The 271426-nt window shown below is 41.9% G+C and overlaps 5 protein-coding genes and 4 long non-coding RNA genes across 14 annotated transcripts; 5 read left to right on the top strand and 4 right to left on the bottom strand.

Annotated features, from left to right (window-relative positions):
- Nucleotides 1-42280: 42280 nt before the first annotated feature.
- Nucleotides 42281-53347, bottom strand: LOC132360768 (uncharacterized). 2 transcript variants are annotated; one of them, XR_009501177.1, is made up of 3 exons: nt 53177-53347; nt 42840-43084; nt 42281-42644 (listed from the first exon to the last, which is right to left on the bottom strand). It is a non-coding gene; the product is annotated as an uncharacterized LOC132360768 (long non-coding RNA). The 2 variants fall into 2 exon arrangements; XR_009501175.1 differs by having other exon boundaries at nt 42840-43039.
- A 17258-nt stretch (nt 53348-70605) lies between these two features.
- Nucleotides 70606-78731, bottom strand: LOC132360778 (uncharacterized). Its single transcript, XR_009501178.1, has 3 exons — nt 78563-78731; nt 78366-78437; nt 70606-70777 (listed from the first exon to the last, which is right to left on the bottom strand). It is a non-coding gene; the product is annotated as an uncharacterized LOC132360778 (long non-coding RNA).
- Nucleotides 78732-78981: 250 nt separating this feature from the next.
- On the top strand, nt 78982-91156 carry LOC132360742 (uncharacterized). Of its 2 annotated transcripts, XR_009501171.1 has the most exons (4): nt 78982-79112; nt 82799-82895; nt 88434-89665; nt 90046-91156. It is a non-coding gene; the product is annotated as an uncharacterized LOC132360742 (long non-coding RNA). The 2 variants fall into 2 exon arrangements; XR_009501170.1 differs by lacking the exon at nt 90046-91156 and having other exon boundaries at nt 88434-90039.
- A 3772-nt stretch (nt 91157-94928) lies between these two features.
- Nucleotides 94929-98507, top strand: HTR1D (5-hydroxytryptamine receptor 1D). Its single transcript, XM_059915820.1, is given in 3 exon segments — nt 94929-95051; nt 95127-97055; nt 97057-98507. Coding segments are annotated over 2 exon segments (1212 nt in total). The 5' UTR covers nt 94929-95051; nt 95127-96453; the 3' UTR covers nt 97667-98507.
- Nucleotides 98508-113456: 14949 nt separating this feature from the next.
- Nucleotides 113457-118176, top strand: LOC132360728 (uncharacterized). The gene is made up of 3 exons (XR_009501167.1): nt 113457-113679; nt 116986-117033; nt 117434-118176. It is a non-coding gene; the product is annotated as an uncharacterized LOC132360728 (long non-coding RNA).
- A 1652-nt stretch (nt 118177-119828) lies between these two features.
- On the top strand, nt 119829-199406 carry LUZP1 (leucine zipper protein 1). 3 transcript variants are annotated; one of them, XM_059915792.1, is made up of 5 exons: nt 119829-119912; nt 172260-172365; nt 175559-175732; nt 190293-193471; nt 195410-199406. In XM_059915792.1, the coding sequence occupies exons 4-5, from the start codon at nt 190412-190414 to the stop codon at nt 195563-195565; spliced, it is 3216 nt and encodes a 1071-aa protein (XP_059771775.1). In that variant the 5' UTR covers nt 119829-119912; nt 172260-172365; nt 175559-175732; nt 190293-190411; the 3' UTR covers nt 195566-199406. The 3 variants fall into 3 exon arrangements, with proteins under 3 accessions (XP_059771775.1, XP_059771766.1, XP_059771760.1); XM_059915783.1 differs by lacking the exon at nt 175559-175732 and adding an exon at nt 171343-171407; XM_059915777.1 differs by lacking the exon at nt 175559-175732.
- Nucleotides 169681-169986, bottom strand: LOC132359596 (large ribosomal subunit protein eL43-like). Its single transcript, XM_059914327.1, has one exon. The coding sequence runs from the start codon at nt 169984-169986 to the stop codon at nt 169681-169683; it is 306 nt and encodes a 101-aa protein (XP_059770310.1).
- A 1519-nt stretch (nt 199407-200925) lies between the features above and the next one.
- Nucleotides 200926-263632, bottom strand: KDM1A (lysine demethylase 1A). 2 transcript variants are annotated; one of them, XM_059915799.1, is made up of 20 exons: nt 263137-263632; nt 255230-255395; nt 241831-241890; nt 230365-230498; nt 227681-227759; nt 226973-227065; nt 225970-226076; nt 224303-224384; nt 223158-223252; nt 214268-214410; nt 213800-213890; nt 212460-212594; nt 211609-211682; nt 210704-210815; nt 207251-207383; nt 205497-205684; nt 204965-205079; nt 203128-203255; nt 202292-202438; nt 200926-201430 (listed from the first exon to the last, which is right to left on the bottom strand). In XM_059915799.1, the coding sequence occupies exons 1-20, from the start codon at nt 263488-263490 to the stop codon at nt 201245-201247; spliced, it is 2622 nt and encodes an 873-aa protein (XP_059771782.1). In that variant the 5' UTR covers nt 263491-263632; the 3' UTR covers nt 200926-201244. The 2 variants fall into 2 exon arrangements, with proteins under 2 accessions (XP_059771782.1, XP_059771790.1); XM_059915807.1 differs by lacking the exon at nt 241831-241890.
- A 4306-nt stretch (nt 263633-267938) lies between these two features.
- TEX46 (testis expressed 46) lies at nt 267939-269814 on the top strand. The gene is made up of 2 exons (XM_059912984.1): nt 267939-268130; nt 269617-269814. Exons 1-2 carry the CDS (start codon nt 267939-267941, stop codon nt 269812-269814), a joined length of 390 nt encoding a protein of 129 aa, XP_059768967.1.
- Nucleotides 269815-271426: the final 1612 nt, after the last annotated feature.

Genomic DNA, 271426 nt, shown 5'->3' with positions numbered 1-271426 from the left:
TTGTGTTGGTGATTTTGGGTGGGGTGTGATGGGTTCAATTGTGCAAAAAAGATTCAATAATACTATAATTGAGACTTTTGTAGTCAAATGGAGTTCTTTTCCTCAAATTTAGTACTAGATATTGGGCACCTGTTCAAGTGAAGGTAGTGAAGGAGTGGGATAGTAAAAATAAAAGTACCGAATGAACTCTAGTGGGTTTATTAGAGTATCAAGAAGTAGCTTTACTGGGGTTAGAACTGGGTCTACAGGTGTCAGATGGGATTGTTGTCTTTGGCATAATAGGCTACTTATAAAGCTTCTCTGATGAAATTGTGGCATATCCACATTGGAGATGATCCTAGAAAACATAGAGTTGGGCAAAGGGAAACACTTGTACAGTGCTTTCAGTAGGCATTTTATTCTCCCAGTGTCCTTGACCCCTTGACATGACATTTCAGCAAGTGAAGGAGAAGTGAGGGAATATTTGAGAAAGGCTATGTTGGAGGATTTAGGTGCCTCACTGGGAAATATCTCCAGTGTGTAAGAAATACCATATAGAGGGCTCTCTGTTTCATACTGATCCCATTGTCTGAAAGATAGCCCTAATCTAGTAGTATTTCTTGTGACTTCTTTTCCTTGAAGGTGTACTTAGTTCCTTACCAGTCAAAAAGGTAGAAGCTCTGCAACTCAGAATGGAAATTTACTGGAAGTAATGTGCTCATTCCTCTGAATACTGTACCATTAATAACAATAAGGATTTAGGAGGAAAGTGACCTAATGATTTGTAAATAAATCGAGTAAGAAGCCATTCAGAAGGAGTAGTAATACATTCTGCCTTGTCTCTTTTAAATGAAGACTGTTAAGTAAATGTGAGCTATGGGGAATAAAAAGTGTACCCTATTGTTTAAGAAAGAGTAGACAAAATTCTTTGGTCAGTATTTTCCAGAAAGTGTTTACTGTTTTTATTTTCCTTTTCCCCCAAATCAAGAGGTCACTCACTGAGACAGTAAGGAATGTTCTGACTGCAAAAATATCTAAACTTGGACACCTTTAGGAGTTGGCAGAGCTGGGGATGGGGGCGGATTGGGGCAGGGGTGGTGCAGCTCACAGGTTTATGGTGTATGTTTTCCAAAAATAAAAGGAGGTTGATTTTTGATGATCATTTTAGGCTTAGGCTCTATTGGTGTCTTTTGGCTCTACCTAAAGCCCTAAATTTATTTATTTTTAGAAATAAGATTTTATTAAGTATTTTCCCTATGGAGTATATTTTATTCACATAGGGGAATATCTTCCTATTGCTGTGAAAGAAATCACATTTCTGTTTATTTAGACTTGAAATCTGTGACTGAAATCACAATCATGTATAGACATTTCCTCAAAAAACTAATAAGCAGGAGTAGTGTTTTATTCACCTATTTACTTAAAATTCCCTAAGGGTGATGTTAGGCCTAGCTGTCCATTTATTAAGAGGACAGGAGGTTAAAGTAGTCATAAAATTGTACAACTTAGTCATGCCTTTTAAAATAATGCGAGGTTTGATCACTTAAAAGTTTTTTCCCACAGGGTTAAAGGTGAGGACCAATATTGTTAAGTATAGTAAGACAGGTGAAAAAGGAGCTCAGCCTCAGTTTTCAAACATGTAAAGGGGAAGATATTTCCTTAAATATGAAAATATTGCATAATTAGAGATCTCGTGTACTATATTGAGCACTTTTTAATAGAATCTGGAGGCGGAGACATCTATACAGGTGGTTCTCGGTTTGTTAATTTCAAGCTTCCGCCAGGAATCCTTTAAATCTGCAAATTTCAGTTGCCTAGGTTTTTAAGTAGATTAAGCAGAGGTTAATATATTCTAAAAGGCCATTACTGTTTATCAGCTAAATCACTATTTTGAAATTTTGTGGGAAAAAAAGTGAAAAATATTATCAAGACAAATCTTGTTTTTATTTGAACCTATTGATTATAATGGTATGTGTTTATATATTTTGTTATGTTCAAGTACCTCAGTTGCTTTGGTCAGAACGACTTGGGCATACTTCTGGCAAGTTAGGTATAACTAAATATTTTGGTTAGATGGTACATGTTTAGCATTGGCTTATCATATTGAAACTTTCTTTCCATGCTTCCTGTTAAGAAGTATATAACCTTATCAGATTAATAATATTTAAGTATCATCTATGTAGAGTTGGTGTGGAAAACAATTTGATCTATTTAAATATAACCAACAATAAATATTGTTATTGAAATGTCTTTTTAAATCCTGAAGAGTAATGTAAGTATGCTTGTTAGTTGTAATGTCGTTTTTATTTGACTTTTCAAAGGTGGGAAAAAGATAAATGAGACCATTTGTTGCATTTATCAAAATAATTTTGCAAGAACTTCTGGTGATTATTTTAACTTTTTAGGTCACAATTCACCATTCAACAGTGTTTCTCAAACTTTAATGTGGATGGGAATCCCTGGGGATTTTTTTAAAATGCAGATTCTGATTCAATAATTTGAGACGGAGCAAAAATCTTCACTTCTAACGTGCTCGTAGGTGATGTCAATGTCCCTAATTACACTTTGAATAAATAACATGGTCATAGATTATATCACATTTGGGGGGTTTTTAGAGAGTAGACCTTAGTAGAAAAGATACCAACAACAGATGTTTACAGTGGTTTGTAGGATGGTTGGTCTAGGGGGATCTAGTTGGAGATTACAAACTTTGGTAATGGCCACCACAAATGTTAATTGTGTTTAGATCCCAAGGAAAGGTTAAGAGCATAATCTGCAAGAAAATGAAATGAGTTTAGAAAATCAGGCATTAATAGTTTTAGGGAACTGATGGAAGATAAGAAGGAAAAAGCAAAAAAGACTAGGTGGCTGAGGAAGTGTCATGGCATGTTTATTTAGGAATTACATCAGAAAACAGATACAAAAAGTCATAGAAGATAAAATAAAAATAACTTCTGACAGCTCAGGAAGGGAAGGCTAATAGGTAACAAAAAATAGCCATGTGGTATTATTTTTCTTGAAATCTCTGACTTTAAAAAAAAAGTTAACATTCATTAATCAGATCAAAGTAAGCCTTTGGTGGTGAAAAGTTAAAGCAGATTAAGGAAGAAAATCATTAAAGATGACTTTAAAAATAATTTATATGGATTAAGGTCAACAGATGGGAAATGTAAAGAATAGAAATGGCAGGTATCCATACCAAAAATGGTATCCATTTTTATATAAAGAGAGACTAGGATGTAGTCCCTGGGAACTGATAAAATATCTTACTTTCAACTCTAAAACTTTATTTTGAAAAATAAAAAAATATTATAGATGAAGTATGGAAAAGAAATATTCTGCTGTTTCCTTATGCCAAGCATTTTTTTTTAATGGTAGGTTAATAATACTAACTACTGTGTGGGTATTGTGTTACCAGGCACTGTGCTGAAGGAATCACTTTATATTTTGTGTATTATGTAATCAACAACCCTTTAAGGTAGGTGGTATTGTCCCTACTTTAAATATGAGGAACTCAGAGATTGAGATTTAAGTAATATTTTTTGCATAGCTAGTGGTTCCAGAAAGTGGCAAAGCCAGGATTCAAACCCTGTTCTGCCTGACTGAGTATACACTCATAACTGCTAGGTTAGGAATAGGCCTAGGAAGTCAGGTTAGACTTAAATGTTTAATTTTATGTTTACTTTAAAGCTCTTTAACTCATGCCTAAAACAAAGTCACACTAATTTGAATTTAGAGTAGCTTTGATCCTTGAACAACACAGGGTTTACAGGGACCAGCCCTCCTTGTAGTGGAAAATTCACATATAACTTACAGTTGGCCCTCCTTATGCACAGTTCCTCTGTGTATGCCATTCCACATTCTCGGATTCAGCCAACCACAGATCATATAGTACTATATAGTATTTACTATTGAAAAAAATTCACATGTAAGTAGACCAATACAGTTCAAACCTGTGTTGTTCAAGGGTCAACTGTAAAGTCCTAGATTAAAAAGGATTGCTAAAAGGAGTGTGTGTGTGTGTGTGTGTGTGTGTGTGTGTGTGTTGTGTGATGTTGATAGTTCAGTTGCCATTTGTTTTGTTTTTCTTCCATTATTCATTTATAAAAGTTTAGGCCAAAATATCATATTGGACTTTGGTCTCCAGAAAAGCCATTTTTAACTAAGCAAACTTACAGTTGATTTGGAAAGGGAATGCCACTTTCCGATTGACTTAAACAAAATTTTTTTTTTACTTAAAATTTTAAAATTTCACTTATTTTATTCACAAAATCCAAATTAATCTTCATCCCTGAGTTTAGTCTATACTAGTGTTTAAAGTATTGGGTTTTTTTAAATTGAATTCTTTTAATTTTTAAAAAATTTTTGGCTGTGTTGGGTCTTTGTTGCTGCGCATATGGGCTTTTTTCCTCTAGTTGCGGCGAGCAGGGGCTACTCTTCGTTGCGGTGCGTGGGCTTCTCATTGTGGTGGCTCTCTTGTTGCAGAGCACGGGCTCTAGGCGCAGGCTTGAGTAGTTGTGGCTCGGGGGCTCAGTAGTTGTGGCTCGCGGGCTCTAGAGCGCAGGCTCAGTAGTTGTGGCACACGGGCATAGTTGTTCCGGCGGCGTGTGGGATCTTCCTGGACCAGGGATCAAACCCGTGTCCCCTGCGTTGGCAGGCGGATTCTTAACCACTGCTCCAGCAGGGAAGTCCTAAGTATTTTTTAAAGTGTTGTTGTATTAAGCCATCCCCATCATCTATCTAACATTTGGTTTCAGTTCTTCTACATTTTTCAAGGACATGGTAGAAAAGTTTGTTAAAGGCCTTCACTTAAACCAAACCTCAGTGAGTGTGTGTGTGCGTGTGTGCGCGCGCGCACACACACACACACACACGCAAGATACAGAATTAGCATATAAAAGGAGCTAGTATATTCAGCCGTAAAATTGGTCATGTAGAGAACCTATTTTCCTTCCCTGATGCAGAAAGAAAGGTGGTCTGTAAAAAAATTTTTTTAAATAAAAAAAATTATGGCTTTAGATTATTCAGGGTTTTCTCTACTGTTCTATTTCATGAAAATCTGAGCTATATAAAAATGGTATATAGGTAAACAGATATCAATATTTTTGTTAAAAGCCTATTAATTCTTAAGGACTGTAATGTCTTGCTTCTAGAATTCTATGTAATTGGGTCCATTGCTTAAAATAATTGGGTATTTCAGAATAGATTCAGGGATTCCCAGTACTCAGCAGTCCTGAATTTAAGTCACCATGATGGTAACGTGATGCTGTAAGGGATTAGCTGAAGACTTTTTATTTATGATACCTAAACTTAAGTCATTTCTTTGAGTTTATAACTGATCAGTTGATCTGGCTCTAAGAAAACCAGCTCTCTCCTTAACGGAATTTTCACATGATTAGTTTTGTTTGGTGTAGACTAAATGTTTCCCAGAAGGAGATGATTAATGATTTGAAATATTACATTAATAAAGGATCTGGCCAATATTTTCTGAAAAGTCACTATCATTGCTGTTTTAAAAATAATATTTTTATATCAGCTTTAGCGTTGCTTTATATTTAAATCTGCAAAGTAGGTCAAAGCAATGATGAGTGCTTCTTAAAATTTACCCAAAGATTCTGTCTGGGGCAGAATATTTAAGTCTATAGATGTATAGTATAGTAGTCTTGAAGAAAGAAGTTTGACTAACTGTATTCCAGCAGCTGAACACTGACATTAATTCTCAGCATATAATTTGTGATCTTGCTTACCAATAAATATTTGGGAAAAATGTTTAAATAGTTCTAATAAATAGCAAAGTCGAATTGAGGCTTCATCATGACGTGTTGTTGAAAATTATTAACTTTACTCTTATTTTTATTAATGTAACATGTTTTTCACCTTAACAAGATTGCACATATACAGTTGCTTTCTCCATAGTGTGGGCTTTCAGTATGACAGTAAGAACTACCAAAAATTCCCCATACTGGATTTTGTCCTTGAGAAGTATTATAACAGTAATTAACTTTTCTTTTTCTTTTCAGAAAGTACAGTAACATCTTGATCAACCTGTTAATGTGTAGGAAGGGATATAATCAAATAGATTCATCTTGTATATTATCAACCAAATCTAGATAATCAACTAAAAGTCAGTTATTTATTGAAAAGGTTAATAAGTCTAGTCTATACCTAACATTGATAATTGATATGTTGTCCTTCATTTTACAACCATTGAGTGTTTTATGTTTCAAGAGTTAGAAATACAAAATAATAAGTCATCATTATCCTCAAAGAATTTAGAAGAGATTCCAGGAGGCAATAATAGATTTATAAATAGTAGGGATCATCAAACCAAATCTTCCAGAAAAAACACCATTGGAAATTTGAAAGGGGTTCTGTGCTCATAATAAAATATTCAGCTTATAATTGGAGTACCTGAATAATGTGTATGATTTGGATTACTCCTAGAGAGAAGAGCTTGTAAAATGTATATATCATGAATTTTTTAAACTAAAATTGTTTAGTATCCACTGGATATGATCAAAGTAACTTGATTTTAGGAATTTTCACTGTACAGTTCAAATTTTAAAATGTAAAGATGGAGTGACCATATGAATTTGAAAGAACAAATGTGAAGGTAGGTTTCCTTATATTTGTATCTATTTTTCCCTTACTGAAAACTGAGCCTTTAAGTGAGAAATCCCTGGTCAGGGTTGAAATAATGGGCAGTTCTTTGAAATATTTCTTACCTCCCTGAAGAGAAACAGACATACAGATGTTGCTTTGTTCAAATGGAGTAGATTCACTAAAAATAATTTTTTTCTCCATTCCCTGTAATTCATAAGGCCCCTCATGAGGTCAAGCTGTTTCAAACTCCATGATGTCTTAACAAAACTGGTTAGTGTCTGATAATACACACTATTATTTCTGTTTTTCACCTATGAACATTTTCTCTTTTAAGAAGTTCTAAGACCTATAATTGTTAGCCAGAACTTTTAGTCAATAAGAGAGAACTGAGGTTAACACGTTGAAGTGGTTATAATTTCAGTCAAAAACAAACTTGGCAGAAGAACTAATACTGAATGCTTCCAATGGGCTGTCATTGTCTTAAATAAGTGTAAATGTGAAAACTGAGACAGAGACATTTTGGTCCAAGGTCCTCCTGACTAGAAGTGGCCAATCCTGAATTGACCCCAGGTTGGTCTGATACCAGAGCTCGCATTTTAACCACCACTCTGTACTGCCTTCTGGGTTTTACTTGCTGTGTGCAGTCTTATCTGGTAAATGTCATTAGGCTTCTTTGAAATATTGAACAACTGGGGTATTACTAACTAGTTGGTTAGACTATTAGTTTCCCCAGCTCAGAACTATAGGTGGGGCCAAAGACTAGTTTCATAGAAATGACAGCGTAAGAATTATTTTGTGTTGTGATGGTAAGACTAATGATAGCCTCTGAATAGCTGAGAAGCTTCCCTTTTGTAAATAAATACTGCTATCAGTGTAGCCTTCATTAATTGAACCTTCTTAAACCTATTTATGGTTAACTACTCTCTTTTTAAACTTTTTTTTGTATTTGTGGCTTTTGTCACAAGTTTACTAATCATCTTGTGATTTTTCTTTTTACCAATTTTAAAACATTTCGTAGTTAGTGTTTCAGGATTTGTTTTAAATTACTTTGAATAAAATGGAGCCAGACTGTGGTATCTTATCTGCAACCACTATGATTTTACATGGAATTCAATTTTACCATCTTAATTTTCTTTCCAGATTGGAGTTCTTACTCTTTGAAGGTAAAAGCTACTTTATTTTTGTAAACACTTCTTAGCTGCCCTGTTTTGTACGTTCCCTGGCTTTCTTTCATGTCTTTGAAGTGGCTGCAGGAAGGTCATGAAGTATGGGTGCATATATAACCCAGCTTTGTGTAGTGTTGATTATCTTTTTTTTTTTTTTTAACATCTTTCTGATTACCTGCAATTGTTATCGTTCTGTTTGTTTGTGTGTGTTTTCGAAGTAGGGCATTATTGTTTAACTCATGGTTTGCCTAGGCTAGGGTCATAGACTAAAGATAGAGCAGAACCAGAACTTATTGCCTTATTGTTTTCCACTCACTTTGATTCCTGGAGAAAGAAGCCTATGTGTAGTATGCATAAGCAAAGTTGAATGGCATCCTGATTGCCTGTGAACTTCGGGAAAATCAGTTCTCAGATAGTAACTGATATGTATATGTATATACGTATATGTATATGTGGCTGGTGAATAAACAGTTTCGCAATATCAGAGTTGGGACTTGTGACCTGGAAGGTATTAATCAAAGTCAGGCTGGCTCTAGTTATACTTAGCACCAAGACCAGGTTCAGAATTCCAAATAGGTATCTGACAAACCAAGGTGCCCTGGGTTGCTTTGAGGTTCCATCCAGCTGTGTCCTGTCTAGGAGATTCATAATTACAGATCATTTTAATTGCTGCTCAGTTAAAGCCAGCATTGCTAATGACAGCAATGATCTTCAGGCCATTTCAATTGCCCTTTTTCCCAGTCATTATCCTTGATCGTCTTGTTATTTTTGACACAATTGAGTAAACCTTCAAAGCTTTTCTGGCTTTGGCTGGCTGTGGTCCACAATATGTGTATTTCCTTGTCCCTTGTAATGCCCTCTTCCTGTGTCTTTTGTCCCTCTGTAGGGATTTCAACCACTATTAAGGCTACTGAATTTTATATCTCTAACCCCACTCTTTCAGTCTCTAATCTCATATGTACCTCCAGATCACCTGAAACCTGATAATGCTGAAAAATAGTTACCAGTCATTTAACAAACGTTTAGTGAGTACATGTGTTCCTGGCACTGGGGATACAAGGAGCAGCATGTGGCAAAGGGAACAAAACCTTACAGACATAGCCATGAAAGAATTACGTGTTTTGGGAGCACATTTTGATCCTGTGGGTTGCAATCTTAATAGTTCTCCTGTTGGATTTTCTGCTAAGTCATACTGATTCTTCCACAACGTCTTTTCCTTACTTTCTCTAGTTAATCTACTATCCTAGGGTGGGAGTTCTTAACCTTGCAGGAAAATGACTTGGAACCAGTGTAGGAAAAAATATCGGACCAACCATAAAAACTGACAGTTGTGGGACTTCCCTGGCTGTCCAGTGGTTAAGACTCTGTGCTTCCAATGCAGGGGGCGCGGGTTGGATCCCTGGTTGGGGAACTAAGATCCCACATGCTGCACTCCACACGATGGCGGCTGAAAAAAGAACTAACAGTTGTACTTCACTACTTCTGTTGATTGGAAATTTTGTATTAAAAGATTCTAGGAATTCAGCAATACTTTTTAAGTGAATTATTTTATTAATTACAGCAACATTTACATTCAGATTTAGACTGTACTTTTAGAGAGCCACCTTTATGCTAAATAATGTACTAGGGTCTGAAAATACACTGTGGGTATAAGGCAGTCTTCTCCCATTATGGAGCTAATACTCTATTAAGGGAGAAAATTCACATTAAGTTGGCTTGATGTACCCCCAAATCTAAGACTTACAAGTTAGGAGGCATTGCTTTGTGTCTTACAAGTCAATTTCTAGATTATTACAACTCTTCTCCTAATTTTCCTACCTGATCTCTCTCACTATTCTATTTGTCCTATACAGTTGCCATAATAATTGTCATACAAATACCAATATTCCCATCACATCATGGTGTCAGATCTGAATTCTTGAAATTTGAGACCTTTTATATACTTCCCAGGCATCTTTCCTTTCCAACCTTTTATTCCTTTCCCATTCTGACATTCTAGTTAAACCTTTACTGTTAACCTTAGGAAAGTTAGACTGCCTTTGTCCACCTTGCTTTAACTCATTACTTCCTAGCAATTACTTTGGAGATTATTCCATTTTTTAAAGACATGGATTGGAATGTGTTATCATTCATGAAATAACAGGAATATATGGTTATACTATGAAAACTGCTATATACAAAATGATTTCTAGACTCCAACCAGTGGCCCACTTCCGGGAGCACTTGGAATCACTTAAGTGGCAATTTGACAACAAAATTGTACTGAAACTTATTATCTAGATGCAGTGGGTAACAAAATCTAAGTAGAAAATGCAGAAGGGTTAGATTTAGTCAATATGGATATGAGAGTTTGCATCAGGTTTTGAGGATGAACCTAGTGACTCACAGGGAACTTAAAATTCTCTTGACAGGTAAAGAGCAATCTTTTGCTTTACAGTTTTCAGAATTCCACTTCTTAAAAGTACACAGACCAAACAGAAAAACAGCCTAGTTGGCCATTCTTGGCCTAAAAATTACATAGGTGGGTACATAGAATTTCACATGCTGTTGTATTTTCTGAAAGCAAAGGTACTGTTATATTATTGCAGTACATGTCCATATTGTGGTAGTCATCCATACTGTGAGTGAGACTGTTTAAATCTGTACTTTAATCATGGTGATAGACTCCCTTAGACAAAGCCTGTTAGACCTGTTTCCTATGTTCCATGCTCTAGCTGTCTCTTCCTGGGGAAATTAAAGTACAAAAAGAAAGACTTCTTGATATTTTTAATTTTTGACTTGATATCCAACCCTTCTCACAGTAGTCAAGCAATAGCTCCCATTCATTGAGTTCCTGCTGTGTGCCAGTCACATGCAGCTAGGCGCTTTATATTATCTTTAATATTCACAATAACTCCCATGTTAGGCACTAGTATCCCTATTTCTAGTGGGAAAACTTAGGCCCAGAGGGACTGAATGACATCGCCAGGGTTGTACAGCTAGTTTGTAATAAGGCAAGTATTCGAGCTAAAAACTTTCACTTTTATCTTTCTCTGGAAATATATTTTGCTTTTTAGAGCTAGAGACAAAGCAGTTTCTTAGGTTAGATTTATTGTGGGGAGTTTTGAATTACAAGCTAAAAACAAGGTTTATTCTAGAATATAAGGTTTAAATTTGTAAAATTTAATTTGCTATTGTGTGCTTCTATTGCCCTGCTCTTAGCCTCATAGAATATTTTCTTTTCTACATTTTGTGATTGATACATGTTTGCTTCTTTATATATATATACACAAAAGCTTTAGTTTTGTAGGGGAAAGGGATACAAGAGGTTAAGTTGGTTTTATACTTGCAAGTAGAGTCTGACCACTTTGATTATCCTCCCAGCAAACTTGAACATTTAGTTCACCACATTTAACATACGTATAACACTATATATATAAGGGCATACTGCCTTCCACCTCCTAATATCAATAATAATAATTGATGCCAGGCAAGAAGAGTGTTACCTCATATTTGGATCAGCTATTTCTACGTAAAGAACGTTTGAAAGAATTTGCCTGAAGCTGTTCTGAAAGTTAAGTATCATTAGATACACTGGCAAGACCTGGACTCAAATTCCAGCCATTAAGGGAGCCCATCGGGGAGATCCCTGCGTTTGCCCTTGGAAAAATAAAAATAATAGTTGATAAGGAAATAAAATTTAGGTGAATCTGTGCTCTGTTTAATGCTGATGGCTAGCATTAGTTAAGTGCTTACTGTGTGTCGGGTACTGTTCAAAGTGCTTTTCAGGTGTTCTCTTCACAGCTTCACTTTTACAGATGAGGACATTGAGAGGCAGGAATGTTTGTAGTAGAGCCATGATTCAAATACTAAATAACTGATCTGTTCAGAGATAGAACCCTGCGTCTCAATAAACTAGAAGAAAAAAAAAAAAAAATAGAGCTCCATCATGTTGTAGAGAAAGGTTTTTATTTTATTTTTAATTTTGGTGTTTTCTCTCTTCCTTTCCTCCCTGCAACTTACCTCTACCCCATGTTCTGTGTAAATTCCCTGCCCCCCCACATTTTTAACTTTTTTTCCCCTCCCTTTTCAAACTATTTCAGCATCATCAGGAGCAGTAAACTGGAAGTTTATTCATAAGTTTAGAAATTTTATAAAAGACTTCAAAATAATTATACTTCATTGACCTATGTCTTGTCTTGAAATTTTTCATTTTGAACTATGTTTTTTAGGGGGAGAGCTATTAAAGTGTTTTCTCTGCATGTTTATGATACATTTTAGATCTCCCACATTTTTTCCCTGGATATTTGTCAGGAGATGGTGTAGAGGTTTGGTAAGTAATACAGTTTGATTTTGTATGTCTCAAGAGTTTCTCATTAAGTCACATAATTGAGTTTTCTTTATTCTGACTTTTTTCTCCTGGTGATTCTGTTTGTAGTATTGACTGAAAATCCTTACACTAATGCTAATTTTGATCTTTTTTTTCACTAGCATGTATTGGAGCCCTCAGACTTGAAGAAGGACATAGGTAAAAAGTATAATATGGAACATTTTCTACATTAGGGTTATGAAGTCATTTTCCTTTAGTTGCATACTTGCTGTGTTCAATCTGAAAAATATTTACGTAACAATTTAAGTGGTATAGGTTTTGCCAAAACGATTATGGATATTTTGATTCTCTTAATTTTATAAACATATATCAGTTCTCAATCCTTCAGGTCAAAAAAGGTGGTCTCATGTTATATTAGGAAGTACTTAGAAATTTATTTCCCCTCTGTGTGAAATTTTATGCGGTACTTGAGCTACTTAATTGTAAAGTGAATAGCAAATACTAATCTAAAACTAACATTTTAGATTTATTGGAATCAGGCCTTACTGCTGTTCTGTCCGAAATGCTTTCTTCCCCAGAAGCCTCAGTGGATATAAACCCCATATCGTATCTCTCACATATCTGAGCCAGGTGTGCCAAAGTGAACCCTGCAAGTTCTTTTCTATGACTAGAAGTTGTGGAAGAGCAAAAAACCTTGGAATTGTCATAGTCATTTATCTGCTCATAAAGTTGTTTTAAAACATCCTTTATTTTAATTTAGAAACAAGGTATGCTACACATTTAAAATTTTTAATTTAGTGACACCAAAAATTTTAACACATTTTTCTGTCAAACAGGTGTTCTTTGAAAACTAAATGTCTGCAATTATTTTTTTACTTGGAGTTACTTGAAGTTTGCTTAAACTCCATTTACTTGAAGTAGAACTTCGCAGTGAATGAAAAGGACTAGGTTCTTCCGCAAAGTCAGTGAGAACATGAGTTTCTACGTATGGATAATACACATTCTCTCTTTTTCTTCTTTGTCTTGATAATCGAATCTCTGAGAACCAGGCTCTGATAGCAGTCTTTTAAAAAGCTATAGAAAAAGAATACTTTCTTTTTTTTTTTTTTTGGCCGTGCGGCTTGAGGGATCTCAGTTCCCTGACCAGAGACTGAACATGGGACACGGCAGTGAGAGCCCAGAATCCTAACCACTGGGCTACCAGGGAACTCCCAATAATACATTTTTTAAAATTCCACATTTTACATCTTATTTATAGTAACCTAATTTAGCAAGATCAAATTGGGAATTTCACCCAAGGTATCGGGTAGAACCATTAGTCTGTTGGAGAATTTACTTGGGAAAAAAAACTAGTGGAGGGAAGGAGAAGGTGCTGGTTGATAGCAATCAGAAATAAATGTTGTAAAGCATCTTTGGAATTAGTTTGTTGTAAGTGGGAAATTTATCTGGTATATAAAAATTTTATGTTTGTTTATTTATTTTTGGCCATGCCACGTGGCGTGTGGGATCCTAGTTTGCCCGACCAGGGATTGAACCCAGGCCCTTGGCAGTGAAAGCGGGGAGTCCTAATCACTGGACCGCCAGGGAATTCCCCAAAATTTTATGTTTATTCATGGGATTTTTTAGAAATTGACCCATTTCATAAAGCAAGGAGAAACTTAATAAAAGTGTGGCTATTGATGCTTAGAAATATTATGTCTGTTTATTTTTAAAAGTGACACTCCAGGTTACATCACAGTCACTGGCAAAGTTCATTCAAATACAGATTTTCTAGTTTTCTTTGCCTTAGCAATTTTTAAAAAGTGACTTGAAAGTTTAATTTAGATAGGAAAATAAGGGCTTGATTAATGGAGTTGTGTATGATGGTATTAGAGTGCCCATGTTAGTATTTTCATGAAAGGGGGAGAGTGTAATAACTGATTGGCCAATGATTAAAAGATAGTGACACATTTAGGATTTCTTATTCTTTGAAGTTTGAGTTAGAAGTGGTTAACTGCCACCTTTTTAATTTGATTCTTGTTAATAATTTACATGAAAAGTAGTATTTACTCTTTACTCTGCCTTTAGTTTTAACACTGATTTTTTTCCTGAAATTTCCAAGAACTTAGGTCAATGTCTTTTTCGAAGAAAGGGGAGTGGGCAAAGCCCACAAATGTTGGGAGAATAGAATTACACGGGGAAAATTTTTTTCTTAAATTAAAAAAAAAAAAAGAAAATAGAGAAGAGGTTGCAGGAAATGGAGTAGTGGGGTCAGCATTAGGAAGGCAGGAGATGACATGAATAACTATTAAGTAATCTGTAGTCTGATTTGCTTCCTATGTGGTTTACTTATAACTAACATGAAATGAGTGTTTCATTCCTTAAGTATGCACTTTGGGAAAAACAGGAAGCCAGGCTGGAGACACAGATCTACAGCAGATGCTCTCTATCCAGGTAGCAGTGGCTCTGATGGCATTCAGTCCAAGACCAACAGCATCTCCAACGGAAAAATCTATAAATATTCACGAATGTGATCACCTTCACCATCATCAGCCAACCGAGAGGATAAGGCTTCTTGAAAGGCACTTTGATGGCTTTTGATTATCAGGAAATTTTATATAGAAAAAAAGTTGAAATTATGCTCAAGACTTCTTTTTTTGGTTTCTTATTCTCTTGATATTTCACATTTCACAACTAAAATAATCGTAACACCTTGTTATCTTTTAAAATGAATTTTCATGAGCTGAGGCTACGGAAATCTCCATTTCGTGGGCATAATTAACACTTGACCCTTTGTTTATAGTTATGTACAGAGCATCCCCAAATTGGGAGAGATTGCCTCTTTAAAGTTGGTGGCCATCTTGGCTCAGTGTTAACAAGGCCTGGTCTACAGGTTCAGTTTTGCTTTTGGCTTTGTCCTTGAGTAGAGAACCAAGTTGAGAGAACCAAGTGGAAGTGTTGGGACCAAGCTAGCTAGCAGCTATACTTAAAATATATATGAATCAACTGTACTGTTTTTGAAAGACCAGTTATTGAGCCCACCTCAGTCAGGGACACTGAATATTGGGTTTAAATAAAACAAGAATATTACTCATTTTATATGTTCGAAATTAGTATTTTAAAGAAGCATGTAAACACTTAAAAGTGTAGTTGCATTTGTTGTAGGCCAAAAAAATATGGCTGTTATCACTAGGGTATGACTCATGTGGTTCTTGATTATTTACACTATTACAGGAGAACACAAATATGCATAGCTCCAGGTAATTTAACTTTGAAGTGAGAGATTATAAGCACCTTTCTGTGTGAGATAGCCAATATCCTTGGTGTTTACTTCAAATGAGTGATGAAAACTTGGTGCTAGGACCTCCACTTTTTCTTAGGTCCAGTGGTCAACTTATTATAAACCAGGCATGAAGAGAAACAAAAAATAATTAGTTCTCCATATCTTGAGCTTTATTCTCTTCAACTGATATAATGGAACAGGTATAATGATTACATTTCTCAGTTTCCCCCCACCCCTCCCCTCTTAAGTCTGTAAGAGCAGTTGTGATGTCAGTGAAGCTGTGGTTAAGTATATTAGATTATATTAGAGGATTTGAAATATAAACAGTAGAAGTGTTTTGTAGTATAGATGTCAGAATAACCAGCTTCAAAATACAAACCCTGAAACTTAAATTGTTGACTGTTAACAAGAACAAAATACTACAAACTAGGATGTCTTTAAGAGCAGAAGTCTGCTGTTGCCAACTCATGGCTCTTAGTTTAACGAATCTAATCCAGGATGCATCTCAACCCTGCAACAAACCGTATTTTATTTTTGCCTTATTTCCAGATACCAGTTTAACGCAAGTGCTCGCCCCATTGCTTCGCTTTGAGCAGTGTCCTACTTTGAAAAGAAACTTATATGTACATTTTGTCTTCCCTTTGAATACTACTTCTTAACTGCAAACTAAGAAGCATTGAGCCTAGCATTCACACAGCTTGTTCTCAAACTCTGTTTTATGAAAATTTCTCAGCTTTTTTCAGATCATTCTAAATGGTCATTTCTTTTTTTTTTTTTAACGTCTTTATTGGAGTATAATTGCTTTACAGTGGTGTGTTAGTTTCTGCTTTATATCAAAGCCTTTTCTTTTTTAAACTGAATTTTGCTTTTTCTTTGTAAAGTTAAGAGTAGGTAACATGAGTCCCTCTTGCCCTTGGCAGTTAGAATCTGGCATCAGAAGCAATTGTTGCTGTGTCTGATTTTCATCCATGAACTTTTCTTTTCTGGGATGGAAGGCATATTGATTCCAATGTTTATTATTTAATTGGGCAGTGTAAATAAATTCACTGGCTCGCCTTCCTGTTTAGCGAACACCTAACCATGATATTTTATATTCCTTGCACTTCTGGAATGCCACTTCAGACATAGAAGTTGTGAGGAGGAAAGAGGGTACTTGGACCATACTTTGAATAAAAGACATTTAGAAATTTTTTTTATTTCTTAAAAACAAAGCCAACTCCTTAGTACCAGATGTGTTCATTATACTTTTTGAGAAATTACTCTGGTCATTATATTTCTCATTCATGAATTAGTATTCTGCCCTAGTCCCTAAAGATAGTTTTATATGCTAACTTTTGTTTTACCTTTCTAGCTGCTAAGATAGATAATGGTTATTACAAACAGCATGTTTTTAAATGGTCTCCAGAGTGGACTGCTCAGCCAGTGATGGAGTGAGTACGTTGAGGAAGAATGTGTCATTTGGAATCCAGAGCCATTCAACAAGGATAACTGCCTGATATATGGTCAGAATGCTCAAACTAATGGCATACCGATGGCTTTCTCCTCCATTCCCCTAAAAAGCAAGTTTGTGAGCCTGAGTTCCCCTAATCTAGCTACTCTCATTTATATTCCTAAAGTAGTGCCCTAATTCTGTCACTTTTGGCTGTCAAAGGGAATTGAGATGTCAGCGTGTGAGTACAGAAAACATATTTAATGATTTATAGGAAGGAAAGAAAAATAGTTTTGTTTGCTAACTACTTGAAGTGTAGAATGTTTTGGTTTTCAGTTTAGATTTTTGCAAAGCATAAAGACATTTCTTGGTTGTTAATTCCACATGAATTATTCAATATTTTTTCTCCTCTCTTACTAAGTTAATTTCAATGCTAATTTCCTACCAAAGCAATTGAATGGAATAAGTCTTAATTTAAAGCTTGTACTAATGAAAATCAGATACGGTTCACTTTTTTTTTTTCTGACTTAAGTGATACATAAGTACAATACTCATTTCAAATTTGACTGGCAAATTAGAAAATCAGAACAGTTTGCCAGTATTTTTCATTCCCTTTCTTAGACATGTTTTTCCTTTACACATTTATAGTGCAAAATAAACCAGTGGTGCAGACTCATACTAAATCAACTTTTGTCTGGTCTTCATGGGAATTACATCTTTTTTCACTCAACATTTATTAAAGGAACAAACAAAATTTTAGGCTGTACCAAACTAATACCTTTAGCTTGACTAAGAGCTGAATTTCATAAAGGAACAGAGTATGTAATTCATTTTCACATACTTTAAGGTATGACTCATCCCTATTAAAGTTGTGAGACTCAAAGCTACGCCCGTATCACTTAATTTTATGTCCTTCCCTGTTTACTGTGTCTAACCTTCAAGATTTCGTGACTGATGCTGAAATGGAAGCCAACCATTGCAGAAATTTGGGGGAAAATGAATCTGAAGAATGCAAGGGGAAGTAGGAATTCATTTCTAGCGTTCCCAAACCTGCTTTGTCACGTCAACTCCACTACAGTCAGAGGAAAAGAACTGAGTTCATGAAAATTACCAACTAAGCCTTACATCTGTCTTTAATGTTTTTAGGAAATATACTGAAAAGGTAAGTGAGATGTCTGTTTTGAAGAAAGACTTTATTAGGTATTTTTAAACCAGTTCTGTATTAGTAAAAATGGACAGCTTCTTTATTCTGGGCTTCGAAAGTCTTGTCCCCATTTGGTATGGTTCTCGGTAATTGTGGAGAAGATGGAGTTGTTTCAACCAACACAAAGCTTTTCCTCTACTTCTCAGCAATTAAGCTGGATCTTGCATTGAAGTGTACAAAGTGCCAGTTTTTGTTGTTTTGTGCTCAAATCCTCTCTTAAAAAATTATTTTTAGTTGAGTTTTAATTTTACCCCTTACTGTTTAGAAAAACTTTTTAAATGCTTCAAAGTTCCCACCAGAACTACATTTGTATTGTATGTAGTCAAATAAGAATAAAATTATGGAGTTTTATAGATCTCTATTAACATCCACCTATATGGGTTTATAGATAATTTTTAAATTACTAGGATTAAATTGTTCCAAATTTATTAAATCCCTATATAATAGGCATTGTGCCAGGCCCTGGAATAAAAAGATGGACTAGCACACAGTTCATGTCCTCAAGAAATTCATTTTTATTGATACAATACAGATAGAATTCTAGTTTAGGGAATCAGAATCAAATAAAATGAGACTAATTCCATTTCCCAGTCAACAATCCACTGTAGCTAGCATGTTAATCTGATATGTGACAAATTGTATTTGAAAGATCCAGCACTGCATGTGTGTGAGAGACATTTACTGAATACTTCCTATGTTCTAGGTACTGTTCTACGCTCTTTATACATACATACATACACACACACACACACATATATATATATATATATATATATATATATATATATATATATATATATATATTTAATGCCTATAACTATCCTATGAGATAGGTGCTATTTTTAAAGCCCATTTTCCAAGTCATTAAGGCAGAAAAGTTAACTTACCCAAGTTTGCACAACTATCATCTAGGACCAGTACTTGAACCCAGGCAAGCTGATTGCAGAGCCTGTACTCTTCAGTTTGGGTGTGATATTTATATGCAGTACCTGGCTAGGAGTACCCACAAGACTTTCCAGATTCTTTTTTTTTTTTTTTTTTCCAGATTCTTAATAAAATTTGCCTAGTTTTAAAAAGGAAAGTTTCAGTAATATAGAACTACTATAGATAATAGTTGTCCAACTTTTTAGAGAACCAGAATTTCCCTTTTTTCAACTCCTGGCTCCAAGACAGTCATTTTGCATGATGATCTCCCCTCCTCCCCCTCCCCTCACTCCCCCCAACAGCGTGCGTGCACACACACAAAATTTAAAGTGCTGGCACAGAGTAGCAGAGCTTATCACCCTTATATTTTCTCTTCACTACCTATTGTCACTTATGTCCACCCCTCTTTCTTTCTGGAATATGGACATTTTCTTAAGCTGCTAAATGATGAGAAAATATGACTGCTGAGACTTTCCCTAGGACTCTTTAAAAATAGATTAGGCTCTGTACAAAATAAAAACTGCTGTGAGAACTCCAGGTAGGTAATTTACTTCCTGTTGTATGTATAGTTTCTGAAGCCTCTGCACCTCTTGCCCCTGTTTTATATTTCTGTAAATCTGATTTGACCTTTAATAAACTGTTTTCTGAAGTGAGTGGTTTTTTGGTCTCATTTCCCATTTGGATGTGTATCTCCTTTGGTCACTTGATATTATTGCCACCCTTTCAAAACCGGTGGTTTACTTAAAAGTAAGAGTACCTACTATATACCTAGTATTGTTGAGGGTTTAAAAAAATATATGCCAAGGCTTTGCTTTTAGCTCAATGCAGGTGCCACCCAGTACTACTAAAACTTTGCAAATTTTTAAAGGAAAAACCTGGTGTTATAAAATCATTGTGAACGGTGGTTGATTGTATGACTCAGGCAATTGTGACAAGAAAAATCTGCCCTAGTGAAATCAAATTAACTGTTCCATAATGGTTAATAATGAAATTAACTGGAGAAGCAGTTTTGACTGTATTTCTTAAACATCAGTGCTTCTCAAACTTGAATACATATGGGAATCACCTGGTGATCTTGTTAAAATGCAGATTTTGATTCAGTAGGTCTGGGGTAAGCCTGAGAATCTGCATTTCTGTTTTAAAAAACATGTTGAAACACAATTCATGTAGAATTCACTGCTTAGAAGTGTACGATTCAATGGGTTTTTCTAGCATGCAGAGTTGTGCACCTGTCACCAGTCTTAATTCCATTCAGGACAGTTTTCATCATGCCAGAAAGAAACCCTATGTCCATTAGCAGTTATCCCCATTCATCACCACCCCAAGTCTCTGGCAACCACGTCTCTACTTTCTGTTGCTATGGATGTACCTATTCTGGACATTTCATATAAATGGATTCATACATTATGTGGATTTCTGTAACTGGCTTCTTTCATTTAGCATGTTTTCAGGGTTCATCCATGTTGTAACATGTACCAGGGACTTCATTTTATGGCCAAATAACATTCCATTGTATGGACATGCCACATTTTGTTTATACTCATCAGTTGATGGACATTTGAGTTGTTTATACCTTTTGGCTATCATGAATAATGCTGCTGTGAACATTTGTGTGATATTTTGTGGTCATGTGTTTTCATTTCTGTTAAGAATGTAACTAGGGGTGGAATTGTTGGGTCATTTGGTAACTTTTTAAAAAATTGTAACAATTAACAATATCTACCCTCTTAAATTTTCAAGTACACAATACAGTACTGTTAACTGTGGGTGCAACATTGTGCAGTAGATCTTAGTCATATGTTAACTTTAACATTTTGAGGAACTGCTAAACTGTTTCTAAAGTGGCTGTACCATTTGAGAGTCTGCATTTCTGATAAGCTCCCAGGTGATAATGAGTAGCAGGCTGTAGATGACGTTTGGGCGCCTACAAAGTAAACAATTAGGAACATGAACTTTCACTTAATTCAACTTGCAGTGTCTGACTAGAAGCAAAGAAGGTGTTTTCCTTTCACAAGGCCTTGGTGCCTCATTTCTTTTAACATTAGTCTTATTGCATGTGGGCTTATTTAGCCTTTAAACTCTTCAAATGTAGATTGATATATCTAAAGGGGAAGAGAATATTCATTTTTAGTTGGAAGAGGCAGCTCTAAGTTGAGAATGCTTATATAATTGGCAGAATATTAATAAAGGTCTTTGGTAGTGTTCTACAAAACTTCTGGGTGGCTCTGTATATGCTGGTGATAATATTTGGGGGAAAATAGATGAATGAATGAACGTCAGAATGAGAGGATGTGTACATTTCCTTCCAGTTGAGTTAAACGTTTTGATCCTTTCTAGATGCCTTCAGGGAATGAAGGGTATAGTGGTGGAAGTATACACATAAACAATTTAATACATTTTGGTGAACATTGGGATAGACCAAAGGTGGGTAGGTTCAAAGAAGACTCCCAGGAGACGGGAACTCCTAAACTCAATTCTTTCATCCATTCAACTAAGATTTGACTTAATTGGAGATTCGGATTCTGGGCTTGGTTCACAGTTTGATGGGGAAGATTATCTGGGCAAAAAGGGAGTTTAATGCCAGAACATGAAAGAAGTATAGCTTAAAGATCTGTGAGGTTTCCAGTGAAACAGCAATTACTTCCATTCCATATGAGGTCGGCTGACAGCTGGGGGTAGGAGGTGGTAAAAATCAGAAAACATTTCTAGGAGATGATACTTGAAGTGAAGCCAGGATTTTAGAAATAGAGGTGTACGAGAAGGGTATATTCTAAAATGATAGAGCAGAAGGCATTAAAATATTGAGATCATAAATGGTAGCATAAATGCCAGCTATCCTTTACTGAACAGCTACCATGTGCGCAAGTGCTGTGCTGTAAGCCTTGGATATGCAAAAAGCAAAACAAGACCTCTGCTTTTATAAATAGCAATCAAATAAGAGATTTTAAGTGCAATACAGTGTGATCTGTGTAAAACGCAGGAGTGTGGTAGAGGTGTAGAAGTAGTTTCAGGAAGGTGTAATTCTCTGGACTGGCCATTAGTTCTGTTCAGCTTGACTTGGTGGTACCTGAAGTGAAAGGAGTAGGAAATGTGAATGTAAAGATAAATTGAGATGTCCTTGTTGGCTGTTGTTTTGACAGAAGTAGTCTAAAAACATGAACACGTGGCTAGTGCTAAGGATAGGGAGACAGCAGGAGTCTGAGTTTTGAGTTCTTTAGTGCTTGTATGACTCTCACGATCATAAATTGATACCTTAAGGGTACTTGGTCTGGTCCTCAGTTTCTAAAAAATGAATTATCTAATATACTCTAGGGCTTAACTTCTACCCCCATAGTTGGGGGTCATCAACTGTCCTACAAAGATTGATTTATGGAGTAATCTTCAAAATAACTTCTTAAGGACAGATATTTTCAGCCTCTTCTTGGCTGTTCACCACCAAGAGTCTTTTGTTTTCCCCATTCCAATAGATAAAATTGCAGGACAAAACTCTTCATGCATTATATTGAACAGATTTTCACATGTCTTGGGAAGTCTGTGTATTATATATTGTGGCATAACAAATTACCTCCAAAACTTAGTAGTGTTTTGTTTTTTTAAGAATATAAGGTTTAATTTAGGGGATAGCATTGATGATGTAGACATCAATGTTTATATGAAACCAAAAAGGCTAAAGAGGCATGAGCTAGTGGCCCAAACTAAGAATGGGATATTGATCAAGGTAATCCCATTCTCATAACATTTATACTTTTTTTCTCAGTATAAATTATTTTGTGGCCACTCAGTGCAGAACTGAGGCTAAGACATCCTCACATTGATTGTATTCCTAGGGTCCCCTCCAGTATGAGTTCTCACATGTCAGTGAAGACAGGAATCACTGAAAAATTTTCCAAAGTTAATACACTTACAGATTTTGCATCGGGGAGGATTTTCATATATTTCCTAATGTAAGAGACATCATTAAAGGCTTTCCCTCATTCTTTATATTCACAAATTTCTTTGAAGTGTGAGTTCTCAAGTTTTCTAAGGCATGTGGGAAAATGGAACACTTTCCAATACTGATAACATTCAATAGGACTTTCTCTCCAGAATGAATTCTCATATCTGTATAAATTGAGAGAACATTCAAAGCTTTCCCATAATCATTATATCCGGAGCATCTCATCATCATTTGGTCAATAATGTGAACGCTTGTGCTGCGGAGCTTTCCACATTTCTTACATGAGTGCCAAAATTTAGCTGTTTAAAACAAACATTATCTTCATACAGTTAAACTGGGTCAAGAATTCAAGAGTGACTTAGTTCAGTGATCTGGCTCAGGTCTCTCAGGAGGTTGTGGTCATCTAGAGGCTTGATTGAGGTTGGAGGATTTGCTTCCGATGTGGCTCACTCATATGCCTGGCAATTAGTACCGGTTGTTGGCAGGAAAAGTCAGTTTCTAGCCAAGTGGACCTCTTCATTGGACTGACTATGTTCTCCTGGCATGCAGCTAGCTAACCCCCTCACCGAGGGAATAATGTAGCAAGCTCCCGTCATTTCCACAATACACCATTGATCACACAGGTCAACCCCATTCAGTGGGAGGAGACTACTACACAAGAACAAGGCTACCAGGAGGTGAGACATTGGGGCCTTCTTGGGGGCTGGCTGCCACAACTTGGGATGAATTTGAGCTATTTGATGTCCCATTAAACCAAGTTTATAAAAGCTGGCCCTTGACATGTGCACTTAGAAATGCCTATTTATGATTCCTGATACATTTTAGTTATCTATAGTGATTGCTTCAAAAGTATTTTGACCTAAATATAAATAAATTGGTAGGTGTTTAGCATTTTCTAAGATTCGTGGGCTACTGAATTTCTACACTGAGGTGGGTTCTAATATGTTTTAAGTGTGTATAAGGTGCTCAACAAATATTTGCTTAACTGACAAGAAGAGTGAGAATTCTCTTCCTTCTCCTTCAAGCTTATTTGATAAGGTAAAGGCAGGAATTAGGGATTGATTTGGAGGCTTGGAGGCCGGAGAAGGGTGAGGTGTGACCACTAGGTTTCTAGTTAGATTATCTGGTAGGTAGTAGCTATTTCCTGAGATAAGGAATGCAGGAGCGGGCCTGGGCTCAAGAGGAGCAACTAAGGATTTGAAGACAATTAGACTGATGTGTCTGGAGAAGCAGAAACTTGAATTTGGAATCTGTCTGCCTGAATGTAGTCTGAAGCTCAAGTGAGAGATCAAGGCTGTAGATAAACCTCCAGGAGAATCTGGGAAACAGGAGCAACACTGAGCCCAAGGGAGAGGAGCTTCAAGGAGGGGAAAGGTCAACAGCACCAAATACAGCAGAGTGAGAAAGGTGACTGAGATGTGTCCACAGAAGTTGGCACTCTGTCGCCAGAGGAACACTGGGGCAGGGGGTGGGGAGGCAAATGGCTAGTGCTTTGAGGAATAAGTGGGAGGTGAGAAAATGGGGTAGTGTAGACTACTCTTAAGCTTGCTGAAAAGGAAAGGGGAAAACACCGATGTTTAGAGGGAATGGAGGAAGGATCCCCCTCTATGCTATATTTTTACAAGTTGGAAAAGCCAACTGAAAGCAGGAATGTTAAAAATATGAGAGGGGTTGATGACTACGAAACCAAGGCCCCAGAAAAGATGGGAGTGACTGGAATGGAAGGCCCTGATGAAGCAGTGGACCTTGGACAAAAAGACAATCTCATCCTCCGAGACTGGAGGGAAGAATATGTAAGTTTGCAAGGTGAGAAGGGGAGGTTTGAGTCTACCTTATTAAAACGTGTTTGCTTTAAATATTGAATTTTTCAGAAATAACAGTCTCACTTTGTCTTAAAAGTCCATGAGAAGAGGAATGCAGTTTTGATTGTTGGTATCTGTGTCAGGAAGCCCTGTTAGAAGTTCAGCAAACTAAAATTAATACCTTCAGCTCTTCAGACTGACTAGATGTGAGGCCCTGGGCATGCCCTTCAACCTCTCTGGACCTCAGAGTTCATCTCTGAAAAGAGTGCACTTTGTGTTACTGTGACTAATCCATCTAAATCACATTTCCCAGTGAATATGCTGCAGGCATTCAGTTTGGCTCACTAATTTAAGTACTGTTAAGTATGTTTCATTGATACCTTTAAATGACTCTGTAGTATCAGTTATGCTTTAATATGCCATCTATGTATTTTGTAGGATATACTAATTTCGATAAACATGAATCTCAGCTCTGCTGTGTGACTAGGCAAATTACTTAACCTCTCTGAGCCTCTGGTGTCTCCTATGTAAAATAAGGTAGGCTAATGCCTGCCTTATTTAATCTTTGCAACAGGTCTATTATATATGTAAGACACCTACTTAACCATCGTGCTAGAAATATTACAAGGATTCAATAAATGGCAGGTCCAGAATCCTGTATTCAACATCTTTGTGGCCAGATGTGTTCAAGAATTCAGAAATTTTCAGATTTTAGGAAGCTATTCTGGGGCATAGGTTCTTGTATGTTATGTTATTTCGCAGCAGGGTCTGGGGCAGCATCCATAGTTAACCATTAATACTTCTGCAGGAAACATATGATAAGTAAAAACTATAATTAGCCTTGTGTCAGTTCAGGTTTTGCCTCCAAATAAATATTGTACCAAACTTAGAAAAATTATTTTGGTTTTCATAACTTTGTGTTTTGGGACTACTGGTAAGGATTATGGACCTGTACTAACCAAGCAGCATGTATTGAGACTTCCCTGGTGGTCCAGTGGGTAAGACTCCATGCTCCCAATGCAGGGAGCCCAGGTTCAATCCCTCATTGGGGAACTAGATCCCACACGCATGCCGCAACTAAGAGTCCACGTGCCGCAACTAAGACCCAGTGCAGCCAAAATAAATAAGTAAATAAATATTTTTTTAAAAGTCAGCATGGGGGCTTCCCTGGTGGCGCAGTGGTTGAGAATCTGCCTGCCAATGCAGGGGACACGGGTTCGAGCCCTGGTCTGGGAAGATCCCACATGCCGCGGAGCAACTGGGCCCGTGAGCCACAACTACTGAGCCTGCGCGTCTGGAGCCTGTGCTCCGCAACAAGAGAGGCCGCGATAGTGAGAGGCCCGCGCACCACGATGAAGAGTGGCCCCCACTTGCCACAACTAGAGAAAGCCCTCGCACAGAAACGAAGACCCAACAGAGCCAAAATAAATAAATAAATAAATAAATAAAGATCTAAGTCAGAACTCTTTAAAAAAAAAAAAAAAAAAAAGTCAGCATGTATTTCTTAAGCCCTACTTTGTGGCCAGCTCTGTGTAGCACTGTGGGTAGTACAAACAAAGAATAAGCCCTAGTGCCTGTCCTCCCTTTGCTCTTTGCTGTTTGGACATATCTAGAATCCCGCATGAGGCATTGAGTAGAAAAAAGAGCATGGGATAACTCAATAGAAAACCAGGCAAGAGACTTGAATCATGAACCAGCACACCTTAAAGAGGATATTCCAGTGATAACATATGAATAAGTGCTCATCCTCATTAATAATCAGGGAAATGGCTGACAAGGGTAAGTGTTAGGACATGGAGCAATGAGAACTCTTAATTCGCTGCTGGTGGCAGAGTAAATTAGAACAACCACTTAATAAACAGTTTGTCTTAGTAAATTTGAAGATAAATACACATATACCCCATGATACAGTATTGCCACTCCTTAAAGTTATACCCTAGAGAAACTCATGTACACATGCACCAGGATACATATACGAGAATGTTGTGGAAGAAAGAAGACTTGTAGAGTTCTATTTCTGCTTTGCATGGTGACTTCATGGGTGTTTGTTTTATAATTACTCATTAAGCTCTATGTTTAATGCACTTGTCTACTGGTGTCATGTTTCACAATCCAAAAAAATTTTTTTTTAATGTATGGGTTTTGGAGCCCAGTCTATATCTAAACTTATTAACTTTGTGATCTTGAGCAAAATAACATCCTTGCAGTATTGTTTCTGCCATAATTCCCTGCTGTTATAGCTGCTGCTATATCCGGAAGGGAGTTGACACAGAGAGTCCTCTGTGCTCCAGGAAGCAGGGAGGAGAGTCAAGCTGGGCCTGGGCTGCTGATCCCAGAGATGGGTGTTACTAGAAGACATAAGGAGATTTAAGATCCAATAACAAATCTACGAAGTAGTGTAGGCAGATGACATCTAAATAAAGCAGACTCAAAGGGAGTTATTTCCCCAAATCACACAATTAGTAAACTGACAGCAGATATCAGAACCCAGGCATTTTCATTTGAGGTGTTACTCTTCCCATGGGCGTTTTTTTTCTTCCTTCCTTCCTCCCTCCCTTCCTTTCTTTCTTTCTTTCAAGAATAGACATTATTTATGTATTTATTTATTTGGCCACACTGAGTGGCTTGTGGGATCTTAGTTCCCCGACCAGGGATTGAACCCTGGACCTTGGCAGTGAGAGCGAGGAGTCCTAACCCCTGGACCGCCAGGGAATTCCCTCGTGGGCATTCTTAATTTAATTAGAAAACTGGAGAATTTTCCACACCCTAAGAAAGGAATTGTTTAAAGGTGAGATTTCCCATGACGTGACCAAGGTGACTACAATCATCTTAAATATATGAAGATGTATATGGAAGGCAGTTTGATCTCTGGGCCTCTTCCCACTCCCACATCCTCTGGCCCCCAGCTTTTTTGAGATATAATTAACACACAAGATTGTGTAAGTTTAAGGTGTACAGTCTTGATTTGATACACTATGTATTGCAAAATGATTACCACCATGGCATTAGCTAACACCTCCATCCCATCCTATAAATGCCATTCTGTGGGCCTTTTGATAATTAATGAGCAAGTCCTTGTGAGAAATTACGTTCAAAACTAATACTGGAAACACAAAGGGTATATAAAGAAGTAGAAATACGGTGACAAGTTATTCTAGCTCCAAGTCCTGTGCTCTTTCTAGTATTCCAGAGATTCCTTATGTATGTTTGTTGAATAATTAAGAACAGTGGAAAAAATAAAGGACTAGTAGACAATCTTCCTCTAAAGGAGAAGAAAATGAGTAGGTAGGCAAGACATTGTTAGACTATTTCCCACTCTGTCCACTAGGTGGTACTATTTTCACATGTAATAGCTCTTACTGGCTTTGTAGACTAGAGCTACGTTCCCATTTACGTACAGTGTGTTTATGAAACTGTCAGTAGCTCACAGACATTTTTCTTTAAATATCAAAGATTTTAGGTTTGGTTTTTACCTTGACACTCACTGTTTTGAACTTTGTGTGTAAAGGAATGAACATCAGCCTTGAAGAAATTTTCCAACTGTGTATTCCACTAGCCCCAGGACTTGAGTGATAAGCCCTAATGTTCAAAAGCTGTCAGCTATAGCTTCTGTTTTTGGGATATTGGACTTCCTGACTAAAAAACACTTGTTTAATTCTACCCCACCCTTTATAGATGCTTATTTTATTTTACATAAACATCTCAGGATAACAATAGCCAATTCAAAACATCAAGAGACATTAGTGATTCGGTGTTTTTCAAAAATTCGTTTGGGTTCCTTTTGACACCGTGATATATTTCAATAATTTCAACCCAATTCAATCAAAATCTGCTTCAATCAGTTCTCAAGGGCAGAGGTAAGAAAGGGAATCAGCTTAGGAAGGACACTGAAGATAATCTCTTCTGTCTCTCTTTTCCCTTTTTATCTCTTTTTCTCCTTTCCCAACTATCTTTTCTCTCACACTTTCATTTTTTCTTCCTGTTCTCATAATGTGATATGCATTTAAGTTTATTCCAACATTTTATTATGAATATTTCAAACTTAGGGAAAAGTTGAAAGAATTCACATTGACTACCCCTATACCAACCACCAGGATTCTACAATTATTTTACTATGCTTGCTTTCGTACATGTCTATCCATCCCTCCATCAATCAATTCGTCTTATTTCTGTGATCCATTTCAAAGTAAGTTGCAGACATCAGTACACAACCTCCCAAATAATTCTGCATGTGATAGGCCTTTCAGTTTATCTGCCAACATGAATCTTTTGGGTTTGCAACATCTTTTCTATGAAAAACACCGTGTACTTTTAATGAAGTTTAGTGGAAGTTTCTTTCACTTGATGGAGCTTAGGTTCTTAATTTCTTGCCTTGGTCCTGCCAAGCATCATAACACATCTTGCAACATGAAGACACTTTCTTGGCAAACATCTCTTCTTGGGCCCCATCGAGAATGGTCAAGGATTGGTTAATCATTCAGTAGTGACCATGTTAGTTCATTGTCTTTGGCTGGACAAAGTCCTTAGTAACCATTCCCCACCCGCCACACTCCATGACATGTCTTCTCCCACCTGCTGTGTTTTCTAGGAGAAGCTCTTGTTCCTTCCCACATGGATTAGGGAACAATGTCAGTTTCCAGAGCAGAGTGTGTTGCTATGGGAACCTAAAGTTATTTGGAGTTGCAAAATGGTAGCAAGTAATCAGTGACACAACCTGAAACACTCCATAATTGTCCCTGGAGAATAATAGGGTAAAATGTTTTATTCTTAGATGAGGGAACTTCTGTGCTTTTGTCCTCTGGGGAGCTTCTGGAACAGTGTTGAGCTGCTGAGTGAGAAAGCAGTGGGCTGGGAGAAGGTGGCTTCAGGTGGCTTGAATAGACTCCTAGTTTTCCCTGGTATGTGTCCCTTAGGTAAGTCGTTTATTCTTTCTTTTTTTTTTTTTTTTAATTTTTTTAATGCTATTCTTGTCTGCTTACATTCTTTTTTTTATTTATGTATGTATGTATGTATGTATGTATGTATGGCTTTGTTGGGTCTTCGTTTCTGTGCGAGGGCTTTCTCTAGTTGTGGCAAGCGGGGGCCACTCTTCATTGCGGTGCGGGGGCCACTCTTCATCGCGGTGCGCGGGCCTCTCACTATCGCGGCCTCTCTTGTTGCTGAGCACAGGCTCCAGACGCGCAGGCTCAGTAGCTGTGGCTCACGGGCCCAGTTGCTCCGCGGCATGCGGGATCTTCCCAGACCAGGGCCCAAACCCGCGTCCCCTGCATTGGCAGGCAGATTCTCAACCACTGCGCCACCAGGGAAGCCCCCGTTTATTCTTTCTTTTTTAAAAAAAAAAATTATTTATTTATTTGGCTGCACTGGACCTCAGTCGCAGCACGCGGGATCTTTACTTGTGGCATGCGGGATCTTTATTTGCAGCATGCGGGATCTAGTTCCCTGACCAGGGATCACACCCAGGCCCCCTGCATTGGGAGTGTGGAATCTTACCCACTGAACCACCAGGGAAGTCCCGTTTATTCTTTCTGAGCTACAATTCTCTCTTCTGGAAAATGGGGTGTCAGTCTAGAGCTAAAAGGGAGCTTGGAGATAATATAAAGTTGTTTGATTCTCTGAAACAGATGATGCCTGCACATTTTAGGAAAAAACCCTCCACCTGTGGAAATCAACAGTGAGCGGGAATGTCTGTACACACAATCCTGGACTTTCCTGTGCCTTTCTTTTATATGACTCACACATTCACACGTTACACTTTGACAGACCTTAATATTTTAACCTACATGCAGTACTCAGGATAGCCTGTGACTAGTGCCATTACAGTGCAGTATAATTATTAACCTACAGTCAAAAAAAACGTGACGCTTGCATTTCAAAAGATAATGATGCGTATTTTAGAAGATAATTTTGTTCTGGTGTAAACAAAAATGTTTATGAACTTAAAGGTAGAGTAGGAGATGAAATCAGAAAGGTGAAAAGGGTGAGGTCTATAGGATCTTAAAGGCTGCTGCAAGGATTTTTGAGAGAAATGGGAAACCAGTGGAGGATTTTGAGCAGAAATATGACTTTCTCACTCAACTGCTGCCACAGGGGTTTCCATTCCTTGAAAATGAGCAGCTTCTGCAAAAAATAAAAAACAACAAAAAAGGGAATTCCCTGGTGGTCCAGTGGCTAGGACTCCTTGCTTTCACTGCTGAGGGCCCGGATTCAATTCCTGGTCGGGAAACTATGATCCCTCAAGCCACTCGGCACAGTCAAAAAAAAAAATCAAAAAGAAAAAAAAGAAAATGAGCAGCTTCTATTTCAGGGCCTTTACACTGGCTGTTCCTCCCTGGATTGCTCTTTCCACAGATACCTGCAAAGCTCATTCTCTCACCTCTTTCAAGCCTGTGCTTCTCCACAATAAGGTTTTTCCTGACTACCCTATTTAAAATGGCAGCCTGGCCGGACTTGCCCTGCCTTTGCACTTCTAATTCCTCCTTACCGTGCTGTACTCTTTCTATAGCACTTATAACCATTTAACCCATAATATATCATTTACTTACTAATTATGAACATTATTTATTGTCTGTCTCCCTCTGCTAGACTGTAAGCTCCATAAAGGCAGGGATCTTGGTCTCTTTAGCCCACCAAACACCTAGAATGTGTCTGGCACATAGAAGGCTCCCACATATTTGCTGAAAGAATGATTTAAAGGAATAAATTTTGATTATATGGAAAATTAATTTTTTTCTCATCAATGATGAGTAAATGGTTATTGAAGATTTAGGATCCTGAAGAACCTCTGAATTATTTCATAGAGGTTCAGTTCTGTTCCTTAGAGGTGTTTACCAAGAAAGTGGACTTAAATTCTAGGAATATTTTTAGCACTGTGCAGTGAAATAAAAGGTTTCTGGTCAACTATTTTTGTTATAATTTATTTTCATATAATTCAAACTTACAGAAGAGTTGCAGGTTAGTACAAGGAACTCTCTATAGCCTCTATCCAGATTCATCAATTGTTTACATTTTGCCTCATTTGCTTTATCTTTCCCTCTCTCTGAATGTATGTTTCTGAAACTTAAGAGTAAATTGAAGACATGATGTCCCTGTAACCATTAATAGTGCATCTTTCAAGAGCATTCATTTTCGGGACTTCCCTGGTGGCGAAGTGGTTAAGAATCCGCTGGCCAGTGCAGGGGACGTGTGTTCGAGGTTCAAGCCCTGGTCTGGGAAGATCCCACATGCCGCGGAGCAATTAAGCCCGTGTACCATAACTACTTAGCCTGTGCTCTAGAGCCTGTGAGCCACAACTACTGAAGCCCTCGTGCCTAGAGCCCATGCTCCGCAACAAGAGAAGCCACCGCAATGAGAAGCTCGCACACTGCAACGAAGGTAGTCCCTGCTCACCATAGCTAGAGAAAGCCCACGTGCAGCAACAGAGACCCAACGCAGCCAAAAATAAGAAAGGAAGAAAGAAAGAAAGAAAGAATCTGAGGAGGAGCAGATAAAGTAAAAAAAAAAAAAAAAAGAGCAGACATTCTCTTGCATAACCACAGCACAACTGTTGAAATCAAGAAGTTGAACATTGATAGAATACTATTATTTAATCCACAGCCCATTTTAAATTTCATCAGTTGTCCCAATAATAATACCCTTTGTAGCTATTTGCTACCAATCTTGGATCCAAGCCAGGGTCACATGTTGCATTTAGTTATTAGTCTCCTTTCATCTGAAATTGTTCTTCAACCTTTCTTTGCGGTGTTTTTGAAGAGTACAAGCCAGTTGTTTTGTAGTTTGTTCCTCAGTTTGAGATGGTCTTAATGTTTCCTTATGATTGGGTTCAGGTCATACGTGCATATTTAGCAGACATACCACAGAAGTGATCTCATGTCCTCAGTGCATCATATCAGAAGGCGTATTTGCTGGTTTGTCCCAATATTGCTGATGTTAGCTTTAATCACTTGCTTAAGACGCTGTCTGCCAGATTTCTCCATTGTAAAGTTACTATTTTTCCCTTTGAAATTAATAAGTTATTTGTGGGGATATTCATTGAGAATATGTTCCTCATCGAACTTTCACCCACTAGTTTTAACATTATTCATTCTATACTTATTAGTTACTAAGGAAGAACTTTTCTTTCTCCCCTATTCATTTATCAGTATGGACTCATGGATTCTTATTTTATTCTATGATTTATAACCCATTACTCTCATGCATTATTTTACCGCTCAAATTGTCTCAGACTTCTGACCAGCTGTTTGCCTTGAAAACAATTTTACATGAACCATATAGTCTCCAAGTAGGATTTTTTTTTAAGAGGAAATGGGTCCTAATTGAAAAGGTAGAATTTAGCTTACTGGAAGGTAGAAATAATTAGGTAAGAAAAATTACTTTGGGCAATTTACAGTGACAAAAACACCCTATAGGGACTTCCCTGGTGGTCCAGTGGTTAGGAATCCACCTTCCAATGCAGGGGAAGCGGGTTCAATCCCTGGCCGGGGAACTAAGATCCCACATGCCGCAAGGCAGCTAAGCCCAAGCACCTCAACTAGAGAGCCTGCGTGCCGCAAACTACAGAGCCCATGTGCTCTGGAGCCTGCATGTCACAACTAGAGAGAAGCCCGTGCACCGCAGCAAAAGATCCCGCCTGCCGCAACTAAGACAGCCAGAAATAAATACTTTTTAAAAAACACCCTATATACTGAAGTGTGTTAAAATAGCAAGAAAAATAGCACAGCCACTCAGCAGTGATCAGAGCAGTTTCAGTCTAGCAGGTGAGGATGGGTGTATCCTTATGCGAAAGAAGAAAGAAAAATGCTGCTTGAGCTACTGAGTTGTTTCTGCCCTACAGCAGCCCATGGAGGTGATGGGAGGAGTGATGGCTGACCATAAAATCAGAATGTCAGTGCTGGAAAGAATCTTAAAGCTATTTGGTTTAGCTATTCTTTTTTTAAATTTATTTTTTATTTATTTGGTTGCACCGGGTCTTAGTTGCAGCAGGCGGGCTCCTTAGTTGTGGCATGCTAACTCTTAGTTGCGGCATGCAAGTGGGATCTTGTTCCCTGACCAGGGGTCAAACCCAAGTCCCCTGCATTGGGAACGTGGAGCACTAACCACTGTGCCACCAGGGAAGTCCCCTAGTTTAGCTGTTCTTAACCTCTTTGAGGACACAGTCGTTTTTGAGGATCTGATGAAAGCTATGAACCCTTTCTCTTCAAAATGCACATACAATATTAGGTACAAATGTGGAGGGTTCAGAAATTTATCCATGGATACTAGGTCTACTCAATTAACTTCATTTTTCCATAAACTTGCAATTTAAAGAAGAGTGTTTAATTTAAAAGAAGATTTTCACACTCTTAGAACAAATAGAAGTATGATGTGTTTCACTATGAGATCGTCTACAGATAGATTTTGTTTTACTCTGATGCTTCTCTGAAGGTTCAACAATCAGCTATCAGCCAAGAGTTTATGTCTTCAACAAAGAAGGACCATCTCAGAATCTCCCTTTCCCTACCCACTGGAAAAGAACTGTGCTAGTTACTTCAAACCGTTAACATGTTAAAGAATAGTTACAGGCTTCTGGTGTCATTGCTTAGACAACTTTCAGACTATAACAGTGGGCCAAGTTAGGATTTCCAGAACTCTTTTTAGACAAGAAGCAGGTGGCTTCATGAAATTGCATCCAAGATCTAGATTACACAGGACTGAATGAATTGATGAGAGATGATTATAGTTTGAAATATTACAGGTGTTTTTTAATGTTTTATTTTCTGTATATAAGGAAGCCTTTTACTTTCTTCATAAGCTATGTGTAACCCATGACAATTTAGTAGACTCTGCTTTTGCAAGCTGAGATGAAACTCCAAAAAAGGATCTTATTCTCATTGGCTCTTCCCTATTCCCCCCTCCCCCAGAAACTCTTACTGAGTCTTTCTGCTTTTCACGGCAGTATAGTTATTTGCATGGGTTTGTTAACAATATATCCTCCTTTTTTTTGGCCGTGCCACATGGCATTCGGGATCTTAGTTCCCCGACCAGAGATCGAACCCGTGCCCCCTGCAGTGGAAGCGAGGAGTCCTAACCACTGGACTGCCAGGGAATTCCCCTATATCCTCCCTTTTGCCATTCTATAATTTGAAAAATTCATTTTGCAGTCAAAGGCTTGCCTTGTCATATTTGAAAGTGATGCTTATTTAATTACCGCTTTTGATATGACTAACACTTTTAAGGAAATAGAAGCCAATGGCTTTCACAGCCCTCCCAGGAAAACTGACCTGGCACACAGTGAACAGTGTTCCCAGCCTCACAGGTGAATAAGGAAGGCCACTGCCTGGCAAGCCCCCAAATCTTAGATATTTGGAGGATTCAAGAGGAGAGGAATTTACCTAAACTTGAAGTCCAATCTGAGATTCCTTATGAAAATTTGCAACAAATTCATAAGGTCTATCTGGAAAGTTAACATTCTCACTGCACCTATGTACATAAGCAGGCCAAACCAAATGAGACCAATCTTATTCTGTGATCAAGAATAATCTTTCTTTGAGATTATTTTTTGGTAAAAGGGGGTATATTAGTTTCCTATTGCTGCTGTAACAAATTATCACAAACTTGGTAGCTTAAAACAATATAAATGTGTTACCCTACAGCTCTGGAGGTCAGAAGTCCAAAATGGGTCTCTCACTAGACTAAAATCAAGTTGTTGATAGAGCTGTGTTTCTTCTGGAAACACTACGGGACAAGCCATTTCCTTGCCTTTTCCAGCTTCTAGAGGCTGCCTGCGTTCCTTGGCTCATGGCCCCCTTCCATCTTCAAAGCCAGCAATGGTTGTCAAGTCTTTCTCATGATGCCAGCTCTCTGTTCTGACTCTTTTGCCTACCTCTTCCCAGGGAACCCTTGGGGGACTTCCCTGGTGGTCCAGTGGGTGAGACTCCACACTCCCAATACAGGGGCCCGGGTCCAATCCCTGGTCGGGGGACTAGATCCCGCATGCATGCCGCAACTAAGAGTTTGCATACCACAACTAAGAGTCTGCATGCCGCAACTAAAAAAAAAAAATCCCACATGCTGCAACTAAGACCCAGCGCAGGCAAAATAAATAAATAGATAGATAGATAGATATTTTTTAAAAAAAACCCTTGGGATTACACTGGGCTCACCCACATAATCCAGGGTAATCTTCCCATCTCAAAATCATCTGATTAGCAACCTTAATTCCCCTCTGCTGTGTTACATAACATATCTATTCACAGGTTCCAGGGATTAGGACATAGACATATATGAGGGGGCATTATTCTGCCTACCAAATTGAGAGACTATAGAGAAAAATTTATGCTTCAGCAGAGAACTGCATTGTTTAGAGCAGGAGTTGGCAAACTACTGTATATGGAGCAAATCCAATAGCCACTTGTTTTTATATCCCTTGAGTGGATTTTACACTTTTAAAGTGTTGAAAAAAATTAAGAATAATATTTTGCGACATGTGAAAATTATATAAAATTCAAATTTTACTGCCTTAAGTAAAGTTGTATTGGAACTCGGCCAGGTGCACTTGTGTATTATCTATGGCTACCTTCATACCTAAGGGACAGAGTTGAATAGTTGAAACAAGACCATATGGCCCACAAAGCCTAAGATATTTACTACCTGGCTCTTAACAGTAAAAGCTGACCCTGGTCTGGCACACACCTTTCCAGGTTATCTGATTCCAGCTTTTCATTGCCTTTGAACTACTTTATAACTCTGTGAATTGTAGAGAACTGATAGCAAAGTAAAATAATTCTCATCTATCCACATGCACATTCTGTCTGGCAGACGTTCCAGGGATTTTACTCCTTCACTGTGGAAGAATCTGGTTTTTCTTCCATTTGGACATTTATGTCAATATTCCTGATCAATAAATGTGTCTGTTCCTTGGATTCTCCTTTGAACTGGTTGTAACATCTTACCAGTTCCTTCACTGACAATGTGTTAAATGAAATCTTTAATATGTGTTCATTTTATACCTGAATGCAAATCATGATTCTACCCTTTTTTGAAAATGGTCCTTTAACATGGGCTATTCAGTGAGAGATGCAAAGATGCATGAGACCCAGCCTCAGCTCCTCCAAATCCAGCCTCTGCCCGGCCCCTGCTTTGGCCCTAAAATTTCCAAAGCTTCCAGAGATACCACAGAAATCATTCTGCTATTGGGCCTATTTAGTGATATAGCCAACACCAGGACTCAAGGGCCTGTACAAGGGAGGCACACAGAGGAACATGGACAGACTAGAACCTGTCCAGAGGTGAATAGCAATAGTCTGGGGATCCAAGTGCACAAAAGATGAGACTAGGGCTTCCCTGGTGGTGCAGTGGTTAAGAATCCACCTGCCAATGCAGGGGACATGGGTTCGAGCCCTGGTCCAGGAAGATCCCACATGCCACGGAGCAACTAAGCCCCTGCGCCACAACTACTGAGCCTGTGCTCTAGAGGCCGCGAGCCACAACTACTGAAGCCTGCACACCTAGAGCCCGTGCTCTGCAACAAGAGAAGCCACCACAATGAGAAGCCCGTGCACCGCCAACGAAGAGTAGCCCCCGCTCGCCGCAACCAGAGAAAGCCTGCGTGCAGCAACAAAGACCCAACGCAGCCAAAAATAAAATAAATAAAATAAACAAATTAAAAAAAAAAAAAAGATGAGACTACAAGGAGGCATTTTGCATGGTAGCAGAACAGATGGCCTTTGGAGTCAGACAGCCTACCTCGTTCCTGTCCTAGTTCTGCCATAATGTGATCTTAGACAAGTGACATGATCTCCTCTGATCCCACTCCTTCTGTATAAAGTGGGCATAATACAGATTACTTACAGAGTTGTTGTGAGAACTATATAAAGAAACTGCACTTGGTCCAAGGCCTCTCACGTGGTAGGCTTCAATAAATACTATCACCAGCAGGGGTAGCAAGTAGCTAACGTTGATGGGCACATGAATGCCATCTTCCAAAGATGGCAATAAACATTGCTACCATTCTCTCGGTCTTTACTATGGGGAAGGTGCTCCTTTAGTTCTCACAGTACCTCAAGGAAGTAGGCACTACTATTATAGAGCATAGTTTATTACTGAAGTACTGCCATGGGGAGAAAGGGAGCTGAATTACTCTGACTGCCCTAAAGTCTGAACTAACCCCAGTTGGTGGAAGTTTCAGACAGACAAGGGTTTGGTTTAGGGAAAGAGTTTTGAATGTCTGAAGCTGTTGCACGATGGAAAGGATTAATGGACTGAGGCAATGAATTCCCTATTACAGTGTTCAAGCAACAAGTTTTGGATAACACTGAAGATGGGATTTATAGGCTATATAGGAGTTTGGACTAGATGACCTCTAGATTTCTTTCCATTCAAATTCTGGATCCCTGTTTCTTCCCGACTTTGTCATTGATCTCCTCAGGCCCTGTACTCTCCCATAATCTGAGTCGTTCTTTGCCTCTCAGAAGCCTTCTAATCCATGTGGTCCCTAAAAAGTGTCCCAGTTTTATGTTCCTGTCTTTGTTCTCTCTTACGGTAGGTACAGATGGGAGGAGGGGCATCCCCATTTCACATGTCCCCTTGCAGCCATGCCTGCAATGTCCCCTTCTTTCCAAAACAGATTTCATTTCACCCCCTCCTCCATCATAAAGGCCAGGCCACTCATCACTGCACCGCTGGCCACAGTGGACCAGTCCAGGTCCATCAGTATTCCTCCCCAGATTTTTTTGAAGCTGAAGCTTGGAAGAGAAGTTTTCTTTCCTCCTGAGTACTAAAGTCAAGGGTAGAGGGAGTTCCCTGGCGGTCCAGTGGTTAGGACTCAGTGCTTTCACTGCCGGGGCCCAGGTTCAATCCCTGGTCGGGGGACTAAGATCCCAAAAGCTGCGTGGTATGGCCAAAAAAAAAAAAAAAAGTAAAGGGTAGAGGTGGAGTTGCTTGTGGCCATATTCCCCAACATGAGGCAGAAATACGAGAGTCCTGCTGGTACCTGAGGTTCAGAGCCAGCCCATCAACCCCTGTCCTTTCCACAGCTGGGCCAAGCAACCCCAACCTTTCTCTTTTTAGCTTAAGTTAATGGGTCACTTGCAACCAAGAGTTCTCTTCCATGGGTTTAACCTTTGGCCCACCAACCAAATGAACAACATGCATTAATATGTCTGAAGTCTAATTTACATAACAATGGTCCTCTCCCAAAGCACCGGGGTCTGCAGTTCCTTCCTCCACATCCTTGCTCTGCCCGCGAGGAGTCACTTTATTTGCTTGACCAGAAAAGTCTAAGAGGAGGAGCAGGGACCTTTCCTGAAGAGGAGGGGTTGGTCCCAAATGCAGTCCTGCCCATGGGTCCTGCCCATACCCATAACACCTGCCCCTGTGCCCTGGAACATTTGAAGGGATGAATGAAGGAACCAAAAATAGGACATTGCAGGTATTCCTCAAAGGCAACCTCTGTAGCAGTCAGGATTCTACAGTCTGATTACTGTGATAGGACCCTAAGTTCTGTTCTAGATTCTGCCACCTCTTCCCTGGGTAGAAGTGGGCAAGTCAGTGCTCCTTCCAGAGTCAGATTCCCACAAAGTTCATGAAGCCTCAACTCCAGGGCCCTCATTTGCACAGGCTGTTCAAGACCTTGTACCAAATTCCGTATTTGTAATTTTTCATCCTTTACTTAAATAGGGCCCTCCAAATTGTATACGCTTCAATACTTATGAATCCCAATCCATCTGGGCCCCTGTTTGGGCCTTGATCTCTAAAGATATAAGAGGAAAGGGTTGTTTTAGATGGTCTTGAAGATTCTTTTGGGCCTCACAGTCTGAGACTCTGCCAAACTGGAGTGCTCCCAGACTATTGGCATTCGGGGGAGAAGTCTTTGGCATGGCACATAGCACTAAAAAACCCATGTCTTGCTTGACACACATCAGTGGTTTCCCATTGCTGCTTAGGTCAAAGGAAAAAATTCTACCTTGATTTATGAAGCCCTGCCTGGCCTGGCTCTTACCTCCCCTTGCTCCACCCCCTTCTTGCTTTCTGAACTCCAGCCCCTCTGGTCTCTCTCAAGCCTGTGCTCCCCCAAACCACAGGGTGTTTGCACATGCTATTCTTTCTGCCTGAAATGCTTTTTCTCACTCCCATTAAAGCCCCCTGGGGGACTTCCCTGGTGGTCCAGGGGTTAAGAATCCGCCTTCCAATGCAAGGGACGGGTGTTCAATCCCTGGCTGGGGAACTGAGATCCCACATTCCTCGGGGCAACTAAGACTATGCACTGCAACTACTGAGCCCGCATGCCACAACTAGAGAGAAGCCCGTGCACCACAGCGAAGATCCCGTTTGCCTCAACTAAGACCAAACACAGCCAAATAAATAACTTTTTTTTTTTAAAGCCCCCTGGTTCTTTACTTTGTTAATTCCTACTTCTCTTTCAGGTCTTAGCTCTTCCCTGACTTCTTGGAGCCTGAGATGACCAATTCCCCTGTGTAACACCAAGTACCTCTCCTATATAGCATTTATCACCCTATAACTTTACATTGATCTCTGTGATTGCTTAATCAATATCCTCTTCCCCAACTAGACTGTAAGCTCCAAGGGGGTTGGGACTGGTTTGATTCTGCTCATCTTCACAGCTTTTTTTTTTTTGGTCTCACCGCACAGCTTTTTGGATCTTAGTTCCCCAACCGACCGGGGATCGAACCCGGGCTCTCAGCAGTGAAAGCACTGAATCCTAACCACTGGACCACCAGGGAATTCCCTCATCTTCACAGCTTTAACGCCCAGCTCAGTGCCTTACAACAGGGGGCCAATTTTGCCCCTAGGGGACATTTGGCAATGTCTGGAAACATTTTTGTTTATCAAGACTGGGGGATTGCTACTAGCGTCTGAGGCCCAGATACTGCTAAACATCCTATGATGCATAGGACAACCTCCTACAACAAAGAATGATTCTGCCCAAACTGTTAATAGTGCACAGGTAGAGAAACCCTGGCCTAGCACAAAACCCAGCCCAAAGGAGGGGCTCCGTGGATGTTTGCTGAGTGAATGAAGGAGAGAAATCCATCCAGCTTTTTGAGTGTGTTCCTTTTGAATGTGCCCCCAAATGATCTCAAAGATATGATTTGAGGCTTGAGTGTTGAAAAGGGGAAAAAACCTGCAGGACTGGAACTAGATTATTGCCTGATATTTCTGGAATGTAAGTAGATGTATTGGGACATCCTGGAGAGGGCCCCCCTATGTGAGGATTCTGGCACATGCACTGGCATGTGAAAACCAGAAAGCCCCTATGCCAGTAACATTAGAAGAGAAATCAATTCTCACTACCAACTGTGACTGTAAAAAGGCCAGAGCCCTGAGGCGGGGTGGGGGGGGGGGCGGTGGAGGCGGGGGAAGGGAAGTCACCAGGGGGAGGTTCAGGGAGAAGGGAGGGGGCTTCCCCTTCCATCCCAGCCACCAGGAAAGCTCAGCCCCCTAAGGCTACCTCACCAAGGGCCCCTCACTTAACACATCTTGAGAGCTATCTTATCTTTACACTCATACCTTCAACATCTAATCTGCCTCCAGCTCAGATCCTTGCTCTGAAAAATCTTAAATTCCATCTGTTCTTCCCACTCTCTTTGTCCCACACATGGTCCTGTCTTTCCTGTGTCACTGCAAAAGGGTGGCGTCACATCTCCTTGCCTCAGGCCATCCTCTCCTCTTAGCAAAGAGTTCCACAGCAGCAAAGCAGACATTGAATTGTACTCAGGATGATCATGATAGCTGCTCACATTTGTACATACGTCCATTTGCAAGTCATGCTCTCATCCGTGACCTCATTTCAATTCTTTGAGCCCATTTAGCAGATAAAGAAACAGATTCAGAGAAGGAGGTCTGTGGGCAGGCCAAGTAAATCATAAGGATAGGACTTCATTCCAAATCGAAATTTTAGAATTAGGATGGTGCCTAGCACATAATGGGTGTGTGAATGGAATAAAATATGAGCCCATGGATGAAGTACCACCACTCACTTTACAAGTGAGGAAATTGAGACCTAGGAAGGTTAAAATTACCTTGATAGCAAAACTAGGACTTGAATTTGAGACTTTTGATTCTTAGCTCAAAGCTAATAAAGCCTACAAGACTTCTGATTCTTAGCTCAAAGCCTAAAAGTCTAGACCTTTCCACTCCATACCCAGCTTCTTCCTCTTTCAGTAGAACTGGGGCCCATGAACTTTTTAAGGAAGATTTCCATCTAAAATGGAAATTGTTTTAAAGAATTTAATAAAGTTACCTTTGTGAAAGCAACCCAAGTGTCCATCGATGGATGAATGGATAAGCAAAATGTAGTGTATACATACAATGGAATATTATGAATCCTTAAAAAGGAAGGAAATTCTGACATATGCTACCACATGGAGGAAACTTAAGGACATTATGCTAAATGAAATAAGCCAGTCACAAAAAGACAAATACTCTATGATTCCACTTATATGAGGTAGAGTCGTCAATATCATAGAGAGAGTAGAATGGTGGTTGCCAGGGACTAGGAGGAGAGAGGGAATGGGGAGTTACATCTTGTTTAATGGGTACAGAGTTTCAGTTTTACAAGATGAAAGAGCTATGGAAATGGATGGTGGTGATGGTTGTACAACATAGTGAATGTATTTAATACCAACATTATGAATGTACACGTAAAAGTGATTAAGATGGTAAATTTTATATGTGTATTTTTAAAATAAATTTATTTATTTTATTTTATTTATTTTTGGCTGCACTGGGTCTTCGTTGCTGCGCACAGGCTTTCTCTAGTTGCGGCGAGCAGGGACTACTCTTCGTTGTGGTGCGCGGGCTTCTCATTGTGGTGGCTTCTCTTGTTGCGGAGCACGGGCTCTAGGCACGCAGGCTTCAGTAGTTGTGGTGCAGGCTCAGTAGTTGTGGCGCACAGGCTTAGTTGCTCCGCAGCATGTGGGATCTTCCGGGACCAGGGCTCGAACCTGTGTCCCCTCCATTGGCAGGCGGATTCTTAACCACTGCACCACCAGGGAAGCCCTGTTATGTGTATTTTACTATAATTTTTCTAACTGGAGAGAAAAAAAAGATTGAGTTATCTGGATAATTCCCCATCTGGGCAACTCTATAAACACACAGATTAAGGAGGTATCACCATTGCCACTTAACTATGTCAAGTACATCATTGCTACTTTGATTGTGGCTTTGGTGGTGGCTTGGGAATTAGGTTAATTTGCACATGTTGGTAGAAGTCTGAGAGGTGTTACCAAATCTTTCACGCGTTCTTCTTCCCTAATTTGTCTGTAAGCTTCACTCAAGGGAGAAATGGGTGTGACTTTCAGTGTTTCTGGCGTTCCTCAGCCACCTCCTGCAGAAGGACATAGGTTGAGGCAGGATCCATCCTCGAAACTGGCCTAGTATAGCTTCTCTCCAGATCGGTCTTTGGGGGCTCCATGCTTCATTCATCCTAAGTGCGGCAAAGACTAAATAAAAGCTCCATCATAGTGTTGTGCTGGGGAGACAAGGTAAGGAATAAGGCAGCCTTAAGGTGAACTGAACCATCTCCCTTTTCCCTCTTTAAGGTGAGGCGGGAAGCTTGGGGCAGGGCTCCATCTGTGTTTCCTAATTCGAGGAAGTTTTGTAATGCAAATCCAGGCAAGGAGGGGGAAAGGCTCCTTTGGCACAAGGAGAGCAAGAATGGAGTTACTGTTTCACAGCAAACAGGATGAAAACAATGGTGATAGGAGAATACCAATTTCTCATTCAGATTAGAAAGGTATGATCTCCAGGGGGAAATCAGTTCTTAGTGGAGGGGTGTTTGCTCTCAGATATTTATCAAACTAGAGATTCAGCCTGGAGTGGAAGCACCCACCGCTCTCTTCCCCATCCGTGGAACAAGGGCTCACCCCTTGCCCTGGACAAGGATGGCCTAAAGAGAACTGAAAATGAGAGAAGAGAGTCTGGGAGCACAGGAGTGTCTGTGCAGGACATCCTCTCTTCACCTCCCAGGTAACATTTGTAATGCTAAAAGCTGAACAATCCATTCCCCCTTTCTACCATCTTCCCAGGGGCAAGAGAGATAACTGATGTGAAAGTCGGGTACAAAATGCTCTTCAGGTGTCATCCATGACCACCCAAGAAGAGTCTGCCAACCTCTTTCTCCAGGTTTCCTCTCTCCAGCACAAGTTTTCTCAGCTGAGGCACTACTGACATTTTGGGCTGCAAAATTCCTTCCTGAAAACCACTGCTCTGGTAGAGGCACAGGTGGATTTATTGGGTTGCTAGTGAAGCTGTGGTCTCAGAGCCCTTCATTTGCACCAGCACCTTCCAAAGTCCTAGGAGAGGCCCTAACAATGAGTTCAGAGAGTAAACATTTTTGCAAAATTTGCAAACACAAGATAGTTTTACTTGCAATGACTTGAGACCACTCACTCCTCCTTTTACTCCGACACTTTCATACCAAAATTTATGCTTCTAAGGTTTTATCCTTTTTTAAAAAATTGAAGTATAGTTGATTTACAATATTATATTAGTTGGAGGTGTACAAAATAGTGATTCAGTATTTTTGCAGATTATACTCCATTATAGGTTATCACAAGAAAATAAGTATAATTCCCTGTGCTATACAGCAGTGGTCCCCAACATTTTTGGCACCAGGGACAGGTTTCATGGAAGACAATTTTTCCACGGATGGGGGCGACAGAGGGGGGGATGGTTCAGGCAGTAATGCGAGCGATGGGGAGCGTCAGATGAAGCTTCACTCGCTCACACCTCCCACCCTGCCCCGCCCCGCCGCTCACCTCCTGCTATGCGGCCTGGCTCCTAACAGGCCACGGACGGGGGTGTTGGGGACCCTTGCTATACGGTATATCCTTGTTGCTTATCTATTTTATATACAGTAGTTTGTATCTGTTAATCCCATACCCTTAATTTGTCTCTCCCTCTTTCCCTCTCCCCTCTGGTAACCACAAGCTTGTTTTCTACACCTGTGAGTCTGTTTCTGTTTGGCATATACATCCATTTGTATTATTTTTTAGATTCTACATATAAGTGATATCTTACAGTACTTTTCTTTCTCTAACTTATTTCACTAAGCATAATATTCTCTAGGTCCATCCATGTTGCAAATGGCAGTATTTCATTCTATTTTATGCCTGAGTAATATTCTATTGTATGTATGTAAATGTACAATACATCTTCTTAATCCAATTGTCTGTTGATGGGCACCTGGGTTGTTTCCATGTCTTGGCTGTTGTAAATATTGCTGCTATGAACATTGGGGTGCATGTATCTTTTCGAATTAGTGTTTTCATTTTTTAAGGATATATACCTAGGAGTGGAATTGCTGGATCATATGGTAGTTCTATTTTTAGTTTTTTAAGGAACCTCCATACTGTTTTCCATAGTGACTGTACCAATTTACATTCCCACCAACAGTGTATGAGGTTCTCCACATCCTCACCAACATTTGTTATCTGTGTTCTTTTTGATGATAGCCATTTTGACAGGTGTGAGGTGATACCTCATTGTGGTTTCGATTTGCATTTCTCTAATAATTAGCAGTGTTGAACATCTTTTCATGTGCCAGTTAGGCATCTGTATGTCTTCTTTTTTTTAAACTTTTGGCTGTGTTGGGTCTTCGTTGCCACGTGTGGTCTTTCTCTAGTTGTAGCAAAAGGGGTTACTCTCTGTTGTGGTGCACGTCCTTCTCATTGCGGTGGCTTCTTTTGTTGCAGAGCACAGGCTGGCTCTAGGCGCACGGGCTTCAGTAGTTGTGGCACGCGGGCTCAGTAGTTGTGGCTCGCGGGCTTAGTTGCTCTGCCGCATGTGGAATCTTCCCAGACCAGGGCTCAAACCTGTGTCCCCTGGATTGGCAGGCGGATTCTTAACCACTGTGGCAGGCGAATTCTTAACCATTGCACCACCAGGGAAGTCCCACCATCTGTATGTCTTCTTTGGGAGAATGTTTATTCAGGTCTTGTGCCCATTTTTTGATTGGGTTCTGTTTTTGATACTGAGTTGTATGGGTTGTTTGTAACATTTTGGATATTAACTGCTTGTCAGTCACATCATTTGCAAATACTTTCTCCCATTCCGTAGGTTGTCTTTTCATTTTGTTGATGGTTTCTTTTGCTATGCAAGAGCTTTTTAAGTTTAATTAGGTCCTGTTTGTTTACATTTGCTTTTATTTCTTTTGCCTTTGGAGACTGATCCAAGATAATATTGCTACAATTTATGTCAAAGAGTGTTCCATCTATATTCTCTTCTAGGAGTTTTAGGGTTTCAGGCCTTACATTTAGGTCTTTAAACCCACTTCGAGGTTTTTTGTATACACTGCAAGGAAATGTTCTCATCTCATTGTTTAACAAGTGGCTGTCCAGTTTTCCCAGCACCACTTGTTGAAGAGACTGTCTTTTCTCCATTGTATATTCTTGCCTCATTTGTCATAGATTAAATGATCATAGGTATGTGGGTTCAATATTTTTATAGATTTATACTCCATTTAGGGGCTTCCCTGGTCAAGAATCTCCTGCCAAACCAGGGGACACAGGTTTGAGTCCTGGTCCGGGAAGATCCCACATGCCACAGAGCAACTAAGCCTGTGCACCACAACTACTGAGCCCACGAGCCACAACTACTGAAGCCCACGCGCCTAGAGCCTGTGCTCCACAACAAGAGAAGCCACCGCAATGAGAAGCCCGCGCACCACAACGAAGAGTAGCCCCCGCTCCCTGTAACTAGAGAAATCCCCTGCGTAGCAATGAAGACCCAAAGCAGCCAAAAGTAAATACATAAAAAGTAAATAAATTTATAAAGTTATTACAGGGAATTCCCTGGCGGTCCAGTGGTTAGGACTCCACACTCTCACTGCCAATGACCAGGGTTCAATCCCTGGTCAGGGAACTAAAATCCCACAATCCACGTGGTGCGGCCATAAATAAATAAATAAGTTATTACAGAATGTGGCTATATTTCCCTGTGCTGTCCCTGTGTTGCTTATTTATTTCATCCTTCTCTTAAAAATGGTCCCCGGATGGGGTTCAGGACACACTACTCCAAAATATGGCACCTTGGCATATTGAGTATTTTAAGCTGAAGGATTTGAGAAAACACAGAATCGGGAAGGTCATTCTGACCTCCTTCCCTTGGCCTTCTTCCCTGAAACATTCTTCCCGCAAAGCCCTCAAGTAAGAGGTGCCCTCTCTGTACCCGGCACTGAGCATCCTTTCCTCGCATCCTTCTTTCCTTATGAAGACTCCCTCATATCACGTAAACTTACATTCAATAAACTCGTATGCTTTTCTTCTGTTAATCTGTCTTTGTCAGCTTAATTTTTAGACCCAGCCAGGGATTCTAAAAGGGTTGAGGAAACATTTTCCCCCTCCACACACTCCCAAAATAGCCTAAGCTTCAGGTCCCATAAAACCCAGATCTATCTGACCCTGGAGTTGGACAACCTTGGGTTCAAATCTTGGCTCTACCCGACCCTAACTTATTCAAGATTTTAAAATCTCTTTGAGTCTCAGTTTCTGCATTAGAAAAATGGGGGTTTATTGATGGTGACTCCTTTTTTTTTGGTCGTGCTGCTTGGCTTGCAGGATCTTAGTTCCCTGACCAGGGATCAAACCTGGGCCCCCAGCAGTGAAAGCGCGGACTCCTAACCACTGGACTGCCAGGGAATTCTCCATGGTGACTCCTCTTAAGATTCCTGTGAAAACTAAGTGAGGGAATTCATGTAAACTGCTTAGCCCCCTGCACAGGACAACCAAGCACTCAAAAAATGGTGACTATTATGAAGGGGGCAGTGATGTTTTCTCTATGGGTGGAAATCAAATGGACCACTTGACTTGGGGGAAGGACCACCAGCTTCCCGAAGGTGGGAGACCAAGATGACACTGAGGGGCTAAAATCTTTGGCTAGAACGTCACCAGGGAAAATGTCTGGTTTTCAAAACAATGATGGGGTATTCAAGCTTATAGTCTGGTCTCCACCACAGAGAATTACAGAGAACAGAGGACCCAGAACTACCTTCGCGGGCATCTTATTAGGAGGAGCTTCTCTTTGGATGGATCCCCTCAGTGTTCTGTGGGCAATTGACTCTCTGCAGACCCCCTGTTTAAATAGATGCAGCAGGGACTTCACTGGTGGCTCAGTGGTTAAGAATCCGCCTGCCAATGCAGGGGACATGGGTTTAAGCCCTGGTCTGGGAAGATCCCACATGCCACAGAGCAACTAAGCCCGTGCGCCACAACTACTGAGCCTGCGCTCTAGAGCCTGCGAGCCACAACTACTGAAGCCGCATGCCTAGAGCCATGGTCTGCAACAAGAGAAGCCACTGCAATGAGAAGCCCCCACTCGCTGCAACTAGAGAAAGCCCGCACGCAGCAACGAAGACCCAACGCAGGGCCTTGATAGGTATTGGTATTAATTCTATTTCTGAAACTGGATGGTGGGTTCAGGGATTTATTATGATTCTTTTTTTTTTTTTTTTCAGGATCCTAGTTCCCCAACCAGGGATTGAACCCAGGGCCACGGCAGTGAAAGCGCGAGTCCTAACCACTGGGCCACCAGGGAATTCCCTGTTATGATTCTTTACACAGTAAGATACATTATATACACTTCTTTTGTTCATATGGTGTGTTTTGCACTTTTATTTAAGCTTGAGAACCAAATATATGCAGCATGGTTCTCCCTTGCCTCTGCCCCTGGTTCACCATAATCTCCTGGGCCTCAGTTTCCACTCATGTAAAATGGGCTCTCTGGACTCCCTTCTGGTTTTAACTGTGTATATAAGTCTATGAAACTCTTTGCCAAATGGAAAAGAACATTAAGAACTTGAGTCTGACAGCCTGTCTGAACACCTCCCCGCTCAGCAGCAAAATGTATTTCTGTCTTGACATCTAAAATGGAAGCTTAATTGCTAATGAATGGCTGACAACGGGTAAATGCGTTTGGGGTGGATTAGGAGAACTCAATCTATAATGGGCATCAGATGCTGCTCTAGAAAGTTGGGCTTTCAGAGAGTGAAGTAGGGGGCCTACGGGCAATGGAGAGAATGTCAGCCTGGCTGGGGAAACTGTGGGCCCTGGGAATGGCAGCCAAGTCCTCCACAGCCTGTCAGCGAGAAGTGACAACAGAGACAACATGTGCCACTTAGAGGACACTTGCTGTGCCCCCTACTGCACCAACTGCCTTTGTGCATTATCTCATGTGCTGCTCCTGACAACCCTATGGTCTAATGACGAATATCATTTATTGAGAATGTAGTTGTGCCAGGCTCCATCCTGAGCATTTGTTGTAAACAATCTATGTCCTCACACCTCTAAGAGGTAGATACTATTATTATCCCCAAATTACAAATGGAGAAACTTAGGCACAGTTGCCCAAGTCAAATGTAAATGGAGCTAGGACCTGAAACGAGTAGTCTGGCTCCGGAATCCATGCTCTTGATCTTAACTTCTATACCTTTAACTTTTTTTGGGGCCACGCTGTGCAGCTTGCAGGATCTCAGTTCCCCGACCAGGGATTCAACCCGGGCCGTGGCAGTGAAAGCCTGGAATCCTAACCACTGGACGGCCAGGGAACTCCCACCACAGACAGTTTTGATGGCAATTATTACAGATTCACTTTATCCTAAAATAACTGATTCTAAAGAGATAGCAAATTCTTACTTCACAAGAGGACACAAACAATGTAATTGTAAAGGTAAAATAATAATGACAGCTAACGTTTTTGAGTGCTTACATGCTACCTACCATTCTAAATAGTTTATGTGCATTATCATGAATCCTTACAATCACACTGTAAGGTAAATGTTATGATTAAACCCGTTTTTCAGCTAAGTTAACTGCTATACCCTTCACTTCTGCACTCTGCTGTCTTTCAGGATTGTTCTGAAGGAGGTGCTATTATTATTTCCATTTTATGGATGATGAAACTGAGGCTCAGAGAGGTCAATTACCTAAGGCTGCATAGCATTTAAGTGACAGAACCAGGATTCAATCCCGGGTTGATGTGTTTTCAAAGCCCACGTTGTTCACCATCACCCCGTATTACCTCTCTAGGTAAGTTACCAAGGGGCCTCTGTGTGCCCAGCTGTGTGCTAGGAGCAGCTGGGGAGACACAAAGTAAGAGAGAGAAGTTGTGGAAGTGCTGTCAGGCGGGACACACCTGTCTTTGCTCTGGAACTGTCACTAATTCACTGTGTGGCCTCAGGCAAGTCAAGGCCCCTCTCTGGGCCCCTGAGTCCCATCTGTAAATGAAAGGTTGCATGTTCTCCCAGTTGTGGCCAGGACATGTCCAGTGATGTGGGAGAAGGATATGAGGGCCTGACAAGGAGCAAAGAAGGAGATGATTCAGTTGCTTCAGACTCCCAAGGAGGACAGAAGACTCCAGGGTGGAGATGCCCCACGGCTTAAGTCAGAGAAGCCTCTTATCCCAGTCTCCTCATTTCTTCCCAGAGGAGAAAGACCAGGAAAAGGAATGATGGGAAAGGGAGGCATGTGCATGAGTTTCCTGTCACTGCTGTAACAGATTACCACAAACGTGATGCGAGAAATTTACTCCCTCACGATTCCAGAGGCCAGAAATCCTAAATCATGGTGTCAGCAGGGTAGTACTCCTTCAGGAGGCTCCAGGGAAGAATAGTTCCTTGTCTCCTCCAGCTTTGGTGGCTTTCAGCATCCCTTGGCTTGTGGCTGCATCTCTCTCTGCTGCATTTTCACATTGCCTTCTCCTCTGTTTGTGTATCTAATCTCCCTCTGCCTTTCTCTCTCTCTCTCTCTCTATATATATACATTTTTTAAACAGGTGACCTGTGACTTTATTATTAATTCTATTGCTATACATTTTGCGTATGGATATATTTTCCCCATTTTTTTATTGTGATACAATACACATAAAACAAAATTCACTATCTTAGCCATTTTTTAAAAAATATATTTATTTATTTAGGCTGTCCTGGGTCTTAGTTGCAGCACACCAGATCTTTTTTTAGTTGCGTCATGCGGATTCTTAGTGTGCCATGTGGACTCTTAGTTGCACCATGTGGGATCTAGTTCCCTGACCAGGGATCGAATGCAGGCCCCCTGCATTGGGAGCACAGAGTCTTAACTACTGGACCAGGACCCCAGGATCTGGGACCAGGGAAGTCTCATATCTTAGCCATTTTAAGTTCAGTAGCATTAAATATTCATGGTGTCATGCAATCATCGCCACTATCCATCTCCATAACTCTTTTCTTTTTTTTTCCATAAATCTTTTCATCTTGTAAAACAAAAACTGTACCCATTAAACAATGACTCCTCAATCCCCCCTCCCCCTAGCCCCTGGCAACCACCATTCTACTTTCCACCCTATGTATCTGACTATTCTACGTACCTCATGTAAGTGGAAACAGAGTATTTGTCTTTTTGCGACTGGCTTGTTTCACTTAACATAATGTCCTCAAAGTTTTCTCCATGTTGTAGCATATGTCAGAACTTCCTTCCTTTTTAAGCCTGAAAAATATTCCATTGCATGCTTATACCGCATTTTGCTTATCCATTCATCCTTTGAAGGACACTTGGGTTGCTTCCATACTTTAGCTATTGTGAGTAACGCTCCGTGACAAGGTCACTTGTGATTGTATTTAGGGCTCACCGGGATAATCCAGGATAATCTTCTCAATCTCAAAATCCTAAATTTAATTATATCTGTAACAACCCTTTTTCAAAATAAGGTAACATTCACAGGTTCTGGGAATTAGGATATGAACCTACCTTTGGGGACCATTTTCAACCAGGGTAAGAGGAGTGGAGGAACAAATGAAGATGGGGAGAGGTGTCCACAAGTGGTGATTTTCAAGCCCCTCGTCTGTGCCAAAATGCCTAATAATTGCCCTCGACTGCCCTGTCTGGTTCCTTAGTGAGTCTGTACAGATTTGTACGACACTCCCAGGTGAAGTGTCCAGATTCTGTCCTTCTCAGGCCCCACAGGGCGCAGCAGCAGTGAGGTCGGCACACATTCACTGCTGATTACCGTCCTTAGCAGTCTCTGTAGCCTCAGGCTCTGACACACAGTGGGCAATCCTGGAAGTGTTGAGTGGAACCAGGTGTTTTCCAAGTCCTCTCCAGTTCTCCCTATTTTCCAACTTTGTGTCAGTGACAAGCTGGAGCAGGAGAGGCCAAGGAGGAGCCACAGTGAAAAATGCACCGTGACTTGGGCACATCCAGGCGCGGAGTCTGGGGGAAGTTCAGCCGAGCATTTCATCTGTGATCCCAGTCCTTCCCAGACAGGATTCAGCCTCTTCTGTTTCTCTTTTCAGTCTCAGCCGGCCCTGTGGATGCTCTCTGAGGAACCACTTGTCTGAAAGCTGTCATGAGCTGAGCAGGTCATTGGCTGACCAGCCCGGAAGAGTCCTGTTCCTCAATGTCCTCAGGCGACCACAGCGCTGAGTAACACGGAAGGAGGAGGCTGGGCCAGAAAGCACCTGCAGCTTTGCAGGGAGGCCTTGAGTCAGCTGTGAGGGAGCAGTTCCCCACCATCCTGCCCTCCCCACCACACGCACACATTTGCCCACAGGCTGTCACCCTTTTTTTTTTTCTCTCGCCATGATGGACCAGTTTTGGAACTTATGACATCAATGGATGAAGAACCCATAACTTGGGTGGCCTATAAGGTTTATTTTGTATACTCTGTTTTCTCCCAAAAATAGATTTGAAGGACCATGAGGTCGTTCAGAGTGACCTAGCCTGGGCTGGCACTGAGCAAAGTCGTGTTTCCCTCTTCTTGCCCCCAGGACATGCACTTTCCTACACCAGGTCCCAATATTGTGGTCCTTCCCAGCTGTATGTCACCCAAGCCCAGCTGAAGCTTGACTGGTCAATGACCTTTCTCTGGGGTATTTGCATTTGAGAAGCACGGGAAGCCCCAGCAGCCTGCTTCTTCCGGCCACAGTTCCCAGGAGCCAGGGTTCTGGGAGATGGTCCCAGATCACCTTTTGTACATTCAATCAACAAACATTCACTTGTGCCAGGACCTGGGATACAGTGAAGAAAATAAGGATCCTGCCCTCAAGGCCTCACCAATTATTGGGGAGACATGCAAATTACAAATAAGATCATTGCAATATTGGAAATGGGAACAAAGTACTAAAGGAGGCCAATAATAGGAGCTGACATTTACTGAGCGCTTACTATGGTCTGGAGCTCTGCTATGTGCTTCCATTACAACTTATCACATTGGGACTTCATGATGATCCTGTGAGACGCTCATTTTACAGATGAACAAATCAAGGCTCAGAGAGGTAAAGCAATCTGAAAGGTCCCACAGCTCATAAGTGCTTGAGTCAGATCTGTCAGACTCAAATCTGCCTGAGAAGTCAGGGAGGCTTCACAGAGGAGGCAGCTTTTAATGAGACTTGGAGGGGGAGTAGGAGATGGCCAGGAGGAAAAGTTGAGAGGGGTGGGAGAGGAAGACAGCATTTCAGTTGGTAGGAACCAACTAAAGCTCAGCAATTTCAAGGAACGGGGAGGGTGAGTGCTTCCTTTTACTCCCTCTCCACCTCCCATGCCCCAGAGTTACCTACCCCAGTACAGAATCTGCCCAGGATATTCATACCCACCTGGAAGCCTGTGTCTTCTTAGCAGCGATATTGGTCTCTCCCTTACCTCTCTGGCTGGAAGGAGGTAGAGTGACAAGAGCACATGTTTGGGACTAAACCCACCTTGGTTCAAATCCCAACCTGGTAACTTCCTAGCTGTGAGCAAGTAGCTCTCCCTCCCTGAGCCTCTGTTTCCCCACCTATGATAGGGGGCTAACACCCTGCAGCCTGTTCTAATAATGAAAAACCAAGAGGATGTGGCCAAACCTCCTGGCACCGCCCTGGCACAGTAAACAGCAGCTGTTATTCTTCTTAGGAGGTGCATGGATGACTGCTTCAATTCCAACTAGTTAATTTCAGGGGCGGAAACATTTTCCATGGAGCAGATGCCCACTGGCTCTAATGACAATCTATGGGCAAAAGTCTCTGCAGGGAAAAAAAAAAAAATCTCTGCAGGATGCAAAGTCTAAAAATTAAACGAAGCCTGAAACTTAAACAAGCCTAAAAATTAAACGAAACAATTCATGTATGCAGAGTGCTTTGTCCAACATCTAGCACGTAGCAGGTGGTGCTCCAGAAATGAGAGGTCTCCCTAATATTTATAATTCAACAAACTTTCTTATGCAGACTTAAAATGGCTTTAGCACAGTGTAAATAACCATGATTTACAGAGGATTTTTTCAGGAATTCATCTCATGCTTTCTATCAAGGGACTCCTATCTTGTGCAACCACTTTATCTCTCCTTACAAACATTGTTAGGTTCTGTGTATTTTAAAGACAAGTTACTTTTTGGCAAGCTTGAATTTGTAACTAGAAAAGGGATATGATTGCTTTAGAACCAGAGAGCCCATGTGTGAGGTTGCCATGGAAACAATTTAATGTAAACTTTATTTTACAGCACGCCCATCTAAGTAATTGGTTGGGAATGGAAGAGGAGGGGAGAAGCTAGAAGCAATGTCCTCCAAAAAAGAAGAGAAATAATAACTAGGAAAAGGCTGATGGGTGCAGAGTAATCCTTTTCTGCTCAGGGAAAATGTAGTTAAAATGTTCATGCTTCTGGTGAGGGCAGAGGCCACATGGAGCTGGCTTTCTTGTGTTTCCTTCTGTCTATGGATTGAGATACAGGGGCAGAAATAGGAATAGAGAAAGAAGGGAAAACAGTAAAGTTAAATAGCACTCCCAACTAAAAGTGTGTAGTCTTTACAGCTATGAGAACACCACTGGCAAGTAAGAAAAGCCACATGTACAGCCTTTTGTAGTTAAGGAGTTTTCAAGCCCCACAGAGATATTTAGATATATATCACAGGAAGTTTTAGACTGTTAAGAGATGAAGAGTAAATTAAAGATATCTTATGTTCTAGCCAGAGCCCTAAGTCAGTGTTAAACCTAACAGTAATAAATAATAGTTAAGAATTAGTGATACCTGGCTACTTGTTTTAATCTAATTCTTGTTCTAATTGCATATATTTTAATACAATATATTATTATATAGAACATTAACATTTTGCTAGTGTTTCATTGGTCTTTTTAAAAAGCAAGTTTTCTCTATTCACTAACCACTCCTTCTGCTAAACGTCTGAGTGATCAGCCAGTTGACAAATATTTACTGAGTGTCTAATGTTTGCCAGACCCTGAGCTAGGCCTATGGGTACATTCGGAGGTAATCAAAGTAAGCAGGGTCACTTCCCTCATAGATTTTATAGCCTAGGAAGGGAGGTAAAATTCAAGAAAAATTACAGAATTGCCTTATAGTTGCAGGACAAGTCTGAAGATGTGCAGTTTTGTGCAAGCAGAATATGGGAAGTATGAGCCTAAAATTAAGTACTAAAACGTCACTCATGCAGAACATGACCTCCAGAACTCTCAAGCATGAACGCCAAGAGCTAGAATCCTACTCATGTGCTTTCTGGATTCAGCAAATTTAATTTTTTTTTTTTTAGTATCCATTAGGTACAAGGTATAAAACAGACGTGATCCTTGTCCTCCACGAGCTTGCACTGTACGTGGGGAGACAGATATGTGAAAATTACCTATTGTAGTTCTGCTATTAGCACACTGTTCTTGAGCCCTTGTTATGGGCCTGGCATGAGGCTAAGTGCTGACGTGTGTTATCTCATTTAGTCTTCACAACAACATCGTCATGTCGGTGCTATTATTATCCTCATTTTTCATATGGGGAAACTGAGTCACAGGGTGGTGAAGCAACTTGCTCAAGGTCACACAACTAGGAAGTGTTGGAGTGGTAATTTGAACCCAGGCACTGGGTTTCCAGGACTTAGCTGCCTGGCCACTGTCTGCTGCTAATCACGTTATGTGAGCAGCTATTTGAACCTATTTTGGACAGAGGATATTAGTCAGGAATTTGGAAAAGTCATACAGTGGAAATGGTGGGAATAGCCAGAGGTCAGGACAGAAATCCCCAGGATTCAGAGGGGCTCCTGGGTAAAAAGAGACTCCCTTCCATTCCCCAGTGTTGGAGCGCATCTGCTCCTTCCTCCTCACTTTTCGGGCAAGGCACCACCTGGTCCTGCTCTGAGAATGCTGAAAAGCAGAGAGTATTTAACAAAAGCTGGAGAGGAAAGAGGGTCATGGGACACCCGGATTAGCTGGGCATGCGCCAGGCCTGTTCCTAGGATCGCCGGAAGAGAGAAGCCATCAAGCACGTGTGTCCCCTGGAAATGGGCCTGGAAAAGGAGGGAACCACGGGAGGCCCTGAGAGGCATGGAGGTGACAAGCCTGGGTTGGGACCCTTGAGGGTCCCACTCACCAATGACCACTGGGTGGCCTTGGGCAGCCATTATACCTCCCTGGGCCTTGGTTTCTTCTTCCCACTATTCCCACTGCTTCCACAGTGTAATGTTTCCAAATTCCTGACTGATAGCCTAGAATGAGGAAATAGAGGCAAGGTGTGTGACCTTACTCAAGGTCAAGGCTAAGAAATGAGGAGCCTGGATGCAGACCCAGCTCTCCTCCCCACCCGTCACAGTCCTTCCCACACTCAGAGGCCCAGTTCCCGCACTGAGTCAGCCCGCCGAAGCAGAGGACCAGTTTGCTTTCAGGTGGTTTCCCTAAATCAGTCCCATCGCACACCACCTTCTCCCTCCCCCTCCTGCCACCCCAAGAGCTCCCTGAGAGCCCAGTGATGTACAGCCCTTCACCCAGCCCGACCCACCACTGAGCACTCAGTGCAATGGGTCTGTGACTGATGGATACAGCCATTTTCCTGATAAATAATTAAAACCCACTGGACATTTGCAGCCTCGGCTTTTGGGGTAGCAATTGCTGCCTGGGTTCTTTCTGAAATAATTAATGACTGTGCTTGTCTAATCTCACTTCAGGTGTCAGGAGCAGGGAAAGGGGGGGCCGCTGCTTCTGCCCCACGAGGGACTTGGAGGGTTATTTTTGTAAATTGGACCTCAGAGCCTTTGCTGTGACAGCCCCTCCTTCCCTGCTCGGCTGCTTCAAGATGGCAGATGTTCTGGCCGAAACCCCGCCCACCCGGAGACAACTCTAGACACGCTTTCCTCACACTCAGGCCCACGCAGCTCCACACACAAGCACTTGTGCACTGTCCCCACCAGCCACACCCCTGAGGTCACACCGAGGGTCACAGTACAGTGAGAGCCAGAGGCATGCTGTAACCCCACTGTGCTGAAGGCCAGTGGCTTAGATGTCACATCTCCCATGTGCCAGGCTCTCTAGCAGCAACATTTCCTCTTACGACATCTTCCTGGAGAGGAGTTTTATCACCCTCACCTCCATTTTCCAGTTGGGGAAACTGAGGCTTAGAGAGGGCAAGTCACCCACCCAGAATCCCATGGGTAGTATATGGCAGAGGTGGATTGGAAGACCCGATCTGTTGGACCCTGGAGCTCTTAACCAGTAAATTAATCTGGGAGAGCCAGCAGGTCAGTGGAAACCAGGCTGGATGGAAATCTCACAGGGACTGACCATTTGAGCAAAGTGTCTCAGGGGTGTCACTGGGGAACAAAGCAACCAACTATCTCCTTCCAAAAATAATAAAAGTGCAACTCTTAGGGGTCCAAGCAGCTCTCTAGGGACCATACACCCCGGCAGCCCTGGGCAGCTGGAAGAGACCAGCCCATTCAGCCTCCTTGAGGGCAGAGGCTGGCACTGGGTCCCAGGAGCCCCTGCTCCTCACTCTGTTTGTGTCTCCCTATTCTGTGCCTGAAATGTGCCCCTCAAATCCCACTAACATACTGGAGAGTCTGCATGTTTCTCTTGTGCGGGGCAAAGGAGGTACTTGGAGGGCCAAGGCTGTTGGGTTAAAAACACAGAACCTGAAACTTCTGAGGACAAGGAAAGCAACATACATCCTGCCAGAATAGGCTCAGGAAGCCAAGAGAAGCTCTTTGTACCACTTCTGAGGCACCAAAGGTTTGCATGAAGATCTTCCAGACCAGAGTCCTCTGCTCAAAATTAATTAAGCATCGTGACAAAAAAAAAAAAAAAAGAACAAATCAAAGCAATGGCAGTTTTTTTTTTTTTAAGTAGAAATGTTATGCATGCTCATGTGTAAAGAAAAAATTTCTTTTTTTAATGCCTAAACAAATATATGTGTGTGTTTGGGTGTATAGTGTTAGGGCTTCTTGTTTGTTTCTTTTGCTTTATTTTTCTACCAACAAAAAAATCATTTTTTATTATACTAGAACATACATTTTTCATTTAACAATATACTGTGGACATCTTTCCAATATTTTTAGATCTGTGTATTCTTTTAATTAATCTAAAATTTTAATAAGTAATACATTCACGTGGTTCAAAATTCCAAAGGTACACAACAGTATTCAAAGATGAGCTTCCCCCCACCCCTCCCCTTCAGGCGCCTGGCTAGCTCCCTAGAAGCAATGAGCATTACCTTTCTTGTGTATCCTTCCAGATCTGTTAAGCATGGACAAGCAAATGTGTACATCCATTGTCCCTACCAGTTTACATATCAATATATATTGCACATATAATGTATTCTGTTCTGCACCTTGCCTTTTTTAATTAATACCATGTCTAGAAGTCGGTCATATCCATATGCAACATTTCATTCTTTTTGGTAGTTAATAACATTCCATGGGAGGTAGGTAGACTAATTTACTCAGCCCTTCCACTGATGGACCTTTAGGTTGCTTCCCGTTTCTTGCTTTTTGCTATTATGCAGAGTGCTTCAGTGAATCTCCTGTACGCCTATCCCTATGTGGTCATGCTTTTATTTCTACCTGACAGATTCCTAGAAGTGGAATTGCTGGGTCAAAAAGTATGCAGGCTTTAAATTTTAGTAAATAGTGCCAGATTATTTTCCCAAAGGTTGTAGCAATTTGTGAGCTCACAAACATTTCTCCATATTTTATTAGTTGTTTACATTTTTGCCAATCTGATGAGAGAAAATAGCATCTCCTGATTCATAATGTACATTTCCCTGACTTCTCTGTGGGGATGAGCATCTTTTCATAAGCATTTTGGCTATTTGCAGTCAATTTCTATGATTGTCCATGTCCTTAGCCCATTTTTCTAGTGAGTTCTTTGTCTTCTTCCTATTTACTTCTTAGGACTATTTTTTTTTTAAACATCTTTATTAGAGTATTACAATGGTGTGTTAGTTTCTGCTTTATAACAAAGTGAATCAGCTATACATATACATGTATCCCCATATCTCCTGCCTCTTGCGTCTCCCTCCCACCCTCCCTATCCCACCCCTCTAGGTGGTCACAAAGCACCAAGCTGATCTCCCTGTACTACGTGGTTGCTTCCCACTAGCTATCTATTTTACATTTGGTAGTGTGTATATGTCCATGCCACTCTCTCACTTAGTCCCAGCTTACCCTTCCCCCTCCCTGTGTCCTCAGGTCCATTCTCTATGTCTGCGTCTTTATGCCTGTCCTGCCCCTAGGTTCTTCAGAACCATTTTTTTTTTTTTAGATTCCATATATATGTGTTAGCATACGGTATTTGTTTTTCTCTTTCTGACTTACTTCACTCTGAATGACAGACTCTAAGTCCATCCACCTGACTACAAATAACTCAATTTCATTTCTTTTTATGGCTGAGTAATATTCCATTGTATATATATCACATCTTCTTTGTCCATTCATCTGTTGATGGACACTTAGGTTGCTTCCATGTCCTGGCTATCGTAAATAGAGCTGCAGTGAACACTGTGGGACATGACTCTTTTTGAATTACGGTTTTCTCAGGGTATATGCCCAGTAGTGGGATTGCTGGGTCATATGGTAGTTCTATGTTTAGTTTTTTAAGGAACCTCCATACTCTTCTCCATAATGGCTGTATCAGTTTACATTCCCACCAACAGTGCAAGAGGGTTCCCTTTTCTCCACACCCTCTCCAACATTTATTGTTTGTAGATTTTTTGATGCTGGCCATTCTGACTGGTGTGAGGTGATACCTCATTGTAGTTTTGATTTGCATTTCTCTGATGATTAGTGAGGTTGAGCATCCTTTCGTGTGTTTGTTGGCAATCTGTATATCTTCTTTGGAGAAATGTCTATTTAGGTCTTCTGCCCATTTCTGGATTGGGTTGTTTGTTTTTTTGATATTGAGCTGCAAGAGCTTCTTGTAAATTTTGGAGATTAATCCTTTGTCAGTTGCTTCATTTGCAAAATATTTTCTCCCATTCTGAGGGTTGTCTTTTTGTCTTGTTTATGTTTTCCTTTGCTGTGCAAAAGCTTTTAAGTTTCATTAGGTCCCATTTGTTTATTTTTGTTTTTATTTCCATTTCTCTAGGAGGTGGGTCAAAAAGAATCTTGCTGTGATTTATATCATAGAGTGTTTTGCCTAGGTTTTCCTCTAAGCGTTTTATAGTGTCTGGACTTACATTTAGGTCTTTAATCCATTTTGAGTTTATTTTTGTTTATGATGTTAGGGCATGTTCTAATTTCATTCTTTTACATGTAGCTGTCCAGTTTTCCCAGCACCACTTATTGAAGAGGCTGTCTTTTCTCCATTGTATGTTCTTGCCTCCTTTATCAAAAGTAAGGTGACCATCTTTGCGTGGGTTTATCTCTGGGCTTTCTATCCTGTTCCATTGATCTATATTTCTGTTTTTGTGTCAGTACCATATTGTCTTGATTACTGTAGCTTTGTAGTATAGTCTGAAGTCCAGGAGCCTGATTCCTCCAGCTCCGTTTTTCTTTCTGAAGATTGCTTTAGCTATTCAGGGTCTTTTGTGTTTCCATACAAATTGTCAAATTTTTTGTTCTAGTTCTGCGAAAAATGCCATTGGTAGTTTGATAGGGATTGCATTGAATCTGTAGATTGCTTTGGGTAGTAGAGTCATTTTCACAATGTTGATTCTTCCAATCCAGGAACATGGTATATCTCTCCATCTGTTTGTATCATCTTTAATTTCTTTCATCAGTGTCTTATAGTTTTCTGCATATAGGTCTTTTGTCTCCTTAGGTAGGTGTATTCCTAGGTATTTTATTCTTTTTGTTGCAGTGGTAAATGGGAGTGTTTCCTTAATTTCTCTTTCAGATTTTTCATCATTAGTGTATAGGAATGCAAGAGATTTCTGTGCATTAATTTTGTATCCTGCTACTTTACCACATTCATTGATTAGCTCTAGTAGTTTTCTGGTAGCATCTTTAGGATTCTCTATGTATAGTATCATGTCATCTGCAAACAGTGACAGCTTTACTTCTTCTTTTCCAATTTGGATTCCTTTTATTTCTTTTTCTTCTCTGATTGCTGTGGCTAAAACTTCCAAAACTATGTTGAATAACAGTGGTGAGAGTGGACAACCTTGTCTTGTTCCTGATCTTAGAGGAAATGGTTTCAGTTTTTCACCACTGGGAACGATGTTGGCTGTGGGTTTGTCATATATGGCCTTTATTATGTTGAGGTAAGTTCCCTCTATGCCTACTTTCTGGAGGGTTTTTATCATAAATGGGTGTTGAATTTTGTCAAAAGCTTTTTCTGCATCTATTGAGATGATCATATGGTTTTTCTCCTTCAATTTGTTAATATGGTTTATCACATTGATTTATTTGCATATGTTGAAGAATCCTTGCATTCCTGGGATAAACCCCACTTGATCATGGTGTATGATCCTTTTAATGTGTTATTGGATTCTGTTTGCTAGTATTTTGTTGAGGATTTTTGTATCTATGTTCATCAGTGATATTGGCCTGTAGTTTTCTTTCTTTGTGACATCTTTGTCTGGTTTTGGTATCAGGGTGATGGTGGCCTCGTAGAATGAGTTTGGGAGTGTTCCTCCCTCTGCTATATTTTGGAAGAGTTTGAGAAGGATAGGTGTTAGCTCTTCTCTAAATGTTTGATAGAATTCACCTGTGAAGCCATCTGGTCCTGGGAGGACCATTTTTGTATTAACCCTTTGTTTTATGTGGAAATATTTCCCCCTAATTTGTTATTTTGACTTTGTGTGTAGTGTCATGTGCCAAAGAGAAAAGTTTATTTTTGTTTGTTGTCAAATCTGTCAAGCATGATAATATTTTAAGGAAAATAAATTTATTTTTATCTTAAAAGATAAACGTTTTTAATTTAGATAGTGTAATTTCAGCGTGAATGCTGATTTGGCTTGATTGCCAGATGCTTTACTATTCTAGGTATTGTGAAAGAGAAAACAATAGAGGTCATTGGATGCAACAAGTCTTTTTGCTCTGCTTTGTTCTAGATAATTCCCCCCCTCCAGATGATGAAGATGCTGCTGCTGCTGAAGATGCTGATGACAAAGCACCTACTCTGTGTCAGGTGCTATGCTACACTCTTCCTTATGCTCTACTCTGCACTATCTCATTTAATCCTTAAAACAGCTTTTGGAGGTAGGTTTTTTTTTTCTCTTGAAATAGAATTCACAGATCATAACATTCACCCCTTTAAAGTGTACAATTCAGCGATTTTTAGTCTATTCACAAAGTTGGGTAACCATCACCACTATCTAAATCTAGAACATTTTTATCATCCCCCAACCCCACAAAAATACCCATGGTAAACTGTTCTCATCTCCACTTTACAGATGAGGAAACAAGCTCACAGAGGTGATGTAACTTGGCCAAGACCACACAGCTGGGTCTGGATTTGAACCTAAGCCCCATTGCCTGGGATGGCATCTTCCTAACTGAGATCCACTATTCTAGACCAGGGATCAGCAAACTTTTTCTTTAAAGAGCCAGATCGTAAATATTTCAGACTTTGTGAGTCACTCAGTAAGTAAGTATTCTTTTCACAGAATTTAGAGCAAACCAAGGATAACTCCATATGACAAAGAAATTTCTAAATGCCCAAAAGTGGGTCAAGATTCCAGGGAGGTATTCAAGCAGAGGCCAGGAAAGTAGAAACAGTTTTAAAGGGTTGGGTCCAGAATAGACCTACTGGAGCCGAGACTCCAGTTCAAAGTCAGGAGCACCAGACCTATGAGACATCTCCCATCTCAGCTCCCATGTCTAAGAGCACACCTGGCATACAGCAGGCCCTTCAGAAGGTGTATTGTAAGGTCTAAAGTGTCACGTGCTGCCCTGGCATCTATGAGCCTCACAGGGCCCCAAAGGCCAGTTCCCCTGCTCCGGGTATTCCCCCACCCATCAGGAAAGGCTCTCCACCCTGCTAGTTCCCCTATTGGCCAGACCAGCTGCCCAACCTGGTCCTTAACCTAACCTATTTCAACTCCCTGCCAGCCTGAGAAATTATTCAAACAAGCCAATCACCTCCTCCTGAGGAAAACAGGGGTCACCCCATCCTCTCGTTTACTACAAAGCCCACCCTCCCAAAGCCCCTGCTGGCTCACTTTGTTCCTGAGTGCAACCACCATGTGGCCCTGTGTGGCAGGCCATGTACGCTTCTGGGGCTGTGCGTATGTTTGATTAATATTACCTTCTCTTTGAGTTCATCTGTCCATTGTCAAGTGTCATGTGTTTGGCTATCTGTACTATTCAGGGCGGGGTTCCTCCCTCACCAACCAGATGAATAGGAGGCAATCGGAACAGAGGTATCCACCGCCCTTTCCCTGAATAATTTTTCTGGTGTCAGCGATCTGATTTTCCCTTGCGGACGTCCCCCCCACCCCACCTGCCACTCAGACCTTGTGGTTCAGGTAGGACTGGCTCATTAACATATTACATCCATTTTGCCACAGTGATTGGTTCAAAGACAGACACATGACCCAGCTTGATATACTGAGAGTCAATTCCAGGACTTTTTCTGGAACTGTTGAGAAAGAGGCACTTTCTTTCTTCTGAGGTGGTTAATCAAGTAAGATAATCAACAGAAGTTATTGGTGGCTGCTTTATTGCGCTCATGGGGAGCCTGTCTGAGAACGAAGCTGTTATAGTGGAAAATATAGCCTGGATCCAGCTATACCTGAGGTGGTGCTGTTCTTAGATATTCTCAGTTATGTGAGTTAATAAGTACCCTCCCCCCTTTCTTTTTTGCTTACCTCAAAAGTTGTGACTAAAAATACACTCCATAAATATAAATTGAATGAATAAATGCATTCTCAGTGCTTGCTACACTCCTTGGCATATGGTAGGTCTTAATCTGTATCAAATGAAATCACCCATTTAAGAGAGAAGAAACCTTATCTGTTGGAAACAGAGCAAGGACTAAGATAAGAAATCTAAGATGGTGTGAAATTTTCGGGGCTGTGTATTTTCATGTACTCAGGCCACCCGCTGAAGCCGCCAAGAACCAGAAAGGGCTGGTCTGCCTGGGAGGAACTCCCTGTGTCAGTATCATGCATGCATCTCTTGGTGGTCCTGTTCCCTTGGATGGGTCATCCAAACAAAAGGCTTTTTTCCCCAGGTGTTTATAATGGGGTTGGAGAGCATCATATACTTGGCCAAATATTAGGTCTTCCATGAAACAAGCCATTGACAGGTTACCAAAGCACAACTATGTCTTATTCTAGTATAGCTCAATCCAGTGACCATAGTTACAGTATATGCAGGGGATGTTAACCAGGGTCCATGGACAGAATTCAGGCAGGACATGGACTTGGATAGTGGAAAATTATATCTGTGTTTTTACTATCTTTTAACCCAAAGTTAGAATGGATCGAGGCAATAAACTACATATTATTAGCAATTCCTGTGGCTCTGGTTCCTAAAAATCATAGATATTTTGGCATCACATTATGGTTATTGCAGATATCTTGAAATATTGTTTATGGTCACCATGACTTTGAAATTAGAGTACATAGTTATTACACCAGCTGCTAGATCTTGTTATTTAATGTGTTAATAAAAAAGCACTCTTGGGACTTCCCTGGTGGTGCAGTGGTTAAGAATCTGCCTGCCAATGCTGGGGACACGGGTTCGATCCCTAGTCCGGGAAGATCCCACATGCCACGGAGCAAATAAGCCCATGCACCACGACTACTGAGCCTGCGCTCTAGAGCCCGCAAGCCGCAACTACTGAGCCCACGTGCCACAACTACTGAAGCCTGCGTGCCTAGAGCCCATGCTCCATGACAAGAGAAGACACTGCAATGAGAAGCCCATGCACCACAACGGAGAGTAGCCCCCGCTCGACACAGCTAGAGAAAGCCCGTGTGCAGCAACGAAGACCCAAGGCAACCAAAAAAAAAAAGAAAAAAAGCATTCATTATTATATCATGTGTTTTTAAAAAATTTTTTATTCATTTATTTTTTGGCTGCACTGGGTCTTCATTGCTGTGCGTGGGCTTTCTCTAGTTGTAGAGAGCATGGGCTACTCTCTGTTGTGGTGTAGGATCTTCCTGGACCAGGGAGCGAACCCGTGTCCCCTCCACTGGCAGGCAGATTCTTAACCACTGAGCCACCAGGGAAGTCCCTGTAATGGGGTTTGTTTGTTTGTTTTTTTAATTGAAAACATTTTTTAAAAATTATTTATTTATTTTTGGCTGTGTTGGGTCTTTATTGCTGTGCGCGGGCTTTCTCTGGTTGCAGCGAACGGGGGCTACTCTTCGTTGCAGTGCTCAGGCTTCTCATTGCAGTGGCTTCTCTTGTTGCGGAGCACGGGCTCTAGGCGTGCGGGCTTCAGTAGTTGTGGCACGTGAGCTCTAGAGTGCAGGCTCAGTAGTCGTGGCACACGGGCTTAGTTGCTCCGCGGCATGTGGGATCTTCCCGGGCCAGGGCTCGAACCTGTGTCCCCTGCATTGGCAGGCGGATTCTTAACCACTGTGCCACCAGGGAAGCCTATAATGGGGTTTTTAAAAAGCATTTTGACAACTGTATTTCATTATCATTTGTTTTCTTTGCAATTCTATGTATTTTATTTTATGCATTTAAAAACATGTTCTGAGGAGGAGTCCATAGGTTTTGCCAGATTGTCAAAGAGGTCTGAAGCACAAAAACAGGCTAAGAGTCCCAGAACTAGTCCTTTTGTATTGTTATACCCTGAATCCAGTTCTTAGCCTCAGTGGACCTCAATGGACCTATCTATAAACGGGAACATTAATACCTATATTGCAAGACTATTGTAATGCTTAAATGACATAAACATAGCATCTAGCCCACTGCTTAATATATAGGAGGAAATCTGGGCATGTTTATTTCCCTTTCTTCATTTCAAGCAGTTCCCAACTGGTGAAGCAGCATAAGGCACAGGGAATTGACGCCAGAGCTTCCCGGGTTCAAGTCCCACTTCTGCTGTTTTATTAGCTGTGTGATCTTAGCTCCCTAAAGCTGTTTCCTCATCTTTGAATCGGGTCATTTTTCCCCAGCCGTGTTATAAGCATGAAAGCTTTTACATCTGTAAAATGCCCTGCATAGTGCCTGGAGCAGAGGAGATTCCAAAAACTAGAAGCTGCTCTCATCACCAACAGTCCCATCAGTTCCTGTCCGAAAAAAAAGCTGGACACCGCCTAGCACATTCCCAAGTCGTCCTTGCTTTGCCAGAGGACCATCCTCATCCTCAGCTCACCCCTTAATGGTCCCAGTCACACTCTTCTAAGTGGTGAGTAAGTATATGGGAATTTCTCTTCCCTGATTTAGCTTTTCCCCCAGTCACCGCCTCAGGATAGCTCTGGAGGCAGGCTGGTGCTGTCCTCATGCATAAAATACTAGGTAGTCAGAGCTGAAATGTCCTCTGGACCTTGTGCTATAAATGGGGAACCTGAGTCACAGGAGGGTAAGGAGACTTACTCAAGGTTGTGCAGATTTCTTTCAGGAACATAGATTAAGTTGCTGTCCTTTCTAAAAATTGTTTCATCTTTTCTCTGCATCCTTCCTCCCTGAGAAAGAGAACAAGGAGGGTCAACCCTAGGCCTTTCAGGAAAGTGTAGGTGAATAACAATGAGAAATAATAAAAGAGCTAACTCTCAAGCACTTAATCATGCCTGGCCTTGTGTTAAGAGCTGGACAGACATCCCCTCACACCTCCTCACTCCAACCTAGGAAGCAGGTATTACTATCGCCATCTTACAGAAGAGGAAACCCCAGAGAGGGCTATGTATCTTGTCCAAGGTCACATAGCTAGTAAGTGGCAGGGCCAGGGTTTGAATCCTGAGCTGTCTGATGCAGCACCTGTGCTCTTCCCCTGATGACATTCCAAAGCCTCTTCTGCTTCTCATGTTTACCGAGTTCCAATGACACTGTGACTTTACAGTCGTGCTGTTGCATGGGGTCAGCACTGCCCCTGTTGGGGGCCCCCAATCCTGCAGCCTCTCCCTTGTACAGCACTGTGCCCTCCACCCTGCACCCCAGTGTCAAGAGCTGGTGCCGGCTGCAGTCCCTGCATGCTCCAACCGGAACCCAGATTCAAGGGGAGCCCTGGAGCTGAGCTGACCTGCTGCCCACTCCACAGGCACCACTGTCCCCCTGTCTTTAGATTACAGAGCTGCATGAACCTGCTAATTGTGCTTGTATTGGGGTTGATTTGTATTTGTGCTCAGCACGTATCCACACCCCCCCACCATGAAAGCAGATGGGCACTCTGTGCCTTCGAAAGAAACATAATTAAGGCAATTTAGCATCTTCCTCAAAGGATACTCTTCCTCACATGGGAGGAAATGTCTTTGGAGCTGCGTTAAAATGTTTGAGGATTAATTCTGTGGTGCTCACAGCTGGTGCAATCTAGAGGGGCGGAGGGAGGAGCATTCTTTTGCCTAGGGCCTGGGGCACGAGGGGAGGGGACACGAGCGTAGGGGAGGGGGCATGGAACTTGCTGTGTGAGTTTGAGAAGACCTCTTTCCTTTTCTGAGCCTGTTACCACATTTGTTTTTTTAATAAGGTAAAAACAAACAAACAAACAAAAAAACCCTCAGCAATAGTTCTGAGAGTAGCCTTACTGATTCAGAATCCCTGGAGATACTTAAGTTTCACAAGTGATCCTGACTCAAGCCAGGCAGGGAAACCTTTGGTTTAGAAGTACAGTATCCTTGGGGGATTGGTTACAGGAACCCCCAACCCCGTGGATACCAAAATCCATGGATGCTCAAGTTCCTTACAGTTGGCCCTGCATATCTGTGGATGTGGAACCCGCCAGATATGAAGAGCCAACTGTATTCTTTGCTTTATTGAAAATGCTTTTAGGGACTTCCCTGGTGGCACAGTGGATAAGAATCCGCTCTGCCAATGCAGGGGACATGGGTTCGACCCCTGGTCCGGGAAGATCTCACATGCAGCAGAGCAACTAAGCCCATGCGCCACAACTACTGAGCCTGTGCTCTAGAGCCTGCGAGCCACGTCGACTGAGCCTGCGCCACAACTACTGAAGCCCGCGCGCCTAGAGCGCATGTTCTGCAACGAGAAGCCACTGCAAGAAGCCAGCGCACCGCAACAAAGATTAGCCCCCGCTCTCTGCAACTAGAGAAAGTCCGCGCACAGCAACAAAGACCCAACGCAGCCAAAAATAAATAAAATTAAATCTTTTTTGTTTATTTTTTTTATTTTTTTATTTTTTTTAAATCTTTTTTAAAAATGCTTTTATTTTATTTTATTTTTTAGTATTTGTAGAATTTTAGCCAGAAGTTACCTTAGTAGCTCCTCTTACATCGTGTGGAGCATGAATTTTGCTGATGTAATGTAGCTTGCTCAGAAGCTTCATAATTAATTTTTCTCATATATATATATGTATTTTGAAGTCACATAAGTTATATGCTTGAAAAAATGCCAACAATAAGAGGAAAATGCCAACGTATAAGAGAGTAAAAGGTGAAAGTCCCTTGCACTCACCCTATCGCCCTCCCGCCTCAGCTGACCACTGTTAACAGCTTGGTGTGATTCCTTCCAGGTCACTTTTCTAGCATTTATGTGCATTTTTATAGTTGTACATATACACAAATGTAGCTTTGGTACCTGAATGGGATCACAGCATACGCTGTTCTGTAACTTGCTTTTTTCACTTCAGCTTTTTTCACTCAGAGAGCTTATCACACCAATACACGGAGATCTGCCAAACTATTTTTAATTGCTTTATGGTACCTCATAATGTAGGTATAATATCATTTATTTAACTAAAAAGAATACAAAGGCATAGAAGTCATCTTCATTTTTTTTTACAGTGATAAACATACATCTGTATGCGTGTGGGAGAGTATATTTTTAGGATGATATTTAGCAATGGAATTGTCAAAAGTATGCTTACTCGAACTTTTGACAGCTGATGCTAAATTTTCTTCCAAAAAGACCATCCTCATATGCACTTCTCCCAGTAGTGAATGAGGGTCCCATTTCCTCACATCCTAGCCAATGCTGGGTATTACCAATCTTTTAAAATTTATTCTCTGATGGGTGAAAAATCAGCTCTAATTTTTCAAAATTGCGTTTCAAATGAATGTTTATATCTACATGGAATTCAGAGGTTTTTTATGTTTTGAAGGGAACACATGAGATTTTAAGAAGATGCTTAGGAATCTCAAATGTATCTGTCAATTAATTTTCCATGCCAGGAGTTTCCCTTGAATTTTAGAAACTGTCAAACTTTTTTTGGAGCGATGAGAGCTGATCTTTCCACGATACTTGAGGGTTAAATTTGGAAGCATCCACGTTTTTGGTTTTTTTTTCCAAGCCACGTTTTAGAATTAAATTCTGCCTTTCAGCTTGGCTGGGCCCTGGCGGGCGTGGTATGATGGGATTATAAAGTAATGAGACTGGTAGATGTGTGGGTTTACAGCATCAGCCCTATTTCTCTCTGCTCAATTCATCTTTGAGAAAGAACCCAATACTTACTGGATTCCTCTCTGTAACATGCACACAGCCACAGGGTGAAAGAACACTCCAGGAACCAGGGGCTCGTGAGCTTTAGGGATACAAGGGGGAGAGAGGCAGGGAAGCAGCTTTGCGGAGCTGTCCGCGGGGGCAGGCACAGTGCTGGCTACTCTCCCTAATCTCCTTTAATCTCGGTTCCAGAATAGCAATCCCTCACCTCATACTTTATACTTTTCATAATGCTCCCCTGTGCATTAGGATCTCCTTTGTCCCCCCCAGTCCTTTAAGAGTAGATGGTATGAATCCTAGTTCATAGTTGGAGAAATAGACTCAGGCTGAGTGGCGTGGGCCCCAGAGCCAGTTGCCTGCATTGGAATCCTGGTGCAGACATTTACTAGCTGTGAGTCCTTAGGCAAATTACAACCCACTCTGTGCAGTTTCCTCATCTGTAAAATGGGGATAATAAAGCACAGACCTCATGATCAGTTGGGAGCTACTGTATGGAAAGTGTTCCTTGGGACTTCCCTGGCGGGCCAGTGATTAAGACTCCGCCCTTCCACTTCAGGGGGCATGGGTTCGATCCCTGGTGGGGGGAACTAAGATCCTGCCAGAGGGCAGCGCAGCCAAAAAAAAAAAAAGTGTTCCTCAAGGCAGTGCCTGGCATTCAGTGAACTTTCAGCAGATGGCTCCTGTTTTTTCCAGCTCTCCCTAAGGAGGCCTGGGGAGTTATTTCAGCCCTCTGAGCCTCAGATAGTTCATCCATAAAATGAGGAGGATAATCCCCTCCTCAAAGGCTGTTGTGAAGATTAATTAAGGAATTATTTGCATCCTCTGCCCAGTGCCTTGTCACCCTCTTGGCCTCAGGCCTTTCTCTCATTGATTGACATGTTCGGAGGGGTGCCGTCCTGGAATCCTCTGGGAACTACAAGATCGTGGAGGGCGGCAGGGTTGACTGAGGGTGCTCTCTGTGTCTCTCCCTGAGTCTGAAATTGGTCTGTGACAACCTACTGGGCTTCTCAAAAATGGTCCTAATTTTTCTCCCCTCATCTTCCCCACAGCCACTGCTGGAGTCAGGCCCCATACTTCCTTCTGCCTGGTCTTCCCCATTGCAGACCCTAGTCTTCACGCATCCTTTACCCTAGTTCTGGAGTTTTCTCCATATCACATACCAAGTTTGGATTACCAAACCAAACTCCAGTCCACTCGCCCACGCAGTAAAGCCAATTTAGTGACACTGGGTTGTAGTGAAGGAAAGTGCAGCATTTATTGCAGGGCACCAAGCAAGGAGTCCAGGCAGCTGATGCTCAAAAGACCTGAACCCCCTGATGGCTTTCAGGGAAAGGTTTTTAAAGACAGGGTGAGGGAGGGAGGTTGTGGGGTGTATGATCAGCTCGTGGACATTCTTCTGATTGGTTGGTGGTGAGGTAATCGAGAGTCAACATCATCAACCTTCTGGTTCCAAGCTTCTGGGGTCTACGTGCTTGTGGGCAGCATGCACTTAACTTCTTCCACCTGGTGGGGGTTTCAGTATCTGCAAAGCAGCTCAAAGGACGTGGCTCAGAATATTATCTATAGCCCTTGAGAAGGAACTGAATGTCCTTGACTTTGTTTAATGGCTAAACTATTATTATTTTGTCTTGCTTGACTTTTTCTCACTTCTCTGATTAAATTTATTCTTTGGAACTCGGGGAAGGCCTAGGAGGCTAAAGTTTCTCTACAAATAAGAGGCAGGTGGAGGGCACTTGTGGGGTAGGGGAGGGGTGGGTCCTGTCCCAGGAAGGCCCTATAGGGTCCTGCTCCATTACATTTGTAGTAAACCTTTCAATTCAACTATTGTCTGTTCAAATACCTGACTTTCACTGAGCACTTACTATGTACCCAGCAATGTGCTAAATACTTTATAGGCATCATTTCATGTGCCGCTCACAATACAGGGCGATGCTTTTACTATGCCCATTTAACAGATGAGCAGGGAAGTAACTCATCTAAGGTCACATAGCTGGTAAGTGGAGGAGTGAGGTGAAAACACACTAAAATCCTCACCACAGTCCTGTAAGGTAAGTAATAGCCCTTTTGCATTATTTTATTCATTTGGGAAATACGTACTGTGCATCTAGCATGTGCAGGCATTAATCTAGGGCCTTGGGTAGATTGACAAACAGGATAGACAGTAGTGGAAGAGATGGACGGTAAACAATGAAAATATAACGTCAGGTAAGTGCTAAGAAAAAAACATACTGCAACAGGGTAAGGGGAAAGAGCATGATTGAGAGGGGGTGCTGGGGAGACCTCCTCCAGGAGGAGAGGAAACCGGAAAGAAGGTGGAGGAGAGAGGAAATGGGGCCTTGGAAAGATGATGGGTCCTGCCCAGGTCACCTGGCAAGAACTAACGGTCAAGTGAATGGGACTCAAAACCAGGTCCCTGTGCTTTTCTCTGCTTCTCGCTGCCTCTTTTCCTCCTAAGACATCCCTAAGACTGCCTGAAGCTGGGACATCGAGGTAGAAGCTTCTTCTTGACCATTTGGGGGGCAGAAGCATCAAAGCCCTTCTCACATGGCTTTGTCATGAATTAAACCAAGATACCAGAAAATCTGCTCCTCTTGGGGGACATACCTCCATCCACAAATAATTGACCCGTTAGACTAAGTTGAATGTTGCTTTTTTTCTTTTTTAAACAGAATTGATCAGTGAATTTTGTTAAAATGACTAATCTGGCCCCAGCCCCAAGTCGGCCCTGCTGGAAGTCAGGAAAATGTGTCTTCTTCTTTGCAAATTACTAACTCTCCAACCCAGCCTGGAGAAGATTCAGAGAGCAGAGAGGTAGGAAGTTATCCCAAACCACAAACAATCCTTCCTCAGAAATTCCTTCCCTCCATGAAAAATCCTGGGGAGCTGGTGGTGATAGAGGGGGTGAGGGGTGTTCAAATTTAACAAACACTAAATGAGTGCCTACTATGGGCCAGGCCAAGTGGTAGGTATTTCCATATCCTGTTTCAGTTAATTCTCACAATGACCCAGGGAAGTAGGCACTAACATCCCCATTTTACAGGTGAGAAAACTGTGGCTCAGAGAAGTACTGTACCTGCCCAAGTTCATTCAATAAGAGAGTAGCAGAGCTGGAATTTTCTCCCAGGCCTAACTTTCAAGTCCATTCTCTTTTCTCTCTGACACTTACCTCCCTTCTATTTACCAGGTTCTGTCTTGTTTATTCCTTGCCCCCCAACTCTGCAAGAAAGATGTTATTATTCTCATTTTATAGGTAGATCAGGTGAATGGGTTGCTGGAGTTGTCCCCATTTTACAGATGAGGATACTGAAGCTCAGGGAGCTAAAGTATCAGAATTTGAACCCAGGCCCACTGGCTTTCCACTATACGCCAACAGCCCCAGGGAAGACAATCAGAGTGATATGAATGGGGACAATGGGAAATATCAAACTTTGCCTATTTCTTTGGCTGGTTTAAACTTCTTACAAATTGTATCACAGAATCTAAAATTTCCCAAGATCCTGTAGGGAAAGATTCTTGTCTTAGGGGTCACACCAAATGTCCTCCGTGAGCTGAACTTCTCTGCTGCAACTTAAACCCATCACGGGTTGATCTGAGTCAAGAGAGGCCCTCCCTCCCTTCCTGGCCACCACGAGCCTCAGCCTCGCTGTCCCCTCAGATTTCTATTCCCTGGGCAAAGCAATCAAGCTCTTAATTAAATTCTCTGGTTCGAAGTCAATCCGGAGGAAAACAAACAGAAAAACCTCTCCTGTGGGACCTGTCTCCTCCTTGCACAGAGGTTTGATGCTGGAGATACTATCTCTGACTGCTCTCTGGACAGCCATCCCTCACTGCTCCCGGGGCATTTCCTGTTGGCTCCTTCCCCCGCGCAGCCCCACCCCATCTGGCCCAGAGGAAATTGCAATGGGAGGTGTGGGATGTTATCAAGAGTCTCCTGCATGTTCCAGTTAGGAGTGAGTCTCTGGACTGCAGTCAAGCGGGGAGGGTGGGGGTGGGAAGGTTTCAAAGATGGGGAGGGGCAGTGGCAGGAAACACTGAGACAGGGACTCAGGGACATCTGGGCACTTCTCCCCAAGGACAGCAGATACCTGAGCACACGCATCCCCCCTCCCTAGGTGACCTCCATTCTCCTCCGACCACTACTCGAATGGACACAAGGAACCATGGAGAGCTGGAAAGAGCACTGGATTGTGAGTCAGGGAGCCTGGGGTCTAGTCCAGATATGTTACTAACTCACTGTGTGACTGGTTAATCGTAATCAAAGCACAATGTGTTGTGGGATTACTTAAGTGTTATGCTAAATCCCATGCATGGATGATCTTACTTCATTCTTATAATTTTAGCCACCCCCCTTTTTTTTTTTCAAAGAAACTGAGTCTCAGAAAGGTTAAGTGACCAACCCAAAGTCACACAGCTGGTAAGTGGTAGAGCAGAGATTCAAACCAAATAGTCTGTCTCCAGAGCTCAAGCTCCTGACCACATCCTCTAGTTAGTTCCTCATTCTAGGTCTCAGTTTCCCCATCTGTAAATTAACGGGATTGGTGTACTTGCACTGCAAAGACCCTTTCAGCTCTGACAATCTGTGTGCTGTATTCAACATTCACTGGGAATTCTCTGGGCTGAGAATACAAAGATTAGTGAGGCTTAACCTCTGTCCTCAGGTTATAAACACCTTGAGAGTAGAAATCACATCTGAATTATCCTTGCTGCCCTGCACCATTTACCTTAGCACTGTGCAGAGCAAAGGTGCTCGAAATATTTGTTGATTAGATGCATGATTCATGGGGGGAGCACGGGCTTCGCGACTTAGATATAATCGAGGTCCCATTCTGTTACTACCCTTGCAAGAGAAAGTCCCCTAACTTCCGTGTCTGGTTCTTCATCCAGCAGCAATCCACAATGGTACCTTCCTGGCAGGGTTACGGAGCGGGGAATGCACGTTAAGCACTTAGCGTCGTGCTTGGCACATAAGAACGGTTCAATAAATATTGGTTCCTTTCCTTGACAGATTCTCCATCCTTCCCTTTACCCTTCACACCAGCTGGCAAGGGGCCATGCTGCACCCCTCTTTGTTGTCCCCTGGTCGAAGCTGAGAACGAATTTCCACTGCTGGAGACTGGTAGCAAACTTGCTTAGCCAGCTCCTGAGTGGTGAGGAGGGAAGAAAACAGGGAGAAGGCTGGGCTTCCGGTTTCCTGAAAAGCCCTCCCCTGGATTCTGATTCCCATGCAGTGCCTGCTCCTCCCTGGTGCAGCTGTCACCTCTGTCTAGACTGCTCTCCCCTGAAGAAATTGCAAACCGCAGACTGTCTGATGACAAAGCTTGCCCCAGACCGTAGTCCCCTGACACACAATTCGTTCAACCCTCCTCAGTAGATGGCAAGCCTGGCTCCCACCACCCAAGCAAGGTGGACTCTATGGGAGCAGGAGTGTCTGGGTGGCTTCTTTCATGCATCTATCCATTCATCCATCCATCGATGGTTGAATGCCTACAGTGTGCCAGAGTCAGTGCTGTGCATGGGGCATGGCTAGGTGAATAACCTCTACCCTTCAGAAACCCATGATGTTGGGGGAGATGGATGTAAAATAATTGTGAAAGGTGTGGCATTCCAATTACAATTACAGTGATAGGGAACACTCATGGAGGGCTTACTGTGTGCCAGGCACTGGGCTATGTACTTAGATGCACAATTTTAAGTTGGCCCTCATCATAACCCCACGAAGTAGGTACTGTTATTGTGATCATTTTACACATGAGCAAACAGGCTCACAGAATTTATATACAGTAGGTCCCCTACATACGAACCTTCGAGTTGCAAACTTTCAAAGATGGGAACGTGCATTCACATGTCCAACCACATAAGTACTGTATAGGGTACAGTAGTACAGTATCTTTATTTCAAGCCCAGGATGTCCGGAAGCCAGTGTAAAAGCAGCGGTGAGGTAGCTGGTACTACTGTACTCTTCAAGGTACTGTACTGCAAGATTAAAAATGTTTTATTTATTTCTTGTGTTTGTTTTGTATGTATTTTTTGTGTGAAAAGTATTATAAACCTATTACAGTACAGTACTATATAGCTGGTTGTGTTAGTTGGGTACCTAGGCTAACTTTGTTGGACTTCCCAATAAATTGGACTTATGAACGGGCTCTTGGAACTGAACTCGTTCGTATGTAGGGGACTTGCCATAACCTGCCCAGGGTTGCACAGCTACTGAGCAGCGAAATCAAGATTCAAACTCAGTCTGATCACTGAGTCAACACTTTTACCCCCGACTCGGCCCTTGGACCTCCACAGAGGGAACCACCATTTCTGTTCAGGGGGAAGGAGAGGGACCCTGCAGAGAAGGGGTTTTGGAGTTGGGCCTTGAGGGATGAGTCATGGTAAGCCAAGGAGGCAGGAGATTCTGGAAATGAGGGAGGATTCTGATCAATGGAAATGAAGGTCAGAACTTTCCACGTGGGAGGAAAAGCATGAGCCAGCTTTGAGAAGGCAGGGTACAGAGTGGGAACAGACTGGGAAGAGCCTGGAATGCCAGAACAAGGGAGTCAGAACCTCTTCAGGAGAGAATGGGGAGGGCCTGGAGCTGTCTGGGCAAGGGATCCATGTGTTTTAGGAAACCTGCTCTCATGAAGCATGGAGGATGGTTTGGAGGGGTCAGGAAGCTGATCAGGAATTGCCCCAGGTTTTTTCATCATGGCAGCAGTAGGGATTGTGATGATTTCCATGTGAGTTTCACAGTTCAGGGTACCATGGATTGCCAACCTACCCTGTCCAATCATGCCACTCCCTTGCTCAAAGCCCTTCCCTGGCTCCCATGGCTCTCAGGATAAAGCACAGGCTCCTTTACCTGGCATTCAAGGCTCTTCATAAGCTGGCCCCTTCCTGCCTCTCCAGCTGCATCTTGACTGCTTCTCCCCACACTAGCAATATCTACAGACTTGCAGTTTCCCTAACCAAATTCCCTCTTTTAGCCCCTGTGCCTTTGCACATGCTGTTCCTTCTACCGGGGAACTTCTCTGCTTTCCTTCCCCCTTCTTTGCTCAGATGCCTCCTACTCGCCCTTCAAGGCTCAGCACAGGGGTGGCCCTTGTTCACCTCCCAGGGAGGGCATGCTGTCCTTTGCCTCTGTTCCTTACCCGCCCCCACCTCTCTCCCTTCCCCCACACTGCGCTGTGCTTAAGGGCATGTGGGTTTTCTCTCCTGGACTCTGAGCTTCCCGAGAGTAGGGACTGTACTTAGCACATCTGCTGGCCCAGGGTGAGGTCTGAGAAGCTGAAGCGAACCCTCTCCTGCAGACCCAGCCTTTTCCTTAAACCAGCTGTCCAGTGGCACTGTGCATCTCCGGCTGCTTTCGTTGTTAAATGATGTCAGCTGTTAGAGTGTGCTGAGATGCTGCACGTCCTTGTCCCTTCTGTTTCTCATCACTGGTCAGGGCAGCCTCTGGGGCTATCAGGGTCTTTTCAGTGAGGACACACAGCCCGGGCATGTCTATATTTTCTCTGCCATGTGATTTCTGACAGCAGATCTCAGGCTGGTACCTTGGCAGCAGCTACAGATGCTTGGGCTGTGTAGACAGGGCCCCTTCCTCCTCTATGAAGCTTCAACTTGGGGCATCAGCAGCAGTACCTATTTTGGGCAATGCCTACATTTGGCATTGGTCAATCTTCCTACTTCCTTTTTGGGAGAAGAGCCCAGGGCCTGAGTAGAGGGGAGAAGGCCGAGGTGTGGCTGCCAATAACTCCTGTCTTTTTGCCAGTGGTTTATTTGCCTGGGATTTGCGCTAAGACAAAAAGAACTTTTGCATTATTGATGATCATTGATCAGAGCCTTCCAAAAAAGAGAGAGATTGAGAGAGAGATGAAGGTTCTAGGCCAATCATCAAATGGTAAACCAGGAGGGTGAGGAGTGGAGAAAGGAGGGGAGGTCCAGGTGGGTAGAGAACTCATGGAACAGAAGGACACAGAAAGACACTGGAAAGAAAGTCTGGAGAAGCTGCTGAGTTTGGGGTGTACCAGATGTCAAACAGCTGTGTGGGCTGGAAATAAACCAGCAGCAGGGGCTGCTGCTGGCCTCTCCCTACACCCAGTTAAGGAGACTTCACGACAAGAGCTGTTGCCAGGGACAGAGGGTCACTTCATAATGATAGAAGAGTCAGTTCATGAAGATGATATAACAATCCTAGCAGCGGATGCACCTAATAACAAGGCTTGGAAATACATGAAGAACAAGGAGACAAAAAGCCCATAAGGAGGGCTTCTCTGGTGGCACAGTGGTTAAGAGTCCGCCTGCCAATGCACGGGACACGGGTTCAAGCCCTGGTCCGGGAGGATACCACATGCCGTGGGGCAACTAAGCCCGTGCGCCACAACTACTGAGCCTGCGCTCTAGAGCCCGTGAGCCACAACTACTGAGCCCATGTGCCACAACTACTGAAGCCCTCGCGCCTAGAGCCCGTGCTCCACAACAAGAGAAGCCACCGCAATGAGAAGCCTGCGCACCGCAACGAAGAGTAGCCCCCGCTCGCCACAACTAGAGAAAAGCCCGCATACAGCAACGAAGACCCAACACAGCCAAAAACAAAATAAATAAATTTTTTTTTTTAAAAAAAGCCCATAAGGAGACAGAAGGCCAGCTCCCCCTGAGGGCATGAAACTTGGCCATGCCCAGCCCTGAGCCTCTTCCTGAACCTTTCTCCTCCGTTGTTCCTCTTTGTGCTCAAGTCTTCTCTCAACCCTGGTTCTTAGAAGCAGGCAGACTCTTCTCCACACCCCCATCACCTGCTGCAACCTGGGGGTTGGGTCCCCTGCTCAGGATCTGCTGTTTGAATGAGGGAGGCAGCTGCCCCTTCCCCTGCCTCTCTGACCGCAACTCCTGCTACTCACTGCCCTTGCCTCGCTGCCCTCACTTGGAGCGTGGTTTCCCCGTATTTCTGCAGGGCTCACTCCCTCACTTCCTGTCTTTGCTCAGATGCCACTTTCCCAGGGAGGCCTCCCCTGACCTCCCTGTTCAAAGCCTGCACCTCACTATCTCCTTTCCCGGCTTCATTTTCCTCCACACTATTTACCTCTATAAACACTTCGTATGTTTTACTTACAACATTCATGTAAGCTCCATCGGGTCCACATCCGTTTTGTTCACTGTTATGTCCCCAGTGCCTAGAGCATGCCTGACCCACAGATCAATAAATATTTGTTAAATGAAGGGAAAAAAACCTAACTAGGGATAAACACAGGGGACAGGGATAGATGGGGGAGGCTAGGCTTTCAGCAAGGGTATCTGGGCAGGGCCCACCTCTCACCACCCCCTACTCCGGACACAGCCTCTCTCCTGCAGGTGGGAACCGGGGAGCACCGAGCTGCGAACTTCCTCGCCTCCCTTCCTCAGCGCCTACCCACCCCTGGGCCTGGGCCTGCGGCGACGGCGGAGGCGGGGGTTCGGAGCTCCCGGCCGCCCCGCAGGGACAGGAAGGGGCCGAGCCTCCCTCCTGGCGGGCGGGGGGCAGAGTAGGGAGGGAGCCTCGCGGTGTGGGGAGGAGCTGGAGGAGGGGAGCGAGGAGGAGCGGCGGGCGCGGGAAGGGGAGCGGGGAGCAGGAGCCGCAGGGCGCAGGGAGGTGGGGCTCGAGAGGGCGCGGGCCACGGAAGAGTCCCCGGGGCGGCGGGGCGGCGGGGTGGCGGGGCGGCGGGGCGGCGGGGCGGCGGGGCGGCGGGGCGGGCGGCGCCCGGAGCTGGGCTGGGGGTCACGGCGGAGATGAGGCAGTCGCCGGCGGGGAGACGAGGCGCTGCGCGAGGAAGAGGACCCGGGAGGGCGAGCCCGCGGTCCGCACCTGCGTGTCCGGGAGGGGGTAAGCGCTCGGAGCCCGGCGCCTCCCGGTGGGGGGTGGGGGGCGCCGGGGCCCCGGCTGCTCGTAGTCCGGCCGTCCCGGTGGAGCTGGGAGGGGAGGCGGCGCCCTCATCGGCGCCCCGCTGGCCCGGGCGTCCCGCCTCTCGGCGCCTTCAGACGGGGTGGGGGCACTCGCCGTAAGGGGGTCCCGGAGGGCCTGCCCAGCCGAAAGGGCGCGTCAGGGCGCGCGTCCCGGAGCCCCAGGAGCCCCAGGATGGAGGGTGGGCCGAGGCAGCACCCGGGGTCGGCTGCGGGATCCCTGGCGCGCGTTCTGGGGGATCTGGCTGGGCGGGAGGCGGCCCTCGGGCGGGGGGCTGCGACTCCCCCACGTGGCCCCGGGCGGCCGAGGGAAGCCGGGCGCCGCCCCCTGCCGGCCAGGTCCGGACGCCGCAGGGTCGCCCCTTTCTGGAGCGGAGTTGGAGGAGCGTCTAGTGTGGAGCCTCGGCTTCCAGACCCGGAGCCCGGCGACCCTGACTTGCTTTGTGACCTTGGACGGGTCACTGCGTCTCTTCGAGCCTCAGTTTGCACATCTATAATATGGAGAGGATAATTCTCCCCCACTGCAGGATCTGTGGTAAAAAATGAGATGCCTTATGAATGCCTTTTTATAAACTGTAGAGTTCTGTACAAATCCCAGTTAATTACATAATGTCAGAAATGGAAGGGCACTAAGAAATCTGCTTTATTGCAGATGCAGAGAGTGGGGAATAAATCTTGCCCAAGGTCAAACTGCTTGTAAAAGAATATAAGACTAAAGCCCCTTGCCTCACTAGCTCTGGTGAGATTCAAGGATTAAGAGCAGGGGCTCTCAGTCAGACTGGCTGCATTAGCAAACAGGGCTTGGCTGTTTACTAGCCGTGTGACCTTGGGAAAGCCCTTAACCTCTTCTGAGCCTTGGTTTCCTCCCATGTGAAATAGGGATTAGAATGGCCACCTCACAGGGTTGCTGTGCAAATCAAATAGGGTCATTGCTCAGCACAGCACCTGGCATTGGTGGCCATCATGGCTCTGGTTGGTAGGAGCAACCTCTCACTCTCTTCCTTGGAGTCAGCTTCCAGGGTTTTCTAATCGGCCACACCGCGTGGGTCTTTGCTGTCCTCTGGGTGGCGCAGCCACAGCCAGGGTCTAAGCCTTCCTCACAAGGACATCAAGGGACTCTTCACCAATAGCAGCCAGCAAAACCATTTGGGCAGCTGGGCCTTCTACAGCCTTTGGTCTGTCCAGCTGGTGGGGAGAAGTGGGTGGCCTTTGTCATGGAGGCATCGGGAAGCCAGGAACTAGAGGATGGCATGGGAGGGAGGGGGCTGGCTACCTGGACGTGACTGGCAGGCCCTAGGGCCTCTTCCCCTCCTAATGGTGCCTAGGACAGGCCCAGAAATACAGAGATGCTTCCTCAGTTGGTCAGTTACCTGATGGGTAAATAATGAGGGTGGATACCCCGGGTCATCCCTTCCCTCCTAGACCGCAGGTAGATGATTGTTCTTTTTGGCAAGAGTGATATGAATGTGAGCAGAAATACAGATTCTCAAAGCTGGGAGTTCCCAGGACCTGAGAGGTCCCTCTCTTTGCACAGATGGCTCCCATCTGAGGCCCACAGAGGGTCAGGGGCTTGCCAAGGTCATCAGTGTCCACCAGGAAGCTGAATTCAGCAGACACTGTTCAGTCTTTGACTTTCTCTGCTGATCACTCCTTTCCCTCGAAACACTCTCTTCTCCTGGCTCCTGTGACTTAACACTGTCATATTTTTCTTCTTGGTCTCTGTTGTTTTTGCAGATTCAGCCTCCTTTCTACAGCCATTAGCTGCTCTGCTCTCCCAGGCCCTCCTCTCTCATAGTAGATGCTCTTCCTGGATGATCTCATCTACCGCATTGGCTCTAGTTCCCCCCTCTGTGCACATGGCTCATAAATGCATGTTTGTTGTCAGCCAGGCACTGTTCTAGGCCCTGGGGTTATAGTGATGAGCTGACAGAAGGTGCTTGGGTGGGGAGGGGCAGGGGAAACAAGCAATAAACAAACAAGCAGAAAATATCAGATATGGTAAAGTGCTAAAATGAGCATGAAGCAGGGTGATATAGTAAAGGATGAGATACTTTATGTTGTCTGGTCAAAGCTTTGCCAGGGAGGTGATATTTAAGGAGAGGGCTGGTAAAAGATGAGGTCAGAGAGGTAGCTGGAGGGGGCAGTGGGTGAATCATGTAGGGCCTTGCAGGCCATGGTGAGGATTTTGGATTATATTCTGAGATGGGAGCCACTGGAGAGTTTTAAACAGAAGAGAGGGAATGCTGTTATTTCTCCTCGGCTCATTTGAGCCTTACATGAAGAGTTACTCTATATTGATTGTGAGCCTATTGTGCTCTGGTCACTGGAGTGGGGAGGAAATAGGTAGGTCTTCAAGGAGCTTCCAGGCTCAGGCATAAGAGGCACAAACAAACCTGGAGTCAGGAGAGGGTTCAAAGGATGGAGATTTTGCATCCAGTTGACCAAGGAAGGCTTCCTGGAGGAAGTAGCTTTGAGAAGGGCCTCAGAGAGCAGATTATAATAGATATGTAGGAAGGGGAATGGGAAACATTGCTCTTCCAGGCAGAGGAACAGCCTGAACCAAGACACAAATGCCCCAAATGTGTGTAGAGAAGTCAGGGGAAAGGAGACAGAACCCGTGGGGGGAGTGAGAGTCCGGCTAGGTAGGTAGGGAGTCCGTGCTCTTCAGAGCAAGGCCCTGGACCTGGCCATTTATTTGCTGTGTGACCTTGAGCCAGTTGCATTACATTTCTGAGCCTCAGCTTCCTCATTCCTAAAAGGGAAATAAATGGTTAAATGCTGGGGGAGAGAGGGAAGGAGGGAGGATTCCAAGTGTTGGGGATGGGTGAGTAAGACCAGGATAATGCCTACAAAGGAAGAAAACAGTCGGGAGGGGCTGGGGTAGGGGGGAAGATAGTGGCTCAGCTGAGTTTGGGTTCCCTATGAGACATCCAGGAGGGATGAACAAAGGACATTTGTGGCCAGAGGCACAAAGCACGGAGTTGGGGGACAAAGGTAAAATTGTCAGTGTGCTTCTTTCATTCATTCTTTGAGTAAATCACTACAGAACCACTATAAGTATTGAGACCAAAACATACAGCTGTGAACAAAACCGGACTCTGCTCCAGGAAGTTACCATCTTGTGGGGAGAGAGACCCATAAGCACTGATTACAGGATGATGAGAATTGTACAGTATGAACAATGTCATGAGGCACCGGCTGGCACAGAGGAGAGAGGCCAACCCCACTTCAGTGGAAGGAGTGGACACGTTTCCGCAAAGAGAAGACAGTTGAATTTGATCCCGAGGGTGATATCAGAGTTGGATGGGTGAATGAGGCGGAAGGGTACCCCACACAGGTCCCTGGGCTTCGTGACACACGTGCCCCCCTCCCTTCCGGAACTCAAGTCCAACAGGGAGACAGGCAGTCAGCAAGTGAGCCCAGTCTAGGGCAGTCCAGTGTGATGTGTAATGAGACCAGTGGGACAGGGAGGAGGGATGGTCAATTCCATCGCTGGGGTCCAGAGGAACCTCCAGAGAGGGTGGAGGAGACAAGAGGAAGGGCATTGCAGATAGAGGGAATAGCCCGTGCAAAGGCTCAGAGGAGTGAGAGAAGCACAGTGTTTTGCAGGAGGAGGTCTCAGCCAAACTGGAGGTGGGGTCTCTTGCTGAGCGCAGGTCAACAGGAGGATGAGAGGAGAGGCCTGGCCTGTGCAACCTCTGGACAGGTAAGCAATAGGAAATGAAGAAAAAGGATTTGGGGTGCATGGCAGGGAAGGTTTTCCCAAGCTGCAGTCCCGTGGAATAGGTGTCATTGGCCCCAGGTCCTCTTCACTTGCTAATTCTATTTGTCCTCTAGTGCTCAGCTTCAAAGCCACTTTCACCTGGGGATCTTAGGGTTGCCGCAGGTTACGTGTCCCCCCCTATTTTACCGTGGTTCCCTGCATGCACCACTGTCATCCTCTGTGGTCCCAGGTCCCAGGAGGGTTTCCCCAGGGCCATGGTGTCTCCCTAAGAGCAGGGTCCACATCTGTGTTGCTCTTGGCAACATGTGATAAGCCTTTTTTTTTTTTTGGCCGCACAGCGCAGCTTGTGGGATCTTACTTCCCCAATCAGGGATTGATGAACCCATGCCTCCTGCAATGGAAGCGTGGAGTCCTAATCACTGGACAACCAGGGAATTCCTGTGAAAGGCTTTAAGTAATTAGCTATTGAACGGATGAGGAAACAGGGTCAGACAGGTTGAGTAACTTGCCCAAGGTCACAGAGCTAATAAATGACAGAGCTGGGAAACAAATTCAGTCTACCTAACTCCAAAGCACTACCTGACTCCAAAGCGTATGTTCTAATCACGGCTGTATTGTGCCCCCCAGCAGGGAAAGCAGATGGTGAATCCTGTAAACACCAACAAATTCAGTGTTTAATTTCTAGGAAATGAATTCCTGTTGTTAGTACCCAGCTCATCCAGTCTGGAGAAGACAGCCTCTCCTCCGTCCTAAAAACAGTTTCACTCCATCGGCTCAAGTGCTTTCTGGGGACCCAGATGTGTAGCATCTGGCAGGGAGGGGCAGGTTGAGCTCCAGGACCAGGGGATGCAGCCCTAAAAGTTTCTTGCAGAGTGTGGTCTGTCCTGCCACTCTGCTCCCAGGATTACTCCCCTAGGATGGAAACTCAGATGGGAGGCGGGGAGAGGATTTGAAAATGCCAAAAGCGTACGGTGTGAAATGGGCATGAGAGCGTCTGGATGCTCCTGTCCTGGATGCTGCTGCAAACGGGAGACAGTGGATGGAAAGGAGCATGGATGGGAGTCTGAAGACTTGGTCTCTGCCTGTAATTCACGGTGTGACCTTGGGCAAGTGTCTTACCCTTTCTCTCCCTATCAGCACCATCAGGGAGTTGGAGTGGATGATTCCTAAGAGCCCTTCCTGCTGTGACACTCAGATCCTTCTTGAATCCCAGGGCTGACATTACTATCACCCCTCACACAACTCAGTGTGGCCAGTGGAGCGGCAGCATCACCTGGGAGCCTCTCTGAAATGCAGAGTCTCAGGTCCTGCTCCAGACCCCCAGAATCAGGATCTGCATTTTATAAATTTATTTATTTTTATTTATTTTTATTTTTGGCTGCGTTGGGTCTTTGTTGCTGCGCGCGGGCTTTCTCTAGTTGCGGCGAGTGGGGGCTACTCTTCGTTGCGGTGCGCGGGTTTCTCATTGCGGTGGCTTCTCTTGTTGTGGAGCACGGGCTCTAGGCACGCGGGCTTCAGTAGTTGTGGCACGTGGGCTTCAGTAGTTGTGGATCGCGGGCTCCAGAGCGCAGGCTCGGTAGTTGTGGCACACGGGCTTAGTTGCTCCGTGGCATGTGGGATCTTCCCGGACCAGGGCTTAAACCCGTGTCCCCTGCAGGCGGATTCTTAACCACTGCGCCACCAAGGAAAGCCCAGAATCTGCATTTTAAATAAGATCTTAGGTAATGCATGTGCACATTCTTAACCACCTTCCCACCCTTCTCTTTGGGCCGTGCTGGAAAAGCAGGCAGAGGATTGCGTGCTGAGTGCGGGATGAAGGTGTCTGTGCACCCTCCCATCACTGGACCTGGCAGAGAGAGAGACCCCATTCAGGTGAGAGTGATGGAGCCCAGCTCATAACAGGGACCCAGCAGAGATTTTTTGAATGTGTGACGGCACATATGGTTAAATATTTGTGAATGCAGAAGGGAGTGGAACTGACTTGACTCGTCACCTTTTATGAGTGATGGAGCTCTGAATTGAGCAAGCCAGGTTCGAATTCTAGATCTATAGTGTCCTAGCTTTGGGGCTTAGGCAAGCCATTTCTTTGAGCTTCAGATTCCTTCCCTGGGAAATTACTATAACAGCACCAACTTCAGAGGGTTGTGGTCGGACTTAAATGAGTTGATATAGGGGAAGTGCTTAGAACAGTGCCTGGGACTTCCCTGGTGGTCCAGTGATTAAGACTCCGTGCTCCCAACGCAGAGCGCCCGGGTTAGATCCCTGATCAGGGAACTAGATCCTGCATGCCACAACTAAGAGCCCACATGCCACAACTAAAAAGATCCCACACACTGCAACTAATACCCGGCACAGCCAAATAAATAAATAAATATTTTTTTAAAACCCTGCCTGGCACATAGTAAGCTCTTAATAATGTTGGCCATTAATTTACTACTACTGCTATTCCAACCCTTGCCCACACAGCACCGGGTACTGTCCCAACCCCTTCCTGGGATTGCATTAAGTTTCATGAGAACAGAGTCCCAAAATGACCCCTAGGGGGCGATATCACCCATGTTGTAAAGACCGGTTCTAGACCGGTGCTATCCAATAGAAATACAATTCAGGCCACAAATGTAATTTTAGATCTAGAAAATTTAGAGGTAGCTGCGTTTAAAAAAAAGTGAAATTAATTTCAATTGTATATTTTACTTACTCAATATATCCAAAGTATTATCATGTAACTGATATAAAAATTATTAATGAGATATTTTACATTCTTTTTTGAACTAAGTCTTTGAAACCCAGGGTGTTTTACACTTAAAGCAGCACATCTCAGTGGCCACATTTCAAGCTCTCAATGCCCACATGTGGCCAATAGTGACTATTCCAGAGTTTCTCAGCGCTGGCTCTGAATCCCAGCTGTGCCACGTATTGCCTGTGTGGCCTTGGGCTAGTCATTTCACCTCTGTGGATCTCAGTTTCTTCATCTGTAAAGTGGGGAAAACAACTCTGCCCCAAGGAGTAGTCTTAGGGGCAGATGGTGAGAGTTTAAAACTTCTTTGACCTCTTTCTCACAAGCATGGGAGAATTCAGTGAGAGCCTTTGTACAATGCATTTAGTCATTCAAGGTGGTCCCTTCCCTGTTGAAGGCTGGTAATTGACCCAGCGCAAGGCTTTGGAAACAAGCTTTACCTGTCTTTGACTTTTTAAAGATAACAAGCTTGCCAGTGATGAAGATAACCAGAGATCATCCAGACCAGTGGCTTCCAAACCTGGCTACACCCTAGAAACATGTGGGGAGCTTTGAATAATTACAGTGTCTGGGCTCTACCCCTCAGGGGTTGAAGCCTGGACATCTGTTTGTTTGTTTGTTTGTTTAACAGCATTTGTATTTTTTTAAAGTTCCCCCAGGTGATTCTGATGCACAGCAAGAGACTCCCTGATCTGGTCCAACCCTCTCATTTTCAAGATAGAGAAACTGAGGCCCAGACGAGGAACTGTCTTTTGTAAGGTCACAGAGAATTAGTGGCAGAACCAAGCTAAAGCCCAGGACTCCCGTCTCTCAGTCCATGTCTCAGGGCCCATTCCTCACCAGTTCATGGAGCCTTTTATAAACACTTATTGACCTCTTGCTCTGGGCCAGCTGTCAGGACTATAGGAGCTAAATAAGATATGGTCCCGGCACTCGATGTCCAGGGATGGAGACAGTCCTGTGCGGCTGTGGGCATCCAGAAGAGGGGTATCTAACCCTGGGGAAGCTGTCCTGGGGAAAGCTTCAATAAGGCTTCATGGGGAGATGCCAGAGCTTAGTCCTGAAGGGTGACTTAATTTCCAGACAGAGACAAAGGTGTAGAGCAGGAAATAGCACTGGGACATGGGTATGGCAGCAGGATGCTGGCAGAAAAACAAGCAGATCTGTGCTGCTAGGGTGTGAAGGTCACAGCCAGCTAGGTTCAGAGGTGATGCTGGAAATGTAATTAAAGACCAGTTCATGAAGGGTCTCTTAAACCAAGCCATGGAGCTGAGACTTAATCCCGGGTGCAGTGGGAGCCACTGGAGGATTTTAAGGGAGTGACATGGTCAGAGTTTTAGTTAAAAGGAGGATTCTGGGTGTGATGTGGTAACAGAATGGAAAGGAGTTGAGGCAGGGAGACCATTTAAGCCAGAGAAAATTTTGGCCTGAAACAAGACAGTGGCAACAGGGATAGAGAAGAAGGAAAAGAGCCAAGGCAGAGTTAGCTTTCAGCAGTGGAACTGATAGAGTTTAGTAATTCAGTGAAAGAGGGGAAGAGTTTAGTAATTCAGTGAAAGAGGGGACTATATCAGTCAGCTATGGCTGTGTAACAAGCCACCCTCAAACTCAGTGGATTAAAACAATAACATTTATTACTACAACTCATGCATCTGGAGATTGACTGACTTAATCTGAAATGGGCTGGGCATTTTTGCTATTTTAGCTGGGCTCACACATGCATCTACCCATCAGCTGAGGAGCTCTGTTCTCTGTGGGGATTTGCTGGGGCCTTTAGTGTGAGCAGCTCTGCTCCACATGTTTGTCTCCTCCTCTTGGGACTGGTGGCTAGCCCACACACTTTCTTCTCATGGAGATGGCAGAGTGCAAGCGGAAACATGCACAGTGTCTTGACTAGATTTCGAATCGGTTCACTGTCACCTCTGCCTCACTCTGTTGGCCATAGCAAGTCCATGCTGAGCCCAGAATCCAGGAGCAAGGAAATACACACCTCGTCTTGACAGGGTAAGATGGAGGCAGCATGGGGTAGTGGAAGCATTGAGCTGAGCTGGGAGGAAGGTGGAACTTTGTGATCTTGGGCAAGACACCCACCTCTCTAGGCCTTAGCAATCTCAGCTGATTAGATTGGATTATATCATTTTTTTAAATTAATTAATTAATTAATTATTTTAAATTTTTGGCTGTGTTGGGTCTTCGTTGCTGCACATGGGCTTTCTCTAGTTGCGGCAAGAGGGGGCTACTCTTCCCTGTGGTGCGCGGGCTTCTCATTGCGGTGGCTTCTCCGGTTGTGGAGCACAGGCTCTAGGCACGTGGGCTTCAGTAGTTGTGGCGCACAGGCTCAGTAGTTGTGGCGCAGAGGCTCAGTTGCTCCGCGGCACGTGGGATCTTCCTAGACCAGGAATCGAGCCCGTGTCCCCTGCATTGGCAGGCGGATTCTATTTTTTTTTTTTTTTAATGTCTGAAACATTTATATTAACATATTTCCATACAAATAACCCAATGAAAGTTTAGTGTTAGTTGTTTTGTTTGTTTGTTTTTTTATACTGCAGGTTCTTATTAGTCATCAATTTCATACACATCAGTGTATACATGTCAATCCCAATCGCCCAATTCAGCACACCACCATCCCCACCCCACTGCAGTTTTCCCCCCTTGGTGTCCATATGTCTGTTCTCTACATCTGTGTCTCAACTTCTGCCCTGCAAACCGGCTCATCTGTACCATTTTTCTAGGTTCCACATACATGCGTTAATATACGATATTTGTTTTTCTCTTTCTGGCAGGCGGATTCTTAACCACTGCGCCACCAGGGAAGTTCCTGTTATGAACAATTCTTGCATATGCCTTTTGGTGAACAGCTGTACATGTTTTTATTGGGTATATAACTGGGAGTAGAAGTTCTGGGCCAGAGGTTTGGCTACTTGTTTGTTTGTTTTTTTTTAACCATGAGGCATGTGGGATCCTAGTTCCCCGACCAGAGATTGAACCCGTTCCCCCTGCACTGGAAGCATGGAGTCCCAACCACTGGACTGCCAGGGAAGTCCCTTGGCTACTTTTTATTTTTTGACATTTTCCAGATTTTATAATTGGAGAAACTGAGGTGAAAGGTTGACTTGCTCAAGAAACTGATTAAATTTCAAAACTTGCATTCATTTACAGATAGATAGACTGATTGATTGATAGACACACACTCACATGAAAACTTCTCAGTCTTCCTCTCTTATTTATTTCACCTGCATGACACTCCCGGGAGATAGACTTGATACCCTGATTTTACAGAGAAGACCCAGACTGTGGGAGGTCCCATGAGATAGAGAGAATGAGATGAAATAACAGCTGCTGTGGATGTACTTTGTGGAAATCATTCTCAGATTTGTGGAGAATGATTTGCCCGTCCAGGACTCACTCATCCGTACCACACAGCTTCCAGAGAAAGAACAGGCATGAATTCCTCTGTGGGAGATTGATTCTACTGCAACAAATCTTTATCACAGCCTTGTTTTTTTTGTTTTTTCCTCCAAAAGGATGGGACTGGCTTCTGAGAATACATGAAACCCATACATCCTGTTTGTTTCTGGCAAGGTTTTATGACTCGCTTAGTTAAAATAAAGATCCTTCCGAAAGGGGAGGTGACTGATCTCCCTGTAGGCTGGAGGAAGCCTTAGTTAAGAGTGATAAAAAGGACACCTGTGGTATGGCAGCCACTGTGCCTTCCTGGAATCCACATAGCAGTTCTGGGAAAAAGGTTCTGGGACCCCCATTTACAGATGGGAAGAAAAGCGCAGGAGGTGAAACGACTTGCCTCCATCCCACGGTAGGGATTGTTTGGTGGGAAGGCGCTGAAAATCCTCTGATTTCTTTCTCAGGGCCTGGTGTGTCCATTTGAACTGGCTCAACTAGGAAAAGTGCAAGTTGCTACAAATGAAGTTTCCTGGGTCTAGGGGCTGCTCAGGGACATCTAAGGATAAGGAGTATCACTGGGCATGGAAGGCTTCTTCCTCCTCTCCTAGGGCAGGTGGCTCCCCTCTCTCTGCTCCTTTCTCTGTCTGCTCCGTTCTCCTGCCTCTCTCTGCAGACCTGTTTTTGTTTGGTTTGGTTTGGTTTGTTTACTTACGGCTTTTCTGCTCCCCACCGCCGCTTGCCCTGGCTTTGGTCATGGCTGTGACCCGACTCTCGCCCCAGCATCCTTAGCTTTCTAGTTGCTTCCCCTCCATCATCTATCCACCCAGCTGCTTACAATCTCCAATCTAAATTCCCCAGAGAGAATCTGCTGGCTTGTTTTGACTCACATGTCCACCGTGGTCCAGTCAGCTGTGGTCAGAGGTGGTCTGTGGACCAAGTTGGGACTGGGACCCAGGTCTGTCTGCCTGCTTTTTCCCCTCCACCCCTCTGCAGAGATGCTGGAGCTGGAGGATGCATGGTATGGCTAGAATCTGTGTGATCCGGATTCCAGGGAAGATGCTGCTGGGCTCTGGAGAGGCTGAGGAGGGTCCTTGCTGCTGCTGTGATGGCTCTCAGAAGTGTGGTGGGCAGGGGAGAAGCTCCCTGGTATGGCTGGTAGTTCTGACAATGGCAGACGTCACTCACTAAAATGGACAGTGATGCCTTGTTTCTAGTGAGGGAAGAGACCTTGTTGCCTGGAGACCTGAACATGGTTGGATACATCGTAGAGAAACCAGAGAAGTCATCATTTCCTATGTTGGGCATTTGGATCCATGTTCTTACCAGTTCTCCCCAAACTCCGGTGAGGTGTGAAGTATCACCTCCATCACTGAGGCTCGGAGTGCTTAAGTGACTTACCCAATGGCCACAGCGAGGAAGTGGAGAAACGGGGATTGGGATCTGAGCCTGCCTGACCTAAAATGTATGCTTTTAGCCACTCCCCTCCAGCTCTGTTACCATGGTTACATTTGTTCAGGATGCTACAGTTACAGCACATCACATACATGATCTTACTGGAACTACTAAACACCCCTTTGGGGCAGCATAGCCATGCTAATGTTCCCATTTTACCAACGAAGAAACTGAGGGTCAAAGAGAAATCATGTCTTGCCCATGATTACCCTGCTGGTCAGTGGCAGAGATGGGATCAGAACCCAGATCTTTGGGACCAGGATGTATGGATAGGTATTAATGTATCAAAATCAATGTATCAGTGCTGGTAGTGTGGTTCCAATACTACCAATGCTGGTAGTGTGGTTCTCTTTTTTTATAATGTACAAAATTAAGAAAAATTACAAATATTTCATTCCCTACAAAAGAGTGTATATAAATCTATATAAAACATACTTACAGATTAAAGACTAACAATAAACATCCATGTACTCACCACCACCTTAAAAACGAGAACATCATTGATACCTTTAGAACCCTTCCACGATGATTACATCCCCTCTTCCTTTCCCCTCTAGTGGTAACCACTATCCTGAATTTTATTTTATTATTATTATTTTTAATTATTTTATTTATTTTTGGCTACATTGGGTCTTCTTTGCTGCACGCAGGCTTTCTCTAGTTGCAGGAAGTGGGGGCTACTCTTCATTGCGTTGCGCAGGCTTCTCATCGTGGTGGCTTCTCTTGTTGCAGAGCACGGACTCTAGGCATGCGGGCTTCAGTGGTTGCAGCACACAGGCTCAGTAGTTGTGGCACACGGGCTTAGTTGCTCCGTGGTATGTGAGATCTTCCAGGACCAGGGATTAAACCTGTGTCCCTTGCATTGGCAGACAGATTCTTAACCACTGCGCCACCAGGGAAGTCCCTTTATTTTTTATTTATTTATTTATTTTTGGCCGCACCACGCGGCTTGCAGGATCTTAGTTCCCCGACCAGGGATCAAACTCGGGCCCCCTGCAGTGAAAGCCCTGAGTCTTAACCACTGGACCACCAAGGAATACCCCTGAATTTTATATTTAACATTTCCTTGCTTTTCCTTATGGCTTTGCCACATATGTTTATATCCTTAAACAGTTTGTTTCTTCTGGCATGTTTTTGACGTTGGCACTGTTATGTTTGAAAGAATCATCCACTTTGATGCGTGTGCTTTGGTTTGCTCAGTCTTGCTTCTCTGTAGCACCCGTCATAGGAATATGCCACATTCTGCCATTCTGCTGCTGATGGACGATTGGGTGGTTTCCAGTTGTTTGCTGTTACAGTCAGTACCACCGTAACTATTCTCGTTCCTCTCTGCTGGGGAACACATCAAAGAGTTTCTCTGTCTTATATACCTGGGAGTGAAATTACTGGGTCATGAGGTAGTCATTACATTTTTAGATTTACGACATAAGGCCAAATTGTTTGCTAACAAGGGTCCTCTAATTTATACTCTGCTAGTGGGAGATGACAATTCCTGTTGCTCCACATCTTTACCAAACTGACATGACGTGATCGGATTAAAATTTTTTACCTATCTGCTGGATGAAGATAGTATCTCATTGTTGTTTGAATTTTTATTTTTTATCTTATTATTTGAAGTGTGATGGGAAAGAGGTGGTTGACTCTAGAGCCATAGTCTGTATCTCCAAAGGTAGTTGGATTGTGGGAAATTCCCCCCAAATTTGTTCCAGTTGGAGAAAGATGGCAGTCAGGAGATAGCCTCAGAATCATGTGAATTCCTGCAAAGCTCCAGCCCAGCATTCCTGACCGAGGCAATCCACCCTGTCGTTCTTCCCAAGATGTCACCCACCAGCCTCTCAGGCCTTTCTGAGCCCACGCCTTTCACTGGAATGAGGTCATTGGAATCCCTGGAACCCAAGGAGTGACCGCCAGGGTTTGTGGGGCAAGCACACCAGCCTTCTGTGAGAAATGACGGCACCTCGCTCACCCAGACCGTCTGGAGGGAAGAAAATTCCAAGCAGTCCAGCCCGACTTCACATTTTCCCTGTGAACCGAAGTGGGAGGAAATCTTCAGCCAGAGGCCTTTGGGGAGGAGCACGGGGCAAGGAGAGGGCTGGGGTGGCAGGAGGGAATCACCGTTTTCACTTATCACCATGAGATCCTAAACCAGCTTCTCTCCTAGAAGCAAACGTGCCTTAAGGCTTTGCTTCCTGAATTGAGGCAGTGTGGAGAAGAGTGGAAATTTCAGAGCTGGCCCTGGACCTGGTTTTTCCACTTGCACATGGACAACCTTGGGCAGGTGACTTCACCTTTCTGAGCACTGATTGGTTTATTTTTAGGTTAGGGGTCCTAGGTGGAGTTGGCCCCAGGGCTAACTCAGTGCCTGGAACATACCAAGAGCCCCATGAAAGATAGTATGATAGTATTCCTCAAACTTTGGGAATGTTTTAGAGCAGGTGGCTTAAGATGAGTTTTCTTAAACTGAAGCTGTTTCCCCTCCTCTAGGCAGATATTTTTTAAAGATGAAGCATGATTTTGGGAAGTTGGAGGGAAACTACCACGTTCCACATTTAGCTTTTTAATGTTTTAAAATCAGTCAATCAATAGACATAGACTGAACCTTCCCAACAAAGCCCTGAGCCAAGCAGAATGAAGGAAGTAGGATGATAATGATTCTTGACACTTCTCAGCCTTTTAGTGGGTTTCAAAGGCCGACCTTGCCCAGAGCAATGAAAGCTCCACAGCAGCCCTGGGTGGCATATGGGGTGGCTCCTGTTTGGGGAAGAATCTGAGACCTAAGGACTTGCCCCAGGTCATACAGGAAGGCTGGGGTAGAATAAGGATTAGAGCCCAGATTGCCCCAGTCCAAGCCAAACCCTCCCCTGTGCCCTGCTGCCTCCCATGCCCGGTGCCAGCCACCTCCTGAGCACTGTCCCCTACCCACCTCTGCTCTCTGCACTCCAGCCTCTGGGCCTTTACTCTTGCCTTTCCAGCCACCAGGAATGCCATCCCTCCCGACCTTGACTACTAAAACCCTTCTCCTTAATGTAGGCAACCAGTAGAACAATACACAGGCCTTAAGAATGATATTGTGGGGACTTCCCTGCTGGCACAGTGGTTAAGAATCCGCCTGCCAATGCGGGGGACATGGGTTCGATTCCTGGTCTGGGAAGATCCCACATGCTGCAGAGCAACTAAGCCCACGCGCCACAAATACTGAGCCTGCGCTCTAGAGCCTGCGAGCCACAACTACTGAGCCTGCGAGCCACAACTACTGAAGCCCGTGTGCCCAGAGCCCACACTCCACAACAAGAGAAGCCACTGCAATGGGAAGCCTGCACACCCCAATGGAGAGTAGCCCCCGCTCGCCGCAACTAGAGAAAGCCCACACGCAGCAACAAAGACCCAACACAGTCAATAAATAAATAAATAAAAATGAATAAAATTATTTAAAAAAAGAAAAACAGGGGACTTCCCTGGCGGTCCAGTGGTTAAGATTCCGCGCTCCCAGTGCAGGAGCATGGATTCGATCCCTGGTTGGGGAACTAAGATCCCGCATGCCCCACAGTGTGGCCTAATAAATAATAATAATGAATGAATCAATCAATCAAAAAACATACAAACTATGAAACAAATTCTTACATAATAATTATGATCACATTTTTAAAAAGTGCATGTGTATATATATATTCTACCTTGCCAGCTCCATCCCAGGGTCCTTGAAGCTACATGTCTGCTTCCCTTGCTGGGCTGTGAATGCTTTTAGGGCAAGACCTGTTTGCTAAGCTGACCTGGAAGAGATAAAATGAATCATAGGGATTCCTGGTGGAGTTGTAGCATTCCACACAAGGCAGGGGGAGACACAGTGGGGCTGTGGACGAGGCTAAGGGGTCTTGGCATTCTTCTTGCCAACCCCAAATACCCAGGGGCTGCCTGCCAGGCCCCATGGACTTCAGACCCCAGGACTTGCCCCTGTCCCAAATACTGAAACCCAGATTCAAGTCCCGAGACACAGAGGAGAAAAGAAAATGATTCTTTAAGATTTTTTTTGTGACTAAATTTCCGGTTTTCATTTGGAAAGCCAAATGTATTTTCTGGATTTGGACTTTCACCATGAAAAATGCTCTGGGGTTTTTATTTTGGCAGTTAATTTCTTTGCTTAACGAAAAGGTGGTTTTGTTTTATTTTGTTTTGAGTCATGCATGCTCACTCTAGGAAATTTGGAAAATTCATATGAATAGAAGAAAGTTCACTGCCCCCTCCCCAATTCATAGAGAAATAAATTGTAACAATTTGGTATCTTTCCAAGTGGCCTCTGTGTGTGTGTGTGTGTGTGTGTGTGTGTGTAATTTTGTTTAGTTTCCATTGTTGCTGAATAAATAGTATGATTTCTGATTCACAATTTACAGAGGTGGTTTCATGTCCTTGTAACAAGCCTGTGATGCTTCCAACAGCTGTGACACTTTGCCCCCTCTGGGGATTGTGGGGGTGGGCACGTGGCCCTCCCCTGTATTCTCCTGACACTTGTGAGAGCGCCAGTTACGCTGCACCGCTGCCAGCACTAAACAGTATCCTTTTAATCTCAAGTGTCTAAATTGTCCTTCTAGAACCTAACTCTACTTTTTTTTTTCCTTAACCCGCAGAACTTCTGAACACATGCCCTTCTCGATGAACCCACAGTGATCTCTTTGTTTTGCCTTCTCCCAGCTCATGCATTCTTCGAGTCTTGGTAACCAGAATGTTTTGTCTGTTTGGGCTCCAAACATTCAGTGGGACAGGAACCAAAGTTAAGTACCTCATGACAAGTCCAGACGAACCTGAGAAAATTGTGAGCTGTTGACTGCACTGCCTCTCTGAATCAGCTGGTACTCCTTTTTGTCTCTAGTTTTAAAAGCTCCCCAGAGGGGACTTCCCTGGTGGCACAGTGGTTAAGAATCCACCTGCCAATGCAGGGGATACAAGTTCGATCCCTGGTCTGGGAAGATCCCACATGCAGTGGAGCAACTAAGCCCGTGTGCCACAACTACTGAGCCTGCGCTCTGGAGCCCACGAGCCACAAGTACTGAAGCCTGCGCGCCTAGAGCCCGTGCTCCGCAACAAGAGAAGCCACCGCAATGAGAAGCCCACACACCGCAACGAAGAGTAGCCCCCGCTCGCACAACTAGAGAAAGCCCAGGTGCAGCAACGAAGACCCAAACACAGCCAAAAATTAATTAATTAATTAATTAGTTAAAAAAAAAAAAGCTCCCCAGAGGCGACCTGAAATCCAGAATCTTCTCAGAGTAGGATGGAGGAAATTATTCTGAAGTTCTCATTAAACACATTTATCTCTCAAGCTTTGGAAGGAGCCAAAATGCCAAAGGCAAGAATTCCAGAGCACTGCCTACACTGTTTTGATATCCTGATAAATGTCTAACAAATCCAGCATGTGTCCTCTAGGCCTGACCAGTTGCTGGGCAAAGTTCCAGAACAGTGAGACATCTTGGGATTCATCTGGTTTAGGAAAGACCTTTAACTACCAGGTGGTAGTCACCTCAATGTTCTTTAAATAGTCAAGTTTGGGGCTTCCCTGGTGGCGCAGTGGTTGAGAATCTGCCTGCCAATGCAGGGGACACGGGTTCGAGCCTTGGTCTGGGAAGATCCCACATGCCGTGGAGCAACTAGGCCCATGAGCCACAATTTACTGAGCCTGCGCGTCTGGAGCCTGTGCTCTGCAACAAGAGAGGCCGCGATAGTGAGAGGCCCGCACACCACGATGAAGAGTGGCCCCCACTTGCCGCAACTAGAGAAAGCCCTCGCACGAAACGAAGACCCAACACAGCCAAAAATAAATAAATAAATAAATAAATAAATAAATAAATAAATAAATAAATAATCCTTCCCTCTACTTAAAAAAAAAAAGTCAAGTTTGGAGGTCTCTTCACTGGGGTCTGTTCTGGTGGCTGCCTCCCACTAGTGTGAAACAGAAGGATGACCTTATTCTGTGAGAGGACAACTGTGAAGGAAGGAGCTGCGTGTGTGAAAGTCTGTGGGAAGAGAGAGCCACCTACAATGTCCCCACCAAACCAGTCAGTGGAAGGCCTTCTGCAGGGAGCTCCCAACAGATCCCTGAATGCCACAGAAACTCCAGGGGCTTGGGATCCAGGGACCCTCCAAGCCCTCAAGATTTCTCTTGCTGTGGTCCTTTCCATCATCACACTGGCCACAGTCCTTTCCAGCGCCTTTGTGCTTACCACCATCTTCCTGACCAGGAAGCTCCACACCCCGGCCAACTATCTCATTGGCTCCCTGGCCATGACTGACCTCTTAGTTTCCATCTTGGTCATGCCTATCAGCATCGCATATACCACCACCCACACCTGGAGCTTTGGCCAACTCCTGTGTGACATCTGGCTGTCTTCTGACATCACGTGCTGCACAGCCTCCATCCTGCATCTCTGTGTCATTGCTCTGGACAGGTACTGGGCCATCACTGATGCCCTGGAGTATAGTAAACGCCGGACAGCAGGCCATGTGGCCGCCGTGATTGCCATCGTCTGGGCCATCTCCATCTGCATCTCCATCCCACCACTCTTGGCAGCAGGCCAAAGCTCATGAAGAGATGTCGGACTGCCTGGTGAACACGTCTCAGATCTCCTACACCATCTCCTCCACCTGTGGGGCCTTCTACATCCCGTCTGTGTTGCTCGTCATCCTCTATGGCCGGATCTACACGGCCGCCCGGAACCGCATCCTGAATCCGCCATCCCTCTACGGGAAGCGCTTTACCACAGCCCGTCTCGTCACAGGCTCTGCGGGGTCCTCGCTCTGCTCGCTCATTCCCAGCCTTCACGAGGGACACTCTCATTCCGCCGGTTCCCCTCTCTTTTTTAACCACGTGAAGATCAAGCTTGCAGATAGTGTCCTGGAGCGCAAGAGGATTTCTGCTGCCCGAGAGAGGAAAGCCACTAAAACCCTAGGGATCATTCTGGGGGCCTTTATCATCTGCTGGCTGCCCTTCTTTGTTGCATCTGTGGTCCTCCCCATCTGCCGGGACTCGTGCTGGATCCACCCGGCCCTTTTTGATTTTTTCACCTGGCTAGGCTATCTAAACTCCCTCATCAATCCAATAATCTATACTGTGTTTAACGAAGAGTTTCGGCAAGCATTTCAGAAAGTCGTCCATTTCAGGAAAGCCTCTTAGTCTTGTTTGGTGGCGACTCGTTATCTTTTATGTCCTGTAACCCAACTGGAATTGTCTTTTTTATTTTTCCTGAGAGTTGGGTTAGTCCTGATATCTTGGGTTTTGGTTCAATCAATAGAATTGTTCAGCGTTCTTTTTTGCTGTTGTTTTCTTGACCTCTGAGCCACCAAAAGCTGGGCAGCTGTGTAAAATGGGACAAGACTTCACTTAGTACAATATTTTCACAGTTCATCCATGTTGGAAAGAATGTGACCACAGGTTTCCCCATTGATGCAATTCAGGCAGAAAGCTGCCTGACTCTGTAGGAAGAACCCAGGCTCAAAGGGGGAGGTTTTCTGGTCTACGTAAGTTTTGTATGGAGCTTAAAAGAGGGTAGATGAGATTAATGACCTGAGTTGAAAGAGTATTTGGAGTCAGGTGGATGGGTTTCCATTCCATGTGGCACCTTAATTGGAAATTGACACCCAAGTATCAATATTTCTTCCACTGAGTCCTTCTTAGATTGAATCTTCCTTAGTTGTTCTTGGGGAGAGATTCAGCATTGGAGGTGCCAATGATACAGAGTGACAGAGAATCAGAAGCCAGGGGCAGGGGAGTGGGATGGTTGGAACCAGATAGCTACCCTGTGCCTATCCTCCTTCCCCAGTTTCTCTGCACCATCTTAATGTTCTGAAGTTAAAACCCACAGTTAGCCCCATTGAAGTAGATTGACAGCATTTGCACCTACCAAGCTTGGAATACCATTCTGAATTTTTTTCCTGAATTATTTTTTTATATCCCATTCTCTTTAGAGATCTTAAGCTGTTGCGTATTGTCAAATAAAAAGCATGAGACATCATGATCAGCAAAGCCTCAAAGGGGTAATTTTTCCCCCTCTCCCTGGACATAGAAACCTTTCAATTCAATTCAGTCTCTAGCATTTATTGAGCACCTACCACATGCCAGGCCCTGTGCCAGAGTCCTGGTAGTTATTATTTCATTGGAGCCTCATAACAATGGAAGTCAATGTAACATGATGATTAGAGCTGAGGACCTAATGCCTCAGTTCAAATCCAAGTACTACCAATTTCTAGCTGGGTGACCTTGGACAGGTTTCTTAATCCCTCTTTGCCTCACTTTCCTCAAATGTAAAATGAGGAAAATAATAGGTATATTATTGTATATTTTAATACAGTGCTTGGCCTAAGAGCTCTTATCATTTTAGAGATACAGAAACTCACCTGCCCGAGGTCAAGCAATATAAAAATAACAGCTGCTGTGTATTGAGTGCCTGCAATGCTCCTTACGTACAATTTCTGGTTTGCTTTTCATCCTCATTTTGCAATAGAGAAACTTGCCTATGGTTAGGGGAGATTTCATAAAGAGGTGACACCTCAGCAGACTCCCAAAAGATGAGCCTTTTTGGGATGGGAGACTAAGGAAGGGGAGGTGTGATGAAGCCTCGTGGGGGAGATGGGGCAGAGCAAAGGAAGGTAGGGAAGGTCACGCCAGGTGGAGAAAAGAGCAGGAACAGAGCCTGGGAGGCCTGTAACGCTCCGTGGGGTCTCTGGGCACAGGGAGAAGGAGAGTCAGGAATATGGACTATCAGGAAGGGAGAGGAAAGGAGGGATGCCAAGATAAGGGTAGGGGAGCACCCAGAGGAGTCTTGTGCTGACCTTGAAGTTTCTGCTGGACATCTCACCGTGTGGTCCCTGGACCATCTGCATCAGAATCCCCCAGGGAGACATCGTCAACATTGAATTTCTGGTCCCCAACTCAGACCCACTACATCAGAATCTCTGGCAGTGAAACCCAGGAATCTTTTTTTTTTTTTAAATTAATTAATTAATTTAATTATTTATTTATTTATTTTTGGCTGTGTTGGGTCTTTGTTGCTGCACGCGGGCTTTTCTCTAGTTGCAGAGAGCGGGGGCTACTCTTCGTTTTGGTGCGTGGGATTCTCACTGTGGCGGCTTCTCTTGTGGAGCGCGGGCTTTAGGTGCGTGGGCTCCAGTAGTTGTGGCACGCAGGCTCAGTAGTCGTGGCTCGCGGGCTCTAGAGCGCAGGCTCAGTGGTTGTGACGCACGGGCTTAGTTGCTCCGCGGCATGTGGGATCTTCCCGGACCAGGGCTCGAACCCGCGTCCCCTGCATTGGCAGGCGGATTCTTAACCACTGTGCCACCAGGGAAGCCCCCAGGAATCTTTTAAATAAACCTCTCTCCACTTCTTGCACTAGGTGATTTCTAGGCACTAGATTGTTCCCAAATTTCTAAAATTTCTAAAACCACTGTGTTAGTGACTTGCTCACCCCGTGGGGGCCTCCCTGAGCCCAGAGACAGTCTCAGCACACTCACTGCTCCCCTCTGCTCCCCGCGTGCCCTTCCCTACTTTCCTTTAAGGCTGTGCTCTTCCCCACCTCCTCCGTCTCGCTTTGGGCCATCTGCCTGATCTGATCTGGGAAAGATCAGGAATCCAGAGACTGGACAGGGAACTATGTACATACAGTGTGTCTCAGTGGTTAAAGGCACAGGCTTTGAGGTCAGAAATACATGGGGTTGGATCCCGGTTCTGCCATTTATCAACTGTGTGACCTGGGGCAAGTCCCCTAATCTCTCTGCGCTTCAGTTTCTTCATCTGTTACATGGAGTTGTCAGTATTTAAGCCATAGGATCTTTGTGAGGATTAAATGAGGCAGTGATTTGCAAAATGCTTCACACAGTGCCTGGCACGTAAGTGCTCAGTAAAATGCCACCTGTTACTATTTGAGAACTTTGAGCCAATTACAAAAGAGGCTCAAAGGCCACCACCTCGAGGCCTTCCCTAACTGTCTAGAACAAAGGTTGGTAAACCTTTTAAAAACAGCTTTATTGGGATATAATTCATATACCATAAATTCACCCATTTAAACGGTACAATTCCATGCCTTTTAGTATTTTCACAGAGTTGTGGAACCATCACCACAATCAGTTTTCATCACCCCAAAAAGAAACCGTGCACCCTTTAGCCATCATTGCCCAACCTCTCTCTCCCTAGGCAATCAGTAATCTATTTTCTGTCACTGTAGATGGACTCTTCTGGATATTTCATACAAATGGAATCATACAATACGTGGTACTTTGTGACTGGCTTCTTTCTTTTTACAGTTGATCCATATTGAAGCATATATCACTATTACATTTCTTTTATTTTTCTTTAATATTTATTTAGGTTGCGCCAGGTCTTAGTTGTGGCACGTGGGCTTCTTAGTTGCAGCATGCATGCAGGACCTAGTTCCCTGACCAGGGAGCGAACCCGGACCCCCTGCATTGGGAGCGTGGAGTCTTACCCACTGGACCACCAGGGAAGTCCCTACATTTCCTTTTATTGTCAGATAATATTCCGTTGTATGACTATACCACATTTTATTTATTCATGTATCTATTGATGGACATTTGGATTGTTTCCACTTTTTGACTACTGTGGATACTGCTGCTCTGAATTTTGTGGTATAAGTTTTTGTGTGGACATATGCTTTCATTTCTCTTAGGTATATAACTAGGAGTGGAGTTGCTGGGTCCTATGGTAACTCTATGTCTACCCTGTTGAGGAACTGCCAGACTTTTCCAAAGTGGCTGCACCATTTTACATTCCCATTATCAGTGCGTGAGGGTTCCAGTTTGTTCACATCCTCACTCTTACTTGTTATTGTCTGTCTTTGATTATAGCCATTCTAGTGGGTGTGAAATGGTATCTCCTTGTGATGGCAAACTTTTTTTTAAAGGGCCAGATAGTAAATATTTTCAGCTTCACAGGTCATAGAATCTGTGTTATAATTATTCACCTCTGCCATTGCAGCATGAAAGCAGCCATAGACAATACATAAATCAATGAGCTTGGCTCTATTCCAATAGAATGTTATTTACTGGACTAGGTGGCAGCTCACAGGCTGTAGTCGAAGACCTCTGATCCAGAAGAGCAGGCACCCCTTCCCTCCATCTACCCAGCCATCTCTATCCCCTTCTCTGACTTTATTATATTTATTACTGATGATGATATATATTAGTTCTTGCTTATTGTCTGTCTGCCACCTCTAGGGTGTCAGCTTCTTAAGGGTGGGGATCTTACTTATCGTGTATCATTGTTTGATCTCCAACACACTTCAGTGCCTAGACATGGTAGATACTCAATAAGTATTTGTTTGAATGAATGAATGAAACACCATTTCCAGGTTTATAAATGACTTATTCTCAATGTCTTTGTCTTTAAAGTTTTAAGAGAAGGTGACTTGTTCCTGTGGCTGGAACCTCACATGTCATGAGATTTGGTGTCAGGTAGACCTAGGTCAGACTCAGGACAGTTCTGTCCTGAGTATAGCTGAGGCAAGAGGTGAATGAGGAGGCTGGGTGACCCCAGTGTCCCCAAGGAGCCAGGGCTGGGCTGACCCCTTAGCCTGCACTCAGCCCAGGCCCTCTGTCCTTCTGTTCAGATGCCCCCTCCTCCACAGTTTCTACCCAGGGACCGTCAAAGGATAGGCCAGCTTAGGAGAAAGATCAGCTGTTTTCTGCTCTTTCTTATTATTACCTGAAAGCTGCCCATGCCTGGAGAACCGCACACTAATTAGGCCACATGAAGATCAGATTAAAAATAAACTTATTTCCCATGACCACAGAGGAAGCCGGTATTTGGGGCTTTACTCCTTCCCCCTCTGCCAACATCCTTGTCATGCTCCTAATTCTTTCACAATTAGTCACAAACACACGCACAGCATGATGGTGATGATGCTGGAGGAGATCAGAGCCTTGTCTAGGACAGGAATTTGCTAATTTCTGACTTACGCAAGTGTGGCAGACACTGCAGGATTCCCGTCTAGCAGCCAATCCTGCTTCCTGCCATCAATCAGGTCAAACGGCAACATGCCAGTTCCCCCAGGAGGTGAATCCTGATTGGTTTAAACCAGTTGGAATACTTCCATTCCCTTTACTAGTGATTGGTCAAGGGATGGCTATGTGACCCAGTTTTGGCCAATGGGATATAAGTAGGGAAACCAACTGGTCAGATCTGCCAGGGACCAAGGGGGTTCTCAGGATCTGCGAATTTAGGTACAAAATGGAGAAGTACCTTGCCAACCCGGAGAAGCTGGTTATTCAAGATATAAGGGGAAACACAACACTGTAAATCAACTATACTTCAATTTTAAAAAATAAATAAATAAAATAAAAAGATATAAGGGAAAGTTGCTAGGGCCTTTAGAAAGATACTCCTTGCAGGAAAAGGGAGACATGCGAGGAAAAAAAAGTTCTTCCTTCTTGGGAGCTGTCCGGTGAGGATGGGAAGCTTGGGCAGCCATCCTGTGATCCTGCAGGAAAACATTGTGGATGCCCTGAGGATGGCAGAGGAGAAAAAGCAAGCCCACTTCCTTGACTGCATCACTGAGGCACCAAAGCTTCCCTGGGACTGCCTGTCTCAGATTACTTGTTAAGTGAGCAGTAACCATCCTTATGATTTAAACGCTGTTCGCTGGATTTTTCTGTTACTTGCTACTGAACGCATCGAGACAGGTACCAGGAGGACACACGTCTCTCTTGCTACCCGGTCCTCTCATGGGTTGGATGGCAGCAAGTCTGGGCAGCACGAGGCACTCTCGGGTTGGCACGGGCTTGGCGCCTTGGGCAGGGAAGTGAGGACAGCCAGAGGATGTTTCTCAGTGTGAGCCAGCCAGTGTGGTAAACAGGTTATATTCATTGGCTGCTTTAAGAGGCAACCCAGGGATTTCCAGTGCAGCACGCGTACTCCCTGAGGTCCATGGGTTCAGGGTGACTCATCTGAGGTCACACTCACACTAACTAGTTTGAATCTAGGTCCATCCCATCCAAAGTGCATGCTCTTTCTCTTCACAGCACTGTCTTTGTTACATCGTGAAGAAGGGATAACTCCTAGAACATTCTTGGTGACAGGGAGATCAGTGCCCATGAGACACCCAGGCCATCTTGGTCAGCACTGACTGTTCTTCCCACTGGGCCCAAATCTGATTTCCAGTAACTTCCATCTGCCCGTCCCTATCCTGCCTTTTTGAAACCTGGAGGCCAGGGCTGTGTCTCCTCAGGCTGATCAGCCTCATGACTCATCAGAACTTAACGTAACCCAGGAAGGAATTGGCCCATATTGCACTTGTTGTCAAGCTAAAGTGCCAAGTCTTATACACACCTAGTGCTTTTCAGCTGGCTACATTCTCCCGCCCCCTGGTCCCTGATTCTATCTCTGCACAGTTGAGCCCAAAGGGAGGACTTTTCATTGATCCATGTTACATTTCTTCTTGTAGTTTCCTACACATCATTCTGAAGATTAAGTGGGTTTTGAATCCTGATTTTGTCAGCCTCTATATGTGCTGTCTCTCCCAGCTTTGTGGGATCCTCGTAGTAAATGCATCCCAAATATTAAAGACAGTTACATCTATAAGGGAGAGGGTCAGGGCCCTTGGACAACCTTCTCCAGGCTAGCACTGCCAAAGGTATTGGTACTACCCGCCCTCTTTTAGTCAGGGTTCTCCAGAGACATAGAACAAATAGGATGTGCATTTATATAGAAAGAGAATTATTTCAAGGAATTGACTTACACAATTGTGGAGGCTTGATGAGTCCAAAATCTGACGGGGAGGATGACAGACTGGAGACTCAGACAAAAGGGTTCCACCTTGAGTCCAAAAGCAGTCTGGTGCAGAAGAGCCAATGTTGCTGGTGAAGCCCAAAGGCCATCTTCTGGGAGAAGTCTCTCTTGCTTAGGGGACATCAGCCATTTTGTTCTATGCAGGCCTTCAACTGATTGGATGAGGCCCACCCACATTATGGAGAGCAATCTGCTTTACTCAAAGTCCACTGGCTTAAATGTCCATCTTATTCAAAAACACCCTCACAGAAACATTCAGAATAATTTTTGACCAAATGTCTGGGCACTGTGGTCCTGACAAACTGACAAAGTTAACCACCACCCCCCTCTTGCTTCCACAGCCAGGCTCCCTGACAGTACATCCCTCTGGCCTATGATCTCTCATCTTGAGCCCCACAGGGACGCTCACTGATCTTCGTACTCTTAGTACCTGGCACGCAGCCAGTGCTCAATTAATGATAACAATAACTAGCATTTATTGAGCTCTTACTGTGAACCCAGGTACTGCCCTAAGTATTTTATGAGCATTTAACTCATTTAACCCACATGAAGATGGTCCTTTTCCTATCCTCCAGATAAAATACTGGAAGTCCCAAGAAATTAGATAATTTGCCCAGTGTCACACTGCTAGTAAATGCTAGTAGAGCTAGAATTCTAGCCCTATAGTTAGTTATACCTCAGAATTCACACTCAACCCCAGTGGATGTGGTCAGGGCCAAAATGACATGGGGCTGTGAGGGAAAAGCACAAGTTTGGGAATCAGACAAACTGGGCTATGCATGCCAGCTCTTCCATTTACTTGCTTAATACCTCTCTGTGCCTCAGTTTGCTCTTCTGTATGGTGTGTATAACAATAACACTAGCCTCATAGGGTGATTGGGACCTGGCACTGTGCCCAGGACTGTAGCATTCAAAACCAGGGAGAGTATTGAATGAGCCTGGGCCGTGGTATACTCACAGGGAATTTTTGTTGAGCACCTACTATATTCCAGGTGCTTTACAGACATTTTCTTAAGTAATCTTCATATCAGCTCTGGGAGGGATCTGTGTCCTTATCCCCCTTTTACAGATGCGGAAATGGAGTTCAGAGCACTCATGAATCACATAACCAGGCTGGGATTTGTCCCATTGTCCTTAAATATTGCTTAGATATCCCTCTATCCCAGGGATCGTAAACTCAAGGGACTAAGGCTCAGAATGGTTAAGTAATTTGCACATTCATAAGTGAGTGAAGCTGACTGGTGTGATACAACTGGGAGGTGTGGGGACTCTGGTGACTGGAGCTCATACGCCCTAACTAAAGGCGGCAGCTACTACTCATCTCTCACTAACTCGTGCCATACAGAAATGTGTCAACTCTGCTGACTTTGAAGAGAGTAAGGAATTGGGATTTTTAATGCAATACCCTTATTTTTAAATGTTGACAACTAATTTGAAAAACAAACCACTGTGCAACTATGCAGACAACAAAACAAACCTGTGAGCCAAATCTGGCCCCTGGGCTGCCATTTGGCAACTTCTGATCCTCCCCAGGCTATTGGCTAATTTCTGTACCCTGTACTGCAGTTGAATCCCTCACAGAGCTCACAGTTTATCTGGGGACCAAAGTGCATAAGCAGATTAGAAAACCAGACAGCCTGTCCACCACTGTCCTGTCCCGTACCCCATCCTGTGTCCTACCCCCTCAACTTCCTCAGATGCCATCCTAGCCACCTTCCTGTCACAGGAAGGGCTGGCTTGTGGGGGAGGGAAAGGGACAGTGCCCTGTTTACACTGCTCCTGGCAAGGAGCAGATGCAAGAAGTCCTCTGCATCTGGGAGTCTTAGGACAGTGCATTTACCTGCTTCCCCAGGGCCTTCTGCAGTCTGCTCCCAAGGGCAAGAGCCAGGATTCCAGACCTGGAGAATATCAGATGGGAGGGGACCTTCAAGGTCATCCAGGACAATCCCAATCAGATCACTAACATCAGAGAAGCAGCTCACATTTTGATTGCTTCATCCCCCAGCAACTCAGTGAGGTGGGAACCACTTATCCCCATTTTGCAGCTGGGGAGACTGAGGCTCAGAATGGTTAAGTAATTTGCACAGCAATTAAATTGCAAAGCCAAGATAAACATCTAATCATTGTGACCAAAAGCCAGTACTACTAGCTACCAGCCTGCACCACTTCCCTGAGCCACAGTCCCACTAGCTGCTTGACTCCTTCCCATTCCTACCAAGTTATCCTCGAGCCTCTGCTTACACTTCCAGTGGCAGGGTACTCACTCCCTCTCTATATTTTTAACCACAGCAACACTCCTCCAGCACTAACCAGGCACTAGACCTCACACTAGGCCCTTTAAAAATGTTTTGTATCATTCTATCCTCGCAACAGTCCTGTGTGCTCCACGTTATACCCATTTTACAGATGAGAGAACCAAGGCTTAACGTGATAAAGAAACTTGCCCAAGGTTACAAAACTAGTTAGGGACAGACTGGGATTCAAATTCAGGTCGGTTCGTTATGTAGCTCAGACTGAAAACTTCTTTTGGTTTTGGGGAAAGAAATATCTGTTCCCTTAAAGTAACAACCCTAGGGGCTTCCCTGGTGGCGCAGCGGTTGAGAGTCTGCCTGCCAGTGCAGGGGACACGGGTTCGAGCCCTGGTCTGGGAAGATCCCACATGCCACGGAGCAACTGGGCCCGTGAGCCACAATTACTGAGCCTGCGCGTCTGGAGCCTGTGCTCTGCAACAAGAGAGGCCGCGATAGTGAGAGGCCCGCGCACCGCGATGAAGAGTGGCCCCCGCTTGCCGCAACTGAAGAGTGGCCCCCGCTTGCCGCAACTGGAGAAAGCCCTCGCACAGAAACGAAGACCCAACACAGCAAAAATAAATAAATAAATAAATAAAAGATTTAAAAAAAAAAAAAAAAAAAAAAAAAAAAAAAAGTAACAACCCTAATTCCTAGTTCTCCCGTTTCTTTTCCCCAGATGCCCTCTTCAGATATTTGAAGGAAGATGCATGTACCCCCTGAGTCTTTTTTATACCAGACTCAATATTCTGGCTCCTTCAACTGTTCCCCCATACTGTGTAGTTTTGTGGTCCCCCTTTCAGCTATTATTTTCTTCATCCTCCTATGAATGAGTTACACTTTCTCCATGTCCCTTTCAAAGTTCTGACCCCAAATGGAACTCGGAACTCCAGACATGGACAGGTGTATCACCTCCTTCATTGTACATACAGTGCTTCTATTAATACAGCCTCAAACCCAGTAAAGTATCTATGTTTGAAGCACTGCCCCATACACTTGTGATAGAGAGTGAATAAGCTAGCAACTTCCCTGTCCTCCTAGAATTTACATCCTTCCCGTTGAGCTAAGGAAGGAGGCAGAGCCACAGGTCACTTAAGTGAACTTTATTTATTATTATTATTATTTTAAATTTTATTTTCTTTTTCTTTTTCAGTTTTTTGGCTGCGTCAGGTCTTCATTGCTGTGCACAGGCTTCTCTCTAGTTGCAGCGCGTGGGTGTTTTTTTTTTTTTTCCTCTCTCTAGTTGTGGCATGCGGGCTCCAGAGCACGTGGGCTCTGTAGTTTGCTGCACGCCGGCTCTCTTGTTGAGGCGTGCGAGCTCAGTAGTTGTGCGTGGGCTTAGTTGCCCTGCGGCATGTGGGATCTTAGTTCCCTGACCAGGGATTGAACCCGCGTCCCCTGCATTGGAAGGCGGATTCTTATCCACTGTACCACCAGGGAAGTTCCCACTTAATGAACTTTAGACACAGATCCTAGAATGTCAGAGCTGGTAGGGCCCAATTTCTTCAGGTCCTTTTTTATAGATGAGGAACCTGAGCCCAGAGAGGGGCCGTGACAGACCCAAGATTCCACAGTGAGACAGAATCAGCTTCTGCCTTTTTCAGGACCTCAGGCACAGGTGAGCCCTGGGGTCTCAGAGGGGAATGTAGACTGAGATGAAAATGCCACCCTGGAGAATTTGGCTAAGGGCACCTACCCTAGGCCTCCTTCCTCAGAGCTGTCGGCAGAAATCCTGGTCTATTCCAGGTATGCCCACCAGGTGGCACAGGGGCACCAGAGAAAGGCACAGGAATCAACGATGAGTGGGTGCCTTCCTCATTCAGAGCAATTATTCCTAGCAAGTGGGAATAATGAGGTGGGAAGACTGCCTGCTCTGGGACAGCACTCAGGCAACTGTATACATTGTATACATATACAGAGGTGAATTCTGCCTCAAATAAGGAGATTGCCTTGGGGAATTGTTAAAAACTTGGATACAGGCGTCATGCAGACTTGATAGGAAATCTAGCTCCCCATTGCTGCTTTATCATGTCACCTCTTGACACCTAGCTTCCAACACATAGAGTGGATGCAAGATAAGGTCCTCATTTCCCAGGGCTCTACACAGAGCCCGAGTTGCTTATGACCTCTTCCTGACTGGTCCCTTTTCCAGGTGGATGGTGGGCAATTCCTGCTGGCAGAGACGTCTCGGTTAGAGGGCAGGGAGAAGATGAGGTTAATGGAATCTGACAGTCTCACAGCACAGCTTAGGCCTGGCAGCTCGTTCACCTCACATCACACAGGAACCACATGTGCAAAGGCTCTGGGGCTGGGAACTATGAATGTTTGGGGCCATGGGGGCCAAGGATGCCTGAGAGCAAAGAGAGGGTTGGAGAAGTAGGCTGGGCCTTGAGGGCTATACCAAACGATTGACTTTGAACTTTATCCTGGGAGCAATAGGGAGCTACTGAAGGTTACTCAGAAGGGGGATGACTTGGTTAGGTAAGTGTTGAGAGCCATCACCCTGACTGCAGGTGAAGGGAGGAATGGAGGTGGGGGAGCCTGGAGGCAGAGAGAGAGACCAACCAGGAGGCTGAGCAAATGAGAGCTGAGACTGGACTCGGTGATGGCGATGGTGGCGGGTTTTCCATCCACTCAGAGCTTCTGACCAGCTTAAGGCACACCATTAACACTTGTCTGTCTTGTCCAGGAGATAGTTCTCAGAGGGTAAGGGGCTGCCCAGACAGGAGGAGAAGGTGGTCCCTACAGTGGGCGTTTCCTAGAAGATCCTTGAGGAAAACAGACAGCCTAGGCTAATGAGAGAGACAAGATCCTGGGCCAGGGTGCAGAGGAGATGCAGTGTGGTCTAATGGTTAGAAACATACATCTCTCTCATGTCCCGGCCTTGCCAGTTCTTAGCTGTGTGACCCTAGACAGGTCACTTTGCTTCTCTGATATTCAGTTTACTCATCCATAAAATGTGATTGCCAGTAGGGCTCACCCCTTGAAGCTGTTGTCAGGGCAAGGTAATATGTGAAGCTCAGTGCAGTGCTGGGTACCGAGGAAGCACCCAACACATGGAAGCCTAAGGGGGAGCTTCCGGTTCTCAACTCCCCTCAAAAACAGTCTTTTGCTGTGGCACGGTGGTCATTTTGGCTCTGCAGCACCTCATCAGGCCAGGGTGGCTCCAAAAACAGGCCAGCCTGGGCTGCACACCACACTGAATTAAGCCAAGGGAATTCTAGCCAGAAGCAAAGAAATGATGCTTTGGTCAGCCCAGGGCCACATTCTGGGGGAAATTACCATTTCTGTTCCACTTTTTGAAAAAATTTTATCTTTATTTATTTATTTATTTTAGCCACGCAGCATGCAGGATCTTAGTTCCCTGACCAGGGATCAAACCCATGCCCCCTGCAGTGGAAGCACGGAGTCTTATCTGTTCCAATTTTTAAAGCATTAAAAATGATTCTCCGTACTCCAGGGGTCTCAGGTGAGATTCCTTATTTTAATTTTGTCAGTTTCTCCCTTATTTTGTGAGTGCTGGTGTAGTACAATCTTCCCATAGTTCCGGTCATTGTGGTAAGGGTTTTGTATCTATTCTTTCATGTAATCTTTATAGCAACTCTCTTAGGTAGGTACTATTTGTTATTGTCTTCACTGTATGGATGAAGAAACTGAGGCTTGAAGAGGTTAACAAATGTACCTGGGTCTGACACCAGCCCCTTTGCTTGTCCCCACGACACTTACCTGCCTTGTGCACAGGTCATCAGAAAGGCACTTAGGGCACCCGAACAATCTGCCCCCAGAGTTACCTAGTGAGTAGAATACCAAGACTTGTCTGGACCAAAAGCCAATAAGAGAAATGACCATGGGATACAGGGCCCAGCAGTCGTCATAAGTTTGATTGAGGCACAGTCCATTGTATTAGTTGGGGTCCCTTATATAATACATACCTCTGAGAGTTTAGTACAGGGAAAAAATTGTCTCTTCCAAATCACTGGCCTGATTCTTCCAATCAGACTGTAGCAATAGCTAATTCTTATATAGAATTCACCACGTGACAGGCCTGTTATAAGAACTGAATATGCCTTGGCTCATTTAATCCTCCCAATGACCCTAAGAGAGGGGTATTATTATTATATCATCCCCATTTTTCAGATGAAAAACAGAAGCACAGAGAAGTTAAATAAATGCCTACGTAAGTGGTAGAGTTGGGCTTCAAAACAGCACAGTCTGGCTCTGGGGTTTGTGTGCTTAATCACATGCTTACTACTTCCCATATAATTTGTAACTCATCCTGTTTCCCTCTTTGCTTTGACTGCCAGGAAACTCAGAGCCATGGTTTTTGTTCTGTCACAGTTGCTGTCCTTAGAAAACTTGACCTAGCATTTCTGCTATTATTGGTCAATTTTTCACCTTTCTTCCCTCCTTCTCCACTGTCCTTCGGTCCAGGCTTTCATTACTCCCTGATTCTTGCTCTTTAATTATCCATCAAATAGGCTTGCAGCTGCAACGCAAAACCCTTTTTGGAATAGACAGGACATAATGCATCAGTGAGATGAACAGACTATTTCTGCCTAGCTGAACCAAGTGGACACAGTCGGTGCTAGATGGATGTCTTTTTTTTTTAAAATTTATTTATTTAGTTATTTATTTTTGGCTGTTTTGTGTCTTCGTTTCTGTGCGAGGGCTTTCTCTAGTTGTGGCGAGCGGGGGCCACTCTTCATCGCGGTGCGCGGGCATCTCACTATCGCGGCCTCTCTTGTTGCGGAGCACAGGCTCCAGACACGCAGGCTCAGTAGTTGTGGCTCACGGGCTCAGTTACTCCACAGCATGTGGGGTCTTCCCAGACCAGGGCTCGAACCCATGTCCCCTGCATTGGCAGGCAGATTCTCAACCACTGCGCCACCAGGGAAGCCCGATGGATGTCTTCTGAGCAACTTTTCTGTGACCAACATCATGCTTTGTGAGGTGGAGGACATAACAATGAACCCAAGTTGGTCCCAGTGTTAGTTAAGTTATGCTAACTGCCGTAATAGAGAAATCCTGAGATCTCAATGCCTAAACACTAAATAGAAGTTGGTTCAATGTGGGTACCATTCAGTCAAGCGACTTGAGTGAAACCCAGCCTGACCAAGGCTCTGCTGTGTTCAACATGTGGTTTCCCAGGTTCACGTGGTGTTGGCATCCAGTTGGCAGATGGGAGAGAAATGAGAGAGCTTTGAGAAAGCATACATAGTTCTTAACTTGGATTTGCCCTGGACACGGCACACATTGTCTCTGCCCATATCCCACTGTCACGTGCTTAGTTGCAAGAGGTGCTGGAAAATGTAGTCTGGGCTGGCTGCTTTGCTCTGAAACAACTCTACACATGAAAGGGGAACAGCTCTGGTAAATAGCTGGCATTGTTCCAGTTCACAAGGACTTAAAATTATTGAACCCTTATAAAATGGCTAAGGATACCATGCGGTGTGTATTATGCCCAAGAGGAGGGAAATGTTCTTCCTCTGTTTACAAGGAACCACGAGCAAAATGAAGTATTTACATTTTAGACCAAACGTATTTGTCCAACAGGGGAATGGATTATGATGGGAGAGAGAGAGTTCATCATGACAGGAAGTATTGAAGCAGAAGCTGAATTCTCACTTGGCTGAAGGCTCTAGAAGGAGTCAGGCTAGATGCCTCCTACTAGTCCTTCTAATTTTGAGCTTCTGTGCTAGGCTCCAGAGTCATCTCCGAGTGCCTATTTTGTGTCAAGTTCCAAGTGGGGTTTGGGGGACCCAAAGACAAAGGAGACAGGGTTCTGATTCTCAGGTTACTCACTGTAATGAGTTGAAATAGGATATCTGGGACGCAGGATAGTGGAATGGCCTGAGCTCTGGAAACAGGAGATTGGCGTTTAATTCCTAGCTGTGAGACATCGGAGAAGCCACTTGGCTTCTCTGGTTCTCAGTCTCCTCATTTATAAAATAGGGACAATAGTTATCCTCATAGGTTCTGAGGACTCAATGGTACAATTACATTTAGAGCATTTGTAGCACAGCGCCTGGTAGGTAGTGAACACTTTATTTTATTTACAGTAATGTTTTTGTTTTTTAATTAATTAATTAATTAATTTTTGGCTGTGTTGGGTCTTCGTTTCTGTGCGAGGGCTTTCTCTAGTTGCGGCGAGCGGGGGCCACTCTTCATCGCGGTGCGCGGGCCTCCCACTATCGCGGCCTCTCTTGTTGCGGAGCACAGGCTCCAAATGCGCAGGCTCAGTAGTTGTGGCTCACGGGCCCAGTTGCTCTGCGGCATGTGGGATCTTCCCAGACCAGGGCTCGAACCCGTGTCCCCTGCATTGGCAGGCAGATTCTCAACCACTGCGCCACCAGGGAAGCCCCTACAGTAATGTTTTTATGAAGGCCTTGGGTAAGTCACTTCAATTTTTCAAGCCTCAGTTTTCTCATCCGTAGGATGGAATTAACTTCCATCACGGGGTTGGAATCTTGCTGTGTTGTAGGGTCTGGGGTCTGCCTTTTCATCTCTCAGCTTCCCGAAGCGGTAAGCGGGTCGCATCACACCCCGTGGGTAAGTACGAGAAGATTACGGACCGCAATCGGCACCGTCCCGGACAGAGGAGGAACCTGAGCGAACCAGGACGCGATTTCCTGGCTGCGCTCCCAGGAAGGACGTTTGTGCTGGGTCCCATCCCCCGGCCGGTCCTGCTCAGGAAACGTGGAGAGAAAGCCAGGAACCAGGCCTGCCGGGCCCCGCGGCCCCTCCGCGCCTCCCCCCTCCGCTGCCCCCGACTGCAGGAAGCCGGCCGGCGGGAACGCCCTGCCCGGCGGGTGGGAACGGCCCCGCCGGCTTCCCAGGCCCGCGGGGGCGCGGCGCGGCGCTGTCACTGCGGCAAGCGCGCCGCCTCCCGCGCCGCCCGCACTCCCGCTGCAGTCGGCCCATTAGCATTGCAGGAAAGTGCTGCAGCCCCGGTCCCTCCCGGGCGCCGGAGCGGAGAGGCTGGGTCCCGCAGGCGCCTACGCCCCACCGGGCCCGGAGCCCACGCCGCGGGGCCTGGACTGGGGAGGGAGAGGTGTCCGACCCTTTCTTTTGGGAGGTGAGACGCTGAGGCCTGAGGGTTTGTAGGTGAGTGGCCCAAGGTCATGGCTAGTAAACAGCAGGGCCAGAATTCGACCCGTGGTCTGTTTGACTCTAGAGTTTGTGCCTTGAGTCTGTGGTCCTGGTCCAGGTTCTTGAGGGGCTTCAGGTTCTTGCGGAGGCCCAAGAACAGGAGGCCGGATTCTGGGGGTTACTGATGGCCTCCTAGGGGTCTGTGAACGCCTTGATTTTGTGTACAGCATCTTGTGTGTTGCATTTTTCCTCAGTTTCAAAGGTGTCAGTGACCCAAAAAAGGTCTTACCATAGCTTTCCAAGGCCCATGGGTTCCCCTGGGGGAAACCAGCTTTGTCCAGGCCTGAGCCTCCTCTGCAATCTATGTGGCATCTTAAAGTCTCTGCAGGGGAAGGACTTGGGTTCTCTACAGGATCCCAGGATCTTTCACCTGGATCTTGAGAATCTTTTTATAGAATCCTGGGGTCTGTCTCTGAATTTGAGGTCCCCATGGGGCCCTGGTATCTCTTTCTGAGGCTCTGAGCATCTCACTATAAAGTCCTATGGTCCGCATGGTGTGAGTTCTAAACCTGGGCCTCAGGATGCCTATGAACCCTGAAATTGCAGGCAAAACTTTGTGGGTCTGTCTGTATACATGTATACATGGGAGATGTTTCATGGATTTCACCAGATTCTCAAAGGGGGCCCTGATCCCCCAATCTGGGAAAAACATTGCTTTTGAGCATCCCGTGTTAGACAGACCTTGCTCCCTTTCACCAATAAGAGCCAGGGAAGAATAGGAGGGAGGAGATAAAAGACAGTGTTGTCTAGTAGAAGAATATGGGTGTGGAGTCAGGTGTTCTGGGTTAAAATCCCAGCTTTTCCACTCAACAGCTGTGTGACATTAAACAAATTTCTTAACGTCTCTGAGCCTCAAGGCCACCTCCTCTAGGAAGCCTTCCCTATATCCTGGATTCACTTAGGTCCCCACAACACATCCCCCAAGCTCTCATTGCACCTGGGCTGATACTTTGTGAGATTTTAATTTTTTTTTTAAATTTATTTTTGGCTGCGTTGGGTCTTCGTTGCTGTGTGTGGGCTTTCTCTACTTGCGGTGAGTGGGAGCTACTCTTCATGGCGGTGTGCAGGCTTCTCATTGCGGTGGCTTCTCTTGTTGCAGAGCACGGGCTCTAGGCGCCGGGCTTCAGTAGTTGTGGCTCGCGGGCTCAGTAGTTGTGGCTCGCGGGCTCCAGAGCGCAGGCTCAGTAGCTGTGGCGCACGGGCTTAGCTGCTCCATGGCATGTGGGATCTTCCCGGACCAGGGTTTGAACCCGTGACCCCTGCATTGGCAAGCCGATTCTTAACCACTGCGCCACCAGGGAAGTCCCACTTTGTGAGAGTTAATGCAGTTAATTAATGAAGTAATTAACTGTGCTTAATATTTTCTTGTCTCTCCACCCCACCAGTCTTAAGGTCTAAGAAGGCAGGGACCTTTGCTGTCTTACACATGTTAGGCTCTCAGTCATTTGTTATGAAATAAAAAAAAGAGTGAAGGAATGGAGGGACTGCCATTCACTGCACTAGGGGCGGAAAGGCATTAGAAATGAATAAGCATTGTTCCACTCCTCGAGGAGGTCCGAGGCTAGTGGGGGGTATAATATGAGTTTGTGCAAGGAAGACTGTCCTAAATGTGTTAATGGGGGATAAACATTAATGGGGATAAACAGTAATGGGGAAAGCACCAAGAGATCCAAAGATGAGTGAGAATCAGTCTCAGAAGAGCTAATATAATGACTTCCCTTTGAATTATGTGTTACAACTTACAAAGTGCTTAACTTACGTAAAATATCCAGGTATGTCCTTACTCCACAGAGATGGGGAAACTGCTGCTGGGAAGAGTTCAGTGACTTGCCCGAGGCCACCCAGCAATCATGGCGTCCTAAGTGCACAGCACACTCACTTTGGAATTTAGCCCTCACCCTTTAGGAATTGAGTTTTGATGCTGTGAAGGTCTTGGTTTAGATCCCAATAGATGTGAGACTTTGGGCAGTTTACTTTACCTCCTTGAGCCTTGTTTTTCTAATCTGCAAGATAGGAATAATGACCTTCATAACCTATATGATGCTTGGTTTATAGTAAAGGATCCATAAGTGTTTGTTGAATGAATGAATGAAATACATGTGTTGGTGGGTGGTCTGAAATGTGAGAGGACTTAAAATTAGGCCATTTGGGGGGTGGTAGGAGAAATTGAGGGTGATTCTATCCCTTCCCACTCTTACTTTCTATGATTCCTGTGAGACTTAAGCATTGGCCTCAACCACATTGTTCTAATTTATTGTTTGGAAACCAACAAAAGTGAACCAGCGCGGGCTTGGTTAGCTTTCTTATTATTTACATCTTTACTGCCTTTTTTCTGATGACCAAGTAATACATCCTCCTTGTAAAAAAATTTAAATTGCAGAAAGATATAATGAGGAGAAATGAAAGTGCAGGCAGTTTTAGGCACTGTAGCCACAAGATGCTGTCAGATTGTTACTCCTTGGGAGGTGGGGATGGGGCACAGGACAGGGAGCAAAAAAAGATTCTTCCTGTTTAAAGGTCTCTCCTACTGGCCTTGCTATGGTTCCTGGGAGTTCTGTTCAGAGTCTTGCCTCTGGCTATACCATTGAAAGTTCAAGTGCAGCTAAGGGCTGGGGAGGCGGGAGAAGATGAGAATTGTCTGGGCTGGGGCTTTCCCTGGAATGCCATGAAGAATGAGATGGAACCTGTAGAATTTTCCATGGCGTATGAACAGTTGGTTCAGATGCCCATTGCTGATACACCTTGTAGCTGTGTCTTCATCCTCTTTCTCCCTCTTAGCATTCAGTAGAGTCTTTTTTGAAAATTCCTGCTATACACACACACAAAGAAAAGCAAAACAAAAAGAAAGGAATAAAGGTGAAGGCATCGTATTTAGTTTCCTATATTCTCCATTTTGTAATGCATATATTAAGCATATAAGTTATAATTATGGGATCCTACTACTTCTGTAATTCTGCAACTTACTCTTACTCTTTTTTTAATTTAACAGTACCCAGTAGACACCTTTTCTTGCCTATTCATGAAAATCTATTCCATTCCTTTTACCAAATGAGCTTCTTATGGTTGGGACTATTACCTCCAGTCCAGAGGCCAGCACATGAGAGGCCTTACTGGGAGGCCATGTTGGAATAGTAACAGCAGCCACCATATCCTGGCATGAACTAGGTGCCAGGCTCTGAACTAAGCTCTTTCACATGTTATTTCATTTGATCCTCACAGCCCCTGAATGAAATAAGTACTATTGTTATTCACATTTTTCAGATGAGAAACTGAGGTGCAGAGACTTGAAAGCCCAAGGTCGCACAGCTGGTAAGTAATGGAGCTGAGATTTGAATCCTGATCTGTCCTGTGCCAAAGCTTTTGCTCTGAATGAATGAATAAGTGGCTGATCGGTTCATGGGTCCCAGAGAGAAGCTTCTGTCTTCAGAACCTCCCCTGTATGTCCTGGGTTCTCTCTTCCAAGTGTCTGCAATGCTTGGAATCAGCATATAGCAGGGACTCAGTAAAGGCCCTTTCTTTGCCTGCAGCAATCCTGTGGCCATGCCTTCCTTTCATGGAAGTTGAATTTTTGAATCTCTTATTCTAGAAATAAGCTGTGATTTGTTAGGGGTTCTTGAGGACCAGCCCAGGCAATTCAGAACAGCCATTTGCCTGTCCCCCCTCGCAGGAAATTAATCAGAACCCCAAAGCCCTTTCCCTCTCCCCACAGGCCAGCACTCTGGAAACGCCCAGTGCCTTGCTGCAGTTCTGCTAGAAGACTGCGGAGTTGCCAAGGGCAGTTTAACACAGATCCATCTCTCTGTAAGGAAAACGAGAGGAGAGAGGCACAAGGGAGAACCGGGTCAGCTCTGCTGCAAAGGATGAGAACTCGAAGGCATCCCCAACCTGGAGGGGTGCTGAGTGACAGAGACACTCTGGGGTATCAGCTGTGACTCTGCAGAATCCACCTGGGGTCTAGAAACTGCAGTTTCTATTCCAATGGCAATGCTCTGCAGGGCCCCTTTCAGTGAGCCTCTTCCTCTCTCAGCACCTCAAAGTCTTCCACTATGAAATGATTAGGTGGATTATCACTAGGGATGCTATCTGGTGTTAGGAACTAGAAATAATATTGATGATAATAACAATAAGAAGAATGAAGGGCTTCCCTGGTGGCTCAGTGGTTAAGAATCCGCCTGCCAATGGAGGGGACATGGGTTCAAGCCCTGGTCCGGGAAGTTCCCACATGCCACGGAGCAACTAAGCCTGTGCTCCACAACTACTGAGCCTGTGCTCTAGAGCCCGTGAGCCACAACTACTGAGCCCACATGCCACAAGTACTGAAGCCCGCATGCCTAGAGTCTGTGCTCCGCAACAAGAGGAGCCACCGCAGGGATAAGCCTGCGCACCGCAAGGAAGAGTAGCCCCCGCTCACCGCAACTAGAGAAAGCCTGCACCCAGCAATGAAGACCCAACGCAGCCAAAAATAAATAAATAAAAAAAATTAAAAAAAAAAGAATGAAAAGAAGAATGACAGCTACATCGTTTGTGGAAAACTGTGCCTGGTGCTTTCTACACAGTGTCTTATGTAATTTTAAACCGAACACCACAAGGACTGTATTAATATGCCCATTTTACAGATGAGGAGAATGAGGCTCAAAGAGAGCTAGTACAGGCCAGAACACGGGTATATAATCCCAGGGTTTTCTGGCATCAGAACCTGAGCTCCACAAACATGTGTGGGCTCTGACCTCAAGGAAGTGAGGAAGTGCTAAGAAACAAAGGGGAGGTCAGTTTGACACAAGTTAAAATGTGTTCATGCCCACATGAGAGTTAACACAATGCCATGGGTATTCAGAGCAGGGAGAGTCAGCTTCTGGCTGGGGGAAACTAGGAAGAGTTGTAAACTGAGAAGAGACAGCAAGGGAAGAGCATGAGCAATGCGCAGATGTGGGAAAGCAGTGGGTGTGCTAGGGGAAGTTTGGATAAACTTTGTGTGTGTGTGTGTGTGTGTGTGTGTGTGTGTAAAGGTAGGAAGAGATCACACCAGGCCAGGCATTTGGCCTTTATTCCATAGGCAATAAGGAGCTTACACAAGAGATGTCTCAAGAGACCAGCTATGCTGCTGCAGTCAAAGAGGAAGCAACCCTCAGAGCATCTGTGTCCGGGCTTGTGAATGCAACCCTGTGTCAGTATGTGGGAGGGCATCTGAGGGGAGAGTGTCTAGAGCTGTGTTCTGTACCATGCTGGATCTGGGTCTTGGGCTCTCTTCAAAGGCCCCCCTCTCCCTTCTCTGGGCTCTAGGTACCTTGCACATAGTAGGTCCACAGAGTTATTGGCGGGCCCTTTGAGATCATCTGGTCATTGCCCCTTCCCATTTTAATAAATTTATTTATTTCATTTATTTATTTTTGGCTGCGTTGGGTCTTCGTTGCTGCGCGCGGGCTCTCTCCAATTGCGGTGAGCAGGGTCTACTCTTCACTGCGGTGGCTACTCTTGCTGCAGAGCACGGGCTCTAGACCGCAGGCTCAGCAGTTGTGGCGCACGGGCTTAGCTGCTCCGCGGCATGTGGGATCTTCCAGGACCAGGGATCGAACCCGTGTCCCCTGCATTGGCAGGCAGATTCCCAACCACTGTGCCACCAGGGAGGCCCGCCCCTTCCCATTTTAAAGAAGGCAAAAGGAGGGAACATAGATGGCAAAGGACTTATCTAGGATCACACATGGAATTAATAGCAGAGCTGGGGACTGGAACTCATGCCTCCTGAGTTCAAGCTGAGTTCCTTTTCCACACTTTGCTGAGTAATAGAAATAGTATTTTTTGAGAGATTACTCCATACTAGGCCTTGGGCTAAATACCTTTACATGGATTATCTCATTTAATCCCACAATCCCCTGAGAGTGCCTCTTTTGAAAGCAGGACGTCTTGTCTTACATTTCGATTTTCCACCGCGCGTAGCACAGGACCTGGGCACCTAGCTAGATAGGCGATAAAAACTTGGAAAAGTCCAAGTCCCGGGAAGGGGGAGAAGACAAAGGGGGCGGGACCGTCTATCAGCTCCGCCCCCACAAAGACCCCGCCTCCCAGGCCGCTGACGTCACCTTCTGGCTCCGCCCCTCATTGTCAGTCTTGGGAGCCGGAGGAGGCGCCGGCCGCCGGGAGCCGAGCGCCGGAGCCCTTGGCGGGCGGGAGCGCGGGCCGTAGCCGCCGAGGTGAGGAGTCTGCGGGGAGGTGGCGGGAGCGCGGCGCGGGAGGCCGGGCGGGCGGGCGGAGAGAGGAGGGCGCCCGGAGGAGGCGGCCTGCCCCGCCAGGGGGTCGGGGCACCCAGGGGTGACCGGGCAGAACCGGAGGGCGCACCCCGGCGAGGGCTGGGGGGGTGTGGAGTTGAGGTGGGGGTAGAGTTTGAGCGGAATTTCGGAGAAGGAGCTCGGAAAGGGAGATCTTTGGAGAGAGACCTTGAGAATTCTTTTGGAGTTGGAGATTTTTCCTTTGAAGGGGGAGGGAAGGTTCTGAGAGACTTCTTGGTGGGAGCGAGAATCTGAGGAGAAATGTTTGGGGCCAAGAGCTGAGCGGAGGAGAGTTTTAGGGTCGAGTTTGGGAGTTGGGGGGTGGGGAGGCGCGCGGGGCCCGGTGGGGGCGGGGAGCGGTGCGGCCGGGCGGGGGGCCGGGACCGCCGGGGAGGGGGCTGCGCGGGGCCCGTGGGCACCCGGGGAGGAAGGAAGTGATCTTACAGGAAGAGCCCGGGAGCTCCCGAGGAGGAGGAGGAGGAGAGGTGGAGAAGGAGGAGGAGGAGGGAGGTTTGGGAGCGCTCAGGCTGGCGTGCGGGCCGGGCTGCGGGGCCCGGCGGCGGGGACGCGGGATGGGCGAGGAGGGGGTCCCGCCGCGGCCGCCGCAGCTGTCCGCCCGCAGCGCCAGCCCGCGTCCCGGCCGATGCTGGTCTCGCAGCCAGACCGCTGGGCCGGGAAGGAATTCGAGGCATTCGCTTTGTTTAAGTTGCCAGTAGACAGTCCTTAGGACTAATTAATGGTGGAATCTGCTGGGGGACGCGGGCGAGCCGGGTCGGGGCCGCCCCCGCCCGCAGCCGCGGTGAACTTTCCGCAGCGCGAGCGGCCCGCCTCCCTGCGCGCCCCCACCCCTGCCCGGGCGGGGAAAGAGCCATGGCTTCCCGGAGCGCTGGAATGAAGTGCGGTTTCTGGGGCCGGTGGCCTCGGGCTGCGAGGGCTGCTGAGGGGAACCTGGCGTCCCGGAGCGACCGGGCTGGGGGTTCGGAACCCGCTGTAGAGCTCCCTGGGGTGCCTGCGGTTTCTGTTAATAACCTTGGAGGAGGCTTTGCGAGCTGAGAAAGACCATCTTGCTTTGGAGCATCTGTTTCTTCATCGCGTCAGCCCCTTTCCTAACACTGCAGAGCTTGTTGTGGCTTGTTTCGGAAATGCCGAGACCAGTGCTCACACTTGAGGGTGGGAGAGGGGAAGAGAATAGGCAGCCCCCACTTAAAAAAAAAAAAAAAAAAAAAGAAAATCCCTGCAGTATGATCTCCAGAAAGCCCAAGAGACTGCCTGCAAATTCTCCGTCGCACCTTCACTGACTTGGATGACCTTGGGAAGGGAATTGTGCTTCTAGTGTTTAATCTGTCCATTAAGGAGAAAATACTATCTGGACTTGCCTGCCTTTTGCGGGTATTTTGAGAGGTGGGGTTTGTTCAGGGCGTTTTACGGACTGCTGCAGTTCTGGCCTAAGGAGTTGGACTGGTGTCAGAGGCGGGGGAATTCAGATCACCTATTAAGATTTTACTACCTAAGATTAGGGAGGGAGGTGTTTGGATTTTAGGGGGATGTTTCCATTCGGAGAATCTATACGGTGTGTTCCAGACGGCTTTCTGTTACTTTGCGTGCAGCTTTGGCGGCATTCATGTGGTTAAATTGAATAACTCCCATAGAAAAAAATTCTTTTCTTGTTAGAAATAATTATTTTGCTCAGAATTCCCCTTGGGGCAGATGAAGGTTTTGCTCAATTTACTCAGAAGAACTTTCCAGGTTTCTAAAATTAAATCACTTCTAAACATAGTAACTGAAGTTTGAAAAACTGGAAACGGTGGGATGGGAAGGGAGTTGATCTAGAGTATGAACAAGGAGCAAATACAGGTTCATTGTTGTCCTGTGATTACTAATAGGGATTGTGAATTAGCCTTGATTAATAGATATTTTCTTACTCTTAAATATTTAAGACCAAGAAAGGGAACTAATATTGTTGAGTTGCCTACTCTGTGCCCAGTAATTGTGCTACATGGTATAGTTCTCATGTAGTCTTCACAACAATGTTGTGAGGTGGTGGTTGGCATCCCTGTTTCACAGATGAGCAAACTGAGGGTGACTTTCCTAAGTGTATGCATACAACTAGTAAGAAGTGGAGCTGGAATTCAAACCCAAGTCTGTTTCTAAGGTCCACTCTGCATATTGGGTTGGGAGCCAGGAGGCCTAGTTTCCAGGCCTTTGACTCAGCCACTGGGTCACTATGGATGCTAAAATGAGTCAATTAAGTCTGTTCCCCAATAATATTACCTTTTCTTCCAGCAATGTTATCAGTAAGCTTTTGAGATATTCTAATTTTTTTGATAGAAAGACAAACATATAAGGCTGTGGTAGAGGTATGTTCTATATGCTTAGGTGCTTAATTTTTTTCTTATGATGGAAGCATTTGTATTACAATAAAGAGCATAGATTTCATTTATGTAATGGAAGATGATGGATAGCTAATGGTCCTTCTGCTGTAGAGGGCATCATTAAGGAGACATTCATAATCAGAAATGGAACCATTTTTCATGGAACATGGCTTTTTGGGACAGTGTTAGTTTATGAGTAGAGCACACACATTTAATACAGGTAGGACCCAAGTAGTCAAGCTGAAAGATTTGGTATAAACTTTGATGCGCATAATAGATGCTCAGTAAATATTGCTGGATGAATGAATGCATTCATTCTCTTTAAAAAAATCAGCTTTATTGAGGTATAATTTACATACGATAAGATTCACCAACCTGAAGTGTACAGTTTAATGAGTTTTGACAAATGCATACAGTTGTGTGATCACCACAACTGCCCTCATTTGTTTAAACTGTGTGTTATCTCTTAGGTGTTGGTTAGCAGAGTGATCGTTGGGAATGTTGTGAAGTTTCTATGTTCGGAATCAATACTGGTGAGATCAGAGTGAATACTAGAGAGTCAGTGTGCCAACTTTGTAGGAAACAGGGAAACCTTAGGTATCTAATGGTGAGGTGCATGAGAAGAGTAAGAGAGGTAGAGATGAGGACACTTGTCAGATCAGCAGAAAGATAAATTCGTGAGGAACCGGGTTTTCATTACTTTTTAGGATAGGGGATACACTGTGGGGAAAATAAAAATTACCCGAAGATTTATTAACAACTTGAATTTCTATTTTTGTTTCTTTTTTGAAATAGTAGCTCTTGAAATATAAAACTTAACATCTTTGGCTATACTTAAGTGCTTTACACAATATGGTTGTTCAAATAATTCTTTAGGGTGGGGATGCTATAAAATGATTAAAGGCTTGCCCTTCCACCTATGACAGAATATCCTTAGTGTTAATCTCTAACTTGTTTTAGCTAATATTCCACAAAGGGAATACATTAGGTAGGAATTGTGTCTTGCTGGGAAAACAGAGATTATTTTTTCCTTCTCATAATTTCTGAAGTCACTGAACCTGTCCCAATCTGCTTCAGCTCAAGTCCCTGTCTTAGAAAATGCTTGAAATTGCTGTATCTGACCTGCTAGAAGAAGCCCCAGTTTTATCTTTGACTCCTCATTTTTCTTTTTTTTGGCCGTGCCATGTGGCATGCAGGATCTTAGTTCCCCGATCAGGGACCAAAACCTGTGCCCCCTGCAATAGAAGCTCAGAGTCTTAACCACTGCACTGCCAGGGAAGTCCCTTTCTCGTTTTTCTTTATTCATTCTATATCTATATGTTGACTCTTACATAATCCTCTTGTCCCACCTATGAATCTTGAGAACGGAAACCCATCAACCATCGGCCCTCCATATACCATTAGGAAATGATAATTAAATTAAAATACCAGTCTACCAATTCAACATTTTGGGTGGTGATAGAGAGAAAATAACAGCTATGAGGTAGTCATTATCTTCTTTATACATGAGGGAGCTGGGCTCAGAGCAGTTACTGTCGGAGCTGTGAGGGTCAGACCATTGGTTTCAGCTCAGATGTGATTGATGCTCAAGTTTAGGATCTTTCTGTTTCATTACACTGTTGTATTGGAGTTAGGGTGTCAAGGGAAGAGCTTGAAAATACCATATTAAAATATAAGCTAAAAGATAATGAGCATGGCTCACCTTAAATACCATATTAAAATATAAGCTAAAAGATAATGAGCATGGCTCACCTTAAATACCATATTAAAATATAAGCTAAAAGATAACGAGCATGGCTCACCTTTTTAGGCATTGCTGTTTTCATCTATTCCTTTTTTAATTTCTAGAGATACCTTCTCACATTCAAAGGAATTTATAGCTCATCCTTTATTGTATAACTCCCTTTCTAGACCCAGCATTTATTCTTTATAAACATGGTACTTTGTATTCACTGGCTGCTTGACTTATTTTATGAAAAAGCTCCTCCTGTTTTATATGGATCTGAAAGCTTCCACCAGGTTAATACGTGAATCAGGTCCTTCCATATTTGCATGTGCTCCTCTGTTCCCATTTTATCTGGACAGAGTAATATTTTTAAAACATATGTTACTAAAAACTTGCAAAAACTTTAAAAAATTTTTACAACTTTTAATTGAAGTATATAATATTTATATGTAGAAAAGTACACATAAGTGTACAACTTGATGATTTTTTTCACAAACTGAATATACTCATGTAACCAGCACCCAGATCAAGAAACAGCATTGCCAGGACCTAGAAGCCCCTGTTGAGTTCCCTTCGGGTTCTTGCTGCCTTTCCACCCACCCAGGGTAATCACCATCCTGACTTCTAACAGCATAGATCAGTTTTTGTACTTTTGTAAAAATGTTTGTAAAACATTTTTACAAAAGTACAAAACATTGTAAAAACAATGTTTTTACAAACAGTTTTTGTACTTTTGTAAAAATGGAATCATGCAGCATATACTCTTGGGTCTGGCTTCTTTTATTCAACAGTATGTGAGTATGCAGAAACTTTTAATGGTTTTCTTTGGGGCTTGGAATAAAATTCAAACTCTATCTTGGCCTGTAATGCCTTGTATAACCTGGCCCCTATGTACCAACGTCATCTTATGTTAGTTTCACGGTCCATTATGCTTCAGTCACCCTAGCTGCTTATTTATTTTTAAACACAAGTTCTTTCCTACCTCAGGGCCTTTGTACATGTGGCTCTCTCTTTCTTGAATACTCTCTCCCCTGCTCTTTGGCTTCCTCCTTCAAGCTTCAGCTTATGATGCAGAGATACTTTCCCTCATCACTTTTCTTTTTAAAAAAATAAATTTATTTATTTATTTTTGGCCGCGTTGGGTCTTCGTTGCTGAGCGTGGGCTTTCTCTGGTTGCTACTCTTTGTTGTGGCGCGTGGGCTTCTCATTGCGGTGGCTTCTCTTGTTGTGGAGCACGGGCTCTAGGTGCTCAGGCTTCAGTAGTTGCGGCACGCGGGCTCAGTAGTTGTGGCTCACAGGCTCTAGAGCTCAGGCTCAGTAGTTGTGGCTTACGGGCTTAGTTGCTCTAGTGGCATGTGGGATCTTCCCAGACCAGGGATCGAACCCGTGTCCCCTGCATTGGCAGGTGGATTCTTAACCACTGCGCCACCAGGGAAGTCCCTTTCCCTCATAATTTTATCTTGCTAATCCTTTCCTGTTATTCCCTATTACTGGCATCTGTTGCCTCCCTTTATAACACCTATTACAATTATAATGATGTATCTGCTTGCCTGATTATTATCTGTCTTCGCAACTAGACTTCATGGGAACAGGAAACTCATCTGCTTTGTTCACCAGTGTATACCTAGTACCTAACACAGTGAGTGACATGTAGTAGGTATTTAATAAATATTTAATGACCACATTCCCAATTCAGCACCTTTATTTCCATTATCTTCTGTCCTTTTCTTCTCTTATGCTGTTTAATTATTTCATTTTTTCCATCCTTTAAGACTCAGCTCAATTCCCCATCTTTGAAGTCTGTCCTGACTTTGCAATAGTAAGTCTCTCTTCTCTAAAATTTTGTGACATTTATTGCCGATACGCCTCATGTTCTTGGTTAAGTCACACTAGCATGTATCTTATGTCCTTAGTTGGGTCAGAAGCTTCTCACTTTCTCAAAAATCTTGCGGCTTGTTACGCTAGTACCCCTCATGTTCTTGATTAACTTTATTAGCTTGTATCTTAATTACCTAATTTTATCAGAAGCGTTTTGATTAGAAGCTAAGTTTGTCTTAGCTGGTACCCCCCTCAGTTCCTTTCACTGAGCTTTGCACATAGTAGGCCCTCGGTACAGTTTTAGATGATTGATCATAATGATGCTTATGTATAAGTAATAATTTAATTTCTCAGGCTTATTAACATTTTAATTAGAATTCTGCTTAGTGTTTTCTCTAATCAAAAGGCTGAGAGTGCCCCAACTGCTTTAGGTGCTTAGGGTGTGAAAGTACAGGAGTCTAGTCCTGCTGCAGATACCTCTCTGGAATCTGTCACTGGAAAAGAACTATGCACAGTTTCTTCTTGGAATGATGCTTAATCAAATGTTTGTCTAATGCTCTCAGATTGGAGCTATTAACTGAAATGAGATACTAGGTACTACCTCATTTGAATTACTCTGTTGAGTAACATTTTATTTTGATATCAACAATGAAAAATTTAAGCCAGTTAAATCTGCTTCAAGCTACCTTCTCTGACTTGCCAATAAGCTCTCTCAGTAGTTATTTTTTCTCTTTGATTAATAGTAGAAGAATGTATGTACTAATTTCTTATGTACTTTGAGCCAATTTAAGTGCAAATTTGAATTAGTAGTAACTGGGATGGTTTAACTTAATATACGTGTAACACAATTGAGTGATAAATGTAAACCTATTTTTTAAGAGATGCCTACTGTGTATTTTAAGTTTCTTTTTTTTTGGCCATGTGGATTATGGGATCTTAGTTCCCTGACCAGGGATCACACCCGCATCCCCTGCATTGGAAGGTGGATTCTTTACCACTGGACCACCGGGGAAGTTCCATGACTGCTTTTTAAAAACAAATATTAGAAGTTTACAAAATGAGTAGTTATATATTTATTTTAGTGAGATTTCCAAACTGAAATATTTGGTATACTTCTTTTGAACTTGTCTGTAGAGCGTATTTCAGGTTCTTAATGCTGATAAGTGTTCATTTGGGGGGAGTTATATTTAACTTTTGGAGATAAGTCTGGTGAATGAAGTGAGTAATCAACATTGTTTTTGGTCATAAATGAGATGTAATTCTAAAAGGTGGAGACTAGGATTTTTTTTGTGTATGAGGCTTGTCTTTGAGACTCTTACAAATGGAGTTTCAAAAAGGTTTTGAGCCTTGGTGGCATTGTTGAAAACGAGTCTTGCTTCCCAAGATGGCTTGAATAACAGCACTCATTTTGAACCTCTATAAATAAAAATAATTGCTTGACTATAACTTGTTTAACTTGTATTATGATTGAACTGAAATTCTCTCTAATAAAGCATTATCTTGTATTAATATCAACATGGTTTTATTTGTAGCCTTTTAAAAATTAGTCCTTTTTTTGTCTAAAAAAGATGTTTTTAAAAAGGGGGAGAGGGGCTTCCCTGGTGGCGCAGTGGTTGGGAATCTGCCTGCCAATGCAGGGGACACGGGTTCGGGCCCTGGTCTGGGAAGATCCCACATGCCGCGGAGCGGCTGGGCCCGTGAGCCACAATTACTGAGCCTGCGCGTCTGGAGCCTGTGCTCCGCAACAAGAGAGGCCGCGATAGTGAGGGGCCTGCGCACCGCGATGAAGAGTGGCCCCCACTTGCCACAACTAGAGAAAGCCTTCGCACAGAAACGAAGACCCAACACAGCCATAAATTTAAAAAAAAATAAAATAAAAAAAAAAATAATAAAAAAAAAAAAAGGGGGGGAGAAAGGAACATTTTTAGTTTGCTGAGAGGCACATCTGTATGGGAACAGATTTGAAGTTAATTACAGTTAAAAGGTATTTTCCTTTCCCACTTACCAAGACATTATTTGTATAGGTTTTCTGCAGAGGCTAAAGAGTTTAGATAGAAAAATGACAGTATTTTCCTGTTTCTAAGTGTAAAACTCTGCTTTTATCCAGTTTCAAGCATTTAACTGGAAAAGTTAAATGCCGAACAAGATAATAGAAGTAATTTTTTGGCTCTTTAAATCCTGAAACAGCTTTATCATAAATGTGCTGTCTTTCTAATTACCTGGGGTAATTTATCTGGTTTAGGCCATCTGAGTGATTTATATCTAATATCAGTGAATAAACAGCTCATTTAAGTCTTATATCAGTACTTGAAACTTTTTCTAAGGATTCTTTCTTATTGAGGACTAATAATAAAACCTAACATTTATTGACTGTGTGCCAGCCACAGTGCTTTTCATGTCTTTATTTAATCTTTCTCTTAACCTTTTGGGGTAGATACTGTTAATTATCCCCATTTAACAGATGAAAAATCCTTAAGATATGAGTTCAGTTTGCCCACAGTCAACACAATTGGTGGATGCCAAGCTAGGATTTGACTCTGAGCTTGTTCTTGAAAATTACATTGCTCAAACCAGAACACAAAATGATTTTATGAACTGTGTGCATTTAAGGTCATTATTCCTTGAGTAAATGAAGTCAACGTTGGCTTATGTTTCTTAGGATAGAAAGAATACCATTTTTAGGTCATGATAAACTTGAAGATATAGTAAATGTCTTTAAAATGGAATACTGTTACAGAATACACAGAAGCTGGTTGAGCATAGACGATATTACAAATGTAGTTACGCTGTTTGTGTAACAAAGTAATGGTCCCTGGTAGGTTTATATCAGGAATACCAGTTTTAATGCTTTTTGCCACAGCTGTACTGGAGTGCAATATGAGATAGTCTTAATATAATTTGATAAAATTATATACTTCCCAACATAAGCTAAATTTTTTTTCGGTAGGAACCTTGAGGACTGGTGATTATGTTAGACTTTTGTTTTAAGACTAGATCCCAAGACAGTTTGAAAGAGACTATCAGGATCTTAAAGTAGTATGATGGAAAACTAGGTGGGTGGGTAGTGAGGCAGTTAATGGAACAGGGAGAAATAATAAGGTAACTGAGGTATAAAATTTCAGATCATAAAGAGAGGCAAGAGGAGTGGGATTTGAGCAGAAATATTAGAAGGTAGTGGTTGTTCACTAAATAGGTACAATCCACAGAGATGCAGAGAATCTTTAGGGAAGAGGAGTGGAGAGGAGACAAACACAGGTTTTAGTTACATTTTTGGTCAGTTTCACATCAAATTTAAAAGCCAGGAATTTTGGGACTTCCCTGGTGGCCTAGTGGTTAAGAATCCGCCTGCTAATGTAAGGGACACAGGTTTGATCCCTGGTCGGGGAAGATCCCACATGCCGCGGGGCGACTAAGCCCATGCACCACAACTACTGAGCCTGCACGCGACAACTACTGAGCCCATGTGCCAAAACTACTGAAGCCCGCGTGCCCTAGAGCCTGTGTGCCGCAACTACTGAGCCCAGGCGCCTAGAGCCCTTGCTCCACAACAAGAGAAGCCACTGCAATGAGAGAACCCTGCGCACCACAATGAAGAGTAGCCCCTACTTGCTGCAACTAGAGAAAGCCTGCACGCAGCAACAAAGACCCAATGCAGCCAAAAATAAATAAAATTTAAAAAACCCTGTAGGGCTTCCCCAGTGGCGCAGTGGTTAAGAATCCTCCTGCCAATGCAGGGGACACGGGTTCAATCCCTGGTCTGGGGAGATCCCACATGCCGCGGAGCAACTAAGCCTGTGTGTGCCACAACTGCTGAGCCTGCTCTGTAGAGCCCGTGAGCCACAACTACTGAAGCCTGCGCACCTAGAGCCCGTGCTCCGCAACAAGAGAAGCCACCACAATAAGAAGCCTGCACTGCAATGAAGAGTAGCCCCCGCTCGCTGCAGCTAGAGAAAGCCCGAGCGTAGAAATGAAGACCCAATGCAGCCAAAAATAAATAAATAAAACAAATAAATTTATATTAAAAAAAAACCCTCTAAAAAAAAAAAAAGCAGGAACTTTGTTAATTTTATTCAGTTTACAGTACTTGTTATATATTTCATCCAGGCCTAATTAATGTGGAGAAAAGAAAAAGGCAAAAGAAGTGCAGTATATAGCCCTTGTTCTTAAGGAATTTAAAATTCTCATTGGGGAGACAGTACCTAGTTTTTAAAATAGTTCCGTAACAGTCTTGGGCCATATATAAATGCCAAAATGGGGGATGTAGACTTGTGGTTCCAGAGCTTGGGTTTCATAAAACCAGTCATATTTAAAAAGAGATTTTTGTTTTCCAAGTAAGGACATGAAAACGAAAAGCAGTCTTTTCATCTAATACCACCATTTTGTAAAAGATCTAACATTTATTTTTATTTTTTATTTTTTTTTAATTGGGGTATATTTGTTTCACAATGTTGTGTTAGTTTCTACTGTACAGAAGAGTGGAGTTCCCTGTGCTATACAGCAGGTTCTCAAGAGTTATCTATTTTATACATATTAATTAGTGTATATATGTCAATCCTAATCTCCTAGTTCATCCCACCCCCCCTTTCCCCCCTTGGTGTCCATACATTTGTTCTCTACGTCTTTGTCTCTATTTCTGCCTTGCAACAGGTTCGTCTGTACCATTTTCCTAGATTCCACATATATGTGTTAATATACGATACTTGTTTTTCTCTTTCTGACTTACTTCGCTCTGTATGACAGTCTCTAGGTCCATCCATGTCTCTACAAATGACCCAGTTTCGTTCCTTTTTATGGCTGAGTAATATTCTGTTGTTTATACGTACCACATCTTCTTTATCCATTCGTCTGTTGATGGACACTTAGGTTGCTTCCATGACCTGGCTATTGTAAATAGTGCTGCAATGAACATTGGGGTGCATGTGTCTTTTTGAATTATGGTTTTCTCAGGGTATATGCCCAGCAGTGGGATTGCTGGGTCATATGGTAATTCTATTTTTAGTTTTTTAAGGAACCTCCATACTGTTCTCCATAGTGGCTCTATCAATTTACATTCCCACCAACAGTGCAAGAGGGTTAAAGATGGAACATTTTAAAACAGAGAAATGAAAGGGCATCATCTCAGATGGAAGGAGTTTTTTATACTGAATAATTCAGCCTTATGAAAAGTTTACTTAAGTTTTTTTGTGTGTGTGTGAAAATGCCATTAAATCTATGGTATAATGGTGACTGCTCTAGGAGGTCTGTTGTTATGCTGCTAATTTATGTCAAAATGACAGATCATAGTTTGCTGAGATTAGTCTGGGCTGAAGTGATCTGTGAGGGCTTCATGGAGGCAGTTAGACTAGAGTTTACAGTGATGGATGGATAGGATTTGAATGGGTGGAAAGGAAGGGGATAGTTTTCCAGGCCTGGGCAGAGCAAGAGAAAAGACACTGAGATTGGAGCAAACTTGTATTATTGATTGGACCTGAGAATCCTTGTCTGATCCTATAATAGAGTTTAGATTATGGACTAGGAGGAGATAAGATTAGTGAGGTAATGCTCGGTCAGATTATGAACAGTCTTGAAAGTTATACGGAGGAATTTGGACTTGATCTTGCCAACATTTGGCAATCATTGAAGGATTATAAATAGGGACATGACTTGATAAACTTGGAATTGTAGAGTGATTAATCAGGAGATATTATGTAGATTATTAGAAAGGAGGCCAGTTAACAATTGTTGTAGAGGGGGGCTTCCTTGGTGGCACAGTGGTTAAGAATCTGCCTGCCAATGCAGTGGACATGAGTTTGAGCCCTGGTCCGGGAAGATCTCATATGTCGCGGAGCAGCTAAGCCCGTGCGCCACAACTACAGAGCCTGTGCTCTAGAGCCCATGAGCCACAATGACTGGGCCCGCGTGCTGCAGCTACTGAAGCCTGCGCGCCTAGAGCCTGTGCTCTGCAACAAGAGAAGCCACCGCAATGAGAAGCCTGCGCAACACAACGAAGCATAGCACCCGCTCGCTGCAACTAGAGAAAGCCCACGTGTAGCAATGAAAGACGCAATGCAGCCAAAAAAAAAAAAAAAAGAATAGTAGAAATTCAGGTGTGAACACTATTGAGACCTGAATTTAGGGAGTAAAAAAAAAAAAAAAGAGGGATATGTTGGAGAGAAGATTTGAATAAGGAAGAGATAGGATTTAATAATGACGTAGAGAAAGAAAGAAATGATAACTCTAAGATTATAGGATTGGTAAAACTGAGGAGCATTTGTGATATTAGTTAACTGAAGTTGGGAAAAGGAGAAAGACATAGCCTTTTGCCTTGAATTCTCTGCTAACTACTTTACATCCATGTGTTTTTACAATTCCATTTATTTGAGATATGTTGAGAGTCTCTAATATTGCCCTGGGATTTAATTGGAAGTTAAAAGATTTCCTCTATTTTGGAAGTAGTGCTTATTTGGAAAAAAAAAAGTATGTTTCAAACCACTAAGTTCTTAGTTATGGAAATTATACCCCAATAAAAAACATCATCATTAGTTAGATTATCAAGTGCAACAGAATTTTTGGAATGCTTTTTTTACTTCAGGATTTTTTAAAACAGAATTTGTCCTAGATAAATTAACAGCAGTGTAGCAATAAACTGGTTCACCTTGGATGGCTTAGTTTGTAATGATATTAGGTAAAATAGTCTTCCAATTTCTGTTATTGCAGCATGTTTTAGTAGAATATATTACCTGCCATTTCTTTAGCATCTGCTCTGTATCAGATACCTGATGTCTGTTAACTCTTTAATCTTTACAACTACCTCATTAAATAGGTACTATTATTCCTACTTTATAGATGAGGAAACTGAAGCTCATAGGGGCTTAAGAAATATCCCTGGGGGACTGGTAGCGTTAGGACTCTAGATTACCGTGACACAAAACCTGTGTTCTTTATACTACTCTGTTTTTGGGTTAGACCTTGTAAGAATAGGAATGAAGTGTGGGTCAGTTGAGATAATTGATTAGGCAGTAATTCAAATCAGTGAAATGCTACCCAAATTTAACTGGTGTTATCTATCCTTTTCCATCCTGTCTGTGTAGGTGGGGGTGGGGTGGAGTCAGCTTAAAAGACCAAATAGGATCTGTAGCCCTAGTTCTAGTCAATTACATTCACTTATGTTTTGGATAATGTCTCTCTTATCCTTTTGTAGAGCTCTCAACAAATCCTTATTAAAAACAAATGTTTGATTCAGAAAACAAAAAAAATCCCCAATTTTGACACAGTTCAGCAAATTGCTAATCTTGGCAAATGAAATTAAAGGAAGTTTCAGAGTCCAGCTTCTGGGAAAGTGGGACTGAAGATCATTCTACTTGAAACTGTAGTTAGTACTGGAGACTCACTGTCAGTGATACTTAGCAATTTTTTGGACTGTTCCTCTCTCTTCATTCCTCTATCATCTGCAGCCATAAAATTCTTTAGCTTACTCTTCATGTTTGCCATTGATAATTACTTCAAAGTTCTATTTTTACTATCTCCTCAACATTATAAATCTAAGCCCCATCCCTTTCCGCCTCATTCATGATCCTTTACCAGCTGCTTCTACTGGGTCTGATAGAACCTGTGCACAAATGTGAGTCAAGTCCTAGGTTTTTAATCTTTTCTCCCAATATTTCCTCCATCTCTTAACCTATAACTGAAAACAACTCTTCTCTCTAATGAATACTGTTATTCCTGTTTTTGCTGGTTGAATACTCTTAAACTCCTTGGGCAGCGGGAATCAATCAGTGTACGTTTTTCTGATTCTTCACTGTCGCTTGCAGACCACTGTTTTGCTGTTTTTGTGTGGCTTTTGATTTTTCAAAGCCCCTACCATCTGCTCTCTCCATTTCCATTGCATTTGTCTGGTGACTTTTAGGATCTACATGGATCACTATTCCTCTCCATCCCATTCCCTAGTATCCCCTTTGTTTAGTACCTCCCTCTTACCAGTTATTATCTTTCTCTTGTATTTTTAGCTTCACTCTTTATTGAGTCTTTCCTTTCAGATTATAAATACACTGAGGTCTTTTCCATCCTAAAACAAAGAAATAAAATCCCTCTGCCTTTCTATATCTCAGAGTTATTTCTATTTTTTTTTCTTTCACTCTGAAACATCTTTAAAAAAGGGCATTTTGTATGCAGCCTTTTCTTTTATGCTCACTTGTTCACGCTTTAATACCTTTCCTGTCTTGTTTCTGTCCCTAACACTTTACTGTAAAGGCCCTTTCAGAAGATCCATTGTCCTTATATTCAGGCATTTTCATAGCCTTAATCTCTTAATCCCTAATCTCTCTGCAATGTTTAAGCTATTGATCATCTTCCTCCTTGAAGCTCTGTTCTTTGATTAGGGGTTAAAAATGTTGTGTGTTTGGCTCCATCTAGCCTAGTAAGGCCATTTTGCCTGGAACTTGGCTTGTTGTTGGACTCTGGTGTTCATCTTGTAGCCTGTACTGACTAGCAGAGAAGGGGTGGAGCAGATTGGCCCTGTGCATTTTATAGGGCTCTGTACCCCTGTGGACTTATAAGAAATAATTGATTTGACTTGCAAGTCTTCCTTTTCTTTCTCTTTCTCTCTCCCTGATCCTTCTGTGGCTTGTGTGTAAAATGGATTCTAGTCTTGACTCTGGTTAAATACTTATAACACCTAAAAACAAACATGTCCTTTTTAGAGCAGACTTGTGGAAAGAGTGATATGAATTGAGTTCTTTGGTAAACTCATGTGAGATTTGAAATGCTCCAAGAAATTTGGGAAAGTTTAATGAATATCAATTAGTGACCTTAATGAGAAAAATTTTATGTCTTCTCTCTTATTTCAGTATGATTTGCATGGAAAGTTATTTCTGAAAAAACAGATCGGCTTCTATCACAGCAAAAATAACTAGACTGAGAATCTCAATATAATAGAATTTCTAAGCCCTACTTACCTTCAGGAGTATTTGTTATAATAACGCTGCGCTGTGACAGTTGCCAGGAGTTTATTAGGATTTTGACCTGAGTTTGCCAAGACAGTTTCAGAAAGTTGCAGAGATAGCTGGGAAGGCATAGCGTGAGCAAATGTGGGTTAGCCTAATACAAATGCAGTAGAGCAAATTTTTGAAATGACATGATTTTTTGAGAAGGAAACAGTACTGAGTAATGCCACTTTTTTTGTTGTAACACAGTCTTGTTGTGCTGTGTTAAACGAACATTGAAGCCTTGCATCCTGAATTTTTTTTTAATCCTTAGAGGTTTTGAGTCATTCTCTGTCCTCTGATATTTGTCACATTGCCCTGTCAGGAAATGGAATTATTCAGCCTAGAGAGATGATAAAGAGCTTTGGACTGGGTCTGGAGGTTCTGGTTGAGTCTTTGTCATTACCTAGCTATACAAACTTGAGCAAATTACTTTACAGTTTGGACTTCAGATTTGTCAAATGAGAAGGTGGAGTAATTAATTTCTAAGAAGACACTACCATTTTAATTTGAGGGGTTTTGCAATGTGTCATTTGACATGTAAGAAATACAATGTAGCTTGTATTCTTTGTGGTAGGTATTGTCACTGTTTTACACATGAGGACACTGAGGCACAGTTAAGTAACTTGTCTGTGCTCCTATTAAAAGTGACGTATTGTCTGTGACTCCAGCTCTTCTGTCCCACATAAGTATATCTGTTACATGTTAATCTCAGAATGCGTACAAATGATGGCATATGGTGGTGGGAACAAAGTAGAATTCAAATATTTGTTGAATGTTTGACTAGGTTATTTATTGTGTTGTTTCCTTAAGCCATGTGCTATTAATATCCTAACATAATTTTCATTACACATTACATTAGTATAGAAATATATACTCACAATTATTAACCAATATGCCTGGGTTTGAATTTCAGCTCTACCATATGATATTTGTGTAAACTTGGAAAGAAACTCTATCTCTTTGTGCCTCAGTTTACTCATCTGAAAAATGAGGTTAATTGTATCTGCCTCATGGCGTTGTGAGAAATAAAGGAGTTCACACGAAGGATTTAGACTGACACGAAGTAAACATATAATCAGTGCTAGCTATTGTTATTATATTACGCTTTTAACTTTTCCAAGTACTTTAAATAACATTTCCTTCAAGTAACATTCCTATGAGGAAGGTAAGGTCTAGAGTTAGCGTATTTAGTCCCATTTTACCAAGAAGAAATCCATGAAGAAACTTGTGTAAGGATACCAGAACAAAATTAAATGGAATAAAATTTAAAAGATTATCTAACCCCAATCTGAAAGAGAAAAAAAATGGTTTGGGATGAGTGTCATAAGAGTCACCTCTCTTACAGAAGGAGGACAAACCTGAGGTGTTTGGAATGAGAAGGAAAATCATACCCAGCTACTCTTTTCTTCTGGTCCCTGATTCTCTTCCTGCTGTTAGAAGGGAGCTGGGGAGGATGTTGCTGCGTCATTCCTGTGTCCTAGTCTAGCCACCTAGCGAGCTGAGAGCATTTGAAGGGTATCGGGTTTGCTGTGAACTGAGAAAAGAGCTTACCCTTTCTATGTTGGAAAACAAGGTAAAATGAGTGGGAGACGTGAGTTACCAGTGTGAGCTGTTGCTGTCATGTGAGTAGTTTTCATGGATTTAACTCTTGAACTGCTTCAGCTTAATACCACATCCCACTCTTGTCCTGTGTCAGTTTCCTGCACTTGTTTAGATCTAAGTGCTTCTCTGTGTGTGTGTGTGTGTGTGTGTGTGTGTGTTTTTTCTTTCCTTGCACAGCTTGTTATCTCTTAGCTGTCAGCACCTGATTTTGCTGCAGTATGTACTGCATGATCTCTGCATTGCTGTAACCAGATCGTGGTCAGACTTGCCCTTTCCATCTTTTTGATGAAAAGATTTCTTTGCATCTCTCCCTCAGGGGTCTGCTGTAGTGTGCTGTAGCTTTGGAGGCTCTTCCCTACCCCTTGGAAAAATCGGAAGACAAAAGAATTTTTGAGAAGTCACCTTGTTTGGGGTTGTCTCTTGGCTAGGATTTCTCCTGTTAGCCTTCCCTTAGGTCTAATACATAGAAACAGTGTCTTCAGCAGATGTATATTGTGCCTGTTCACGTAAGAGACCACTATTCCTAGTCACAGGAAATGCAGAGTATGAACATTGAAGGATATTGAATTAGACTGAATAATGATTAAGGATAGATGAAGCAATATGTCTAGTAGTAGAAAACTTTAGGATCAGGCAGGCCTGGGCTTAATTCCCAGTTCTGCCTTTTATTGCCAGTGTGATCCTGGGCAAATTGCTTAAATTCCCCGAATCTCTGTTTTCCCATCTACAGAATAGATGTACTAATAATACCTGGTTCTTAGGGTTGTTTTAAGGATTAATTGAGAGAATGAATTTATGATACTGAATAGAATGCATAGGTATAGTCCTGTGAGCTGTTACTAACCTTTCTGAAATTGAGTTGCTTGTTAAAATTGGTATTAGTACTTAGCTCAGGTATGTTTTAAAGATTAAATGAGGATAGAAAGATAGATATCTGGCACATAAATTTTACATGTGCAAGAAACATCTGAGGCAACTGAAATACTACAGGCAGTATTTCTTTGGAAGAAACAAATTAAAATGCTGCCCAGGTCATACCAACACCAGCACCTAGACAGTGCTACTTTGGCGGTCTATCTAGGTTACTTTTGCTGTGCTGAGCTAAATATGTGCATTTCTAATTGTATTTTGCCCTTGATTCATTGTTTTCTCAGTTTATCTCAGAGTCCAGTCCCTTCTTTTTTATACATAATCATATTCTACTCATTCTCAAAGATAAGCTTAAGTTTCACCGTGAAGCTCTTTTAGATCACTCCAGAGAAATGATTTGTCCCACTTCTAAATGCCATTATGACACAGGTTGGACCGATATGTATAGCATTTTTGCTCCCATTATCTGCCTGGAGATAATCTAGTTTAGACATCTTCTATGAAACCTTTCCTGACTCCATAATAAATCATCTTCTGTACTTTGTACACCTTTTGTTATGGATGTATCACATTGTGTTATAATTGTTTGTTTACCTTTGTATACTTATAATCTTATGAATATCATAAGAACAGAGTATCTCTGAATTCCCACTTTGTAGCGTATGCCTTGCTCAATAAATATTGAGACTGATGCATTAACCTTGTGTTGGTATTTTTCTTTTTCCAACCCGAGAGGGAATGAGTGGGAAGTTCACTTTGGTGTCTCTCTGTGTGTTTTAAAACAACACAAACAAAAATATGTATTATGTAATTCACATACTATAAGATTCACAGTTTGAAGGTGTGCAGTTCACTTTTTTAAAAAGTATATTTACAGGGTTTGTGCAATCATCATCACTATCTAATTTCAGAGCATTTTCATCACCCCAGAAAGAAACCCCATGCCCATTAGCAGCCACTGTCCATTCTCCCCTGCCTGCAGTCTCTGGCGCCCATGATCTGCTTTATATCTCTATGGATTTATCTCTTCTGGACATTTCATACAAATGAAATCATACAATATGTAGACTTTTTTGTCTGGCTTCTCTCACTTACCACAGTGTTTTCAAGGTTCATCCGTATTATGGCATGTATCAGTGCTTCATTCATTTTTAGAGCTGAATAGTATCCCATTGTATGAATATACCATATTTTGTTTATCTTTTCATCAGTTAATAGACATTTGCGTTGTTTTAATTTTTGGCTATTATGAATAGAGATTGCTGTACAAGTTTTTGTATGGATACAAGTTTTCTTTTCTCTTCAGTATATACCTAGAGTAGAATTGCTGGATCATATGATAAATGTGGTTAACTTTTTGCAGAGCTACCAAATTGTTTTTCATGGCACCTGCACCATTTTGCATTCCCACAAAGAAGGGGAATGCAAAATGTACAAGGGCTCCAGTTTCTCCACATTCTCACAAGACTTGTTATTGTGCTTCTTTTTGATTATAGCTATAAGGGTGGGTGTGAAGTGGTAGCTCATGGTTTTGATTTGCATTTCCCTAAGGACTAATGATGTTGGAGCATCGTTTCATGTACTTATTGGCCATTTTGTATATCTTCTTTGGAGCAATGCCTGTGCAAATCCTTTGCCAATTTTTTAATAGGTTGTCCTTTTTTTCTTTTTTCTTTTTTTTTTGGCCACCCCACACGGCTTGTGGGATTTTAGTTCCTGAACCAGGGATTGAACCCGGGCTCTTGGCTGTGAGAGCGCCGAGTCCTAACCACTGGACTGCCAGGGAATTCCAATAGGTTGTCTTTCAATTGTTGAATTATAAGAGTTCTCTCTATATTTTGGATACTAGTCTCTTATCAGATGTATGATTTGCAAATATTTTCTGTGAGTTTTTGGACCTATTTGCCTAGAATTCGTTGCCCACCTCAATACATATATATGATATAGTAGAACTAGAGGTCCTGAAAGGGCATATATTGATTGAAGTGATTGCTAGACTACAGGTAGCACTGCAGTTAGGCAGTTCTAGAAGCCTTGGGTTACAGGAAAGGTAGCAAACATTTGACTGGGAACTGGGGAATTTTGGGTTTTAGTCCTAGCATTGCCACACCCAGGTAGTATGACCTTGAGCATATCATGTAATTTTTCAGGGTCTCAGTTTTCTCTTCTGTAAAGTGATTTGGACTGGATAGTCTTTAAGGTCACCACTAAAGTTGTTTGAGTTGGTAAGTTCCTTGGGGGCACATGTTTTTTTTTTTTTTTAATTTATTTATTTATTTTATTTTTGGCTGTGTTGGGTCTTCGTTTCTGTGCAAGGGCTTTCTCTAGTTGTGGCAAGCAGGGGCCACTCTTCATCGCGGTGCGCGGGCCTCTCACTTTCGCGGCCTCTCTTGTTGCGGAGCACAAGCTCCAGACGCGCAGGCCCAGCAATTGTGGCTCACGGGCCTAGTTACTCCGCGGCATGTGGGATCTTCCCAGACCAGAGCTCGAACCCATGTCCCCTGCATTAGCAGGCAGATTCTCAACCACTGCGCCACCAGGGAAGCCCCACATGTATTTTTTTTATTCTTATTTTTATTTTATATTGGAGAATAGTTGATTAGCAGTGTTGTGTAGTTTCAGGTGTACAGCAAAGTGTTTCAGTTATACATATACATGTATCTATTGTTTTTCAAATTCTTTCCCTATTTAGGTTGCTACATAATACTGAGTAGAGTTCCCTGTGCTATACAGTAGGTCCTTGTTGGTTACCTATTTTTATTTTTATTGAAGTATAGTTGATTTACAGTGCTGTGCCAATCTCTGCTGTACAGCGAAGTGACTCAGTTATACACAGACATTCTTTTTTTACATTCATTTCCATTATGATTTATCACAAGATATTGAGTATAGTTCCCTGTGCTCTACATTAGGACCTTGTTGGGGGCACGTGCATTATAAGTCAGGTTATACTCCATCTCACTTGTTCTTAAAAAGATCTACATTTTTTTACTCCCTTCCCACGTGGTTTGTGTGTTTTTTGTTTTGTTTTTTTTAATTTGTCTTTTGGCTGCACCACACGGCATGTGGGATCTTAATTCCCCAACCAGGGATCGAACCTGTGCCCTCTGTGTTGGAAGTGCAGGTCTTAACCACTGAACCGCCAGGGAAGTCCCCATGTTTTGTGTTTTTGCCATCATATTTTATATCTTCATGTTTATCCCTTCACTGTTTATTGTGGTAATAGTTGCTTCCTGCCAGTTTCCAGTTTGTTTTCAGTGAGACTTGCTCCACATGTGGGTGTAGTTTTGATGTTTTCACTGGGGGAGGTGAGCCTCCTACTCCACCATCTTGATCTCCCCTCTATCTTATTTGTTAACACAGAACCCTTCTGCATGCTCTTACCTTTGGGGGAAACTTTGTGTTTTTTTTTCTCTTTGATCAAGGACCCTCTCTTTTTTTAAAACTAGTCATAATTAATTCTGACCACCTCCAGTCATATTAATAAACCTGGGTTTTGTTAAAGAATTTATAGCTTAAAAGAGACTGTCAGAGATCTTTTAATCCAGTGTTCTCTATAACAGATGAATTAGAGGTTGAAAAAAGTTAGGTTCATGGATTTAACATCCCATTTGCTGGGTATTTACTATGATCCTGGCTCAGGCTGTGTAACTAGTTAGTGGCAGAATTGAGATGAGAATTGAGGTGTAGTATCAGGAATTTGCTAGTGTTTCAACTAAGGGCAACAATAATTTGTCTCCAAATTCTGATTCCTAATTAATGTGTAGCATCAAGTAGAACTAGCATATTTGTTACATACTTTAGGTGTAAATTGATGCATAGTTTTAATTTTTAATCATCTTTCCTTCCTTCAAGGGCCTGTTTTCAGCCTTAGAGAGTAACTTATGGCTCTGAGGTCTTGAAGTGGCTACCTGTGATTTATTATAACAATTCCAATCCAAGACCACTGGTTACAATTTCCAAAGCTATGTTCTTTCTGGTTACTTTCACTCCTGATGAAAATGATTTTATATTGGCAGTGTGCCTCTTCCTGACCACCTGTTCCTGTTAATGTGATTTTTCCAGATCTTCAATGGAATATGCAGCTACATTAGAATCACAAATAAAACTTTCTTGAAAATCTCAAAAGTCTCTACCTAACGCCCCTCTCCAATAAATGGGTATGAGGATAGGCTGATGAAATTATTTGAATAGAAGTGTAGCATATTCCCAAGGAGCCCACAGTTCCTTTGAAATATGCAATTTCAAAAACCAAAAAGTAACTAAAAATGAAAAACATAATGCACTTCATGGCAAAACCTGACCTGAACTAAAGTGAGGCTATTTATAATTTTATTTATCCTACTTAGTATGACTATTTAACTGTAAAAATATTAGTGTGTCTACCTACTGGGTGCTGCCCTGGTCCCTATTGTATTGTCTTTCCAAAATCTAAAAAATTCTGAATTCCAAAATATATTTAGCCCAAAACATGGATCTGTATTTGTTTTGTCGGTGATAGTTCCTTGTTACATGGATTCTTTTGAAATAAACCCAGGGAGTCGAAATTTTATATTGGACCTTCATTTGTTAATAAAGCCTGACAGCTAATTTCCACTACCGTTCTTTGTTTTTCAAAGGAACACTGCAGTGCCGAGTATTCATTATTATTGGGGTAGGTATTTTCTTTTGCTCTTTAAAATAGTTGAGAATTTTTATGGTTTCTTTTTTTCTTCTTGAGTTATTATTTTTTTGAAATTCTAAACCTACTGAACAGTTGAGTAAATAGTATTATGAGTACTCATATATCTTTCACCTACATCAGTGGTTCTCAAAGGGTTATTAACAGATTTCCAGGGGTACCCAAGACCCTTTAAGGGGATTTGCAAAGTGAAACTATTTTCATAATAATACTAAGACATCATTTGCCTTTTTCACTGTGGTGACATTTGTGCTGATGGTATAAAAGCAATCAATGGTGGATAAAGCTGCTGGTGTATTAGCACAAATCAACGTAACGGTATCAAATTGCATTAGTAATAATTGTGTTTGCAACACACTTGCAGTAAAACAGAAATGCCAGTTTTACTTAAGAATGTCCTTGATAAAGCAGTAAAAATTATTAATTTTATTAAATCTTGAATCTTGAGTACACATCTTTCAATATTCTGTGTGATGAAATAGGAAGTTCTATGAAGTACTTTTTTGCATATCAAGGTAGAGTGGTTATTTGAGGAAAGACACTAGTATGAGTGTTTGAGTTGCAAGCTAAGCTAACCTCTCTTTTCATGAATCATCATTTTTTACTTGAAATAATGAACGACAGATAAACTGGTTATGCGGATTTGGGTATTTGGCAGACATTTTCTTGGAAATGAATGAAATGAAGCTTGTTACTTCAGGGAGAACAACTGACAGTATCTGTTGCCAATGATACGATTAGAACTTTCAAGCAAAAATTAGAATTTGCATAATTTTATTTGCCACTGTGAGCTTGGCAGCTTCCCAATACTTAGTCTTTTTTGATGAGATTGATGATGATATTAACAAAAGTGATTTTTTGATATTGTACAATGAAATGTGTCGGCATTTAAAAGATCTGCACATCTGTCAACTTAGTGAACCAGTATTTTCCAAATGACCAATGCATGGTTTTATAAGATCATGCTTGGGTAAAAGATCCATTCAAAGTGCAAGATAGGGGGCTTCCCTGGTGGCACAGAGGTTAAGAATCTGTCTGCCAATGCAGGGGACACGGGTTTGAGCTCTGGTCCAGGAAGATCCCACATGCCGCGGAGCAACTAAGCCCGTGCACCACAACTGCTGAGCCTGCGCTCTAGAGCCCATGAGCCACAACTACTGAGCCCGTGTGCCACAACTACTGAAGCCTGCACGCCTAGAGCCCGTGCTTCGCAATAAGAGAAGCCACCGCAATGAGAAGCCACTGCAATGAGAAGCCCGCCCACCGCAACAAAGAGTAGCCCCCACTCGCCGCAACTAGAGAAAAGCCCGCGCGCAGCAACGAAGACCCAACGCAGCCAGAAATAAATAAATTTATTAAAAAAAAATACTAAACCACTAATTACAAAACAAACAAACAAAAACATTGGGGTGCATGTATCCTTTCAGTATTTTTGTTTTTTCCAGATACACACCCAGAAGTGGAATTGCTGGATCATGTGGTAGTTCTATTTTTATTTTTAAAGGAACCTCCATACTGTTTTCCATAGTGGTTGCACCAATTTACATTCCCATCAACAGTGTACAAGGGTTCCCTTTTCTCTACATCCTCTCCAACAGTATAGTTTTGTTTGTTTGTTTGTTTGTTTGTTTGGCTGTGCCATGCGGCATGTGGGATCTTAGTTCTCCAGCCAGAGATCTAACCCACACTCCCTGCCTTGGAAGCATGGAGTTTTAACCCATGGACCACCAGGGAAGTCACAGTACAGTTGTTTTTTGAGAGATATTGTCTTGAAGAACAGTAATAGATGAGAGATTGATATATAATTGAATAATATGTGGTCTCTGACATAAAAAATAACTACAATTGGCCTTCTGCATCTGCAGATTCAATCAACCACAAGTGGAAAATATTTGGGGAAAAAAATTCCAGAAAGTTCCAAAAAACAAAACTTGAATTTGCCATGCATGAGGCAACTATCTACATAGCATTTACATTGTGTTTACATAGCATTTACACTGTATTAGGGATTATAAGTGATCTAGAGATGATTTAAAGTATATGGGAGACTTCTCTGGTGGTCCAGTGGTTAAGAATCCATCTTTCAATGCAGGGGACATGGGTTTGATCCCAGGTCGGGGAACTAAGATCCCACATGCCTCGGGGCAACTAAGCCCACAGGCCACAACTACTGAGCCCGCGCGCTCTTGGAGCCTGAGCACCACAGCTAGAGAGAAGCCCGCGCCCTGCAATGAAAGATCCTGCATGCTGCAACTAAGACCTGGCGCAGCCAAATAAATAAATTAAAAAAAAAAGTATATGGGAGGATGTGTGTAGATTATATGCAAATACTATGCCTTTTATATAAGAGACTTGAGCACCGGCAGATTTTGGTATCCACAGGGTGGGTGATGGTCTTGGAATGACTGTACTAAGTTTGTATGGTGCCCTGCAGGTAGCTGCAATTAGTTGCATTTCATTGGTCAATAAAATGAGGTCACCTGACTATGCAGAGGGGGTTCAGGCCTTCCTTAGCTTATGATCAAGTGTTGGACCTTTCAGAATATCAATGATGAACATGATAAATAAAAAAAGTAAGAAATTAGAATGATGCCTAGTCTAGTGCCTCGCTCATAATAGGTACTTAATATTTGTTGACTTAATTAAAGATGTAACTGGAAGGGTGTGCCAGAAAAGACTATACTTGAGGATTTATTGAGTGATTTAGTGCATTTAGTCTGCTAGGTGCTGCAGGAGGTAAAGAGGTAGAAAACAGTATTTATGCTCTTGAGGAGAACCTACAGCATTAGCTGAGAGGAAACAAACTCATTAAAAAAATTTATTTATTTATTTATTTATTATTTGGCTGCACCAGGTCTTAGTTGCGGCACGTGGGATCTTTAGTTGTGGCATGCGGACTTCTTAGTTGTAGCATGTGGACTCTTGGTTGCAGCATGCATGCAGGATCTAGTTCCCCAACCAGGGATTGAACCCGGGCCCCTTGTATTGGGAGTGTGGAGTCTTACCCACTAGACCACCAGGGAAGTCCCCATTGCTGTCCTGATAAATATTTATTGACTGTTTCCTACATGCCAGGTAGTGTTTTAGGCACTGGGATACAGTGGTGAACAAAATTCTTGCCTTCATGGAGCTTACAGACTAGTTGGAAGAAATAAGCAGTAGACCTATATCAACAAAATAATTTCAGATAGCTATAAAGGAAAATAAAACAGTTTGATACAGTAGGGAGTAATGGGAGGAGAGGAGTATACCTTTAGCTGGGATTGTCAGGAAGGCATCCTGAGGAAGTGACATTTGAACTGTGACTAGAATTACGAGGAGGCAGCAGCCATGGGAAGATCTGGGAGAAGGCAGAGGAAGCTGCAGGTACAAAGATCCTAAGGTTGTGATTGAGCTGGCCTTTGTGACAACTCAAGGAGGCCAGTGTGTATGGAGCAAAGGGAGGGATCAGAGAGAGTGGTAAGAGAATATGATAGGAGATGAAGTAGGAGAGGAAGGCAGTGACCAGATTTTGTAAGGTTTTTATTTTTTTAATTATTTATTTATTTATTTTTTGGTTGCGTTGGGTCTTCGTTGCTCCGTGTGGCCTTTCTCTAGTTGCAGTGAGTGGGGGCTACTCTTCGTTGTGGTGCGCAGGCTTCTCATTGCGGTGGCTTCTCTTGTTGCAGAGCATGGGCTCTAGGTGCACGGGCTTCAGTAGTTGCGGTGCGTGGGCTCAGTAGTTGTGGCTCGTGGGCTCTAGAGCGCAGGCTCAGTAGTTGTGGTGTGCGGGCTTAGTTGCTCCGCGGCATGTGGGATCTTCCTGGACGAGGGATCGAACCCGTGTCCCCTGCATTAGCAGGCGGATTCTTAACCACTGTATCACCAGGGAAGTCCCAGGCTTTTTATTTTAAGTGATGGGAAACCATTGAGAAATACAAATTGTACTATATAAAACAATTGAAGGATTCAGGTCATTGATAACGACTTGATTTTAATATTAACTTGATATATCCTGAGGATACTGCCCTCTCCTTTCCTTTTTTTGCTGTTTTCCTTAAACAGATTTTTATTCAAAAACTGTTATATTCATAACATTGTCCTAGTGGAAATACAAAGAAACAGTAAGTCCACACTACATCTTTGAAGAATTTTGCATTGTAGTTGGAGTGATATGGTGTAAATGCAAAAAATATGTCTATGAGTGCATTGTATAAGAGGACAATACGGGACTTCCCTGGTGGCGCAGTGGTTAAGAATCCACCTGCCAATGCACGGAACACGGGTTCAATCCCTGGTCCGGGAAGATCCCACATGCTGTCGAGCAACTAAGCCCGTGCGCCACAACTACTGAGCCTGCACTCTAGAGCCTGCGAGCCACAACTACTGAGCCCACGTGCCACAACTACTGAAGCCCATGTGCCCTAGAGCCTGTGCTCCGCAACAAGAGAAGCAACCGCAATGAGAAGCCTGCACACCACAACGAAGAGTAGCCCCTGCTCGCCGCAACTAGAGAAAAGCCCAGGTGCAGCAATGAAGACCCAATGCAGCCAAAAATAAATAAATAAATAAATTAAATAAATTAAAAAAAAAAAGAGGACAATACATCTGTCATATGGTATATGAGTATATGCTAAACAGCAGAAGGTGCCCCAGAAGGGAGGAGTTAACATGCAGTGGGTGTGGAAGACCTGCACTGAAGAGGAGATGGCATTGATTTGTTTCTTGAATAGATTTGATGAGATAGAGATCATTCCAGGCAGGGGAAATATCTGAGTAAAGGTAAAACGTGAAGGAATTTGTCCTCAGGAAATAATGAGTAGGTCTGTCCAGGGAAGGAAAAAGGTAATGGCTGGCATGCCTTGAGTAACAGACTAAGGAATTTAGACTGTAGTCTGTAGTTGTAGTGGGCGCTCCTCACAAATCTGATTTGTGCATTAGTCACTTGTATGCTAACTCTTTATCCAACTAATATTTATTGTCTACTGTGTGCACTTGTATTCTTTGAAATTCTAACAGCCTTGATCACTTGCAGATGTAAAATTGAGTTGTGATTCTGGTACATGGCTTGTACATAGATATAAAAACATGCAGAAAATGAATGAACTGGGAAAAAAGATTCTTGTAAGTGATCTTATTTCCTTAGGCAAGTTTGACGGGGTGGGATTTGTATCACTAGTAGGTGGTGAATAGTTGGAGGATTTTGTTGAGAGACGGGTTGGGGGAAATGTTGAAACTGTAGGAAGGCTATGCTGATGTTAAAATGTGTTACAAGATTCCAAGTCTCATTGTCATATTGATATTCTGGATCTTGATAGAGCAATGGTCATTTATGTCTGAGGGCTGCAAATAAGAGAATGGTGGGCCTAATGATGAGATTTTCCTATCTTGTTCGTTATTTAAAATACAACCACAGGGGACTTCCCTGGTGGTCCAGTGGTTAAGACTCTGTGCTCCCAGTGCAGGTGGCCCGGGTTGGATCCCTGGTCAGGGAAGTAGATCCCACATGCCACAACTAAGAGCCCACATGCTGCAACTAAAGATCCCACATGCCACAACGAAGATCCCACATGCCACAACGAAGATCCTGCGTGCCACAACTAAGACCCAGGGCAACCAAATAAATAAATAAATAATTTTAAAAAAGAAATGGATTGTTGGAAATAAAGATTGTTTAAAAAAAAATACAACCACATACACATACACACAATCCCAGTAGCTCCTTAACTAATTCATTCCCTCTCTCTTTCTCCCTCCCTCCCTCTCCCTCTTTTTCTCCCTCTCCCCCTATCACCTACCCAAGCCCCACTGGCTTTAAAAAGATTTTTACCATTCCTGACCAATCTCAGCATACCAATCTCAGCAATGTCACGGATAAATGTACTTTATGGCATTAATTAGGACCACTGCTGTAGTCTTTTATTTAAGATTACTGAAAGTCTTTACTCGCTTATTTTCTCTTTAGCTTATGGAGGAAGCCAATATATAGGCTTACGCTGATAGTGTTTATCAGCTGTCCCTAAGAATTACAGCTTTTATAACTGGAAGAAATCATCTGCACTCTTTTTTTTCACCCCATTTTATAGATCTGACAACTGCTGTTCCTTAGCCTGAAGGAGGGAATTATTATTTGGATATAAAGGGACCTGTCTCTCCCCACACCCCAATGCATTGTGGTTGGTCCTCAAACAAAGCAAGATATTGATGTTTATATCCTAGTTCTCTGTCATCAAGAGACTTAATATTGCAGTTGGAGAGATAGGACTTAGACATAAAAAGATTGATAATGGGTAAGCTACAACCTTTCTTTATTAAGGATAAATTAGTTAGAGTTTAGGACATTTACCTCTTTCCAAGCTTGAGATATAGTGGGACTTTTAATAATGCTGGCCTTAGAGATTAAGAGTCTTACTTATATTAGAGGTGTTTATTCTGTCATCAAGGTTCAAATTATACTAATAATTATCTTTGTATAGCACTTTACAGTTTTTGAAGTGTTTCTATAGGCATTAACACGTTTGAATTTTAGGGCACCATTGTTAGGTGCAGGGACGAGAGCATTTGTCACTACTTTGTAGTTGAAACTTGAACTCAGATTTTCCTTCATATCCACCTCTTAGCGTGCTAAACAACACTGCTTCTGTGATTTCACTTGCTTTGTATTCAGGTCTCCATAGTAATGAATTATGTTTTGATAAGTTCCATTTTGGAATAAACCCAATATTTTTTAAACTGAAAAAGCTATATTTTCCATTACTTTTTATTATTCATAAGAATGAATAAAATGAATAAATGAATAAAATCAAGAATGAACTTGATTTTTTGTTTTTAAAAACTGAAGGACTGAAGAATTTGATATTAGGTGGTTTCTTGAGTTTGAATTAAAATATCCCATTTAACTCTCATGGATTCAGCAAACATTTATCAAATGTCTTTTATGTGTCAGGCTTAGTGCAGGGGGAGGGAGATGTTTGGGGTGGGGCGGGGCGGAGGGGGGAGCCTTAAGAATGAAAGTGTTATCATGAAAAAAGCAAGAATTTAAAGTCAAGTAGACCTGCATTCAAATCCCAGCCTGCTGCTTATTTATTAGTTGCAATTGCTTAACTTCTCAGGGTTTCAATTTCCTAATCTATAAAATGAGGATAATAATACCTATTTTGTAGGATTGTTTTGAGGATTAGGGTGATGTTTATAAAGCATGTAAAGTACGTGCTTTATAGGATATTATTTCCCATAACGAATGAATAGACAAGTGTGTGTGGTGAGAGCTGAGTTTTGACAGAAAGTGTTTGGCTGACCTAATGTAGAATAGAGTGAGGTGATTTTGGCTGCCAACATACTATGTTCTGCTTTTGTTGAAACTTGCAGCTCTCACATTGGTGTTTGCCAACGTTGCATTTGACTTCTCATATAATAGAAGCCAAGTCATTCCCAAGGAGGGTAAGTCATTTGGAAACATCTGTAGGCTAGACCTTTAAAATTCTGTTGTAGTTTAGTTGGAAAAAAATCTCACGTTACCATAGGGTAGTGAAAGTCACGTGGCGGGGAGCCTCCCTGGGCTGACGCCTAGATTTAATTTTCTGAATGATGTAACCATCAAAAGGAAGAAGAATTACCAACCAGGGTGTAAAGTCCTATGACAGTAAGTATAGCTGGTAAACTGAATAGGATGAAAGACCAAGAGCCTGCTTCGTTTTCTTTTTTTTTTTTTAATTTTATTTATTTATTTATTTATGTTTTTGGCTATGTTGGGTCTTCGTTGCTGCGCGCGGGCTTTCCCTACTTGCAGAGAGGGGGGACTACTCTTCGTTGCGGTGCGCGGGCTTCTCATTGCAGTGGCTTCTTTTGTTGTGGAGCACAGGCTTCAGTAGTTGTGGCTCGCGGGCTCTAGAGCGCAGGGTCAGTAGTTGTGCACGGGCTTAGTTGCTCCGCGGCATGTGGGATCTTCCCGGACCAGGGCTCGAACCCATGTCCCTTGCATTGGCAGGCGGATCCTTAACCACTGTGCCACCAGGGAAGCCCCTGCGCCACCAGGGAAGCTCCTGCTTTGTTTTCTGAAATGGTGCTTTATTCATTTATAAACATTTATCGAGTACCTACTGTATGCTAGGCACTGTTATGGTGCTAGGAATACAATGGTAGCAGGGTTCAGGACCCCCTTTTCTTTTAAAAAAAATTTTTTTTTGATGTGGACCATTTTTTTTAAAGTCTTTTTTGAATTTGTTACAGTATTGCTTCTGTGTTGCGTTTCGGTTTTTTGGCCGCCAGGCATGTGGGATCTTAGCTCCCCGACCAGGGATTGAACCCACACCCCCTGCATTGGAAGGTGAACTCTTAACTACTGGATCACCAGGGAAGTCTTCCTCACGACCCCCCCCCCCCCATTTTCTAATAGAACTTACATTCCAGTGAGGGAGAGGGTTAATAAATATAAAATATAATGAATCTCAGGTAATGCTAAGTACCATGAAGAGAAATAAAGCAGGAGAAACAAGTAGCAAGTTAGAGAAGGGGTGCCTATTTTTAGATAGGCTCTCTCTTTAGGTAGGATGACACAGAAGACTTATCTGAGAGGTTTCAGAATGAAGCCAGCGAGTGACCCTCTAAGATAAGGAGCAAGGCTCTTTGGTATAAGGAGTGGAGATAGCTCTGACTTGAGAAGTTGCTTTAGAAGGTGGAAGGGAGGATTACCTTGTTAAGTGATTGAAATCAGCCCATATTAATTCTCAACTGTCTATTGAAGGGAAAGGAGTAGGTCTAGTTCTGTTGAAAATCAGCCTGCATGCCATCTTTGGAATACATACTGTAGATTACACCGCTCCAGAAAATGTACATTTAGGTGTCTAGGAGACCTAACAATTTTTTTCCCCTTATAGTATTTTTAAAAGTATGGTGTTTGGGCCATCTGTATCAGAATACAAATGCAAACTGATGTGCACAACAGGTCCAGTTAACCAGAATATTTGTGTATGGTAACTGGGAATTTGTGATTTTAACAAGTAATTCCATATCCATACTGAGGTTTGAAAATTACTGTTTGTTATCTTGCTGATAGAAATCATCTTCATTTCAGGCTTAGTGGGTGGGCAGGCAAGTCCCTGCTTTTTTAAGATTCATTACTTTTCATAATTTATGCTGGAGCTTACATTTCCTTTTGCCCTGATTTAGTTCTTGGCTTTAATCTCTGATATACTATAGCTTCCTTATTAATGTGTGTTGATGTGACAGCAGAAAATGAAACTCTTGTCCTCTTTGCTTACATTATTTTGCATTTTCACCATCAGCCACATCCCTGGGAAGGAGCAACCACTGAACAAGAACACTGTGCTGGTTATGTAGACTGATATGATTTAGAACAAAGCTTGCTTACGCTCAATAGTGTTTTCATTTTCTGTTAATTGAAAATTCTAGTTTTTTGTGATTAAAGTTTTTTATTTCTTCCATAGGTCTTTAAATCTCTAACATGCAAGATGCTAAATGAAAGAAAAAACAAACAGAATGAGGATATTGAGAAAGTATTTAATATGTTTAATAGTAGACACTCAGTAAATATTCAGTTTGATTTCAAGGGAGGGGATGGAAACAATCAACAATGGCAAATTTAAATCATCTGTAGATGGTCAAACCAGTTCCTAAAGAGGCATCACAGCCAACATTCTAGTGGGCACAGTGTAGAAGAAAGTGTGCACTGTTTCCCCCATGTTTAATTTTAGTGATACCACTGATGTTCATTGTCAGGTTGTGGGAAGACTGGTAGCTGGGAAGCCCATCTGTCAGGACCCATCTCCAGGCCGGTGGTCAGGCTTAAGACTTTTGTACCTTGCCTTTTGGGTACTGTTATGGCTAATGTCTTCCTTTAGTAGGGACCTCTTGGAAAGAGGTTGAGCCTTTTAGAACTTGAAAAGGGTCTTTGAATGAATGAAAGTCTATACTTTTCATTTTACTGTTAAAGAAAAAGATTCAGAGAACTGAAAATTTCTCTAAGGCCTAGATACAGAATATGATCTGATAATGTGGTTTCTTTCAGTGGTGTCATACAATTGAGTCGTCTTTTAAAAATGTGCCCTCTTCCCCCAAAGGATGCCATCTTTCTATTTAGGGGTTCTTGTAGTCGTTCCATCCTAGTATTTGGTTGATTTTGATTTTGCCTGTCCAGTGATTGGGAGGCCCCATTAGGGTGTGAGTGGCAACTTGTATCTTGCTTTTAGTAAAAATTATGTAATGTTTAAGAGACAAGCTCTTTAATTAATTTAATTTAATTTATTTATTTTTGGCTGCATTGGGTCTTCGTTGCTGCGCGCGAGCTTTCTCTAGTTGCGGCGAGCAGGGGCTACTCTTCGTTGCAGTGTGCAGGCTTTTCATTGCAGTGGCTTCTCTTGTTGTGGAGCATGGGCTCTAGGCACGTGGGCTTCATAGTTGTGGCTCGTGGGCTCAGTAGTTGTGGCTCACGGGCTCTGGCGCGCAGGCTCGGCAGTTGTGGTGCAGGGGCTCAGTTGCTCCGCGGCATGTGGGATCTTCCTGGACCAGGGCTTGAACCTGTGTCCCTGACATTAGCAGGCTGATTCCCAGCCACCGCGCCACCAGGGAAGTCCCTAAGAGACAAACTCTTAAAGTTAAGGCATTTGGAGGAGCAGTAACTGGTCCCCTGAATTCTCCTCCTCCAGTAACAGAGGAGGAGAATTCACAAAGAATTGGTCTCTTTGCTTGGTACCTTTTTTTCCTTTCTTTTTCCTCCCTTTTCCTTAGCTACTTGACTCCCATAAACTCAGTCTTCTGCAGAGGTATGGTGTGGCATAAGAGGCCTGAGTTGGGAGTCTGGATACATAGGTCTTAGGTTCAGTTTTGCTCCAAGCTTCCATTTCCTCTCTTCTGGTCATATTTTCCCCATCATTAAAATGAAAATCAGGAAATTCCCTGGCAGTCCAGTGGTTAGGACTCTGCACTTCCACTGCAGGGGGCATGGGTTCGATTCCTGGTCGGGGAACTAAGATCCCATAAGCTGCGTGGTGTGGCCAAAAAAATAAAAAATAAAATGAAAATTAGGACTGGATAACTGACCCCCAAGGATTTTTCCAGCTTTGATATTCTTTGATTTCATGAATCCTGGAAGGACCACAACTTGCAGTTTGCTTTGACACACAGCATAGATTCTGCACTGGAACTTTACCACAGTGCACCTTGGGTGGTTGCAGGCTAAAGTTTTCTTTTTTCAGGAGGAATGTTTCTGAGAGTGTGGATTTTATAGATAAGCCAGTTTTTGTTTTGTTTTGTTTTGTTTTGTTTTAAAGAGATAAAAGGATAAAAATAGGAGTGAGAGAAGACTTGAAAGTTGGATCTGTGGGAAGTACTTTATGTATATCCCAAGTAACTTTTACAATAGCAAATGTTTTGTTACATCCATATAGGGTGGCAGAGTATTGTGGCATTCTCCTGAGGCTATTGCAGGGAACAAGGAGCCATAAGGAAGTTCAAAGTCCATGTTAGTTTCCACCTTTGGAAAAGGAGTGTTGGTTTACCCCAGGGCCTGAGAGGAGGAGAGCTGCTGATGATTTGAGCACCTGTCTCAGCACTTTATGACTAGAAAATCTGCAGTTTAAGCCTGACTTGTTTGGCTTAAATTATGGAAGCTTGTTTCCCCTGAAAATGTCACTTCAACCCTAGGACAGACTAGTGATTCCTGTGGGATACTCAGAGCTCTTTGGGTATTTATCTGTCCCCAGAGCAGGCTTGATTGTTATGTTGTAAGGTGGTAAAATACAGTCTGCTCTGTACTGGAAACCATTCACCCTTATGCTTTATTCTTCTAAGTGGGTGGGGTTCCTTCTATTCCTGCCTGAATGAAAAGCATTTAGCCAACTTCCTGATCATGCCCTGCCTTGTCCTTCATTTTTTCTTTGCTTTTCATTATTCTTTGCTGCAGCTCAGCCCATCGTCCACTTGCGGCTCTACACAAGGCAGGAGCCACAAGCTTTGTACATGCTTATTATTAGAAAAGAAACTTAAAAAGCTTGAGTTAGGAAAGGGTTTTTGTCTCTTGCAGTAGTCACAGGATTAGGATGAAGGGGGAAGCTGGGGGACATCGGGAGACTTGGATCCAATAAAACACTGTAGATTAAATGAAGGATTTGAGGAAATGGAACTTCGGGTAGCTGACAGGGCAAAAATACTTGAGGAATGCTCCGGATTTGATAAATAGGTTATTTTTAGTTTGCAGAAAAAGAGTAGTTTCATCAGTGTAGTGGAATCTTGCAGTTGTGTTTGTAACCTAAACTAATCGGCTTAGGCTGTGCCAGAAAAGTGTCAGGTGGCACGCTAATTTCCTCCTCACTTTTAGTATTGCCTGGTTTAACTCCTGCAGTCCTGTGCCTGGACCTCAGGGCAGTGGTAGTGGGGAGTAATTACCCTAATGCTTGCACTTGGGCTATAGATCTCTGCTGTGGGTGTAATGCAGTGCTTAAATCCAGTGTTCCCTTGTGGGACCCCAAGCATGACTTTGGGTGGTACTGCCTTAGAGTCTGACTTGCTGTTTTTCCAATTAATTTGGCATTCTCTATCCATTTCTCTTGGTTCCTGGTTATTTCATTCTGCTTTAAGTGATTTTTAATGGATTTTGAGCTCTCAGTTATCATTCACTCAGTTCACCTTTGTTGAGTTCCCACTCAAATGTGTGCCTGCCATTATTGTAGATGCTGTGTTCTTTGGTGTTTGTTTCTTAGAGACTCTAGATTTTATATGTTATTCTTTAGAAGAATGTCAGCTTGTTAATTACTTAAAGTATTTAATACCTTAAGTACTTAAATTAAAAAAGTATTTAAATTTTTAATTTTGGGAAAGACAGTTTATATAAATTACAGGGTCAGAAAAACATGGCCCAGTTTTAGTTTGGGTACAGTATGCTCGTTTATATAGGAGATGGACCGTCTTAACTGGAAGATGTGACCTTTGCCCTTGAAGAATTTGCAATGGTGAGGAGAAAACAATAGACAGTACAAATTATTGAAGAAAATATAAAAACAAGTACAAACTAAATCAGTTGTGCATAACTGCCTGAGTATTGCAGGGCCCTTTGGTTAGTAGGGTTTATACCTCCCTGCCGGAGCAAGTTTTGCTCTTATTTCTTTAGCTTTATACACAAGGATGTCAGCTAGAAGCTTTTGAGTGTGGCTGTTTGTAGACTTGGGATTTTTCTCCTTGGGCTAGACTTATTTTTTGCTTAACATAAAAATCATATAACTGATTCTCATAGAGACAAGGAAAATTTAAGAGGTAGTCAGCTCAATAAAGCAAAAGCAGCTAGTGGACTGATCCATCTCACTTGGGGAGGCCAGGGGAGCAGAGGTAGTGATGTTCCTGTGTCTCCTCCTTCTGGGCTCCGAAGAAAGAGGGTACATATTGAAAGCCCTCCTTTAGTTGATTTCAGTTTACCTTAGGTTGGCAAATTATTTAAAATATGAGCCTCAGTTTGCTCATTATATAAAATGGATTTGATAATACCTCCTTATAGACTTGTTATGAGGATTAATTGAGATTATGGGATTGAAAGTACTTTGAACTATGAAATAATGTATAAGCATTAGGTATTATTAGGAGGTATATTATTTGGGGAGGAGGAGGCATAGACTTTTGAGGCCTTCTGGTAGGACATCACTAGGGAGCCTTTCTGATGATTCTGGGTATTTTAGAATCTGGACTCCCTTTAGTTGGTATCAGTAAGGAAAATAGGGCTTCCCTGGTGGCGCAGTGGTTGAGAATCTGCCTGCCAATGCATGGGACACGGGTTCGAGCCCTGGTCTGGGAAGACCCCACATGCCGCGGAGCAACTAGGCCCGTGAGCCACAATTACTGAGCCTGCACGTCTGGAGCCTGTGCTCCGCAACAAGAGAGGCCGCGATAGGGAAAGGCCTGCGCAGCGCGATGAAGAGTGGTCCCCACTTGCCGCAGTTAGAGAAAGCCCTTGCACAGAAACGAAGACCCAACACAGCCATAAATAAATAAATAAATAAATAAATAAATAAATAAAATTAAAAAAAATAAGGAAAATAATATTATTCAGTGTTATTTGAAAGGGGTGGTATATGTGGGAAATGAATCATTCTTTCTTATAAGTCTATATAAGTATATCTGTACTTACAAGAACATAAATATAGGCGCTCATAGTTTTCAGCTATTTAGCTATTGAACATTTACTGAGTTATTATTATGTGCCAAGTGCTATGCATGTGCTTGGATTCAGAGATGATATACATAATCCTGGCCTTTTAAGAGCTCTAGGTTTGGTGGGAAGAGATAAACCAGTAGATAATTATAGTACAGAATGATAAGTGCTATGCTAGAGATAAACCTAGGGTCCTTTAAAAGGGCTTGTTCTTACTTGATTCCTCTCACTTTCCTCTCCAGACTGTTTAAAAACTGTAATAGATCTTAGTGGGGCCTGGAGAAAAGAAGCAGTTTGCCTAAGGCCAAGCCCATAGCCAGCCAGTAATAAGCTAGAACTAGAATCTGAGTTGTCATACTCACTGTCTCTTTCAGCTATGTTCTTAGCTCCATCAGCCCTGACCTCAATTTTTCCTCCCTTGTCCTGAATTCTTACTCTTCTAAGAGGTGCCTCTCGCCTTACTCCCCACACCACCATCTTTCCAAGCTTCTGTTTTTATTACCTTGTTTCACAGTTACTATTGCAGTGGAGGGAGGAAGACCTGGGAGTCTTTTTTTTTTTTTTTTAAATATTTATTTATTTATTTGGCTGTACTGGGTCTTAGTTGCCCCATGCGGGATCTTCGTTGCCCCGTGCGGGATCTTCGTTGCCATGTGCAGGGTCTTTAGTTGTGGCATGCGGGATCTTTAGTTGCGGCATGAGGAATCTTTTGGTTGTGGCAGGCAGGGTCTTTAGTTGCGGCATGTGGGGTCTTTAGTTGCGGCATGCGAACCCTTAGTTGCAACATGTGGGATCTGGTTCCCTGACCAGGGATGGAACGTGGGTCCCCTGCATTGGGAGTGTGGAGTCTTAGCCACTGGCCCACCAGGGAAGTCCAAGACCTGGGAGTCTTGGTAGGAAGAAGCTTGTTGAGGTAGAAGAACGGTTCTTAGCATTGGCTGTACGTTAGGATTGCTTACAGAGCTTTTATAAAACACTGGTACCTAAGATTCTGATTTTTACTCTAATATTTGTTTGTTTGTTATTGAATATATCTAAAGTACACAAAATTTTCAGTAAAATACTCAGTGAATTTTTATATGTGTAAATAGTCATGTGATGACTACTCACAGGGATTTACCTGGTGGCACAGTGGTTAAGAATACACCTGCCAATGCAGGGGAGAAGGTCCGGGAAGATCCCACATGCCATGGAGCAACTAAGCCTGTGTGCCGCAACTACTGAGCCTGCATTTTAGAGCCTGCGAGCCACAACTACTGAAGCCTGCATGCCCTAGAGCCCATGTGCCGCATCTACTGAGCCCATGTCCCTCAACTGCTGAAGCCCGCGTGCTCTAGGGCCTGCGTGCGGCAACTACTGAGCTCACGTGCCGCAGCTACTGAAGCCCTTGCACCTAGAGCCCGTGCTCTGCAACAAGAGAAGCCGCCACAATGAGAAGCCTGTGCACCGCAACAAAGAGTAGCCCCCGCTCACCACAACTAGAGAAAGCCTGTGCACAGCAGTGAAGACCCAACGCAGCCAAAAAAAAAAAAAACAAAAAAACCAGAAGACTACTCACATCAAGATATGCTCTGGATCAAAATATAGAACATTTCCAAAACTCCAGAAGCCTCCCTCATGCTTCTTCCTCATCAGTTACTGGCTGCCCAAATAATCACTTATTCTGACTTCTATTTCCATTGATTAGTTTTGTCTATTCTTGAGTTTCATATAAGTAGAATCAGATAGCATGCACTCTTTTTGGGTCTGGATTTTTTTGCTCAGTATCATATCTGGATATTCATCCATGTTGCATTCATTCATCTAGTATGTAATAGCTCATTGTTTGGATGTACCACAATTATTTATTTATTCTACTGTTACGGGACTTTTGGGACAGTTTTGTCTATATGACAAAGCTGCCATGAACATTCTTAGTCTTGTACATGTCTTTCTGGTAGACAGGCACTCATTTCTGTTGGATGTATACCTAGGAATAGGATTGCTGGATCATATGCTCAGCTTTGGTAGATGCTGATAAAGAGTTTTATAGTTGTACCTAGGTGTCAGCATTAAAAAAAGTATTTTTTTTATTATGAAAATTTCAAACATTTGCAAAGCTGGAGAGGCTAATACAGTGAACCTGTATGTATCTATCTAGATTCAGTAATTTTCAAGATTTTGCTACATTTGCTTCATTCCTTTTTTTTTTCATTTGTTGAAGAATTTTAAAGCAAATCCCATATATCATGTAATTTTACCCCTACATACTTCAATATGCAGCTTTAAATATGGACATTTTCTCACATAACCGTGCCATTATGAAATTTAATGATGTTAACAAATCCTTAATATCTAAGTCCTAGGTCATAATCAAATTTCCTTGATTGTCTCAAAAATGTCTTTGCAGTTAGTTTGTTAGAATAAGGATCCACCCAGAGTCCACACATTAAGTTATGTTTCTTAAGTTTCTTTACATCTAGAGTGGTCCCTCTTCCCCTGCTCCCCCATCCCCTGCCTTTTTCGAATCATTGACCTCTTATAGAAATTGAGTCAGTTATCAGACAGTAGTGATAGTTTTGAAAGGTCCCCAGGTTCTTCTAATATTTAGCTGGAGTTGAAAACCCCTCAGATAGAGTATTATCTCAGGACTATTCATAAAGAGAGGGTGAAGGGTAGGGGGTAGAATATAAATATTGTGTGGGTGATTGAAGTTATCATGACAGATTAGAGCATGAACATCTTATACAATGGAAGTGGGATGTGGCAGTAGCAATGGTGATGTACCTCAAGGAAGAGTGTGGGAACTAGTTACTGAGTTCGCATTTGTCTATCCTCATTTTACTTTATTGTGTGAATCTTCTTGTTTAGTAGGAACTTCAAAGATTGATTCTCTAACCTAAGAATCAGAGACTCTGACAAGAAAAAGCAGATATGATTTCTTCCCTGTTGAAATTCTTTTCTTGTGGAACTGTAGACCATGAGATTTTCTTTTTTAATTAGCTGAACAAAATTGGAAATTAGAAAATAGGTCATTCATACCTATTGAGATACTTGAGGCGTAATGAAAGAAAACTGTAAGGGATTAAAAAATCAAGTTTGTACACAGCATAGGGAGGAAATGTTAAAATACCTATACTGGCCAAAGGCTGGTGTGTCCTAAGGGTGGCCACAATAAAGTACAACAGGTGATGGTTTCCTACATGAGGAAGCCCTAGGGTGGTTCCTCCTACTTTGTGCCAAGTACCTTCTAGCAATTAGCCATCATATCACTCGATTCTCTTCACCTACTAGGGCCAAATTGTCCAAGTAATCTTATTTTAACTAACCTATCAGATGTGGGTGCTCAACAGAGTTTTTGTGGGAAAGTGATAATGTAGGTCACTGGCATGGATTGAAATGGTATATTCAGTTCAGGAAACCTAGGGAAGGTCAGAGCATAGGATTTGAGGTGTTGTGGGATCGTAGATCGTCGGAACTTAGAAGGGCCCTTGGGTTCTTGGATTTTACCCATCCCTCCCCGCAAGAAGGCTTTTTGTTATAGAGAATTTCAAATTTAAACAAAAGGAAACTTCATAACGAACTCCCATGTACCCACACACAATTGCAGCAGTTATAAACTATGACTGATGTTGTTTCATCTATACCCTCATTCACTTAACCCCATCCTGTATTATTTTGAAGCAAATTCCAGACGTATCATCTGTAAGCATTTCGGTATGTATCTTTAAGAGTTAACAGCTTTTTAAATTAAAAAAACCCCACAACATCACATCAAAAATTTCACAAGAGGGACTTGCCTGGTGGTCCAGTGGTTAAGAATCCGTCTTCCAATGCAAGGGACACGGGTTTGATCCCTGTTCGGGGAACTAAGATCCCACATGCTGTGGGGCAGCTAAACCTGTGCGCTGTGGGGCAGCTTAAACCTGTGCGCTCTGGAATCCGCACGCCACAACTAGAGAGAAGCCCGCCTGCTGTAACAAAGAGTCCGCGTGCAGCAACAAAAGATCCCGCATGCCGCAGCGAAGGTCCCGTGTGCCACAACTAAGACCCAATGCAGCCAAATAAATAAATATTTTTAAAAAATTTAACAAGAATTCTTTAATGTCATCAGATATCTAGTCATTCAAATTCCAGTTGTTTTATCAATGTAATGATTCTGTTTTGTTTTTTACAGTTTGTTTGAATCTGGTCCATACATTGTGATTGATTGATATGTCTTTTAAGAATCTTTTAACCCATAGGGTCTCTCCTTCCACCCACCCTGCTTTTTTTAATATACAGGGTGTCTTAGTTATATGTTGCCGCATAACAAAATTTAGCAGCATAAAACAATATACATTTATTATATCACAGTTTCTGTGGGTTAGGAGCCTGGGCAGGGCTTAGCTGGGTCCCCTGTTTCAGGGCTGCAATCAGGGTGTCAGCCAGGGCTGCAATCACCTCAAGGTGTGCCTGGGGAAGGACCAGCTTCAGAGTTCTCTCAGTGGTCATTGGTAAGATTCAGTTCCTCCAGGGCATGGGACTGAGGCCCTCAGTTCCTTGCCAGTTGGTGGGTGGAGGCCACCTTCAGTTCTTGCCACATGGACCTCTCCAGCATAGCAGCTAGCTTCATCAGAGCAAGCAAGAGGTGGTGAGAGCAAGAGAGAGGCAACAAGAAAAAATTCAGTCTCCTATACCTAATCTCAGAAGTGACATCTCATAACTCTTGCCATATTCTCTTCATTAGAAGCAAGTCATTAGGTCCAGCCCACACTCAAGGGAGGAGCCCCCATAGAACATGGATACTAGGAGGTGGACATCACTGGGAGCCGTTTTAGAAGATCCCCGCCCCGAGATGAACTTAAAGAGTCCAGGTCTGCTAGCTGTCAACATATTTGCCTTTTTACCACATTATTGATGCCACTGGGGAGAAAAGGGCCTTTAACTCCTGCATTCCATTTGCCTCTATCCGTGTAATAACTGTTATACCGTTTCCTTCTATGATGGTCTGATAAATGTCATGTTTATATATGTCAGTAACCAGAGGCAGTTGTTAAAAATCGTAGGTAGGATAGGTTGATTGGCTCTGAGCTTTTTTCACTTGATCAAGAAATGAACCAGTCACCAGTCCTTAAAAAAATATAGACTATGTGTTTCACATTTTGCCAGGCCTATGGAGCTACAAAAGGAATATAAAAGGATAAGAAGATAGTCTATAATTATTGTGTGGTATGGACAATAAGTGCAAAAAATGAGAAATCAGCAATAAATCAATTCAGCCAATACTTTTTGAGTACTTTCTGTGTACAAAGCTCCATGTTAAGTGCTGTGGGGAATATAAAACTCAGTTAAGACAACCTTCTGCTCTCTCCTTAGGAGATGATATAAGATAAAGCTATAATGCAAAGTAGAGTGGAAATTGCTCAAGTAGGGAGACGAAGTGCTTTGAGAGTATAGGATAGAGAGGCTTAGAATGTCCAAGCCAAAAGGGCCCTTAGAGATCATCAGGTGTCATGGTCTTTACCATTTTGGGGACATGGAGCCATTTAGCCAGAGAAGTTCAAGAAACCTTGCTAAGATAAGGGAATCAAGTGGAATTAGAATATAAATTTTTCAGCTGCCAGGGACAGAGGGACTTGGGTTGGAAATAGGTAGCCTTGGGTCATAGAATAGAGTACTCCAGAGCTGGGGACTTTTTCAGTCAAACTTACACCTAAACTGGCCAAACGTAGACTCTGTAACTGCTTTGTGTACCTATAATATAACAATAACCATGTTTTATGGTGTGCAGAGTACTTTCACATACATTATTTCATTTGATCCTTTCAGTCTTGTAGTGAAGACAGATTGTTATTTTTGTCTTACAAATGAGGAAACTTTGAGTAAGAGTTTCTCTGAGTAAGAGAATTAGAATAATCCTACAAGGGTCCAGAACTAATAAATTGGAGAGTCAAGACTAGAACTCAGGATTCCATTGCCCTTTGTACAGCCCAGTATGTGTGTGAGTATGAGTGCTGTTTTGCTTTTTTTAATACTGAAGACATTGACTTGAGACTTGTTGGCAAGCATGACTTACTAAAAGAGCATGATACAGAGACACAGCCTTAGCTGCAAGAAGGAACTTGGAGGGGGACCCAGGAGAACCTGGCAGGGAGCCTGACTGTTTCTGGAATCCTCCCTGCCCTTTCAAATGCTGCTTGGTTACACCTCTGGCCCCACCCATCCACCTCTCTTAGTACTTCTTTAAAACTCTTTCGGTTGGAACTGGGCAAGTTAATTTCTCAAGGTTCCTCTCCTTTTCCTGGTACAACATAGACAGAGGGAAAAAAGAAACTAAATAAACTTGGCAGAGGATGTAAGGCTTAATCAGAACGGTAATGAGAAGAGAATTGAATTAACATTTATAGGATGTGTTTTATGCTAGGTCTTATGTGCTTAGGCACTTAATGTATATTTTCATATAGCCCTTACAACACCCCCATGAAGTTTAGATATTATAATCTCTATATCCACTTGAAAACACTGAGATTGTGAAGTTTAGTCACCTAACCTGATATGTGACTGAATTATAGTGGGAACCCAGATTCTCTCACTCCTAAAACCGTTGCCATTATACTATGTTGCCTGGGAAGCAGGCAGGGTGGACAGGGCGTGTGGAATGGAGACAAAGGGAAGTGCTCTAGGGGCTATAAAATGGAAAAAAAGCTTCTTGTTGGGGTAGAAATAACAGTTATCCCCAAATACGCCTTGAAGTTAAAATGGCAGCAGAAAACCTTTTAAACTCAGGCCCTTTAGTAAGAAAGCCCAGTGTTCTGTCTTGACAGCACCAAGTGAACGAATATAGAAGGGTGTTTTTACCTTCCATTGTATGTAGTAAGGGAGATGAGATGTACATGTAAACAAAAACTTCTAGATACTCTGGGCATTTAGGAATCAGTCCAAGGGAAATGGCATCCTAAGTTGGGTGTGAGGGTGTGAAACCTTTGGGGGACTTGCAGCTTTGAGTGCAGCAGTACTCGGATGAGTGCCCCCATTAAACAGAAACAGAACAACTCTGCTTCCTCAGCCCTGCATTCTCCTTAATCCATCACCTTCACTTTCAAATAGCCAAACTTTTCTAAAAAGCTGTTTATACTCACTGCCTCACTCTGCTCACTCAGCCTGCTCTAGTCTGGCTTCTGCCCTTATCATTTCACTGCAACACCTCTTGCTAAGGTAACTAATGTCCTCCATGAAGCTGAATTCAGCAGATATTTTTCGTCTTTAATTTTCTCAGTGAAGTTGACACTGTTGGCCGCCCTTTTTTTCTGGAAGCACTCTCTTCTCTTGGCTCCAGTGACATAACACTCTCTTGTTCTTCCTCATAGTTCTCTGTTGTTTGTGCAGGCTCCCCTCTATTCTTCAGCTATTAAGTGTTCTTCTCTCCCTGGCTCTCCCCTCTCCTCATAGTGGACACTCACCCTGGGTGATCTCATCCACCCCATTGGCTTTAGTAGCCACACCTCTGTGCACATGACTCATAAATGCATGTCTCCAGCCTAGATCACTCCCCTGTGCTGTAGACTCATCTATTTATTGTCAGTCAGGCACTGTTCTAGGCCCTGGGGATATAGTGATGAGCTAGACAGGGAGTGTGGAGGAAGAGACAAGCAATAAACAAATAGACAAACTGTCAGATAAGGTTGAGTGCTAAGGTGAGCATAAGCCAGGGTGATATGTTAGAGGGTGAGAGCTACTTTATATCAGCTGGTCAAGTCTTTATAGAGGTGGTAAAATTTAAGCTGACTCTTCAATGAACAAAAGGAGCCAGCTGTACGAAGGGAAAAGGGAACAGTGCAAAGGCCCTAAGGCAAGAATGAACAGTGTGTGTGCAAGGAACAGGAAGTGAGGAGGGGACCTGGTAGGAAATGAGGCCGGAGAAGTAGATAGGGGTCAGATCATGTAGGGCCTTGTAGGCTATGGTGAGGACTTTGGGTTATTCTAAGTGAAAGGGAAAGCCATTAGAGATTTTGTTGTTTTTAAGCAGGATAGAGTCTTGTTCTGATTAAATTTTTAGAAATTAATTCGCCATTATTTGGAGAATGGGGACAGTTGGTAGTAGGGAGGCTTAAGGAGAGGCTATTGTAATTGGTAGGGTGAGAGCCCAGGAGCTTGGACTAGGGTGCTTAATAGCAGTGTAGAGGGCAGAGGGACAGATTCGAGAAAATTTGGAAGTAGAGTTGATAGGACTTGCTGATGGATTTGCATGTGAGATGTGAGGGAAAGAAGAATCCAGGATGATTCCAGGTGTTCGGCCTGGACAGTTGGGTGAATGTTGTGGCTGTGGACTGAGATGGGGGAAGATTTGAAGAGAATGGGTTTGGGGAGAGAAGAGTAAAAGGTGAAGGCCATCAAGCATATGAGAATACATGGATTTGTGATGTTGATTAGACGTCTAAGTAGAGATGTTAGGTAGCTTGTTGGATATGCTTTTGGAGTTCAGGGGGGTCAGTTCTGGAGGTAAAAGCTTTGGAAGTCATTGATATTAAGTCATGGGACTGGATGAGATTACCCAAAGAAAGGAAGGGTACAGATAAAGAAAAGAGGTCCAGGACTGTCCCTTGTCGAGAAGAGGAGAAGGAGCCAGCAAACATGAATAAGGGTGAGCCAATGGAGTAGGAAGAAGATCAGGAAAGTATGTTATCCTGGAAGCAAGGAAGAAGGTGTTTTGACGGAGAAAGAATGTTTATTTGTGTTAATGCTATTTAGAGGTCAAAGAGGTGACCTTAGAATTTGGCGATATTGAGGGCTTTGACCCTGATGAACAGTTCTAGTGAAATGTTGAGGATAGAAGCCTGGTTGGAGTGAACTGAGAGTATGAAAGGGGAGGAAATGAAGAGTGTAGACAACTCTTCCAGAGGTATTGCTTTGAAGAGAAGCAGAGACATTGGGGCTGCAGCAGCTGGAGGAAGTGAGCTCAAAAGAGAGTTTATTTCAGTTTTTTTTTTTTTTTTTTGTCTTTTTTTTTTTAAATTAATTATTTATTTATTTATGGCTGTGTTGGGTCTTCGTTTCTGTGCGAGGGCTTTCTCTAGTTGCGGCAAGCGGGGGCCACTATTCATCGCGGTGCGCGGGCCTCTCACTATCGCGGCCTCTCTTGTTGCGGAGCACAGGCTCCAAATGCGCAGGCTCAGTAATTGTGGCTCACGGGCCTAGTTGCTCCGCGGCATGTGGGATCTTCCCAGACCAGGGCTCGAACCCGTGTCCTCTGCATTGGCAGGCAGATTCTCAGCCACTGTGCCACCAGGGAAGCCCCTGTCTTGTTTTTTAAGATGGGTAATTCTAGAATCTTGCTTCTCAAATGTGGCCTCTGGATCTAATCTGTTCGGGATCTACATGTGCTAGTACTGTGTACGATTTGTACATAGCTTACTTCACACATGACTCACTATTTGGGTTCACCAACTTACTGGTCTACCATTTGAGAAGCCTACTGATCATATGCTTGGATGTTGCAGCAATGTCACCTTGCTACACAGATGTCTATATGCTTACTCTCAATTTCTGTACCTATAATGGTAACAGCTTGTGAGCCAGTGCCAGTTTGTGGACCACTCTTAAGAGTAGTGCCATTCTCAAGCATGTTTGTATGCTGATGGGTATGAGTCTGTAAAGAGAAAAATGATGATGTAAGAGAGAGTGGGGATAACTGCATATGAAGATAAGAGGGAATTGGATCCATAGTAGATATGAAAGGTTGTACTTCATATACCAGCAAAGAGTCTTCATTGTAACAGTAGGGAAAGCAGAGTGCTCGTGTGTTGTTAGATTTGGAGTGGAAGATGACGGTTTGATGTTGCTTCTTGGTGGCAAAGTCATTAGCTGATGGGAGCTGGAGGCTTACTGAAAGGGAGAAAGATGTGAAAGAGTCATTTTGGGGGAATAGAAAAGTGAACCTACTAAGGGAAATGTAGCGGGATTACTGGCAGCATTGAGGGGGCCCGTTTGAAATTTGTGGTGGTAAATTAAAATGATACCAGTCAACGTAGTTATATTTTCTCTAGAGATACAACGTAGTTTATAACTTTGCTGCTTTGGTGTAGACCTGGAGAGGTTGTTAGTTTGGTTTAACAAGGATTGAAGTTTTACTAGTTGCATGTGAAGAAATGAATTAAAGTTGTTTGCAAGGGACTGATTATGAGGGAAGTGAGGACACCAAGTGGGGGCATGGAATTCCGTTAAATTACTTAACCTTATAGTAGTATCTGTTCAGTACTGATAATAGTATCTGTTTCACAGAGTTGTTACAAGGATTAAATTAATTCATATAAATTACCTAGAACAGTGCCTGGTGCATAGTAAGTGCCCTGTATGCACCCAGTATTGTTAGCTATTATCTCTCCTGGACCACAGAACTAGCCTCCTTACTGATCTCTTGGCATCATCCTTACCTCCTTCCATCTCTTGTCCACACTAAAGCCAAAGTAATCTTTTTGAAATGTACACACGTTACATCTTTTTAACACTTAAATGACTTAAATTATTTGGGTAGTTTAATAATTTGGGCTCCAAAGGCCTGCATGGTATGGCCCTCTCCAGTCTCATCTCTTGTGTCTATTGGTTCTCCCTTCTTTGGTTACACAGATTTACTGTAGTTCTTCAAGCTCACTGTACTCCCTCTTCTACTTGGAACATTCTTACCGCGAATTGGAGCCTTCCTAGACCTTCCCCAGTGGGTCACTTTCTATTAATTGTACTTCACAGATTTTATATTTAATATGATTCTTCAGTCAGTGCTTTTCTGTTGTACTATACAAAATGCCTCGAAGACAGTCTGTTTCTACTCACTGTTTTATCCCCAGTGCTTGTTCCAGAGCTTGATGCACTGTCAGTCAATATTAGAACGAATGAATGAATGAAAGAAAAAGTGAACAAACTACCCATCGACCTCATGTAGGTTTGTGATGTTTGGACTGTGGATCAGGACTGACTTTTTTGAGGGTGAGATCTGAGAGACGATTCCTTAGAGAGGAGGTATAATGGAGAGGAGAAAGCAAAATTCAGGGCAGAAATACGTAGGTGAGAATCCACTTATCAGTAATCACTTATCAGATATGTGACTTCGAACCTTTAAATTTTCCTCATTTATAAACTAAACATGATGGTATTTTCCTGATAGGTTACCATGAAGATTAAATTAGGTAATAAAAGCCCTTTGGTTCCTTTCTCCTTAGGGTGATTTCTGTGACTTGCTGTTTAACTACATTTGCCATTACTTGCTGTAATCCTTGTGGCCCCTTGATACCCTAATTATAGACTTCTAGAGGTTAAAGGCAGCCAGCATGTTCTTCTGATTCAGTCAACTTTGTTAAAGCAGGTGAATAACCAACAATTTCAGGCATGTGGTTCTGTTGCTAAACCCCACAAACATGGGCTAATTGCAAGGAAGCCTGGTCTCAATTATAAACTACTAGTTAGGAAAGGAAACAGCAGAGCCAGGTGGCCTCCTTGAGAGCCTGCATTTACATAGATATGCTGATCACAAACGAGTCTTATCAATTGTTTATTAATACTAAGTTCTTAAGTCCTTTCTTTCCAATTGCAATTTTGTTTATATTTTTGGGTCTATGTTGGGTAAGGCTTCTTTAGTGAGGTGAAGAAACCCTGAAGTTCAGAGATGGGATTACTGGATGCCAGTCCTGCCTCTGTTTCTAGCTTTCCTAAAAGGGTCACAAGTCTCTCAGTCTGTTTGCTCATCTGTCATATGGGGGATAAGAGTATCTTCTTCTCATCTTAAGAGGTACAGGGGTAAAAAGTTATCCTGGGAGAATTAAAAAAAGAAAGACATTATTTTAGTAGCCCTCCATCATAGATAAGTGTTGAAACCTCTATTATTAACACAATTTAAGGATTAATGACAGGACTTGAGAAAAGAGCACTTGCACTGGATTATCTTCCCTGTGGGCAGGTGTGTGGGTGGGGAGGAAGGGCGTGAGAAAAAGGCAGGGTTTACAGAAATGGACGTGTCTTTTGCAGCTGAACTCCAATATGGTAACCTGAGTGTGGAACGCTGGTCAGTGGTGGTGCCAGGTTAGCTGCTTTCGCCAATCCAGGTGGCACTAGGTTGACTCTTACCAAGCTGCTGGTACTCTTCAGCTGCAAACCACCGACTGGTCCCACCCCATCCTGCTAGCAGCCTGTTTACCAGGTTGGAATTTTGTTGAAGAGACCACATAGGGCAGAAAAAAATGTTAAAATCCCTCCTGGCTTTTTTCGCCAACAATCCTGAGAATGCTACCTCAGCAATTATAGGGGAAAACATGACGATCTCCTTGCTTCTCAGTACACACAGTGGGGCACTAGATTTGACTCTTAGCACTTTGGATATTATGGTTATCTCAGGTGTACATTTTTATCCTGTCCTCTCATTTTCTACCTTTATACTTTCTTCTTTGCTTATGTTTGAAAGAGTTAATTAGTAGATGAGGGGTGGCCTGGTCCAAAAGAATTGCAGGTAATGGTTTCTCTGTGATCCCTAGTCATTCTGGTTCTCTCTGATACCTATTTTTCTGAAAACAGAAAGTAATCATTGCGTTCACTTAGGTGAAAGGCCTGAGGGTGGTTTTTCTAGAGACTGCGGATGACCCAGTTATTTCAGTTTGATCTGCAAGTTTCATTGACTCTTTTCTCTGTCATCTCCATTCCGTTCTTAAGCCTGCCCATTCAGAGAATTTTTAAATTTCAGATGCTGCATTTCTGTTCTAAAATTTACACTTAAATTTTTTTCAATTTCTCTGCTTTTAATAGATGTTATAATAGCTGCTTTAACATCCTTGTCTGATAATTCCAACATCTGGGTCATCTTAGAGTTGCCCTCTCCTGATTGTCTTTTCTCTTGCAAATGGGTTTAGTTCTTTTAGTTCTTTGTGTAATTTGGGATTGTGTCCTGGACATGGATGCATGTGAATGTTATGTTGTGGAGACTCTGGTTTCTGTTGATGTTTTTGTTTTAGCAGGTCGTTAAGTTGGTTAGACTCAAAATTGCACGTTCTGTCTCACCTGTGGTGGGTGGCAGTTCAAATCTCAGTCCAGTTCTTTTGTCCTTAGCTGAGGTCCTTGGACTCTGCCCCGTGTGGACATGGTTCAGGGGTCAGCTGGAGATTGGGCAGAGTGTCACACAGAACCTAGGCTCTCCATCTCAGGCTCTCTTCTTTCTTCTTATTGTCTGTGGCTTCTCTGGTCTCTCTGTCTTCTGGACAGAAAGCCTAGGGTTTAATTTTTAATTGGAACTTCAGCTGGACAACCCTCAGGTCAAAGCTCCAAAAATGGGGAATTGTTTCCCTGCCAGTCCGTTCTTCCAGTTTTTAACTTTTCTAAAATCTGCCAGCCATTGTTCACTTCAGATAGTTGTTTTTTATATTTTATTCAGAGTGTTTAGTTGTTTATCTGTGGGAGGAGTGTACTGGAAGCAGAACTCCCCACTAGCATTTTTATCTGTTATCAAAGTGTTTTGGGAACAAAAGTGACATAGATTTAAGAGAGTTTTTTTTTTTTTTTTTTTGGGTTACATAAATTAACCCATTTAGGTTAGCAGTGTTTCAAATGGTGGTGCTTCTGCTGGTCCTTCAATTCCTTCACTCTTCTGATGGCAGACTTTACTGTGGCGGCAGAAATGGTGTTGTAGGTCCAGGCACCACCAGCTACTGTTTTCATGCAGGAGCCACAGTGCCAAATGCCTACAGCTCGTCTCTTCATCTTGGCTTTGCCGCAGAAGGAGCAAGTGTACTTGGCGTGCTGGCTGATTTCAATTGTCTTCACCATTTTCCTGAGGGAGGCACCATAATGGGTCCCATATTTACCCACGATTCTGAACTTCTTGGTGCGTTTAGCCATGTCGCCGCAACCTAGGTCCGAGCCCAGAGAGTAAGAGAGCTTTAATCTTCAATCAAATGAGGATGGACTGATGCATTTCCTTAATGTGGCTTGTGAACTATCTCAGGTGGACTCAACTGGGTTCACTTCAACCAGCTTTGCAGCCTTGGGCCAGTCTCTTCTCCTTGCTGGGACTCATTTTCTCCTCTGGAAGATGAGGCAGTTGGGCTCTTCCATGATCTGTAAGGGTCCTATTATCTCTTCTTCTAGACAGAGAGCACATGCACACAGAACCCTCACTATCACCGCCAACAGTAATAGCCAGAAGCACCAGAGGAGATGCCTGGGGAAGTGATGTGGCTGGATCCACTGGGGTGAAAGGCTCTGAAGGGGCAGCACTACAGAGTTTGAGGATGTTTACAGTCATCCTTTGTTTCTGGGGACAGAGGACCAGTACACTGAGGATGCAAGAAGTAAATGACAGAAGCGAAGGAAAGAAATCATTTGCCCTTAGAAATAAGGAAAGGCTGTATGATAGTTGAAAACAAATCAGGATCATCTGGAGTTCCTGTTTGTTTGGTTTTTGGCAATGTATTCTATCCTGTTTTGAAGAGAATAGGCTTCTGGGCTTTATTACTATGCCAGCAGATTTGGCAGTTGGTGGATGGGGCAGCAGCTTTCAGTAGAGATGCTGCTGTCACTGTTAGGAGTTTAGAATTTTTACGTAGGAAAGGTTCTAGGCTGTGCAAAGGAAGGTGTGTGTGTGTGTGTGTGTGTGTGTGTGTGTGTGTGTGTAAGGTGGGTGGAGGGGCAGGACAGAAGGTCTGTGGGCCAGTCCTGATGCTGTTTGAATAGCAACCACACTTAATCTGCCTAGACTGATTCTTTTTCTGAAGTGTGTGGTAGGGGGGAGAGAGAGCTAAAGCTTCTGCCACGCCCACCCAAGCCATCCCTCGGATGCTGCCCCTGGTACAGATCCTTTTTTCTACTTCTCTTCTAGCTGTTTTCATTGCTTATCAATAATTCTTCTCTCTTAGGTCTTAACTGGCTTCATACTTCAAGCCCTTGTCTTTTTTAAAGCCAGTTTTAAAAAGCTATCATTTTATTACTACTTCATCTTAATTCTAGCCTTCTAGCTCCCTAGGAGGCTGGAGGTAGGGGTAGATTCTGTATCTGTATGTATGTTACGGGGTTGGTGCGGAAATTGGATTAAAGGGACCAACAGCCTTGGAAGGAGGTCACAGAGTGGTCTGTGGGATATGTAAGGGAGGGATGGGCAGTTGTGATGAAAGGAGGGGGATAGTGTGAGTGTAAGCCGATGTACAAAAGCTTTAGTTTTGCCACTAGCTTAGAAGCCATTTTTCTGTTCTTCCTCAGGACTGGGATGGACAGAAGTTTGACCCAGATCTTCCAGCTTCATTTACTCTTCTCTAATATTAGGGGTAAGATTCAATGGGTTAGGAGGCTTTTCAGCCCTCCTGGAGAAGGCTTATTACAAAACCAGGGGTAAAGTTTGCAGACAGGCTCTGTTTTTGTTCTAATTGATATTGAGTGGTTCAGGGCTGTTTTGAGGACCAAGTCTAGAAGGCACCCAAGTGAGAGTCAGCATGATGACTTGGCTTTTTGTAGTTGGACAGACTTGGGTTTAAACCCTGACTGTCACTTACTCACAAGCTGTGAGATCTTGGACAAGTCACTTGACTTGTTAAAATTTAGATTCTTCATCTATAAGGGGGTAACGTTATTGTGTTATTGTCTGGTGTAAAACATAAAACATATTGCCCAGGGTGTGGTGGATACTTCACAGATGTTTGGTTTTATTATTATTTTTCCTTACGCATATTCCAGAACATCTTATTTTTAGTAGAACCCCAGCTTTAGCCCTAAGCAATTGTGTGACTCACCCTTTCCAAGCTTTAGTTTCCTTCCTTAAAATGAGGGCATTTAACTAGTTGATTTCTGAGATCCTTCCTGAATGTAAGCTGTCATATGAATTTTTAGACTGTTGGGGAATGTATAGGTCTGTTGATTTTAGGAACGACAGTGTAGTCTGTCCTGGGACCATATCATCCAGTAGGAAAGGGGAAGTGTCCTAGAGCCAAACTCCCTCTCTCCCCTGAGGAGAGAGTTAGCCAGCTTCCTTCAGACTCAGGATCTGCACCCAGATTCTCCCTTATCTCTTTCTGACACTGCAGTGTATGTGAAGGTTCTTTGGGATAGGCCTTTGGGTCAGCCCAGTCTTGGTGCAATTCATGTTTTACCTATCTTTTCCCTTCTGTTTATATTCTCTCCAGGTCAAGAGGCAACTGCCTTTAAAAGATAGTGAGTGACTGTTGCCAAGACAACAAGCATCAGGGGAGCAGCCAGAAGCATTGACAGAAAGCTTAAATTACCTAAATGGTAAGTATGTTGTACAGTGTTGTAGAGCCACACTGACAGGATTGGGTGGTTTCTGAAGTCTCTACAATTTTACCACCATTACAAGAGAGGGAGGAAAGTCAGTATTTGTTGATGACCTATTCTGAACCAAATACTGTGCTAAATACCTCACATGTTTTCTCATTCAATCCGCCCAGCCAACCTTCAGAAATAGGCCTAGCTACCATTTACTGAATACTTACTATATGCTAGGCATAGTCCTGTTCGACAGACATTATCTCCTTTAGTATTTACACCAGCCCTATGAGGTAAGTGCTGTTATTTTCACCACAAGGAATTGAGCTTAGAGAGGTTAAATGACTTCTCCAAGTTCATACAAGTAGTAGATGGTAGGACTAGATTTCAAACCTGGGTTATTTTCATTGCACTATAATGTTTCTCTTTTGTGAAAGTTACTTTTTGGTTGAGGCAGTGACTGACAACTAGTTCCTTTTCCTAGCCCTTTCCGGATTGTGTATGCCAGTATCTTATAGGTGTTGTTGACTGAGGCAGTGGAGAGTACTAATGAAACAGAAGAAACTGGAGCAGTGAGTGGCCAGAGGACCTAGTGGTCTTGGTCATCAGCGGTAGCTGTATAATAATTAGAACAAGGTTCCCTGGGAAGGAAGAGCAATGGGGCAACCAGAGAATGAGTCTGGGAAATGGGTTCTAGGCGTAGGAGTGATTGGACATAGGAAAGGAATCTTAGCAAGACCTCTCACTCTCATGGGAACCCCTCCTGGAAACAGGCATAGTTTGGGACAGACTCTTCTTGAGGGAGTGGGAAACTTCGAGGCAAATTCTTGCCCTGTTAATTGGTTCAGGATTCTGGTTCTGTTCCTTTCCCTGGAGCATTTTTCCTACCCCAGGGAACTGGGTAAGTAATGAAATTCATTTTTGGTTGGGTGGAGTGGCAGCCTGTATTCATTTGTTCATTGATCTTTCTGAGGGTACTTTAGTCTCTCTTTATTGGAGCACCAATGTTTTTTCAATATACTTGGTGAATTTGGGAGGGGGCAGTAATCATTTTCATCAACAAAATTTATTACACATACATCTTATACATAGAGTGTTTTGCTGTATACTGGGACTTATGTTCTGATGGTACCATTTACCACGTGTCTAGCACGGTTCTTGGAGCTAAGTGTCCAGCCTTAAACAAAACAGGAAAAAAATCCTTGTTCTCAAGGATTATATTCTAATGGGTAGAAATATTTTAAAAAATGAATAGCTAGATATAAATAAATAAGTAGATAAATAAACAGCACCCATAGGTGATAGTTGCTCAGAAGAACAAAAGCAAGGTAAGGTGGTAAACAGGGAGTGATGGGGAGCTGAGAGATTGTTACTTTATATAAGGTCATCAGGGAAGGCCTCTGATGAGGTGATATTTTAAGCCAAGATCTGAAAGAAGTGAGGAACACACCCAGGGAGATACCTGGGAGAAAAGCATCCCAGGCAGAGGGAACAGCAAATGTAAAAGCCCTGAGGTATGAGTGTGACTTGTTCTGTCCAAGGACCGACAGGGCCGCCAGTGTGCTGGAGTGGAGTAGTCGGGAAAGAGCAGTAGGGGATGAGAGCGGAGAAGTAATGGGACTCAGATCACCTAGGGCCTGAGAGCGGGGGTAAGACCTTTGGAGTGGATTTTATTTATTTTAAAAAATATTTATTTATTTATTTATTTCCTTCCTCCCTTCCTCCCTTCCTCCCTTCCTTCCTTCCTTCCTTCCTTCCTTCCTTCCTTCCTTCCTTCCTTCCCCTCTTTCCCTTCCTTCCCTGGGTCTCAGTTCCAGCACACAGGATCTTTTGTTGCAGTGCGCGGGCTTCTCTTCAGTTGTGGCGCATGGGCTTCTCTCTAGTTGTGACACGCTGGCTCCAGAGCTCATGGGCTCTGTAGTTGTGGTGTGTGGACTTAGTTGCCCCGCGACATGTGGGATCTTAATTCCCTGACCAGGGATCGAACCAGCATCCCCTGCATTGCAAGACGGATTCTTAACCACTGGACCACCAGGGAAGTCCCTGGAGTGCATTTTATTCTGAGCGAGATGGGAGCCACTGGGGAGGGGACAGCAGAGGAGAGACATGATTTGACTTATGTTTTAAAAGGCTTACTCTGTTTGCTCTTGGGGAATAGACTGTGGAAGGTGGGGAAAAGTGGGCATCGGTGGAAGCAGGGAGACCAGGTAGGAAGCTTTTGCCTTCTGTCAGTAGTTAGGGCAGGGATGATGGTGGCTCAGACTAGGGTGGCAGTGCTGTGTAGCCAGAAAGGAATGGTTTCTGGACATATTTTTTTTGAAGGCAGAGTCAAATTCTAATTCTCTCTGTAGAGATGTTTGATTTATCTGGAGTTAACCTCTAGGTCACATAGGCCTGAGGGTATCATTGGAAACTTGACAGTGATCTCTGGTAAAATTCTAAACCTGATTGAGCAAAGGATAAGAACACAGGGATGACCGTAGAAGTCACTAAGAGTAACTCAAGCTAACTGATAATTTTTTTTTCTTTAAGTTTTGCCGTGATTTTACTTAAACTGTAAAATCAGTACAAGTTTGTTTTTGAAATATTAGAAAATAAAGAAAAAAAATCATACCATCCAGGGGTAATTACTATATATATAGCACTTTGGTGTATATTAGGGCAATTCATTTTTGAAAAGGTTCCTAGGCTGGGGGATCAGGAATATGCTACAAAGGTAATATGTCTTAAGTGTTAAAATTAGGTGTTTAACATTTTCTCATGTGATCCCAAGACAAAGAAAATTTGGGGCTGGCTTGCATGCAAGTGATATACAAGTACTGATTAATGGATTGATGTTTATCTAGAGGGGTTGTTTTTAGTAGCATTCTGGAGGGCTGTTCTTGGTTATATTTTGTTTAACAATTTGAAAATCAATTTGGATGAAGATACAGAAGAGACATGCCTGTTAGATTAATAAATAGTGAGTGAATGCTTATAAACTGGAAGTTGTAGAAAATATGTAGACAATTGAAACTATTGATTGAAACTAACTTTCAAGTTGAAATGAAAAAAAAAAAAGGTAAATAATGTAAGCTTAAGATGGACCAATCAACCAAAAATATTAAACAAAAAATTTCAGAAATAAACAATTTATAAGTTTTGAATTGCATGCTATTCTGAGTAGCGTGATGAAATCTTGCTCCGTCCTTTTGTCCAGTTGACCCTTGAACAACGCGGGTTTGAACTGTGCGGGTCCATTTATATGCGGATGTTTTTCAATAGTAAGTACTACAGTACAACATGATCTGCAGTTGGTTGAATCTACGGATGCAGAACTCAGGATACAGAGGAACTGCGTGTATGGAGGAACTGCCTATATGAAGGGCCAAGTGTAAGTTATACATGGATTTTGAGTGCTCGGAAGGTCGTTGCCCCTAACCCTCACATTGTTCAAGGGTTAACTGTATAGGAAAAAACATAATACATATAGGGTTCTGTACTGTGTGTGCTTTCAGGCATCTACCAGGGGTCTTGAAACATATCCCCCGTGGGTAAGGGGGGATACTCTATCTAGAGGTTTTAGGGCTGTGCACTTTTTGTTGGGGGAGGGCCTGTTTGAAAAGGCTTCAGAAAATTGCAGTGACAGATGATCACCATCAGAATGGTGCAGGGGAGGCTTGGAAGGAAGAGGAAAAGGGAGAAAGGGGGAATTCTAAACTTGGTCCTCAAACATTACCACCTCAGCCTCTGCACTTGCTGTGAGATTTCAAGGGCTTCTGTGTTGCACTCAACCATATCAGTTACCTGCTCTGCTCCTCCCCTTGTGCCTGTCATGTCAGTACTGCTGAGTTACTTAAAGTTCCCCAAATGCAGCATTGTTTTGTTTGCCTGCCCTCCCTTCCTTCCTCCCTGTAAACAATTACTTTATACCCTTTATGTACCACTGTTCAAAGTGCTGGAGAGACAGCAGCAAAAAACAGCTGCAAATACAAAAAAACATGTTTCTGATCTCATAGATCTTACAATCTAGTAAAAAGAGTCACACGGTAAATAAATTCTCAAGCAATTAAGTGGTAAAATGTGCTAAGAAGAAACAAGTAGAATATCTTACCTTAGAGCTGTCCGAAGATGAAATGAGCTGCCTTGGGAGGAAATGAGTACCCTTCCCGTCATTGAATAGGAGCTGAATGACTACTTGCTAGATAATTTCTTCATTGAGTGGGAGGTTGGATCAGATGATCTCTAAATCCTTTCCAACCTGGAGAATCTCTACATACTAGTTGGGCTCCTAACCCTGAGGTTTGCATATCTAAAATACATGAATTTGTGATTCTGGGAAAAATCATTTTAAGTCCAGAAATTAAATAGAAACACTCAAGAAGTGCTGGTGAGATGTGGACAGCTGAAGGTTTTAAGACAGGTAACTAGAAATTGTCAGGAGGAAGCTGCTTTAAAATAGTTTCCCCATTTTCCTTTAGGTCAGGGACTGGCAAACTGTGGTCCACAGGCCCATTGCCTATTTTTGTAAATAAAGTTTAGTTGAAACACAGCCATGTCATTTGCTTATGTATTGTGTATGGCTGCTTCACATTACAATGGCAGAGTTGAGTAGTTGGGACAGAGACCTTAGGCCTTACAAAGCCTAAAATATTTGCTGTCAAACTAAGTTGTATACTTATATGGATACTATCAAACTTTACAGAAAAAGTTTGCTAATCCCCTACTTTAAATGACTGTTGGGAACAGGAAGGTGAATCATGGCAGCTGTGTTGGGGGAAAGGGCAGGGCAAGTTTGATTCTGTACTATTTCAGACCTTCCTGGCCCACTAGGACAGGAAAAAGAGCCAGCCTCCAAAATGCTGGATAGGGCCACTTGGAACTGAGTTCAAGACCTTTGGCAGAAAGGAGGTCTGAATGAGAGACAGTCAGTGGTGTATCTTTCTAGTATGAGTTGGAACTGAGTTAGACACTGGTGTGTGTGTTGGGCAGGGGGAGGAAGTTGGCATTAAAGAATGGACTACTCGTCCCTTTCTTCACTTTCCCATGATTTCTGAGGCTTAATATAAACAATTTCCTTCCCAGACCCCACTCTTGGGCACAATTAATCACTTCTTCTGAGCTTCTAGTGCACATACATCAGGTGGTGAAATGTACTAAGTGAAAAGAAGCAGGGTAAGAGGGCAGGGAGCAGAAGAGTGGGTGCTGTTTTGTGACATGGTCAGGGAGGCCTCTTTTTTTTTAATATATATATATAATTTTTATTTCTCACTTATACCTCAATAAAGCTGTTACAAAACATATATAATAAAAATATTAGGAAATAAATCCAGCGACATATAAAAACAAAATAACACATAATCAAGTTTGGTTTATCCTGTGAATGCAAGGTTGGTTTAACATTTCAAAAAATCACCTTAATTCACAATATTAATTGAATAAAGGAGAAAATCAACATGATCATTTAAGTTGATGCAAAAGAAAACCATTGGATAAAATTCCACACCCTACATGATTAAAAAGAAAAAAAAATCAGCTAATTAGAAATGGAAAGGTATGTCCTCAATCTGATGAATGACATTTACCAGAAAACCTCTAGTAAACATTATAAGTAACATTGAAATACTGAATCCTTCCCCCACCCAAGGTCAATAGCAAAGCAGTATGTCCACTCTCATCATTTTACTTCAACATTGTATTTGGGGAAAATAAATGTCTCACAATTTGGAAAGGAAAAGACTAAATAGTCATTATCTGCAGAAGACATACCATATATGTAGAAAATCGAAAGGAATCTGCAACAGTTACTAGAAATGGTAAGTGATTTTAGCAATGTCATCTAATATAGTTAATGGTTTTTTTTTTTCAGGTGCACTTATTTATTTTTAAAATAAATGTATTTATTTATTTGTTTTTATTTATTTATTTTTGGCTGCATTGGGTCTTCGTTGCTGCGCGTGGGCTTTCTGTAGTTGCGGTGAGCAGGGGCTGCTCTTCGTTGCGGTGCACGGGCTTCTCATTGTGGTGGCTTCTCTTGTTGTGGAGCACGGGCTCTAGGTGCACGGGCTTCAGTAGTTGTGGCTTGCGGGCTCTAGAGCGCAGGCTCAGTAGTTGTGGCGCACGGGCCTATTTCCTCCGCGGCATGTGGGATCCTCCCGGACCAGGGCTCGAACTCATGTCCCCTGCATTGGCAGGCGGATTCGTAACCATTGTGCCACCAGGGAAGTCAGGGAGGCCTCTTTATTCTTATTTTATAATTGGTTCTAGCTTTCTGTTTCCTTGAAGGCAAGGGTTGGGTCTTAATGATCTCTCTCTAGCACTTGGCAAAATGCTGGGTGCATTATAGATGTTCCATAGATGTCTACTAAATAAATGCATTTTACCTGGATAAACATACTTGATGGGGAATGCAGGAAGACTGGAAAGAGAGGCATCTGTCTCTTCCCTTTGTGGATGGTCCTGGAGGTAGCAAAGCATTTCTTTCTCTGGCTGTGCTTAGGGCCAAAAGGTCAGAGATAAGTGAAACTCCAACTTCATTTTCGATCCATTTCCTTATTTACCCTGGGTAGAAGGGCTGATTTTAGTGAGTCTCTCTTTTTAGGAGGATTCTGCCTAGTGAAACTTACCTTAGGTATGCATAGGACTTTTCAAAGAGCTTTTGCTGACTTTAACTTTTGCTGTGAGGTAGGTGGGGTTGATATTCTTTTATTTTTTCAGAGGAAGGGTCTGAGACATGGAGAAGATCAATGGACTTGGCCAAATAGGTAGCATTCTTAAAGGAATATGGTCTTTGGAACTAGACTTGGGTTCACCATCTGGCTGTCCTTACTAGCTGTGTGACCTTGGGCAAGTTTGAGGGTACCGATCCCATAAGGTTATTGTGAAGGCTGAGTAGAATAATAGTAATAGCGACTGTTTGTTGTGACTTATGTGCAAGGCATTCTGCTAAGTGCTTTACGTGCCAGGGGATTACATATTGTCTTTGTATGGATGAGAAAACCTCAGAGAAGTAATTTGTTCAAGTAGATAGATCTGGGATTCCTAGAGAAAGCATGTATAGGAAGTCCTTACGATATTGTCTGTAGTATAGTCATGCTCAATTTGGGGTTGTCCTTTATTTGTTCCCTTTATACCTTTCTGTTTTTATTGGTCAATGTATAATCAGAATGACTCACTTCGTAAAAATGCTCAAGAATTTGCAGGGAAGTGCTTTTACACAATGGGAAGAGTCCTGGGTAGTCTGGAGACTAAAGTCCTTGGCTTTGCTAAGTTGCTGGAGAAATCTTGAGTCTCAGTTCCTTCATTTTTAAAATAAGGGGATTGGGCCAAACAGGCAGTTTTATTTTAAATAAAAGCGGTAGAACTCTTTCGTGACAGTCATTTGGGGCAAGACCAATATGTTAAGAAGCTAAAATCAGTTGCTTTGGTTGACTGAGTGAGCGAGGGAGCCTGACTCAGCCTGCTCAGACCTTCGCCCCTGCTCTCTTTTCCCAGGTGACTCTGGAAGGGGTTTGCTCAGTCTGGTTTGAAAGTCAGTGGACTAAATGATCTTTTAGCTGTGTTTTGGCTCTGAAATCCCATTCTAAGGAGTGGAAGAAGATCCAGAAGTATTTTCTGCTTCAACACTTACTTGCTCCAATAATTAGAACCTCTATGAGTGGTGTGGTTTTCTGGTATTTATGTCATATTTCCATGGCATAGACCTGAAAGCCAGATGGGTCATTGTCCAACTGGGAGAAGCACTGTGCAAGTGGCTTGGGGCTTGGGACGAGACCTTTCAGAGCATTACCACAGGACCTGATGTCTGTGCTGGCTGTATCTGTTATTGTCAGTTGTTTTCTCCATTGTAATCCATGAGTAAGTAGCTCCTTGACATCATTTTTATTATTTTCTGTTCATGGTTAGTGCCAAAGGGCTGACCAGCCATTTAATAATTAGGGGGCTCATTCAGCCCTATTCATTCATCAAATTTTAAGCATTAATTTATGTGCTAGGCTTCCTGCTGGGTGCTGAGAATACAGTGGTGAAAAAAAAACAAGTTGGAGAGATAAAATGAATAAATAAAACTTGAATACATTGTGGTAAGTGCTGTAATGGGACCGATACAGCAGACTAAAGCGCAAGAGAGAGGCTCCCTGATCTAGCCTAGGGTTTCAGGAAGGAGGTGCTCCAGGAGCTTCCAGGAGGAGGTATTGCCTAAGGTGGGATTTGAAAAAATGAGAAGGAAGTATTATCAAGCTAGTGAAGGCCTGGAGGTGAGAGAGAGTGCAAGGTTTGTGGAATGTTGAGAGTGAAGAGCTACGCGGAGTTTGAAGACGAGGCTGAAGAGGTAGCCAGGGCGGATCGTGAGGACTTCACATGCCGTGTGGGGAGTGCGGGCTTTGTCCTGAGCAATAAGGCCCTTTAAAGGATTTTGAGTAGTGGCGTGTGATAACTCTCTTCTCTATATGTTTCAGTAAGTATTTGCTGTATATTCAGTGAGTTTTGCTTTTTCATTCCTTGTGCTACCCTGGTTGATTCATATCAGAGTCTTGAACAGAACATATAAAATTGGCACTAAAAGCCAAATGAATAAAAAAGCAGTGTAATTCCTGGACTCTACTAATTCAGAAATATAATTTATAGATGGGGCTGCACTTAAGTTTAACATTTTCCTCTCTAAAAAAGAGATTTGTTTACGTAGTATAAATAGACTTGCTGAGGAGAATCTTTCAGTTTGGGGTAAGCTGTTTTTTTGGTTTTTTTTTAAACAGCTTAAGATATAATTTATGTATCATAAAGTTCCTCTCTTTAAAGTATACAATTTAATGACTGTCTAGCATACTTATGAGGATAAGCTGTTTTAAAGCTCTTTGTATTATAGAAGCATCATATATCATTTGTCCTCCAGTAACTGCTATGCCAGTACAGATCTTTTGTTATCTACTCATTTAAAAGTGGTTTATGGCTCCTGCTTAGTTCAATCCCCCATCCCCTCCACCCTGTGTATAAAATTGGTAGTTAAGAATTTTTTTTTGTTTTACTGTACCACTAGGCAAAAGGCCAAAAACAAGTTTTTTTTTGTATGTAGGAAAAGTAGATGGGAATAAGGGAAAAGGTTTCTTTCTCATAAAAAATATATAAATGTAGGTGTTTTTTTTCTTCTCCATTTTTGGGAATGAGGAAGCCTGTAAGCTGGAAAAAGGAGGAGAAAGGAAGCACAGGTGAGAAGACAGAGAAAGACAATACCCAGGGAAGCCGAGTGGTGGAGAGGGAAGAATAGTCAGGGAGCTGGGCGATGGAGAGGCTGAAGGAGGGAGGCAGGCCCTGTTATTTCCAACACCGCTGAGGCCTTGGTGTTTTTTTGTTTTTTTTTAAATAAATTTGTTTATTTATTTATTTATTTATGGCTGTGTTGGGTCTTCGTTTCTGTGCGAGGGCTTTCTCTAGTTGTGGCGAGCAGGGGCCACTCTTCATCGCGGTGTGCAGGCCTCTCACTATCGCGGCCTCTCTTGCTGCGGAGCACAGGCTCAGTAGTTGTGGCGCACGGGCTTAGTTGCTCCGTGGCATGTGGGATCTTCCCAGACCAGGGCTCGAACCTGTGTCCCCTGCATTGGCAGGCAGATTCTCAACCACTGCACCACCAGGGAAGCCCGGCCTTGGTGTTTTTTAAAAGCTGAGCATGGGCTCCACCTGGTGGCTCTAGGCTTTAAGTGCAATTGATGGAGGAGATCTTGGGGTTGGAGAGCAGTGGCATTTAGCATCTCCTCAAATCCTGCTTAAGGTTGTTTCTCTTTTGCCCTGGGCTTTCTCATGGGATCATTGTTGAGTCCATTTTTCTCTCAAATGGAGGCTGTTTTTCTCTTATGGCTCAGACCTTGTTCCCTCCATCCTTTCTCCTAGGTTTAAATCTAATATCAGACTACATCACCCAGTGCCCTTATTGTTGCTGTCATATTGAACCCCAGGGTCACCGCCTCTCATTTCTCGATGAATGTAGTTTCTTGTTTAATGTCACTATTTGCAGCACTAGTCCTGTTAATTTGTGGGCTTTCAATGTACAATTCAGGAATCCTTGCAACACCTTTGCCTCTCAGTATTTCTCTCTTCCAGTGATCTCACCCCTCTCTGTACCTGGCATTCCCAGAATCATGCTTTAGTTTTTTAACTTTCAAAAAGTTAAGACTACTTTTTTGGAGCAGTTTTCGATTCACAGCAAAATTGAGGGGAAGGTACAGCAATCTCCCATATACCCTCTGTCCACTTCCCTCCTCAGGTTCCCCCCCATTATCAACATCTCCCATGTACGTACATTTGTTACAGTTGATGAACCTCCACACACATCATGTTCACCCAAAGTCCATAGTTTGCATTCGGGTTCACTCTTGGTGTTGTACATCCTGTGAGTTTGGACAAATGTATAATGACATGTATCCACCATTATAGTATCATACAGAGTAGCTTTACTGCCCTGAAAATCCTCTGTGCTCTGCCTATTCATACCTTAGTTCTTGACATTATCAATTACTGCAACTCCTTGATAATTTCAATTCCCTGAGATCCCTCTCTGATTACCGTCTCCTGTCTTTCAAGCTCATTCCTCCTAGTACCCTGACTCCAACAATCCTTCAATCCTCATTGGTACCTTCAATTCATTGGTCCTATTACATTTTCACTGTTCTTCACATGTTCTTGATGTTCGTGTTTCTCTTTACTGAAGCTCCCTTGTGCACACGTATAATTTCCTCACTCTTTTCTTGCTTTGTTACATTTGCAAACTTCCAACCCTATTTTCAGTCCAATTCTCTCTCTCCTCTGTGCCTTCATGTGGTCAGCAGAACAAGACTGAATATAAAAATACAACCTTGCTGATTGGTTTCACTTTAAATCATAACCATGAATTTCAAGTGGGCCCTTAATGTTGCCTGGCAATCATTCTGTTTTCCATTCACCTAGATGACCATTTCTGAAACCTGTACTACTCTACCCCCTGCCCTTGTCATCATTTTAAGATGATGATCTTGCTTTCTACTTCAGTGAAAAAGCAAAAACAGTCAGAAGAGAACTTTATTAGACTACTACCACCACACCTTCCGGAATTCCTACCTACCCACTAACACTTGTACCCATATACTCTGCCTTCCTGCCTCTTACCATAGATGAACTATCTGTGCTTTTTTTGTTGTTTTTGTAATATTATTTTTAAAAATTTGTCTTATTAAAGTATAGTTGATTTACAATGTTGTGTTAGTTTCTGATGTACAGCAAAGTGATTCAGTTACATATATATATGGTTTACTACAGGATATTGAATATAGTTCCCTGTGCTATACAGTCGGACCTTGTTGTTTATCCATTCTGTATATAATATTCTGCATCTTATCTGTGCTGCTATTGCTGCATCATATGGCTGAGTATGTTTAGTTTTGTAAGGAACCACCAAACTGTCCTCTAAAAGTGGCTGTACCATTTTGCATCTTCACTAGCAAGGAGAGTTCCTGTTGTTCACATCCTTACTAGCATTTGGTGTAGTGGTAACTTTAAATTTGCATTTCCCTGATGACAGGTGATGTTGGAGCATCTTTTCATATGCTTATTTGCCACCTGTAGATCTTCTTTAGTGAAGTGTCTGTTAAGGTCTTTGGCCCATTTTAAAATCAGATTTTCTTATTGTTATCAGATGTGTCCTTTGCAAGTTTTTTTTCCTTCAGTCTGTGGCTTGTCTTCTCATTCTCTTGACATTGTCTTACAGAGCAGTTTTTAATTTTAATGAAGTTCATTTTATCAATTACTCCTTTCATGAATTGTACCTTTGGTGTTGTATCTAAGAAGTCATAGCCAAACCCAGGGTCACTAGGTATTCTCCTTATGATACCTTCCAGGTGTTTTATAGTTTTATGTATTACATTTAGGGCTGTGACCCATTTCAAGTTAGTGTTTGTGAAGGGTGTAAGGTCTGTGTCTATATTGATAGTTTTGCACGTGAATGTCTAATTTGTTCTAGCACCATTTGTTGAAAAGACTGTCTTTCTGTTGTATTGCCCTTGCTTCTTTGTCAAAGATCAGGTGACCATATTTCTGTGGGTCTATTTCTGGGCTCTCTGTTCTGTTCCATTAATCTATTTGTCTTTTCTCTCACCAGTATCACACAGTCTTGAATATTGTAGCTTTTATAGTGAGTCTTGAAGTTGGGTAGCATCAGTTCTCCAACTCTGTTGTTCTCCTTCAATATAGCATTGGCTGTACTGGGTCTTTTGCCTCTCCATGTAAATTTTAGAATCCATTTGTCTATATCCACAAAATAACTTGCTGGGATTTTGATTGAGATTGCATTGAATCTAGAGGTCAAATTGGGAAGAACTGAATTTGGATAATATTGAGTGTTAGAATCCACGAACATGGATTTCATGAATTTCATGAAATTCTTCATCAGAGTTTTGTGGTTTTCTTCATATAGATCTTGTACATATTTTGTGAGATTTATACCTGTGTATTTCATTTTAGGAGCTGCTAATACAAAGGGTATTGTGTTTTTAATTTTGAATTCCACGTGTTCATTGCTGGTATATACAGGAAATTGATTGACTTTTGTATGTTAACCTTATATCCTGCAACCTTGCTATAGTTATAATTGCTTATTAGTTCCAGGAGTTTTTTTTTTGATTCATTTAGATTTTCTACATAAGACAGTCATGTCATCTGTGAACAAAGACAGTTTTATTTCTTCTTTCCCAATCAGTATACCTTTTCTTCTCTTTTCTTGTCTTACTGTGTTAGCTAGGACTTAAGTAAATTTTGAGAAGCTCTGATAGGAGGGGACATCCTTGCCTTGTTCTTGATCTTAGCGAGAAAGCTTTGGACTTCCCACAATTAGGTATGATGTTATCTGTAGGGTTTTTTGTAGATGTTCTTTATCAAGTTGAGGAAGTTCCCCTCTGTTCCTAGCTTGCTGAGAGTTTTTATTATGAATGGGTATTGAATTTTGTCAAGTGCTTTTTTGCATCTATTAATATGATCATGTGATTTTTCTTCTTTAACCTGTCAGTGTGGTGGATTTCATTTATTGATTTTTGAATACTGAACCAGCCCTGCATACCTGGGACAAATCACGCTTAGTTGTGGTGTATAATTATTTTTATACAGTGTTGGATTTCATTTACTAATATTTCATTAAGGATTTTTGCATCTGTGTTCATGAGAGATATTGGGCTGTAGTTTTCTTTTCTTGTAATGTTTTTGCTTTTGTTGTTAATGTAATGCTGGCATCAAAGGACAAGTTAGGAAGTATTCCCTTTGCTTCTATTTTTGGAAGAGGTTGTAGATACTTGGTATAATTTATTGGTATAATTTCATCAGTGAAATGATGGGCCTGGTGCTTTCTGTTTTGCAAGGTTATTAAATATTGATTCAATTTATTTAATAGATACAGGTCTGTTAAGATTGTCTTTTTCTTCTTGTGTGAGTTTTGGTAGATTGTGTCTTTCAAGAAATTGATTTCATCTAAGCTATCAAGTTTGTGTGCATGGAGTTATTCATAATATTCCTTTATTATCCTTTTAGGGTCCATGGGATCTGTAGTGATGTCCCTATTTCATTTCTTTTTTTAAAAAAAATATTTATTTCTTTATTTGGTTGTGCCAGGTCTTAGTTGCGGCAGGTGGGCTCCTTAGTTGTGGCAGGTGGGCTCCTTAGTTGCGGCATGCATGTGGGATGTAGGTCCCTGACCAGGGATCAAACCTGGGCCCCCTGCATTGGGTTATTAGTAATTTGTGTTTTCTCTCTTTTTTTTCTTAGTTAGCCTGGCAAGAGGCTGATTGATTTTATTGATATTTTCAAAGAACCAGCTTTTGGTTTCATTGATTTTTTTTTCTCTATTGATTTTCTTTTTTCGGTTTTATTGATTTCTACTCTAATTTTTATTATTTCTTTTCTTCAGCTTACTTTGGTTTTAATTTGTTCTTCTTTTTTCTAGTTCCCTAAAATAGGAGTTTATTGATTGTAGATCTTCATTCTTTACTAATATATTCATTCAGTGCTATAAATTTGCCTCTAAGCATTGCGTTTGCTACACCCCACAACTTTTGATAAAGTTGTATTTCGTTTTCATTTGTTTCAAAATACTTAAAACATTTCTCTTGAGATTTCTTCTTTGACCCATGTGTTATTTAGAAGTGTGTTGTTTAATCTCCACATATTTTGGCATTCCAGCTATCTTTCTGGTACTGATTTCTAGTTCCATTCCATTGTGGTCTGGGAGTAGACACTGTATAGTTTCTTTTAAATTTGTTTGGGTGTATATTATGACCCAGAATGTAGTCTGTCTTGGTGAATGTTCCATGTGAACTTGAGAAGAGTGTTTATTTTGTTGTTGTTGTTGTCCTGCGCTGGAAGGTGGATTCTTTACCACTGGACCACCAGGGAAGTCCCTCTCCTTTACTTTTGAAGGATAATTTTGTAGGGTATAGCAGTCTAGATTGGTGGTGTTTTTCTCTCAACATTTAAAATATTTCACTCTACTGTCTTGTCACTTGCATGATTTCTGAGAAGTCAGATGTTAATTCTTATCTTTGTTCCTCTGTAGGTAAGGTGTTTTTTCCTCTGGGTTCTTTCAGGATTTTTCCTTTATCTTTGATTTTCTGTAGTGTGAATATGATATGCCTCGGTGTTTTTGTTTTTGTTTTTCTTTTTAGCATTTATCCTGCTTGGTGTTCTGAGCTTCCTGAATCTGTGGTTTGGTGCTGACATTAATTTGGGGAAATTCTGTCATTATTGCTTCAAATTTTTCTTCTCTTCCTTTCTTCTTCTAGTATTCCTGTTATGCATGTGTTACACTTCTTGTAGTTATCCCACACTTCTTGGATATTCTGTTCCATTTTTTTTGCAGTCTTTCTTTCTCTTTGCTTTTCAGGTTTAGAAGTTGCTACTGACATATCCTCAAGCTCAGAGATTCTTTACCAGCTGTGTCTAGTTTACTAATGAGACAAAGGCATTTTTCATTTCTGTTGGTGTTTTTGATCTCTAACGTTTCTTTTTGATTCTTTTCTATAATTTCTATTTCTTTTCTTACATTACCCATATGTTGTTGCATGTTGTCTAATTTTGCCATTAGAGCCTTTAGCATATTAATCATAGTCGTTTTGAATTTCTGTCTGGTAATTCTAACAGGTCTTCCATATCTGAGTCTGGTTCTGATGCTTGCTCTGTTTCTTTAAACTGTGTTTTTGTCTTTTAGTATGCCTTTTAATTTTTTGCTGAAAGCTGGACATGATGTCCTGGGTAAAAATAACTTAGGTAAGTAGGCCTTTAGTGATGTTGTGGTACACTGTTGGGGAAGGGGAAGTATCCTGTTGTCCCATGATTAGGTCTCAGTTTTTTAATAATCCTGGGCCCCTGGGCTATGAATTTCACAAGTGCTTCTCAGTGTCAGGTCCTACGTGCCACCCCTCTCCCTACCCCATCCCCTAGGTGGTACAGGATGGCTGGAGTTGGGCATATTCCTTCCACCATGTAGAAAGTTAGAGGTAGCTGGAGTTGGGTATTTTCCTTCCCCCAGGTTAGTTAGGCTCGGATAAGACTCTAATAGGTTAGACCCTGGTTTCAAAATGGTTAATTTACCCTCCTCCAGCTGGAAGCATGGGGGGATTTTTCCCCATCTTCACTGTGGGAACCTGGTACAGCTCCTGGAGGTAAAGCTCACAAAGTGTGGTGCATCCCCCACCTAAGACTGAGACACCCCCTGTTGTTTTTGACTCCCAGAGTTGTCCACCCTGAGCCTCGAGAAGTTTGTCAGTTGCAGTTTAGGTTTTCCTACCCTGGTATTAGTTCCCTTGGAGGTTTCTACTCCTGCATTTCTGCTCTGGTAAATTGCGTTCTCTGTATCCACTTGTCTGTTTAACTTTGGGGGAAGCAGTTTTCTCTGTAACCTCAGTTCTCTGATGGATCTAAGAAGAGTTGTTGACTTTGTTTGTTCAGCTTTTTACTTGTTAGGAAGAAGTGATGACTTTAGAAGCTCCTTACATGCTGGACCAGAAACTGAAAGTCTACCCTACCATCTCTATGTATTTTACTTCTTTTGTGCCTTAACGTTTTTAAAAATTATTTTTTATTTTGGCAAAAAATGCATTAACATAAAATGTATCATCTTAACCATTTTTAAATGTACACTTTTTTAGTAGTGTTAAGTATATATACACACTGTTGTCCAACCAATCTCTGGAACATTTTTTATCTTGCAGAACTGAAACTCTATACCCATTGAACAACAAGTCCCTATTTCCTCTTTCCCTCAGCCTCTGGCCATCATCATTCTACTTTGTTTCTATGAATTTGACTATTCCAGATACCTCATATACGTGAAATCATACAGTATTTGTCTTTTGTGACTGGATTATTTCACTTAGTACAACGTCCTCAAGGTGCATCCATGTTGAAGCGTCAGAATTTCCTTCCTTTTTAAGATTGAATAACATTTCATTGTATGTATAAACCACATTTTGTGTATCCATTCATCCACTGATGGACATTTAGGTTGCTTCCACCTTTTGGCTCTTGTGAAAAATGCTGCTATGAACATAGGTATGGGGACTTCCCTGGCAGTCCAGTGGTTAGGACTCTGCGCTTCCACTGCAAGGGGCCTGGGTTCGATCCCTGGTTGGGGAAGTAAGATCCCGCAAGTTGCACGGTGTGGCCAAAAGAAAAATTAAAAAAAACAGGTGTGCAAACATCCCTCTGAGATCATTCTTTCATTTTTTGGATATATATCCAGAAGTGGAATTGCTGGATCATATGGTAATTAGTTTTTAATTTTTTGAGGAACCACCATCATGTTTTTCCATAGTAGCTATAGCATTTTCCCACCAACAGTGTACAAGGGTTCCAGTTCTCCACATCTGTACACTTTTTGTTTTTTGATAGTAGTCGTCCTTGGATATCATCTTTGGAGAAATGTCTATTCAAGTCCTTTTCCCATTTTTAAATCAGGTTCTTTTTCATTGTTAAGTTGTAGGAGTTCTTTATATATTCTGCTTATTAATGCCTTATCAGATATATGATTAATATCTATTCTTAACAAGGTCTAAAGTTAGTTATAATAACACTATCCTCTTCGCAAAGAATGTAACATTCTAAGAACACTTGAATTCTGATTTCTCTCTTTATGATTTACATGTTATTGTTTAGTGTTTCAGTTCCACTTTGGGGAGAAGGAGCAGGATAAAACCAATCCCTAATTGATTTTTGTTGTTTAACTGAATCAGTGCTTGTTTGGGTAATTTCTTTTCCTTCTTGCATCTAATGCCTTCTTTAAATGATCAGTTTCTGTATTCTGAAGTATGTCTATCAATAGCTTTTTCAGTCATAAACACTTAAGTTTTTATTTTCCTTTTATTTGTTCTCAAAGTGTTTCTGACTAATTATATCTTTCTTTCATAGTTTCTCTTGGTATTTACTTATAGGAGATTTACTTCTAGGTTACAGTTATTTTCTCTTAGAACTTTGAAAGATGTTATCATGTCTTTTATCTTCTTGACATCCACTTGAAAGTTTCTGCTGAGAATCCAGTTCAGTTGTTATTTCTTCATAGAATATTTGCTCCCCCCCACCCTTATTGCTTTTAAAATATCTTGTGGTATTCTGCTGTATCCTTATGATGCTTCTAGGTGCAGATTTTATTTTTATCCTTCTTGGGTTGGGCTTTGCTTCCTGAATATCGAACAGTTGGTCATGTAAATGAGGCATTTTTCTGTGTCTTTTTGCCATGCTGCCATTGGTGGCATTCTTCATTAGGGTGAAACTAGGCATCAGCCATAAAGAACCAGTGTTTTCCTGCAGGTTTAGTCAAATTCAGTCATTCAACAAATTTCAACACCTGCCATGTTCTAGGCACAAGAATTACATATGGGAACTCTTTACAACTGGGAGCTGAAGTGGAGATTTTAGATTTGCTGCCTGACATGCTTTCTGCTTTTCTTCTGTAGACTGATAATGGTCTCCAGCTGCCAAAGAAGGTTGTGGATGCCAAGAGAAAGGTAACCGTTTCTCATCCCCTCGAGTGGAATTGGGTGCCTCTAGGAGCCCACATTGGCTGGCAGTAGACATGGCTGAATTTACAAGCTACAAGGATACTGCTTCCAGCCGCCACCTGCGGTTTAAGTTACAGAGTCTAAGCCGCCGTCTTGATGAGTTGGAGGAAGCCACAAAAAACCTCCAGAAAGCAGAGGATGAGCTCCTGGATCTCCAGGACAAGGTGATTCAGGCGGAAGGCAGCAACTCCAGCATGTTGGCTGAGATTGAAGTGCTGCGTCAGCGAGTGCTGAGAATTGAAGGCAAAGATGAGGAAATTAAGAGAGCAGAGGATCTCTGTCAGCAGATGAAGGAGAAACTTGAAGAGGAGGAAAACCTCACCCGGGAGCTAAAATCTGAGATTGAGCGGCTTCAGAAACGAATGGCTGAACTGGAGAAGCTAGAGGAGGCCTTTAGCAGGAGTAAGAATGACTGTACCCAACTGTGTTTGAGCCTGAATGAGGAGAGAAACCTGACTAAGAAAATCTCCTCTGAGCTGGAAATGCTCAGGGTCAAAGTGAAAGAACTAGAATCTTCTGAGGACCGGCTGGATAAAACTGAGCAGAGTTTAGTGTCAGAGTTAGAAAAGCTGAAATCATTAACTCTGACCTTTGTAAGTGAGAGAAAATACTTGAATGAAAAGGAGAAAGAAAACGAGAAACTGATAAAAGAGCTCACTCAAAAATTGGAGCAGAACAAAAAAATGAACCGAGATTATACAAGGAATGCTTCTAATCTTCTGGAAAGGAATGACCTACGAATTGAGGATGGTATCTCTTCCACACTGCCATCCAAAGAATCAAGAAGGAAGGGCACTCTGGACTATCTAAAGCAGGTAGAGAATGAAACAAGAAACAAATCAGAAAATGAAAAGAACCGAAATCAGGAAGACAACAAAGTAAAAGACCTTAACCAAGAGATTGAGAAACTTAAGACACAAATCAAACATTTTGAATCTTTGGAGGAAGACCTTAAGAAAATGAGAGCCAAAAATAATGACCTTCAGGATAATTACCTAAGTGAACAAAATAAAAACAAACTCTTAGCCAGCCAGCTGGAGGAGATAAAGCTACAAATCAAGAAACAGAAAGAATTAGAGAATGGAGAGGTAGAAGGGGAAGATGCTTTCCTGTCCAGTAAAGGCAGGCACGAGAGGACTAAGTTTAGAGGGCATGGGAATGAGGCACCTGTGTCCAAGCACACACCCCGGGAACTGTCCCCTCAGCATAAGCGGGAAAGGCACCGAAACAGGGAATTTGTTCTCAACAATGAAAACTATCCTCTGAGCAACAGGCAGGTTTCCTCTCCCAGCTTTACCAACAGGAGGGCAGCCAAAGCTGCCAACACAGGGGCAGGTGCAGACAGTGGGACTCAGGAGACAAAGAGAACTGAAGATCGATTTGCATCTGGCTCCTCTCAGAGTGAAGGGAAGAAGTCCAGGGAGCAGCCGTCAGTGCTTAGCCGCTACCCGCCAGCTGCTCAGGAGCACAATAAAGTTTGGAAGGGCACTCCCAAGCCAGGTACTGAGAGTGGGCTGAAGGGGAAAATAGAGAAGACAACACGAACATTTAGTGATACCACCCATGGATCTGCTCCCAGTGACACATCAGGGAGAGGTGACAAGGCTTCTGACACCTCCACCGAGGCCCTCTTTGGCAAGAGGGGGCAGGTGCCTGGCAATGGAAGTCAATTAACTCAGGCTGCAGACTCTGGCAGTTCTAAGGCCATGGGAGCTCTGGCAACATCTAGAAGATCTTCCTCAGAAGGGCTCTCTAAGGGGAAAAAGGCTGCCAACGGCTCAGAGGCTGATACCAGTTTCCCAAATTCCAAGGCTCCACCTTTATCAAAGTATCCTTATAGCTCCAGAAGCCAAGAGAACATCCTTCAGGGCTTTTCAACCCCAAATAAAGAAGGAGTTGATCAACCCATAGCAGTTGTGATGGAAGACAGTAGTCAGCATGAGGCCCTGAGGTGTCGAGTCATCAAATCCAGTGGCAGAGAGAAGCCAGACTCAGATGATGATATGGACATGGTGTCTCTTGTTACTGCCAAATTGGTAAACACAACCATTACTCCAGAGCCCAAGCAACAGCCCAACTCTAGAGAAAAGGCCAAATCCCGAGGGGGACTTAGAACCTCCCTCTTTGAGAATGATAAAGATGTGGGAACAGAAAATGAATCTGGGAAGCCTGTCAGAGCCTCCACCAATGCCGTGGAGCTCCCAGAGGCCAATGGTGCCGGGGTAAAAAGCCAGCGGCCCTTTAGCCCCAGAGAGGCCTTGCGATCTAGAGCCATCATCAAACCTGTCATCATTGATAAGGATGTGAAAAAAGTCATGGGAGGATCTGGAACCGAGGCCACATTGGAAAAACAGAAGTCTCCTTCCAAACCAGGGCCAAACAAAGTGACAAGCAGTATAACTATCTACCCCTCTGACAGCAGCAGCCCGAGAGCCGCTCTAGGCGAGACCCAGCGGGAGAGGCACACATCCACCAGCAACATCCAGGTTGGGCCACCAGAGCTCACGTCGGTTAGTAACCATGTCAGCTCCCCCTTTGAGCTCTCCATTCACAAACATGACATCACCCTGCAGTTCACAGAAGCTGAAAGAATGGGAGATGGGGCCCCGAAGAACAGGCCGGAAACGGTGGTCTCTCGGAGCAGCATTATAATCAAGCCATCAGATCCTGTGGAGAGGAATAGCCATGCACCCACGGCGGAGACAATCAGGTGGAAAAGCCATAGTGGCCCTTTAGAAGTGGGCTCTTCAGATGCCAGACACGTTACTGTGAGAAATGCCTGGAAGAGTAGGCGAGACTTGAACTCTTTAGAAGACCCCCCAACTCGAATAGGTAAAAATGTGGAATCTACCAACACCTACATCCAGAGATCTTCCACAGACTATTCAGACCTTGAACAGCCCAGCTCCTACCTTTCTGAGCAGGGCACTCGAAGGGTAGGCAACTCAGGGGATGCCCCCGAGCTCTCCTCCAGAAGGACCCAAAGCAGCCTCACCGTGTCAGAGGTGCTCACTCGTCGGAATCGGGTAGGAGATGCTGTCACAGCTGAAGCCTGGAACCACTTGGCAGGCATGGTAAGTCCCACTTCTTTCCCTCTCTCCTGTTCTCCTTCCACTTTCCCCTTTTCTCCTTTACTTTCTTTTTTGTTCCCCTCTGCCCTGGCCTGTGTGACTCAGGATTATTGGAGACTGTGGGGCTGGGAAACACTGAATAGAACTGGGTAGTTCAGAGAACTGTTGAAAATAAGGTGGATTTGGCCTTAAAGAAGAATGAAGTACCTTGAAGAAGGTATTTGGCAGAGAGCAGCATGAATTTCCAAAATCTTTTCCCCGATTTGTCCCCTTCATTTTGCCTTCATATATGAAGGCTACAAAAAAGGAGAGAGATGTGGCCTCTGTTCTCTTGGTTTGCCAGGGTCGCCAAAGGAGCTCGCTCCCCTTATAGCCCCACAGAGCAGTACCTAGAAGCACAAGAATCAGCTGCAGCTGTTGGGAGGTTCCGGGTAAAAGGAGGAAGCACAGTGACTTTCTGTAGAGCAGAGATGGAGCCAAGGAAATGAGTTCTTTGGCTGCCTCAGTTTAGACAGATCTTTGCCACCTGCTGGCATGTAGGGGCTGAGGAGAGCTGGGGCTTATACTGGGCCTACTTGGATAAGCTTTATGCCCGAGCATCACTTTTTGTCCCAGACACCTATCTAGGCCATTATGTCATCAGTCTGAGGGCAGGGCTGGTTCAGTGTGGCTTGTTACTGGATAGACAAATCTAGAATCTTTCCTTATATGAGGGTCAGAGTTCCAGAACAACATATGAAGGGGAAGCCCCCAGGAGTGTCTTTTAGATGTGAGTCCTGTGATGAAGAAAGATATTTTTGACCTAGAGATTGTTCCCTTCTTTTATTATTTGTTTAAATATTTATTTTTGGCTGTGTCGGGTCTTAGTTGCGGCATGCGGGATCTTTCGTTGCAGCGTGTGGGCTTCTCTCTAGTTGAGGCGCGCGGGCTCTAGAGCATGCAGGCTTAGTTGCCCCGTGGCATGTGGGATCTTAGTTCCCCAACCAGGGATCGAACCTGCGCCCCCTGCATTGGAAGGCGGATTCTTAACCACTGGACTACCAGGGAAGTCCCTGTTCCTTTCTTTTAAAAGGCAGGTGGTGAATGTGTGTTAAGTTGAAAAGCCCTGAGTCTTTACAGGGTACTTTAAATAAAGCACTTCCCCACCTGCTATCTTATTCAGTCTCTCCAACAGCCCTGGTGTGTGTGGGGGGACATTATCCCTATTTTTTAGATGTAACTGAGGGTCAGCGACACAAAGGGTCTCTTCACCAAGGCCACCCAGGTGAATTACTGGAAGAGCTAAGATTTGAATCCAAGATTCTTGTCTCTAAATCCAATGCTCTTTTACCTTGCCAACCAGACTTTCTCACTCATATTCTTTGATCTGCATTAGCTGGGGAGGAGCAACAAGAACATTAAAAAGGCAGAATTCTGGTAGAAGATGAGTGCAGAGAGTTGGATGAAGCTGAAACTGTGGATGTCTGAGAAATATAGGGTGAGGGGCACATGAGATGAGATATGGTAGGAAAGGTATACGTGAGCTTTTTGGTAGTCTGTAGGTGGGAAGTAGGATAAGAACTGTCCAGCTTCCTTTTCATACTTCCCTGCCTCTCCAGCGAGCAAATGGCTCTCACCCTGAGAGGCGTGCAGCCTGCACGTGCAACACTCCAGTAATGCTGGCCCCTACTTGGAGGTCCCACGCCAGTGGCCCTGTTCCCGGTCCTGTCCCTTTTTAGGGCTCCTGTTCAGCTGTGAGCCTCCCAGTCTACCCTAGGAGCTCTCAGCAGCTTGGAGTTGGTAGGTGGAACTTTTATATTGGCCAGTCCTTTGCAGTTCTGCTGTGGTCGGTCTGCACTCCATCTCCCTCTGTTAGAGAGGGCCATTGGGGTGGGGAGTGAGGGTGTCTTATTATCCACTGTATTGTTCTCTGCAGCTGACTTTTGTCATCTGTTGGCACAGGAGGAAGGTGACGACTGCACACTCAGTGTCTACAGGCGACTGCACAACTCCCTCGAAAGGTCTGAACTGTCTGCAAAGCCGGGGCTGCCAGAGCCTGGGCGATCCCGGGCTGAGGAACGGTTACGGCCAAACAGGCCCTGTGCTGAGGAAGACTGAGCCAGCTGGGTGAGGTCTGCCGTCTCCTCTGCTCCTGCTTCTCAGCTCTTCCGCCTTCCTGCCCTGTGAAGGAACCAGGCCAGAAACCAGGCCTTGGCTGGGAGACTGGCAGAGAGCCAGGCTGTGGCTCATTTTTTGCCAGTTGGCCAGAGGGAATCAGAAACTACAAGCTGGACACGGTCACCCAGGGCCAGCCTTCCCTGATGCATGAGTCTTCTCTCCTTGTCCTTGTCCCCATCCCCCAGGTAGGATGGGCCACTCTGGCCCCCAAATGAGGAAAGACATAGAAACCCCTTGTATCCCCACCACACAGCAGCAGCCAAATCTCTTCTCTGCTCCTTGGTGGGTTCTGTGTCATAGGGCAACCCCTTCTGTGGTTAATGTTCTGATTTCTTAGTCTCCTCACCACATCCAGTTCATTCCTCATTTGCCCCAGGGGCCTATGCACCCACCAGCCATCAGCTCCATCTAGGGGGTTCCATTTCTTCCCCTGTGGAGTTCCTCAGACTTTTACAGGGGTTTAAACTTCAACCTTTAGGTTGAAGTTTCTCTGACTTGGCCCCCGGCTGACCATTGTTTCCTGGGGGCAGAGCACACGGGTACCCACCTACTGGAATGACATCACCCCCCCACCGCCGCCCCCCCCACCCCCCCACAACCCCGGCTCTCTGTTCACCTTCCAAAGGCACCTGGAAGTGCACGAGCCTCATGCATCTCCTTCCCTGGGCACCAGCATGCTGCTGGCCTTGCCTGCTCCTCTCCTGTGGCTGGAGACTTCAGGCTGACTCCGTTGTTTTCTCCCTTGGAATACTCCCAGACTAACCTGGGCCTGACCCAGCACACTCTGCCTTCTAGGAAGCGCCAGCACGGGGAAGGTAGACAGGAAGAAGCGATTTCCCCTTAGTCACTCCACAAAGCAATGGCTCCATGAAAGGCATGGACTTTGTTCCTCCTCCTCATCCCCCGTGGAGGAGGTATCGCACTTTACCAAGCTGATGCATTCCTACAGAAGTGGGCCCATGATTTCTGCAAACCAACTATCATTCTATCATTATGATGACTTCACTGGAGGAAAGGTAATACGTGCCCATCAAGGGCCCTAGATTCATACAATTCAAAATGCAGCAAACCTTTCAGGAAGCCACATAAAGAAAAATTGATTAGATTCCTTATACCAATCACATGGGGAAAGAACTGTACATTCTTGGCACTGCTTTTTCTATAGCATTCTCTCAGTTCAAAGAAGGGATCCCCTTTCAAAGGCTACCTTTATGAAGCAGACACTGTTCCTTCATAGTGAAAGAGCATTAGAGTGGAAATCAGGAAAGCTGAATTTTCTTCATGGCTTTGTACTTCCTTGCTATGTGACCTTGGGGCCTCAGTTTCCTTATCTGTAAAATGAATTCTTTGAAATGGATGGTCTCTAAGGATCCTAAATCTGGCATTCTAAGATTTTTCTGTTTCCTCCCTGTGGGGGTGATTCTCACTTGTGGAAGGTATTGTCCAAATGGGTTTACATGTGTCCTTCCCATCACCTTTGTTTTTCTGGGCCTTATTGTTTCCAGTTCCCCATGTTTTAATGTCATGAGGATGAACTCGGAGAAGTTCCCTTGGCCTCACTTTTCCAGTTTATAAAATGAAAGGGTGAGGTTAGATGGTCTCTGCGGCCCTTTTCAACACCAACCTTGCCCAGTGCCACACAGCAGGCCACGTGCTTTCCACAGCACAAGGTGTGTATCTCCTGTTCCAGTGCTTCTTGAATCTTCTCTGCCTCCGCTCAGGGTGGGAACCAGCGTTCGCCCCTCCCTTGTCTGCATCAGATTTGGCGATCCTGGAGGAGGCTTGGGGAGCACCTACCTGACTTTCACGGACAGGAGTGTTTTGCTTATACTTCCATTTTCTGGAGTTTTGCCAATCTAAGGGTATTTGTCATGTGGCTTGCCTTTTCTTCACATTGCTGCCTCAGATACTCAAGATGCTGTTTTCAAAATCTTTTCCTGCTGCTTTTCCTGGGTCATTGGCTCAAGGCTGCAACCTCTCACTTGTAGCCTCCCTGCCATTCTTCTTAACTGGTTGTCAACCCTGAGAGTCCAAAGGAAACAGACCCCTGTGGCGGTCAACTGAGGCTATAGGAAATTAGGTCTGTGGTTCGTTGCTGGTGGAAACAGAAGGGCGCCAAACGATGCCTACAAAGATCTCGCCAGTAATTCTTGTCTTTTTGGGCGTTGGAGCCCTGGATTCTGGTGCTGTAGCTCCTGGTGCCAAAGTCTGGATCTTTCCACATTTTAGCAGCACCAACATCTGCCACCACCCAGAATGCTCTGTGGAAGAGGGACAGCTATGGTGCCCTTTTGCTGGGGCTGCTGTCTTAAAATCTGAGTGCAATAGGGTTTGATTGTAACAGTTATTTCAGGATAAATATTTTGTTTCCTTAATCTGCACACTTTCTAGAGCCGCTGTAAAATAGATTTTATTTTTAAATGTCCTCAGCATTGCAGAAAATATATTTGTAATAGCAAGTGAACGCTAGAGGCTCAGTTCCTCTGGGCTTCAAATGGCTGGCAAGGCTGGCTGTCAAATTCCAAAGTTGGAAGGCCTGTTTCTGAAAAGCAATCTAGGTGTGACCGTCTGGACCCAGGTCTCACCATCAGGGGTCCTGGAGGAAACTTCCAAATGGGAGACCTGGTAGTTGAATAGTTGTCTAATCAAGCCAAATATTCCCTCTGTCCCAGCCAACAAACCCACTTTTATGACCAGCCTCTTCTGCAGCTTGGCTCTAACTCGGAATTTTACTGGCAGGTGTATGGTGTGTGGGAGGGTTCCTAGCAAGGTCTGGGAAGCTGGCACTCCAGAGCTCCTTGCTTGGAGGAAGTAGAGCTGGCTCAGTGCTAGGAGCTGGTCTCCTCCACCTGCCGCCGCCTGTCTCTCACCACTCTGGTACTAGAAACAACCAGAGAAAGCTGCAGGGACGGTGGGCAGAGAAGTTGTGGCTGTTTCTGCTTTTGCATAGCAAGGAAACAGTTCCCGGGTGGGCCACAGGGATTTGCAGTGGGGCCAAGGATTCCAGCCTCGGCCACAGGCAGGCCTGCACGTGACGCCATCACCCTCGTGGGGTGTGGGAGCGTCTGTGTTGGTCTTGGACTTGCCATCCTGGGGCAGTTTTAGTTCTTTATATTTAGTGGGTTAGTGCCATGTGCTATCACTTCCCAGTAAAGGAACAGGGACCCAGCCCCTGGGTCCCCAGCTGCCTTTGTTGGTGTGGGGTGATCGTTACTCTGACAAGACTGATTTGGAAGAGCTGCTTTTAGGGATTACCTTTTAAACACCCCAGGGTGGGGAACAACAGGGTTCTCCTCAAAGCCTCGCAACCAAGATCATAGGAAAGGGGCCCTACTTTCCTGCTGCTTCACAGCTCAGAACATGTACTGAATGGAATGTATTTTTAAGAGAATAAAGTCTATTTTTTTTTTTGTATTTTAAAGATTGGGAGGGCTAGGGAAGTAGCCCCCAAATAAACTCTTATTACATTATAGGCCCCCTTGCTAGGGGACACATCAGTATCTGTTGGTCCACACCTACTTGCTCAGGCAGGTGCTCTGGTCTCTCCCCTGCTCCTTGGAGTCTAGGTGCAGCAGCTTCTCCTACATTCCTGCTCCAAGCATGGGACCAAGGAGGCCAGACCCTGTCGCTGGAAACCAGGGCGAAGCCATGAGCAGTGACTCAGGGCTCCTTGGGTGCATGTGTATAGTTGAAGCTGCCTGTCTGCATGTATCCTCTGGCTCTAATGCTGTCTGTTGGCTCTGCAGCACAATATGTAACCAATAAAGCTCCCTAGTTTCCATGTGCTTTGTGTGAATGTGAGTCAGTGATGCTATTTTTCTTGATGTTATCTCTGTGTACAGCTGTTGCTATGCACTGGTGCAGCTAGTATATTTCATTTACATTTACTGAAAATACTCAGCCAATTACTGATTGCCCTCAGGACTGGAAACATAGCTGAGGCTTGGGAAAGGACATTTCCTCGGACTCATGTAACTGGACTTAGAATCATATAGCAGTTATTTCATTGCTACATTTTACTTTTAGGCTCTTCTATCATCACACACACACACAAAACAATCAATCATCTGTGTCATCTCCCAAGCTGCCTATGTCGTTTATTTAAAAAACAAAAACTCTTCAAAGACCACAGACCACGGGATCAGACACCCTAACCTCCTGAGGTAACAATATTCATGGCAAAGCTAGGATTCAAATATAGGTTGTGGTCCAAAGTCAATATACTTTCTACTACATGCTCTTCTCACCTTTACATCATAGTTACACCACTTGCCCTGATCCTGGTGTGCAAAGTTTTCCCATGGTTGTCACTCATTCCAGGACGAGGGAAAAAGCCCTCTCCATCTTCATCTTCCAGTCAGAACACCAATGTAATTAATGTTCCTTAAATCTTACTAAGAATAAAACCTCATTTAAACTAATTATAGGGAAGAATTGACTAACAGGAGTAAAATCCAACTTCCAGAAGCAGATTATGTACATATACTTACAGTAACATAGTCTGTTAGGAACCCTTTGGAAGAAACAGGCACTGTTCCCTTTTTGTAAAAATGTTTTAACCTTACATGGCAGAAAGGACTTTGCAAATGTGATTAAGGATTTTGAGGTGGGAGAGAGATCTGGGTGGGCCTTAAATGAAATCACTAGTATCCTTATAAGAGAAAGATAAGATCTGACTACAGAACAAGAGAAGGTGATAATGGAAGCAGGGATTGGAGTAATGTGCTTTTAAGATGGAGGAAGGGGCCACAAGCCCAGGAATACAGTCACTAGAAGCTAAAAGAGGCAAGGAAATGGAATCTTCCTTCAGAGTCTGCTATGATAATTTGTTACAGCAGCAACAGGAAATTTCCACTATGTTACCTAAACCCTTGATCTCCTTAAACTTTTATATCAATATCTTGGACAGAAGTGGAAAGTTAGCACATACCCATGGAGGGAATCTAGGGGAATAAAGCCAGGATGGTCTGCCAGAGGCCCACCCAAACTTTGTGTCAAGGCTTGTGTCTTATCTTGAAAATTCATTGTTTCCTAATATCCACATGCTTGACCTGCAGCTTCCTACCCCTGGCACACGGTCACCCCACAATCCCAATGGGGAAGTCTAGCCCCACAGACCAGGAAGCCCTTTGCTTCTATGGGAACCCCCCTCAATCCTGTCTTCTGACCAGACCAAACCATTTTCTCCTTTAATATAAACATCCTCTTTATTTAAACATGGATAAAACTGGCATTTTCAAAGGAGTAACACCCTGCCTTATATATAACTCGAACCCTAAGGGGAAACAAAAAGATAAGACTAATTTTCTATGAAGTTTTATTCTCAAAATATAAAAAACCACCACACACACAGAGACTAAGATGTTCTCTCGCAGCACTTGCTTGCCTCAGTCCTAATGAAGAACAGACTCCCACACTAATGGACAAGTGCCTCCCTAGCTCTAAGTCACTTAAAGGAGGCAACCTCCTTGGCCACCTGACCACCAGGAGCTCTAGCAGTTGATCTGGAGCCCAGATGCCAGGTGAGTTTCTCAGTGGAATCTAATATTGCTAGAAGAGCTTTGCTTATGCAGCAAAAGACACAAACACATCGGCCTCTTCCCTTAGAACACATCCATCTCACATGCTCGGGGACTGCTGTGCAGGGACGCCTGGTGTGGCCTGGCGAGGCAGGGTATACATGGCCCCCAAGAACTGGTCTGCAATCCTTCCTGCTTCTCTCAGCCCACTCAGCAGAGCACCATGGACCGTGGCTGGGTAGTTACGGATTGTATGTTCTCCAGCAAAGAAGAGTCGTGGAATAGGCTATTGCAGGAAAAAAAATTAGAGAAAATCAGCAGGCTGCAAATATGGCTTATTGTTGTGTTTGAACTGCCAAATTCCTATTGCCCTTTGAAGGCTCACTACCTGCCCTCCCCACCCCACTAATGGTCCATCATTCTCCCAAAAAGGGTCTCCCTTATCAGCAGGCATTCTCCTAGAACAAACAAAAGTAGAAATGGGGCAATAATACTCAGCCCAGCCTTAGTTCTAGGGTGATGCTTAACTGCATCTGTGCTTATTTATCGGTTTAATTCTGGGGGATACCCAGTTGTAGAGCTTCCTTTGCCTAATGTATCCCCTACTAGAGGTGTGGTGTTCCCGACTACTCTGAACCAGAGAGAACACAGCACTTGTTCTCCTTCTGGAACGCTTCTGCCTCTCAGCTTAGAGCAGGCCTTACTTACCACAGGGTCCTGAGAAACCCTGACTACTTACTCATAAAGACGTTAGGTTATTTCTCAGGGGCATGTCCTGGAGGCCCCTAAGTAATTGGGATCCTGCAACAATCCTATGAGCCAGTACAAAATGGGGCACAATTAAAGATGGTTTTGTTTTTGTTTTTTAGGAACAAAAATCTGAATAAGGAAAAAGTAATTGGTTTTTACTCTGGACTCTTGCATTCTGAACACAAACTGTCTAGACTGACAAGGCCAACATGTAACAAATTAGACACAAATAATATTGCTCCTCCCTTTCCCTCTGCTCTTGGTTATCTGAAAGGGTCCAAGAGTCCAAGACTGACTAAAATCTAAAAAGAAAACCAGTGGCACTATTTTTACCCTGAAATCCTGGGATACTGGCCTGTTTCCAAATAAGCCCAGGTACAGTTTGTCAGTTTCTCACCTGTGGGGCACCTGGAATTGAGGGGCCAGGAGTGATTGGCTGAGCCATTAAGTCATAGTCATTTCCAGATGATCCTGCGGCTACATAGGAATAGGAGCCCCGGGCCCAGGGATCAGCACGCCAGCGAGACACCACAGTTTCCTTGGGCTAAAGGAGAAACCATGAGTGGAAGTTATTACTGGACACCAAGGACAAATCGGTCATTTCTGAAAGGTAGAAAAGCTGTGATGGGTGGGGATACAAGTGAGAGAAAGGCAACAGACACAAGAGTTAGCCAAGTGATGAATGCTGCTGCTATAAAATAAAAAAAATGCCTTCAGGCTGCAAGGAAGCCTCCAGATTGCCTTCTCAGCTATGAATCCAGAGATCTACCAGGGATTGATCTCTATTCCCTTTTAAAATTCACATGAAGCATTAATATGCCTTCTCTCAAAGGAATCATAAGGGACTAAAAGTGTTCAATGGACCTAAAGAAAGAATAACAGAAAAAAGTACCAAGAGATTCTCTTGAGACTTCCCTTGGGGAGTTGGCCACTTCGTCTGAAAGGTGGTTGGGGAATGGGGGTGGGGATGATTCCACACGTAGAGACAACAGACAACACAAGCAAAGAAATGCGGCAAATAGCCTTCTCAATCCCCTGGCCCATGTACTGGGGGCTTTCCTCAATCCCATACTTAGGGCATGAACTCTAAACATTAGCATTAATGTAAACCCAGCACACAATTCTGGCTGAAACTGTCCTGACGAAGAATCTATGCTGCAACTCGAGACACATCAAACCCTGCTTTAGTCTAAACCCCAGATCCTCGCCTGCCCCTGCCCCTTACTTACTTACCTGGGGCACTGCACTGCTACCAAAAATCCCTTTGAGAATGGCCAGGCATCGGCCAACAATCACATCATCACTTATGTTTTCCATGATGCCAGCAGCTTCTCCTGCCACTAGTGCCAATAGTATTGGAGCTAGAGAAACAGAAAGGACAATTCCAGGGTTTTCCTACAGACTTTTCTCAAGTACCTCCTTATCAGGTCTCACATTATTCTTGGCTGTTTGAAATCTGATGACCAATAGACAGACATGCACCACTCATGCTAGACACATGTTTCTGAGCCAGCAACTTGAATCCTATCCCCAGAAGGGTGCTGGCAAACCATAGTGAAGTGTGACTCATGTACTTCACTGCTTATAACCTGGCAGAATACAGAAGTCCTGAAGATATAACTTCAGATCTTGCTATCAAGTGTCCCTATATTTAGGCACAAATTCTTAGACAACTCCATGACCAGGGCTGCATCCTCTCGGCTGTCATCCCAGGCCCTTCCATACTCATCATCACCCTTACTCACCCATTTCGTGACTCTGTGTGCAACAGGCTTATGTGATAGCCACAGTACTAGATGCTAGGGATATAAAAACTATAAACTAGACTATATACTCCAGAGATCAACAACAACAAAAATAATCATAGAGATAATTACAAACTGGGATAAAAGCTATGAAAACACAGAATATAGAGAAAAGAATACAAGGACATAATTTCATTTGAGGCAGTGGGAATACATGTGTCCTGGAAAGTCTCTTTGAAATAGTGACATTTGGGCCAAGCCCTGAAGCTGCATAGAGTATGCCACGTTGGGAAGGAAGAGAAGGAGAAAAATAAAAGTGCCCCAGGCCCAGGGCACAGTACAATGCAGAGGACCCAAAGTAGAAGACAGCATGGTACATTTTAGGATTCCAGGAGGGCAGACAAGTGTGCCTGGAGGCTGGGGAGGGCATGGACAATGAAGAAGCTGAGTAGAAAAGAAGGGTTAGATTATTCAGCCTTCATGATGGCCACGATAATGAAAGCCATCAAAAGAAAGAAGCGGGGATAGCAGTCAGTGGCTACTGGCAATTGAACAGGTATGAGGTAAGAGTGGCCTGGACTGGGAGGTAGGCAGTGGGAAGAAGTAAACAGGTCTGAGAGAGAGAGTGAGGCCCTGACAGGACTTGATGGCCTAGATCAGGAAAGAGAAAGGACACTCAGCAGTTGTTGGAAACAATGTGCTCAGGGAGCAAATGGCTCCTCTGTGGAGTTAGTGGCCCTGGCCATGTGAAGGATGTTCAGTACCAGGCAGTGAGGAGTGATGGAAAGAACCACGTGTCAGTCAAACTGGTTAACTGATGTGTCTGCATTGTCAAGGCCAGGCCTCCTAATACTGCTGCAAAGGAGAATGTCTTACATCCTTTTCTTGGAATGAGGTAAGATCTAAATATACTTCTTTTTTAAAAAAAAGCTCTATATAGAACTAAGAGCAACTTAATTACAGAAGAATGTAAAACAGGAGGTAGGAGTTTGATAAATACATTCTAGGGAAAGTGATCAAAGATTCAGGGGCAAGTCAGATACAAAAGCCTGAGAATGAGGAATACAAGTTTCCCTTTCCAGGAAGCTTCCCTGGGCCTGACCCCCTGGCTCAGTTGATTTCTTCTTCTATATTTTCTCTTGCAGTGCCCTGGGCTTTCACCCTGGGCTTTCACTCTCACTCCTCCACTTCCTGCCCCGTTCTGAGGCTGCCAACCTCCTTACTGTATCCCCCACTAGGTTGTTAGCTCCTTGAAGGCAGGTATAATATTCCGAACTCTCTATTCCTATAAGGATGTAAAAAGATTAAAACTAGAAAGCCGTTACCTTTATAGAGGTTCCAGAAGAGGAACAGCTCACCCCTGCTGGCAGTCGTACTGCCAACATGTCCGAACAAATTGACACTTGGATCCCAGAATACCCGGTCAAAACACAACACGACCTATTGTAAAAAAGGAGCACATAAGCTGGTGACAGCGCTCAGAGAACATGGCTTTAAGCACAGCTGTGCCTCAACAGGAAGTACTTCTTCCTCAGACCTTACTAAATAAGTTCCTTCTAATCTACTCTCAGTATAAGCCTAGAAATCCCTATTATAAATGTACTACTTAGGAAGACATTTAGCACTCTCTTTTTATAGGCTTGGGTTTGAGAAGTGACCCCCGAAGACAGTCCTCATGGATACTTTATACATAATTAGGTACTAAAGTGAATGAACTGACAGGCCTCACCCTGATATCACAGAGTTGAGAGCACAGCAAAATGTTCAAAAACGCAAACCTCTCTCCTCTCTAAGTGGAGGGCAATCAGACTGGTATTTGTACACTGGGTATGTAGAGAGGTACCTAGGGCAAGTTACCTTGTTAAGGTTGCCAAATCCCATCCTTTGGACTGCAGATGTTTTCCACTCAGGAAGAGGCGGCACAAACTGAACAGCTGGTGGCTGCTGCTTCAACACACCCAAGGGAAGGGTACAGAGGACTGCATCACACTTATAAATAAACGTCTGGCTCGTGGAGCGGGTATTCACCGCTATCACTTCACATCCTAGAGAGGTTAGAGGAAAAAGGCTTTATTGGTGATAAGGATGATACTGACAAGGGTACTGAACATTTAGCGCACAGTAGAATCTACACGCTATCTCAGTTAGTTCTTACTACAAGTCTGTGAAGTCAGTTCTGTTCATTTTCTACAAAAGAAAACCGAGGTAGAGGTGAAGTAACTGTGTAAGGCCACACATGTAACAAGTGCCAGGATTTAAACCCAACAGTCAACTTCAGAGTCCTCGATCTCTACCACCATACTACCCTACCTTCCCGACTGATACACTGGGGATCTTTTGGACTAATAATAGGACCTTATCATTTACCAAAGTTAAGTAAATTTAGACCAAAATTAAGAGTAAAATGCCTATCCCGATAGAACCAATACCTCTCCACTGTGGTTAGGCGCTCACTAAGGACCAAAAGAAGAATGATATCAGAAGACTGTGGTGCCGATCTAAGGGATGCAGCCTAAAACCACAGAGCATGCTATCCTTGAGAATACGCGGTGATGCTTAGCTTGCCAGGATGTGAATGAGCTCAAAGCTGACCACAGAAAAGGTACTGAAAGTAAGTTAATGTACTTTTCCCTCATTTGTGTTCAATTTTTTCTTCAATAAATGCCTCTTTACATAATTTCTGAAAAATACAGAGAAAGCTCAAAATAAGTATGAGAGCTCCATACATGCCCATTTTCTGTGGCCACAGAACTAGGGAAAATGACACAAAAGCTAGTCTCACTGTTCTCCACCTGCCTGCAAATGGCTATTTAAGGCTGTAGATCTTCTCAACACCAGCAGCTAGAAGCTGCCTCTGAAGGGAAAGCTAAAATCAAAAACTCTTTCACTGGTTGTTAAAAAAATTATCTGTGGTGATCTCAGCAACTCTAGAAAAGGGGCCATGGAGGGCAAGACTGGTGGCCACATCTCCACTAGTCATGAGAGCCCTCAGAGAGGAGGGGTGACTAGCTTCCTTAAGGAGTTCAAGACTATTAATTCCAAAGGTGGGTGGATGATGGGCTCTCTGCACTCCACATGAAATGTACCCTGAAAGCAGCAATAATCAGCACAGAGCCTACTGCCATAGGAATCACAGGGCAATTCCATCTCTGAAGTCAACCTATCAGCAAAACTGCTCCCAGAACGAGAAACCAGCCTAAGCAGTTAGCCCACCTGAATAGGAAAAGCCAAAGACCAAGATGCAGATGGTGAAATACAAGGGGCGGGTCCCACTGGAGTCCTAGGGGCCCAAATCCTGGTATTTAAGAGCATACTTAGCAAAATTAAATCCAAACTCCCTGGCTGTTTACTATAATACCAAACTAATATGCACAAACTGGAGACTCTAAAAATTGCCCCAATTTTCTGGTTTATACTATGATGGGGTCAGAGCCTCTAAAGGCTCTACAGCCTCAGTACTTTTGTAAATGCAAAATTTTAAATTCAGGAATCATAGTTTATGAGACATTCTATCAGGAAATGTACCTAAAATTTTTTCTGTAGGTCAAACTCAACAAAAGATCAGTACCATGTTTCAAAGTAAGAGATTTATCTTACCAGTAAAGACGTACCTGAAGCTGTGTAGCGAACCTGCCGAACTGCTGTATTCAGTTTAATGTCCAGGCCTTCTGCTAAAGCCACAGGCACACATGAGTAGCCATTCCTCACTGTCAGGTGGCTGCCAGTGAACTCAAAGTCATCATCCTAAAGAAGACAGAAAAGGACATATTTTCACACTTTCTTAATCTAACTTATGCCATTTATGTTGAGTCCTATAAAATAACACTGAAAAAACACCAGCTTGTGGAAAGTCAATATTCTAAGACAGAAATTAAAGAATAATCACGCAGTCTTCCACTACAGCTGCCCCAGGAAACTAAAGGGAAAACGGAAAAAACGCCAGAATGTCGCTAATGACTATCTCTGGGCAGTGAGATTAGGGCAGTTTCTTTTTTTCTGTGATAGACTTTTTATCATCACAGTCCTACACCACCAAGTCCAGACTACCCATGGCGGGCAGGAGAGGGAAGGAAGCTTATTCAGTAAATTCAGATGATACCATAAATGTTTGTTTGGCTTTTGTATGCACTGTAGATGTGGTAGCATATCAGATTCACCATCCTAATTACATTTTCTTCTACATAACAGCAAAATCAGTTTTTATGGCTTAAACTTACAGGTTTTAAAGTTGAGGAAGACTTCCAAAACTAAAGTTGGTCAAACCAGACGAAGGTAATCTAGGATTATAAAGACTCGCCCAAGATAATCCATAAAGAAGTCAAGATTTGGCCTGGAAGAATTCCCAAAATGATTTCATGTCTTTGAATTTACTGAAAAATTTTCCAAATAGAGAAACTTTTGAAGGCTAGTTGATATTTCTAATTTCGTGAAACTCCTGGGGAAAACATACCACGATTCTTAGGAATTAGATAAAAATATACTGGGTTGGTAGCACAACTCTCACTACTTAGTGACTGACTCATTTGTTCCCCATATGGATCAGTTCACATCACCTACATTCAAAATTTAATACGATTACAAATGAATACATATTGCAACATCAAATGATAGATTAGTGACTAGAGGTAATTTAGTATTTACATGAAAAACCATAAAGAAACTGGAAATTCTACAAGATTTGTACCACGAGCAAGTGCAATCCTTCCCATAATTCAAATTCTAAAGAATACCAGGACATAATCTGAAGATGAAGAAGTAAAAATAATTTTACTAGGAAAATGTATAATGAAAATGAAAATATGTAAGTAAAATATAATATTTACTTCTATACAATCTTAAGTCTGGCCAAAGTCTCAGATTTAGAGATTGGTCCATTTAGCATCTAAGAAACCTGGTAATTTCTCACCAGTTCAAAAGTAAATCACACTGAAACACTTAAGAATAATTTAACAAAAGATGTGTAAGACTGGTACACTGAGAACTATAAAGTATTGCTGAGATAAATTAAAGGAAACCTAAATAAATGGAGAGATATACCATGTTCAAGGATTAGAAGACTCACTATTTTTTTTTTTTTTTTAGAAATTCACGTTCTTTTATTTATTTATTTATTTATTGATTTATTTATTTATTTATTTATTTATTTATGGCTGTGTTGGGTCTTCGTTTCTGTGTGAGGGCTTTCTCTAGTTGTGGCAAGTGGGGGCCACTCTTCATCGCGGTGCGTGGGCCTCTCACCATCGCGGCCTCTCCTGTTGCGGAGCACAGGCTCCAGACGCGCAGGCTCAGTAATTGTGGCTCACGGGCCCAGTTGCTCCGCGGCATGTGGGATCTTCCCAGACCAGGGCTCGAACCCGTGTGCCCTGCATTGGCAGGCAGACTCTCAACCACTGCGCCACCAGGGAAGCCCAAGACTCACTATTAAGATGACAATCCCAGAAGGTATTTTTTTTGTAGAGACTGATAAGCTGATTCTAAAACTTTATAGAAGATCTAAAATAGTCAAAACACTTTCAAAAAAGAACAAAGATGAAGAACTTACACTTCCTGATTTCAAGATGTACTATATAAAGCAACAGTAATCAAGACAGTGTGACAGTGGCATATGGATAGACAGACATTGAATGGAAGAACTGATTTTCAACAAAGGTGCCAAAACAAATAAAGAAAAAAGATGGTGCTAGAATAGTTAACTAGATAACCATATGGAAAAATATGAACCCTACCTCACCTCTCACTATACACAAAAATTTAACTCAAAATAGGTCATAGACCTAACATAAGAGCTAAACTCACAAAACTTCAGGAAGAAAACAGGAGATAATCTTTGCAGTCCCAGTTTAGACAAAGATTTTTCAGGACACAAAAAGCACAAAGCCTAAAAGAAAGAGTTGATAAACAGGACTTCATAAAATTAAAAACTTTTGCTCTTTGAAAGATACCATTTAGAAAATGAAAACGCCAGTTGTAGACTGGAAGAAAGTATTTTCAAAACAAAATCTGACAAAGGAACTGTATCCAGAATTTACAGACCATAATGAACTCTTACAAGAGGACAAACAACTGTTTTTTTAAATTTAGTTTTTAAATTTTTTTAACTTTTTATTTTATATTGGAGTATAGTTGATTAACAATGTTGTGACGGTAGACCTTTTTAAATAGGCAAAAGCTCTGAACAGACTTTTCACCAAATAATTGACATATGAATGGCCAATAAGCACATGAAAAGATGCTTCACGTTACTAGTCATCACAGGAATGCAAATTAAAACCACAATGAAAAACTACTATACAACCATTAAAATGGTTAAAATGTTAAAAACTGGCGATACCAGGTGTTGGTGAGGTTATGGAGCAACTGGGGCTGGCGTACACTACTGCTGATGAGCATGAGATGTGGAAAACCGTTTGGAAGTTTCTTATAAAGTTAAAAATCTACTTCCCGCAGACCCAAGAATTTTACTTCTAGATATTTACCCAAGAGAAAGACATGAACGTTCACAGTAGCTTCAATCATTTATAGCCAAAAACGAAACAACCTAAATGTCTGTCCATGTATCAGTGAATGGGTACATTCTGTGGCCGTATCCATACAATGGATATGAATATTACTAAACAACAAAAAGAAACAAACTATTGATATACACAACAACAATGAATCTCAAAATCAAAAAAGGCACACACAAAAGGCTGTATACTGTACAATTATATACTGTATGGTCCAATTTACATGCAATTCTAGAAAAAGCAAAACTATAGTGACAGAAAGCAAATCAGTGGTTGCGTAGGGCCAGGAGCAGGAGGGCTGGGGCCTGACTGCAAAGCGACAAGAGAACTTTTCAGGGTGACAGAAATGTTCTGTATCTTAATTGTGGGCGTGGTGGTTCATGACTATGTAAGTCTGGCAAAACATCACATTGCTCACTTAAAATAGGTGAGTGTTATTGAATATAAATTATATCTTAATAAAGCTGTTTAAAAACACACATACAAACAAATTAACAGTTTCTCTTAGGAGCCCTCTCAAAGACATGTGCAACAAAATACATGGTAAGGGAATTTTACCTGATCCCAATGTTTAAGGGAAAGTGTAGAGAGAGGTGTGGCATTAGCAAATTCAAGATTTGCAAAATGCCAGTCAAGTATTTGTCTGTCTCTTGACGAGAGATACACATCACTGCAAAATGAGAACAAAGGAACACAAGGTTATTATTAAAGGACATTACTACGATTCTCAATGGGCTGATGTGGATGATCTCAGTGGGACTATGCCTTATGTGAAGAAATTCTAAGTCAAAAAGCAGGACCGTATCTGTCTTATTAAGCCCTTTATTCCTGCTGCCTAGAGCAGGCCAAGCTTACTGCATAAAGCAAAGGCCTGACTGTAATTCCGGGGGAAAAAAAAAGTCTTCTTTATACTGTTACCTTGCATTATAAAAGCTTACTTAAAAAATTTTTTTTTTTAATATTTTGAATAAAGCATGGACTTTTTTTTTAAGCAAGAATGGGTAGCATCCCTGACTACAGAAAAGAGTAGATGTATGTGGAGGCCGGATGCAACATGCAGCACACTGTCACCATGTAAGAGTTCACTATCAAAAACCCAATGGAAATAAAGTGTAATACTTTCCTAGTCCCCAGAATTATGAGAGTTTAAAGCAATACCACCTTCTACGCCACTCAAAGACAATTTTCATTCATGTACCAAATCTTATGGGAAAAGGCTATCTTTTAAAAAAAGATACCTAGATTCAAGTATCTAGGACACCATTACACATTAAAATATAAGAGCAGAGGATTAAGGAACCTGACAAATAGTCCTATGTGCACAGATACCTTCCATTCATTAAACAATTTACAATACATTCACTGAACATAAATAAAAGCCCAGGGTGTTTTGTAATTTTTCTTTTAAATCTAACAGAAGGAACAGTAAAAGCTATCTTTCTGAGAGTTTGTGTTTTCCTTACCTTGGGGGATTGGCTTCTAATTCTTGAAGTTTTTCTTCTAGCTTTCCTTGTGTTTCAGCTAATTCATCATATTCCTGATAAAATTAAGAGAACTGGGTTGATCTTGATGGGTCAGAGACCCACCTAGTTATTTATACCACAAAGTGTAAGGCCTGGACCATATTCCTGTTCAGGTCAATCTACAAGTGTGCCTTAGCTGAAGGCTGGAGGTTGGGTCAGGGCTCAGGGATGGTTGTTCTTGGAGACAAGTTACAATGTTAGCCTAGAATTAAGACTGAGGGGGGTGGGGGCGGGGAGGTGGGGGAGGATGCAGAAGGAGGAAATAAAGAAACATACTAGTATGCTACACAGTAAGGATGAAAAAGAATAGTGACTACCACTTCCGGTGCGTTTACTGTGTCCCTAGCACGGAATAAGCACTTCAGACCCCCTACAAGTGAGGTAGTACTAACACCATGTCACAGATGAGGTGACTAAGGAGTCTAAGGTCACATGGCTAGGAGATAGTAAGTTAGGGATTTCAACCAGACAGTTTGACTCCATTCAATAACTCTGAAATCCATGTTCATTATCATTATTTTAAATTGTCAGAGATAAACTATGACAGAGGGCTAAACTGAGATGTAGGTAAGCTAAAGGATGACACTGTGAAAACAAGGCAGGAATTCTGCAGAAAAAGCAGACAAAATTAACCCATTAAGTTCTCACAGCTCCTGTGTACCAAACCCTCTTCTTCCTACTACAGGCACCTGTGATTGGCTAGTAGCTCTCTCTTTTCCAAAGTTTCCTGGATCTATACTATTTCTTAGGATTCCAAGTAAAAATCAATGAGGCATGTATGTATACCATACCTTGCATAAGGCAGTTAGATCCCTGTGTTTGCTTTTCACTAAGAACTCAGCAGTGATATCTCTGGGTGGCTTGACTTCAGATGCTTCTTTGTATTGCTGATGGAGTTCTTTAATTTTCTCTTTTAAATTTACCATCTAAGAGGGAAAAATAAAAATTTACCATTCCAGACAGTAATTCATTGCCAAAGCATGTACTTTGGTTCCTCCCCTAAACTGCTATTACACCAAAACAGGGTTATACTGCAAGGTCTATGGAATTCTTAAATACGTCTTCCAAATCATGACATTAAAAAAAAAAATTGTTTTAATGACATTTTAAAACAGGAAAAAATCCTATATGGCTCAACACAGAGGTATCACATCACTATCAGATAAGTAGGATTGGCTCTGTCTTCCAAAACAAATGGGAGAACTAGGAATGTCCCATTAATAAAAATATATAATTAATTAAAAATTAACTACCAGGAAAAACAAATTGTCTCCAATTAAACTTATTGCTTTGGGAAACAAATTGTCATGATTTGTTTTTTAAATATGTAAAAGGTCAAATCATCACACAAAGAACCTTAAAGAACCATTCCCCATGTTAGTTTTTTCGGATTTCTGGTGGTGCTACACAAGACTAGGGTGAAGGTTAAAGCTTGAAACTGGGAGCTTCACACCAGCTGGCCATATTCTAGCCACTCTTCTCACTTCATCCGTACCACAATCCATGAAGGTGTGCCAGAGACCTCTTCATTTGACAAGATGAAGAAATGAGGTACAGTGAGAGAATGAGGCAAGAATCCAGTCACAAGATGCACCCAGATTTTGCATCATAAAGCCCCCAAGTTTGCAGCTGGCAGGATGAGGAGAAACAAATGGTTTCCCAGTCTGGAGCTAGGGCTCTGGAAGGTGGCATAAACAAGGGCCCCCTTATAGGTACCATTGGGGAATATCCCCATATTGGCACCTCAAGTGAAATAATTATGCCAATGAATTATGGTACTGGCTGCTGACATGTTGTCTTCATCAGTGGGAACTTAACCCCAGCACAGCTGATCTCCCTCTCATCCTAGACTTCAGCAGAGGGCATTAGGCCAGCTTTGCAACAGTCAACAGCAACCTGACACAGGAAAGATCTATTTCCCCCAGCAACAATTTACCAATAATGCCATACTGAAAGACTGACAGATAAAACAGAGCCTTTTGCTAGTCATTATTTTCTTAACAATAATGAGCTGTGCAGACTTTCTCTCCCATGGAGAAAAAAAATCAGAAATGCTTTTAAATTTTCTAAATTAAAGGCCTTTTCCCCCTACTGATGCATCTTCAGCTATGAAAAAAATATAAAATTTCACCTTATTAAGAAGTTCTTTCAGTTCCTCCTGAGTTTTCACTATCTTCTTCCAATGTTCAATCTGCTCATCTTTGACATGCTTTTCTTGTAACCTGAAGAGACAATATATATGCTCTGGCCACACAGCCAGCCTTGCTGCATAAGACAGGTGCCCATCAGAAACATTTGATGGCATCAAGGCCCTCTAAAATTTCTAATACTTTGGAATAAGAAAGTTGGCTGGTGGCAAATTATTTTCTAGGCTACGTTAAATACAGTTAATTCAATACCATAAAAGACATGAATTTTACAATGGAGAGAGCCTTATGGATCATGTAATTATTTTAAATAGCTTTACTTTTGGATTTAACTATTTCACAAGAAAATAAGTGAAAACTAGCTCAAATAAGATTTGATGAAAACTTTAAACATTAAATAGCAAATCTATAAACGGAATCCATAATACAACAAGCAGTATCAAAGTACTTACTGAATGACAACTTCCAATGCCTGGCCAAGGGACACAGGCTTATTATTGAGGACATTGAAGTCTAGTTGATGACTCAGGTAAGATGTAGCTTCTAGCAACCGGTTAAACTCTTGCTCTACCATTTCATCTTTCTCTTTAGGAACCTGAAAATTTGAAGTACGGCAGAGTTGGTCCTTACACGACTAAACATAACCATCCATGAAAACACAAATGCTCTACAGTTTAAAAGGTCAAAATATGTATCTCAAAGGGGAAACCTTTGAGGACAATGATTCAAACTGTCTTTTCCATGAAGTGGTCAATTCCATTAAATGAGATATGAAATGTTTCAGCCCGGATATTTTCCTATTCTCATGATTTTGCCCTCAGAGCTGGGACTCTACCTCTATTAACAGCCACAGGATTCACATTGGTGCTGAGTGAAGTCATGTGGAGCACAAGGCGCCCTGGAGTTGACATGCACTGAGATAAGCTGGGCTGACATGCAGACAACACACTGGAGAAGTCCCAGAGAACAAAGACTATGTCAACACACCTGAGCACCTTCCAGAATAAGGACAGGATGAAAAAATAAGAAGCCCAAGGTATCTGCTTCCCCTCAAAGACGACAATTTCAGGTAGGAGTAGGGAAGAGAGAAGTGAAATTCATGGCTATTAATAAGAACACAACAGCATCTTAATTCTTTCTCAGAGTAATAGTGTTTTATGGCACCAATTAAGTTCAGAGTTGAATATCCAATGCTCTTAGACTATGAGTGACTGAGGTACCAGGTATGGCTCACTACTGTGGAGTAAGAGAACAGATTGCAAAGCAGATCATCAAGCTGCAAGACCATGCTCCTAATCCCTGCTGTGCCCCTACCTAGTGATACCATCAGTTAGCTGACACAAATTCCTCTGCTACTGCTTAATTCAGCCCCAAAGTAAACTGTATCTACAATCCTATTGCTGAATTCAGGGGAATAGCGAGAAGGAAAAAGCATGTCTAAGGCAAGCATCTCTTGCCATAAAAAGCTAAGCATCGGGACTTCCCTGGTGGTCCAGTGGTTAAGACTCCATGCTCCCAATGCAGGGGGCCTGGGTTCAATCCCTGTTCAGGGAACTAGATCCCACACGCGGCAACGAGGATCCCGCGTGCCACAACTAAGAGCCGGCACAGCCAAATAAATACATTAAAAAAAAAAAGCTAGGCATCAACTGGGAAACGGGATTCAAAATTTGGATTTTCACTTTACCATCAACCTAAAATTGGTAACAAGAAAACAAAACATGAAAGTAAGTCCTAATAATCACTAAGGCTAAGGAAGAATGATCTACAATTAGAGGTAACTATTATGGACAAGATCATCACAGTAAAACTCTGCTCCTCGTCTGCAACTCCTTCAGTTTTGCCCTTCCCAATTAAATGGATGCTTTCAGAGCACTAGCCTCTGCCCCTTCACTGATGAGTCACACAAGTAACTCTTATCAGATGAGCCATGGTATAGCAAAAAAGAATATGGTGAGAAGTATAATCTGCACCAAAACAAAGGCAAAAGGACTGCAACTCTCCTTTGGAACTGTAAATTATGACAAGACACTATAACTAATTCAATCAAAATAATATTTTAAAGCATCAAGTTCTAAAAGATCACACATGGAAGAGATCAGGAAATCTTTATGAATTAGAGAATCCCCCTTAGCCTTAGAAATAGAAACCCCTGAGAATCTTTTGGTTTATGTTGAGAAATAAGGCAGTGAATCAGGCTTTGGATGCTTGGTGCCATTTATATATCAGGGTGGTACCTAGGACTTGGTGGATCAGACACATCTGACCTACCCATTCAAGTCCAGGGCCAAAGAAAGGAGGTCTTGGTGACATCGCTACTTGTTCTGATTACACAGCTATCAGAGCTGATGGAAGTGACCTTCTTGTCAGGAATTTCATTTACTTTCCCGTCAGTTACATGTACTCTATATATGATAGTCACATACAGAATAGCTCAAAGCAATGCTGAAATTTTACTTGGTGTTAATTCCCGCAGTGATGTTACAAAAGATGGTTCTAAATTTGGTGCTCCTTTAAAAAGGAAACAATCACATTTCCAATATGAAATCTATGAGATCTTCACTATCACAGATGCAATGTGAATGACTGCTTTTCCTGGAGTACAAATGGTGATATTTCTACATGTGGCTTCTAAAATGCCTAGCAGGAGGATGCTGTAGCAGCAAGAGGGACCAGATCACATATGCCTCTACAGTAGGACAGAAAGTGCCAATTCGCCAAGTTTGCAAATGGTACAGATTAAAGCTCTTCCAGTGTCAACTGGATGGCTTGCTTTAGACAAGCTCTAATCTTTACAGCTAGAGTGACAGTCACATAGGGAAGTTCATATTGAAAAAGTACACAGCACTCAAAGGCTCAGTATCTGGGGTCCAGGGTGTGTGGTACAGAAATATTTAAAGGGACACTGTCAAGGTTAGAGGGACCAAATTTGACCTTTTGTTTCTTCCCTCTGTTTGCTGAGCAGCCCACTTGATTCGTTACACTTTCCCCTTTAGTCCACCCACACCCCCCACAAAAAACTTGACTTTTTACATGCGCTTTCAATGACAAATACTCAAATGGCACCAGCCCAACATACAGGTGCAACTCTACAACAACAAACCAGTGTGAATGTATGATGGACGGGATCTTTGGAAGGGAAAGATTTAAGTTGCAAGCTTTTAATGGGTTACCGTAAACAGTGAGGAAAATGATTTGAAAACTTATGAAAGAAAAATACCTTGACAGTGTCCTTTTAACCAGTGCAGCAGAGAGAGAAATAAACTGTAAATAACAGCCCAACAGCCAAGCCAAGTTTAGTTTTGTAAGACGGCAGTAAAATCAAGGCTTTAAACACACAGCATGACAGAAGTATTGTGAGCTCAGAAGCTGCAACTACCACAGAAATAAGGAACAGACTGTACAGAGACTAAAATGAGAGAGTCAAGGCACAGAAATGGGCAAAAGAAAGGCACTTTGGATGGGGGTGGGGGTGGGGGTGGTAAAGGGAGACGGTGCAGAAAGCAGAGAGGAATAAGCAAAATTCAATACAGGAGAAAAAGAACAACAATCAAACCAAACAAACAAACACCAAACCAAAAGACCACTGCCGAATCTGACCGATACCAGAATGACGTGACTGCATCTCCAGGACACCCCCTCTAACTCGGGGCTCCAGTCAGCAGTCAGGTCCCATCCATTGTCTGCTAAGCAGTTATAGAAATGTTGTCAGTGACACCAGGGATAGCTTTGAAACCTGGATTTTTTCCCATTAATTTTAAAATTCCACTTTAAAATTAAAGAAACATTTGGAAAATAGTAAATAAAACACTTGTCCATTAGGACACCAATACTGACTGGGAGAAAACCAAAATGTGTTTTTGATGTATTTAAACCTTGAATCTGTTTCTAAAATTAATCTATTAGATATACTCTACTTGACACACTCAGACAATGACAAGAACTTTAGCAGCTGACTACCTTAAGCACCCACTACATACCTGTTTCAGGTCATTTCTTTCCCTTTGGTGAGAACCCTTGGACTCTGTTAGTTCCACAAATAATTATGAAAGGATGTTGAAATATTGGCAATCTCTAAACATGTCACAATAATTTTAGTTTAACCTGACCATTCATTCTTTTTTTTTTAAAATAAATTTATTTATTTATTTTTATTTTTGGCTGCGTTGGGTCTTCGTTGCTGCATGGGCTTTTTCTAGTTGCTGCGAGCGGGGGTTACTCTTTGTTGTGGTGCGCAGGCTTCTCATTGTGGTGGCTTCTCTTGTGGAGCACGGGCTCTAGGTGCGTGGGCTTCAGTAGTTGTGGCATGCGGGCTCAGTAGTTGTGGCTCACAGGTCCTAGAGCACAGGCTCAGTAGTTGTGACACACGGGCTTAGTTGCTCCGCGGCATGTGGGATCTTCCTGGACCAGGGATTGAACCTGTGTCCCCTGCATTGGCAGGCGGATTCTTAACCACTGTGCCACCAGGGAAGCCCTAACCTGACTGTTCTATTCTATATTCTTAAATTGCATCCTCAGAAAGGAACTCAGCAAATGATTACCAAGGCTTAAGCACCACATTTTAGGCAGCTGGATTTCTATATTACAACACATAAAACATATGACATATGACATATGACAAACATATGACAAATGACAAACAAAACATATGACATATGACAAAACATAACAACAAACGAAGAAGCAGTCTTCGGGAAAGGACCTTTGATACAGTTTCCTAGCAAAGAATCAAACAAAAAGGCTATTGCTTGAAACAGATTTTATGATTTTTCAAAACCATTTATTTCTCAATGAAAGGCTCCAAATAAATGGTTCCTTCAAGACTAAACATTTGGTGAGCCTCACTCCTCTAAATGGGGTATAATCCTGACTGTTTTGATCCTATTATATGGAGCACCCGTATATGGAGGACGGATTATATGGAGCATCCCTGAACATGGTCGCGGTGGGGAAGCCTGTGTGACTGGCTCATGCAGAATAAATTTTGGGAGAGCCAAGCAACTTTCTGGACAGGGTCCCTGATTCTGTAAGAAGTCATCTCAAAGGAAGTACAGCTCTCCTTAGTTCTACCTCTGGTTGCATTCTATCATCACAAGCTTGGTAGGTCTTCAAAAACATTGCCCATCTGTCATACTTCCAGTCTGCATAAGTTCTCGGGCAGCAGAGCAAAAATGGAGTTAAGTGTACCTAGGTTCCAGGTACTCAAAGTTCTGAGATTTAGCCAGAGAAATCCTCAGGAAGAATTACACATTGAAGAAAGTTGTAATGGCCAAATCTGGCCAACAGAGGCCACAGTCAACCTGCACCTCTCCCATCCCCATGCACTTCTACAATTACAGTAAGACGAAAGATTAGCTCCTTTGGTAAATCGTGGAAAAAGAAATTTACATCTGAGGAGTTTCTAACCCAGATTCCCAAATAGCTAAGGGAAATGAGATATTGTTATTAACCCTGAAGGGAGAATAAGGACAACAGGTATATCCTTAATTTAAATAAAATTCAACGTGATTCTATAAATGGAGACTGTTGCCTCCCTCTCCTTCTTTTACCTCATAAGGAATCTTTTAGGGGATGTAAATAACTGACTTTCCTAGAGCAGGGACTAAGCCATGTGGAGAAGGCACACATGGCATGTCTAAGGAGTGCACTCCAGCAACTTCTAGCATGTAGCAGAGGTGCTCAGTAAATTCTTGTTAAATAAATTAATATAGGTTGGAAAAGAAAATTCAGTATTATAACTATATTTGAAGGGAAAGATCTATTTTGCAACCTCAAAAACATTAAAGGAAGGCATGAGATTTCTACATTTATAAAAAGCAGGGATTGGCAGTCATGATTTTAAAGGGTAGAGAAAGACTGCCTTAAAGATACCAAAGATGTTTCCAAAAAGGAAGATGAAAACTGAAATGGCCAAGATGCCTCTGTCAAAAGTATAACCACCTAAGCACCACTCTCTATGAATAAAAGTGGAAACTTGCTAAGTTATGATAGGTACTAAGTGTATCCAACCAATGGTATTTGTAAGAAAACTGGCATGCGTTACTTTTCAAGTGTTATCTTTCTTCCTCATAACCGTTGAGCAATTCCCAAGTAAAACTCAGGTTCTGTTTCTCTAAGTAGTTACTGAGTCTTTGGATCTCACTTAATAATCACACATGCACGCACGCACGCATGCACACACACACACACACACACAGTCTCTCTCTCTCACATACTCACTCACTCACTTAAGATACCTCTTCATTACTCAAAAAAAGTCAAACACAAAACTAGAATCTAAAGCCCCCAAGTTACTAGCTGTATAGGAGATGCAGAAAACACTGACAGTCATTTCTCCAGTCTCCCCCACCAATCCATGTTTTCAGTCCTCTCACTGGTGACTCCCAAAATGCTCCTAAAATATGAATTACCCTATTTCCCAACCTTACCCATATCTATTTAAAATAATAATAATAATAATCCTCTGAATAATTCAGAGGATAACTCCATCATCAGTTAATCCGAGGGCACCTGCTTTATTAGCTCTGATTATTTTTATAGGCTTGGAAGATACTTCTATGTATAAGAATATCCTATAGTAGAACCAGATTAGAAAGCCCTGTTCTAGTCAACCAAAGTCATAAAATAAGCTTCCTTTGTCAAAAACAAACATACAAGCTCAACATCCTAGCTGTCAGTCCAGGACCAGAGAGAAGAGAGAGGCAAACTCTTTCAGGGATTCTTGTGACTGTTATTAAAACAATAATAAGGTAACAAAACAAAAACCACTTACTACATGATTTTTTTTCTATAGCAGCAAAATGGCTGAGTATGGTGATATGTTCTTAAGACAATATTACAAATGATATTAATAACTCTGAGTTAACTGCTGGCCTTGTATAGGATGAAATAATTAATTTCTATGTACTAACAACAGAACCATCAAATCAATCACCCTCTTTTCCACTGAGGCTATCCACAGAGAATGGAGGAACACATCCCATTTCGTTCAACAGTTCACTGAAGAAAAATCAATGGCTGAGTGAATATCATCACTCTACGTGGGCCTCCTTAGAATAACTATTAAAAGAAAGTTGTCTGAGAAGGAGACTCAGCTGATGCAGTCACACTGGCAGTTAGAACTGCACACTCACCCCTGCCCCCACCTTCCCTGAACTATCAGCCAGGCAGAACAGAACAAGTGTGGGCATTAAAGCTGGAACACCAGACAACAGACCTTGGCTCTACAACTTATTGACTATAATGACCTCAGGGAAACATATGCATGTGCTTTAGATTCTTCCCCTGCAAAATGGGAGAATGAAGCAACTGACTGAGTTATTCCTTAGATTTCTAAAGCCATGACACATATTTGTGATTATAAGCATAAATTAACCAGGCTATAAGCTCTTAGTACTTGTCATATAAGCCAAAAGCCAGTCTACTGGTCACCAGTTGTCCATTCCTACTCTGAGCTAGATTACTGGGAACAGCATGATTAAGAAATATTAATATGTCTTCTTATGTTTGATTAACTAACTTAAGGCAAGCAGAACTCAAAGCTGCAAAGAATTTTTTCCCAAATTTGAGAATGCTTAAAGAATCCTCCTTACCATTTGGCTGCTTCACCAAATACAAACAAACAAACCTAGAAAAATCCTATAAAGATCAGAGTTGAATGACAACAAAATGCTGAAAACCACACACCAGCTTAACAACTGTGTACCAAAATGTTACTCAAAGGGCTGGTCCTGGTGAGATAAGGAGCTTATGCCAGAACATAAACTAAATGCACCACTTCTTCCATTGACAAAGTCTTGCTACCAAAAAAAAAAGTCATCATCTGAACAAACATCGTGGTTAAATGATGTGGTTTATTTACATTCTGGCACAAGATATTAATCTCATCCCATACTAGTAACCAACAGTTAGTTCATGGATTGGCAGCTGGCTGTAGGCCACACTTGAGCGAATATTGGTATGTTATTTAGAAACAAGTGTTTTAAAAAATGTTTTACAGCTTATCTAATACCAAGAAAGCAGACAATTTCTTTGGATATCTCTACTAGGAAAAAAACCCTCACTTTTTACTGTTAGAAAGACTAAATGAACCTGCTCTACATTCAGGAAAGTCTAAAGAAAAAGATAGTGTCTCAAAGATCAGTGATAATCTTTGGTTTGGATTCCATTACTTCTTCAGGACTAATGTAATATCTACTTCAGAGACCCTGCTTCCTCAGTGCAATTCTCTAAATTACTGTCTATCTACCTAAAACACCTATCTGGTCATGTCACTTCCCCTGCTCTCAACAAGACTGGAAAAATGTGAGTCCATTATAGTACTCCTTCTACTTTTGTATATGTTTGAAAATTTCTATAATAAAAAGGTGGGAAAAGATAATTATTTGTGTACAAGTACCACCAGACTGTGGGGTCTTACATGGCAGGGACTGTCTTATCTCTTTATCTTTTACAGGTCTTTGCAGGGTAAATAGAAGTTTACAGAATTGTTGAATTAACCTCTACTTCATCCTTTTCCTTTCTACTTTGTTTATTTTGCCAGAAGGCTGCCCGCCCTTTCCCCTCACCCCCAAAAAAGCCCTGGGAGGAAATATGGATCCAGAATGGTGGGGATGGGAACCAAAACATTTCCTAAAAGTTTGTACTTCTCTGATACGAACTGCATAAATCCTAAAGGTAGACAGGAAAAGGTGAGGATGTCCCATGGGACCTATCACACAAAATTCTAGAGTTGGAATCTTACCACTTTTAATAACAGTAGGCTAAACTGCCATATACATAGCAAACTTTCCCTTCCTTCAAATATAAAGATGATAGTGTGTTTATAGCCGGAGAATTGTAGACTACCTCACTCCTAACAGGGGAGTTGGCAAAAATTCTGCTGAATACAAACTTTTGAGTTTCACAGACCCCTAAAAATTAGGACTGACTTACATAACCTATCATACAGCTGTTAAAACACTCTCACTCTCCCACACTGAATATCACTTCCATGCTACTACCATACCAACCATAGGAAGCTCCTATGCCTCTGATCAACAAATACTTTAACCTACCTAAGCATCAGGTTAGTACCACCACTTCGCTATTAGCCCATCAAAAACTAAAAAACGTAACAGCCTAGCTAGCCTAATCTTCATTAAGTATTTAAAGATAAATGCCTCAACAGGCATGTATAACCCCTTCCTATATAGCTCAGAGTTAAGAAACAATCACAATAATGTCGCATCATTTCTACTCTCAGTTCATATTTATATGTGTGTATATTCATTCACATGTTTCCCCAAAATTGTTTTCGACTGAACCAAAGAAACTGTGAAAAGTAGTTTGTTGTCAACTTACAGCTTGTCCATTAGCTTCATAAAGTGGGCATTTTTGCTTGATCTTGGCCAGTTCCATATTTACTTGCTTGCTAACCACAGCCATGGGATTCCCTCCTAGAAAAAACTCCAACAATTAAATTCAACATACCTATGAAGAGAGAACAAAAACCTCAATGCAAAAATATTTTTACTCAAAATTTAAAATATCAAAGCTTAGGGTACATGAATTATATATCAACAAAATGCCCAAAGTAAAATAAATATTTAAGTTAAGCATAAAGAAGAAAGCGAAACATTACCTATTACCAAAAATTAGTTAACATTACAGACCCTTCTAGATTTTATGTGCATAAAATTACAGACATAGACATACAAAAGGATCATAACACATGCACTGTTTTGTGATCTTTTTTCAACTTAGCAACAAATGTGGACATAATTTCATGTTAATATGGAGCTACATAATTTTTAGTGGCTGTATAGGTCTCATTGTATAATAATTTAATCTTCTAATCTGTAGTTTCTAACATTCTGCTACGTCACTGTCCAGTTGTCTATTTTCTTAGGATAATTTCCTAGAACTGGATCCACTAGGTCAAAATCTATGTACATTTTAAATTATGCTCATATTGATGTATCTTTTCAGGAAGACTATTTGTCAATTTACCTCTCACTAATACTGAGAACAGTATCCTAACCAATATATTTTAAAATTGTATCTATGGCTTTAAAATATAAGATTAAACAGGGACTTCCCTGGTGGCGCAGCAGTTAAGAATCTGCCGGCCAATGCAAGCAACAAGGGTTTGATCCTTGGTCCGGGAAGATCCCACATGCCGCGAAGCAACTAAGCCCGTGTGCCACACTACTGAACCTGCGCTCTAGAGCCCGTGAGCCACAACTACGGAGCCCGTGTGCCACAACTACCGAAGCCTGTGCACCTAGAGCCCGTGCTCCACAGCAAGAGATGCCACTGCAATGAGAAGCCCGCGCACCGCAGCAAAGAGTAGCCCCCGCTCGCAGCAACTAGAGAAAGCCCGCGCGCAGCAACAAAGACCCAACGCAGCCAAAAAAAAGATACATACATATATATATATATGTAAGATTAAACAATTTTATGAGTCTCAGACCTTGTATTACAGCACAAAACTAAGAACTACTTACCAAGACCTGTTACTACCATGGCTCCAAGATCAGCTACATAGTTTCCTTTGCGAAATGTAGCAACTCGTCCACCCACACGATCCTGTTTTTCAGAAATTAAATGGCTAAAATCATAAATTCTAGTTTAACCATAATAACCTGGCAAGGTACCATCTCAGGGCTCCTTGATAACTTAAAAAGAAAGGTGTAGTTAGAGTTTACATGGAGTACGATGTGAGCACAAAGAGCAAATGAAGTTTAACTATTTGAGAGAGTGGTAGGTAATGAATGACATATAAAAGGAACAGAATTAAGTGATGTGAGGTAGGAAACAATTTTGACACCCAGAAGACATACTTAGTTACTGCTACTATTAGCCACCTACTCCAATGTCTCTAACACCAGTTGTACAGGCTGAGCAAGGGCCACTCACATAGAAAATATCTGTTCACAAATTTTAACACTAAAGGCCATTTTTCTACCATCATGTTCTGACTCTTGCCCCACAGTGTCAAAGTCAGCTGTGAATGATTTGATAGATGACTTCTCTGACAAATGCCTCTCCAGTGCAGCCCCATGCCCAAGGGCAGAGTGTCTACTGAGCATGAACTGTTGACAATACCTCTCATTTCTATACAGGCCCAAGTGTTATCTTTGCTGACTGTAGATTTTCAAGTATGGGGAAATCTTACTGAGCTGCAGTGATACTTCAGTCATGGATTACATGAGAGTACTCTGTAAACTCCAAACAAATGAAAAAAAGCAAAACAAAACAAAAACCTGCACACATGGGTAGGAATCATAATGATCCCTTTATTCCTTGCTGTATTCTTTGTACATAGGAGACAGAGGGCACACAAATGTTTTCTGAATTAATTAATAAAATATTAAAGTAAGACTGTATCAGGAATTATTTAATTTTGATCTCCCCATACTCTATTTGAAAAGAACATTTTAAAAAATTAGGAATTTGTAAAAAGCAATTTAGATTGCCCTGCACAAAACATTTTGAAAGCTTTTATAAAATTTTAGATTGTTTAGGTTATGTGAGAAGTGTTTTGTTGTTGTTTGGTTTTTGTTTTTTTTAAATGGTAGGAGTCAAGGGAGGTCTTTAAGCCACTGAAAGATAATTAAATCTCAAAAATTACTCATGAAAATGATTTGAATAGTAACATCCTAATAGGATGTTCTTTTTTTCCACTCTGTGCCATCATCCCCATCCTCTTTCAGTTTCCATTTCTCTCTCTAGGACTAATGATAAGGAGCCAGTATCTTGGCTTCACCAGGCTGTAAAAGATGGCTGCTGTCTGAGAAGCAACTCCTTTCTGTTTACAATCAAACAGAATACAATTCACTCTGTCCCACCACTAAAAATAACTGCACCCTGTAAAGGGTATGTCTGAGAAAGCCCCCTAATTGAAAGTTAGCTGCAAGAAACAATGACCTGAAAATATACATAAAAGGGCTATATGGATTATTTATAAACTCTAAATACTCACTGAGCACTTTTCAAAGTTTTACTGTCAAAAATGTTTTATCCAATGTAGTTAACACTATCAAAATACCTTGAGTATTATTTAAATCAGTTTGGTTTAGTTCAATTTGTATGATTCCTTAATTTGCAACAGATAATTTCCTTACCATATTTCCATTAGGCTGGGCTTCTAAACCCAAAATAAAATTCTTACCCTGGCTTCCAGAAGTGTGACATCCATTCCAAAACTTTGTAACTGACGAGCTGCTGCCAAGCCCGAGACCCCAGAGCCTATAATGATTACCTTTCCCGTCTTTTTAGCTAAAATTAAAAAATGAACAAAAATTAAAATACTTTGTTGTAGGTTTAAGAGCTTTTATTTGTCATTTTTTTATCAAGAAAATTTCTAGGTTCTTAACATGTTATGACGTCTCACAAAGTAAACAATTCAGAGTTATTTTCAAAATATGAAAACTATATGAATACAAATTAGCAAATATCTGAAACTTATAAACTTTAATTCAATGTTGAAAATTCATAAATGAAATCCTTTATCTTAAGATTTACTTTCTCATTACCTCAGCCATGTGCTTCAGCATCTGTGACCCTCGGTTAATTTATTATGAATAATCTCCCACATTTACCTCACAATTATACTTAGGACAATTTGAGCAGTCAACCAATCGATCCTTAAAGCTATTTTCTTTAAGCTCTACTTCTGCAGTCTTTAGTTTCCTTTTTTGAAAAATTATTAAAGCATAAATATAAATGTATTATAAATAAATAGATAGATAGATACATTAATTCTCAAAATATCCCTATCTTCTGATTCCTGGCAGACATTATCCAGACACCATGAAAGGGGTAAAAAGCATTTAAAAAATAAAAATGCAACCTTTAGCATTGCATTAAAGAACTGGTTAATGAGAGAAAACAAACTTCCTATTTTATAACTGATTTTTTTCATTTTTAATAAATTTTATTTTTAATTGTTTTTTCTTAAATTGGAAATTCAGTATCTTTTACCAAGTATTTATCAAACCAGAAATTATAGGAAATTCACATTTACAAAGAGATTTTACTTTAAATTTGACTTATAAGAAGATAAACTTGGGAATATTTTGACTCTAAATATGGATTTAGAAATCAAAATAAAATGCTAAAAAGCCTCCTGGAACCTAATTTAAAACCATAAAATTCATTGGCCAGGTCCTTACTTGGGAGGGGCTTTATCCTCTTATAGATGCCGAAGTTGATAAGACCATGACGCTCTAAATAACTGTGAACTCGGTGGACAAGCACAGTATCACCTACAGAAAAATGAATTTAAAAACATGTTTATCTTTTTAGCACTTTAAATGGAAAACTCTTTTAGCTCTTCTTCTACTTCTCCATCATGAAGTCATTCTATTCATCTTTTCTATAAGCTTCAAGTCATGTGACTCCTTTAGAAAAGTGATTCTTAGAACTATTAATCTGTGTGGTAGTCCAAAATGCATATCACATAATTTCCAATTTTTAAAAATGACATCCCATTACAGATGAGATGAAGGACAAAACCAACCCTTTTAAAAGTAGTATTATGCTCATTTACTTTGGCAAAAACTTTACAAGACTGCTGGTGGCAAGTGGGAAATGAGAAAGCCATACAGACAGCCAACTGAATGCCACCAAAGTACTCTGTGGATTAAAGCTGGAACATAGGTCTGGAGAAATTATTAGCAATCTGTGAACTCACTCACCTGTCAACACAATTAAAAAGTTAGAAAAACAATTACAAACACACAAAATAGTTTTGCTGCAAGGCTCATTTCTGCATAGCACAAGAAGATGAAAATTCATTATCAAGCAACCATGAGCTTCTGGGAGGAAGTATCCATTTTCAAATCCAGTTCAAAACCAGTCCTACTGAACACACTACTTACTGTTGTAAGGCGCTTCTAATTGTTGGAGAGTAGCCTCAAAGGTCAGCTGAATCTTTGGATTATCCAACCACAACTGCAACTGTATTTAAATGATAGAAACTGTATTACAATCAAATAGACATATACCATTTGATCACTTTAAAATATCTTTTTAACTTTAAGGCCTCAAATATAGGTTTTCCTTTCAGTGAAACAGTAAGGGTTATATTCCTGACAAAGAAACTAATGAAACACAAAACTATGTCAAATGAGTGAATTATTAAAGAAGCTAGGAGATATTTAGCCTGCCTAGTAACTTGCCAAGATCATACAGCTGTGGAGCAACAAGAATTTAAACCTGGGTTAGATAACTCCAGAGATCCTGAGTAGATACAAAATCAAATGATCAATCAGATATGTGGGGAGGTGTGTGTGCAAAGGATAACTCCTCAGTTTTGGGCTTGCACAACTAAATGAGTTGGTATGCCATTCACTGAATGAGGGACACTGAAATAAGAGATAATGAGTTAAGTTTCAAGACAACAAGAGGAGGTGAAAGACTGGCATCTAGACACATAGCTGGGGTTCAGAGGAGAGTTAAGGTTTAGAGCCACTTGCTTATGGGTGATAACTGAGGCCAAGTGTGTAGAAGAGGGCTCCTAGTGGGAAAGAACAGGGGAGAGAGGAGAGGACCTTAAGGAACTCTAACCAGTTCACATAGTGGCCTGTTGTTAAGGAGAAGGCTATAAAGCATTCAGAGAAGACAACGAGGGAGGCAGGAGAAAAACTAGAATAATGTGTTAAGCTAAGGGAGCTGTGTATTTAGGAAAGGAGAAGTCAATTATTTTGAATACTGCTGAAAAAGCAGTAAGATGAGAAATAAAAAATATTATGGTACAATCAACGGGCTCTAACATGAATTCTTTTCAAACTGAATATATATCTGCAAAATGCAAGACCAGCTGAATACCATCATATTTACGTCTTAGCTAAAAGTTAATAAAGACTGCTCCATAAACAAGTTTCAAAGAAGGAATTAAAGTGTAAATAAATTCAATTACAAAGAGATATGACCAAATCCATATGGACCCTCTGCTTTTCTCTGTGGCCACTGTCAAAGGAAAATGGAATTCCTCAAGCACACAGTGGGCCCAAGTCCACCACCCCTCAACACAAGCCTTCTTCCTCCTTCCATCTTATAATATAAAGGTCAGGTCATAGGTTCTAGTTGAATAATCCTAAAGTTGTGGTTTTAAAATCTGGAAGCAAAAGATGCAGTTTAACACAAGAGAACTGACACAATTCTTACAGGAAAGAATGACTTAAGTTCTGTTTTATAGCCAGAGACCACAACTCTAACCTGGGCTAGTCCTTCCCCAAATCTGGATTTCTGGTCACAGGTAATGAATCAGAGAAAATAGAGATCACTATAAATCCATCACTCAAATTCAAGTAAAAAGTAAAAACTCCCCTCAGGATGAAACAAAAAAATGACAATTTTGTCTGAAATCCACTTAGAACAAATGTTGACATGCTACACACAGAAGCTGATTCAATTATAAATCAGCCTCAGAAATGCACATTAAGAATTTTCCATTCACTTTAAAAAAATCACCCTATTTTCCTTCACAAAAAAGAACTTTTATTCTGTACTACAAAAACCTACCAATCACTCTAGATGAATGGCATTTAACAATCCAAATTTAGCAGTAGTTTTGCAATGTAATGGTCAAAATAAAGACGTTAGTGGTGGCTAAAAAGACATCTCTGAGCTATATCCAAAATAACTGAAATTACAACATGAATTTCTTCTACTTTGTATCACTCCCGAGTACAATGAATATGTTCTGAACAGTATATAAAGAATTTCTGATGAATAAAGGACATTAAAGAAAAATTCACAGAAGAAATACAAATGACTAATAAATGTGAAAAAGCAATCAGTCTAAGTAATCAAAGAAATGGAAAATAAATGAAATGATTTTGGTCTACTACAGCAGCACAGATTATCATCATATTAATCACAAAAACAGGGCAGGGTAATGAGGGTGTCAACTGGGTCAGCCTCTCTGGGAAGCAATCTGACAACATGTATCAAATCCTTAAAAGCGTTCATACTTTTTGACCAGGTAGTTTTCCTTCTAGAACTCTATCCTAAGGAAATAACCAGAGATAAGAGTCAAGAATGTATAAAGCTGTTCAGAGCTTCATTATAATAAGCAAAAATGGACATTTCAATGCCCAACAGTTAAAGTATGACCCAACTGTCAGACAAAAAAATATTTTGCCAACATTAAAATCAATCATTTAGCCAGAGGAGGAAGATGAACCAGATGAGTAGAACAGAATAAGGGTTTCTCTTAACCTGGGAAGGAAAGACAAAGTGATTATTTTTAATGTATATTTTTTAAAAAAAGTTTATAAAGACTCTTATTGTGTGTTTATGAGGTTATGAGGAATGAAAAGGATCCAAAGAATGCATGGAAGTAGGATCGCAATTTTGTAAAAACAAAAATTAAACATACATTTAAAAAAATACCTGGAGGAAAAAAAACCTAATTTTTAACAGTGGTTATCTCGGAATAATAGTATTACAGATAACTTAAAAATTCTTTCCTCTCTTTCTATTTTTCCCCCCATATTCTATATAAAAGTAATATGTACCTTTTACAATTCAGGTGGAAAAAAGCTGATTGGAAACTTACTGTGCGGTTTCTAATGAACAGAAAAACCTTCTGGGTCTGCTGTGGTCCACTGATGATATCTGGAAAACAGGCTGCTTCTTGAGAAGTCATCCGGTCATGAGGAAGTCTACTCTGGAAAGCTGCACCCTCCACACCTAACAAAGAAAAGCAAAGGACTTCTGGGAAAAGTGCAAGTGAATACAAAACTAGGGATAATGATTATGCCTCAAACTCCTTTCTCGCCTGAAGAACCTCTGTAAAGCTTTGCCTTACTTGCAGACTGATCTCACTTCCTTTTTTAAAAAAACTTTCAATTTGCTCAAAAGCTGAAACAGCCTTAGGATTTAGTCATTCTTTTGAGCTTAACATTCCAAAAATCAGTTTACTAATGAGTGAAACAATATACCTTATAAAGCACAAGGCATTTAGAATGTTTTCTTCATCCACAAAAAAACTTTAAAATATTGGAGGATACTCTAATTAAAATTAGCATTATTGATAATATACAATAAATTTTAAAACTAAAGAACCAGAGTAAAGGAAAATACACTAACAAGAAAGCAAAAGAGGCTATGGAGTGAAAAACACAATCACATGCCTTCTTTTAGGACTACAGCAGGGAACATGAAGAGGACTCTAAGGTTTAATAACCAACACATGATCTCATCAATGGCACCATCCATCAATTCTCATAATTCAGTGCTGGCAAGCAGTGAGAGAAACTAAGTAGACTACAATGAAGAGAGAAAAGAAAGCAAGGAATTCGCCTTTTCTGGCAGAAACATTAGAAATGCTTTACTACATATTGCAAGTAAAATATTTTACTGCATATACTATATAGTAATATATATACATAGTATATATATAACTTATATAATAAGTATAATTCTTAAAATTGGGTATTAAATTGATATTTGTATAAGCTGATGGTTAAGTACATTTTTATAAGATGTCCTTAGAAACATTCACATATATTTTACTTTTATTTCTAAGATGATCTGTCCCTGGTAGTCTAGTGGTTAGGATTCGGCGCTCTCTATCTAAGATGATCTTACAAATATATACTTAACCATCAGCTTCTGAACATATCAAGACACAATTTAAAGAGTTTCAAAATTCAATACCACTGAAGTAATTACATAAGTAACAAGATAGGCACCAGATATCTATATTTAATCATTTTAAAGCACATAAAACAAGAAGTTGGAAACACTGATAATGGAAGCAACATTAAAGGAAAGGCATTAGTAAGATTTGGAGAATAAAAAGAACACGGCAGAGACCTTCAATATGGCGGAGGAGTGAGACGTGGAGATCACCTTCCTCCCCACAAATACATCAGAAATACATCTACATGTGGAACAACTCCTACAGAACACCTACTGAATGATGGCAGAAAACCTCAGACATCCCAAAAGGCAAGAAACTCCCCACGTACCTGGCCATGCGGCTGACAGGGTCTTGGTGCTCCAGCCAGATGTCAGGCCTGTGCCTCTGAGGTGGGAGAGCCGAGTTCAGGACATTGGTCCACCAGAGACCTCCCAGCTCCACATAATATCAAACGGCGAGAGCTCTCCCAGAGATCTCCATCTCAACGCTAAGACACAGCTCCACTCAACAACCAGCAATCTACAGTACTGGACACCTTATGCCAAACAACTAGCAAGACAGGAACACAACCCCACCCATTAGCAGAGAGGCTGCCTAAAATCATAATAAGGTCACAGACACCCCAAAACACACCACCGGATGTGGTCCTGCCAACCAGAAAGACAAGATCCAGCCTCATCCACCAGAATACAGGCACCAGTCCCATCCACCAGGAAGCCTACACAACCCACTGAACCAATCTTAGCCACTAGGGGCAGACACCAAAAACAATGGGAACTATGAACCTGCAGCCTGCAAAAAGGAGACCCCAAACACAGTAAGTTAAGCAAAATGAGAAGACAGAGAAACACACAGCAGATGAAGGAGCAAGGTAAAAACGCACCAGACCAAACAAATGAAGAGGAAACAGGCAGTCTACCTGAAAAAGAATTCAGAGTAATGATAATAAAGACGATCCAAAATCTTCGAAATACAATGGAGATAATACAAGAATCGTTTCACAAAGACCTAGAAGAACTAAAGAGCAAACAAACAATGATGAAACAACACAATAAATGAAATTAAAAATTCTCTACAATGAATCAATAGCAGAATAACTAAGGTAGAAGAACAGATAAGTGACCTGGAAGATAAAATAGTGGAAATAACTACTGCAGAGCAGAATAAAGAAAAAAGAATGAAAAGAATTGAGGACAGTCTTAGAGACCTCTGGGACAACATTAAACGCACCAACATTCAAATTATAGGGGTCCCAGAAGAAGGAGAGAAAAAGAAACGGACTGAGAAAATATTTGACAAGATTATAGTTGAAAACTTCCCTAATATGGGAAAGGAAATAGTCAATCAAGTCCAGGAAGCACAGAGAGCCCCATAAAGGATAAATCCAAGGAGAAACATGCCAAGACACATATTAATCAAACTGTCAAAAATTAAATACAAAGAAAAAATATTAAAAGCAGCAAGGGAAAAACAACAAATAACATACAAGGGAACTCCCATAAAGTTAACAGCTAATCTTTCAGCAGAAACTCTGCAAGCCAGAAGGGAGTGGCAAGACATATTTAAAGTGATGAAAGGGAAAAACCTACAACCAAGATTACTCTACCCAGCAAGGATCTCATTCAGATTTGACGGAGAAATTAAAACCTTTACAGACAAGCAAAAGTTAAGAGAATTCAGCACCACCAAACAGCTTTACAACAAATGCTAAAGGAACTTCTCTAGGCAGGAAACACAAGAGGAGGAAAAGACCTACAATAACAAACCAAAAACAATTAAGAAAATGGTAATAGGAACATACATATCGATAATTACCTTAAATGTAAATGGATTAAATGCTCCCACCAAAAGACACAGACTGGCTGAATAGATACAAAAACAAGACCCGTATATATGCTGTCTACAAGAGACCCACTTCACACCTAGGGACACATACACACTGAAAGTGAGGGGATGGAAAAAGATATTCCATGCAAATGGAAATCAAAAGAAAGCTGGAGTAGCTATTCTCACATCAGACAAAACAGACTTTAAAATAAAGACTATTACAAGAGACAAAGAAGGACACTACATTAAGGATAAAGGGATCAATACAAGAAGAAGGTATAACAATTGTAAATATTTATGCACCCAACATAGGATCACCTCAATACATAAGGCAAATGCTAACAGCCATAAAAGGGAAAATCGACAGTAACACAATCATAGTAGGGGACTTTACCACCCCATTTTCACCAACAGACAGATCATCCAAAATGAAATAAGGAAACACAAGCTTTAAATGATACATTAAACAAGATGGACTTAATTGATATTTATAGGACATTCCATCCAAAAACAACAGAATACACTCTCTTCTCAAGTGCTCATGGAACATTCTCCAGGAAAGATCATATCTTGGGTCACAAATCAAGCCTTAGTAAATTTAAGAAAATTGAAATCATATCACGTATCTTTTCCGACCACAGTGCTATGAGACTAGATATCATTACAGGGGAAAATCTGTAAACAATACAAACACACGGAGGCTGAACAATACACTACTTAATAACCAAGAGATCACTGAAGAAATCAAATGGGAAATCAAAAAATACCTAGAAACAAATGACAATGAAAACATGATGACCCAAAACCTATGGGATGCAAGAAAAGCAGTTCTAAGAGGGAAGTGTATAGCAATACAATCCCACTTCAAGAAACAAGAAACATCTCAAATAAACAACCTAACCTTACACCTAAAGCAATTAGAGAAAGAAGAACAAAAAAAACCCCAAAGTTAGCAGAAGGAAAGAAATCATAAAGATCAGATCAGAAATAAATGAAAAAGAAATGAAGGAAACGATAGCAAAGATCAATAAAACTAAAAGCTGGTTCTTTCAGAAGATAAACAAAATCGATAAACCATTAGCCAGACTCATCAAGAAAAAAAGGCAGAAGACTCAAATCAATAGAATAAGAAATGAAAAAGAAGTAACAACTGACACTGCAGAAATACAAAGGATCATGAGAGATTACTACAAGCAACTATATGCCAATAAAATGGACACCCTGGAAGAAATGGACAAATTGTTAGAAAAGCACAACCTTCTGAGACTGAACCAGGAAGAAATAGAAAATATAAACAGACCAATCATAAGCAGTGAAATTGAAACTGTGATTAAAAATCTTCCAACAAACAAAAGCCCAGGACCAGATGGCTTCACAGGCGAATTCTATCAAACATTTAGAGAAGAGCTAACATCTATCCTTCTCAAACTCTTCCAAAATACAGCAGAGGGAGGAACACTCCCAAACTCATTCTACGAGGCCACCATCACCCTGATACCAAAACCAGACAAAGATGTCACAAAGAAAGAAAACTACAGGCCAATATCACTGATGAACATCGATGCAAAAATCCTCAACAAAATAATAGCAAACAGAATCCAACAACACATTAAAAGAATCATACACCATGATCAAGTGGGGTTTATCCCAGGAATGCAGGGATTCTTCAGTATATGCAAATCAATCAATGTGATAAACCATATTAACAAACTGAAGGAGAAAAACCATATGATCATCTCAATAGATGCAGAAAAAGCTTTTGACAAAATTCAACACCCATTTATGATAAAAACCCTCCAGAAAGTAGGCATAGAGGGAACTTACCTCAACATAATAAAGGCCATATATGACAAACCCACAGCCAACATCATTCCCAGTGGTGAAAAACTGAAACCATTTCCTCTAAGATCAGGAACAAGACAAGGTTGTCCACTCTCACCACTATTATTCAACATAGTTTTGGAAGTTTTAGCCACAGCAATCAGAGAAGAAAAAGAAATAAAAGGAATCCAAATCGGAAAAGAAGAAGTAAAGCTGTCACTGTTTGCAGATGACATGATACTATACATAGAGAATCCTAAAGATGCTACCAGAAAACTACTAGAGCTAATCAATGAATGTGGTAAAGTAGCAGGATACAAAATTAATGCACAGAAATCTCTTGCATTCCTATACACTAATGATGAAAAATCTGAAAGAGAAATTAAGGAAACACTCCCATTTACCACTGCAACAAAAAGAATAAAATACCGAGGAATAAACCTACCTAAGGAGACAAAAGACCTATATGCAGAAAACTATAAGACACTGATGAAAGAAATTAAAGATGATACAAACAGATGGAGAGATATACCATGTTCTTGGATTGGAAGAACCAACATTGTGAAAATGACTATACTACCCAAAGCAATCTACAGATTCAATGCAATCCCTATCAAACTACCAATGGCATTTTTCACAGAACTAGAACAAAAAATTTCACAATTTGTATGGAAACACAAAAGACCCCAAATAGCAAAAGCAATCTTGAGAAAGAAAAACGGAGCTGGAGGAATCAGGCTCCCTGACTTCAGACTATACTACAAAGCTACAGCAATCAGGACAGTATGGTACTGGCACAAAAACAGAAATATAGATCAATGGAACAGGATAGAAAGCCCAGAGGTAAACCCACACACATATGGTTACCTTATTTTTGATAAAGGAGGCAAGAATATACAGTGGAGAAAAGACAGCCTCTTCAATAAGTGGTGCTGGGAAAACTGGACAGCTATATGTAAAATAATGAAATTAGAACACCCTCTAACACCATACAAAAAAATAAACTCAAAATGGATTAAAGACCTAAATGTAAGGGCAGACACTATAAAACGCTTAGAGGAAAACCTAGGCAGAACACTCTATGACATAAATCACAGCAAGATCCTTTTTGACCCACCTCCTAGAGAAATGGAAATAAAAACAAAAATAAACAAATGGGACCTAATGAAACTTAAAAGCTTTTGCACAGCAAAGGAAACCATAAACAAGACGAAAAGACAACCCTCAGAATGGGAGAAAATATTTGCAAATGAAGCAACCGACAAAGGATTAACCTCCAAAATTTACAAGCAGCTCATGCAGCTCAATATCAAAAAAACAAACAACCCAATCCAAAAATGGGCAGAAGACCTAAATAGACATTTCTCCAAAGAAGATATACAGATTGCCAACAAACACATGAAAGGATGCTCAACATCACTAATCATTAGAGAAATGCAAATCAAAACTACAATGAGGTATCACGTCACACCAGTCAGAATGGCCATCATCAAAAAAATATACAAACAACAAATGCTGGAGAGGGTGTGGAGAAAAGGGAACCCTCTTGCACTGTTGGTGGGCATGTAAATTGATATAGCCACTATGGAGAACAGTATGGAGGTTCCTTAAAAAACTAAAAATGGAACTACCATATGACCCAGCAATCCCACTACTGGGCATATACCCTGAGAAAACCATAATTCAAAAAGAGTCATGTACCACAATGTTCACTGCAGCTCTATTTACAATAGCCAGGTCATGGAAGCAACAAGTGTCCATCGACAGATGAATGGATAAAGAAGATGTGGCACATATATACAATGGAATATTACTCAGCCATAAAAAGAAACAAAATTGAGTTATTTGTAGTGAGGTGGATGGACCTAGAGATTGTCATACAGAGTGAAGTAAGTCAGAAAGAGAAAAATAAATACTGTATGCTAATATATATGGAATCTAAAAAAGAAAAAAAAAAGGTTATGAAGAACCTAAGGGCAGGACAGGAATAAAGACACAGACGTAGAGAATGGACTTGAGGACACGGGGAGGGGGAAGGGTAAGCTGGGACGAAGTGAGAGAGTGGCATGGACTTATATATACTATCAAATGGAAAACAGATAGCTAGTGGGAAGCAGCCACATAGCACAGGGAGATCAGCTCCGTGCTTTGTGACCACCTAGAGGGGTGGGATAGGGAGGGTGGGAGGGAGATGCAAGAGGGAGGAGATATGGGGATATATGTATCTGTATAGCTGATTCACTTTGTTATAAGCAGAAACTAACACACCATTGTAAAGCAATTATACTCCAATAAAGATGTTTAAAAAAAAAAAAGAAGACGAACAAGGCAGGTAAAGATCTAACTTAGAAAATTATAGCTAAGCTATTGAGGTGTTGTTTCCACAAAGACATCCAAACACTATCTAGGAAAAAATAATGGTTAACAAGAGGTTAAGCAAAAATGTCTAATGCTACTGTGGGCTGTACATTAAGAAATACTGTTGTTGGAGACAAGAAGAAAAATTCATCCATTCACAGGAGATTATGAGGGCACAAATACTGTATTCACAACAGTAGATCAAATCAATAATCCTCACATTTAATGAATCTCAACCTAAAATTAAAGACTGTCAGGAGAATTAATTACTCCTTAAGGAAAAAGATAATCAGTAACAGCCATACTGTGGGGGGTGAAGCATGAAATTAAGGCATGAAAAGAAGAAATGCTGACTATCAGACGTATAGGTTATTTCAGTAATTTGAAAGTTTCGAAAACTATACAGCTTTTTTTTTTTTTGGCTGTGTTGGATCTTTGTTGCTGCACGCGGGCTTGCTCCGTGGCATGTGGGATCTTCCCGGACCAGGGATCAAACCCATGTCCCCTGCGTTGGCAGGCAGATTCTTAACCACTGCGCCACCAGGGAAGCCTCAACTATACAGCTTTGATGTCCCCAGTCCTGTACCCCCAAATCAAAATAAATAAACAAAAAACAAAGCCAAGTCCCAAAACATGTCACATTTATAAGAAGCATTATCTACCCAATAATCCTGAGTATTTGGACCAAATACCTCTTAATAGGTTACTTCTTGGTATATTTCATGTGTATACTATTAATAAGACAACCAATGAACTCTGTAAACTCTACTTCTCCCTCCCAAAAATAGGGTAGTTTTCTTTCTTAGCTATATTATCTTCTATATATATGTTTAATAAGTGGTCAATGGACATCAATCCTACTGCAAAATACTATTGTCAATGACAGCCAGAAACACCATGTGGGGAAATAGCACTAAATTTTACATTATATTTGGTTCCTCATTCCAAGTGTTCTTATCAACAGAAATCACTCCAATATAGTTGGCTAATTTGGGAAATAGGTAACAATTAAGAAATTTTATATCAGTCATATGACAGTTTTAAATTATCTTTGAATCAAACATCAAAAGTTTAACAAAAGGAATTAAAGAAGCCAAAAGTTGTAACATTAATGTATATGTGGAATAACTGTTCTCCATCTCTATCTTCTATATAACATCTAAAAAAAACCCCCAATTATTCTTAAAAATAAATTTTAAAAAAATGAAAAATGGGGCTTCCCTGGTGGCGCAGTGGTTGAGAATCTGCCTGCCGGTGCAGGGCACATGGGTTCGAGCCCTGGTCTGGGAAGATCCCACATGCCGCGGAGCAACTCGGCCCGTGAGCCACAATTGCTGAGCCTGCGCGTCTGGAGCCTGTGCTTGGCAACGAGAGGCCGCGATAGTGAGAGGCCCGCGCACCGCGATGAAGAGTGGCCCCCGCTTGCCACAACTAGAGAAAGCCCTCGCACAGAAATGAAGACCCAACAAAGCCATACATACATACATACATAAAATAAAAAGAATAAAAAAAAAAAAAAAAATGAAAAATGGTCCCTAAAAACTCAGTAATTATTGCCTTCCTTCTGGTTTTTAGGGATGAAAATTACTATTTCAAAGAAGGAAACCATTATCAAAATCAAGGTGACAAGTGTGCAAGATTAAAAAATCTAACTTTTTTCCAAGGAAACAAAAAATGTTAATTTGGAACCTAAACTGCTCAGAAGCTAAATCAAAACATTCTTTCTATAAAATATTTCAAAATGAACTAACAAACCACTCTGGATAATCTAACTCAAGTATCTCCTTTAGAGGGAAGAACCTTACAGAATACAACTGTCTTCAGTATAATATCCTGATTAAAAGTAGCAGTAAAAAAAAAAAAAAAAAAAGTAGCAGTAGTACATATAATTCAGAAGTATTTACACTTGGCTCTGGAATACAGTTTTATACTTTGGTGTTTGTGTGTACTTAACAGAGTCTGGTATTCTGGAAATCTAGAATGTTTTAAAGATGCTACCTTAATTTTTTAAAAGCCCCAAGGCTGCCTACATACCAATCTTGCCCTCTGTTCAATTCCTCTTTCTCACCACTTCACACAGGAAATTTCCAGCATCACCTTTCAAAATGCAGTCATGCTAAAGCATAATTGCCTTTTCTAATGGTCTGATTGGCTCATGCTTTCTCTCTAAACACAGTAAAAGTAGTTAAATATTTAAGGGACTAATTTAGACCTTTCCGGATATATCAATTAGGCAGAAAAAAGAAGGGGGGAAGTGAGGATATAGGACCGCTATTCCATGAAATCATTTCCCCCCTGATTCTGATATGACACAGGTAGCATCTTGAATGAAGTAAGAGAGATATAACAGAAAAGAAGGCTTCCATGAGTTTCTTGCCTTTTTCCCCCCTTTATTAACGTAGATAAAATTAACTACAATTAGATTTCTAGCTAAAGAGGGAAAACAAGAGCCTGATAGGACGTACATATAAACTTCCTAAAATTAGTAAGTTTAGATGCACCATATCCAGTCCTATAAGTTTAAAAATAAAAGAATAAAGAATAGGGGGAGAAGAGAGAAAAAGGAAAAAGAGGAGGATCCTATGATTTCTTATGCTTTAGATTTTTTTATTTTTAGCGCAAACGCACACTTTAAATGATTCTATGAGGGAGGGTGTAAGGAATAGTCTACGCATAATAAACGAGACCTCTGGGTTCTCACTCCTCCACAGTTGGGTATATTCCTGGTCGAGTCATTTAACTTTGTGTTTCAGGACCTGATAAAACAGGGGTGATACAAATACCACCTGTTTGAAGGCAGAAAGCTAGGCAAGATGACCTCAAGTTCCCTTCTAACTTTTAAGATTTAGGATGTAAATACCAACTTGGTATGATTTTTTAAAAGTCAAGATGTGATCCTGGTCCCAAGATACTCATGACGGTCATTTGGTTTTGTTAAGAGAATAACGTTGATCACTTACAAGCATACGTTTCTAACTCTGACTGATCATCTCACAAATGCATGCTTCTGAACAAGGTGAAAATCTAAAGAAGAGATCTTGAAGGGTTCAGAATAGTCACCACCATTCCTGGAAACACTTAAAACTCATGTTCTACTAATATTAAGTCAGTAGCACCACAGTTCTATATGAAAGTCTGCTTTTACTTTCAGCAGTACAACATGTTGTTTACTTAAGCAAAAGAGTAAACTTATTACTCATGTAAAAACAAAACAAAAAGAAACAAGAAAACTCAATTTATTTCTTCAAGATTAAAGCTCTAAAGGCTATCCCTGACCCTCAACAGTTCCATGGAAGATCCAATTGTGCATCATTTGATGAAAAGCATTCTTGAAGATTGATCTGCCAGATATAGACTCTGAATGAGAATTTTAACTCCTCTAAGACAACCATGTACTGATTATCAACCTCCAATCCTTTGAATAGCATTTAAAGAAGTCTACTTCTAACATTCTGGATCCCCTAAGTACTAATTTCTGTATTAACATTGAACTATTTTTGATCCAAGAGGGTAAAATACAAATATTCCCTGGACCTGCTGTACACAAACTATAATAAACAAATAATTTAAAAGTAGACTTAAGAGTTCAAAAGTGACAAACTCCAAAAGTGATACCTATTCCAAGTCTATCAAAATGTATATATAAACTAGTTTTGAGTACTGGCACACACAATAACATCCTTTACGAGGTAAAGGATGAAATCCAGATATTCTACTTTGGATTCTTGGAACAAACGTTAACTGTTCCAGATGGGCCCCTATAAATCATTTAACCCTTTACTTTTTCCAAAAGTTAAAATCTCATAGTTTGGTCTGAAAAGAAACAGCACTTCAAGCAGACTTTTTAACAAAGATTAATTTTCATGTGAGAAACAAAATGTTTAAACTGCAAAATGATTAACTATGTAATGTTAACTGAAAAAACTGTATCCAATACCACTTAACAACCATTTCTCTTGCCCACATAGTTCCTCTGACTAATCCTAGAATGCCTTTCCATCCTGTTTTTCAGCCTATGGCTTCCCCTCTGTGTATAAAGTTATTTTTCTTTGTAAAGGTCCCATGATTTCTAAGTCTATGTTTTATATCATGTTTACTTTTACTATAAAGGCTGCTGGGGAGAAAAGTACCCGCCATCTCCTCAAAAACATGAAGAAGAGTGGAGGGCTGAGATCGGCCTGAGGACTTCAAAAGGTTTTGCTTGCCTTTGTTCTGGCTACACTTTCTCCTATTATACTACTCTGTCCTGTGGGTTAAAGTTCCCCTGCGCTTCTGGCTAAAATGTGGGTACTACAGCCAAAAACACTTGCAAGCATCAATCCCTGACTTGGCGGCTCTTGCTAAGTGGCAAGCATCTAATGCCACCCTCACCTGATGCTTGGCCGTCTCCATACCCTCCAGAACTGTCGTCTTGAAGTCCTCCTGCTTGCCCTGTGGAAGGAAAGAGGAGAACTCAGGGACCTTACTCCATAAATTGAGATAATATCTGGACATAAAGGCCTAATAGTTGGCGACTCATGAATTCACCACCAACTAGTAAACGCATATTCAGAGAGCTCCTTCTTCTGGAATCAAGGCCCAGGGAATCACATTATAGTCTTCCAAATTCTGGTCAGGAAACTTCAACTTTACATGCTGATTCTTGTTGAAAGGTAGGAGAACAAAGTATGTAGTATTTCTAATTGCTAAATCCTTGCTGTCAGTCTTAATAGTCAAGGTTGGATGGGGGAAAAGGGATTCCAAATGTCTTTTACTACTTGTTGCTAGGCTGAGAGTGGGTGTGACATGGGCTCTAGGATCGGGAGTTGCAACAATTCAGCATCTGCTCAATGTCTCTTAAACTTTACCTTTCTATCTAAAAAGAATATATATAAGACAACAAGCAAAAGACATAATTTTAATGAAAAATTCTCCCCTTGACTTCAAAGAAGGGATGATAACTAAGAGATTCAGTTCCAAAAGAAGTTTCATTCACTATACATACTAGACAGTGCCAGACCTGAACATGCCAGTGCTTCCTCAGTAACACTTTAATTAAACCACCATAAAACACCTCACAGTCATATGCCAAGTACTGTAGATAGACATAACACAAGGGGGAAGGCTGGAGCAGGCAAGATGGTGGGGGAGCTTCTACCTCAAGCTTCACAATAAGCCTGCTAAGAAATTTTCCTCATTGATTAATGTACAGAAATAACTTTAAGAAAAGTATCACAGCTTGAAAGTTCAACCTGAGAAAGTTAGGATAGATCATCTTCCAGACTCTTCCAAAAATCAATCACCAAGACAGATGCAATGATCCTCTTAAGCCTCTCACCTCCTGATATACTATGGGAAAACTACAGTGTGATCTTTGGAAGATATGAAACACCATCCCCCAAAGATCTAAAACTGGACACTCTTCATTAAACAGTTTATTCTAAAAGAATCTCAACTAGAAAGCAGATTGATTATTCCACCATTTGAGTTAAAAGGCAGCAGGAAAGTAAAACTAACATAGCCCCCTTACTGTAAGAATGATCCCTGGTCTGTGAGACTTAAAATGACATTTTCATCTTTAAGTATATGAAGGTATTCATACATAAATGATTTCTGACAATATTATAATGTGTTGCTAGATGGTATATGGTCTGCTGAAAGTAGAATAGAATCCCATCCTAAAATTATTTCACATTGCTCTTGTATAAACGGTACTTTAGGTTCTAGAAGGTTATGCTTCTCAGACAAGGTACAAGGTATATGATTTGTTGTTTACAGCCTTTGGAATGGGCATATAATTATGAAGAGATAACTCCAATTATGAAATCCAATCTGCAAACTTATCTTGAAAATGCAGGCTGTACATTTAAAATTTTACTTTTGAAGTTTAAATTAAAAAATGTTCATTCTTAGTAACTTATGGATTTATTCATTTAAAAGTCTTTCAGAGTTAAAAAGTTTCAGAGTTAAAAATTCTTGTCATTATTTTCTTTGGTTCCAAATAGAACCAAACTAGACCAGAAGATTAAGCTATTATTTTAGAAGGGGGGAAAGGGGCTGAAAACAATGAAAGAGTTTCCAAGAAGAACGTTTAGGCATTAGGAATAATATAGCTCTTCTTTCTCAAATTATGTTTCTGGCTTCTTTAAGAAAGAATGAAAACAACAGTCTCTTCTAATGATGGCATCTCACCACTTCTTAATAAGTAAAAACAAAACCAAAAAACACTTTCAAGCTTGCCATTAAGACTGAATTATTTTACCCTTTCTACTTCTATCATTTTCCTTCTTCTCCCACTACATGTCATACAATATGCTATTTACTGTACTTATTTTTTTTTCCTGTCAATGTTTTTTCTTAATAGAAATATGGATTTCTTACCCCTGATTTATGTGCTCAAAAGGTCAACAGGCTACTCTTTTACAACAAGGTAAGGCAGTCTTTTTTGCTGTCTGCTTTTGAAAAGAGGTACTAACAAAATTCTTAGAAAGACACTGTCCTTTGATGAAAATACGTAGGAGAAACATGGAAAATATTCAATACTCTGGAAAGATTTTTAAAAGGTATCTCTCATAGCAACAGAAAGTCAAAAAAGAAATGAAACTCTAAAATACTACTTAAGCAGAGAAACAGGAGAAAACCAAGCAGAAGATGATATAAACATGAAAGAAATGATGGAAAACAAAAAGTGCTTACAATTAAGTAAATGAACAATATATTTGTCTCTTGAATTGATGAATATTTATAACCTGCTTGAAAGTAAAGTTGCTATTTTCTCTCTAATTGCAATATACTCATGAGTATTTTGAGGGTGCCTACTTCTCCAAAGACAGCGGAAAACAGCACCATTTTTATTAGTGGTATTCTAGACCAATTCTTCCTCTTTTTTTTTTGCTTTACCAGCTCTCAGATTCTTTATTTTGCCAGCATGCTATAATGTTTAAAGCACAGAATCATGCAATACAATTGGCATAAGAAAGTCTTATAATTACATATTAATTTCCTTTATTCTTTAACAGAATACTCATTTTATTAAGAACAGCACACATACAAATGTTTGCAGCTAACTTTCCATCCAGGTAGTGTCTCTGATTAGAACATATAAAATGCCATATTCATTTGCTCTTCGGGTCTTTCGGGCCTAGAACTCTGCTTCTGACAGTGGCACAAAGACATGGAACAGCAGGCAAATGTGGTTGTTATCTTCCATGAGCTCAAATTCAAAACAGAAGATGAAAATATACACAAGCAACTTTTTATTATCACCTTGATTTTGGCACTACTGAGCGAGCAGACTTCCTTTTGTTTTCACACACCCCCGCCGACAACACACACACAAAATCCTCAAGTTTGAAGTAGAGACCCTAATACAGTTTATTTGTGCATATCTTCTCCAAGTTGAAAATAAAATCTTTTCGGTTTATCTTACATAGCAGCCTTTCAGTTGTCCTCTAATAAATCTTCTACAGATCTGTTAAGTTATTCTTGAAGAACAGTTAGGTATTTTAGTTATAGTCACACTACTGAATTGTTTTTTCATCTTGATTCAAACTCTCAAGAGACGACTCTTTCAGCATCTTAAGAGGAAGTCTATTACGTTCAAATACTTTTATCTGGCAGGCACAGAGGTGAGAATCATTGGTGTGTTGTCCCCAGGAACATACGGAACAACACATTCAGCACATTTTGACTATTTAGTTTCTTGGAATCACATTAACTGATAACTTTGTAAACATTTTGAGGAATTACTAAATCTTCCGGGAAGCAATGCTCTTTAGACAGAAAATCAATTCATCAAAATTTATTTAATCAAAAATTTACCAAATTTACAGAATAAAAATAACTGCCAAGGATTGACTTCAATCGAACCTAACACACTAGCAAAGGAAAAAAACATCTCAAAAGTTAAAACCATCTTTGAACACACAAGTTTGCACTATATTAACACACTAGTTGAGTTTCTTAATCATCTCACAAATTTAATGTTTACTGAACACCCATCCAAACTGCCAAGCACAAAATCAAAAGTAGAAAAGGCTGAGTCCCTATTTTCAAAGGGCTTATAATCTAATTGGGGAAAGATGAAAAATATCCAGAAAGAAACTTTTTTTTTTTTTAATTTTTTTTAAAGGAAACAAGAAACACACACTTGGGGGAATCAGGGAAGCTTTTCCGAACAAATCCAGAAATTTGGATAGACTGGGGTGGGGGGTGCGGGGGACGGTGAAACCACAGCATGGTTCAGAACATTTACAAAAGCAAGGAGAAAAACCACAGACATGGTATGTATGAAGAATCGCACACAGCACCCTGCTTAATGAAGGAGATGATCTCAAAGAGCAGTGGGAGACACAAAGGATAAGCAAAAATGGGCCACTTTCAGGGCCAAAATTTAAACTTGATCTTAATAGTAATGCAGGAGAATAGTATTTTTACCAGGAAAGCAACAAAACAAGTTATATTTTAATCAGTTTGTACTAGATGGATTAGAGGAGAAAGGTGATCTAGATAAAGGAGATCCGGTCGAAAGACTACTGAAATAATTTAGATGTGAAGTGAAATCCAGCAGAATAAAAAGGTGACAGTAAAAATGGACAAGGTTAAGAGGCTGTGCACAGGAAGACACATGACTTTACAAGAGATTTGATGAAAGAGATAAGGGACTTTCAAGATGACTCCAAGCTTCCAAAGTTCAGGAGAATACTAATACAATGGAAAAAATGGGAAATCTGGGAGACAGATTAGTAAAATTAAATGGAAATACTCTAAAGATGGTTGGAAATTAAAGACTAGAACTCACAAGTGAGAATGGGTATAAGAAATTTTAAATCAACATGGAGGTAAAAAAATTTTGAAGCAGCTGTATGATTAATCTCATAAGGAAAGTCACAGTTTCAAAGAGGAATTGGTCAACATAAATGATTAAAAAGGTAAAAAATAAGAAAAAAAATGGAGAAAAATGAATTATTGGTGACCATCACCAAGTCGTGCTGCCTTCCTGTCCCTGCTGTAGTGAGAGGTGGCTTAAAAACACCTTCAAGTATACCACTCTTGCTTGATACATCTCTTTCCTGCTAACTTTTTGACTATGATTTTTGGCAGAAGAATAAATGATCTACAGCAGCTCAAAGAAACGCAAAGCAAAGTAAACTGGGCTCAGAGAGGCAGACTAAACTAGCCTGAAGGAAGAGCCTCGGGGGTTCCTCTGAAGCACATTAGAGGCATTTTAAAACACCTAACACCGATCAATACTCCCCAACAAAATTAACCAAAACGAAACCTCCAATTAGAGCAGCAATTCTAGGGTTACACTGTCGTTTAAAATAATGAACTGGGACTTCCCTGGTGGCGCAGTGTTTAAGAATCCGCCTACCAATGCAGGGGACACGGGTTCAAGCCCTGGTCCGGGAAGACCCTACATGCCGCGGAGCAACTAAGCCTGTGCGCCATAACCGCTGAGCCTGCGTTCTAGAGCCCACGAGCCACAACTACTGAGCCCGTGTGCCACAACTACTGAAGCCTGCACGCCTAGAGCCCGTGCTTCGCAACAAAAGAAGCCACCGCAATGAGAAGCCCATGCGCAGCAACAAAGACCTAACACAGCAAATAAAATAAAATAAAATAAAATAAAGAACTAAAATAGATAGCCTTAAAGTCTAGAAAGCAGGAAAACAATGCTTCCTGAGGTAGGAGCCTGCCTGGAATTTTCTCTCTGTACCACTGGAGGAGCTGTAGCACTGCTTTGCTCCTGAACTTAACACTGGGGCAGAACTGAGAAGCTCAGTAGCAGGGATCCTATATAAAAGAAAGTAAAAGCCCTACAAGCTAGGGAAGAAAGCAAAGGTTTTGTAAGCCAACTGAATGAACTGACTTTTTCACATGCTATTTCCCTCCACATTCCATAAACTTTCCTTACTTATTTTGTTGCAAAATCTTGGTTTGTAGTTCACTTTTCAAAATGTTGCAAAGAAAGCCCACAGATGCTACGTTATGTTGCTCAACTGCCAAGCTTAAGCTGTGTTTGAGTACAGGTAGTTTTTTAAAAACAAAGCTTATTTTTCTAGTTATTTACCTGTTTTTAAAAAGGCCAATATGGAACTTTATTCTGGAGCTGCTATTAAAAGAACCATTATAACTTTTCACAACTGATAACCATGAATGTATTTCCCAACAAGAGAGTCCCCTTTTCCTGCTTATGTAACAGTTTTTCAGAACTCTGGCTATCTATATCTTCCTGGGCTATGATTAGAGGCTCCTTCCACCTTAAACATGATTTGAGTCTACAATGCTATGAAAAACATACAACTTCTTAGGCTTTAATTAATCATATGTATTCGTCTATCTTCAAATATCAGAAGATGCTAAAAAACAGCAAAAGCAAAAATAATCCTATTTTCAAATGTTTAAAACCTCTGTGATCAGCAAATATGGCAAAATTTAATGTTATATCTTGATAGTTGATATATGGATTTACACTGTTATTCTCTGAGGAGAGAAAGTCTTTATTAGAAAGTACCAAGATTTGCCACTCCTCCTATGATTTAACATATAAAAGCTTAAAGAATTATCTATTTTGTAAAAAATGATCTATTCACATTATTGAAAATGGGCTACCACATACACTTCCCAGTTTCCAAAAGTGACAGAGTATGTATGTCAACCTAGTCCATTACCTGATTTTTTCCTGACTAGAACACTGATCTGATGCAACTAGAGATTACCATACTAAGTGAAGTCAGAAAGAGAAAGACAAATACCATATGATATCACTTATACGTGGAATCTAAAATATGACACAAATGAACCTATCTAAGAAACAGAATCATGGACATAGAGAACAGACTGGTGGTTGCCAAGGGAAACGGGGTTGGGGGAAGGATGGAGCGGGAGGTTGGGGTTAGCAGATGTAAGCTTTTATATACAGAATGGATAAACAAGGTCCTACTGTACAGCACAGAGAACTATATTCAAAATCCTATGATAAACCATAATGGAAAAGAATATTTTAAAAAAGAATGTGTGGGTGTGTGTGTGTATATATACGTATAACTGAATCACTTTGCTGTGGAGCAGTAATTAACACAACACTGTAAATCACCTACACTTCAATAAAATAAATTTAAAAAAACAACACCAACCCACTGTATTCCTGGTTCAACTGTGTTTAATAATGCAAGACATCTGTACACAAAAGTGGAGCCCATATCTTCTCATATGATCCTCATATCAAGCCCCATTTTTCAGATGAGAAAATCCTCAAAGTATCCTGTTCTTCTATTATCCATGATCACACCAAATAAAGGATGGTAGCAAAAGAATACGAGGAGATTACAAAAATAAAGTTGCTCAGCTAAACAAATTACTATTTTGCCTTAATAAAAAATAAAGCAAAATAATCAATAAAATAAAATCATTAAGAAAAGCAGGTCAATCTCTAAAGACCAAACATAACTTGGTAGCATCTGATTCAATGGTTCTTATCAGCCAAAAGCATGAACAGTTAAAAATCAGGGCTCTCAAACTGCTTCATAAAAGCCTACCTTCATTCCTTCATGTTTAAAGTAAAACTTCCAAAATCCAATTTTGGGAAAAACAATTTCTGCAGTCTCACCATACTTTGTATATACTTTTATTGTATTGTTTCTTTGTTGTTGTCAATTAGTATCTGTAACCCTAAACTGGACTGTGAATTCTTTGCAGGAGGACTTAGTCTTCAGCCTTGAACCCTCAGAATCCAGCACCATGCCTGGAACAAAGCACTATAGTTTTACAATTAATGTATGTAGAATAAAGTGAATGAGGAGCTGCACATTTGAGAAAATCTTATTTTGTGTAGAAAATGTCTGTATAAAAATTTTCCCCTCCACACCACCAACCCCCTACCTTGTTGGGTTTCTTTTTTTTTTTTTTTTTAACTCTTCCTGTAAGTAAAGAAGGATCTGAAGACTTCCTTCCTTTCCACCCTTTCTGCCTCTAAGTCTCTCCACATTTTTACCCTGAAATGTAACATCTAAGAGTATTTTGCCTTCTATTATACATTTATGTATACATCTGTATCTCATACTAGGCTATAAATTATCTGAGAGTGGGGACCATGTGTTGGATAGTAATATACATCTTGGTCCATTTTTAGTAATCTCTCAAAATACAAAAATTTTGTTGAATTGATCTAGGTTACCTTTTCGGCCTGTGACATTTCCCCCCAGCTCTCTAGTAAGTTATTCTGGAGCATAGTTCCAAATCAGAACACTGAAATGATGCTATACCAAAAAAAAAAAAAAAAGATTGGAACTTCCCTGGTGGTGCAGTGGTTAAGAATCTGCTTGCCAATGCAGGGGACACAGGTTCAAGTCCTGGTCCGGGAAGATCCCACATGCCGCGGAGCAACTAAGCCCATGCGCCACAACTACTGAGCCTGTGCTCTAGAGGCTGCGAGCCACAACTACTGAGCCCGCGTGCCACAACTACTGAAGCCCTCACGCCTAGAGCTCGTGCCCCACAATGAGAAGCCACTGCAATGAGAAGCAAGCACACTGCAATGAGAAGCAAGCACACTGCAATGAAGAGCGGCCCCCGCTTGCCGCAACTAGAGAAAGCCCGCGTGCAGCAATGAAGACCCAACACACCCAAAAATAAATAAATAAATAAATTTATTTTTTTTTTAAAAAAAAGCAAGAAAATTAATCCTAGGTCTGTTTTTTAAATGTATACATCATACTTCATATGATGAGAAAATCAAATGATTTCAGGCACTTAGTTGACACTAGCAGGCCAAAATGGCAACATAAACAACTCTTCAGGGATCAATTTCCTAGCAACTTCTACTAAACCTACAAAAGAGGGTCTCCTGCTGGGTATGGGGGCTGTGCACTTGTAGGCATGGAGAGAGAAAAGGCTGGGATGTGCCACTTGAGAGTACTTACAGCCTGATAAACGAAAGTATTCACCTGAACTCTGACCATAACTATCCACGCTGCCAAATCCAGCACTTTTACTGACTGCAATCAGTATGACTGCCTCATAGGAGAGATGATCAGGGTACTTTATAAACAAAGAAATATGAAAATATAAGGACCACTGTACAAATATTGGGACCAACCACTCATTTTTTTCTTTTAAAGTAAGGTCCATCTTCAGCTCTCCTCTGGTCAAATTCTATTACACCGAGTTCTAAAGGATAGTCCAAAAGATTCTGCCTTTTAGATTTTTGCTACAGCAAATAAAGCAACTCATCAAGTTTTAGGTCAATCTCTTGTCAACAGTATTTATGATCAAATTTCACTGAATTTTAAGCTAAATTCTTCTACCCATACACGTACATTTTGTATATTTTATATAAATTTAGTATTTTTACTAATTCAGGTTGCATCTCCTTTTGTGTAATTTAAAAAAATACTTTCAATCTACAGCATGACTATTACATGAACAAGGCCTCCAAATTATTAAAACCACACAGAATTTTTTGTCATAGCAATCTCTCACATCTCATTGTTTTGTAATTTGTTTAAAAGCCTACATCTCTTTCAAACACATACACCAAACACATCCAAAATTACCATGCACAACAGAGAAGAGAGCAAATACTTTCCTTTGTTTATATTCTCACCAGAATCCTTATTTTAAACAAGGAGATAAAGTGATTCTTCCCACAGTCATTCAATAAAATGGAATATAATAAAGTCGTCACCAACCAGCTAACAATATCTAACAAAATTGATTTGAAGAGTTAATCAATGGTTAATGGAAGCCTTTGAGTTTCATTAGAGTATTAGCACAGCACTGAGCCTGGAAAAATGGTACGCATACAGACACATGCACATACATACATATATTTCAACCATACTTCTGATGTCTCTATTGAGAAATCCATTAACGTGAAGACGTCTTAAGAAAGGCATCTTAAAAACCCATTTCAAATTTCATTTTATTTATTTTAGAGTAAGTTTCCATACAAATCTTAAGCTATACACAACTAAGCTATTTCTAACCCCAAATGTTAGAGTTCCTAAACAGGAATCCCAAACCAGAGTTCCTAAACAGTAATCCAATACAAAATTTAAATCCAGGAACTACCAGTGAGATTTTTCTGCAAAATTTCAACTGCTGAAAGGCAGTGAAGGGAAAAAAACTATGTTTTGTATGAAAATAAAAAAGCGAAGTGCTAGCAAATTAGTTAACTTAGTAAAACCTCACTGAGGAATAATCTAAGGTATACAGGGTAACAACTGAGTCAAGAAGGGAAGAAAGCTTTTCTCCAATAGAAAGCTACTTTAACAGAGCGGCAATTATTCTAAACCAGTATGTAAACTCCAACCGAGATTTTACTCTATTTTATAGATGCTCCACTATTATGTGACACCACTAATAACCAAACACTCAATTCCAAAGACAACCTGTTCAGGCTCAGCTGCCACTTTTATCTTGATAGAAAAGGTACCGGAAAACCAAATAAAGCCATCGTTTGTTAAAACAAATATATTCAGAAGTGTATAGTAAATATAAAAATACATGGAAATGTTTAAGAAAACAAATTAGGTGAATTTTAAGCATAAGCAGCAATATTTAGTATGAAAAATACATTTACCCATGTGACTACCACAGAACTAAATGCCACATTGTTATAATTAAAAACTGACAAATCTACAAACAGTGTTTAACCCAGAACAGAGAACTTTTTCCCAATTAAATAAATCCAAACAGAAAAAAACCCAAACCTCCTTTTTTTTTGGCCACGCCGTGCAGGCTTGCTGGATCTTAGTTCCCAGACCAGGGATCGAACCCGGGCCCAGGCAGTGAAAGCGCCGAGTCCTAACCACTGGACCACCAGGGAATTCCTGAAACCCAAACCTCGTTTCCCAAAAAATTCAACTTTGATATTGAGAACATTTTTCCATTGATCAAAATCCAGTAAACTCAATTACCAAAATAGCCTAAATCATCTCTCCAATCCCAGTCTCTTTACTCCTTTACTTTGCCCTTATAGAGCACATAGACTGATTTTTCCAAAACACGTATTTTGGTACAGCACCTTCACTCAAAAAACCTCAGTGTTACCCATGACCAGATCCTCCCAGTGCTTAAAGGACATCAAGTTCAAATTCCTTAGCCTGGTAACCAAGGCTCCAACCTTCGTTTCTGGCCTCCTCTTAGAACTCTCCTAGAGGAATCTTCTCCAGTCAAATCATTTTACCCACTGACTTCAGAATACCTCGTGCTTTCATAATTAACAAAATATTTTATTCTTCTTAAGATTAACACTGTGGAAAGCAAAGCAAAATTTTCTAAACATGTTTAAAAGCCGGTAAGAATGAAATGTATTCAAACCTTATATATTTTAAGAGAGTAAGTTAATGTCTAGTTATCACCTAAAATAACTGAAAAGATTTGGTAAAGAACCAGACCCACATCTTCTCTCAAGATTTTAAGATACGCATATGGCAAAAGGCTTCCATTCAATTTTTGAATGAAAACTTAAGTGAAAAAACTAGTTCGGATAAGACAAGAGATTTTGGAAACCCTGGACAGTTTCTACATACTTGAACTTCCCTGATAATATTTATTCACCATGAGGACCCAAACTATTTCTAAATTCTGCAGGCCAGTAAGCTACCACTACTTTTCCAGGGTAGGTATTCCCTAATTCACCCTACAAATGTTTAAAAAAATGTTTTTGAGTTGTTTTAGAGGAAAAATAACTTTATTTTCATAACCACAAATAATTGGTAAGTTTTGGCTGTTATCAGCACACCTCTGAGCACTGAAGATATCCTAAACTTAAGAAACAAAACTTTAATTTTCTCCAGAATATTAAATAGTTTAAAACTTAAACTAAACCACTGGATTAAAATTAATTAGAACATAATGGCATAAAGACAGTTCCCCAGATCCTAAATCCCTTTGCTAAGATATTTACTTTTGGGGACTTCCCTGGTGGCGCAGTGGATAAGACTCCATGCTCCCAATGCAGGAGGCCCGGGTTTGATTTCTGGTCAGGGAACTAGATCCCACATGCATGCCACAACTAAGGACCCTGCGAGCTGCAACTAAGGAGCCTGCCTGCCGCAACTAAGACCCAGCACAACCAAATAATAATTTTAAAAAAGATATTTACTCTTTGTAGGAACAATATCTGACATTTATGGAAGAAGGAAAACAAAATAAAAAGCCTCTTTCACAAAAAAGAAAACACCAAGACTTGGTTTAAAATTTTCAGAGGACAAAGTGTATATCAACTTGATACCTTATGGTAAATCAGTTTCTTACTGGAGACACTGACAACTACACAAAAAAGAGGGTGAGGCAGTATCTGAGATATCAGATCATCTACTGAATAATAGAGTCCTTAAACTAAGAGATCAGCAGCCTCTGGAGCTATATAACAGCTATCAAAAGGATTATCCCCATGTATCTCATTAGCAAATCTACAGCAAAGGTAGAAAAAAAGAAAGGCAAGAATCAAAGTAGAATATAGAAGAAAGGAGTAGAGAGTCAAGGGAAGAGTTGGGAGTAAGGACAGAAAGAAGGGGAGAGAGCTAAATGTAAAAGACTAGGAAAAGGAGGAAAAAAAATCAACAAAAAGAGAGGAGGTGTTGTTGAGGTACGTTTGCCTCAGGGACATTACTCCCAAAGGTAATATACCACTCCCAGTAAGTAACTGTCCGATAAGTTATTTTAAGAAAATTTTAGGAAAACCATTCTTAGGAAATCTGATTCCTGAGAAGATTTAAACCCAGAATCTATCTTTTTCTAAATGCTCTCAAACTGTATTCTTTTATTATATTTTATTACAATTACTGTAAATTATAAATTTTTATTTTTGAGTTTTAGCCAGAATCTGTTTGATAAGTTCTAAATCTAAGTTTAAATTAACACCTGATTTGTAATGCTCTCTAAAAGAATTGGTGAGGTGAATGGGCCTGGAGCTACTGGAAATACAGAAAGTATTTTAAGGAGAAGAACTTAGTAAAAATTCAAACTCTTCGAAGAAGAGTTAAAGAGTAGCCATTAATGGCAGAAGATATGAAATATTAAGATTCTACTTTTGTTTGGTCTCTCCAAAACAAAAGGGTATTCCTAATTGGTCTGGGTATCCTCAGTAGGACTCACTGAGGGGATGTTAGTGAGAATTCTTTTAAGATGTTTGAACCTCTGAAAACAGTACTATAGGCTCCAATAATCTTTCAATGTCATAGGGAAGATTGTGTGACCTTAGAATCTCTTCATAGCCTTTTCTTATACCATTCTTTTGACTGGAGGGCTCAATAACTAAACAATAACAGGCACTTAAGTCTTTTCTTTTTGACTTCAGAATGTATTTTTATCTTTGTTCACCAGGAAAAGACCCTTTTCAAAACTGATCCACACCACGAAGGTTTTATCTGAAAGTATCTAACCATGAAGTAAATGGCATAATTTAGCCAGAATAATTTCTGAATCATTCTATCTCTAAATTCTGAATCAGAGTTATCACTGAAAGGTTTGGTTCTTCGGGTTTGGCTTTCTGTGCATTTTCTCCAACTTTCCAGCTGCCTTACACAGCCATTATCCTTCTACCCTCATTCTTTACTTTCCTCCTATATGTACAGACACACACAAAAAGAATGTCAGTACCACTATGTATATATGCATGTATATTTATGTGTGTATACATGTACATGTGCACACACAAAAATACGCGTGGCCAATATAAGAGTATAAACCAAAGACATAAAGAACATTGCAGAATAGGAATAAATTCATTTATTCTTATTTCTAAGATAAAACAAAACTGTGGTTAGTTACTACAACTCACCAGATGGTTCCTCAGGCTCACTTTCATTTTCTTCCTCAGGTGGGGCTTGAGGGGGTGGTGGGGGAAGCTTCTTTTCCTTCTCTGCTTTAGCATTTCTCTCTTCTTCTGAATAATACTCGTCTTCTGAGAGGTTGGCCAAACTTTCATCCATCTCTCTGTACTCTACCTATATGGAGATTATACCAGGGAAAGCTAAATACAATGGACATCTAAAGTCAGAAGCTCAGTTTGGAACCATCAGTAAATATGAATTGTTTTCTAACTTCAATTTTTAAGGAAAATAAGCGAATAACAAGGAACAAGCTAGCTCATAATAGGTAACCATTAAAAACAAAATCTCTCGTGAAATAATCTTGTGTCAGTTCAGATTTAGCCCAAACTGTAACTTTTACATCATAGTATTGAAATTCAAATCAATGACTCTGAGGCTCTCTACAAATAAAAATTGTGTGTTTGTGTGTGCATCTATATGTATATATATATCACGTTCACATACTGGAAGTTTCAACAAAAGACTAAACTAGCCCTCAGTCAGACAAAAATACAGTTAGCTAGAATAACAAGTCTGTCTAATGCCAATCTGTACTTCTAACTACTATTCCACAGGTAAATAGCAAAAGAATTCTAGAAACCAAATTGAGGAGTTGGGAGGGTGGGCAGGGAATAAAAGTTGCAAATGGCAATAGTCAAACTGAAACAATAAAAAGGTACATTTGCTTAAAACAAAAACAAAAACAAAACACTGGTGACCTAAGAGAGTTGAATGACGAGAGCAAAGAATCCTTATTACAACAAATTAAGGAATAAGTCATGTGGAAATGGAGACTACAAGCCTTACTACTAATTCACACAGGTTACAAAGGGGAAAACCAGGTAATAAGTAGAAAGAGGAAGCAGTCTTAATGAATGTTTTATTGGGGGGTAAAGCAACTTAGGATAGGGAAGATTATTATGGACCTCTTTGTTAAAATGTGTATTACAAATAGTCATCAACCTTGGAACACTGTCAAATCATCATTTTGACCCCCACCCTAACAAGGAAGCCCCAGAAACAACAGCTCTCTATTCTGGATTCAATGAAAAGATAAAATGAATAAAATAAAAAGTATTTATTGGAGGTGGAGACAGGGCAAAGACAACATGGCTTCCAAATATAATATATTAGATTTCTGAAATGCATCGTCCTGTGGATTACAGTGAATGTAATCTATTTTAACTTTCGAAATATCTTTGAAATCGCTCCAGATGGCTGGCTGCTATTATCTGTCTTCTTTTTTTTTTTAATGACATGACCACAGGATTTGGGTGGTGGGGGAGTAGGTAGCTAGGGGAGTTAAGAGTTTTACTGAAAACAGGGATTGGGTTAGAAAATGGAAATAATTATGGATAAATTGAATAGCTTTGACCTGTGCTCTAAGAATTTTATTTAACACATGAATAACTGTATTTATCTATCAAATACTGAACTGAGAACATGGCACAATGGAGAAAATGATTATGAATGAGTATCTCTGCCCTTAATAAGCTGAAACTCTAGTTGCAAACAAAAAAACCTGATCAGGTAAACATCTCAGAGACTTTACAATAAAATCTCCCAAAAATGCAGATAACAAACTTTATCCTACTTGACTGAGATTAAACTGTTAGGAACAGACCTCAGGATAATGGGTAAAGCAGCAAGGAGGGAAAAAAGTTTCAAAGAGGGAGCTGGGTTAGAAAATGTAATACATGTTTACAGTATGCAGCTTCCTTTCACCTTTTACCCCTCAACAGTGCTTGATCTCTCCCTGTCCCAAAGATTCAGCCCTTTAATCCCCTGCCCATCAATCCTACCCATTCAATCAATAATCACTTAACAAGTGCCTACTGTGGAATTGGGCAATGTGCAAATTCTGAGACAAACACAAACAATAATATACGATCCTCTCTACTGAAGTAGTTCAGCTTTTGCCTAAGACACCATGCCCTTTGAAGGAAAAATGAATTCAAGATTAAAGTTAGGGAAGCACTACATTCTTTATAGGCCCCCTCTAGGAGCGTCATAATACATGTTAAAAGTACTGAGAAGTTTCACAGCAAAAACAATCTTTTTTAATATTTTTTAATCCAATGTTTTGATGTAATAACTACTAACAAGGAATACACTTGGAAGAGGCTGGTCTAGAGCTCTTAGCTTTCAAGAAAAAAAGGAGATCAGCAAAATACCTAGAGATAGGAGTAAGAATATCTAAAGTAGTATTTAACAACAACAGAAAAAGAACTGTGTTCCACAGAACCCTTGGATTTTTTTGGGATTTCATTTATTAATTTTAAAATGTATTTTTAACATGAGTACTCGTATGTGTTAAACCAAACCATAACCCTTTAGAGATCACCAACACATGAAGTTGTACTACTTAGGTAACTCAATTTTGGGTAGACTGAAGAATAAAATTTCTTCTGCCATCTCTGTTCAACTGAGAGAGTGTCCTGAGATGGAAAGACAAGCTAAAAACAAGGAAACAACCTTCTGCACTACCACTACTTGTCAATCAGTACAATACTTCATAAACAAAATACAGAAATTATTGAGGCTGCAACTATTATGCTTAACCTCCACTCTCAAATTTGGCTCTACCAAAATAGCCTCATTGTCTCAAAGACTGACAACTAAAATAAATGTTATAAATTTAAACTTGATATAAAACAGGCAAGTAGTATTTTATTTTGGGATTATGCATAAAATTATATTTTGTAAAAATGGATTTCTCCACTTATGAAAAAGTTTAAAAACCATCTGAAAGAATCATACAAACTATAAAAAATAAAAGTTATTCCCCTGAGAAAAAGAATGGATGCTATGAACATAAAGGAGTGGGAATCTTTTATCCCTAACTAAAATCCTCTGAGACTTCAGAGGTGCTACAACTACTTATAACCAAGTACAAAAAGGTGTCCCAACAGGCAGATGAGTCAGTAGGGTACTTGTTCTCACTTGTACACCCGTGACTCTCAAATTTATATCTCTAGTCTCTCCTATCTCTTCCACACCCTTGCTACAGTGATTCATTCACTTCCCAACCACCTTAAAGCTCCAGTCTTTTAACAGTTCTTCCTTGTAATTCACCTAGGGCACAACTGCCAGATTAATTTTCCAAATACACTGTACGTATTTCCAAATACATTCATTTTCCAAATGAATGCCAAAACTGTCAAACCAGCATATAAACTCTCTAGCTCTAACTAGTCAAATTTACCTCTAATCATTTTCTAACACACTAGTCAAAATCATCCCTAAACTCCCTAAAAGCTACTCCCACCTTTTCTGTAAATCCAATGCCTAAAATTCAAGGCCCACCTCCTCTGCAAATTACTCCCTAAGTCTTCCAAACTTACAAATATATCTTTCCCTTCTCTAAATTCTCACAGCACTTATACTTCATAATCTAGTGCAATGCTATCTGACAGAATTTTCTGTGATAATGGAAATGTTCTCTATCTGTGCTTCCAATAAGGTAGCACTAGCCACCCGTGGCTATTGAGCACTTACCATGTGGCTATTTAGGATTAAATTAAAATTAAAAATTCAGTTCCCTCAATCTACTAGCCACATGGTAAGTGCTCAATAGCCATAGGTGGCTAGTGGCTACCATCCAGGACAGCACATATCTAGGATTTGGCTCTCTACAACCTAGATACAACTCTACAACACTACTGATCCCGCCAACTTATCTTGCTCCTAGAAGAACCTCATTTCCAATTAAATTCATTTGCCCATTGTTCCCAACATTCAGTTGTCCACTCTGGACTCCCTGTTGCTTCTCAAACCACTTTCTATTATATTCCAAGCATTTTTCACTTTCTTTTCTTCCCTAGTAGTACTTAATCACTGGGTACCTACTTACTTATGCCAGACACTGCAATAAGCATTTTATTTACATTATATCTAAACCTAATAATGTTACAAGGTAGGATTTATTTTTCTGAGAAAATGGAATCACAGGAGGATGAGTTAACTCCAGAAGTCCATCCTTTTCCAGAACACTTTAAAAAATTCTGTCCTTTTTCAAGGCCCAGCTCAAGACTGCCATTCCTTAAGCTGTGTGGTGTTCCCAAAGTCTCAGCCCAATTTAACAATTTCAAACCTTAAATAGTTTGCCATAATGTTAGCATAGACATTCAGAGGTGAATTTATTCTGAAACTAATGAAACTTAAGCCTCAGGGACCCTCAATTGCATGGACTCCTTCCAATACCCTGAACCTAATTTTGATTACATAATTATATATATATTTACTTATTTATATAATTATATACATGTTTATGCATATATAAATTGTTTTTAAAAGAGGGTCCCCCCCAGGGACTTCCCTGGCAGTCCAGTGGTTAAGACTTATTGCTTCCACTGCAGGGGGCATGGGTTCAATCCCTGGTCGGGGAACTAAGATACCATATGCTGCACAGTGTGGCCAAAAAAAAAAAAAAAAAAAAGTGTCCCCCCCCCCCCCCAAAATGAATAAGCTCCCAGGCTATAAAATACAGATATATCCCCTGCATAAACTCTTGAGGCAAGGCCTTGAAGCAAGGTCTATCTACAGCGGACTCAGCTTCCATTTTACTCCTTTATGGATACTCTATCCCTTGAGGTCTGTTTCCTCTGGTTCCCAAGACTAGCTATGAATACGTAGGTCAGCTTCCCCAGTTCTTTACTTCCTAGTTGCTCACCAAATAAACACATAACCCATTTTTCTTTTGAGAGTTTCAGAGCTAATCACAAAGGAAAATTAAACACAGGAGAATTACAAGGAAATCTTATAGCAAGCCCCAAATTAATCTAGATTCAACACAATCCCAATCAGAATTTCAGCTGCCTTTTTGCAAAAACTGATAAACTGATCCTAAAATTTATATGGAAATGCAAGAGATACAGAATAGCCAAAACAACCTTGAAAAAGAAAAAAGCTGGAGAACTCACACTCCCCGATTTCAAAACATATTGCCAAGCTACAGTAATCAGGACAGTGTGGTACTGGCATAAGAACAGAAATATAGATCAATGGGATAGAATTGAGAGTGGAAAAATAAACCCTTACATTTATGGTCAATCAACAAGGGTGTCAATCATTCAAAGGGGAGAGAATAGTCTTCAACAAATTGTGTTGGGACAAGCGGATACACACATGCAAAAGAATGCCACGTACAAAAATTAACTCCAAAATGATCATAGACCTAAATGCAAGAGCTAAAACTATAAAACTCCTAGAAGAAAACATAGGAGTACATCTTTATGACACTGGATTAGGTAATGGTTTCTTAGATGGAACACTAGAAGCAAAAGGGACAAAAGAAAAAATAAACTGGAAATCAAAATTTAAAACTTTTGTAATCACCGTATATATAGAACTCTAACTACTCAATAAAAAGACAACACAATTTAAAGATAAGCCAAGGATATGAATAGACATTTCACCAAAAAAGATATACAAATGGCCAATAAGGACAAGAGAAGATACTCAATTCAACATCTTTAGCCTACATATTAAAACCACAATGAGATACCACTTCACACCCACTAGGATGGCTATAATAAAAAGGCATTATCAAGTGTCAATAAGATTGGAGAAATCAGAACTCTCAAATATTGCTGGTGGGAATGTAAAATGATGTGGCTGCTACGGAAAACTGTTTGGCAGCTCCTCTATAAGTTAAACAGAGATACCATACCACCCAGCAATTCCACTCCTAGGTATCATACCTAAGAGAACCAAAAACATGTTCACACAAAAAACTGTACACAAATGTTCACAGCAGCATTATTCACAATAGCCAAAAAGTGGAGATGTCTATAAAATGATGAATGGATAAACAAAATGTGGTATATTTGTACACTGGGATATTAGTTGGCCAGTGAGCTATCAAGTACTGAATGGAAGTACTACAACATGGATGAACCCTGACAACATGCTAAAGCCAGACACAAAAGGCCACATAGTATATGGTTCCATTTACATAAAATGTCCAAAAAAGGCAAATCCACAGTGACAGAAAGATTAGTGAATGCCAGGGGCTGGAGCCAAGGACGAATGGAGAGTGCCTGCTAATGGTATAGGTGTCTTTTGGGGGTGATGAAAATATCCTACAATTGACTGTAGGATATTGTGCTGGTTGTACAACTTTGTGAATATGCTAATAATCACTGAATTACATACTCAAAAATGGTAAATTTTATGGTATGTGAATTATCTCAATAAACCTGTTTTTAAAAAAAATATATGAGGGACTTCCCTGGTGGCACAGTGGTTAAGACTCCGTGCTCCCAATGCAGGGGACCTGGGTTGGATCCCTGCTCAGGGAATTAGATCCCACATGCATGCCGCAACTAAGAGTTTGCATGCCACAACTAAGGAGCCTGTGTGCTGCAACTAAGCAGCTGGCGAGCCACAACTAAGGAGCCCGTGTGCAGCAACTAAGAGACCCAGCAGGCAGGTATGCATGCATAAATAAATAAGAGACGCCTCGTTCTCTTAAAAAAAAAAACAAAAAACTGATCATCTGGTTTCTGGCCAAATTTTCTATTGAAATAGTCAAATCAAAACCCAACTGGGCTTCTGCCCTCTATTTCATTTCAGAGAGTTGGGAGTTGCCAACCTATGCGTTGGTTAAACCCGCCCCCCCACCCCCCCCCCACCGCCACAGACTTCCCTCCTTTATACTTGGAGCAGAGTACTCTTGGAGAGAGATCTCTCAAAACTGGGCAATTCAATCTGAGGGCTCTCAATCTGGGCAACACTCAAGAAGCTCCTCATACACACTGACTTGGTATATCCACTTAAATTATATAGAGATAGAAAACTTGTAATATGCATAAATTACATAATTTAAAATATTTAGTTACTTAAAATTATATGTACATATACTTCCAGCTTTTTCAACTGTACCATGAAATCTCCAGAAAAGGGCCAAGTCTAAAGTCTGTGCCCTAGTACTGCCCCAGTGCCCTGCTCACTGTTGGTGTCACATGCGGTCCTTTGTTTCAGAGGCTGATGACACCTTATCACATTGTAAGTGTAGGGCTTACATTCCAGTTCCACCACTTACTTAGCTTTGCGACTCTGGGCAAGTTGCTTAAACTGTGTGCCTCAGCTTACTCATTCCTGAAATGGGGCTAGCAAAACCTGCCAGTTGGTGTTTAGCAAAAATAAAAAGTTGGTGACGCTCTGAACACAGCATCTGGCACCCAGAGATGTGAGTCTGTATATACTGTCCTGTGACAAAGCCTTTTCTTGCCGTATATTTACACCTTGACTAATTGATATTAACCCTCTTAATCAGCTTCCTCATTTGTAAAACTCTACATCAAAAGATCGTTGACAAGATAAAAGGACAAAGAGTAAAACTCTCTAGCACACAGCAAAGGGCTCCAAAAAAAAAAAAAGTTCCTTTTTTTCGGTCTTCAAGGCTAAGGCAATTTCTTTAGCATCACCCTACAGCTTCAACGTGCTCCCGGCCGAAACACATAAATATTGCTGAGCAGCTTCCAGACACATCTGTGGACAAACAAATGATATATGTCTCCAGCAAGGCCAACCATAACTCCACGTCAGGGAGCCATTTTTCCCAGTCAAGAAAATGAAAAGGTGTACGAGATGTAAATGAGTAAAATACCCCTCCCCGAGATCCCCCTTTCCCAGGACGGCCCGGTCACGGCATGAAGACGCATTCACCACAGGCAAAGACCTTCCCTTCTCCCACCTCACCCAGCCAGCTAGTGGGGAGGTGGGTGGAGGTCGGTGACTGGGGAGGTCGGGGGGGCAGGGGGCTCAAGGTCCAAGACCGGGGCTCGCGGGGGTGGGGGGTAATGCGGGCTGGACAACCTCGGGGAAGCTTGGCACCGGGATTTGCAGTTCGAGGGCGGGGGTCGGGCCTCACCTTCGCTCGCTTGCGCCGACTGGTCCGTCGCCCCTCCGGAGTCTCTGCGATTCCCGTTTCCATGGGGGTCGCAGACCCAGGCACGACGGTAGGCCCAGCTTGAGGCCCGGCGGACCCCGGCGGCTCAGTCAGGCCCCCGGGGGGCGAGGCCCGCGGGGGCTCCTTCTTGCGGGGAGTGCGCTCCCCGGCCGCCCCCGGCCCGGCTTCGGCAGGGCCGGACAGGCCCGCGGGCGGCGCGGCCACCTCAGAGCCGTTCTCCGAGCCGCCCGCTGCCCCGGCACCGGCCTCCGACCCGGCCGCCGCCGCCGCCGCCGCCGCCGCCGCCGCGGCTGCTGCCTTCTTCCCAGACAACATCTCGGGCCGCCTGGCTGCGGACGGCCGTAAGGGCCGCTCGGTCTGTCGGTCCGTGAGTCCGGAGTCGCCTCGCTTCACTTCACACAGTCCGCGCGCTGCCAACCGCCGCCGCGTATGCACGCGCTAAGCGCGCTCCGCGCGCTCCCGCCGCGCCCGAACAATAAAGCCGGAGACGCCCACGGCCCCGCCCTCCCCGCTGCCATAGAGCGGCGTCCTCGAGGCTAGAGCGGCGCCATGGCAAATTGCACGAAGCTTTCCTAGAGCGTCTCCTTAGCCTTCGGGGTCGGTCCCAGCACGGTCCCCATTCTAGGACTTCTGGGCCAGACTGTACCTCCGAGAGCAACCATTTCCTCCAGGGACTTGCGTGTATTCATAAATTCATTCGTTCATTCACGCATTCATTCATTCACTCATTCATTCATTCACCTACTCATTCGTCAGTTCAACCAATATTTATTAATGCTTACTACGTGACAAGGGTTTAATTATGAAGTTCTTGCTCTCAAAGAGTTTACAGGGGAAAACACTGATATGTAACTGGTAGATCATCGTATTTACTATTCATAATTGTCCTGCTTCGACTGGGGAAATCTTGGAGAGCAAATGAGTTTCGAGGTAATAAAATGGACAAAAGTTAGGAAATCCAGATGTGAGTCCAAACGGGATTGCCATCGCCTCCGGGGCTTTGTTCATGCTCTGTCTTCTGTCTGGACCCCCTCCCCATTTGCACTTCCTCACTCGCACCTCCTCCCACTCCTATGCTCCCATCCCCACATACATGACAGCTTTCCACTCCAGGTTAATTCTTTCTAATGTCGCTGATGGTGGTGGCGGTTCATTCTTTTAATACCTCCAGGAATCCTTCACTGACACAACACTGGAACAGGCCTTGTGTTCTTCAAGCTTATTTCCTCTAGGACACAGAGCTGTAATCGCTTTTTTACAAGTTTGTGTCTTCAAAGTATAATTCTCAAAAAATACTTCCATTTATACGTGAAGTTCAAGAACTGGTAAAACCAATTTCTAGTGATAGAATCCAATCAGTGGTTGCCTGGGATGAGGGTGGGGGTTGACTTCAAAAGAGCTGGAAAGGACTTGCTGGGGGTGATGGAAATGTTTTCTATCTTGACTGGGGCGTGTATACATTAGCCAATACTCATTGAACTACACACGTAAAATAGGTGTATTTTATTTTATGTCGATTTTACATCAAAGAAGTTGATTTTTTTTTTTTTTAAACTAAGCTAACAGAAAAAAAGAGACAATTAAGTTCAGGAAAACTAAAAGCTATGCCAGAAAGAAAGTGTAATCATAATACAGCACACAGTTCAGCTGTGAACTACACTGACATGTCTATAATAACATAAGCAATGAATATTGTTTTAACCAAAGGGTTAGAATTATATGGGGAGAATGGAGGAAAGAGAAAGTTTGTGGAGGAGAGGCGTGAGAGGGATTTACAGAAGAGGGGACAAAGTGGGAATGAAAGCGGTTCTTCATCGGAGCTAAATACCCAGATTCCATCATGAAAAGATAGTATATAATTTCAAAACTGAGAAATTCAGAAATAACAGTATAAGCATACTACTCAGATATATCAAGATAAATACCAGGAGAAATAGCTGAAAGAGTTGAAATTGGTTGTTTGAGTTGTAGAATGTGAGGGTAGGAAGGGATGAGATAAGAGATGGAAACTTGTTTGTTTTAAACCCTGTAGTTCTAGCTGACTGGCTTGCATGCTTAGTAGTTTGATAAAATTAAAAATTAGATTTAAAAAATATGCATATCCTTTTTTTTTTTTTAAATAGAGACTGAATTTTTTTTTTTAAACAATCACTTTTGTTATTTATTTATTTATTCATTTATTTATGGCTGTATTGGGTCTTTGTTTCTGTGCGAAGGCTTTCTCTAGTTGCGGCAAGCGGGGGCCACTCCTCATCGCGGTGCGCGGGGTGCGCGGGCCTCTCACTACTGCGGCCTCTCCTGTTGTGGAGCACAGGCTCCAGACTCGCAGGCTCAGTAATTGTGGCTCACGGGCCTAGTTCCTCCGCGGCATGTGGGATCTTCCCAGACCAGGGCTCGAACCCGCGTTCCCTGCACTAGCAGGCAGACTCTCAACCACTGCGCCACCAGGGAAGCCCTATGCATACCCTTTGACCCAGCAATTCCACTTTCAGGAAAACATTCTAGTGAAAAGTTTAAGTATGTGTACAAAGATTTAACTTTAAAGTGTTGGGCTTCCCTGGTGGTGCAGTGGTTAAGAATCCGCCTGCCAATGCAGGGGACATGGGTTCAAGCCCTGGTGTGGAAAGATCCCACATGCCGCAGAGCAACTAAGCCCGTGTGCCACAACTACCGAGCTTGTGCTCTAGAACTCGCGAGCCACAACTACTGAGCCCATGTGCCACAACTACTGAAGCCTGCACGCCTAGAGCCTGTGCTCTGCAACAAGAGAAGCCACCTTAAGGAGAGGCCTGTGCACCGCAACAAAGAGTAGCCTCCTCCGCTCGCTACCACTAAAAAGAAAGACCTCATGCAGCGACGAAGACCCAAGGCAGCCAAAAATAAATAAATAAATAGATAAATAAATTTATTTTTTATAAAAGTATTTATCTCAGGTTCCTAAGGCCCAACAAGTGGCAACTGATTGAATATATTAGAATAACATAATCATTAAAATTTACATTTGAACATAAAGAACTCCCATACAAAATAGTGAGCACATGTCAAAGATTTATTTAATTCATTCTTTGTTTTTTTAACTTTAAAAAAAAATTAATTTATTTATTTTTGGCTGTGTTGAGTGTTGTTGCTGCACACGGGCTTTCTCTAGTTGCAGCGCAAGGGCTACTCTTCATTGCGGTGGCCTCTCTTGTTGCGGAGCACGGGCTCTAGGCACCCGGGCTTCAGCAGTTGTGGCACGTGGGCTCAGTAGTTGTGGCTTGTGAGCTCTAGAGAGCAGGCTCAGTAGTTGTGGCGCACGGGTTTAGTTGCTCCACGGCATGTGGGATCTTCCCAGACCAGGGCTCAAACCCGTGTCCCCTGCATTGGCAGGTGGATTCTTAACTACTGCACCACCAAGGAAGTCCTTTAACTCGTTCTTGAGAGAACAGCAGGATGATAAAGATGGTTCAAAGGAAACTATGAGAAACTGATAATATAGTCACTGGTCAGTGGAACACAGAATGCTGGAATAAGACTGCAAAGTTGAATAAGACAAAAAATAATGTCCTACAAGGCCATAAAACCGTAAACTTTGAGGTTTTCTTTTCTGTCAGACAGAATTCATTTGCATCTATTTGCAAACAAAAATCATTTGCAACTTATCCATTTTTTTCCCAGAAATAACTAATTCATTAAAAAATTTTAATTTAATTCATTTTAAATTAATTTTTTAAATTGTAGTAAAATACATATAGCATAAAATTTACCATCTTAACCATTTTTAAGTGTACAGTTCACTAGTGTTAAGTCCGTTCACATGGTTCTGCAAACAATCTCAAGAACTCTTTTCATCTTGTAAAACTCTATACCCACTAGACGACAACTCATCATTCGCCTCTGCTCCAAGCCCCTGCCAACCACCATTCTACTTTCTGTCTCTACAAATCTGGCCACACTAGATAGCTCATATAAGTGAATCAAATAGCTTTTGCTTTTTGCTTATTTCACTTGGCATAATGTCGTCAAAGTTCATCCATGTTGTAACGTGTCAGAATTTCCTTCCTTTTTAAGGCTAATCCCACTGTATGTATATACAACATTTCGCTTATCCATTTATCTGTTGATGGATTTTGGGGTTGCTTCCACCTTTTGGCTATTGTGAATAATACTGCTATGAACGTGGGTGTACAAATATCTCTTCAAGACACTGCTTTCAATTTTGGGGATATACCCAAGTGAAATTGGTGGAGCAACTTTTCCATCTGACTTTACAGAGTCAGGACCCTAATCAGTATTAAATATTAAACTCAATAAAATTTCCTTCCCCTAAAGCATCAGGTGACAAATAAGTGGGCCAGTTAGACAATATCCTAATATGACTGTGAACGAGCTTGCAGAAATCTTTTTGCCTTATTTCCAAGTTTTGGATAATTTTTCTTTGCTGTCTCCCTCTCTACAAGGGTCGAGGCTCTGTACTGCTGGCCATTTTATCCCTCGCGACTAGGCCCAGAAGTACTGTTGAATGACTGAGGTATCATGAAAGCCTACATCACTTGGCTGTTGTGAGGATGTCATGAGATGATGCTTGTGAACTGCCTGTCAAAGTCTGGCACATAGTGGCTGCTGAAGATCTAGGAGTAGTTAATATTATTGTTATGCGGCAGCTGGGGGTGGGGCCCGGTTATGACTCAGAGGAGGGGGCAGCCATGACTCCTGTCATGGAGGGCAACTGTCCTAGATAGGAGACAGGCAGGGCCTTGGGGCCTGGGTGCTTCCAAGCCATAATGCTGGGGGAGCTAATGTCTCTTTTTAGGAATCTCCACGGGACACTTGCTTCCTCAGGCACCATAGGAGTGTTGATGGCTTGGCTGATCAGCTATAAGCCAGCCTTGCTTGGGTTCCTATTCCTTCTGCTGTTGCTTAGCAACTGGCTGGTCAAGTATGAACTCAAGCTCACGCCCCCAGAGCCCCAGCAGGTGAGCAAGAGGGACCTTAGCTTCAGCTGAGGGTGATGGGATAGTCACAGCTAGATTGGGGGGTGGGAAGACAGGGAAGGTGTCAGGACAATGCGGCAAGACTAAGGAATCCGACTCTGGTCTAAGACCTTGCTCTGCAGTTCCCTCTTGGGTGATAGAGGACAAAGCACTTCCTTCACAAAGTTTCAGTTGTCTCAGCTGAAGAATAGGGCCCATCCCAGACTCTTCTACTTCATGTTTGATGACAACATGCTTTGACAACAGTAACAACTGCTTTAAAGTGGGAAAAATTAAAATGGATAAATTTAAAAACATGTATAACATAGATAAATCTCTAAAACTGAATAATGAAGACAGCAGAAATGTACCTAGATTATGACGTCTTTTATGTAAAGTTAAAAAACATGCAAAACAATATCCTGCCTTGTTTATGGATGCCTATGTATAGTGAAAGTACATTAAGGCAGGATTTCTCAGCCTCTGCACGATTGACATTTGGGGCTGGATAAGTCTTTGTGATGAGAGACTGTCCTGTGCAATGCTGGATTTTTGGCAGCATCTCTAGCCTCTACCCACAAGATGCCAATAGCACTCCTCACCCCTCTTGTGGCAACCAAAAATTTCTCCAGACATTGCCAAATGTCCCCAGGGGAGGGCAAAATCGCCTCCCACTGAGAACTGGTATAAAGTGGTATAAAGAAATGCAAGGAAAAAATAAATACCACATTCAGTATTGCAGTTGAGATAAGGTTCAGGGAGGAAGGGGAACAATCTAGGAGCAGAATACACAGAGGACTTCAGTTACCGTTGTGATATTTTAGGGATCATGGGTATTTGTTGTAATATTTACTTTTTTTGCATGTCTGAAATATTTAATTCTTAAATGGTTTTAAAGGCTAGGAATTTGTAGCTGAATCCTAAAAAAAAAAATTGTGTCCTTACCAACTGCATGCAGTGGTGGGGGAGGGAGCAGATAAAGATGACAGAGATAAGAGCATTTCATGAGACCACTGAGACTTGGAGATTTTATGAGGCCTGACTAAACTCTCAAAGAGGCATGTTGAGAAAAGCACAAGCTCTGGAGACACATACATCTGGGTTAAGGGTTTTAAGTCCTCGGTGGGTGCAGATTAGTGGGCCATTTCACTTATTCCTGTGAACCAAAGGCAGCTCTGGATCCTGGGAGTTTGGGGGCTTTCATGCAGGCTGGGTGAGGCTGAGAAAGGGACCTTCTCTCACTGGGCCCCATTCTCTCACCCACAGGATGTGGCAAAGAGGCTCTCCTTAGATGCTGGTCGTGAAATTGATTAAGATGATTGTAACTCAGCTGGCATGGGAAAGGATTATCACTATTAACCAACTTGTCCTCTTTTCGTGGTGATGGGGAGTTTAGGAAGAGAAGACAAAGACTTGCGAAGCCAAACCCAAGAGCAACTGCCTGAACACAAAAGAGGTGGAGAGGCTGCACACCTGCTTTGCCCTCCAGGACAAGATCCTTGAACGGCTTATGTTCAGTGAAATGAAGCTGAAGGTCTTAGAAAATCAGATGTTCATCGTATGGAATAGAATGAATCACCACAAGCGGTCAAGCCGACAGCAGACTTTTCCAGCAGGGAAACACAGAATGAGGAGACGGGAGTCTATGTTCTCCATCATCTCTGACTGCACTTCCAATTCCCCCTAACGAGGTCCCAGAGACTGCAGTGGGCTAGCCTCTTCTGTTGTTACCTTTCCTCAGTAAAGCCCAGTCAGAGACTATTGAATTTTCTTAGTAAATCACACTGGAGAGGAGGATTAGAGGCTGAAATTTGTTGCCTCTTGAAAAGAAGTTTGTACTCAACAGGTCAGCCGCATAGCACACTATGACACAACCTGATGGGAGCTCTTGAACCCAGCCCTTCCTCTCTTTCAGTTGGACCACCTTGACCCTGGTCCAGGGCCCTCTACCTATTCACCTTGAGTCTTTCAACAGCCTCCCCAGTGCTATCCCAGCCTCCAGTCTCCCCCTCCCCCTGCACTCAGAGGCCACAGCAAGCCCTGCCAAGCGCAGCTCTGAGCATGATCATTGCCTATTCTGGAGTCAACGCCTTGCTGTGATTGATAGAATAAAAGCCACACTCCTCACCATGGTGTTCAGGCCCCCCATGATCTGACCCCCTTCCCAACCTTTTCCCCCCATTATTCTCCCTCATATGCTTTTTACCCTATACTAGAGTATCCTAAACATCAGTCAGTAGTGTACCACCTTTGTGATTTTTGCCATAGCTGTGAACCACCTGAATGTGTAACTAAATATTGTCCCTTTAAATCAACTATATTTTCCTTAATAAATTTATCTGTAAAGGAAAATAATAATAAAAATAAATAATTTATCTGTAAATTAAAAAAAAGACCAGTATCATTGTTTGAAATAGAACCTAATGGTCAAAATAAAGACAGTGAAAACAAAACAATGTTGTGAAGTTCCAACCAGAGCTTGGTTGCCCATTTGAAGACCTGAATCTGTAAAATTTGGGTTAAAAAGGGAGATTAGTGAGTGTTAGCGTTTGCAAGATATGCCAGCACTCAGCTGAGACTTTCCTAAGGAGAATTGAGAAGGAAGTCTCTGCCTCGCTGTGGGATCCAGTGTGGCTTAATGCCTTATTGGTGTCTCACTTAAAATCATCTCTCTTAGCAAAAGTCTCCTGTGCTCTCATGAAATTAGGTGGTCAGCCATCCCCCAAATGCAGCCACATCTTTGCTCACATGGTTTCTTCCCCTGGAATCCCTAACCTTTCCCTTTCTGCTGTTAAAATTCTTTGCTTCTTCCAAAGCCACCACCTCCAGAAAGCTTCCCTCAGCCCAGCTCTAATGAGTCCCTTTCCTTAGTGGTCTCCCAGCATTTTATCTGTAATTCTACGATAGAATGTATGATGATCTGCTGGGATTTGGTTTGTAAATGTTTCTATACTCCCTCCCCACTCTCCAACTAGATTATAGAGTCTTTGAGGGCAAGCACAGCATCTTTTTTTTTTTTAATAAATAAATTTATTTATTTTATTTATTTATTTTTGGCTGCGTTGGGTCTTTGTTGCTGCGCGCAGGCTTTCTCTAGTTGTGGTGAGCGGGGGCTGCTCTTTGTTGCAGTGCACGTGCTTCTCATTGCGGTGGCTTCTCTTGTTGTGCAGCACGGGCTCTACACGCACGGGCTTCATTAGTTGTGGCACGCAGCCTCAGTAGCTGTGGCGCATGGGGTTAGTTGCTCCACGGCATGTGGGATCTTCCCAGACCAGGGCTCGAACTCGTGTCCCCTGCAT

The sequence above is a fragment of the Balaenoptera ricei genome, chromosome 1, assembly GCF_028023285.1.
Source record: "Balaenoptera ricei isolate mBalRic1 chromosome 1, mBalRic1.hap2, whole genome shotgun sequence".
In the NCBI taxonomy this organism is placed as follows: Eukaryota; Metazoa; Chordata; class Mammalia; order Artiodactyla; family Balaenopteridae; genus Balaenoptera; species Balaenoptera ricei.
This window is presented reverse-complemented; position numbering and strand designations above follow the sequence as displayed.

What these genes read in the sequence shown, in the direction of transcription:
- LOC132359596 (XM_059914327.1), bottom strand. Translation starts at nt 169,986, where the DNA reads ATGGCTAAACGCACCAAGAAGTTCAGAATCGTGGGTAAATATGGGACC.
- LUZP1 (XM_059915777.1), top strand. Translation starts at nt 190,412, where the DNA reads ATGGCTGAATTTACAAGCTACAAGGATACTGCTTCCAGCCGCCACCTG. An exon ending in GGAACCACTTGGCAGGCATG is followed by an intron (nt 193,472 to 195,409) that starts GTAAGTCCCACT and finishes CTGTTGGCACAG; the next exon opens with GAGGAAGGTGACGACTGCAC.
- KDM1A (XM_059915799.1), bottom strand. Translation starts at nt 263,490, where the DNA reads ATGTTGTCTGGGAAGAAGGCAGCAGCCGCGGCGGCGGCGGCGGCGGCG. An exon ending in TGGAGACGGCCAAGCATCAG is followed by an intron (nt 230,499 to 241,830) that starts GTGAGGGTGGCA and finishes TTTCTTTGTTAG; the next exon opens with GTGTGGAGGGTGCAGCTTTC. An exon ending in TTAGAAGCCAATCCCCCAAG is followed by an intron (nt 210,816 to 211,608) that starts GTAAGGAAAACA and finishes CTCATTTTGCAG; the next exon opens with TGATGTGTATCTCTCGTCAA.
- TEX46 (XM_059912984.1), top strand. Translation starts at nt 267,939, where the DNA reads ATGCTGGGGGAGCTAATGTCTCTTTTTAGGAATCTCCACGGGACACTT. An exon ending in CGCCCCCAGAGCCCCAGCAG is followed by an intron (nt 268,131 to 269,616) that starts GTGAGCAAGAGG and finishes TTTGCCCTCCAG; the next exon opens with GACAAGATCCTTGAACGGCT.